The sequence below is a fragment of the Microcaecilia unicolor genome, chromosome 7 (genome assembly GCF_901765095.1).
Source record: "Microcaecilia unicolor chromosome 7, aMicUni1.1, whole genome shotgun sequence".
In the NCBI taxonomy this organism is placed as follows: domain Eukaryota; kingdom Metazoa; phylum Chordata; class Amphibia; order Gymnophiona; family Siphonopidae; genus Microcaecilia; species Microcaecilia unicolor.
Genome location: NC_044037.1, coordinates 103,100,513 through 103,318,925, shown reverse-complemented (window position 1 = coordinate 103,318,925; position 218,413 = coordinate 103,100,513). Strand labels below are relative to the sequence as shown.

The 218,413-nt window shown below is 45.1% G+C and overlaps 2 protein-coding genes across 3 annotated transcripts; both read right to left on the bottom strand.

Annotated features, from left to right (window-relative positions):
• Positions 1-29,170: 29,170 nt before the first annotated feature.
• Positions 29,171-138,287, bottom strand: GDPD3 (glycerophosphodiester phosphodiesterase domain containing 3). The gene is made up of 10 exons (XM_030210068.1): positions 138,014-138,287; positions 119,985-120,027; positions 119,515-119,650; positions 89,880-89,925; positions 77,969-78,087; positions 77,723-77,812; positions 50,915-51,048; positions 31,985-32,044; positions 31,670-31,721; positions 29,171-29,813 (listed from the first exon to the last, which is right to left on the bottom strand). Exons 1-10 carry the CDS (start codon positions 138,150-138,152, stop codon positions 29,691-29,693), a joined length of 942 nt encoding a protein of 313 aa, XP_030065928.1. The 5' UTR covers positions 138,153-138,287; the 3' UTR covers positions 29,171-29,690.
• MAPK3 (mitogen-activated protein kinase 3) lies at positions 137,088-210,858 on the bottom strand. 2 transcript variants are annotated; one of them, XR_003942872.1, is made up of 10 exons: positions 210,649-210,858; positions 158,835-159,017; positions 158,217-158,406; positions 157,409-157,525; positions 153,733-153,847; positions 152,797-152,928; positions 152,280-152,389; positions 150,328-150,468; positions 149,817-150,185; positions 137,088-137,098 (listed from the first exon to the last, which is right to left on the bottom strand). XR_003942872.1 is itself a non-coding variant. In XM_030210067.1 (9 exons), the coding sequence occupies exons 1-8, from the start codon at positions 210,810-210,812 to the stop codon at positions 150,364-150,366; spliced, it is 1,116 nt and encodes a 371-aa protein (XP_030065927.1). In that variant the 5' UTR covers positions 210,813-210,858; the 3' UTR covers positions 149,388-150,185; positions 150,328-150,363. The 2 variants fall into 2 exon arrangements, 1 of the variants encoding a protein (XP_030065927.1); XM_030210067.1 differs by lacking the exon at positions 137,088-137,098 and having other exon boundaries at positions 149,388-150,185.
• Between the last annotated feature and the right edge of the window lie 7,555 nt (positions 210,859-218,413).

Sequence of the window (218,413 nt, the reverse complement as noted above, 5' to 3'; positions counted from 1 at the left end):
TTTGGTTAGGGTAATGGCAGGTGGGGAAATCAGAGCGGAGGCAGGAAGGAGAGGGGATCGGGAGTGGGGGCCCGCCTTTATTCTTTATTTTTTGACCTGGCCTCCAGCATGTCTAGCACCGGTCCTGACCCTTGCTGTATAGCTGGTTGGGATCCCCAACAGAGGACCTCCTCCAAAGACAGCCAGAACTCTCTTCTACCAAGCTGTGTAATTGGCAACAGCATCCTTGAGCCACTGACAACTAAGCACACATGGCATGCTGGCATTAGTGGCTTAGGGACGTTGCTGCTGCCTGCCAAAACTTGCTAAAAGGGAGCAGTGGCGTACCGAGGATGGGGTGGTGGGGGGCGGTCCGCCCCGGGTGCATGCCACTGGGGGGGGTGTCAGCTCTGCTGTTTCCTGCTCCCAGCAGGTAAGAATGCACTTGGGGGGGGGGCTTGGGTGATACGCTGTGGCGGGGGGGTGTTGATGTGCTGAGGGGGGTGTCGTGCTGCACCTGGAGGGGACGCCGCTGCACCCGGGGGGGGGTGCCCAGCGGTGAACCTCCCTGGGTGGCAGCCGACCAAGGATCGCCACTGAAAGGGAGTTCTGGCTACCTTCAGAGAAAGTCTTTAGCTGACAGAGCATGGGGATCCTCATTAGCTAAAGTATTTATATTTTGAGGTGGGGATAGGATGGGGCAGAGAAAATTTTGTGCCCACCCACTTTAGGCTGAGGCCCACCCAAAATTGTCTGGCTACACCACTGTTATGATGTTACATTGAGGACATTTAACTAAAGTGTGTTGGGCACTTAACATGCAAACTGGTGCATGTTAACAGCTACCACACATATATGGTAGCTGCTTATGTATTATTTTTACGTTTAGTACAGGCTAATTACCCATTAAGGGCATTTTGTGCTGGGGCATAATTAGGCGAAGCATGAGTGGAAATGAGCATGGAAAGTATTGCAGTTAGCGTGTAGCAACTACTGCATACTAACCAAGAATTTTGCAGTTAGTATCCGCTTAGCACCTCTTAACTGTGACCAGAGAATGTGGTAAAAGCAGTTAGCTTAGCATGCCTTAAAAAAAAAAGTTTGAACAAGTTCCTAAAGAAAAGTCCATAAGCCGCTTCCCCTGCCTTCTTGAATTCAGGGCAGGAACAAAATTGTATTTTCCTCTCCCCGCCAGCGCCGGTGCCCGCCCCGCTCCGCTCCACTAATTTCTTTTCTTACTGGCTGCAGGGTGTCAGCACAAGGGGGTGTGCTCCGCCGCTCCCGCTGCTTGCTCCTCTTCTTCCTGGCACCCCCCGCACCAGCCCTTTAAAAAGAAATGTCCGACGCGGTGGCGAGGCACAACACCTCGTGTCTGCAAGTAAAATAAGCGGATCATCTCATTGGGCCTTCCCTCACTCTGTCCCGCCCTCCTCTGATGCAACTTCCTATTTCCGCAAGGGCGGGACAGTGAGGCAAGGCCCGATGAGACGATCCGCTATTTTTACATGTAAATGCGAGGCGCTGCGCCTCACCACCGCGTCGGACATTTCTTTTTAAAGGGCTGGTGCGGGGGGTGCCAGTAAGAAGAGGAGCGAGTAGCAGGAGCAGCGGAGCCTGAGTGTTGCAGCACGGGGCGGCTCTTTTCAATCAGTGACTGACACTGACCAAGCCAGGGAGAGAGTCAGCGGATCGAGCAAGCAAGCGGTAAGGAGTATTTGGGTCTCATTGCTTTGTTGAACAGGAAACTGGGGAGGGGACGGGGTGATGATGCTGGATGTTGAAGGGAGGAGAGAGAGATGGGGAGGACATAGGGGTAATGTTGGATAGTGGTGAGGGGCAAAGAGAGAGAGAGGTTCTATAAGTTAAAATAAAAATATTGTTTGACATAAGATACTGTATATATCTAATATCTAAATTTAATAAAAGGTAGTAATTGTGACTATTTTACTTTTAAACATAGTAGATGACGGCAGAAAAAGACCTGCACGGTCCATCCAGTCTGCACAAGAAGATAAATTCATATGTGCTACTTTTTTATTTGTACTGTCCTCTTCAGTGCACAGACCGTATAAGTCTGGCCAGCCCTATCCCCGCCTCCCAACCACCAACCCCGCCTCCCACCACCAGCTCTGGCACAGACTGTATAAGTCTGCCCAGCACTATCCTCGCCTCCCAACTACCAATCCCGCCTCCCACCAGCAGCTTCAAATCTGAGAAAGATTTCCACATCTGGAGTGGAGGAGTGGCCTAGTGGTTAGGGTGATGGACTTTGGTCCTGGGGAACTGAGGAAGTGAGTTTGATTCCCGGCACAGGCAGCTCCTTGTGATTCTGGGCAAGTAACTTAACCCTCCATTGCCCACCGCATTGAGCCTGCTATGAGTGGGAAAGCGCGGGGTACAAATGTAACAAATGTACAAATGTAACAAAAAAAAATGAATAGTTTTACGTATTTATTTTTTTCTGTGTTGTCAGACAATTTTGGATATAAGCCCCACCCTTGGCACCACCCCTAACTCTGCCCCCTTTAGCCTCCCCAAACAGTTGGGCCACCGACCGCCTATGCACCACTTATTCCTGAGATAAGCATCATAAAATCTGTTTTACTGTTTTGGGATCTTATGACCTGGTTTGGCCACTGTTGGGCTTGAAGGACCTTCAGTCTGTCCTAGTATGGTCATGCTTAAGTGCTTACAGTATGTACTGCATGCTTATAGACATTTTAACATGCAACCTGCAAACAAAATGCTGGACAACCTGTCTGAATAGATTCCACATTAGATTTGCACTATCGCACACTAATTTCTAGTGTTAAGGTGCAGTTAACGGTAAAATTTAACACACTTTAGGGAAAGGACCCCATTATGTTGTGCTGGCTTCCTCTGTATCAACTATGGAACGCACTACCAAAAGTAGTAAAAACTATGCTCGACCACCTAAACTTCCGGAAAGCACTAAAAACAGATCTAATCAGAAAAGCATACCCCACCGACCCAACTTTAAAAAACCTGGATACCTGTGACATAACGAAACCATATCCCAACTCTTCCTCTCCATCTCTAATGTTCCCCCCAATTGTATTTACCATACATGTACCTCATTCTACCTCAATATCACCTTGTAATTTTGTACCAAATAAAATAAATAAAATCTGTGTTATATGAATGTTCTACCGTGCTGCCTGTTATGAGCTTTCTCAATATTGTGGCTACTCAGCACCCACAGATCTGGCTCCTATGTGATGTACATCACATAGGAGCCAGATCTGTGGGTGCTGAGTAGCCACAATATTGAGAAAGCTCCTTCCATTGTATCTAGGGAAGGGTAATTTGTGGTGCTTATGGTGTATGATTTTGTAATCTGCTGACATGTTTCATATTTCTGATATGTGAATGTTCTACTGTGCTGTTTTACACTGACAGGTGGTCATTTTATTATTATGCTATTAATATACTAAGTTGTTTATATCAAGCTATACTTGTTGTACATCACCTTGCATGAATTTCTTGGTAAAGATGGAATGTATATATAAAGTGCCCTCATTTTCAATGACAACTTAATTACCATACTCCTAAATTTTCAACTGGAGCTTCGTTTTCCTATAACGGCGATTGCTCCTTAGCCTCTGATTATTCAGTATGTGGTACTTTGATCTCTTTGGGGCATTGCTATACATCTCTTTCTGACTAATATCAAAGCACAAACCCTGAGTTATATTATATTCTGCTTTCTAGTAAAATAATATTGTCCAGAACAAAATGGCTAAAGATGTAAAGAGAGGTGACAAGTCCTTTTCAGATATATTGGAGAAAGGAGAAGAGATAGGAATGGAATTGCGAGACTGAAAGATAATGAGAATGGCTATGTGGAGAGTGATGTAGATAAAGCGAACGTGCTAAACAATTATTTCTCTTCGGTGTTCACGGAGGAAAATCCTGGAGAAGGACCATGGTTGGCTGCCGAGGGAATGTCTGGGAATGGAGTGGATACTGCGCCATTTACGGAAGAAAGAGTTTATAAACAGCTGGAGAATTTGAAGGTGGACAAAGTTATGGGGCCGGATGGGATATATCCCAGGATACTGAAGGAGCTGACAGAGGTCCTGATGGGACCTCTTAAAGATTTATGTAATAGATCTTTAGAGACGGGAGAGGTTCCACAAGATTGGAGACGAGTGGATGTGGTCCCTCTTCACAACAGTGGAGACAGGGAAGAAGTGGGAAACTACAGACCGGTAAGTCTCACGTCGGTGGTAGGAAAAATAATGGAGTCGCTGCTGAAAGAAAGGATAGTTAACTTTCTAGAAGCTGCCGGATTACTGGACCCGAGGCAACATGGCTTTACCAAAGGAAAATCCTGCCAAACGAACCTTATTGACTAGGTGACCAAAGAACTGGATGAGGGATGTGCGCTAGGTGTAATCTGCTTGGACTTCAGCAAAGCCTTTGATATGGTCCCCCACAGAAGACTCGTGAATAAGCTGAAAGGGTTGAACTTAGGACCAAAAGTGGTGAACTGGATAAGAAACTGGTTGACCGACAGGTGGCAGAGGGTGGTGGTAAATGGAATCCGCTCGGAGGAAAGGAAGGTGAGCAGTAGAGTTCCTCAGGGGTCGGTGCTGGGGCCTATACTGTTTAATATATTTGTGGGAGATATTGCTGAAGGGTTGGAAGGAAAGGTGTGCCTTTTTGCGGATGACATGAAAATAGCCAATAGAGTGGATACCCTGGAGGGAGTAGAAACGATGGGAAGGGATCTCCGAACGTTAGAAGAATGGTTGAGGGTCTGGCAGTTAAAATTTAATGTTACTCAAGAGACTCCAGAAATATATATACGTTACAACACCTTTTATTTTATCAAAAAATTCCTTTACAAATCATATAACACACACAAAAAGATCTTCATTCTGACCACACTCACACAATGCACATCACATTGAAACAGCGCTAATCAACCAGTGTCTAAATAACTATTGTGATTCAAGGCTGTGCCATTTTTTCAAAATAGTAAAGACCCTATGTAAAACAGTGAATCACAATTCATAATCCACATATAATAAGCACTGAACAAAATCTCTAAACATTGTGCTTCGTTCCTGAAATATAAATTCGGACCAGCTGATTCATAGATCAAATGTTCAAGGGTGCCACACTTAGCTCACGTCCTTTAGGAAGTCCGCTCACTGGCGAATCTAAATCCTCTAAAGTTCAAGTGAAGTAATTCAGACGAAGCTATTTTTAAATGCTGCTGTGAATTGCAAGTCCAGTGCCACATAGCAGCCGTCGCATTCAACTGTGGGACATTGGTGAGGGGTTACTGAATCCACCTCCAAATTGTTCAACCTGCTACTGCTCTTTCAGTTCCTCAATGCAGGACCGCATTTTGTATCACTTCCTCAGGGGGAACCACTGTATGAATCGGAGGGATGCTCACACAAGCGGAGATTAGAAAACCCCACCATAGAACGTTAATGCCAAGAAGTGTAGAGTGATTCACTTGGGGTGCGGAAACCGAAAAGAGAGATACTGGATAGGAGGGGAGAGATTAGTAAGTTCAACTCAGGAGAGAGACCTTGGGGTGTTGGTGTCAGAGGATCTGAAGGTGAAGAAACAAGGCGACGGCTGTGGCCAGAAGGATGCTAGGCTGCGTAGAGAGGGGCATAACCAGCAGAAGAAAGGAGGTATTGATGCCCCTCTACAAGTCGTTGGTGAGGCCCCACTTGGAGTATTGTGTTCAGTTTTAGAGGCCGTATCTTGCTAAAGATGTAAAAAGACTGGAAGCGGTGCAAAGAAAAACTACAAAAATGGTATGGGATTTGCATTGCAAACCGTACGAGGAGAGACTTGCTGACCTGAACATTCAGGGCTTTTTTTGAGGGGGTACTGAGTACCGGCACCTTTTCCACTGTCTGCTAAAATTAACCCATGGACCCCATGTTTTAATGAAAGAGCTCAGGCTCTACACACCAATTCTGCCTTGTCATAGATTCTGTGACTGGCTGCAGAGGGCCTGGCTATTGTGGGACGGGTCCATCAGTGATCACCTCACCCCTGAAGGGTGGCCATAGCATTTGAGTACCAGCACCTTTTTTGCTAGTAAAAACACACTGTGAACATGTATACCTTGGAGGAAAGGAGAAACAGGGGTGCTATGATACAGACGTTCAAATATTTGAAAGGTATTAATCCGCAAATGAACCTTTTCCGGAGACAGGAAGGCGTTAGAACTAGAGGACATGAATTGAAGTTGAAGGGGGGCAGACTCAGGACTAATGTCAGGAAGTATTTTTTCACGGAGATGGTGGTGGATATGTGAAATGCCCTCCCGCGGGAGGTGGTGATGAAAACGGTAATGGAATTCAAACATGCGTGGGATAAACACAAAGGAATCCTGTTTAGAAGGAATGGTTCCATGGAATCTTAGCGGAGATTGGGTGGCGACGCCGGTAACTGGGAAACAAAATGGGAGCTCGCTGACTTCTACGGTCTACGCCCTGATCGTGACTGAATAGATAGGGATGGGCTGGAGTGTAAATTTTAAGGGGTTTCGACGTTAGCTTCAGAACTTAGTACAAGAACAGTACTGGGAAGACTTCTACGGTCTGTGCCCTGAGAAAGGCAAGGACAAATCAAACTCAGGTATACATATAAAGTATCACATACCATGTAAAATGAGTTTATCTTGTTGGGCAGACTGGATGGACCATACAGGTCTTTATCTGCTGTCATTTAATATGTAACTATGTTACTATGTAACAGCTAATAGTTATATTGGCATGTACAATTTAATATGCATCATATGGCCATTTGAATGAAATTGGAAATCTATTAGTAAAGGGGGGGGGGGGCAACATGACAGCCAGCCCCACTGGGAATATAGTGGTGTAACCACTTTTGGGATAAGAAAAATGAAACTTCCTCTTGCCTTTGTAATATTTAGAATTTACGGGATAGGGATGCAGCACAAAAGGAAACATTAAGCTGTGGAGATCCTTGTGGCCTCCCCCAAAGAGCTTATCATTCTATTGCTATTTACAAATGATTGTTACCTGATTTATTCTTTGTTCTTTATTTTTTTAATTTATTAGTGAACCATCCTGAATAACATCGCTTGCATGTTGTATAAATACAAATAAATGCAAATCTGTTTTAAATTTTTTCCAACCCAAAGGAATGTAGGAAATAAATTATACACAAGGGGTTTAGAATATCTGGCTCTAGGGCAGGATTAAGGCATAGGCATTCTAGACAAGTACCTAGGTCCCAGGTGGGGGGGGGGGGGGGGGGGGGGAGAGAGACATCAGATACCAGAGCAAAAATCTGCTTAGATAAGTCAACATTTGCCGGAAAGAAGGCATGCCAGAGCAACTGCTGCCTGCAGAAGTCTGTCTGTCATCTCCACACCCTGTGCATTGTCCTCCAGTTGGCAGGAGGAATTGGCAAACATTTTTCCTCACCTACTGCCTCCTCCTCTGCCAATTTTGGGACCCACCAGCCAAGTCCTTTAAAGAAGGAGGCAGCAACTGGTCAGACGTGATGTGCACTTTAATGACTTTTGCTGGCCAGAGGAGATCAGGAGGGGATTGCGGGGGGGGGGGGGGGGGGGGGGTATGATGGAGATCATTATTGGCGAGGGGAGGTGGGGAGATGAGGGAGGCAAGAAATTTATGTTAGGGCCTAGGGTAGAGGTTAATGTGATGTTCACATTTCTGGGGGTTTAAAAATTAATTTATAGTATGGTTTGGAGGTGCAGAGCACGTTTGCCTAAGACCCACTAAGAGTTCATTCTGCTCTATCTGTCTTGGGGGAAAATAATTCTAACAGAATAGGACCAGATTTGCATGGGAGAAATACATGCTGGGTTTGAAGATGAGCCAGATCAGACTGGGGGATCCAGAGAAAGTACAGCTACTTACCTGTACCAGAGGTTCTGTAGGATAAATCAGACATACTTGGGTGTCCTCACCCTGATGATGCCAGTTCAGATCTGCCTTTCCAGAGCCCAGAAGAACAGAAAGCTCTGAACTTGCTCCAGTGCTCCTTCCTGCCCACAGACAGCATCTCCCCCTCAGTCCATCCCAAACGTCAAACAATTTCAATTTCATCACTCGCTGTGGATAAAGCGGTGTATAAAGTTACATAATAAACAGAAACAGTAAGGGAAGGTGGAAGGTATTGTGTGGCTGATTTATCCTGCTGTCTATGGAGAACCTCGGTTACAGATAAGTAACTCTACTTTCTCCTTGGACAACCAGGATATAATCAACCACACATAACATGGGTGACTCAAGAGCTGAAGGGTGCAAGGGCGGTTAGTATATTGAATTTACATAGTGCAATCCTTTTAGCCTGATGGCTAGTGTTGTGGCAGATAGAATTCATCAATCAGATGCTTTGGCAACCAGAAGCATATCCGTGGCTGCACCCAGGTGGGCAAAGGCCCACCCACTTTGGGCTCAGGCCCACTCAGCAGCAGCAGCAGTGCACATCATCTTTGTAGCTGATGATGATCCCTAAGCTGAACACATTCTCTACGAAACCTCTGGGCCTTCTGAATGCTGTGGCAGTCAGTGGCCATGCTTCCAGCCGCTGCCACCGGCATCCTGTGCACATGCTCAGTTCATGCTCAAGGACTGAGCATGTGTATCAGTATTGGCTGCTGGGAGGGTCGCCACCAACTGCCACAGCATTTAAAAGGCCCAGGGGTTCTGTGAAGAATGTTTTGAGCTGGTGGGGCTTGGGGCTCACTGCCAGCCAAGGTATTAATTGTTTATGTTTGGGGGGGGGGCATGGAAGTAGGGGTGAAAGAAAAAGTTTGTGCCCACCCATTCCATCCCTGGGCCCGCCCAGAAATTGCTTTCTGGCTATGTCACTGCTGGCAATTAGAGGAGGAAGAAATCTCACCTTGGCAAGAAGATAACAATTGTTGCAAAATCCTTAAATGAGGAAAACAAATTGCTTAATGTATGGTAATGGAACTGGGAGATTATGGATTGTAGTGTGCAAAAGAAAACTGTTGCTTAATTAACTACAAGGGAGGGCCCTACACGGATCCTTTTTCACATTCTGTTTTTATTTCATGTACTCCAAATATAATTTGTACAATCTAAACAGTTTCAAGAGCATTGAAGAGATTGATATTATAGGCTGTTAGTATGTCTGCTATTGATATTAATATCCTTCTGCCTGTGCCAGTTCCAATCTCAAAATGGCTGCTGCAACCATCAGCAGTCATGTGAGATTGCTGCTAAAGATTGCAGCAGCCATTTTGGCAGGGCAGGAGCGACTGGGGATTGCTCCTGTTCTGACAACTACCCACCAGGGGATGGATGGTAGGCCCAGAGGGTGAGTCCAGGAAGGGGGTGGCTCTTTTTTGCTATGCGCTTGGGGGGGGGGGGGGGGGGGAGGAGGGAATGGAGTGGGGACCATAGATTCGGTTTCTGCTGAAGACCAAGAAATCAGTTTTGGTCACTCTCTAGTAAGTGTGTTATGTGGGTCCTAGCTGAATGATTCGCATAAATTCTTGTGGTCTGCACAAGTCCGATCAGATGATGATATTCAGGATTCCTGCACGTATCAGTATGCACTACTTTGTACTGCACAGCATTGCGTGTCATTTTACCTGTTCTCTATTCTTTAGTTTAGTTTTTTTTTAATCATCTAACTGAATTCCACCAGATAGTTCAAAGGTCTGTGTTCTTGTGACTACAGTAAATCACAATGAGGTTTTGTGGGAATGAGGAAGCTGACTGCAGTGAAGTCTGTTGATACTAGGAAGGTGCAACGGCATGGTTAGAGGGGAGAAGCTTCATGGGTGCTATTACACAACAATGAAACTGGAATTGCCATGGGAGGTCATAGGAATGAAATGTAATTGTTATTTGCAGTTCTTAGGTGTTTTGCAGTGATTGCCAAACCTGGCCTGGGGGAACCCCAGCTAGTCTGGTTTTCAGGATAGCCACAATGAATATTCACGAGAAAGATTTGCATACTGAGGAGGCAGTGTAAGCTAACTGATCTCATGAATATTCATTGTGGATATCCTGGTTCCCCCAGGACAGGTTTGAGAATCACTGGTGTTTGGTGATGTTCATATTTTACTGTGAGTTTTTCTGTTGCATTGTTGATTTGGGCCTTCAATTTGTTAGATACCATCCAGCCAATATTCAAAACTATTTAACTGGGATATTCAAAAATGTTTAACCGGGCAGGAGAGGCTCCCACCTGGTTAAACCCCCCTGAGCTGGTTGCCCACCAATATTCAAGCAGCACCACTGGATTGGCATTATCTGGTTAGTACCGGGTTACTCCATGGAAGGAGTTGGGGAGGGGCTGGTAGCTAATGGGGCAGTGATGATATTCAGTTTACTACCCGGTTAGCTAACAGGTTAATGTTAGGATAGGAAAAAGGCTGTCCTAACTTTACTTGGTTTGTTAACCAGGCAGAGAGCTGAAGATTGGCTGAGCGTTTTGGGCAAGGGGTTCAATAAGGCTACAGTCAGAGGGGTTGAGGGCTACAATCATATGGGGAGGGGGAGTTCTGGAGGGGAGATGCTTTGGGAAAGGGAGCTCTTGTGGAAATGAGCTTTGGTAAGAGCATTGGCCAGAGCTCAGCCAATATTCAGTCATCTGCCTGAATATTGTACCTGGTCACCTGGACTTAGGTCATGCTCACAGCCCTGATACCCAGTACCAGTTCTCACGTATTGGGGCCTAATTCAGCAGCGGTGATAAGTGGCTAAAACAACACTGACTGCCACTATCTGAATATTGACCGGAATGTGTCTATAGCTATACAGTGTCGTTTTCTTTCTTCCTTGTCTCGCTATGCATTTATCTAGAGCTCTAATATTAAAAGGAGAATCAAACTGGTAGGTGATGGTACATTATAGCAAGTGGAAGAGTAACCTAGTGGTTAGAGCACCAGCCTTGATATCCAGAGGTGCCTGGTTCAAGTCCCACTGCTGCTCCTTGTGATCTTAGGCAAGTCACTTAACCCTCCGTTCCCTCAGGTACAGACTTAGATTGTGAGCCCTCTAGGGACAGGGAAATACCCAGTGTACCTAAATGTGAACCACCTTGAGCTACTACTGAGAAAGCAGTGAGTAAAATCTAAATAAATAAAACTATAGGGATTTGGACAGGAACATGAAATTCTTTTTTATTTTATTTTAATTTTTAAGAACATGAAATTCTGAATGTTGTGTCCTCATCCTACTACAGGAAAAGAAACAAGAGCCTTTGCTTTTCTTCCCTGAGGGAGAGAGAAAATTGCTATTGAGAAAACTAAGTTTAGACCCAATGGCGCTCATTTTCAAAAGAGAAAAATGTCTCAAAAGAGGCGCAAAGCACTAGATGGATGGTTTTCTCGCTAGAACGTCTACATTGTGTTTTTCGAAAAGGCAGAATTGGGACATTTTTCACTGAGTTCATCCAAATAGCAAGGGGGTATGTTGGAGGCGTATTTTGGATGGCTTACAATCTGGACGTTTTTCTGCAATAATGGAACAGGAAAAAAAAAAGGCCCAGAACAGAAATTAAGTACGTTTTTAAAAATCTAGACCTGTTTCAATCACGACCAAGTCAGAAAAAGGTGCCCTAACTAATCAGCTGGCCACTGGAGGGATGAAAGCATGACCCTTCTCTAATCCCCCAGTTGTCACTGATCCCTTTCACCCCCCCCCTCCTCCATTCCTAAGAAAGCAGCAAGCAAGTGGATGAAGTAGCCTACTGGTCAGTGCAGTGAACAGTGCACAACAGGACCCAGGTTCAAATCCCACAAACTAATTTCAGCAGAAATATGAGAGCCCTCCTGGAACATAGAAATACTTTCTGTACCTGAATATATAAATGACCTGCAAGCCTGAGGGCTATTATAGTGGTGGACCTTTAGGTATAGTAGGTTTTCTCTGTCCCTGGAGGGATCACCATACAATATCATGGGGTTTAGGTGGGATTTGTACCTGAGTCCCTTTATGTTAGGTTTATCATATGTCCAGTTTTACCTGCACATTTCCTCTTTTTGAGGACACCGCTGGGTGTCTGGGTGGGTTTTGCCAGCCTGACCCTTTGTCCGGGTTTGAGGGTGGGCAGGTAGGCTGGCAAGCAGGCCTCAGGGTGTCCTGTTCTCCCCTGCCCTCTTGAACCTTATTGTCGTGCTCTGATGGTCTAGCGGCCTCTTCGGGGCAGGAAAGAGCCCCCGCTTTCCTGCCCGGTGCTGCCACAGACCTCGTCTCGCTCCTGGCACTGCTTCAAAATAGCTGCTGAGAGTTCAAGCGGTGGCCTTGCGAGACTTCTGCAGAAGTCTGGTGAGGTCACCCCTTGAACTCTCAGCAGCCATTTTGAAGCAGCGCCGGGAGCGAGAGGACCGTGGCAGCATTGGGCAGGAAAGAGCGGGCTGTTTCCTGCCCCGAACAGGCCACTAGACCACCAGGGCACGATAATAAGGTTCAGGAGGGGAAGGGAGAGACAAGTGGATGAAGGGAGGCTGGAAAAAAGATCGAGGAGGGGACATACATGGAGGAGAGGGAGGGAATCTGGCTTTCTTGGGGGGGGGGGGGTTAAGATGACACTGTGGTGCAGGGGTGTGACAGGGAAGCAGGGTGGGGGTGTGACAGGGGTGTGTGGCTGAATTATATTTTGTGTCCTCTTTGTTTGTCACAACAAAGATGGTAACCCTACTTTATGTGAAATCCACTGCATACTGACCACTAGGCTGTCCCTGCGCACTGCTGGGATGTCTGTGTGGCTTGTTTTTCTACATTTTTTCCTAGATTGGGTTTTCTTTTTTTTTTTCTTTTCGAAAATGGTATTTACAGATGGACATGTTCAGCATGAAAACGTCTACTCAAAGCCATAATTGAACAGAAATTTAGATATTTTTCTCGTTTGATTATGGCTGTGTGCTAGATGTTGGATTGAGACGTTTTCAGTAAAAAGTCTCAATTCGGATTTAAATGTCATTGAAAATGCCCCTCATTGTTGCTATTTTGTTAAGCATAGAGGTCACTTAGGTGCCCAGTACCTTTGTTTAGGACGTTTTGGTTGTTGTGGTGCTGGGCAGACTTATACGGTCTGTGCCGGGGCTGGTGGTTGGGCGGCAGGGATAGTGCTGGGCAGACTTATACGGTCTGTGCCAGAGCTGGTGGTGGGAGGCAGGGATAGTGCTGGGCAGACTTATACGGTCTGTGCCAGAGCTGGTGGTGGGAGGCGGGACTGGTAGTTGGGAGGCGAGGATAATGCTGGGCAGACTTATACAGTCTGTGCCAGAGCTGGTGGTGGGAGGCAGGGTTGGTGGTTGGGAGGCGGGGATAGTGCTGGGCAGACTTATACGGTCTGTGCCAGAGCTGGTGGTGGGAGGCGGGACTGGTAGTTGGGAGGCGAGGATAATGCTGGGCAGACTTATACAGTCTGTGCCAGAGCTGGTGGTGGGAAGCGGGGTTGGTGGTTGGGAGGCGGGGATAGGGCTGGCCAGACTTATACGGTCTGTGCCCTGAAGAGGACAGTACAAATAAAAAAGTAGCACATATGAATTTATCTTCTTGGGCAGACTGGATGGACTGTGCAGGTCTTTTTCTGCCGTCATCTACTATGTTACTATGCTATTAACAGAAATTAATGGTACACACAGCGTAGCCAGATTGCTTAGGTAATTGCATTTTTCAGCTCCAAGTATGACTGCAATAGCATATTTACCTTCTTTCAGAGAACTAGTGCAGTGGAGAAAATTAATACTGATAGTTGGGCTGGAACATCATAAGGTAGGGAATGAAGGTTAAGTGTTTAATTAACTGCCTAACTAGTGACATCACTGCTTGCTGTTCTAGATACCAGAGTGCTTGTCAGAAACAATGCCATTCCTTAATGTTTTGCTGACACGCTGACACACTTCCCCCTCTTTTTTTTAAGTCAAGGTACAGAACTGATGTTTGTTTTTATAGTTCATTTCCTGTCAACCCTGTCTGTTCAGGTTTGAATGGTTTCACGAAGGCTTCATGGTAAGAATTCTAAAAGGGAACTTTAAAACAATACAGGAACGTAAGACCTTTGAAGTCGGAATGATTAAATATTTTGACACCTACCAGACAGGACTTAACAAAGATCTGGGTTTTCTAGCCCATTATAAACCATAAAATTGTACTGCTTTGACACCCTCCTGTCTCCATGCATATCTCCCTGTCTCTCACCTACCCACTCCCATCCTGTTAGACTGTCACTGAAATGCTTTGATGTTTCACTTATATATACTGTCATCTACCAACATTTGCTTATTTCCGATCTGACAAAGAAGGGCAACCTTCGAAAGCTAATCAAGAAATGTATTAAGTTATGTCCAATAAAAAGGTATCATCTTATTTTCTTTTCCATGTTTTATTTTGTTTTATTTCTATTGATTGCCTTTAAAAGTGGACTAACATGGCTACCACACCTCTCTACTCACGAAGGCTAGAGAGAGAGAGAGAGAAAGAGAGAAAAAAAGCTGGCTAGCTGTCTGAACAGGAACTGTGCAGCTGAATCCCCACAATTCCAAGCCCTTCTTGGAATACCACTGGATATATACCGTACAAGGAACAGTGATGGTTTTAATGTAATTTTTTGAGAGGGGGTATTGGAAGTGCAAATTCAAGAGAGGATATAACTGAGGCAGCTGTATGCGTCCTCCCTCGCCCCCAGTACCCTTAATAATCACATGGTGTACAAATACCAATAACCTGGCCTGAGTCAGGAACAGTTGCAGTGTCAATATATTCAAAGGCTCAGCCGGCTATCCAAGGGCTAGCCTGACTGACGTTGCGATTGGTGTGGCCATCCACACTAGCCCACACCCCTTCCTGTGCCCTTCAGGGAGTGCTGTCCACCAATTCCCAGCTGTATCATCTTTTTGGTAGTACAACCCCTCTGGGAATCCACTTACTAGCTCAGGAACCTGGCTTTTCCAAGCTGCAACATCATCTTCCTTCAGCAAAGGGTAAGGGGCAAATAAGACAATGAAGAGTTTGAAGGAGGGACCTCAGAGCTAGTACCGAGTGGTTCTCCACTTCATGAGGGGAAAAAGTAGTCCCATATGCAGCCTGTCATGTCTAAACCCAGGTCTAGGGTGAGACTCATAGCAAGGGGATCGAGTAGAGGCCCCAAATGGGTCCAAGAGAGGTAGGACAGAAAAGAGGGGGGGGGACCTCAGAAGTGGCGTGAGACTCTGGGAACAGCCACATGGAAAGGTCCTAAAGCCTATGATAGTGCCTTCCTGGGACATGGTGGGTAGCAGGAACAGAAAAAGAGGCTGAGCCACCTTGCTCACTCCCTTTTATCCCCTACATGCAGCCCATCTCCTGGTCGGCCAGGTTCCAGCTATGGCCTTCCTCCTTGGCCCTCAGTGTCCAGTGACAAGATTGCTGCAGTCCTTCATGATGAAGGAGAAGTTCCCTCCTCTTCCCCTGGCCCTGGGGAGGGGCAACGGCACCTGTTACCATCACCTGCCTGGGCATTCTGGCCCAGGGGCTCCCTAAACCAGTAAAGAAAAACTAAACCTATCTCCTTCCCTCTCCCGCACCCTTGTAGTCATCCAAACTTGCAACAGGTCATCATCAGCACTGAGATGAAGCTGCTTCTGGATGGCTCTGGAGCCTTCCCACTGCCCAAGGAGGTTTAATGACAGGAGATGGCATGATGTCACAAGACTGAAGACAGTCTCCACCCAATGAAGTTTTAATTCTCCCCAATGCAGCTGCCGCCATCTTGGGACACCCAAAACAATGAAATTGATAGGGTGGCAAGCGCTGCCTACTGGTTTCAGCCCACATAATGGGCCAGATAGGCTCATACTATCTCCAGTTATCAAACCTCCTTGCCTCTGCCTCATTCCACTCACAGGAAGTTACATCAGAGGAGGTGGGACATGGCAGAGGGAAGGCACCAGGGTCAGTCAGAAACACTGTCCTGAGTGTCAACCTGCCACATTTGGAGGATTGCAGGGAGGTGGAGAGGGGAGATGATCTCATGAATATTCATTGTGTATATCCTGAAAACCTGAATGGCTGGGGTTCGCCCAGCACAGGTGTGGGAATCGCTGGTGTTTGATGGGGATTGTATTTTTAATTCTTATGTCACACTGTTGATTTGGGCCTTCAATTTGTTAGAAATCATCCAATTGATATTCAAAAGTGTTTAACCGGGCAGGAGAGGCTCCGGGCTGATTAAACCCCTCTGAGCTGGTTGCCCACCCGATGGGATGGGGGAGGGGAAGGAGAGAGAGATGTTGGACCATTGGGGCAGAGAGAAGGGAACCAATGCATCAGGTGGCTAGCCCTACCACTGGGTAGACCTCGGCTTTTTGCCGGACTCAGTGGTAGCTACACACCTGTCTCCATGGGTATCTAAAAATGGCTTCTTGGAGTGGCAGCGTTATAAGATAATCTCAATGAGAGCTTAAAGCAAAGGTAATTTCCTGAAGATTTTAGTTTTCCAAAACTGTAAAAGAGAGAAAGAGAACAGATTTGTTCTTGTCCTTCCAGCAGATGAAAGAGAAAGAGGGAAGGAGCACTAGAGCCTGCTCAGAGCTTTCTAAGTTCTTCTGGGCTCTGGCAGGGCAGATCCAAACTGACATCATTGGGGCGAGGACACCAAAGTGTGACTGATTATGTCCTACTTATCCAAGGAAAGTTAAAGTTCCCCCTAACATGTTACAATACATTTTTATTGGAGAAGCAGATCAGCTTTTTCAATATAGAAACTTTGATACACTGAAGTACAGCCATTAGTACGTTGCTCCTTTCAAACTGGCCCCCTCCTCTCATCTTTTCCCAGTCCCAGTCAGACACACGTCTACCCACATGAGGCATGCTCCACTTGTTTCTCCACTTTGGCCCCGTTTTTTCTAGTAAATTCTACTATGAAATTTTGTGACTGAAATGGATAGCTTTCTTAATGGCTGTTATCACTGACCCCTAGAGTGATTGAACCATGTAGTTTGTTGCAGGTTGTTGTATGTTCTGCTTACCTAGTGCTTGAGACGCATAGTACTACCTGTTCTGTTGGGACAGTGTGGTTAATCTGTAAAATCCAAGTTTTGAAATTCATTGACCGTGACATCCAATGGTTAAACTCAGTGAGGCAATGTATTATTCTTTCCAAATGGATGGAATGTTTGGGTATTGCTCCATTCAAATTGTCAAAACACACTCCCGTCCAGGTCAGAGACAACACAGAGGTAAGTCAGATTCAAATGGATGATCCTTGTGATCTTGGGCAAGTTACTTAACCCTTCATTGCCTCAGGAACAAACTTAGATAATAAGATATCTTCCAAAGGCTACTGAAAACAGATCTTTTCAAGAAGGCATACCATAAACATCCATCTTAAATACTAAATAATAACATTATACACGATCTATACAAAACCGAAGTTTTATCGCATGACTGCTTAACCTCTTTGCTATTAATGATCAAGTACTACCACTTTAAACCTATGTCGAATAGGGTCTCTCTATAGTCGATGACCTAATGTATGTTACAATCCAATTTATTACTTTGGAACCTTCTTACAATACCATAATGCATTCTTCTTTACCATGTATGCATGCACATGGTGTATATATATATATATATATATATATATATATATATACCATGATCTGTTCCATATATATTATGTTCCATGTATGCTACCTTGTATGTATGCACCTTAATGCAATACCATTTGTAATTCTGTTACCCGGAAATGGCAACCGCCATTACGGCAAATGTAAGCCACATTGAGCCTGCAAATTGGTGGGAAAATGTGGGATACAAATGCTACAAATAAATAAATAAATAAATACCTGAAAGTAACTTGCATTGAGTTAGTCCTGAAAAGGTTTATTCAGATTAAACAAATTGGAGTTCCATTCTCAACATTTTTTGTTTGGCTGGATCCAATTTCATGGTCTGAGCCATTAGTTCAAGATAGTTACTTTTTTGCCTGCTGGTTCAGATTAAAAACCTGTACAATAAGAAAATGTTAAAACCTTACCTTGCCACTCAACCCCATCAGGGACAAAAATGATGTAATGACCATTGTCCAAACAGGAGGACTAAACCTTCTGTTAAGAAAAAAAAGGTTTGCTGGTCCATAAATGTATACTGCATGGTATAGTCACAAAGCCATAGATTCTGATAAAGATTCAAACTTGGAAGCAATATCTTATCCTCCTGTGGAAGAGCAGTTCTAACACTGGGTTTCTGTTCTGTATATGCTAAACAGCATGTTCCAGCTGGTGGACAGATTCAAATTCTGATAACTTGATGGACACAACAATTTTACATGTGTTACTAAGTCGTAGAGCCCAAGTTTCAGTGCTGCTGTCCATTCTTACCATGTCAGATTCAAGAAACTGGAATGGCTTGACAGTCTTTAACCTTTAACAAAAGGTTTTTCATATGCTCTGGAGTCTTAAGTAGCCATGTGTTAACACTGACTCTGGTTGTGAAAAAAATCCCTATAGTTAAATAGTTGGGAGTCTTTAACTGTTGCCAAGATATTATATAAAGAGGTAAAGAGAAAGCATTAAGAGTACATATTGAAGGTAATTTTATAACATTTTCATGCATTCATGCTGATATTCGTATGCATAATGTCTCTCATAAAATTACTCCATGCATAAAAACGGATAATGGCAGGATTGCATGTACAGTACTTGTTTGGTGTAGGTATGTTTTAGGGTAGTGGTCTTCACTAATTTTTAAGCTGGGGCAGCTTTGGATCCAAAGGGACTGAAGGAGAAAAGAAAAATATCTTTCAATGTTCGGCCATGTCATTACTGACCAGTGTGCCAATGAAATTTATCCCTCCCACTGCTCCCAATCGGTGTCTCTCAAATGCCACTAATCTCTCTCTCTCTCTCTCTGTCAAACCTGTCCCACCTCTCCATTCCATGCCTGTGTACCATCAGTCTCTCTCTCTTTCTCAGATCCTGAACTACCTTGTCCAAGTCCAACCACCTCTCTCTCAACTCCTACCCTGTTCTATCATCTCCCCATGCTCTTTCCTCCTGCTCAACAAAACTAATCCCTTCCCTCCCTATTCTGAGTTCTAGCTCTCCTCCTTTCCTGTCAGTCCTTCCCTCACACTCTGTATTCCTCTCCTGGACTCCTGCAGTGTGAGCTTTTCTCCAGCCCTTCCTTTCTGGATGCTGATTGATTGACTTGGCCTTGTCTATTATCCACTGTCCACATGGAGATTTATGTAATCTTCAGGCCTGCAGCTTTAGAGATCAGCAGAGAGAGCTACAGGCACAAGGGATCCCAAATGGAACTAATGTCTGAAGCAGCAGCAGTGAGCAGTCAGCTGTAGAGGAAGGGCATCTGTACTACAGGTTCAGATGTGTGGGGCTCAGGCTGCACTGGGGCCTAGTAGGGGAGATATGGCGGAAGCTGCATGATGGAGGTAGGTGACAAGCTATGCTTCTGGCTGTGTAGATTCAGGACCGTGACCCAACACTTAAGTCACTTCTGGACCAGTTGGGAGAGGGCAATTGGAGTGGGCGGAGGACCAGAGAGGTAAGATGGTGACGAGTTTTACATCAGGACATACATGGTGTGAATGTATAGGCTAGTGTTCTTCACTAAAGAGCCACTTTGGATCTAAATGAGTGAAGGCGAACCACCAAACACTCCTATACATGGCTGCAACACCTCTGACCAGCATGTGTCTATGACATCCATACCAGCCTGCCTTCAAGCTTTCCATTGGGGGTATCCTCAAAGAGGTGGGTGTTTCCAAATGCCCTCTCTTCTATTGAGAAATACCTTATTCTTCAAGCATGTGACCTCCCCCACCCCCCATCCATTTCCCCCTTTCTGTCACAAGCTTGGGTAGAAAGGCAGAAAGCAGTAGGGAAAAAAAGTAGAATGATGATAGGGACCGCCCCAGAAGTCTCCAGGGGCTGCTATTGGCCCCCAGGCCTTGCATTGAAGAACACAGGTGTAGACAGTCACTGCTGCAGGGGCAACATTTGGGCACAAATTGAATGGCAGCAACTGCATATGCTGACAATGGTAGCAAGTGGATCTGCTGCTTGCTGTGCATGTGCAGAGTGGAGTTGGGTTTTGGATAATAGACAACAACTCATTGGAGGACACATCTGTTCCTTATCGGGTGTAAATGTATGCAGGTGCATTTTACCCATGATTTCTGCAGGATTTGTACTAATATTTTATTTAAAAAAAAACATGGAACTGCCCATGTGTGTTTGTTAAGCAAACTGCAAATTGGCACCTTTTGATTTCTTGATCTAGGTGACTTTTTATAAGATAACTCTCACATTTATGGTGTGCTCCTATTTTTGTTGTCAGCTAATCTCCTCCTGCTCCTTCAGCTTCTAGTCTAGTTGGAAAAACCTGGACTTTTCCCCTTTGTTTTTTTTTTTCACATCCCTCTCTCACCTCAGGCAGCTGTTCCAACAGTTCTTGGCAAAGGTCACAGACCACCACTTTATCCTTTCGAGACAGTAACATGGCCACTAGATGTCACCATTGAGCAATAGCTGTAACTCCTCTCCACCTCGCCTTCAGGGGCTGCAAGTATGGACATGGGAAATGAGCACAGGTCCTCAACTATAACTATGAATTAACATGTTCTACTCTTGTCTCCTGATTCTTTGGGATTATACAGAGTGCTTCCTGCTCATTCTTTTGTAGGAAGTATTTTAATTTCTCAGTGTGCTTTGGAAAATGTCCCCCTATGATATTGTCGTATTTTTTCACAGTGCAGGAGAAAATGCATTTCTGTTCCCTTTTCTCCAGTGCTCTGCAAAATACAGAGTCTGCTTTTGTGGGGTTTCTGTAACAGTTTTCATTATGTTTATGGTCACATATTCTGTGTTTGGTGATGGATGATCTGTTTTCTGAGTGTGTGGCTGATGAAGTTATGTGGTAGAACAAGGATTTCCCAAACTGTGAGTTGCAACCCCAAACAGGGTCACAAAACCTGAGCTTGGGGTTGCAACCTGGGCATGCCGTCCAGGGGTTGCACACTTGCTGTGGCTACACAAATGGAGTCATGGCCACAGAAAGGTTGATAAGTGCTGCTATAGGAGTTCATCAGGAATCTATTGTGGTTCGCAAGTTGTTTCAGTTTTCAGCTGCCCCTCCTGATAGAAAGCATGTTAGTGATCTAGCATCCACTGAAATATTAGTCATTCAGTTGTTTGGTTTAATCCTAGGAAGTTAGAGCTATTTTGGAATGAGAAATTTACTCCCCGAGTGTGGTTTTTTTTAATAGGATTTGGTGTCAGGTTTGTTTTAACTACTTATGGTGCCCTGGACTAACTTCTGTGGACAGGACTCTTACTTTTTCTAGACTGCCTCTCCCCCAAATCATACACTCTGTAAAACAAAGCTACTCACCTGTAGCAAGTATGCTCCAAGGACAGCAGGATGAATATTCTTATTCTTGGGTGACTTCATCCAATGGAGCCCGCATGGGAACGTCCCCCAGTAACTTTTCTAGAAGCTTTTGGAAGCACTTCATCATGCATGCACATGCCTTCCTGCCTGCTGCTACTCATGGGAGATGGGCAGGCATTAAGAATATTTATCTTGCTGTCCTCGGAGAACACCTGGTTAAGTGAGAGCAACTTTGTTTTCTCTGAAGACATGCAGAATGACAATAAAAACACTTGTGAATCCCTAGCTACCAGGCTGCCTTGAATAAAAAAAAAAAAAGGGGGGGGGAACCCTAATGAGACCTGAAACGCAAGGTTCAGGAGGATCTTAATCATTATGGTAGTTAAAAGTCTTTTTGCAGCCTGGAACAGAAAAAAATGAACCTGGTGTGTGTGTGTGTGGGGGGGGGGGGGGGGGGGGGGGAGTTGGATTCTACACCCCAATAGATTCTGAAGGACTGTCTGACCAGACTGTTGCATGGAGTCTTGTTCCAAACAATAGTGAGATGTGACTGGGTGGACTGAAGTTTATGTGGCAGCTATGCAGATCTCCTCTATAGAAGCTGATCTCAAATGGGCTACTAAAAACATAACAGCAGATGAGGGCCAAATGGCCCATCCTCAGGAACCCCTAACTCCTCCTTTTCCTAAGAGATCCCACAAATCTGTCTCACGCTTTCTTACATTCTGACACAGTCCTTGTCTCCATGACCAGCCTCCACTGGGAGGCCATTCCACGCATCCACCACTCTTTCTTTGAAAGAGTATTTGCTTAGATTCCTCCTAAGCCTATTTCCTCTTAACGTCATCCTATGCCTTCTCATTCTAGAGTTTTTCTTCATCTGAAAAAGGCTTGCCTCCTCTACATTAATGCCACTGAGGTATTTAAATGTCTCATATCCCCTCTCTCCTGCCTCTCTTCCAGTGTGTACATGTTGAGGTTCATAAGCCTGTCCTTATTTGTTTTATGACAGAGACCGCAGCCATGGCTCTGATGTTACAAGCCCTGACATAACCCACTAGAGTCAGCCCAGCCTAGTAATGAGTAAAGGAAATGCACTTTGCAAGCCAATTTGAGAGAGTGTGTTTGCTGATGGCAGCTCCCATCCTGCCTATCCTATTTGGATCAAAAGAAATGAAAAACTGGGCTTTAGTCCGCTCCAGATAGAAGGTTCTCTTGCAGTCCTGAATATGCAGTGCACTTTCACGACATTAGGTTTGGTGCAAAATGTTGGCAGAAATAATTGATTATTAGGAAGGAATTCAGAATGTGTGTGCAAGACCACTGTATTATTGTAAAACAGTGATTCCTAAATTTATTTGGCTTGCCACCCCCTTGGTTCCTTAAATTTATCACTTGGTATCTCCCCTCCTCCCCCCCCCCCCCCCCCCACACTGAGGCAATTACTTGAAACAACTTATTCAAAATTTCGATATAAGTTTTATTTAATAATATAAATGATATAATTTAATAATATTAAGGATGGAGTTGACATTTTTATTCAATCTACAACACAAAAGCAATTCACATTTTTCAAAAAACAATTTTAATAAAATAGTGTACCTACTTGATCTATTGAATATGTTTAAAGCGATAACAGTTTCTCAATGTCTTGTTTAAAGTTACTGAGTAGGAGTCTTTTTATTTTTTATTTTTATTTATTGCATTTGTATCCCACATTTTCCCACCTCTTTGTAGGCTCAAATCCCCATGTTCTACTATTTGGAGCCAGTGTCTGTGTTTGGTCAGAAGTTGGGCCACCACACCAAATCCGCATTCTACCAAATATGTTGTTGGAAATGCGATGAGCAGGGTTTTTTTGTTTATTTTTTTCACTATGGGTCATAGTGCAGTTTAGTGATCTGGCTTATTTGAAAAATGTAATATCAAATGTTCTTACCATTCACTTTGCGATTCATTGACAACATTTGGTTGCAAAAAAATCTGAGTGATTGGCTGCATAAATCATTCCACTACGTTATTATGCACTTAATAAAATCATAGATCATTCTCTCAATGATTGATTATTCTGAAAGCTGTGTGAAGAAAATGATGAAGATTTTAAACATTTGCTTCTCCATACAGAAGTTTGTTGGTTCTCGAAAGGCAACTGTTGACCCTGTTGTTGAGTTTTTGGATGACAAGGAGGCTTTGCTAAGAGACAACCTCAAAGAGATCAGGAATGACATCGCTTATTTGACAGATCTGTTTGCAAAGTTTAATGAAATGAATTTGCAGTTGCAAGGGAATGACATCAATCTTATTAAGACCAAAACTGTTACTATATTTATTTCAAAACTAAAGTCTGTTCAAATGCAATATGGGATATTGTGAGTTTTACCAGTTTCACAACCTTGCTGATCTAGAAGAGAAAGGAAGGAAACAAAATGATGATCTTCAAGTCTATTGTAACCATTTGGATATGCTGCATAAAGCTTGTCTGTACAATTTGAAGACCTCTTTTGATGGACATTCCACAATGGCTATCAATCCATTTTCAAGAATTGAGGAAGTTGGAGCAATAACATCGCAATTGAAAGAAGAACTCATTGAATTACAAGTAGGTGGAATTTTCTTGTACTTGAAGAATTGCTCAACACCATGAAACAATGACTCTGTTATTAGTTGCCTTGCAAATAAAGAATAAGGGATGGGGCTTGATATACTGCCTTTCTGTGGTTACAATCAAAGGAGTTTACATATTATATACAGGTACTTATTTTGTACCTGGGACAATAGAGGGTTAATTGACTTGCCTAGACTCACAAGGAGCTGCAGTGGGAATTGAACCCAGTTCACCAGGCTCAAAGCCTGCTGCTCTAATCACAGGCTACTCCTCCATCTCTTGAGTTAAATTTTTGTCATGTATGAAGCACACATAAGCAAGAAGCAAGGATTCATTGCCTGGCAAAGTTGATTCGTCTAGCTGTAATGCAAATTCTGTTGTCCTTAGTCTATTGCACAAGGTCTTCCACATTTTTAGTCATTTCATTTTGAACTGAATTGTTGCTCAAAGGAATTGTCTTGATTATATCATGTGATGGTATATGTAAAACAGTACTTGGAACCTCACTAAGTGCTGGTAGGATTAGTTCTTCACCAGTTGGAGTGTGGTAGCCGTGTTAGTCCACTCTTAAGGTTATCAATAGAAATCAAACAAAATAAAACATGGAAAAGAAAATAAGATGATACCTTTTTTATTGGACATAACTTAATACATTTCTTGATTAGCTTTCGAAGGTTGCCCTTCTTCCTCAGATCGGAAATAAGCAAATAAGAAAAATAAGACATTTGCTTATTTCCGATCTGAGGAAGAAGGGCAACCTTCGAAAGCTAATCAAGAAATGTATTAAGTTATGTCCAATAAAAAAAGGTATCATCTTATTTTCTTTTCCATGTTTTATTTTGTTTGATTTCTATTGATAACCTTAAGAGTGGACTAACACGGCTACCACACTCCATTGCCTAATTAGAAAACACTGTTTTGACATATTAAGCACAGTGGTAGCTGACTGATTGTTGGTGATTAAATAAATCCGTATTTTAAATATTCCACACTGTACTGTCTGCATTTCTTCTTTGCACCTGCTATACTTTTTTCAGATAAAAACTGAGAAATAAAATAAAGGACATCTGAATATAACTGCAACTAACAAAAATACACATCACAGTTGGTGAATGTTTGATGACTATGATTGTGTTTTTATAATGAATACGTAAGCAGGTAAATAATGTTATAGGCGGCCTATTTGCCAAGCTACCACATTGATAAAGTAGTAAAAAAGAAATACTTAAATTACTTATTTAGTGGTTTGAATCATTTTCTGTGGCAAGTACGGGTCGTCTGCTCGCAATTATGCTTCAATACTTATCCAAGCTAACCAGCTAAAAATACTAAAATAAAAGACATCTGCTTGCAGTAATGCTTTCAACATTTACCCAGTGGTGGCTCGTACTACTGAATTCAAGGGTGCACATTAATCACAATTAACACCGTGATTAACATGTTAATTATTAATCATGATTAAAAATTTTAATTGATTAATCATTAATCTGCCTCCCTCTCTCCCCGCCTGCATGCATGGTTGGTCCAGCATCTCTTCCTCCCCTCCCGCTGCCAGTGTCTCTCTCTCCCCTCCCAACTTGGTTTACCTTTTCCATAAGTCTTCGCCCTGTAGGTGGCAGCTGTATTGAAACGCTGCCTTGGCCTACACTGGGCCTTTCTCTCTGACCCATCTTGCCCCCTTCTGACACAAATTCCTGTTTTCAGAAGGGGGTGGGATGGGTCAGAGGGAAAAGCCTGGTGCAGGCTCAGGCAGCACTCCAATATGGCTGCTGCCTGCAGGATGAAAGCTTCCAGAAAAGGTAAACCACGTTAGGAGGGAAGGGAAGGGAGAGAGAGCTGCTGATGGTCCGGGAGGGGAGGGAGAGATGCCTGACTGACTGGGTGGGAGAGGAAGGGAGGGAGGGAATTGAGAGAGAACTGCAGGGAGGGGAGGGGAAGGGAAGGAGGGAATTGAGAGAGAACCACAGGCGGTGGAGGGAGGGAATTGAGAGAGAACCATGGGAAGTGGGCAGGAAATTGAGAGAGAACATCAGGTGGGCGGGGGGAGAGGTAGAGAGAACTGCGGGCATGGCCAAAAGGCGAGGGGGAGATGCTGGACTGTGCATGGGGGGGAGAGATGCCAATTGAGGGAGAGGAGGATGGTGGGAGAGGAGATGGGCTCAGAGGGAGGGAGGAAGAGAGAGATAATGGACCTGGGGTGGAAAGCATGGAGAGAAAGAAAAAGAAAGAGGTATTGGACTCGGGGGGGGGGGGGGGTTGGAAGAAAGGGAAGAGAGAGAGAGCACAGGGGAGGGAGGGGGGAGAGAGAGTTGGACCTGGAGGCAGGAAAAAGGAAGATATTGGGCCTTTACTCAGTGGCATAGCCACAGGGGAGGGACCTTGGAGATCTGAGCCTCCTACTTTGGACTCAGGCCCCCCTCCAGAAATGCAGTACCTGTTCAGTGGTTGGTGGGGTAGCTGAAGCCCCACCAGCTGAAGACATTTGCAGCCTGAGTCATCCCTTTCCTCCTCATACTGCCTCAAGAGTGAGGAAGTCATCAGGGTGCCTCCGGGAGTGCCAGAATCAGCAGCTGGAGGCACCCCACTGACTTCCTTTCTCTTGAGGCAGCACAAAGAGGAAGGGGCCTGCTTTAGCAGTGGATTTCTTTGGCTGGTGGGGCTTTGGCATCCCCATCAGCAAAGGTATGATATCTAATGTGGGGAGAGGGAGGGAGAGGAGATATTTGCCCCCCAGTCCATCCCTGTGCCCCCTTCCTGTCCTGGGCCTCCCCCCCCCCCCAATGGACTGCTGACAATGCCCTGCCTTTAATCATACGATTAATCACGATTTAAACATTTTAATTGAAATACAGTCCTACTAACTTCTCATGACTCATGCAACGCTTTGCTCATTTTATTTGCAATGGGTGAAACATATGCACCGTTGGTTCACTCACGATGGCGCAGACATATGCTCATATGTATAAGTAGGTAAATAGTGTTATAAGTGGGCCTATTCACCAAGCTACTACATTGATAAAATGGTAAAAATAAAAAATACTTTAAAAATATAAAATCTTACTTCCTTAGCAGTTCAAATCTTTTTCTATGGCAAGTATGGGTTGTCTACTCGCAGTTATGCTTCAGTATTAGCTAACCAGCTAAAAATACAAAAATAAAAAAGGACATTTGCTTGCAATAGTGCTTTCAACATTTACCTAAGTGGCGGCTCATACTACTGACTTCTCATGAATCATGCAACGCTTCACATGTTTTATTTGTGATGGTGCAAACATATGCACGATTAGTTCACTTGCGATAGCGCAAATATATGCTCATATGCGTAAGCAGGTAAATAGTGTTATAGACAGGCCTATTTGCTAAGCTACCACAGGTCTATTTGCCAGAAACTGTTGGCATTGAATATCTGGGTTTAACAGCAGCGATGGACAGCAAAAGCACTGTCCACCACCAGCTGAATATCAGGGTATGTATATAGGTATGAGTAGTGTTTCTTGGGATAGTACTAAATAATGCCTTAGAGTGCACTTGATGACAGATTTCTAAATAAATAATCTGCCCAACATCTGTCCTGCATCAACATAAACCACACACATACTTAATGGAAATACCAACATTTTAAAATATATTTACATTATCCCATAACTTAAACTTGACCAATCTACTATAATGGTAAACATCTCAACACACATGACAATATCCTGCAAAATAATTACAGCAATGGCACATATCCTTCAAACTTTGCTTTATAACAAATGTTCATGTAGGTAACACATTGAACACTATAGACTGTGATAAAAAAAGAGCCCAAATATCATTTATTTTAGTTAAAAAAAAGATGTAAGGGAAATATAAACTACTCTTAACAGAATGTACTTTTATTTCAATATCAATTCATTTACACGTTAATAAATTTATATTTTTCACAAATGTTAACCTTTGTATACACTTCAACATATCAAAAACCACATGAAGCAAAGCTCTACATTTCTCACTAATAAAATAAGCAAAATCACACTGTCAACATCAAGATTTTTTTCAACCTATTGTGGAATCTGGCATAGAGAACAAGAGACAACCTGAAGAAAATGTTTGTTAGAGCAAGTAATCTGTCTCATATTAATACCTTCATTGTTTCATTTCTATCCTATGTAAGGGAGGTGGATCACCCCTCAAATCTGTCAGGATCTAGAAGAGATGTCACTGCGTATAGTTCTAAGAATGAACTAGTACTGTCTTATCTTTCAGAAACCTGGCCTTCTTGGTGAGGGCCTGAGTTTCCATTTACTGATGTCACAGGTAAATTAATGGAAAGGCATATACACGTTAACTCCATCCCATGTTATGCAGAACCACTAAAGGGAAAATGTTCCATTCTTTTATTATGGGTGGGCTGTGTTGCATTGATCACCATGTGACCCTTTGTGTGCCCTAGTCATGAATCGTTCCTTCTGCTGCTACTTCTGAACCCAGCTAAGTTGCTTTGTTCCTGTTCCCTAACCAAAAGTGTCTCCTTTCAGGTTTCCACCATACTCAGGACTTACAGCACATCTAAGTACCAAGCAGACTTTGGGATGAGACTTCCCCACAGAAGTCAGTGATTTTGGGAAGAAGAAAATTACTGATTATCTGCAATATCAGGTTCATATTCATCACTAATTCTTTCTATTCTGTTTTGTACCAGGTTTCAAACAGAAAGTAAGTAATCATCTCATGATTTGAACTTGAAGTAGGTTAACTAATTATCTTTTCTTTCTTTGCAGAGTTTACTGATTCTCTGAAAGGGGGAAGGGATGAAAAAGTATACATTACTAATTTACTAATTCTCTTTAATGTTAAAGAGTGTCATACTCTTTAGTGTTATACTGTTGAGGACAGTATCATTGTCCCTTGTTGGTTATTGTTAAGTATACACTGTCCAGCTGGTTGCTGAACCATTTTTGAAGCAACATTTTGACCTTTCATGGCATTATTGGGATAATCTTTACTGACCGCTCTGGCACTATCCAGATAGCTATTTTGCAGTCCTAATTTATTCAGTGTTGGCACTTAGCGGTACCTGGATACATAGGAGCCAACTTTACAGAATTATTGGGGGTGCTAAGCCCAATGAAAATAACCCCTCCCTGGACACATACAATGAATTTTCTCAATATTGGGGGTGCTCAAGCACCCACAGCACCCACAGAGTCGGCTCCAATGCCTGGATAATTGCTGGCAGCTGCCCTTATACCTGGATAGTCAGTGTTTGTGTTGGTGACTGGGTACAGCATGGTGCTGAATATCTGGGTATAAAATTAAATACTGCAGTCAGTTGTATTTGGTAGTATATCAATAAATTAAACTAAATTAAATGAAGTCAACAGTGACCGCGTGTTCTACTTGTCAGCCATACTGAAAAACAGAAAGAGAGAGCAGGAAATTCAGAGCAAAAAGAGTTTTATTAAAATCATAACTTGAAATAAAACATGAAAACTTCATAAACACATTTCCCCATCCTTTGCCCCTCAGCTCCCCTGCCAAGCTTGAAAATACGTCACATTGTTTACAGTCTGTAGTTTGGGCATCTCTGTGAATGAGGCATCGCTGCTGCTCCTCTTTTCAGCTGGCTATTCTGTAGAGTGCCCTATCTTTTCCCATATAAATCCATCATAAGTTCATCTCACATCTGTATCTGCCCCTACCATTCTCCACATAGTACCCTTTGCCTTGCCTAGTCTTAGGAAGCTTCAGTGTCCTGTACTTTTCAGGAACGTGCAAAGATGAGATGGATAATCAGTTATGATTCCTGTGGCCTTTAATTTGCAAGCTGTCTGGAAATCCAACTCCTGGTTCAGAACCCAGAAGTATACCTGTCACCCCAAAAAACAAACAATTCAAATTAAAGGAGAAGATTTATGGTCAGAAGATGCAAGTATTGTGTTGGTTGTTTTTTTTTTTTAACTTTTACCTTTGGGTTTTGTTTTTCAGTACTGTGTTCCCTGACATGGCTCACAGTAACTACTCAGTTAGCCAGGGAAGTCTTTTTGACATTGAAGGCTAAAGTGCTGGCCATGAGTGGAACATTTTTCTTGAAATTTCCCTGCAAATGTCTTAATACCTTTCAGGGAAATACTTATGTGATCTCTGATCCATCACATCTAGAAACATTTATTTGTGAATATGGCATGGAGGGTAATGCTTAATGCAGTTGCTCCTAAACCTGGTCCTAGAGGCACCAGAGCCAATCAGGTTTTCAGGATAACCACAATGAATATTCATGAGAGAGATTTGCATGCACTGCCTCCACTGCATGCAAATCTCTCTTATGAATATTCATTGTGGATATCGTGAAAACCTGACTGGCTGGGGTGCCTCCAGGACCAGGTTTGGGAACCACTGGCTTAATGAAATAGCAGTAGGTAGAATGAAGGTCCTGAAGATCAGCTAGGTAGTTTAGGAAATGAGAAACAGAGTTTAATATTTCTTTTCCTTTCCTTCCCCCCCCCCCCCCATTTTATTCAACTATAAAAGGGAGCTCTTGGGATGAAGGTGAAAGGGGACAGACTCAGGAGTAAATACTTTTTTATGGAAAGGGTGGTGAATGGGTGGAACGGTCTCTCATTGAAAGTGGTGTAGACCAAAACTGTATCTGAATTCAAGAAAGCATGAGACAAGCACATAGGATCTCTTATGGACAGGAAAGTATTGTAGAGATTATTAGAATAAATAGGCAGACTGGATAGGCCATATGTGACTGTCTTTGGGAAAAGGTGACTAAAGCAGAGGATCCAAAATGTTGAGAACGGCTGATTATTATTATTTTTTCATACCATGGGTCTATACGCAGTCTGAAAAAGTTATATTTTGAACTTCTGTAACTTAAAAAAAAAGTTTTCACATAAGATGATGAGGTTTGTTTGCTGTAAAAGAACTCATTAAAACCTCATTTTTTGTTTCTGGTGACTTTATTCACCTTTTCCCAGAGATGGTCACATATGGTCTTTATCTGCCTTCATAAGAACATAAGAATAGACATACTGGGTCAGACCAATGGTCCATCTAGCCTAGCATTCTGTCTCCAACAATGGCCAATTCAGGTCACAAGTACCTGGCAGAAACTGAATTAGTAGCAACATTCCATGCTACCAATCCCGGGGCAAGCGGTGGCTTTCCCTATGTCCATCTCAATAACAGACTATGGAACTTTCCCAAACCTTTTTTAAACCCAAATAACTACTGTTACCAGCGAGTTCCGGAGCTTAACTATTCTTTGAGTGAAACAATAGTTCCTCCTTTTTGTTTTAAAAGTATTTGAATGTTATTTCATCGAGTGTCCTCTGGTCTTTGCATTTTTTTTGAAAGAGTGAAAAATCAATTCACTTCTACCCATTCTACACCACTCAGGATTCTGTAGACCTCCATCATATCCCCCTTCAGCCGTCTCTTTTCCGAGCTGAAAAGCCCTAACCTTTTTAGCCTTTCTTCATACGGGAGGAGTTCCATCCATTTTTCTCTGTTTCTATATTTGTTTCTCCTTGATGTGGGTTTGTGTTTGTTTTGATTATGTAGATGCAAAGATTTTCTGTCTAATGTACGCTATTTCTTCTTTTCTTTACTGCATTTCCTTTTATATTCTTTTTGGAATGTATATTGATATAATTGCAAAAAGCAGAAGAGTGATCAGAAACTTCTGCACATTACAGTGAATTAGTGCAGTGTGACTTACCTGGATGCCCCTGTCCTTGAGGTGTCTGATGAGAGATTTCCTCATGATAAGCCTGTAGGTGAAGAGGAGACAGAGTGACAGTGAACAAGCATGCACTTCTCAGCAGTCAGGGCAGCATATATAGCCTCAATCAACAGGCAGATTATTTTTAATTTTAGGTGTGGCATTAACTGTCTGTATGACCTTGGGGCAAATTTACTTATCGCCCCATGCTTCAGGTGCACACTGGTTGTATATTATTGGGACAAAAGACTTGTGTAAACACAAGAAAGTGAATCATCACTTTGGCTTGTACAAAGCTCCCTTCTGACTCACTTCTCCATCAGGCGCACCAGTATCCAATTCCGCATGATGCTGCTTTGGGGATAATATGCTCTACAGGAGAAAGAAAAAGAGAGAGAGACAGAGATAAGTCACTTGGCAGGTTCGGGAGTAGTTTCTCTGGCCACATACTGAAAGAAGTATTTCTACCAGAGATTTTAGGTGTTTGGAAGGCTTTCTAGGGAACAGATTAAAAAAAAAAAATCCTGGACACAATAACAACATTTAGCGACACTCATACAAAAACAGGCCAGTGACTTGATACAGGGGACACAGAGGTTTACCTCTATTGAAAAATTGGGGTTAATTAGAAAAAAAGATGATCACTGGGACATAACCACAGGCGGACCTGAGTGAGCTGTGTGCCCCCTCCCCACACACCTTGGAGTCAGGCCCATCCAATGAGCGGCAATGGCATACCAATGAGAGGAGAACTGAAGATTTATTTATTTATTTATTTCAAAAGACCTATATTCCACACTATCTTCATAATTCTAGGCGGAGAACAAAGTTACATACATAATATAAACATCAGACAAACTGTATTAAGACAATAAAATCGTCAAATATATTAAAATCCACCATAACACATGTGAGCTGAACTGCTCATACCTGAACACATACCACTGTCATTGATATCACTGTATAACAATAAAAAATAATCAGGCCAATTAGTAAGCTTGATTAAATAAAATAATCTTTAAAGCAATCTTAAAATCTTTTAAGTGTCTTAAGGCTTCTTTTACTGCATGGCAAATGAGAGGAAGCCCATTCAATTCCTGTGGGCTTCCTCTCATTTGCCACGCCAGAAATCGCTAGTGCAATTTAGTAAGAGAGGCCCTTAGTGCATGAATATTTGGAAGCAGAGCATTCCAGAGCATAGGACCCACAATACCTATTGCTCTGCCCCCCTCCTGTCCTTTCAATAATGGTGTTCTACCCAACTTCCCTCCTCTGTCTGTCTGTCTGTCTGTTGTTCTTCTCTGTTGTATTTCTCCATTTAATTGATATTAGATTGTAAGCTGCCTAGATGGCTTGACTGTAAGGCAGAAAAGAAAGTGTAAATAAAACTAGATATGAAATATAGCAGATCTGTATTCTTCAAGGTGTATTACCTTATACGAAGGTATGTCTAACAGGTTAGCTGTCAAAGGCCGTAATGAACAGGAAGGTTAATGCAGATTAATCAGCCTGCTTGTCTGACATCTATGCTTTGACACCAGTACTTTGGAATATATTGTCTCCCACATTTTTACCCAAGCATTTTGTGGGCCATAGTTGGTGTGGGGTGTTGTAAACAGAATCAGTGCTTGTTCTGTAACTCTCCAGGGTCTTCTACTCCTCCTTTGAGCCCACAAGCTTATTGCTCCCTATACTTTCCTTTCTGGATCCACTCATGCCTTGAATCACTCCTCCTCTCTTCTCTTTTTCCTCTATTCTATTTGATTTTGGAGTTCTTTTCTGTCTCCCTCCTACATCTATTTTATTGTAAACCACTTTGATATTCTTGTCATGAAAGGCAGCATAGTAAACCTTAAACGTAGGAGTCTTTTTACCAAACTGCAGTAAAAGGACTCCTGTGGTGGCATCAGCGTATGGGTAAAAGGCATTTTTTTTAAGGAAATGGTCGTGCAGTAAGTGAACCCACTTGCCGCACAACCATTTCACACAGGAGCCCTTACAGCCACCTATTTAGGAGATGGTAAGGGCTCCCGTGCTAACCTAGCAGTAACTGGGCAGTGTGCGGGGTTACCTGATTACCACTAGGTAAGCTCTGACACTAAAAAAATGCATTTTTCAGCACCAGAAATGGCGCACAGTGGGGGAGAGGGTGGGAACTACCACAGCAGTAATGGGGAATTGGCAAGCACCAATGCCGCGGTAGCTGTACTAAGGCATTGTAAAAGGGCCCCATAAACATATGCCTGGACATTCCACTGTCATCTTAAATGTAACAAGGACAAGACAAACTCCTTTTCTTTTCCCCCAGCTTCTGTCTCTGTGGACGGAGCTCTCATCCTTCTAGTTCCCTTAGCTCATAATCTTTGGGTTATCTGTGATGCTTCTTTCTTCTCTATGCACATCCAAAACCCTGTTAGAGCACGTCCTGTATTTCTTTTTAACATTGTTAAATTCTGCTTCCTTTTTGAACATGCTACTAAAATACTTAACCTCTCTCTTTACCTCCCACTTAGACTACTGCAACCTATTCCTTGAGGGCCTCCCACAGAACCATCATTCTGCCATGCAGTCTATTCAAAATGCAAACTGCTCCACTTATATTCTTTCAGTGTCATTGGCTTCCCATCCACTTCTGTATACATTTCAAACTTCTATGCGTTCACTCTGCAACTCCAAATGCGTTCACTTTGCAGCTCCTCATTATTTGTCTTTTCTTCTCTCTCCCTACAATGTTAGCAAGCGTTAACAATGAAAGAAGAGGCACAAATAAGAATGAAGAGTTTCTTCCTCGTGGAACTCTTCATTCTTATTTGTGCCCTTTTCTTTCATTTCTAACTCTTGTCTCCACTCTTTCAATCTTGCTGCACTGATTGCCTGGAACAGACAGACTTACTGAGTCAGTGCATTAGCCCCCCCCCCCCCACCCCCCTATCCGTGTTCAAATCCAGATTAAAACTCACCTTTTTGATGTTCTTTGTATATCTTGACCAATGGTGACCTCATTCTCTTTTCATTTCCTGTTTATTGGGTATGTTTGTCTTTAAGAGTGTTTAGCTCTATTGAGAAGGAGTGTCTCTTTTCATGTGTTTGATAGCATTATGCACATCTGGTATAAATAAGTAGTAGCAGTAATAGCAGGGCTTTTTTGAGGGGGTACTTGGGGGTACTGAGTATCGACACCTTTTCCATTGTCTGCAAAAATTGACCCATGGACCCCAAGTTTTAATGAAAGAGCTCAGGCTCTACACACCAATTCTGCCTTGTCATAGATTCTGTGACTGGTTGCAGGGGGCCTGGCTATTGTGGAGTGGGTCCCTCAGTGATCACCCCACCCCTGAAGGGTAGCCTGGCATTTGAGTACCGGCACCTTTTTTGCTAGAAAACACGCGCTGAGTAATAGTATTTGAAAAGAACTAGAGGGTGGCAAGAAGGAAGCTACTCAGTTTTTTGCTTATGACCTTTTTGGCCTTCTTTTCAGTTCCTACTGACTTATGCATATAAGGCCCTGCAATGACTCTCTGCACACAGCCCTGCATCCCTCCACATTCCCCATGGGCTGCCCCTAAAGCCACTGCTAAAGAAATACCATACAGTGTTCAAAGCAACATTTGCAAGGGGACATCAAGGGATTCTGCATGCACATGGCAGAAAATTTTATGAGCACATCACCCTGATAACACCATCCTTACAGGAAAGCATGGTGGTGGCAGTGGCATTATGCTGTAGTGATGTTTTGCATCAGTTTGCATCAGCAGGGACAGGGAGGCTTGGGAAGCTTGAGAGAAAGCTGGATTGTTCAAAATACAGGCAGTAAAGTACATAAGCATCACCATACTGGAATAGCTCCTGCAGGAATACTTGTTTCAGTCTGCCAAAGACTTGGGTTGGGGCTGACCTTTTCTATCTCTGCTTGCATCCTTTGGATTTATTTTGGATTCTAGTCTAATGTTAATCTTCATAATGCAGATTGATGATGTAATGAAATCTTTTTTTTATTTTTTCACTTCACCACATTCGTTGATTCAAAACTTACCATTGTGCAGTTTAACTAAAAATCCTGGTTCTCACCCTCGCCATCTCCAGGCTTGATTACTGCAACTCTCCCACTCTCTTCATTAAAATGTCTTCTGCTCCTTCAGTCCACTGTTTTGAAGCTTTTGGCTGGGATCTGTTATTTCGACCATTTCAATCCCCTTTTGATTTCCTTTTGCTGGGTTCCTGTTGCTGCATGCCCTAAATTCAAAAATTTGGACTTTGTCCACCATGCCTTTTATTGTGATAAACCACCATCTTTAGCCCCACTCCCTGATACCCTATTCTCGTTACAGGCCCTCCTCCTTTCACTTTTCGCTCCTTCCTGTTTACGCTTGGAGATTTCATGCCACTCTGCCTCTCATACTTGGGCCCTTATTTTTGAAATTTAATGCCTCTCTATCTTCATCAAGATTTAAGAAAGCTTTGAAAACCAGCTTTCCTTTGCTCAAGCCCTTCTTGTCTGTTCTTCTTCCCTTTTCTTGTGTTGAGTAGTTGGCCACCTGAGTTTGAAGGGCGGTTTAGCAAATTTTGCGAATAAATAAGATTAAACTTTGATCCAAAGAACAAAGCAAAAACAACAATAGAGTAGATGAGCAATAAGGAATTGATAATTCTTCAGGCGTCCAGTGAAAACCCAGACCTGAATCCAACAGCAACCTAGATAACTTGAAAGAACTAGAGCTATTCTGGCAAAAAGAATGATCATAGACGCTTATCCGAAACAACTTCTGCTGCAAAAACTCATACAATCAAAAGGTTTTGGTTTCTTATTCCTTTAACATTTGTTCAGTATTTTTGTAACTGTTCTTTCACGTTGAAAATGTGGAGTATGTTGAATTGTATTCTTTAGACAGCAGAATGTGAAAATGTACAAGGGTATGCAGACTTACAAGCTCCTCTAGGCATCAGGCTGCAATATCAAGAAAAGGTAGGAGAAGCTGGTAAAGTAGTCAGAAAAGCAAAAATGCAAATGGAATAAAAAGTAGCCAATAAAATAAAATGGAGGGGGGAGGGGAGGAAACATTTTTTTAGGTTTGAGATAGGACGGCAAAAGTGGCATTATAAGGCTCAAACCATTAAAAATGTGAAAAGGCTGGAGTTTCCACTCCTCATTGCTGAGCATCTCCAAAGGGGCATGTCCTGCCCATTAGGTCAAGCCCCTTTGGGGCAGTCACTTAGGAAGAAGACTGGACCTCCCAATCTCATAGCCCAATGTAGATGTCCACGGTAATGCCTGCACATAATTCCACACACTTCATGCTGGTAAGGAGCCACCCCTATCTGCTTCTTTTAAACATTTTTGTGAGCAATATCTCAGAAGGGCTGTCTTTGTGGATGATACTAAAATCTGCAATAGGGTAGACAGCTCAGATGGTGTGGATAGCAAAAGGGAAATGGGACTTGATATACTGCCTTTTGGAGGTTTTTGCAACTACATTCAAAGCGGTTTACATATATTTAGGTATTTATTTTGTACCAGGGGCAATGGAGGGTTAAGTGACTTGCCCAGAGTCACAAGGAGCTGCAGTGGGAATTGAACTCAGTTCCCCAGGTGGGACCTAGTGAAGCGTGAACAATGGTCCAGAATTTGGCAGCTAAGATTTAATGCTAAAAAATGCAGGGTCATGCATTTTTGCAAAAACCTGAAGCAGCGGTATGATATAGGGGGTGAAGTACTTCTGTGCATGAAAGAAGAGCAGGATTTCTGGTGATCGTATCTGATCATCTTAAGGTGATCAAACAGGTGGAATAGGAGATAGTGAAAGCCAGAATGATACTTGGGTGTATAGGGAGAGGCCAGCAAGGAAAAGGAGGTGATAGTGTCTCTGTATAAGTCTCTGGTGAAATTCCATTTAGAGCACTATGTACAGTTCTGAAGACCGCACCTTCAAAAAGATATAAAGAGGATGGAGTCAGTCCAGAGGATGGCTACTAAAATGGTTAGTGGTCTTCATTATAAAATGTATAGGAACAGACTTAAAAATCTCAATATGCGTACTTTGGAAGAAAGGCCACGGACGGGGGATATGATAGAAACATTTAAACTTCTCCATGGCACAAATGCACTGGAGGCCAGGCTTTTTCAACTGAAAGGAAATTCTGGAATGAGAGGGCATAGAGTGAAGGTGAAAGGGGATAGACAGGAGCAATCTAAGCAAATACTTCTTTATGGAAGGGTGATGGATGTGTGGAACGGCCTCCTGGTGGTGGAGGTGGTGGTGGAGCAGATGAAGAGTGTATCTGAATTTAAGAAATCATGGGACAAGCACACAGGATCTCTAGGGGAGAGAAAGAGATTGTAGAACTTAGTAATTGGTATGGATGGGCAGACTGGATAGGCTATATGGTCTTTATTGATATTTAAATTTTTATTCCACTTATACCTAAGTGGTTTACACAAAATACATACCAAATTTGCCATTATTTTCCATGTTTCTGTGTTGCTTGGTAGCTATACATCAGGGGGAAAAAGAAGGGATTTTGGGATTTAGCTCATACCATCTTCAGTTGTTGCTCATTCAGGTACAATAGATATTTTCCCATTCATAAGTTTAAATTTGTACCTAAGGCAATGAAGGGTTAAGTGATTTGCCCAAGATCACAAGGAGCCACAGTGGGATTTGAACTGGGCTTACCTGGAATGAAGTGAGAGGAAGGGCAAAGAGTGTGCCTCTGGTTATTTATTTTAGAGGTGCAGCAGGATCTGTCTGATACTGGGTACCATTTGGTTCCTTCACCTGTGTTAACCCTTTCTTTACAATCAAGGAGCCAGCAGGCAGTGCTGCATTAAGGCAGGCTATTATTAAGGCAGACTGAAAAGGAACAGAAGGGTACACTTCCCTGTAATTTATCCAGTTGCAAACTATGCCAAAATATTTCACAGGACCCCAAAGTCATCCACAAAGGAAAGATATTCAACATAAAGGGATCTTTCACTTGCTCATCTTCCAATGTGGTATATATCATTCAGTGTAAAAAATGTAACGAAGGATGCTATATTGGAGAAACAGGCCAGATGCTTAAGACAAGATTCAATTTACATAGACATCATATGAACAATACTGGTGCCAGCAGGGTTCCCACGCCTGTTGGTCAACATTTTACAGGATCAGGACACTGTACCAGTGACTTCACAGTGAGAATCCTCAAAGGTAACTTTAAAACCATACAAGAACGTAAGACCTTTGAAGTCAGAATGATTGAATATTTTAACACCCAACAGAAAGGACTTAACAAGGATCTGGGGTTCCTAGCCCATTATAAACCATAAAGCTGTATGTCTCTGTTGATCACCCTCCCCTCACCTATCCACACCCACCCTGTTAGAATATCAATGATATGCTTTGATGTCCCCATGCATACTTCCTACCCACCCCCCTCCTCCCACCCTGTCAGACTGTCATAGTAATGCTTGAATGTTTTCACTTATATACACTGTCAGCTAGCACATTTGCTTATTTCCGATCTGAGGAAGAAGGGCAACCTTCGAAAGCTAATCAAGAAATGTATTAAGTTATGTCCAATAAAAAAGGTATCATCTTATTTTCTTTTCCATGTTTTATTTTGTTTGATTTCTATTGATAGGCAGGCTATTATGAAAGCAGTTAGTGCCCTGGGAGGCATGTCCCAGCTCCACATACTCCATCCCTTCGAAAGTCCTCAAGTGCTAAAATCTACCACCGTCCCTGTTACTTAGAGACTGGAAAACATCTGAAAACAAGTTTGTGCACTCCATCTGTGACATGCGACGTGTATTAGACACAGCAAAAGAGCAGCAAGGCAGGCTACAGTCTCTGGAAACCAACTCCCCAATCAGGGCAGGAACTGTACTATCCGCCAGTCCAACATCAAAAGCAGGAAGTTGTGGTGGAAGCAGTTAATGTAGAATTTCCATTAGCAGTTGAAGTAGTACTGATTCCAGTTCACCAGCTGAATTTCCTGAACATCGCATCATGTAAAGTATTGCAGACAGACATACAGTATATTTGCTGTAGAAATCAGCAATACTACAAAGTAAATTTCTGACTGTAGTTAAAAGAGACTTTTCCTTAGATGCAGTGTTATTCACCTCTTCCTCAAGTTTCAGGATCTCTGGGAGGGGGAACATGCAGCCGTAGACTCCAACTCTGTGACTACTGTAAGTGCTTGAGCACCCCCAATATTCTCTCCTGTACTCCTCTAGTTCAGAAGCTAAGAACTCCATGCTGCAGGGCCATAGGAGAAGGCAGGAGCGAAGGTAGGTTTGTGATGCAGCCTACTGCTCCCCCTCTTCTTTCAGTCTGTTGACTGGTTAAGGAATGTCTGATCAATGGGCTGCAGGAGGAGCAAAGACAAGGCTGGCCCAAGGCTCTCTGACACCATATTCAAAACTTTTGTCATGCACTCCCCATCAGAGGTGGGTTAAGGCCCTCTCCCCCCATGTTTAGCATCTCCTCTTCCCTTCTGTAGTCCAGCATCTCTGTTCTTCCCAGCACCTCCTTCCCTAAACTCCTTCCGTAGTATCCAGCATTTCTCACCTTCCCCACTTCCCTCCGTCCCCTATGATGTTCAGGGGCTTCCATTCCCTTCCCTACTCAAGGAGTTCAGCATCTCAATCCCACTCCCCGCCTCCTGCATAAGGTATTCAGCTGTTTCCCTTCCTTTCCTAACCCTACTGGACTGGCACCAGTGAAGCAGTTAGTGTCTATAGATGACCAATTGCGGCTGGTGAAAAGAGATTATCCATGCAAGCAGGGCCGGTCTTAGCAAGTGCGGGGCCCTATGCAGACCAATTTGGTGGGGCCCCATCCTAGCCCCGCCCTACCGTAGTCCCGCCCCCACCATAGCCCCGCCCCTACCTCCACCCCATTGATAAGATTATTCCATTTTTAGAACATTATTTATTTATGAAATTTCAAATAAAGACAAATGAAGCTAAACTTGTACAAAAAAACTGATTGAAATAATAAGCACAATGTTATCATGAAACCTCCACTCCCCAGAAATTATTCAGTTCAAGTCCACTACAATTAGTAGTTCCAATTCTCATAACAAAGGAGAATAAAGGAAAAATATTAAGAAAAGATTCAGTACTTTCAAATTCCCCTATTACTCTGTAACTCATATATGCAATAAAATAAAAATGAAATGAAAAGATATACAATAAAATAAAGTGATGTGTGAAATATAATGTACAATATAAAAACATATAGACCACCAAGGTATTAAAATTGTTTTAAAATATATACCACAGCTCTCTGACTCAAGAAGACTCCGACTCTGTCTGTCATCCATAACTGTCTGACAACACACAGAAAAAAAAATAAGTAAAAACAAATTGTCACAATTAATACCTTATACACCAATATACCAGCCTTATGGAAAATGCAGACCGTCAACAATATGAAGCTAGCAAGGGATCATAATACCACAATTCTCATGCAGAGCCACAAAACACCCTTTTAGAGGTAGTGTGTCATGATTTAGGCTCTACACCCTTTCTGATGTTTGGTGCCACCTTTGTAAGGCCAACACACAATCTCTCCACTGCAAAACACTATACACAAACTTGTGCAAAAACACACTCATAACCTTAACAAATCATAAACAGCACTAATTCCAAGGACAGAACGAGCTACAACCTTATGTGTGGCGTGGAAAGACAACTGTAATTACACCTGGCTCTAAAACACCAGTGCACAACCTAGTGAAAAAACAAACAAACAAAAAGGGATTCAAACTATACGTTAGCAGAATACTGCACCTTCCTTGATCACACCTGAAAAACATGTGAAGGCAAAATACTGAAATGGAAAGTTACCTCAAGAAGTCAGACTCAGCATGCAGCAATACTACAAAAATTGAAACGTACATGAAAAATATCACAGATGCACGTTTCCAAAAACTGACATATTCCAATTAATAAATCCTGAATAAAATAGTTTTTTCTACCTTTGTTGTCTGGTGACTTTGTTTTTCTGATCATGCTGGCTCAGTATCCGATAGTGCTGCTATCTGTCCTCTTAACTCCGTTTCCAGGGCTTCCTTTCCATTTATTTCTTTACTTTCCGCCTTTCTTCTTCATTTCTTGCCCTACATCCGTAAGTAAAAGCTGGGTCCTCCGCAGACTTGACTGTCCAGTGGATCCAGCTTCTGCCTATTTTCTATATCCATGTGCACTTTTTCTCCTCTCTTCCTTTTCCCTCACCTCATCTCCTTCCTCACACTTCCCTCGCCTCCATCCATGTCCAGCATTTCTTCTCTCTCCTCCATCCACCCATGTCCAGCAACCCCCCTGTCCCCTTTGCCCTCCCCTGCCATCCACCTATGTCCAGAAACCCCCCTCCCCTGCCATCCACCCATGTCCAGAAACCCCCCTCCCCTGCCATCCACCTATGTCCAGAAGCCCCCCTCCCCTGCCATCCACCCATGTCCAGTGACCCTCCTGTGCCCCTGCCCTCAACCTATGTCCAGAAACCCCCTCCCCTGCCATCCACCCATGTCCAGCGACCCTCCTGTGCCCCCTGCCCTCAACCTATGTCCAGAAACCCCCTCCCCTGCCATCCACCCATGTCCAGTGACCCTCCTGTGCCCCCTGCCCTCCCCTGCCATCCACCTATGTCCAGAAGCCCCCCTCCCCTGCCATCCACCCATGTCCAGCGACCCTCCTGTACCCCCTGCCCTCAACCTATGTCCAGAAACCCCCTCCCCTGCCATCCACCCATGTCCAGTGACCCTCCTGTGCCCCCTGCCCTCCACCTATGTCCAGAAGCCCCCCTCCCCTGCCATCCACCCATGTCCAGCGACCCTCCTGTGCCCCCTGCCCTCCCCTGCCATCCACCTATTTCCAGAAACCCCCTCCCCTGCTATCCCCCCATGTCCAGCGACCCTTCTGTGCCCCTGCCCTCCACCTATTTCTAGACCCCCCCTCCCCTGCTATCCCCCCATGTCCAGCGACCCTCCTGTGCCCCCTGCCCTCCACCTATTTCCAGACCCCCCTCCCCTGCTATTCCCCCATGTCCAGCGACCCTCCTGTGCCCCCTGCCCTCCACCTATTTCCAGACCCCCCTCCCCTGCTATCCCCCCCATGTCCAGCAACCCTCCTGTGCCCCCTGCCCTCCACCCATGTCCAGCGACACGACTCTCCTCGTTCCCCTGATCCCCCTCCCTCCAGCCACCTGAGCCCCCTCCCCGACCCGCCAAACGACCCTCGTCTAGCACCCGACCCGCCGGCACCTCACCTGACCCAGCATTTTTAAAAAAGCTACAAGCGGCAGTGCCTCCTCGCGTCTGTGAAAGAAGAAAAGTCGCTTCGTCCATTGGCCAGCCTTCCCTCATGTCCCGCCCTTGCGGAAGTTACATCAGAGGGCGGGACATGAGGGAAGGCCGGCCAATGGACGAAACGACTTTTCTTCTTTCACAGACGCGAGGAGGCACTGCCGCTTGTAGCTTTTATAAAAATGCTGGGTCAGGTGAGGTGCCGGCGGGTCGGGTGGTAGACGAGGGTCGTTTGGCGGGTCGGGCAAGGGGGGCTCAGACGGGGGAGGGGCTCAGACGGCTGGAGGGAGGTGGAGCAGGGGAACGAGGACTGGAGAGTCGCGTCGCTGGACATGGAGGGCAGGCGAGCATTGGCGGTGGTAGGAGAGGCGAGGCAGACTTGAGGCGAGCTGTGCGGGGCCCCCTTAGGTGCGGGGCCCTATGCAGCCGCCTCGGTCGCCTCTGCCTAAGACCGGCCCTGCATGCAAGCTCAAGACCTGTTGGGTCCCATCCCCTCCAAACTTTCTGTTTCAGATGAGGTGGGTCAGCAGGCCATGACCATGTGCAGAAGCTCCAGGCCTCACATATGTTGTGATTAGTCTTTTGTAGACACTGCAACTGCTTTGTCAGTACTGCTGCTCCCCTCCCAACTGTGCCGCCCCAGTGATCAGGCTGACTCTGAGCTGAGAGCTGCTGCTGCAGTATAGAGCGGACAGGTTTCCTCTCTTTGCTCTGCCATAGAGAAGGGGGAGAGGAATGTAGAGAAAAGAATGAGTAGCTGATAGATGGGCTGAGAGAGGGGTAGAGGATCTATGAAGGGGATGGCAGAAAGATTGAGGGAGGTGCTGGCAAAGGAGCTGATAGTGGCAGTGGGGAAGGGAAGAAGGATCTGATAGAGATGCAGGCAGAAGAAAGGGGCTAGGAGAGAGTGGAGCCAAGTATGACAGTTAAGAAAACTACAAAAGTATCTTTCATTTGACCTGTTCAGGTTGATTGTTCAGGCTTCTTGTAATAAGCCAACTTGATTTTTGTAATTTGCTCTATGTGGGTTGTACTAAACTTGTATCAATGACTTCAGATGCTTCAAAATACATCAGCAAGGTTGATTTGTCAGGTTGCGGGATGAGAGAGTGCAACCTCTTTACTTAGGCAGCTGTATTGGCTCCCCATAGAGGCAAGGATATTGTTTAAATTATTTGTGCTGATATTAAATATTATTTATGATTTAGCTCCTGCTCCACTTATGTCAATATTATCATTTCCTTCCTCAAGGAAAGGTCTTCATGCTGAAAGTCAATTAATGCTTAATTTTCCTTCAGTGTTCCAGGTGAAATGTAAACTAGTACATAATCTATTACTCTCTTATCAGTTAGCCAGAATTTGGAACTCTTTGCCAAATGGGGTCAGACCAGAAGTGAATTACTCAAGATTTAGGAAGGAACTGAAAGCACACTTCTTTACTCGTTATTTGAAAAGTTAAAAAATAAGTTAAGCTTTTTTGTAATCTCCCAGTTTAACTTGACTGGTAATTTTTGATGTTATTCACAGTGGACCTGATAAGTAATTGAGGAATATAAGTAAAGTGGGACTATAAGTATAATGTAAAAAAAAAGAGGGAACTGGCTGGGAGATATACAGTGGTGGAAATAAGTATTTGATCCCTTGCTGATTTTGTAAGTTTGCCCACTGACAAAGACATGAGCAGCCCATAATTGAAGGGTAGGTTATTGGTAACAGTGAGAGATAGCACATCACAAATTAAATCCGGAAAATCACATTGTGGAAAGTATATGAATTTATTTGCATTCTGCAGAGGGAAATAAGTATTTGATCCCCCACCAACCAGTAAGAGATCTGGCCCCTACAGACCAGGTAGATGCTCCAAATCAACTCGTTACCTGCATGACAGACAGCTGTCGGCAATGGTCACCTGTATGAAAGACACCTGTCCACAGACTCAGTGAATCAGTCAGACTCTAACCTCTACAAAATGGCCAAGAGCAAGGAGCTGTCTAAGGATGTCAGGGACAAGATCATACACCTGCACAAGGCTGGAATGGGCTACAAAACCATCAGTAAGACGCTGGGCGAGAAGGAGACAACTGTTGGTGCCATAGTAAGAAAATGGAAGAAGTACAAAATGACTGTCAATCGACAAAGATCTGGGGCTCCTCGCAAAATCTCACCTCGTGGGGTATCCTTGATCATGAAGAAGGTTAGAAATCAGCCTACAACTACAAGGGGGGAACTTGTCAATGATCTCAAGGCAGCTGGGACCACTGTCACCACGAAAACCATTGGTAACACATTACGACATAACGGATTGCAATCCTGCAGTGCCCGCAAGGTCCCCCTGCTCCGGAAGGCACATGTGACGGCCCATCTGAAGTTTGCCAGTGAACACCTGGATGATGCCGAGAGTGATTGGGAGAAGGTGCTGTGGTCAGATGAGACAAAAATTGAGCTCTTTGGCATGAACTCAACTCGCCGTGTTTGGAGGAAGAGAAATGCTGCCTATGACCCAAAGAACACCGTCCCCACTGTCAAGCATGGAGGTGGAAATGTTATGTTTTGGGGGTGTTTCTCTGCTAAGGGCACAGGACTACTTCACCGCATCAATGGGAGAATGGATGGGGCCATGTACCGTACAATTCTGAGTGACAACCTCCTTCCCTCCGCCAGGGCCTTAAAAATGGGTCGTGGCTGGGTCTTCCAGCACGACAATGACCCAAAACATACAGCCAAGGCAACAAAGGAGTGGCACATTAGGGTCATGGAGTGGCCTAGCCAGTCACCAGACCTTAATCCCATTGAAAACTTATGGAGGGAGCTGAAGCTGCGAGTTGCCAAGCGACAGCCCAGAACTCTTAATGATTTAGAGATGATCTGCAAAGAGGAGTGGACCAAAATTCCTCCTGACATGTGTGCAAACCTCATCATCAACTACAGAAGACATCTGACCGCTGTGCTTGCCAACAAGGGTTTTGCCACCAAGTATTAGGTCTTGTTTGCCAGAGGGATTAAATACTTATTTCCCTCTGCAGAATGCAAATAAATTCATATACTTTCCACAATGTGATTTTCCGGATTTAATTTGTGATGTGCTATCTCTCACTGTTACTAATAACCTACCCTTCAATTATGGGCTGCTCATGTCTTTGTCAGTGGGCAAACTTACAAAATCAGCAAGGGATCAAATACTTATTTCCACCACTGTATTTATGAGAGTCTGGGAGTGGAACTGAAATAAAAGGAATCTTGGGTGAGAGTGGAAGGGGATAAGGGGATAAGTGCGGTAAGATGTCTGTGAGTGGCTGAGAGAGACCTGGAGGGGTATAATCAAAAGGGAGGGACACCCAAGTAAGTGGAGCTGTGACCAAGTGGTTACATCACTGATCTTGTAATGCAGAGGTGGCTGGTTTAAATCCCACTGTTACTACAAAAAAAGCAGTGTGCAAAAACTTTTGATTTCCCTGTTCAGGGAGAAAGACGGCCATTAAGAGAAGTGCACTTTCGGAGAGAAAGACGCTATTAAGGGAAGTGCACGTCAGGGACGGCCATCAAGAGAAAATGCATGGCAGGGACTTTTTTCATTTGTATGAAGTCTTTCTTGAACATTTCTCAAAACAGTATCACAAAATACAGCACTCCTGAACAAGTCATAACATAACTGATCAGCAAGATCTAAACATCCAGAAGTACCAGTGCACTACGAATGCTGGCCCCTCCCACGGCCAAATGCCTTGGATTTGGCCGGGTTTGAGATGGCCCGTTCCAGTTTCCATTATCGCTGAAAAACAAAGTCGGCCATCTCAAACCCGGCGATCTGTGGCATTTGGCCGGCCCTAGCCGTATTATCGAAACAAAAGTTGGCCGGCCATCTTTTTTTGATAATACGGTTCTGGCCAGCTGTTGCGGCGCCGCCAAAATAGATCGCCGGCGATCGATTTCGCCGGCGCCGTTTGATTATGCCCCTCCATGAGAGCTGCATGAATTGTGACATAGACATGAGAGGTGAATTAATTGTGCGGGGAAGAGGGGATGAGACAAAGTCAAGGAACAAGGGCTGCCAGAGGAAGAATGGCGTTGAAGGTAATGCAAGCTGGGAAGGGGGGGCATGGGCTTTGATAAGATAGAAGTGGGTGAGGGGTTGGTTGAAGAAAAAGAAGCACAGAAGTAAAGAGGACTGGGAAAGAACCTGTGTGGGGCTGAGAGGGGAGATAAACTGAGGAAAAGGCATTGGGAGGATTGCGATGGAGGGAAGAGGCATGAAAGGGTGAAGACAGGAGAGAAGTGAGTCAAGGAAGAGGTAATTGAAGGCAACAAGCTGTGGAGAGAGAGCCTGTGTAAAAAAGAGGTATAGAAGAATAAAAAGAAAGGAGATGTTAAAGAGAAATGAAAGGAAGACAGGAAAATGAATTTTAAAAGGGAAGTAATAAGGTGCCAGAGAGGGAAAAGAGAAAGCCAAGAGCAAGCAGAAAAAGAATAGATTCAAACTACAGACACAAAGATTTGAAAATTATTTATCAGTTGTCCCAACAACTAGCCCAGCCCAATTAGCAATGGCTGGCTGGGAGACACGAAGAATCATTTTACACAGAATGTAGAGATTAGAATTGATACATCCAAGTCGGGTTGTGCTAAATTCTAGTGATATTTTAGAAAAGGACTGACTGACACAGAACTGTTTCTAAAATACCTGCAGATTGAATGTACATTTGCCAGTATGTGCAGCGGGAGCAGGCTTCCAGATAAACACTGCTTCCATGTGTAGCTGCCCCATTTTACAAATCTACATATTGTAAGTGCTGCCAATTAAATTGTGAAGCCACAGTTTTAATGTGGTTTCATTTTGAAGATGAGAGTAAACTACATTGACAACATAAGCATTTTATGAAAACTATGTGTGCCTTTTGAACTTGGAAATTCTTCCCCATAAATGTGTGTTCCCTTTATAAAATGAGGAATACATGTGTAAAGTTTAGCCCTGCCCAACCTATATCACGGTTCCTTAATCTCTGCATGATGTTGTGGATCTCTACTTGTAAATAGTGACTTTCTGAAATTAGTGTTTACATGTTATGCAATTATACACGTGCAAAGGCTGCAGTTTACAGGTGGATTTTGTTTCTAAAATAATGCCATAATATTATTGGGCTGGGTAAGTTAGGAGAGTAGCTGCTATCTGCTCTTTTCTTCCAGCCCTACAGTCACTGGGGTAAATAACGTATTTTACTGATTGGACAGGGAAAGGGAGGAGGTTGTGGTTGCATGTGATGTAATGAGCTGAAAATCTGCCTGTTATAAAGTGCTTTCCCTTGCAGGTTCTGAAATTGAAAGCTATATTCAGGGATTAAATTGAGGGGAAATGGAGAGTAACACTGTTCCCCTTATTCATAGAAATAAAAATATCATTCTTTCATTATATTCTACAAGAGGTAGAAGTGATGGACCTAGTGGGGGCTCTGGGCTATGACAGCCCAAAGTAGCACAGCAGCAGCAGGTAGAGGTGATGAGAAACAAAGTAGGTCTTTTGGGCATCGCTGTATAAGCACCTATACACATTGGCACCAGACCTTTGGGTGCTCAAATGACAGGATCTAAAATTCCTCTCTCTACTTCTTCCCCCATCTCCCCTGCACTAATCTTCGGTGCAAGTTGCTCAGGTCCTTCGGAGAGTCAGGTCTTATGAGCAGAAGAGAGATCCTCACAGCCCTAGGCAGTGCCTGTGAGGGAGAATGCGACAGGCCACCACATGGGGCAGTACAGCTGAGGACACGCGGTCCCACTCTCACTGTGGGTCTTTCTGGTGGGAGTGGGACCCTGTGTCCTTCTCCTTGGCTGCTCCGCCCTGTATGGTGGCTTGACCTGTCCTCCCTCACAAGCACTGCCTGGGGCAGCGCAGCTCTCCTTTCAAATCCAAAGGCCCGAATAATGACCCATCTCTCTGTATGGCTTGAGCACCTTGCACAAAGGCAAGACTTTTGTGTGCCGCAGTATGGGCACAGAGTGTACCCATTTAATAATACCCAAAAGTCGCAGGCACTCATATGGCAGTGCCTATACTGCAGTGCCCAAAAGTCATGCCCTGATAAGAGTCCATGGATAGATTTAGGGTGAGAGGGCAAGAGATACATTGCCTCATAAACTCTGTGTTCCCTTCTGCTAAATTGCTGAGGCCTTGCTCCCCCTTTATTCTCAGTGAATCTCTACAGCCACCTCTCAACTCTTGGCCTAGCTCCTTGAGCAGGCTGCTTATTCTTCTACGATTGGGCAGTATCAGGTAAACAGGCCAGAACACAGTGAAGTGATTTGAGTACATACTTCCATGTCCAGGGCTGCAGTAACCTGCTCTCCCACCCAGCATTTGATCCCTGAGGTTTCAACCTGTGACTTTTGCTATGCTTCCAAGGCTCAGAGTGGGCATGTAGTAGAAAATCTCTTGTGAACTCTGCAGGCAAGAGGTTGCCACTGCCTGGAATCTGTGAGTACCAGAAGTGCTGGGGATGTGCAGGGGATGGAGAAGCAGGAGCAGTCCCATAAAACAGGGGTGTGCTTGAAGAACAGAGCAAGGAAATGATACCAATCTGTGGGAGATGGGAAGTCAGAAATGGAAAGATGAATTAAACCTGATAAGGAAAGGCAGTGAAAGGATGGGGGGATCTAAACCTGCATGGAAAGGGAGCTGGCTAAGGAGAGGTGCATCTGAACCTGCTGAAGAGAGCAGGGAAACAGAAGGCCAAGTAGAAGGGAAGTGAGAAGCAGAGAAGGCTAAGAGTAGGGTTACCATATTTTGTCCCCCAAAAGGAGGACACATGCCCCGCCCCCACCACACATCCCGCCCTGCCCCCTTTTCACACCCTCGCTCTGCCCCCTGTCACATTTTCCCCTACCCCCTGTCACACACCTCGTCACCCCCTCCCCTTACCTTACTACTGCCCTGGTGGTCTAGTGACCTCTTTGGGGCAGGAAAGAGCCCCCTCTTTCCTGCCCGGAGCACTGCCCTGTATGCATCCTTCCTGTTACTGATCTCTGCGCCAATTCAAAATGGTCGCCGAGAGTTGAAGTCTCGCGAGGTCACTTCAACTCTTGGCAGCCATTTTGAATCGGAATCGAGATCAGCAACAGGAAGGATGCATGCAGGGCAGCGCTCTGGGCAGGAAAGAGGGGACTCTTTCCTGCCCCAAGGGCAGAATAGGTCACTAGACCACCAGGGCAGTAGTAAGTAAGGGGACAGGAGGCTAGCAATCTGCCCGTTTGTCCGCCCACTAGCCTGACGGTTTGTCCAGAAATCTGGACAAACGGGCAGATTGGCAAAACCCGCCCGGTTGCCCGGACATATGGTAACCCTAGCTAAGAGGATATAAGGAATTACATAGGCAGAGAGCTATTATATTCCCTGTCTACAAAATATAAAAAGTCACAACAGGCTAGTGCAGGAAGGGAAGTCTTAAAAAGGTGCAGATGGAATAAGGAGAAGGAAGAGGAGGAGAAATTAGGAGATTGTAAGAGAATGGAGGGAAGATGGACTGAGGAGACAGACTGGTGAGGACTGGCTGAAGGGTGACAGAGTATGATGTGAACTGGCTGCAGGGGATAAGGGGAAAGAAGTGTCTGGCAGAACTTTGAGCATTCTTCTAGCTTTTGATCTGGCCATATGAATTATTATTTATTTATTGGGATTTATTAACTGTCTTTATGAAGAGATTCACCCAAGAAGGTGTTTCCCTAAGTCCACAGTACCTTAACACCTCCAAATTAAAAATAAACAAAAAGAAATTCAGTTTCACTAGTTAATTGGTCACTCACAACCATCTGTTCTTTGTCTTTCTTTTTTTTTGCTAAGGGAAGGGGAGCAAAGTTTTTATTAATGAGTTCTGCACTTCCAGTCATTTAAAATGTTGGCTCCTATGCATGCAGTTCCCTGTGAAGGATGAGAATACTGTAACAGAGTGACATAATGTCCCATACCTGTTGATAATAGAAGGCATGACTGTTGACGCAACACTTTCTTTGAGAGGCACGAATGGCAGCAGCCCTGTGTAGAATAGAAGCAGCAGCAGCACACCACGACACCGTGTAAAACTGAAGGGCATGTCCGGATTCTGGGAAGTAGAGGAGAAGAGCATGAGCCAACAGACAAACAACATCTGCCACTCTATAACAAGCAATTATTAGCAGCTGCAATACTTTATAGAGTATGCCCTATGAAACTTCTCCACATATGTGCATTATGTGCCCCTCCATAACCCAGGTACAAATGCTACTGCTGCTGCAGCAGACCAGGGTTGAGATTAGCACTTCAGAAAGATTACATTATTTTTTTGCCTGGGATGGAAGTGCTAGGAGAGCAGGTGAACTGAGAAAGAGGACTGGTGATTCTGGGAATCCATTCTAGAAGGAGAAAGATAAGGAGAGTGGTGTGCTGGAGCAGGCTCTCACGGGCTCGCGAGAGCTGTTTGTTAAGTTTTTAAGAATTTTGGGAGCCGGTTGTTAAAGTAGGCCTCCTCCACCCAAGTCCAGCATTTCACCCACGTTAAGATCATGAGTTTCCTCTGACACAGGAAGCCAATGTCACAGTATAAACCAGGAGATATTTCATCTCCTAGCTTATATTATGAGACTGGCCCCATAGAACAGATGAAGCTGAAGTGTTAACTAGTTTGTTCCGTTCTTGCTGTGTTACAAGGGTGAAGGGAGGAAGACACCGAGAAGGGTGGAACCATGTGGGATAGGCCAGGAGGGGAGGAGGGTGGTCAAAAAGGAAATGAATGAGAGGAGGATAGTGATTACAGGGGATAGAAATATGGTAATGGGGAATAGATTAAAGAAGAAAGGTTATGGAAGTCTGGGGAAGGAGTGAGATGGGGAATGGGAGAGCTAGTGGGTGAGAAGAGGACATGGAAATTTGATAGGTAACTGAAAAGTAAAAAGGAGAAGAAGGGTGAGAAAGAAAATGAAATTTGAATGGAGAGAGAAGAAAGAGCTAAAAAGTAATGATTAGTATTTCAGACGCAAGTGTAGTGAGGGAATGGAACAAGACAGGAGAGAGGAGAAAAGACAAATGGATATCAGTTGCTTGAAGGAGAATTAGAATAAGACAAACTGGAAAGCAGAAAAGAGAAACTGGAACAAACATAATGGAAAAATAAAATGTCCAGACAACAAAGGTAGATAAAAGAATTTGATTTTGAATGCCCAGCGGTAGTTCCCACCCTTAGCATGTGTCATTTCCAGGTTAGTTCTGGAGCCCTTACCGACATCTCAATGGGTGGCGTTAAGGGCTCCCCACTGAAATGGCCATGTGGTAAGTGGTTCACTTACTGCACTGCCATTTCTTTTTCCCCACAATAGGCAGCCTTTTACCCGCTGTGGTAAAAGGGGTTCTTAGTGCATGTCAAAAACATGCACTGATGCTAGCATAGGCCCCCTTTTACTGCAGCTTGGTAAAAGGACCCCTCAATCATTTATTCTCACAAAACTACCTAAATTTACTGAATTTTATTAATGTCTAAATCCTAAAATTTAATATTTAAACCTTAAAGTTTCAAAAGGATACTAGATTACCAAGAATACATTCTTCATAAAAGCGATCTCACACAAAAAGGCACTTAGGTTAGTAGATCTTTTGGCGGCTGTTGTCATCCAAACACTTCTCCCGCTACATATAGAAACTGCGATTTGGGGAGAGTAAATGATTGAGTAATTATGACCTGAGGCTTGGATTGGGATGGCCCATAAGAGACTCCGTAACCTAAATTTGGTCTATGTGTACTTTGATGGTACTCTTGATACTTTCTTGTTTCGCAATAAGTATTGAATTTATTTTGGGCATTGTACCATTTCCCATTTAAGTGGTGTGATTGTAATGGAAGGTGGAGAGATCAGAGGGGGCAGGGAGGAGAGGGGATCTTGAGAGCCCCCTCTTTTATTTTCTGACCTGGGCTATAACCAGTGCTTTTTTTGTAGAAAAAAAGGTGCCGGTACTCATTATGGGTGGGGTCATCAAATATGGATCAACCCCTATGATAGCCACACCCACATTAGCCACACCCCTTATACCAGCCATGGCGCATTTAAACAGACATTATTGAAAATATTATACTAGTATAAGAGAAAAAAATAACGTGATTTTTTTTCATTATAAATCATTTCTCTAAGCTGTTACAGCTCCAGTATACCTAGTGCAAAATAAGACAGCAGATGTAAATTCTCAAATTGGACATATTCCAAACACTAAAATGAAAATAAAATGATTTTTTCTATCTTTGGCGACTTTGTTTTTCTATCCATATTAGTCCCAGTCTCTGATTCTGCTGCTCTCTATCTGTTCCCTTAACTCCATTTCCAGGGCTTCCTTTCCATTTATTTCTTTACTTTCCTCCTTTCTTCTTCATTTCTTGCCCTACATCCATAAGTAAAAGCTGGGTCCTCCTCCATGGAATTGACTGGAGGAGGTATAACGTGGATCCAGCTTTTGCCTATTTTCTCCATCCATGTGCAGTTTTTCGCCTCTCTTCCCTTTCCCTCATCTCCATCCATGTGCATCTTCTTCTTTTTTCTTTCCTTCCCTCCATCCATGTCCAGCACTTCTCCTCTCTTCTGCCCCTCCATCCATGTCCAGCATTTCTCCTCTCTCTTCCCTTCCCTGTATCCATATAAAGCAATAATTCTCTTTCCCCTCTCCTCCACCCAAGTCCAGCAATTCTCCCCTATCTCCTGCTCTCCTCTCCATTCATTTCCAGCATTTCGCCTCTCTTCCCTGCCCTCCCCTCCCATCCATGTGCATCTCCTTCCTGTCTTCCCTCCCCCTCCATCCATGTCCAGCATGTCTCCTGTCTTCCCTCCCCCTCCATCCATATCCAGCATGTCTCCTCTCTCCCCCTGCCCTCCTCTCCCATGTCCAGCGATTCTCCTCTGTCCCCTGTCCTCCCCTCTCATCCATGTCCAACGATTCTCTTCTCTCCCCTTCCCTCCCCTTCCATCCATGTCCAGTGAATCTATCTTCCCTGAACTCCCATCCCATCCATGTCCAGCAATTCTTCTCTGCCCCCTGTCCTCCCCTGCCATCCATGTCCAGTGATTCTCCTCTCTCCCCTACCCGCCCCTCCCATCCATGTCCAACAATTCTCCTCTCTCCCCTCCCCTGCCCTACCCTCCAATCCATGTCCAGCAGTTCTCCTCTCTCCTCTGCCCTCCCCTCCCATCCATGTCTAACGATTCTCCTCTCTCCCCTGCCCTCCCCTCCCATCCATGTCCAGCAATTCTTTCTTCCCTGCCCTCCCTTCCCCTTGATGTTCAGCGATTCTCCTCTCTCCCCTGCCTTCCCCTCCCATCAATGCCCAGTGATTCTTCTCTCCCCTGCCCTCCCCTCTCATCCATGTCCAGCGATTCTTCTTTCCTCAGCCCATTCTCCTTCTCCACTGCCTGCCTGCCTGCCAGCGAAGCGATAAAGAAAGGCTGCCAGCGTCGGACTCGGCAGCGTGAATGGTGCAGTGATTGAGAGAGGCTGGCAGCATTGGAGCTTCCCTCTGCGAGTCCCACCTATGCGGAAACAGGAAGTTGAAACAAAGTAGGCGGGACTCGCAGAGGGAAGTGCTGACACTGCCAGCCTCTCTCAATCGCTGCACCGTTTGTGCTGCCGAGTCCGTAAAAAAACAGTAAGTAGGGGAGTGAGAGGAAGGGTGGAGGACTTGCCGGGGGAAAAAAGGTGCCGATATGCTATACTGGTGCATACCGGCACAAAAAAAGCCCTGGCTATAACATATCTAACACCAGCCCTGACCCTTGCTGTAGCTGGTGGGGATCCCCAAGCATTTCCAGCTGAGGAACTCTTCAAAGGTGGCCAGAACTCCCTTCTACCAAGCTCTGCAGTTGGTGGCAGTATCCTTGAGCCACCAACAACTATGCGTGCGTGGGGTGCTGGCATTGGTGGCTCAGGGATGTTGCTGCTGCCTGCAAAGCTTGGTAAAAGGGAGTTCTTGATGCCTTGGGAGGAAGCATTCATCTGACAGAGCCTGTGGATCCCCATTAGCTAATGTATTTATATTTTGAGGTGGAGTTGGGCAGAGAAATTTTGTGCCCACCCACTTGGGGTTCAGGCTCACCCAAAATCAGCTGTCTGGCTATGCAACTAATTTAGTAGGATTTATTTACTGCCTTTTTGAAGAAATTCAGTCATGGCAGTGTACAGCAAGAATAAGTCAAACGTAGGCAATAGACAATTACAGCAGTAAAACATTCAAATAACAATAAAGGTATGTCATAGTTTTGTTATTTTGAAGTATGATTGTATGTGATGGGAGAAGGGAGAACTCCGGGTAGGGCTTCATTGTATTCATGTGTCTGGAGTATACTATTCTTGCTTTATTTGAACTATTAAATTAAAAATGATTGTACACTAAAAATAAGTTGCTGAAAACAAATTAAAAAGCAGAAAATAAAAAGCAAAAAACAGAATGCAGGTTCAAAGAACTGGAAAGATAAGCTACTGTATAGCTAATATGTTGCAGATACTGATGGAAAATGTGACAAAAACATATCACAGCTATGCCTAAAAATTGGAGCACTTATAAAGGAAACTGAAGGAATGATCTTAGAACAAGCATTAAAAATAAATGTTATGAAAGCCAAGACTGAGAAATTTTTAAATGACAACAAATGTCAATTATGCAAAGCCACAGATGAAACCATAGACCATTAAATCAGTGCCTGTAGCAAAATAGCCCAAAATAACTATAAGCAATTTCAGAATCATGTGGCCAAATTAATTCATTGGAATTTCTGCAAAAAGTATGGTTTTACAGTAGCAAACTATTAAGATCATACCATTGAAAAGAGTTATAGAAAATTAACAGGTCAAGATCTGTAGGACTTTCACACAATAAAATCAATGGTAATACCAACTTTGATAAGAGCAATACTGACTTGACCCAGAATAGATATACTATTGTTTCAACTCATCTAAACAAACTGCACTGGCCTCCCATAGCAGAAATTCTCGCCGCTTCCTGAGCCATTATGTCTAGCTCCATCCCTGGCCGCCTTCAAATCCGGGCTAAAGGCCTACCTGTTTGATGCAGTTTTTGACTCCTAACTTGTCACTTGCTCGTAACCTTTATCTTGTCTTCCTCTCTTCAATAGTCCCTTTCCCTATGTATCCTTCTGTCTCTCCTACCCTTATCCTTATTGGTCCGGTCTGTCTGTATGTCCTGATTTAGATTGTAAGCTCTTTTGAGCAGGGACTGTTGTCTTTCTTCATGTTCATTTGTGAAGCGCTGCGTACGACTGGTAGCGCTATAGAAATGATTTATAGTAGTAGGTTCAAAGCTGCTTGTTTAGTTTTTCAAATCTAACAGGGCTTCACCTTTGAACTGCTGACTAAGATCGCTTCGCAATATCTGATCCAGTCTAACAGACTGAAACAACAACTAATGCTAGCATCACCATTTCAAAAGACAATTTGAAATCAGAAGATTTTTAGCTTTCTATTGGAGTCAAAATATGAAACTCTCTACCTATTCCCATCAGAACAGAAAACAGCTACCTTAGGGGGGTCTTTTACTAAGCTGCGCTGGCGTTTTTAGCGTGCATTAAAAATAGGCATGCGCTAAACGCTAAAGATGCCAATGCATGCCTATGGGCGTCTTTAGCATGTGCCTATTTTTAATGTATGCTAAAAATGCCAGCGCGGCTTAGTAAAAGACCCCCCCCCCCCCAAATCAGCTGTTTTCTGTTCTGATGGGAATAGGTAGAGGCTAAAAACCTTTCTCTTCCCAAAGACTGCTTCATAATAACCTGTCATGACTTCTATTTCCTAGTATCATCCATTATCCTTTCCTTGAATGTTTTTAGTCTCATTCATTACACTAGTGGTCTCTAATGTTTCTCATGCCGTACACGCTATCTGCTTTTGTCTCACCTAGAATGTAAACCGCACTGAACCCTGGAAAGGGGATATTAGCAGTATACAAGAATTGAATTGAATTGAAATACTTGGAAATTTTACATTTCAGAGACATAACTCCATCAACTTTGCAAAAAAAAAAAAAAAACTACTGTACTTGGAACGGCATACTTTTTTCACCAATATCTTGCTAATTCCCAGGTCCCTAATTAATAGAGTTAAAACCAATCAACATTAAGGGGCCTGTTTACTAAGTCACAATAGAGGCGCGCTAGTGTTTTTAGTATATAGATGCCCATAATATTCCTATAGGCGTCTACATGGTTACACACGCTAAAAATGCTAGCGCACCTTAGTAAACAGGGCCCTAACTGTGGTGTGCCATGCATGAAGACATAATGATAATAATAATAATGATATGTTTTCATGTATGGCACAACATGACTGCCAATATTATCATCATTAATTATTGCATGTGTATCTTTTCTTTGGTTATTATGGCAAAAACCAAAGGTATAACGTACCTGAAGGGTTTGCACAAATGCAGGCAGTGTGATTATCCACTCCTTTGTTTCCAAAGTTATTCGGGCAGTTTAGTGGATACCAGTGTTGAATATCACTGCTATTTGAACATAAGAACATAAACATTGCTAAACCGGGACAGACTGAAGGTCCATCGAGCCCAGTATCCTGTTTCCAACAGTGGCCAGTCCAGGTCACAAGTACCTGGCAAGACCCCAGAACAGCAAAACAGATTTTATGCTGCTTTTCCTAGAATATGCAGTGGATTTTCCCAAGTCCATCTTAATAATGGCATATGTAGTTTTCTTTTAGGAAAGTATCCAAACCTTTTTTTAAACTCTGCTAAGCTAACTGCCTTTACCACATTCTCTGGCAATGAATTTCAGAGTTTAGCTACTTGCAGTACTTTTTTTTGTAGAAAAAAAGGTGCCGGTACTCATTATGGGCGGGGTCACCACATATGACCCCACCCCCATTATAACCACACCCACATTAGCCACACCCCTTATATCAGCCATGGTGCATATAAACAGACATCATTGAAAACATTATACTAGTATAGGAGAAAAAAATAACGTGATTCTTTTTCATTATAAATAATTTCTGTAATCTGTTACAGCTCCAGTATAGCCAGTGCAAAAGTGAAAGGAGGAAGACTAAAAAGGGAATTGTGAGACAGAAAGATGCTGCGAACCGCTATGTAGATAATGATGAAGAAAAAGCAAATTTGCTAAATAGATACTTTTGTTCTGATTTCACAGAAGAAAATTCTGGAAAAGGACCACAATTGACTGGCAAAAGTACATATGAGAATGGAGTGGATATAGCACAGTTCACGGAAGAGAGTGTGTATGAACAACTTGAAAATCTAAAGGTGGACAAAGCCAGGGGACTGGATGGGATCCACCCCAGGATATTGAGGGAGCTCAGAGAGGTTCTGGCGGGTCCTCTTAAAGATTTGTTTAATAAATCCTTGGAGATGGGAGAGGTTCCATGGGATTGGTAAACGGCAGATGTGGTCCCTCCTTGGAGATGGGAGAGGTTCCATGGGATTGGTAAACGGCAGATGTGGTCCCTCTTCACAAAAATGGTGATAGGGAAGAAGCTGGAAACTACAGGCCGGTAAGCCTCACTTCACTTGTTGGAAAAGTAATGGAAGCAATGCTGAAGGAAAGGATAGTGAATTTCCTGGAAGCCAATAAGTTGCAAGATCCAAGACAACATGGTTTTACCAAAGGGAAATTGTGCCAAACGAATCTCATTGAAATCTTTGACTGGGTGACCGGAGAATTGACGTGCAAAAAACAGAAGAAACCTGTCTTCGCAAAAAATAGCAACAAACAAAACAGCAAAGAGAACCAACAAAAGAAAAAAGACAAAATAAAAAAATAAAAAAATAATAAAAAATAAAAAATAAGAAAATAATAATGAAAGAACTAAAAAAAAATCCAAGTATATGTAAAAAATATAAGGCGTCCACACTTGGTTGTTGAAATTAAAAAATAAACTTTATTTATCAATGGATAGCAGGGAGAAAGGGACTCGACACAGCTGTGTTTCGGCCATATAGGCCTGCGTCAGGAGTCTATGCAAATAAAAACACATAAATAATGTAAAATGAATAAATCATTTAAATGTTTAAACGTATAATATTATCATCGCGGGACATTACAAATGGCTAAACTTTCTGTTACAAGAAATATTATCAAGCAAAAAAGATTTTTTCTCGTATCAAAAGCACCCAAACTCCAAAACGAATACATAAGTATAAATTATGAGAGTCTAAAATGTAAAAAATCAAAATTTTAATGGTCACATATTTATATAACATATCAAAACCCCAAAAGCATTCTATTAAATAAACACAAGGTTATGTGTATATATAAATCTAATGGTTATTAAACCCACTAGGTGACACTAATTGGGAACTAACAAAGATAAAATAGAGCAGATATGCGAGAGCAGTGTCCTATATCAATCATAGTATTGACACTTATATCATTTTTAATATGAGCAGTATCATATGTTGTATTTAAAAGATAAACAAAAAAGTGGTTTTATTTGTATAATAAGAAAAAAATCATATATGAAGAACCATAATTTACCTTCTCACTGTATGCTGATCTTATATACTATCCAAATGGGCAGAGAATGTGTGCATCTACAAAAAATCATAATGAAGATAATAAAAAAAGACTAATCCAATGTATTGCAAATATTCGTCATTATCATAGAGTAACCATTATTATTGAACTGGATGACTTTTTTAGGAAATGTGAAGAAAAAACCCTAGTTATAACAAAAGATGTTACGAAAGTAGCAAAACTAATGACGCATTGTCGCCAACCTTTCCTTTATATTCACATATCACACTAGATGTTGTTACATAAAGCAGCTTCAAGCTGCATGGCGTATTCTATAGCAAAACGGAACTTAGAACTGAACCCTACATACTAATGTGGAGGAGTGGCCTAGTGGTTAGGGTGGTGGACTCTGGTCCTGAGGAACTGAGTTCAATTCCCACTTCAGGTACAGCTCTTTGTGACTCTGGGCAAGTCACTTAACCCTCCATTGCCCCAGGTACAAATAAGTACCTGTATATGTAAGCCGCATTGAGCCTGCCATGAGTGGGAAAGCGCGGGGTACAAATGTAACTAAAAAAAAACCCCACTATTTTATTTTAAGCAAACGGTGTTTATCAATATGATAACAAAAAGCTTGTGCCTTAATTTATTTTTTAACAAAAATAACGTATCAATCTATTAGACTCAATGTAGATATATTTTTATCAGTTCTAAGCATGCACTAGTTATATCAAAGACTGTAGCGAAAGAAGAAAAAAATAGATTGTCACTAAACTTCCCTACGCGCTGATGTTCACGGAGAACCTCTAAACTGCATGGTGTGGTGATATCGCAAACGTCGCTAATGAAAGATCCATTTCTTAGAGAAATGTCATTATATTTCTATCAGCCTTAGACATGCACTGACTGTATACAAAAAATGTAATAAGGGTGGCAAGTGAAGTAAAGCATTTTCTCTAATCTTCCCTACATACTAATGTGTATCATTGAAAATATTTTAAACATTGTTGTATGCGGCCACTCTAAGCTGTCGCATATCTATATGACTGAATACGTGCAGCTTCATATCAACTCGTTGAGATCAATTCAAGATAGAGATGGCGTTATCTATTCAAAAGTATCTAGTCAGAGGTATAATAATCTAACTCCAATTCTATATAAGGTTATACATAATAAAAGCAAAAGGGAATAGCGTATGGGTTTACTGTCCTTACCTCTTTCTAATGTGATAGCATTGAACAGTATTCAAAACAAAATCAAGCGGGGATCAGAGTAGCGTCTCATTGCTCTAAGATTAAACAGAGCTAGTGTTTCCAAACTATTTTAAAATATCCCGCCAAGAGACAACCGAAATACATGACGTCATTTCCGACTGGTTCAAAATTGGAAAGGATGGAGTCAATGATTAAATTAGCCAAATCGTTAAATTGCCCATTAGCAAAGTCATAAGCACTATCGTTCCAATTGACCATTACATACAATGAGGTGCTTATATCGGATAGGTAGTAATTCTAAGACAAAAAGCAGGGCAGTGTGTAATACTAAAAAAAAAAGGGGGGGGGGGGGCGCTGCGCTGTTTACTACAATGTAGGATGCAGGTTCGTCAAATAAATCAACAAGCTCCCTAATGTGATAATAAAATTATATAAATTGTTAAACTGAGAAGGTAAATATATGGATGCACTCAACGTTATAAATGGAGGTGTATAATATAAAGAAAATATCTATATTTAATAATAAACTCAAAACACTTATTGTTTAAACAGAATTTTTTTTTCGTAATTTCATGACCACAACCCCACTTTATGTTAAAACTAATTTAAATTGGCTGAATTAAAATAATTAGATTTCACAAAGAATATATATAGTGGATGAGGATTTTGTATTGTTAAACCAACTTAAAAATAAAATGTAACTGATCAAATATATGGCCGATTTTGCCATAAGATGAGATACAAAAAAACTAAAAATGCAATAGGAATAAAATTTTAAGTATGAACTTTCTAAAAATATGAATTGTGAAAAAATAATTAAATAAATAAAACGCACCGTGAACGTTCTAATGAGGACAACGTTCTGAAGCCATCTGATGTCACTCCCTGAGTCCCTGGCTGTAGGGTTCGTGGCGTGAAGCCACCCAGCCGTCTCTGCCCCGCCCTCGCGTCTAAACAAACAAATCTGGAAGCGAAGCGTCAGGGAAGGAGGCGGCGCTCCCGACGTCTAGCCTTCCCTTCGCTGTGTTCCGCCTTCAAAAAAAGGCGGAACACAGCGAAGGGAAAGCTAGACGTCGGGAGCGCCGCCTCCTTCCCTGACGCTTCGCTGCCGGAAACGCCACGGAGGTAAAGTTAAAAAGAATTAAAAAAACAAAAAAGGGATGCATGGATGCGAGGGGGGGGGCATGGATGCGAAGGGGGGGGGGAGAAGAGGGCGGGCCAGGCTGGGACATGGGAGAGAGAGGAGCATGGATGCGAGGGGGGGCCATGGAAGGGAGAGAGGGGACTTGCTGGAAAAGGATGAATGGAGGCAGCAGGGGACAGAGGAGCATGGATTGGGAGGGCAGGGCTCAGGGAAAGAGGGAAATTGCTGAAAAGGGATGAATGGAGGGGGCAAGGGACAGAGGAGCATGGATGGGCATGGATTGGGAGGGCAGGACTCAGGGAGAGAGGGAAATTGCTGGATAGGGATGAATAGAGGGGACAGATGGGCATGGATGGATATGGATTGCAGGGCAGGCCTCAGGCAGAGAGGGCAATTGCTGGATAGGGATGAATGGAGGGGCCAGGTGACAGAGGAGCATGGATGGGCATGGATTGGAAGGGCAGGACTCAGGGAGAGGGGACTTGCTGGATAGGGATGAATGGAGGGGACAGATGGGCATGGATGGATATGGATTGCAGGGCAGGCCTCAGGCAGAGAGGGGAAATGCTGGATAGGGATGAATGGAGGGGGCAGTGGCCATGGAGAGAGGGGAATTGCTGGAAATGGATGAATGGAGGGGGCAGGTGACAGAGGAGCATGGATGGGCATGGATTGGGAGGGCAGGACTCAGGGAGAGAGGGAAATTGCTGGATAGGGATGAATAGAGGGGACAGATGGGCATGGATGGATATGGATTGCAGGGCAGGCGTAAGGGAGAGAGGGCAATTGCTGGATAGTGATGAATGGAGGGGCCAGGTGACAGAGGAGCATGGATGGGCATGGATTGGGAGGGCAGGACTCAGGGAGAGAGGGAAATTGCTGGATAGGGATGAATAGAGGGGACAGATGGGCATGGATGGATATGGATTGCAGGGCAGGCCTCAGGCAGAGAGGGGAAATGCAGGATAGGGATGAATGGAGGGGGCAGGTGACAGAGAAACATGGATTGGGAGGGCAGGGCTCAGGGAGAGACTCACTCTCTCTCTCACACACTCACACTTTCACTCTGACTCTCAAACAGTCACTCTCACATACACTCTCCCAAACATACACACTCCGAGGAAAACCTTGCTAGCGCCCGTTTCATTTGTGTCAGAAACGGGCCTTTTTTACTAGTAATTAAATAAAAGTCAAAATGTACAATTAATTTTTATGTTCCGAATACGCAAAATTAAATCTGTATTAGTATCAATCACGTAAATGAATATTTTAGAAAACTTTATAAAATGACAAACTTTAAAAAGATACTGCACATATAAAAGATGTATTTAAGAAAACATGATATAAAAATATGTAAAAACATATATATATGTTTTTTAACCTTTGTTATAATACATCGCTAATAAATGACAGCATAATCCCAGCAGTTCTGTACCTTGTTTATCATTGTTAATGGTTTAGTGCATTATAATATAATGTATGTATGTATAAAAAAACTAAAAATAGCACATACGATTAAATGTAAAACACATGTATATATACATTAGTGAGGGCATCGTGTTCATATAAATCTAATGGAAATAAAGACACCTATCAAATGTTTCTATGTCCTATTGTGTCGTTATGTGTGTGATTGGTTATTATTGGTCAAACAATTTGCATATCATCTTCTCCATGTGATCTAGACGTAATCTACTTAGATTTCAGCAAAGCTTTTGACACGGTTCCCCACAGGAGGCTCTTAAATAAACTTGACAGGCTGAAGATAGGACCCGAAGTGGTGAACTGGATTAGGAACTGGTTGACGGACAGATGCCAGAGAGTGGTGGTTAATGGAATTCGCTCGGATGAGGGAAAGGTGAGTAGTGGAGTGCCTCAGGGATCGGTGCTGGGGCCGATTCTGTTCAATATATTTGTGAGTGGCATTGCCGAAGGGTTAGAAGGTAAAGTTTGCCTTTTTGCGGATGATACTAAGATTTGTAACAGAGTGGACACCCAGGAGGGAGTGGAAAACATGAAAAAGGATCTGCGGAAGCTAGAATGGACTAAGGTTTGGCAATTAAAATTCAATGCGAAGAAATACAAAGTGATGCACTTAGGAAGTAGAAATCCACGGGAGACGTATGTGTTAGGTGGTGAGAGTCTGATATGTACGGATGGGGAGAGGGATCTTGGGGTGATAGCATCTGAGGATCTGAAGGAGACGAAACAGTGTGACAAGGCGGTGGCCATAGCTAGAAGGTTGCTAGGCTGTATAGAGAGAGGTGTGACCAGCAGAAGAAAGGAGGTGTTGATGCCCCTGTATAAGTCATTGGTGAGGCCCCACCTGGAGTATTGTGATCAGTTTTGGAGGCCGTATCTTGCTAAGGATGTAAAAAGAATTGAAGCGGTGCAAAGAAAAGCTACAAAATGGTATGGGATTTGCGTTACAAGACGTATGAGGAGAGACTTGCTGACCTGAACATGTATACCCTGGAGGAAAGGAGAAACAGGGGTGATATGATACAGACGTTAAAATATTTGAAAGGTATTAATCCGCAAATGAACCTTTTCCGTAGATGGGAAGGCGGTAGAACTAGAAGACATGAAATGAGATTGAAGGGGGCAGACTCAAGAAAAATGTCAGGAAGTATTCTTTCACAGAGAGAGTGGTGGATACTTGGAATGCCCTCCCGCGGGAGGTGGTGGAGATGAAAATGGTAACGGAATTCAAAAATGCATGGGATAAACATAAAGGAATCCTGTTCAGAAGGAATGGATCCCCAGAAGCTTAGCGGAGATTGGGTGGCAGAGCTGGTGGTGGGAGGTGGGGCTAGTGCTGGGCAGACTTCTACGGTCTGTGCCCTGTGTCGCGTGCTCGAGGACCTTGGCATACTGTCAGGCTTCTTCCCCGGGAGCACTGGGTTCGTGAGCCCATGGGCCACTACCGTGGAGCGGCAGTGGCAGGCAAGATCACCTCCAAGGTAGAGATGAGACAAAACTGGACCGGAACCCCGGACTGGAGTTCTACACCGGAATACACGGAACTGGAACGCACCGGACGGGTGCGCACTGGAGTGGAGCCCGCTGGACTGGAACACACTGGAGGGCCCCACAGGACTGGAACATACAGGAGTGAAACCCGCTGGACTGGAACACACTGGACCTAGGCTTCACCTACGCTTGACCACCTTTCCCCGAGGGTTGAGCCCTCAGGTTCTGGCAGCCGGTAGGACTTACAGGAAAACCCGGAACTGGAACTTGCAAGCAGGAACAGCAGGAATGAAGATCCAGGAGTGCCCCCTGGCACCTAGGCGCAGGCAAGGCCGACAGGCAGGGACTGTCCGGGTTCTGGCAGTCGGCAGGTTTAAACACAATGACTAGTAAACTGTACCTAGGCTAATAGAAACACTATACCCAGACAAACCAGTCATACACAAGAAACATACACAGAGCACACTCAGGAGACTTGAAAGCTATACACCAGCTAACAACAAAGCTGTGCCCAAGCTAACAAGTCATGCACTGGAAACAAACACAGAGCACTAGCAAAGCTATACACAGGCTAACAAGCCACACGGTGCCTAAGCTGGCTAGTCTAAACAAACACAGAGCACTAGCAAAGCTATACACAGGCTAACAAGCCACACGGTGCCTAAGCTGGCTAGTCTAAACAAACACAGAGCACTAGCAAAGCTATACACAGGCTAACAAGCCACAAGGTGCCTAAGCTGGCTAGTCTAAACAAACACAGAGCACTAGCAAAGCTATACACAGGATAACAAGCCACAAGGTGCCTAAGCTGGCTAGTCTAAACAAACACAGAGCACTAGCAAAGCTATACACAGGCTAACAAGCCACACGGTGCCTAAGCTATCTAGTCAAACATAGAAACTCACACAGAGCAAACACTGAAACAGTGTACAGAGCACTCTATACACCAGGGCCCTAGATGAAATGCAAAGGCCAGGGCTATAGTCTCTAAGTGATTAATAAAGCCCTTCCACACCAGAGGTACAGCTGCAGCAATCACCTTGCATCCAAACAGAGGCTTGACACACAGAGAAGTCAGCCCAGCGGGAGCCATCTTGGATACTGGCATAGAGGAGTCGGCGGCAGCCATCTTGGAAAAGATATAGCCCACACAGGTGAGGTTCAGTAGGGCAATCAGCACACAGAGCCAGAGAGAAACTAAGACAGAGACAGACACAGAGACAAGCAGAAGCCAGCACAGCCACTGACTCCCAGAAACAGGGTAAGTCTGAGGGTGGTCACGGCCACAGACGTAACACCCTGAAATGGCAGATGCAAATCAAGGTCAGGTATACACATAAAGTAGCACATATGAGTTTATCTTGTTGGACAGACTAGATGGACCGTATAGGTCTTTCTCTGCCGTCATCTACTATGTAAGACAGCAGATGTAAATTCTCAAATTGGACATATTCCAAACACTAAAATGAAAATAAAATTATTTTTTTCTACCTTTGTTGTCTGGTGACTTTGTTTTTCTATCCATATTGGTCCCAGTCTCTGATTCTGCTGCTCTCTATCTGTTCTCTTAACTCCGTTTCCAGAGCTTCCTTTCCATATATTTCTTTACTTTCCTCCTTTCTTCTTCATTTCTTGCCCTACATCCATAAGTAAAAGCTGGGTCCTCCTCCATGGAATTGACTGGAGGAGGTATAACGTGAATCCAGCTTTTGCCTATTTTCTCCATCCATGTGCAGTTTTTCTCCTCTCCTCTCCTCTCTTCCCTTTCCTTCATCTCCATCCATGTGCATCTTCTTCTTTTTTCTTTCCTCCCCTCCATCCATGTCCAGCACTTCTCCTCTCTTCTGCCCCTCCATCCATGTCCAGCATTTCTCCTCTCTCTTCCCTTCCCTGTATCCATATAAAGCAATAATTCTCTCTCTCCTCTCCTCCATCCAAGTCCAGCATTTCTCCTCTTTCCCTGCCAACTCCTCCATCCATCCATGTCCAGCAATTCTCCTCTATCTCCTGCTCTCGTCTCCATCCATTTCCAGCATTTCTCCTCTCTCCCCTGCACTCCCCTCGCATCCATGTGCATCTCCTTCCTGTCTTCCCTCCCCTCCCATGTCCAGCGATTCTCCTCTATCCCCTGTCCTCCCCTGCCATCCATGTCCAGCGATTCTTCTCTCTCCCCTTCCCTCCCCTCTAATCCATGTCCAAAGATTCTCCTCTCTCCCCTGCCCTCCCCTTCCATCCATGTCCAGCGAATCTCTCTTCGCTGACCTTCCCTCCCATCCATGTCCAGTATGTCTCCTCTCTCTCCTGCCTTCCCCTCTCATCCATGTCCAGCGATTCTCCTCTGCCCCCTGTCCTCCCCTGCCATTCATGCCTAGCGAATCTCTCTCCCCTGACCTCCCCTCTTATCCATGTCCAGCGATTCTCCTCTGCCTCCTGTCCTTCCCTGCCATCCATGTCCAGCGATTCTCCTTTCCCCTGCCCTCCCCTCCCATCCATGTCCAGCAGGTCTCCTCTCTCCTCTGCCCTCCCCTCCTATCCATGTCCAGCAATTCTCTCTTCCTTGCCTTCCCCTCAAATCCATGTCCAGCGATTTTCCTTTCTCCCCTGCCCTCCCCTCCCATGTCCAGCAATTCTCCTCTCTCCCCTGCCCTCCGTCTCCTCCATGTCCAGCGATTCGTTCAAACCCCAGCCCCCCCCCCCCCCTCAGCTCCCCGACTTTCCTTGAAATCTTTAATTTACCTGAAGTCGTGGCGAACCGGCAGTAAAAACAGCTGGCAGGCAGGCTTGCCTCCTCGTCGCTTCCCTACCCTCTCAGCACGTCCCGCCCTCGCGGAAAGGAAATTACATCAGAGGAAGGTGGGACGCGCTGAAAGGGAAGGGAAGCGACAAGGAGGCAAGCCTGCCTGCCTGCCAGCTGTTTTTACTGCCGGTTTGCCGCGACTTCAGGTAAATTAAAGATTTCAAGGAAAGTTGGGGAGCTGAAGGAGGGCGGGGGGAGCCGAGGGAGGGCAGGGGGGCACAGGTGCATGAACGGAAGGGAGCGGGCAGGTAAGCCAGACCTCACAGAAAAGGTGCCGGTACGCCGTACTGGTGCGTACTGGCTCAAAAAAAGCACTGGTTACTTGTTGAGTGAAGAAATATTTTCTACGATTTGTTTTAAATTTACTACTTAGTAGCTTCTTTGCGTGCCCCCTAGTCCTAGTATTTTTGGAATGAGTAAACAAGCAATTCACATCTACCTGTTCCACTCCACTCAGTACTTTATAAACCTCTATCATATCTCCCCTCAGCCGCCTCTTTTCCAAGCTGAAGAGCCCTAGCTGCTTTAGCCTTTCCTTATAGGGAAGTCGTCCCATCATTTTTATTATTTTCGTCGCCCTTCTCTGTACCTTTTCTAATTTCAATATATCTTTTTTGAGATGTGGTGACCAGAATTGCAGACAGTATTCGAGGCGCGGTCGCACTTTGGAGCAATAGAAAGGCATTATAACATTCTCAGTTTTGTTTTACATTTCTTTCCTAATAATTCCTAACATTCTATTTGCTTTCTTAGCTGCCGCACACCAAGCAGGGGGTTTCAAAGTATCATCAACGATGACACCCAGATCCTTTTCCTGGGGGGTAACTCTTAATTTGGAACCTTACATCAAGTAACTATGGTTTGAGTTCCTCTTTTCCCCATGTATCACTTTGCGCTTGCTCACATTAAAAGTCATCTGCCATTTGGATACCCAGTGTCCCAGTCTTGTAAGATCCTCTTGCAATTTTTCACAATCCTCTTGCGATTTAACAACTTTGAATAACTTTGTGTCATCAGCAAATTTAATTACCTCACTAGTTATTCCTTTCTCTAGATCATTTATAAATACGTTAAAAAGCAGCGGTCCCAGCATAGATCCCTGGGGTACCCCACTATCTACCCTTCTCCATTGAGAATACTGACCATTTAACCTTACTCTCTGTTTTCTATCTTTTAGCCAGTTTTTAATCCACAACAGGACATTGAGGGGCATTTTCAATATGACGTCTGAGTCCGACTTTGTATGTTTTGCAAAAAACGTCCAAAATCTGAATAGCAAAGAAGGTCATTTTCAAAAAAGAAAAACGCTTATCTTTTGTTTTCAAAAATAGAAGGTTTTGTGATTTGGACGTTTTATTCTTTGGTCCATTAAAAAAAATAAAATAAAACGTCCAAGTGCAAAACACACAAAATCAAGCCATTGGGATGTAGGAGGAGTCAGCATTTTTAGTACACTGGTCCCCCTGACATCCCAGGAAAGCAGGGCCGGTCCTAGGGTCTCTGGTGCCCCCCTGCAGACTATCAGTTGGCACCCCCCCTCCCATATCCTTTCACTCTTCTCCCACCCTTCCCCTGTCCAGCGATTCTCCTTCACCTCCATCCCCCTCCCATTTATGCCCACCTGCCCGCCCTCTTCTCCCCCCAACATCCCTCTTTTCTTCTTGCCACCCTGTGTGGTTTAAGTCTTTTTTAAAATTTACCTCCGTCCCAGCATCCGCATCATTTCAAAGCCCTACCCATCTCTAGCCTTCCCTCCCTTCTTGAGTTTGTTCCCGCAGAGTCCCGCCCTCGAGGAAATGACATCAGAAGGCGGGACTCTGCGGGAATGAACTCACGAAGGGAGGGAAGGCTAGAGACGGGCAGGGCTTTGAAATGATGTGGACGCTGGGACGGAGGTAAATGACAGATTTAAACCCCCAAGGGCGGCGTGGTACGGCGGCACAGCACCGCAGCGGCGCCCTTGAAGGCAGGCGCCCCCCTGCAGTGCTTACCCCGCTTACTGGGTTTGGCCAGCACTGCAGGAAAGCAATAGGGCACCCTAGGGGGCACTGCAGTGGACTTCATAAAATGCTCCCATCTGACCATTGCTTCCTTACCTTGTTTACTGAGCCCACCCAAAACCCACTACCCCCAACTGTACACCACTACTATAGCCCTTACAGGTACAGTAGGTTTCTGGTGAGTTTTGGAGGGCTCACAGTTTCCTCCACAAGTGTAACAGGTATGGGGAGGTAGAAGCCTGGGTCCACCTGTCTGCAGTGCACTGCACCCATCACTAGACTACTCCAGGGGGCCTGAATGCTGTTGTAATGGACCCGAGTATAACATCTGAGGCTGGCATAGAGGCTGGCAAGTAATGTTTTTCATCACATTTTTTGGGGGTGGGAGGAGGTTAGTGATCACTGAGGGAATAAGGGGGGGCATTCCTGATTCCCTCCTGTGTTCATCTGGTTATTTAGGGCACCATTTTGTGCCTTATTAGTTATAAAAACAGGTCTAGCTCAAAACGTCTTAGTTTTAGTCCTGGACGGTTTTGTTTTCTTCCTTTATGGCTGAAAAATGTCGTGGAGGGACATAATCGAAAGGGACGCCCAAGTTTTCCTGAGGACGTCCTCGCAGGATGTCCCCAGACAGGGGTGGGGAAACCCGTATTATCGAAACAAGATGGACGCCCATCTTTCATTTCGATAATACGGTCAGGGACGCCCAAATCTGGAAATTTAGGTCGACCTTAGAGATGGTTGTCCTTAGAGATGGTCGTCCCTGATTTTCGGCCATAATGGAAACCAAGGACGCCCATCTCAGAAACGACCAAATCCAAGCCATTTGGTCATGGGAGGAGCCAGCATTCATACTGAACTGGTCCCCCTGTCATGCCAGGACACCAACCGGGCACCCTAGGATGCACTGCAGTGGACGTCAGAAATTGCTCCCAGGTGCATAGCTCCCTTACCTTGTGTGCTGAGGCCCCAAAACCCACTCCCCACAACTGTACACCACTACCATAGCCCTTAGGGGTGAAGGGGGCCACCTACATGTGGGTACAGTGGGTTTCTGGTGGGTTTTGAAGGGCTCACATTAACCACCACAAGTGTAACATGTAGGGGGGGATGGGCCTGGGTCCGCCTGCCTGAAGTGCACTGAACCCACTAAAACTGCTCCAGGGACCTGCATACTGCTGTCATCGAGCTGGGTATGATATTTGAGGCTGGCATAGAAGCTGGAAAAAATATTTTTTTTACATTTGTTTTGAGTGTGGGAGGGGGTTAGTGACCACTGGGGAAGTAAGGGGAGGTCATCCCCAATTCCCTCCGGTGGTCATCTGGTCATTTAGGACACATTTTTGTTGCTTGGTCGCAGGGCCGTGCCAACACGGTAAGCGAGGTAAGCATGGCAGGGGGTGCCTCCCTCTATGGGGCGCCGCCGCACCATGCTCACCTCGCTCGCCCTCCCGCTCCCATTGTTCAACTTCCCGCCCTCTTCTCCCCCCCAACATCCCTTTTCTTTTTTTTTTCTTTTTAAATTTACCTCCGTAGCAGTCCAGCAGCGCAGCATCAGTGAAGGAGGCGGCGCTCCCGACGTCTCTAGCCTTCCCTTCGCTGTGTTCCGCCTTCTTCTGACGTCACGTCAGAAGAAGGCGGAACACAGCGAAGGGAAGGCTAGAGACGTCGGGAGCGCCGCCTCCTTCACTGATGCTGCGCTGCTGGACTGCTACGGAGGTAAATTTAAAAAGAAAAAAAAAAGAAAAGGGATGTTGGGGGGGAGAAGAGGGCGGGAAGTTGAACAATGGGAGCGGGAGGGCAGGGGAGAGACGAGAGCATGGATGCGAAGGGGAAGGGGAGAAGAGGGCGGGCCAGGCCAGGCCAACTGGGACATGGGAGCGAGAGGAGCATGGATGCGAGGGGGGGGTCATGGAAGAGAGAGGGGGAATTGCTGGATAGGGATTAATGGAGGGTGACAGAGGTGCATGGATGGGAGGGGCAGGGCTCAGGGAGAGAGGGGAATTGCTGGATAGGGAATTAGGGATGAATGGAGGGGACAGAGGAGCATGGATGGGAGGGCAGGGCTCAGGGAGAGAGGGGAATTGCTGGAAAAGGATGAATGGAGGGGGCAGGGGACAGAGGAGCATGGATGGGAATGGATTGGGAGGGCAGGGCTCAGGGAGAGAGGGGAATTGCTGGAAAAGGATGAATGGAGGGGGCAGGGGACAGAGGAGCATGGATGGGCATGGATTGGGAGGGCAGGGCTCAGGGAGAGAGGGGAATTGCTGGAAAGGGATGAATGGAGGGGGCAGAGGACAGAGGAGCATGGATGGGCATGGATTGGGAGGGCAGGGCTCAGGATGAGAGGGGAATTGCTGGATAGGGATGAATGGAGGGGACAGATGGGCATGGATGGATATGGATTGCAGGACAGGGGTCAGGGAGAGAGGGGAATTGCTGGATAGGGATGAATGGAGGAGGCAGGTGACAGAGGAGCATGGATGGGCATGGATTGGGAGGGGAGGGCTCAGGGAGAGAGGGGAATTGCTGGATAGGGATGAATGGAGGGGGCAGGGGACAGATGGGCATGGATGGATATGGATTGCAGGGCAGGGCTCAGGGAGAGAGGGGAATTGCTGGATAGGGAATTAGGGATGAATGGAGGGGGCAGGGTGCAGATGGGCATGGATGGATATGGATTGCAGGGCAGGGCTCAGGGAGAGAGGGGAATTGCTGGATAGGGATGAATGGAGGGGGCAGGGGACAGATGGGCATGGATGGATATGGATTGCAGGGCTCAGGGAGAGAGGGGAATTGCTGGATAGGGATGATTGGAGGGGGCAGGGGACAGAGGAGCATGGATGGGAGGGCAGGGCTCAGGGAGAGAGGAGAAATTGCTGGACATAGAGGGGAGGGAAGAGAGATGAAGGAGATGAAATGAGGGAAAAGGAAGAGAGGAGAAAAACTGCACATGGATGAAGAAAATAGGCAGAAGCTGAGGACCAGAAATGAAGAAGAAAGGAGGAAAGGAAAGAAATAAATGGAAAGGAAGCCCTGGAAACGGAGTTAAGAGGACAGATAGCAGCAGAATCAGATACTGGGCCAGCATGATCAGAAAAAGAAAGTCACCAGACAACAAAGGTAGAAAAAAAATCATTTTATTTTCATTTTAGTGTTTGGAATATGTCCACTTTGAGAATTTACATCTGCTATCTTATTTTGCAATGTATAGCAATTTGTTTCTAAGAATATTGCTGACAATTCCTGTCAGTGTGGCAAGTGGTGAGCGATCATTTTCACGGGGGGAGGGGGGAGCCGCCGCCGCCGCCACCACCGCCAACTGATAGTCTGCAGGGGGGGCGCCAACTGATAGTCTGCAGGGGGGCGCCAGAGACCCTAGGCACGGCCCTGCTTGGTCGTAAGAAAGAAAGGACCAGGTAAAGTTGTCCAAGTGTTCATCAGGGATGCCCTTCTTTTTTCCATTATTAGTCGAGGACGCCCATGTGTTAGGCACGCTCCAGTCCCGCCTTCGCTACACCTCCAACACGCCCCTGTGAATTTTGGTCGTCCCCGCGATTGAAAGCAGTTGAGGACGCCAAAAATTGGCTTTCGATTATGCCGATTTGGGTGACCCTGTGAGAAGGTTGCCCATCTTGCGATTTGTGTCGAAAGATGGGCGTCCTTCTCTTTCGAAAATAAGCCTGTAAGTCTCAGGAATGCCCAAGTCCCACTCTGAACACACCCCGATATGCCCCCTTGAGAGTTTGACACATTTCTGATGGAATTCAAAGAAACATTTCTAAAAATAGGTTTCAAAAATGCTGATTTGGATGTTTTTGTGAGAAAAACGTCCAAATGCTGCTTTATGCCACTTTTTAGACGTTTTTCTGTTTTGAAAATGAGCCCAATTGTCTTCTAACCCATGACTTTCTAATTTCCTCAGGAGTCTTTCATGAGGTACTTTGTCAAATGCCTTTTGAACCTAGAAGATGTACTGAGCCAAATTTACAAATTAAAGAGTAGTAAATCACCTGGCCTGGAAGGCATACATCCAAGGGTACTCAAAGAACTCAAGCATGAAGTTGCTGAGTTGTCATTAAAATCATCCATAGTACCTAAAGATTGGAGGGTGGCCAGTGTGGCACCAATTTTTTAAATGGGTTCCAGGGGTTATCTGGGAAATTACAGACCGGTAAACCTAATGTCAGTGCTGGGCAAAATAGTGGAAACTATTATAAAAGAACACAATTACAGAACACATAGACAAACATGGTTTAATGGGACAGAGTCAGCATGGGTTCAGCCAAGGGAAGGCAAGGTTCTGGTATGGATTAAGAATTGGTTATTGGACAGAAAACAAAGGGTAGGGTTACATGGTCATTTCTCTCAATGGAGGAGGGTGAACAGTGGAGTGCTGCAGGGATCAGTGCTATTTAACATATGTATAATTGATATGGAAATCAGAACGACGAATGAAGTGATTAAATTTGCAGATGAAACAAAACTAGTAAAGGTTGATAAAACACGTGTGGACTGTGAAATATTGCAGGAAGACCTTAGGAGATTGGAAGACTGGGCATCATGGCAGATGAAATTTAATGTGGACAAATGCAAGGTGATGCACATTGGAAAGAATAATCTGAATCATAGTTACCTGATGCTAGGGTCCACCTTGGGGGTCAGCAAGCAAGAAAAAGATTTAGGTGTCGTTGTAGCTAGTACACTGAAATCTTCTGTTCAGTGTGTGATGGTGGCCTAAAAGCAAACAGGATGCTAGGAATTATTAGGAAAGGGATGGTGAATGAGACTGAAAATACTATGATGCCTCTCTATTGCTCCATGGTGTGACCACATCTTGAGTACTGCGTTCAGTTCTGGTTGCCATATCTCAAAAAAAGATATAGCGTAATTAGAAAAGGTTCAAAGAAGAGCGACCAAAATCATAAAGGGGATGGAACTATTTTCGTATGAGGAAAGGATAAAAAGGTTAGGGCTCTTCAGCTTGGAAAAGAGATGGATGAGGGGAGATATGATTAAGGTCTACAAAATCTTAAGTGGTGTAGAACGAGTAGAAGTAAATCGATTTTTTTTATTCATTCCAAAAGTACAACGACTAGGGTGCACTCAAGGAAGTTACATGGAAATAATTATGTCAGAAAGAAAGTAGATGGCAGAAAAAACTCTCCTGAAGCCTTTACCAGTTATAGACAGCTACTCTCTATAAGCAAAATACCATTACAGCACATAAAACATTGCTCTCAGCATGGTCCCCCATGTAGGCAAACTTTCCAAATTTTTCACTAAGCCATGAACATCCTTAGCTGATTCTCAAGTTCCCACTACTCAAGAATTGGCAGCTTACTTTGAACAGAAAATCGTGGACATACAATTTTCTGGCTCTAAGAACAACACATTTCACACAGCTCCACATGATGCCATTCCATCCTTTTTGTTAACATCATTTGTGACAATTTTTCTACCTTATAGTCACAATATAATAGCATCTTCATTGATAACTGGTGTAGTCCTAAATGCATGGAAGGTAGTCCATCTCTGTCCATGAGTTGAGGATCCAAAGAACAGCTCCCAGGATGCAGCTATCGACCAAATGAGAATCTTCCAATCCTATCTAAATTGACTGAACGCACTCTCTCAGAACTTTTTTACTTTACTTTATTGGATTTATATCCTACACACATCTGAGTCAAGAACTTAGTTCTGTGTGGCCTATATTAAACTAATCAGATATATCAATATATGTTGAGTTGGCTAGTTTAAATTAAGCAGATATAGATGTTCAGGTTAGATATGTGAGAGGAGGAAGAAAAGAGATAGATAGATGAGAACAACTTCTAGACTTTCTTAACACTACTAATGTAGTGCATCCATATCGAACGGGATTTCGTAGAAAACAGTCCACAGAGACCACGTTGTTAGGTCTCACTATTAGAAAATTCATCTAGATCAGAATAAGGCTGTGTCATTTTTTATTGCTTTTGATTTGTTTAGTGAGTTCAATCTAGTAGATCATAAGCTTTAGTTAGATCATCTCTGTATTATAGGTCTGACACGTTGCCTTGGCTTGGTTTCAATCATATCTTTTCAGCCATCATATGTAGTCTCTTGGCAGAATCAAATCTCAGTGCCTTTTGCGCTTCCTTGTGGAGTTTCACAGGATTCAGTACTAGCATCTACACTGTTTAATATCATTCTTGCTTTCTTGCTAACACTGATTCAATTCATTGACTTAATTTCTTTTGTGTACGCTGATGACATTCAAATATTGAGTGTAACTGATCCTTCCTCACCGTCTGCTATACAGGAATTAAATAGAAAACTTGATCAGATTGCTACTTGGTTGACTTCTCATAAATTAAAATTAAATGCCAGTAAAACCAAAGACATGATATTTGGCTCTGCTACACAACAACAGATGCTGCTGCCTATCACTATGGCAGGCACCCAAATTTGTTTAGTGCCATCTATGAAGATCCTGGGAATTCACATTGATAGTCAACTCAATTTCAATCACATATCTCCTTTTTAGTATGGAAATGTTTCTTTAAAATTAAACAAATTAGATTAATTTAGTCTCGTTGACCCGTGATGCACTGAGAAAACTCCTCCATTCATTTATTATAGGAAGCTTTGATTACTATAATTTACTCTTTTCTGGTCTCTGATTACAGGACATCAAACGATTACAACTTGTCCAAAACACAGCTGTAAAATTACTTTTTGGTACTATTCATCGGGATCATGTTACCCCTCTATTAAGGTAGGAACATTCGCACCCACCTCCCGACAAGGCGTATTTTAAAATCTTTAGCTTGTCCAGAAAATATGCTCTTTTGAAACACCTTTATTTCTTTTCCAATATCTTGTGCCCTATATCCCCTTGCGACTCTATGATCTTTGCAGCAGGAGCTACTAATGGTGCCATCGTTTCACCATATTTGTTTCAAGCATACCTGTTGCTCCATTTTCTCGGTTGTTGTTCTGTCATTTTGGAACAATCTTCCATTAGGTTTCCATAAGAAAGCATCCATTTCATGATTTAAAACTGATTTTAAATCTCTTAGTTCTTTCCTAACTTTTATAAAATTTTATTGTAAACCGCTTAGAAAGTTATTTCCTGATGGGTGGTATATCAAATATTAAACTTGAAACTTGGTTGTTGCCATCCAATTATTGATGGTTAACAGCTCGTTATCCACTAAAGTTGTGTGCACATCTCGGCAGTACGCCCAAATCTGAGACTCATATATAGAATCCAGGGGTAAACATGTAACTGGTGGTATTCTATAACCTGCATGTGCAATGCTGTGTTCTAACCTCCAGATTCTATATATGGTGACTAAAGCTGCATGCATGCAAATTTGTCAGTGTGGTCAAACTGCACACACAACTTAATTGTTTAACAAACCAGTGAGCAATTATTAGCACTAATTAGAATTTACGTGTGCAACTTTGTAATTGTATTCTGTAAAGTGGTGCTTGTAAATTCTAATGTACAGATCTTAAAAGGGGGCATGGCCATGGGTGGGTCATAGATGTTCCTAGAAACTATGCGCACAGTTATAGAATATGCCCGATCTGCACTTTACACCAGGTTATAGTTGGCATAAATGGTCACACCTAAATTTAGTTGCAGGTCTGGGCACTACATGTATTCTATAAACTATGCCCAACATTATGTGTGGTTTATAGAATAGCGCTAAGCACATTTTTTTCACACCTATTTTTTCAGCGCCATATATAGAATCTAGTTCTAAGTGCAAAAATGTGCATGCAAGATTATAGCGTGAGGGAGAGTATGGCTCTTACAAAATGACCCCATGCGTAAAAGAAAATGATATGGTAAAAACATGTGTATTTGTAAATGCATGTGGTATAGGCATGTTCTGGACAGAGTTTGGGTGGAGTCATAGTTTATGTGTATGCTTCATCTTTAGGAATAATGTCTACCTCTCTAACATGGGGCAGTGAAGAAATCCAAATGACACCAAAGATTTGGGATTAAGCGTACACCCATCTATCCAATTGGCAGCACTGCTGCCATGCACACATCATTACCTACAGCAGTGGCCTGGCCATTCCTTACTAAATTATAAAGCAAGGAAATGACCCCCCCCCCTTCCCCATTAGCTAACTTACCTCCTTTCGACATTTGTTCATGATAGCGTTGCTGACACTAGCCCAGATTGTTCTGTCACTACGCTGGTACTGCTTCACAAGATCTGATACCTGGGAATGAAAGTATAGGAGAAAAATACATGTCTATATATGTGTGTGGGTACACAATTGCAAATGGATGTAAAGTCCCATGCCCAGATTCCACTGCTGCTCCCTCTTCCCCGTTCTCTTCTCATCAGTTCCAAGGGAGAAGAGAGGAGTCCATACCTTTTTAATTAACTCGTCCTTATCCTCTTTGATCTCAATGCTAACTGGCATATTAGGGAACTTCTGAAACACCTCTTCTAGCAGTGGGATCCGCCGGTCATGGCCGCTGGAGAAATTGCCTTCAGGAAAAACAAGAATTCAGTCACACAGCCTGAATCATCCTCTGAAACCACCTCCTGGTGGCACCAGAGAAACATTGCCATTCTCTGCACTTTTGGTGCTAAGGTCTTCTTTCCTACTGCAGTGTTAGTGCTCCCTGAGCCTGATGAGAGCACCTTCTGCTGGAGAATTTACAAAAAAGGTGTGGTATGTTCAGTGGCGTTCCTAGGGTGGCTGACACCCGGGGCGGATCAGCGCCCCCCCGGGTGCAGCGTGACCACCCCACCCCCCACGAAAGGACCCCCCCGGATGCATTTTTACCTGCTGTGTGGGAGGGGGGGGGGTGCTGCGCGCTTGTCGGCTTCGCTCGTTCCATGCTCCCTCTGCCCCGGAACAGGAAGTAACCTGTTCCAGGGCAGAGGGAGCACGGAACAAGCGGAGCCGACAGGCGTGCGGCACCCCCCCAGCGGTGTGCACCCGGGGCGGACCGCCCCCACCGCCCCCCCCCCTGGTACGCCAGTGGGTATGTTAAACACAAAGGGGCCCTTTTACTAAAGTTCACTCAGTGTGTGCTAATGGAATTTTATACCTATGGACTTCTTAGCATTTAGGAGGTCTTTTACAAAGCTAGAGTTACCTGCAGCAGTGCCCATAACAATAAAATGCCCCTTAGTGCACACTAACTCTGTTAGCACATGCTAAGCTTTAGTAAAAGGACCCCAAACTGATAAAAAAATGATGGAGAAAAGGGATAATTATGAAATATATTTAACCCAGGTATAAAATCATGTGTCGCCAAAAATTCTATTTGCATCTTTTTACAAATATAGAGGCCCTTTTACTAAGCAGTGCTAAGAAATAGGCTTAGCACATCCTTATGCAGGAAATTCCTGTGAGCTAAGCACATTTATGGAGCAGCTATGAAAAAGGCCTTTTTCCTATTTGTTGAATATGTGGTCGTGTGTTAATATTAGCATTAGTAAACAAGCAAAAAAAAGGGGTGGGAATGACCAGTGCGATAGTCCAGGATAAAAGAAAGCCTTTAATTAGGTTTACACTAGCATTTGCTTGAAGGTGGATCATAAGAAAGATCAGTGCCTTAATATCAACCCCCCCCCATAAAGTCTTTCTCAATTATAACTGACCCAGAGAGCATTATTTATTTGTTTAGATTTTTGCTCACACCTTTTTCAGTAGTAGCTCAAGGTGAGTTACATTCAGGTACACTGGATATTTCTGTGTCCCAGGAGGGCTCACAATCTAAGTTTGTACCTGAGGCAATGGAGGGTTAGGTGACTTGCCCAAGATCACAAGGAGCAGCAGTGGGATTTGAACTGGCCACCTCTGGATTGCAAGACTGGTGCTCTAACCACTAGGCCACTCCTCCATTAGTGCATAGCCATTGAAAAAAATTATAACGGGAGCACTTGCTGCCTCCTATTTAGGCGGCACTAAGGGCTCCCAAGTTGTGCCAGCTGATTAGCACATCCATGCCTATTTTCCATATGCCCCCTCCCACAAAAATTTTAAACATTTACTGTGCACTTAACACGTGCAGATGGCAGAACACAGAATGCTTTAGCATGTCCTGTGTTAGGCCATTTTTACTGCATTAGGCACGTGTTAGCACCTAACACAGCTTAGTAAAAGGGCCCCATAACTTGCCAAGAATATGCAAAGTTTTCCTGCAAAATATTAGCTGAGATGAATATCTTTTGATGATTGCACCCCTTTTATATTTCATGTCTTTTCTGTATTTTCCTAGTGGGGTTTTGTTCAGCCTAGGGATACTTCCATTCTCTGAATCTCAGTTCTAGGGAGTCCTCTCTCACTGCGTTATCAGTGCCCCATAGTGTGGTGAAAGCACCTGCTGCTGGTATCACAAAAAGTTTTCCCTTCTCTTTTTTCCATGAGTTATCTTAAAACATAACAAAAGAAACAAAAAAACTGATCTGATCATGCACTTTCAGTAGTGTAGCCAGGAATGTTTTCTTTACAGGAGGTGTGTCTCCCGTGCCACCCCTCATCTCCCGCGTGCCACCTGCGCCCCCCCCCCCCCCAGTACCTTAAAATTATCTTTGCTGCAGTCTTCACCTGGGCAGTGGCGCTCATATGCTGCCTGTGGCTTGCACTAGGACTTCCTCTCTGAACCGTCCTGCTCTTCAAAAAACAGTAAGTTGCATCAGAAGGGGCGGGACAGTTCAGAGAGAAAGTCCCAGTCAAGACCGCAGGCAGCCTATGAGTGTCACTGCTGCTGTCCGGCTAAAGACTGCAGCAGAGAGGTACAGGTAGGGGGCTGGGTCTGACAGGGGGTGCTCTCCAACATAATAAGAGTGGGAGCCTTTTTGAAAGTCTGGGAGTCATATAGCAAATGGAGAGAAGTCACTTTGGTAAATCGTTAACTTAAGCCCTTAATAGAGAACAGAAAAACCTCATGGCTCTTCTTGCTTTGGCAATAACTGGAAGAAATGGATATGTGGGAGAGGTGGAGGGAAGCAGAGGTGATGTTTAGATGAGATTTTGTTAGTATTCAACTATGAGAACACAATTTTTCTGTTCTCTGACCTCCCAATTCTACGGAATCTTCTCATGCTGTACTACTATGCCTTCAAGCCCTCCCCAAATTTTCCTTGTACTGGAATTAAAATAGTAGGGGTGCAAATCTTCAGGAATTTACAGATAATCTCCCAGACATCACTCTGAGCCACTGTAGAGGAAACAGTTAGAAAATCCTTGGAAAAAACCCTTCTGAACAGTGAATTATATTTATCCGATCAATTTCTCATTTATTCCATACTAGTAAAAAAGGCCTGTTTCAGAAAGCAATGAAACGGGCGCTAGCAAGGTTTTCTGCGTTCAGCGCGATCGCCGGTATCCGAGTCCTGCTCCCCGCTCCCACGTGCTGCAGCATGCACACGAGCTTCTCACCTACCTGACAATGTCCCATGATATCAGCTGCAGGAGAGGAGGACGCAGATCGTTGGCCCTCGCTGGCACTCCGTTCGGATTCCTGGGGGAGGAGTAGGGAAACACGCGGAACGTGTTTCCCTACTCCTCCCCCTCCACATTGGACACTCGCGGCTCCTCCCCTGTCCCTGACATTTCCCTACTCCTCCACCTCCACATTGGACACTCGCGGCTCCTCCCCTCTCCCTGACGTTTCCCTACTCCACCTCCACATTGGACACTCATGGCTCCTCCCCTCTCCCTGACGTCACGATCTACTCCATGAAGGACACCACCACCAGAAGCCACCAAGCAGCCTTAGAACGTTGGAGGTGAGCTTTATTATATAGGATGTTCCTGGAAGTTATAGTTCAGCCATGATTTGTAATCCAGATGTGAAGAGAAATAACACACAAGCAAACACACTTAGGGCTCCTTTTACTAAGATGCGCTAACAATTAGCATGTGGTAAATGCTAAGAAGCCCACAGGAATAAAATGGACTTCTTAGCATTTAGCTCACCTTGGTAAAAGGAGCCCTTAGTTGCAGGAGACTTGATATTTTGCAATGGAAATGCAGCAAGATTTAATAAATATAGTCAAATGCATTTTAGGTGTAGCAATCATTTCCTGATTGTACAGCATTTGAATTTAATCAATTAGTACATAAATACTGAAACACATGCACAGACACAAACTAGTGAAACAGTAATGCCAAAATAGAATGCATGCAATTATTAGTATTTTGGGATTAGAGGCCCTTTAACTAAAGTGCATTAGGCACTAAGGAGTAGATTCAAAAAACAGCACCAAACGTTAGGCCCATAAAAACTGAACGCTAAGCATGTATTCTATAATGGCAAAGTTGGCAGTGTTTAAACCTGTCAGTCTTTCTACCAAATACAAAGTTACCTAAACTAAACGGCACTCAAAATTTCACTGTACTTTTTAAAGCTCATAAGAAAATGAGCTGTGGTACAGGAAGCTACGGATTCACCCAGTCGCACAGTAGAAAACAATGTGAGACCCTAGAGTTTAAAATAAGCTGCCAAAAACCTTGATAAACAGAGTGAACGATCCATAGGAAATGTGGTTTCTGAGACAACCAATCTTTGTTATAACATACTTTTACGATCTTCTAATCCTATTAAGTCCCCATGGGGCAATGTGCTTAGCAAATTAGGATGATTATCTATGTGTTATTTGAGCACATAGGTCACAGATGACAGATCAGCCACCCCACATGGCAGGAAGTATAGCGTTAACATCCTACAAACGCTTGAGTAGTTCTGACCTGTGCACACCAGTCTGCTCAGGTCTCCCATACAGTGCATCAGACAGACACAGTGTGTGACTGTGCCCTGCCAGCACTGAGAGCTCCTGGGACCCAGATTCCCTAAGCCTGTGGCAAAGTTGGGATCATGAGTGGAGGACCCAGAATAATTTTCCCAGCAGGGCCAGCACTGATCAACAGGCACTGCAAACTTGGGCCTCCAGCAGCACAGTTTGCACACCCATCAGGTGTTCAGGAGCAGTAGACCTTTACCTCAGTCTGTAGGAAGCTCAAGCCCAGGTTAAGAACAAAAAAGAGAGAGAAAAGAAAAAAATGTTTAAATTTATGTGATGGGGGTGGGCTCTGTACTACCCAGGCAAAATGTTGGTGGGTATTTCGGTGGGGATGCTTTTACAGTGCTCAGGTAATAAAATGTTTTATGTTTAATGTTGGTGGGTTTCTGGGTGAGGGTGGGCTCTGCCCAGGATGTAAAAAAGAAAAAAGTTTTATATTTAATGATGGTAAGCATTAGGGTGTGTGTGTGTGTGGTGGCGAGATTGGGAAGGGCAAGAGAGATGCCAGAATATGGGGGACATATAAAGGATAAGGTAGGACTGATGTCAGGCTACAAGTAGGGAAGGTTAAGTACATAAGTACATAAGTACATAAGTAGTGCCATACTGGGAAAGACCAAAGGTCCATCTAGCCCAGCATCCTGTCACCGACAGTGGCCAATCCAGGTCAAGGGCACCTGGCACGCTCCCCAAACGTAAAAACATTCCAGACAAGTTATACCTAAAAATGAGGAATTTTTTCAGTCCATTTAATAGCGGTCTATGGACTTGTCCTTTAGGAATCTATCCAACCCCTTTTTAAACTCCGTCAAGCTAACCGCCCGTACCACGTTCTCCGGCAATGAATTCCAGAGTCTAATTACACGTTGGGTGAAGAAAAATTTTCTCCGATTCGTTTTAAATTTACCACACTGTAGCTTCAACTCATGCCCTCTAGTCCTAGTATTTTTGGATAGCGTGAACAGTCGCTTCACATCCACCCGATCCATTCCACTCATTATTTTATACACTTCTATCATATCTCCCCTCAGCCGTCTCTTCTCCAAGCTGAAAAGCCCTAGCCTTCTCAGCCTCTCTTCATAGGAAAGTCGTCCCATCCCCACTATCATTTTCGTCGCCCTTCGCTGTACCTTTTCCAATTCTACTATATCTTTTTTGAGATACGGAGACCAGTACTGAACACAATACTCCAGGTGCGGTCGCACCATGGAGCGATACAACGGCATTATAACATCCGCACACCTGGACTCCATACCCTTCCTAATAACACCCAACATTCTATTCGCTTTCCTAGCCGCAGCAGCACACTGAGCAGAAGGTTTCAGCGTATCATCGACGACGACACCCAGATCCCTTTCTTGATCCGTAACTCCTAACGCGGAACCTTGCAAGACGTAGCTATAATTCGGGTTCCTCTTACCCACATGCATCACTTTGCACTTGTCAACATTGAACTTCATCTGCCACTTGCACGCCCATTCTCCCAGTCTCGCAAGGTCCTCCTGTAATCGTTCACATTCCTCCTGCGACTTGACGACCCTGAATAATTTTGTGTCATCGGCGAATTTAATTACCTCACTAGTTATTCCCATCTCTAGGTCATTTATAAATACATTAAAAAGCAACGGACCCAGCACAGACCCCTGCGGGACCCCACTAACTACCCTCCTCCACTGAGAATACTGGCCACGCAATCCTACTCTCTGCTTCCTATCTTTCAACCAGTTCTTAATCCATAATAATACCCTACCTCCGATTCCATGACTCTGCAATTTCTTCAGGAGTCTTTCGTGCGGCACTTTGTCAAACGCCTTCTGAAAATCCAGATATACAATATCAACCGGCTCCCCATTGTCCACATGTTTGCTTACCCCCTCAAAAAAATGCATTAGATTGGTGAGGCAAGACTTCCCTTCACTAAATCCGTGCTGACTTTGTCTCATCAGTCCATGTTTTTGTATATGCTCTGCAATTTTATTCTTAATAATAGCCTCCACCATCTTGCCCGGCACCGACGTCAGACTCACCGGTCTATAATTTCCCGGATCTCCTCTGGAACCTTTCTTAAAAATCGGAGTAACATTGGCTACCCTCCAGTCTTCCGGTATTACACTCGATTTTAGGGACAGATTGCATATTTCTAACAGTAGCTCCGCAAGTTCATTTTTTAGTTCTATTAATACTCTGGGATGAATACCATCAGGTCCCGGTGATTTACTACTCTTCAGCTTGCTGAACTGACCCATTACATCCTCCAAGGTTACAGAGAATTTGTTTAGTTTCTCCGACTCCCCCGCTTCAAATATTCTTTCCGGCACCGGTGTCCCCCCCAAATCCTCCTCGGTGAAGACCGAAGCAAAGAATTCATTTAATTTCTCCGCTACGGCTTTGTCCTCCTTGATCGCCCCTTTAACACCATTTTCGTCCAGCGGCCCAACCGACTCTTTGGCCGGTTTCCTGCTTTTAATGTATCTAAAAAAGTTTTTACTATGTATTTTTGCTTCCAACGCTAATTTCTTCTCAAAGTCCTTTTTTGCCCTCCTTATCTCCGCTTTGCATTTGGCTTGGCATTCCTTATGATCTATCCTGTTACTTTCAGTTGGTTCTCTTCTCCACTTTCTGAAGGATTGTTTTTTGGCTCTAATGATTTCCTTTATCTTACTGTTTAGCCACGCCGGCTGACGTTTAGTCTTTTTTCCCTTTTTTCTAATACGTGGAATATATTTGTCCTGAACCTCCAGGATGGTGTTTTTAAACAGCATCCACGCCTGATGCAAGTTTTTTACTCTGCGAGCTGCTCCTTTCAGTCTTTTTTTCACCATTTTTCTCATTTTGTCGTAATCACCTTTTCTATAGTTAAACGCTAGCGTACTTGATTTCCTAGTTTCACTTCCTTCAATGCCAATATCAAAACCGATCATATTATGATCACTGTTATCAAGCGGCCCTCGTATCGTTACCCCCTGCACTAGATCATGAGCACCACTAAGGACTAAGTCTAGTATTTTTCCTTCTCTTGTCGGCTCCTGAACTAGCTGTTCCATGAAGCTGTCCTTGATTTCATCAAGAAATCTTATGTCCCTTGCGTGTACAGATGTTACAGGTTATGGTTGATTCTGGGCTATAGGGATGGATAGGGGGGGTAGGGAAGGCTAGGATAGGGCAGGGCTGATGCCATATACAGGACAATTTCAAATTTTTGGTCCTTTATTCTGTAATTGATGAGAGTTGCATGTGACTGAGGTGAGAGATTCTGCTGGTATGGCATATAGTTTGTATGGGGGATCTAGGAGTTTGACTTGTCTAGCTTTTCCAATGGAACACATATTGCTGTTGTGTATATTCACTGCTACCTTTTTAAAGGTACTGTTATTGGTATTCATGTTCAGAATTGGTGATAAGGATTGTAATATAGGCTCTGAGAAGCTTCTTTGCAGGATTTAGTGTTGCTTCGCAAAGTACCTGACAGTGAAGGAATTTTGTGTTGCTATTACTGAGGTGCTCCCAGAATTTGAATACATTGTTTTTAATGTAAAGCTGTAAGAGGAAACATTCTAGTTATATTCTGTATGCTACAGTAGGAGGAAAAAAATCTTGATGTTGACAATACGATTTTGCATATGTTTGAACTTTCCTTCATGTGGTTTTTGATATGTTAACATTTGTGAAAATTTTAAATGTATTAATTTGTGTAAATGAATGGTTATTGAAATGATTATTGAATTGAGAGTTTTATATTTTCCTTGCAACCTTTTTTTTTTTACTAAATGATATTTGGGCTCTTTTTTGATTCTGTCACAGACTGCAGTGTTCAGTGTGTTGCCTAAATGAACATATCTGTTGGGTGTGTCCCAGCCACTGATCTAGATTGTGGGGTTTGGGGCTGCAAAGCTTTAGTAAGAAGGTTACTTTATTATGCTTCTGCTACCCACTTTTATGGAAGAGGTTTATGTTGATGCAGGACAGCTGTTTCCATGCGCAATAGGCGCACTTTGCGGCTACCACCACTTAGTAAAAGATCCACCAAGTGCACTTTAATTTATACTACTCATACCTATATACATAGTGACCACCCATATTAGCTCTGAGCCCACCCAAAATGTCAAGTCTGGCTACGCCACTGGTGCCAGCACCCACATAACTAAGCTGTCCTAAATTAGGCTGCTTACCTATACAAGTGCCAGCACTGAATATTGCTGACACCCATATAACCCTGGGCTCCTCCCTAACACCCCCCTGTACCACCCCTGACCTGCCCTTTATTTTCTGCAGTAGTCAGAGGTGATATTCAGTGGCACTGCCTGCTTTAGTGCTGCTGAATATTGGGGGGGGGGGGGGGAGGGTTAGGCAGCAAAAGGCAATTTAAGCGGGAAGAAATTGCTTTGAATATCGGCCAGTAAGTTTATGGAACAGAGCCTAATTGCAGATACACACATAATTGCAAACTGATGCACACACACTCAAAGCATGGAAACAGACTCAAAGAAAATACAAATATGCAATAAGACAAATCAAAAGGTCATATTACAAAACCAAAATAAGGCCAGACTACAAAGACACGAAAAAACTATTTCAACTCATGAACAAATTACTAGACACCACATTGGTCACCACGACCAACACAGATACCCCATCTGCAGACAATCTTGCTAAATACTTCAACGAGAAAATTGTAAACCTACGCAACACGCTACCACAGAACACCACCGACATCAAAAAATTCATTGAAGGTCTGGACCCAATCCTCAGATAATACCCAGCAGACCGAACCTGGACAAACTTCGCTCTCCTTACCGATGAAACTGTCACCCAAGCGATCACCAGATTCGCCAAGACTAATTGTAAATTGGACACATGCCCCAGCTACCTAATAAAATCCGCCCCTCAGCACTTCATAGCAGACCTTACATCCCACCTAAATTACATGCTGCAACATGGACTCTTCCCTAACGAAAAAGGCAACAGCCTACTCACCCCAATACCAAAAGATACAAAGAAAAAAGATGAACTAACCAACTACCGCCTGGTAGCATCTATCCCACTGATAGTCAAACTGTTGGAAAGCATGGTAACCAAGCAACTTACCGATTACTTAAACAAATTCTCAATACTACACGAATCACAATCAGGATTTCATTCCAACCACAGCACCGAAACAGTACTAATTATTCTCCTAACCAAATTCAAACAAGAAATTACAACTGGTAAAAGCATACTTCTCCTACAATTCAACATGTCAAGTGTGTTCGACATGGTAAACCATAAAATATTATTAAACATCCTAGAATACTTTCGGGATTGGTGGAAATGTACTTAGTTGGATCAAGGGTTTCCTAACCACAAGAACTTACCAAGTGATATCAAATTCGAACATATCATCACCATGGAAAACAGAATGTGGAGTACCCCAAGGTTCACCACTATCACCGACCCTTTTCAACTTAATGATGACCCCACTAGCCAAATTCTTATCCAACCAAGGCCTTAACCCTTACATTTACGCAGATGATATCATGATATACATCCCTTACAAATGTGATCTAACAGAAATCACCAACAAAATCAAACTCAGCCTGCAAATCATGAACTCATGGGCGGATACATTTCAACTAAAACTCAATGCAGAAAAAACACACTGTCTCATCCTCTCATCCCAATATAAAATGAACAAACCCACCAATATAAACACCACAGATTACACCTTTCCTGTTTCAGACAGCCTGAAAATTCTCGGAGTCACAATCTACCGAAACCTCACGCTAGAAAGCCAAGCGAAAACTCAACAAAGAAAATGTTCCACTCAATGTGGAAACTCAAACGAGTAAAACCTTTCTTCCCGAGTGAGATATTCCGCAACTTGGTACAATCAATGGTAATAAGCCACCTAGACTACTGCAATGGAATCTATGCGGGATGCAAAGAACAAATCATAAAGAAACTCCAAACTGCTTAAAACACCACAGCTAGACTTATATTTGGAAAAACGAGATTCGAAAGCGCCAAACCCCTATGAGAAAAACTGCACTGACTCCCAATCAAAGACTGCACAGCATTCAAAATCTGCACTCTGGTTCATAAAATCATCTACGGTGAGGCACTGGGATACATGACAGACCTCATAGATTTACCAACCCGAAACACAAAAAGATCAACATGAACATACCTAAATCTCCACCACCCAAGCTGCAAAGGACTCAAATATAAATCAACCTAGGCATCCAACTTCTCCTAGATAAGCACACAACTATGAAACGCATTACCAAGCACCGTGAAAACAATGCATGACCCATCAAACTTCCAGAAATTATTAAAAACTAACTTGTTCAAAAAGGCATACCCTAATGATTCAACTTAAATGCCTGAACCCTGCAACACAACGAAACTAATACTCGAAATGGACATAACTTAACTCTTCCTCCTTGATTCCCTAATGTGTCTGTCACACATGATCTTTAACACAATATCACTCTGTAATTGTCATACCGTAATTGGCGATCGCCATCACGGTACTATGTAAGCCACATTGAGCCTGCAAATAGGTGGGAAAATGTGGGATACAAATACTCAAATAAATAAAATAAATAATTAATGCCACTTAAGGGTCATTATTGGCAGTTAGGAGCAGCATAGTGGTTAGTGCAGCAGTTGAGGAGTAGGCTAGTGCTTAGTGCAATAGGCTTTGATCCTGGGGAACTGGGTTTGATTCCCACTGCAGCTCCATGTGAATCTGGACAAGTCACTTAACCCTCCATTGCCCCAGGTACAAATAAGCACCTGTATATAATATGTAAACCACTTTGATTGTAACCATAGAAAGGCAGTACATCAAGTCCCATCCCTTTAAATTAGTGCCCACTTAAACAATTAAGTTAGGCGCTATTCTATAACTTGCACATACAATTTTATGTGCTAGTCTCATAATTGGGCGCCCAAGTTTATAGAATTAGGGGGTTAACACGCAAATTGGCACTCATTAACCGCTATTGCAGAAATGTGATAACTTCTTTTACATTATTTTTACAATTAACACATGCTAATTAGCTTATTAAGGGCATTTTGTGTTAAAGGCAGAACTAGGCAGGGTGGAGAATGGGTGTGGGGAGTATATTGCAGTTAGTGTGGCAATTCCTGCACATTAACTGACAATTTTGCAGTTAGCGCAGGTCCATTTAATGCCTCCTAGTTGCAACCAGGGTAGCACATGCTAATGGACATTTTAACATGTGACCTGCAAAAGAAATGCTGAACACGCCCCCAATAGGTGCCACCTTATATTTGCACTTACTACTTGATAATTTCTTGAGTTAAGATGTGGTAACTGCAAAATTTAACACATTTTAATAAAAGGATTTATTAGTGTTTTGACACACACTTGTTAATTTTTTTAAATGGGAAAACCTGTAAGCTGTGTTATTTTAATATCAGTAAAGAAAAAAAGAAAGAGATCATGAGATAAAACATTCAGGAGAGTTGGAAACATATGTCCGAGTCCTTCCCCTCTCAATCACTGTGTTGCTTACCTGAGTGGAAAGTCACTTCCAAGTGCTTCTTGTATTGTGGGAGTTCCTGACAGAATAAAAGAGAGAAAGAGTAATTGAAAGGACTAATGCAGAGAGATCAAGGGATGAAAGTCCCCTAGCGAGCAGATTATTATATATAAAAATGTATATACCCTCTCCTCTGCATCACAAAATGCCAATTAAGATGGTGTACAATCATAAAACATTAAAAACATAACATCAAGGAAACAGCAGCGCTTTCACTGCTTTCCTAAACTGCAAGCTTGACTCATCCCCCCTAAGTTCATCAGGCAAATTATTCCACTCCAACCCAGCCTTTACCTTAAATGTCCTCTGTCTCTATACCTCTTTTCTCATAACAGTTGTATTAGGAAGCGCCAAAAGAGCTCTAGATGAGGGCCGAAGAAGACATATAGGCAATACTGCCCTAATCAAGTTTCCAGCTACTGTGGTTGATTACCACATGCATAGCCTTAAAAATCATTGAAAGCAATTTAAAAACACACCTTTCCTGCATTGGTAACCAATGCACTGTCTAAGCAAAGGAGACGCTCTGCTCCGCTCCTCTAGGGCACCTTACATTAAATAATGGGGAGGAGAGAGGGCAGCTGGGCTGATGCAAGGGTACCAATAGGCACCCTAGGCTGAGGTTGTGAAACTACTATTCTGAAGGGCCACAAACCAATCAGGTTTTCAGGACATCTCTAATACAATAGAGGCAGTGTGTGCAAATATATTGCATGAATATTCATTAAGGATATACTGAAAGATAGGGGGAAGAGTCAAGGCTTCAAACACTGCAGAATATGGTGGTACATTTGATATGTAGGGCTTTGAAGTATGATAGATTCACACTACTGTTGATGAAATTGCATTGGCTCCCTGTTGAGCCACGCACTATTTTTAAATTGTGTTTGTTAATATTTTTCATTCTTCATAGACAGGTGCCAGGATACATGTCTAATCTTATTAATTTGTCCATTAGGAATTATGATACTAGTAGTAGGATACCTCACCGGCATATTTTTGACAGGTGGTCAACTCCCAGTTGGGGCAGCCAATCAGAATCGAGGATCCACCCAAGCCCCACCCCTTTTGGTGAACTCACCGGATGTGATGTGACATACACACAGACAACTCAAGGTGCTAGAGGCTCTGGAATTGACCAATAGGGTCAAAGGTTACACCCGGCTAATTTATGAGCAAAGCAGGTCACAAGGAGACTACAGAGAAGAGGTTGCATGCAACATTTAACCTATGAGTATAAAAGTACAGGACCAAAGCAGGAAACAGTTTGCATCTTAAGGCTTTAAATACAATATACTGAAGATAAACATGCTCACATAGCTGTGGGTGCAAAACACATGGATGAGGGGAGGTTCAGGGGCGCACTGGCTCATAAGGGAATTAAGGCCTCTGATGAGGGCTATGTGGACCCTTTAAGTATCGCCTGGTACTACATGAAGAAGAGACAATTTATTTTTTACTTGCACATTTCCATGGCTAGAAATGTTCCTGACTGTAAGAATTTTTGTGATATTTACTTCTGGACACAGATAAACTAGGTGCTCATTTATATTTGTTGTTAAATATTGCAAAAAAATGGCTGCTTAACCACAAAAAAATCTTCTGTACACCAGCCTTGTAGTCTCTGAAAAATTGGCTGGCTGGCTGGCTGGGCTGAACTAGGATAGTTTCCCTGATTACTCACCATACAAAAACATTCACATTCTCTTGACACCCTTCTAAAAGCTCACAAACAAGGCTAGTGAAAGAATATTAGGTGCTCTATGCAAACCTTCATTCTTATATCCCCTACCACCCTATTCAGCATCTTCCACCCATAATTTACCACCACCACTGTCATATCTGCCCTTGAGCTGTGGCAGCGACAATGGCCATGAAACATACAAAGTGCAGTGTGGGGCCTTTGTATCCATGTGCACACTGAATGCCTAGTCACGTTTCACCCTCTCTGACGCAGACTTCCTGTTTTGCATGGAGACAGAATATGGCTAAGCATTCACAGTGCACATGGGATTGAAGGCCCTGTGCTTCGTTTCCTTTCTGTTTTACGGCCACTGTTGATACTGCAACTTCCACAGAGATCTGACAGCAGCATGACAGTGGTAGTGGAGGGCTGGAGGACACAGAAATAGAGAGGAAATCTAGAAGGCAGAGGGGCAGGAGGTGATACCAGACTGGACTTCCTTGCCTAGTCGCCCTGACTGGGGACAAATAAAGCAGAGGTCGCCACTGTATGGGCTTTGGGGAGGGTGCATGTGCACTTACTGTCAACCCCCAGCCCCCAAAGTTTGGTGCTTTAGGTGACCACCTACTTTGCCAAATAGTAGCACTGGCCCTGTTTACAAACTCCTTCCATTAGCACTTAGGAATTACAGTGTATAGAAAACCTGCCATAAGATGTAAATACCAACTCGCAGTGCTCACACAGCATCAGCCCTACCTCTGAAATGGCAACACTGCAAATATCACACCAGGACCTAAAACCCCAGTGCTGCTACTCTATTAAAACATTTATATAGGACTGCACAGTATATACTACTGCCTTGTCACCCTCTTATCACCATGCATATCTCCCTGTCCCCTGTCTCTCACCTAACCCCCCCACCCTCCCCCTGTTAGACTGTCACTGAAATACTTTGATGTTTCACTTATATATACTGTCATCTATCAATATTTGCTTATTTCTGATCTGACAAAGAAGGGCTACCTTCGAAAGCTAATAAAAAATATATTAAGTAAGTCCAAGTAAGTGCCACCTCTCTACCAAGGATGTGAAACTGCAAGCCTGACGGGCTGCAAACCAGTCAGATTTTCAGGCTCTTTCTATTGAATATTCATAAGGAATACAAAACATAATTTGGGGAAATAACCAATATATCAACTCTAGCCCAAGGAAAAAATTAATATCAATCCAGACTTAAGGAAATCAAACAAATTAACATTACCGTCACAACTAGAACAATAACAAATATTACTGAAATTGAAACAGACTATGTGATCTGTCCATCTGCTCAATGGCTGGTTTATTTGAATCATCTATCAGATTGTGACACAGTGCAAGTCATATACTCCCTAATTCTATAAAGCTGCCAAAAATCGCATGCACAATTTAATTGAATAAGGAGCTAATTAGCACTAATAATTGGCTTATAACCAGCAATTATTGTCACCAATTAGATTTAATTGAAACTTACACACCTAAATTTTACACGCAAGTAAAAAGAGGGGTTTGGAAATGGGAAGGTCATGGGTAGAATGGGGCGTTCCTAGCATTTATGTACATTGTTATAGAACATGGGGGATATGCGCCCAATTTAGGTGTGTACATTTGCACCATGTTTCAGTTGGTACAAATGGCCACGCTTAAAGTTAGGCATAAGCCCCAGGTGTAAGAGCTATTCTATAAACCACGCCTAACTTTAAGTGTGGCTTATAGAGTAGCGCTTTTTTGGGCGCCATTTATAGAATTGAATATAGTTATTGCTAGGATGCTGCGTGCTAAACACAAATTCTAATTGCCATTATAGAATGCTAGCATAAGTTTCAGTTACATGTCAATATTTAGCACGACCACTTACACCATGCACATAACCGTCAGTATTCTATAACCTTAGCACAAAAGTGCTGGGCACGTCCTGCCCCCCCACCCCACCCCCGTGCCCATGCCTCTCCCACATCCACATGCCCCCTTGCATTTACATGCTACAGAATTTGCATACTAAAGGTTATAGAATGCAGAGTAAGTGCAGTTACGCATGTAACTGCAAATTGGTGCCAATTAGTGTCATTTAACTCCATTTTTCACCAATAATTGGTTGTTAGTGCCAGTTAGCAGCTAATTTGTCAGTTCACTTTTGTGCATAACTATAGGTACTCTATAACCTGCAGCTCAATTTTGCATGCTAAGCATAACATTGTGCATGCAAGATTGCAGAATGAGGGGAATACTGTATTAATTGTCCCTGTGATTTGTATTATATCGGACAAACACCATGGGCTCCTTTTACAAAGCCGAGCTAGTGATTCTGGTACGGCAAATGCGACGAAACCCATTCAGTTCCTATGGACTTCGTCACATTTACTGTGTGGGAATTGCTAGCGCAGCTTTGTAAAAGGAGCTCTATGTAAGATTAAATTTAGAATTCCTCATGAAAAACTTACAGTACAAGATTTGCGTTTCATGGTTCTGGGTATGGTTACTTTGCCCCCAGCTGGGGATATTACTTGAGTGTTTCTTAGAGAACAAATGATTTTTTAAATGGAAGACTATAGGGCTAAATAAGAAAGTTGAATGGAGCAGTTTGTACAGTACACCATGTTCTTTGAAACTATTGGCTGTGGATGGGGAGCATAGCCATTGATTGGCTTGTAGCACATATTTATGTCTTTTGGCATTTTTTGTTCATTGTGTTGTCCAGCTCAGTATATAGGAGAGGGTGCTACATTCCAGAGTTGGTTGCTGGCATTTTCCTATGTGTGTGAGTGTATATATATTTTTTTTCAGTAAAAATGTCTGTTTTTCTTTTGGTAATGAAGATGTATTATTATCTTGTATTGTTAATAAATATTGTTTATTTATTTATTTATTGCATTTGTATCCCACATTTTCCCACCTATTTGCAGGCTCAATGTGGCTTACAATTTTTCCATCATGACTTATATAATCACAAAATCTTAAATTGTCTGGAGTGCAATAATGTATAACAAAACACAAAGATTCACTCCTGCTATACACTCTGTAGGTAAGTGCAGAACTATGATCTATAGCAAATAGTTTATAAAGTAGCCTCAATAGCCCAGGGAACCATTAATTAGGACTCCACTGAATTGGCCAGCATCATAGGCTCCTCCAGCCTTCCGAAAAAACCCACAGATAACTAAAAAACTCCCTATCTTGGGGAGAAAAAGATACTGTGAACAAAAAACGGAAAGCGGGGTATTTTAATTTATATGTCAAAGTAAATGCACATCACTACAGAGAGTATTAAATGGAAGTAAAGAATTTATGTAATCACTTCATAAACCTCTTGATAGTGTGAATTGAAAATTTTTTTTTTAAATGAAACACAGTTACATAGTAGACTAATCGATTAGAATCAATTCCAGCACTCAAAAGCAATCACTTATCTTGAGACGTAGATTTTTTGCCTCTTCTGAAGCCAGAGTGACCTGATTCCACGATGTCAACAGTTAAGAATTCCAAATAGCTGGTTCATTGCTTTCAGTCACACATTACTCCGGTTATAAAGTTGAATCTTTACAATGTGGGTGATACTAAAAAAGTATTTTTCTCACTCGCAGTGTCTTACAAACTTTCCCGACAGCAAGGGACCCCACCGTTTCGCAATCTTCATCAGGAGAAATGTCAAAAAAACAAAAAAGTTTGTTTCCTTTCAATCCATCGCGAACAATGGATCAGAAAATGGCGGATGTTAATATAGGACGCCAACGCTATAACTCCACCCCACAGGTATTGCGTCACTGACTCTCATATCCAATCGTCAAGCGGAACTACTCAATTTCAAATGACACGCCGCTATTCTCAGAAGATTTAAAGGGATAGTGTTGAAAATGTTCAAAAAATGTTCAAATTGCAGATTCATAATAAAATCTATAAACTGAAAATTATTATACTAAAAAATCTAAATGTGTGAATGGGAATCCTTCTTTACTTAGAAAAATGCTTCCCATTCCATCGGTCCATTTAATCCATTAGGATGGATAGTTTGTAAATGATAAATCCATTTCTGTTCTTTTTGATGCAGGACACGCGAAACATCGCCTCTTCTGTTGTTGTTTATGAGCTGTTCTATTACTAAACATCGCAGTTGTTTAAATTCATGATTATAATCTACACAATGTTTAGCCAGAGGCATATGAACTTTTCTGGACTGAATAGCATGCTTGTGTTCAGAAAGTCTGATTTTAAACATCCGTTTCGTCTGTCCTATATATCGCAAACCACATGGACATGTAATCATATAAATCACTGCTTTTGATGTACAGGAAGTCTCCCCTTTCAAATAAAACCAATCCTGTTTTGCTTTATCCCCAAATTTGTTAGTTTCCTCCATCACTGCACACATGACACATTCACCGCATTTCTTATGACCAAACGTTTCTTCTTTGTTGTAATGAATGCCTGTTCTAACATCAGGATGACATAGCACTTCAGATAAATTGGCCCGTCTAGAATATGATATCATGCATCTTTGTCTGGCAAACACTTCATGGGTAGATAATATTTTCCAATTCTTGTATATAATGTTGGCAACCCTGGGAGCCATCGATGTATATTGCATAATGCAAACAGTTTTTTGATCTTTCTCTTCTTGATTTTTCTGGAGTTTAGGTTCCAACAAATGTTCACAATGATTATAAAGAGCTCTTTTATACACATGTTTCACAATGACAGCAAGGGACCCCACCGTTTCGCAATCTTCATCAGGAGAAATGTCAAAAAAACAAAAAAGTTTGTTTCCTTTCAATCCATCGCGAACATTTTCAACACTATCCCTTTAAATCTTCTGAGAATAGCGGCGTGTCATTTGAAATTGAGTAGTTCCGCTTGACGATTGGATATGAGAGTCAGTGACGCAATACCTGTGGGGTGGAGTTATAGCGTTGGCGTCCTATATTAACATCCGCCATTTTCTGATCCATTGTTCACGATGGATTGAAAGGAAACAAACTTTTTTGTTTTTTTGACATTTCTCCTGATGAAGATTGCGAAACGGTGGGGTCCCTTGCTGTCGGGAAAGTTTGTAAGACACTGCGAGTGAGAAAAATACTTTTTTAGTATCACCCACATTGTAAAGATTCAACTTTATAACCGGAGTAATGTGTGACTGAAAGCAATGAACCAGCTATTTGGAATTCTTAACTGTTGACATCGTGGAATCAGGTCACTCTGGCTTCAGAAGAGGCAAAAAATCTACGTCTCAAGATAAGTGATTGCTTTTGAGTGCTGGAATTGATTCTAATCGATTAGTCTACTATGTAACTGTGTTTCATTTAAAAAAAAAAATTTTCAATTCACACTATCAAGAGGTTTATGAAGTGATTACATAAATTCTTTACTTCCATTTAATACTCTCTGTAGTGATGTGCATTTACTTTGACATATAAATTAAAATACCCCGCTTTCCGTTTTTTGTTCACAGTATCTTTTTCTCCCCAAGATAGGGAGTTTTTTAGTTATCTGTGGGTTTTTTCGGAAGGCTGGAGGAGCCTATGATGCTGGCCAATTCAGTGGAGTCCTAATTAATGGTTCCCTGGGCTATTGAGGCTACTTTATAAACTATTTGCTATAGATCATAGTTCTGCACTTACCTACAGAGTGTATAGCAGGAGTGAATCTTTGTGTTTTGTTATCCATCATGACTTATGCCATTTCAGAACACAGATACAATTGGTAATACATATAGAACATGGATGATGTGGAGGGGCATAATCGAACGGAAACGCCTATCTCCATGGGCGTTTATCTCCGAGAAAGGGTTTTTTTTAGCGATAATGGAAACTAAAAATGCCCAGCTCAAAAACGTCCTAATCCGAGCCATTTGGTCATGGGAGGGGCCAGGATTGGTAGTACACTGGCCCCCCTGATATGCCAGAACACCAACTGGGCACTCTAGGTCAGTGCAGTGGACTTCAGAAAAAGCTCCCACATGCATAGCTCCCTTATCACGGTTGCTGAGCTCCCAACCCCCCTCCCCCAAAACCCACTACCCACAAATCTACAACACTACCATAGCTCTTAGGGGTGAAGGGGGCACCTACATGTGGGTACAGTGGGTTTTGGAGGCCTCCTATTTACCATCACAAGTGTTACAGGTGGGGGGGGGGGGGATGGGCCTGGGGCCTGGGGCCTGGGGCCATCTGGCTGAAGTGCACTGCGGTACCCACTAAAAGTGCTCCAGGGACCTGCATACACGCAGGCCTCTAGGATTGGTTGCTGCTATATAACATTGGCACACCAGTTGACACCTGAAGACTAATCTCTCTGAAAACATCCTTTATTGGAATAACCACCTTTACTCACAGTTAACTGCAGATCAGAGGTTGTGCCCCACTGGCAACGAGTCTCCCTGGTACTGAGATGAGCAGTAGGTCAGAGCTGGCAGAATGCTGTACAATGCCCTCTTTCAGCTACATTCAAGGGAAGAACTAAGTTCTGTAACGTGGTTAACACAGGAAAGGGAACTAAAACTGGCTTACAAAAATGGCCACTACCGCATGGACTACAACAGGAAACACAACAGGGCACACTCTGACCTAGTAGGCAGGGGGAAAAGCACCATGGGAGAAGAGCCTACCAACTACCAACATCGTGAGACTGTAACACAAGCTAATGAAATCACGGAGCCCAATATCCTACACCCACCACAATGCAATGCTGATGTGACCCTGTACTGCACCCGAGAGCCACATCTGACCCAGGGAAAGGGTGTGACAGGATCGAACACATTCTGCTGTCATGGAGGTGGGTACGGCATTTGAGGCTGGCATACAGGCTGGAAAAAATTTTTTTAAGTGGGGTTTTTTTGGTGGGAGGGGGTTAGTGACCACTGGGGGAGTCTGGGGAGGTCATCTCCGATTCCTTCCAGTGGTCATCTGGGCAGTTGGAGCACTTTTTTGGGACTTGTTCATGAAAAAAAAGGGTCCAAAAAAAGTGACCCAAAATCGCGATAAAAACGCCTTTTTTTTTCGATTATCAGCTAAAGACGCCCATCTCTCCTCGGCTGATAACCACGCCCCAGTTCCGCCTCCACCACACCTCTGACACGCCCCCATCAACTTTATTCGTTTCCGCGACGGAGTGCAGTTGGAAACGCCCAAAATCGGCTTGCAATTATACCGATTTGGGCGCCTTTGCGAGACAAACGGCTATCTCCCGATTTAGGTCGCACTATAGGCGTTTTTCTCTTTCGAAAATAAGCTGGATAGTCTTCCAGATGTCTTTTTTAGGCACCACTACAATATCAATTGTAATGAGCTGTTTTTATGGTACAACATGGATCAATGTTTTGGAGACTGTTCTGGAATTTGATCTGAAGCATTCTAGGAAGATTGGCTGGCATTTTTCTGTGTTGTTTACAAGGATTTTGGTGATCATTGGATTATTTACACAGATTTCCTAGAATTAGGTAAGTACTTTTCAGTATATATATATATATATTTTCACATATATATTTATTTTTGCAATTTTTGTATGCGGGATTTTATGCAAAGGATGTATGTCAATTTATTGAATTTGGTAATCACCAACAATAGGAATCACCATTTTAGTGGTGGCCTCTAAGCACATATATCTACAATTTTTGTATTGCTCTAGTTGTAAAAGTAAAGTTAACTTGTTTGCATTTTATTTGATTTCCCTAATTACAGAGATATGGTTTGATGACTCTCATGAATGGGATGCGACCACACCGGATTATAATCTTTTTAGGAAGGATAGGGAGGGCCAAAGAGGTGGAGGAGTGGCACTGTATGTGAAAAATAATATCAGAATGGCTGAAATGCAGGGGACCTGGGAAAAGGAAGAAGCTATATGGATCGCTCTGGAAAGAGAAGATGGAACCTCTATCCACACAGGTGTTATCTACAGACCTCCAGTACAAATGAAGAAACTGGAAAAGGATCTGATAGATGATATCTATAAGCTTGGTATGAAAGGGAAGGCACTGTTGTTGGGAGATTTCAACTTGCCTGATGTGGACTGGAACATCCCGTTAGCAGAATCAGAAAGAAGTAGGGAGATCGTGGATGCATGTCAAAGTGCTTTGTTAAGACAAATGGTGATGGAACCCACGAGGGAAGGGTCGATGCTAGATCTAGTACTCACAAATGGAGGCAGTGTTTCCGATGGGTAGGTGCTCACCTAGGCAATAGCGATCATCACATGATATGGTTTGACATAAGAGCAAAAGTGGAATGCAGCCACACAAAACTCAAAGTACTGGATTTCAGATGTGCTGATTTTGGTAAAATTGGGGAATACCTGAAGGAGGAGCTGGTGGCATGGGTACGCATGGGTGAAGTGGAAGCACAGTGGTCCAAGCTGAAAACTGCTATATGTATGGCAACTGATCTTTACACAAGGAAAGTAAACAAAAACAAGAGAAACAGGAAGCCTCTATGGTTCTCCAAACAGGTGGCTGAAAAAATAAGGGCAAAAGAGGCTTCATTCAAGAAATACAGAAGAACACAACAGGAGAATCACAGAAGAGATTATCGGCTTAAACTCAAAGAAGCCAAGAGGGAAATAAGTACATAAGTACATAAGTAGTGCCATACTGGGAAAGACCAAAGGTCCATCTAGCCCAGCATCCTGTCACCGACAGTGGCCAATCCAGGTCAAGGGCACCTGGCATGCTCCCCAAACGTAAAAACATTCCAGACAAGTTATACCTAAAAATGCGGAATTTTTCCAAGTCCATTTAATAGCGGTCTATGGACTTGTCCTTTAGGAATCTATCTAACCCCTTTTTAAACTCCGTCAAGCTAACCGCCCGTACCACGTTCTCCGGCAACGAATTCCAGAGTCTAATTACACGTTGGGTGAAGAAAAATTTTCTCCGATTCGTTTTAAATTTACCACACTGTAGCTTCAACTCATGCCCTCTAGTCCTAGTATTTTTGGATAGCGTGAACAGTCGCTTCACATCCACCCGATCCATTCCACTCATTATTTTATACACTTCTATCATATCTCCCCTCAGCCGTCTCTTCTCCAAGCTGAAAAGCCCTAGCCTTCTCAGCCTCTCTTCATAGGAAAGTTGTCCCATCCCCACTATCATTTTCGTCGCCCTTCGCTGTACCTTTTCCAATTCTACTATATCTTTTTTGAGATACGGAGACCAGTACTGAACACAATACTCCAGGTGCGGTCGCACCATGGAGCGATACAACGGCATTATAACATCCGCACACCTGGACTCCATACCCTTCCTAATAACACCCAACATTCTATTCGCTTTCCTAGCCGCAGCAGCACACTGAGCAGAAGGTTTCAGCGTATCATCGACGACGACACCCAGATCCCTTTCTTGATCCGTAACTCCTAACGCGGAACCTTGCAAGACGTAGCTATAATTCGGGTTCCTCTTACCCACATGCATCACTTTGCACTTGTCAACATTGAACTTCATCTGCCACTTGCACGCCCATTCTCCCAGTCTCGCAAGGTCCTCCTGTAATCGTTCACATTCCTCCTGCGACTTGACGACCCTGAATAATTTTGTGTCATCGGCGAATTTAATTACCTCACTAGTTATTCCCATCTCTAGGTCATTTATAAATACATTAAAAAGCAACGGACCCAGCACAGACCCCTGCGGGACCCCACTAACTACCCTCCTCCACTGAGAATACTGGCCACGCAATCCTACTCTCTGCTTCCTATCTTTCAACCAGTTCTTAATCCATAATAATACCCTACCTCCGATTCCATGACTCTGCAATTTCTTCAGGAGTCTTTCGTGCGGCACTTTGTCAAACGCCTTCTGAAAATCCAGATATACAATATCAACCGGCTCCCCATTGTCCACATGTTTGCTTACCCCCTCAAAAAAATGCATTAGATTGGTGAGGCAAGACTTCCCTTCACTAAATCCGTGCTGACTTTGTCTCATCAGTCCATGTTTTTGTATATGCTCTGCAATTTTATTCTTAATAATAGCCTCCACCATCTTGCCCGGCACCGACGTCAGACTCACTGGTCTATAATTTCCCGGATCTCCTCTGGAACCCTTCTTAAAAATCGGAGTAACATTGGCTACCCTCCAGTCTTCCGGTACTACACTCGATTTTAGGGACAGATTGCATATTTCTAACAGTAGCTCCGCAAGTTCATTTTTTAGTTCTATTAATACTCTGGGATGAATACCATCAGGTCCCGGTGATTTACTACTCTTCAGCTTGCTGAACTGACCCATTACATCCTCCAAGGTTACAGAGAATTTGTTTAGTTTCTCCGACTCCCCGGCTTCAAATATTCTTTCCGGCACCAGTGTCCCCCCCAAATCCTCCTCGGTGAAGACCGAAGCAAAGAATTCATTTAATTTCTCCGCTACGGCTTTGTCCTCCTTGATCGCCCCTTTAACACCATTTTCGTCCAGCGGCCCAACCGACTCTTTGGCCGGTTTCCTGCTTTTAATGTATCTAAAAAAATTTTTACTATGTATTTTTGCTTCCAACGCTAATTTCTTCTCAAAGTCCTTTTTTGCCCTCCTTATCTCCGCTTTGCATTTGGCTTGGCATTCCTTATGATCTATCCTGTTACTTTCAGTTGGTTCTCTTCTCCACTTTCTGAAGGATTGTTTTTTGGCTCTAATGATTTCCTTTATCTTACTTAGCAAAAGCACAGGCAGAAGAAAAAAATGGCTAATGATGTAAAGAGAGGTGTCAAGACCTTTTTCAGAAATATTGGGGAAAGGAGAAAAGATAGGAATTGAATTGTAAGACTGAAAGATGCTGAGAATGGTTTTGTGGAGAGTGATGAGGATAAAGCAAATGTGCTGAACAAATACTTCTCTTCTGTGGTCATGGAAAAGAAACCTGGAGAAGGACCATGGTTGGCTGTCAAATGGAATGGAATGGATATTGCACCATTCACGGAAGAAAGCGTTTATATGCAGCTTGAAAATCTGGCAGTGGACAAAACTATAGGGCCGGATGAGATACATCCCAGGATATTGAGGATACAGAGAAGTCCTGGCAGATCCTCTTACGGATTTATTCAATAGATCTTTACAGACTGGAGAAGTTCCTCTGGACTGAAGACCAGCTGATGTGGTCCCTCTTCACAAAAGCAGGGACAGGGACATAGTGGGAAACTATAGGCTGGTAAGCCACATGTCGGTGATAGGAAAAACAATAGACTGCTGCTGAAGGAAAGGATGGCTAACTTTCTAGAAGCCAATGGAATGCAGGATCCAGGGCAACATGGCTTTACCAAAGGAAAATCCTGCAAAACAAATCTTATTGACTTCTTTGACTGGGAGATCAAAGAACTGGATAAAGAACACATGGGAGATGTAATCTTGGATTTCAGCAAAGCCTTTGATACGGCCCCTCACAGAAGACTTGTGAATAAGCTGAGAGGGCTGAACATAGGACCCCCAAAGTGGTGAAATGGATTGGAAAATACTAGGACTAGGGGGCACACAATGAAGCTATAAAGTAGTAAATTTAAAATGAATCAGAGAAAATATTTTTTCACTCAAAGTAATTAAACTCTGGAATTTGTTCCCAGAGAATGTAGTAAAAGCGGTTAGCTTAGCAGGGTTTTAAAAAAAGGGTTTTTGATGGCTTCCTAAAGGAAAAATCCATAGACCATTATTAAAATGGACTTGGGGGAAATCCACTGCTTATTTATGTATTTATTATTTATTTGTTATATTTGTATCCCACATTTTCCCACCTATTTGCAGGCTCAATGTGGCTTACATAGTACCATAGAGGCGATCACCAATACCAGTTATAACAAATACAAAGTGAGGTTGTGGTAAAGTAAAGTTCATATGTGACAGACCAGGGGCGTAGCTACGGGTGGGCCTGGGTGGGCCCAGGCCCACCCAATTTCAGCCCAGGCCCGCCCAGCGCCAGCACCCATTGCCGGCCACTGCTGCTTTTCCTGTTGAGCAGCAGGGCCGGCGCTACAAAAAAGAAGAAGTGCTAACGGCGCTAAGGACGAGAAATGTTTTTAAAAAAAAAAAAGCGCGGCACCGGCAGGCACTGTCTCGGCAGCCTTGAGGCATTGGCTGCTGAGGCATTGGCTGCTGGCTCGCAGGCTCCTCCCGTCTGCGGGAGGAGCCTGCGAGCCAGCAGCCAATGCCTCAGCAGCCAATGCCTTAAGGCTGCCGAGACAGTGCCTGCCGGTGCCGCGCTTTTTTTTTTTTTTACATTTCTCGTCCTTAGCGCCGTTAGCGCTTCTTCTTTTTTGTAGCGCCGGCCCTGCTGCTCAACAGGAAAAGCAGCAGTGGCCGGCAATGGGGGCTGGCGCTGGCATGCAGGGCGGGCCTCGTCGAAGAAAAGAGGGAAAAATGGAAGGATGGGGAGAAAAAGAGGGAAAACAGATGGAAGGATGGGGAGAAAGAGGGAAAACATGGAAGGATGGGGAGAAAAGAGGGAAAACAGATGGAAGGATGGGGAGAAAGAGGGAAACATGGAAGGATGGGGAGAAAGAGGGAAAACATGGAAGGATGGGGATAAAGAGGGAAACATGGAAGGATGGGGAGAAAGAGGGAAAACTTGGAAGGATGGGGAGAAAAGAGGGAAAACAGATGGAAGGATGGCAGAGAATGAGGGAAAACATGGAAGGATGGGGAGAAAGAGGGAAAACATGGAAGGATGGGGAGAAAAGATAGAAAACAGATGGAAGGATGGGGAGAGAAAGAGGGAAAACGGATGGATGGGGAGAGAGACTCTGGATGGAAGGATGGGGAGAGAAAGGGGAGAAACTGGAAGGATGCAGAGAAAGGTGAGAGACTGGAAGGATGTGGAGAGAGAAGGGACACTGAACAGAAAAGGGTAGAGTGATACAGAGACACTGGTTAGAAAGAGGGAGAGAGACATTAGATGGAAGGATCAGGAGAGAGGATAGATGGATGGAAGGATGGGGAGAGAAAGAGGGAAGACGCTGGATGGAAGGGTAGGGAGAAAGGTGACACTGGATGGAAGGATGCAGAAAGAAAGAGGGGAGACTACTGGAAGGATGGGGAGAGAGAGGGGAGACTGGAAGGATGGGGAGAGAAAGAAGATAGCTGCTGGATGGAAAAGGAGAGTAGTGAAAGACTGGAGAATAAGAGGAAGGGGCATGGGGAGAACAAGGGTGAGAAAAAGATGAAAAGCCATAAGTAGATGAAGGAAATTAAAGAATGGATAGTAAGAATGAATTAAATCAGGACAGAGAGAGAGAGGCAGAAAAATATTGAAGAAAGCAAAGAAAAAGGAGAGAAAAATGAGAAATGGCCAGGAAACCGTGGCAGAAGAGTTAAGCGAAGACGAAGGAAAGCAGAATCTAGAGACTGGGAGCGACACAATGAGGAAAAGTAAATGGCCATACAAGAAAGGTAAAGAAAATAATTTTATTTTTAATTTAGGATAAAGTAATATGGTACCTGTGTTAATGAAGTTTCAGAGACCAATACTTCCTTCCTTAGGCCAGGCGAGGATACCGTAACAGCATTATACTGACCTGAGGCAGGAGGTTTTGGCCTCTGAAAGCTCATTGAAAAGGGTGTTAGGCTATTAAATAAATTTTCTGAAATCTGATGCACTGAAAAGCAGCACTTTACCCTGTGTGACAAATGCATCTGATTAGCGTGACTAAATTTTGCTGGGGGAGGGGGGTAGAGAGAAAATTTTGTGCCCACCCACTTTGGGTTCAGGCCCATCCAAAATTGGCAGTCTGGCTACGCCACTGTGACAGACACATTGAATAAGTAGCATAAAATGTATTGTACTGTTTTGGGATCTTGCCAGATACTTGTGACCTGGATTGGCCACTGTTGGAAATAGGATGCTGGGCTTGATGGACCTTCGGTCTGACCTAGTATGGCAATACTTATGTACTCCACAAAGCTCCACAAAGCTTTTTTTAGCTTGATATAAGCTATGGACTGGCAATGCAGGTCACGTTATCCACTTGTGAGAATTATAGGCCTGCTTGTCCTTGAAGAAGCACTTTTTCATAAAACACATGCCCCGTATTGCACATATTCATTATATTATACCCCATCAGTTAATTACAACATATAGCACTTGCACATTCAAATTTTTCAAAAGGTCACTGCTGGAAACTCAAAAGGTCTTGTCTGTTAGATTCACTGTTCCCCGGAGCCTGTAATGACAACTTCCAAATCCTTATTAATCATCAAATCCAGCTAGGAGCCTCAAAGTTCCATATCCAAAAGTTTTTCAAGTGCTATAACACCTCCAATAGACTTGAATGAAAAATGACCACCACTGTCATGTTCTTCCCCTCAAAACCCGACATGGGCCATGTTTCGCTGTACAAGCATCTTCAGGGGTTGAGACTAAAAAATAAGATATAACTCACTGCATGCAATAGGAGTACTTTCACAATATTACCTCACTAATAAAAATCTTCTTAACTTACTAAAGGTTTCAAACTATTTTCATAGCTAGGTATGCTGGAATTGAAATCAAGTGGTGTATCCAGCATGCTTGCTGGCCAAAAACACCAGCGCATGCACAATGAAGGGCTCGGGCCATAACTGTAAACAGCATCCGAACTCCACTCCTATACTACCATTCAATCCATGCGGAATTACAGTATTCCACCCAAGGATAAACTTTTGTTCTTTCCATTCTAACAAAGCATTGCCCCCTTGTTTCTGTACCACTTGATATAAAATCATAAATCGTAAATCATCCACAGCCTGATGAGCCCTCTCCCAATGTCTAACCAGTGGAGCATCTTTACTCTGTAATCTAAGATTACTTAGATGTTGGGCCAATCTACATTTCGCCTTCCTTATAGTTTGCCCTATATACCAGAGATTGCAGGGGATTTTATACCATACTAGTAAAAAAGGCCCGTTTCAGTTTTTAAGGAAATGGACGTTAGCAAGGTTTTCCTCGTAGTGTGTATGTTTGAGAGAGTGTATGTGTGAGACTGACTGTGAGAGAGAGAGAGAGAGAGAGAGTGACTGTGCGAGTGTGTGTGTGTGTGTCAGAGAGAGAGTGACATTGGGTGCGATTGTGTCTGTGAGAGAGTGTGTGTGTGTCAGAATGACAGTGTGTGCGAGTGCATATGTGAGACACAGCGAGACCGAGAGTTTGCTGAACCCCCTTCCCCTCCCCCCTTCCACCCCTGTCTGAGTTCCTGAAACCCCTCCCACTTCTTCACATGTGAGTTCCAGGACCCCACCTGCCACTTCTTCCCATCCCCCCTCTCCCCTGCCCACTCCGCCCCTCCCCCTCCTCCTCCCCTTCTTCCCCTCCCCTTCTTCCCATCCCCCCTACCCCCTGATCCAGGACCCCCCTCCCCTTCCTGTTCCAGGACCTGCCCCTACCCTTCCAGTTGATTTCCAGGAATCCCCTCCCCTTGTGTCATTTCAGGACCCCCCTCTGTCATTTCAGGACCCCCCTCCCCACCTCCTGCACGTTTTTACCTCCCGCATGCTTCACACAGATTCTTCTTTCGCTTCTATTTCAGCTGTTCCTGTGGTCCCGCCCTCAAGGGCGGGACCACACGAACAGCCGAAACAGAAGCGAAAGAAGGACCCCCTTCCCCCCTCCCTGTGTTGTTCATGACCCCCCCCCCTTCCCTCCCCTGTCATTTCAGGACCCCCTTCCCCACCTCCTGCACGTTTTTACCTCCCGCATGCTTCACACAGATTCTTCTTTCGCTTCTGTTTCAGCTGTTCCTGTGGTCCAGCAGAAACAGAAGTGATAGAAGAGACTGTGTGATGCGGATGACGTCACTGATCTACTGCCGGAATCAGACCACGGAGCCACGGTCCCAGGCAGAGACTGAACGTTGGAGGTGAGAATTATTATATAGGATATACAACATGTGTGGAACTGCAATTAGTATATGCACGCAAGAGAAAAAAAACTTTCCCGTTGTGTGCAGTATCTGCACCCTATCCGTTTACAACACATATTTACAATAAATACATTGATGGCATTTATAATGTCCAATATTCGCCTGATAACCATTATTACTCTCTCTAGAGATGGATAGGTGCTCCCCCAAATTTGCTGCCTCTGGTGTACGCAAACCTAGGTATTCGTTGAAGCTGGAGAATAGATAGGATGGGCAATGTTTCTGATCAATTTCTGTATTTCCAGAATTGATTGAGTATACAGCAATGCACAAACCATTCTGTTAGTATGCTCCCTGCAAGAAGGTGTACATAACCATTCCTGATGGACATTATTTGCTCTTTTAAATGCCTTAGAAATAACTTTGGGGGTGGGGTGGGGTGGGGAATCTGGTAGACATATCTGTTGCTGGATATAAAAGGGATATTATTAAGTTTCCAGCAATCCAGACAAATGGGTTGTGATCATCCGCCAGCAGGTGGAGATAGAGAACTCTAATGAGTTGTGCCTCATAAGCTCCTGCATTTAGCAACCAAGCCAGAATTTGATAAAAAAAAGCAGTAAAAGAGGCTGGCATTGCAGGTGAGAACACACCAACTGGGAGTCTGTAAGGGCAACCCTGCCTGCGTATGCAAAGGGAGAAGCCATCAAGTCAGACTCTGTCTAGCTTGAGGCGTCCATGGTACCAGCTGGTCATAAATCCCCGAAACCAGAGACCACCAGCTTAACAGGGATGAATGTAGGGGCTGCATATGGAACTTCACCCAAAGCAGGATATCCAAAGTTGCTGCCATAGAACCGAGAACCTGAGCATAAGGGAAGAGAGAGAAGTCTGAGAATTTGCTGTTTGAGTTTGACCTGATGATGCTGAGGTAGGAAAACCTTCCCTGCCTGGGTATTGAAGCACACTCCCAGAAACTCCAGGGTCTGGGTGGAGGTGAGATGACTGTTGCAACTTGCTTCTCACAGGCCTCCCACTTAGCCATCTCTCTCCTCTTCAATCTTTTCAAAATTCTGCTGCACGACTAATATTCCACCAGTGTCGTTATGCTCATATTAGCCCTCTCCTCAAATCACTTCACTGGCTTCCTATCTGTTTCCGCATACAGTTCAAGCTCCTCTTATTGACTTATAAGTGCATTCGCTCTACAGCTCCTCAGTATCTCTCCACTCTCATCTCTCCCTACATTCCTCCCTGGGAACTCCGTTCACTGGGTAAATCTCTCTTATCTGCACCCTTCTCCTCCACTGCTAACTCCAGACTCCATTCCTTTTATCTTGCTGCACCATATGCCTGGAATAGACTTCCTCAGCCGGTACGACAAGCTCCATCTCTGGCCGTCTTCAAATCTAAGCTAAAAGCCCACCTTTTTGATGCTGCTTTTAACTCCTAACCCTTATTCACTTGTTCAGAACCCTTATTTCATCATCCTCACAGTGGTCTAGTCATGATGCTATAGTGTGGACCACTGTGGTTAGACTTGTCTTTTCATTATATGGAGAAAGGTTCAGAACCCTTATTTTATCATCCTCACTTTAATATTCCCTTATCTCTTATTTGTCCTGTTTGTCTGTCCTAATTAGATTATAAGCTCTGTCGAGCAGGGACTGTCTCTTCATGTTCAGGTGTACAGCGCTGCATACGTTTAGTAGCGCTATAGAAATGATGATTAGTAGTAGTAGTAGTAATTCACCACCCAATCCAGTTCAGAAAGAAGAGACAGGACTGTCTGTGTACTGCAAAGGTTCTCTTGATAAGAAGGTGTCCAAATTAGCCAATCATCCATGTAAGGATGTACCTGAATCCCTTGCTGGCGAACAAAGGCTGCTGCCACTACCACCATAACTTTTGAAAATGTGTGAGGTGCAGTGGCAAGGCCAAAATGAATGGCCTTGAATTGAAAATGATCTCCCAGGATTGCAAACCGGAGAAATGTCCTGTGAGAGAGGCCAAATTGGGATATTAAATAAGCCCACTTGAGGTCCAATGAGGTGAGAAACTCACCTGGCTGGACCGAGGGTATGACAGAACAAAGAGTCTCCATGTGGAAGTGCAGCACTGTGAGAGACTTATTCACCCTCCAAAATCCAGAACTGGGTGAGAAGAGTCTTCTTTCTTTGGAACAACAAAATAGATGGAATATTGACCTGTGCCCCTCTCTGCCAGAGGAATGAGCTGAATGGTCCCCAGTATCCTTAAAGAGTAACCGCCATAATAAAGGCATCCACCTTAGGCAGAGCAAACTGCTCTAAATCAGACAGCAGAAGGGGATATAATTTGGACATAGTGTGAGCCACCCAGAAGTTGGAATCAGGAGTTTCCCACTGAGCTGCAATAAGCTCCTGCATAGCATCATGAATATGGAATACAGGAGGTCTCTTATTACCTGACATCAGTGGCGTAGCCACAGGTGGGCCTGGGTGGGCCGAGGCCCACCCAGTTAGGGCTCAGGCCCACCCAACAGTAGCACACGTTTAGCAGTAGCTGTTGGGGATCCCAAGCTCCACCAGCTGAAGACTTCCCCCTGATGGTAACAAAAATGCTGCTCTCCATGATACTGGTACCTGCACATGCTCAATTTTCAGTGCATGCCTGCTGCAGACTGCCAAGGTGGGGAGAAGCATTTTCCCGCCAGCTGAGATATTTTTTGGGTGTGTGGGGTGGGGGAGGACACTTGGTGCCCACCCACTTCTTGCCTAGGCCCACCCAAAATCTGCTGTCTGGCTACGCTCCTGCCTGACATAACAGATGGAGCGGGACCAGAGGACTGAGAAGCAGGGGAAGAAATTGTTTAAAGTCTTCATAGATTTTGTGATCAACAGAGGCAACTCCACTCTCAAAAACAGCCTAGCTACAGTAGGATCATCACCCCTGTCTGCCTCTGAAATGTCCAAGTCAGGTCCATCAGCAGAACTAGGACAGTCAGAATACACAGATAAAACCTCCTCTGAGTCTCAAGGAGACACATTCTCCAAACCCTGTGAAATGGAAAGTTTTCATTTCTTAGGAAGCTGCTCCTCAAAAGCAACGTGAAGGGAAGAAGCAGAGGCAGCTTAAGCTGACTTTAATAAAAAGGCCTGATGTAATAAAAGAACAAATTCAGGCGAAAACGGCAGGGCAGAGATTTCTACCCCTGCAAAACCAACATCCCGGGACACGGTAGCGGATGAGGAACCCACTGACAAAATGGCTGCCGAAGCCTCGCAGAGCACAGGAGCAGATGGCGCTGAGCTCGCCAAAACCACCATCAGAGCGGGGCTGGATTGAACTCCTGGAGATGGAATACTAACAGCCAAAGTAGGCAAAAGCTGCATGTCTACCGAAGTAAAGCAAAGCGTGCAGGAACTGGTAACCGAGAGCTTACCCCTGCAGCACATACAACACTTAATAGGCTCAGTCAGAGAATAATAAATATATTCACAGAAAACAGCCAGTCTCATGACCACCAAGGCACCGAATCCCCACAATCTTCCCACAGCACAACTGCTCTCAAAAAGAATCACAGAAGTGGCTGCTTTTTTTTTTTAGATAGAGGCAGGAGAAAAAGAGAAGGGAAGACTGAGATAAAGCGGTGGAAAGTGGCAACAGGGGAGCAGAGAGGCACCTAAGACAGTGGATAGTGCAGAACATAAATTTTGTAATCAATAAGAACAAGACATTGTTATTTGTTGAAGCTTATGGGTGATTTTAGCTTGTTTATATGTGAAAGTATTATTTGCAGAGATGTTTGAATAGTATGAACCGTGTGTAATATCAAACATATAAATTGCGAGTGACCGTACTCACCCGCAAATGCGCAGTAGAGACTTCCCTCTCTGTCCCGCCCCCACGTCAATACGTGATGACGGGGCGGGACAGAGAGGGAAACTGCGTGAAGGGGAGGGAGGGAACAGCCAAGGTCGCTACCGCTCCCCCCCCAGAGGTGGCTGCTACCGCTCCCCCCACCCGGAATCGCCCCCGCTGCCCCCCCTCCACCCGGCCCGGGCCCTCTCTTTGCTATTGAACTTACAGGCCGAAAAAGCAGCAGGCAGATCAGCTGAGCTCCCGTCGGGCTTCCTTCCCCGCCTGTGTCCCGCCCTCGCTGACGTTACGTCACACGAGGGTGGGACACAGGCAGAAAAGGAAGGCAGACAGGAGCTCAGCTGATCAGCCTGCTGCGGTTTCGGTGCTGTAAGTTCAGTGGCGAACAGAGGGCCCGGGTGGAGGGGTGGCGGCGGCAGCGACTCCGGGGGGGGGGAACCAGTAGCGGCGACCTTGGGGGGGGGGGGAGGGAGGGGAGGGGAGGGCAGGAGAAATGCTGGACATGGGAGGTATCAGAAGGAGGGGGGCCTTGGAGCTGGGAGGGCGGGAGGGACAGAGGGCCTTGCAGCTGGCAGGGAAGGAGGGAGGATGCTGGACATGGGAGGTCAGAAAGAGGGGGGCCTTGGAGCTGGGAGGGAGAGACAGAAGGGGGCCTTCAAGCTGGCTGGGAGGGAGGGATGGAGGGGGGCCCTTGGAGCTGGGAGGGAATGGGGCCTTGGAACTGGGAGGGCAGGCAGGGGGCCTTGGAGCTGGGAGAGGGGGCCCTTGGAGCTGGGAGGGGGGCCCTTGGAGCTGGGAAGGAATGGGGCCTTGGAACTGGGAGGGAGGGCAGGGGGCCTTGGAACTGGGGGGGAGGGACTGGGGCCTTGGAGCTGGGAGGGAGGGACAGAGGGGGGCCTTGAAGCTGTCAGGGAAGGAGGGAGGGCAGGGGGCCTTGCAGCGGCGAGGTGGGGGAGGGGGCCTTGGAAAACCCCCATACCAATACTCGCCCGTTTTAACGGGCTTAACGGCTAGTACATTATAAAGTTGATTGTGTTTGTTTACAATCTGTGTGCAGTATATAATCTGTGAAATGTGACTTTTTATGCATGTAAAATTGTAATCTACCTAAAACAGTTGATAGTGCGGAATATACATTTTTTAATCAATCCATCAATAAATAAATAAATAAATAAATAATTTGTCTGGACTAATCCTTGGGACATAATGGAAAGGAAAGGCATATTCATTAGGGAAATTCTGAAAACCAGACTGATTTTTCACCTTCCAGGTAGGGCCAGTCCATAGGTTTCTGATGCCCTAGACCAGTGATGGCGAACCTTTCAGAGACCGAGTGCCCAAACAGCAACCCAAAATCTAATTATTTATCGCAAAGTGCTGGTACTCATTATGGGCGGGGTCACCACCAATGACTCCACCCCTATGATAGCCACACCCCTTACACCAGCCATGGCGCATATAAACAGACATCATTGAAAATATTATACTAGTATAGGAGAAAAAAATAACATGATTTTCTTTCATTATAAATCATTTCTATAAGCTGTTTCAGCTGCAGTATACCCAGTGCAAAATAAGACAGCAGATGTAAATTCTCAAATTGGACATATTCCAAACACTAAAATGAAAATAAAATGATTTTTTCTACCTTTGTTGTCTGGTGATTTTGTTTTTCTATCCATATTGGTCCTAGTCGCTGATTCTGCTGCTCTCTATCTGTTTTCTTAACGCTGTTTCCAGGGCTTCCTTTCCATTTATTTCTTTACTTTCCTCCTTTCTTCTTCATTTCTTGCCTCCATTTATTTCTTTACTTTCCTCCTTTCTTCTTCATTTCTTGCCTTCCATCCATGTCCAGCAACCCTCCTTTCCCCTCCAGCCACCCTCCTCTCCAGCCACCCATGTCCAGCCACCCTCCTCTCCCCCTGCCCTCCCGCCTGCCCTCCCAGCATCAGGCCACCCAGCATCAGGCCTCCCTCCCTCCCACCCAGCACCCAGCACCAGGCCTCCCTCCCAGCACCCAGCACCAGGCCTCCCTCCCTCCCAGCACCAAGCATCAGGCCTCCCTCCCTCCCAGCACCAAGTATCAGGCCTCCCTCCCTCCCACCCAGCACGCAGCAGCACCACCCAGCATCAGGCCTCCCTCCCACCCAGCAGCACCCAGCACCAGGCCTACCTCCCTCCCACCCAGCACCAGGCCTGCCTACCTCCCGCCCTCCCACCAACCAAACAAGCATTAGGCCGCCCCCCCCCCCCCCGTCCTCCCTCGCTCCCTCCCAGCACCAGGGCCCCCCCCCCTCCTCTGAAATTTAAAAAGCGTACCGGGTTAAGGCGGCGTCGGCAGCGAAAAGCATGTTCTTCGTTCGGTGCGCCTTCCCTTCTGTCTCTCAAGCTCTGGTTCCGCCTATGAGGGCGAAACCAGAGCTTGAGAGACAGAAGGGAAGGCACGCCGAGTGAAGAACATGATTTTTGTTGCAGCTGCCACTGCCGACGCCGCCTTAACCCGGTACGCTTTTTAAATTTCAGAGGAGGGGGGGGGGGCCCTGGTGCTGGGAGGGAGGGAGGGAGGACGGGCGGGCGGCCTGATGCTTGTTTGGTTGAAAGAGGGAGGGAGCTAGGGCGGGCGGCCTGGTGCTGGGTGGGAGGGAGGGAGGCTGGCCTGGTACTCGGAGGGAGGGGAGTGGGTGGAGCAGACCAGCGACAGCGCGCGTGCCCTCTCTGGCACGCGTGCCATAGGTTCGCCATCACTGCCCTAGACAATCCTTCAGTTATGTATCTTTTCTCCAGGGGTTGCTTAAGTCCCTACCCTCCATAGTCTAACATCTCCCTTTCTTTGTAACCACACCCCCACCGCGATGTCCAGAATCTTCTCATCCCTTCCCTAGCTTTTCAAGGTGTCCAGCATCTCCCCTTCCCTTCCCTAGACATTCCATAATCCAGCATTTCCCTTTCCCTAGCACTCTCCAAGATGCCCAATATCACATCTCCCTTTCTCTTCCCCCTGTGTCCTGCATCTCTTCCCTCTTTATTTCCTGCCATTGGGCCCACCAGTGGTGCCTCTCTACCTCCACCTGGCTGAGATTACTTTTTCTCAAACTCGGTACAGGCCTGTGCTCAAGGCCAGCTGCATCCCAACTCCTCCAATGCAGACTTCCTGGCAGATGGGGGCGGGACATGGCAGGGCTTGACCACAGGCCTGTGATGAAAGGGCCGCTGCTATGCTGACAGCAGCACAAGTACTGCTCTCCTATCATGCTGGTGTCATGCCACGTCCTACATGGACACCTAGTTACCTAGTTTGATACCCCTGGTATACATGACATCATACAGATACACATTCAAGACAGTTCCTTACCTGAGCAGTTTGCAATCTGGCTAAGTTAGATAAAAAAGGTGACCATTTGAGGCGCATGAGGGTAAAATTTAAAGCCTCAAAGGTGACTTGGTTGTAATTTAATTGAAACAAGGACCATTTTATCTCATTACAAGGTACTCTGTGAAGTAATGTACCCCTGCTAAAAATCCACAAATATGTAACACAGCTCCTATTGAGAAAACAAAAGAAGCTGGGCATATAAACAACATGTTAGCACAGGGGTGAACAACCTCAGTCCTTGAGGGCCACAACCCAGTCGTATTTTCAGGATTTTCCCAATAAATATATATGAGATCTTTTTCCATGCACTGCCTCCTTAGTATGCAAATCTATCTAATGCATATTCTTTATGGATATTCTGAAAACCTGTCCCCCAAGACAGGTTTGGGAACCCCTGAATCCATCTCATACACAAGTGGACAGCCTGAAAGCTTGACTGGCTTGTGGCACTCAAGGACAGGAATTGCCTACCTCTGGGAAGTAATTATGGCAGGACTTCCCAAATCTGTCCTGGGAACTGTATAGCCAGGGACTATGGGGGGGGGGGGGGGGGGGGGGGGGGTAGGGGGCAGCAAGACCATTTGGCCCAGGCTTCACACAGAAAACTACTACTACTACTACTTGACATTTCTAAAGCGCTACTAGGGTTACGCAGCGCTGTACAATTGTTTAGAATTTTTTTTTAATAAATCATCTTTATTGGTTCTCAACAGGGAACAAACAAGCAGGCACAAGCATATTCCAATGAACCATAGAATTTGAGAAGATTACCCACACTCCCTTTGCCCACCTCACACCCAATATGCTCCATGTCCAACACGACAAAGCTATAACAGAAGGATTATGGTCCTATCTAATAGTTCACCAGCTCAGCGGTTTAACAAGCAGTTACACAACAGAGGAGTGATAGATAACCAAAACGGTTCCCACATTTGTTGAAAAAGTCTGCCCAAAGTAGAGTCCATATCCACAAAAGCACAGTGTTCCAGAACAGCTTGATGAATCATCAATGAGCGCCATTGGGCCAGAGAAGGGAAATCAGTCTGAAGCCAATGTTGCAAGATGCATTTCTTACCCATCAGGATAGCTCTTTTAACAAACCCCACAAAACCTTTAGGAGCAGGCCAAGTACATGACACCTGCTCAAATAACAGCTAGGCGGATGATCTCCATCTCCAGTTCCACAAGCTAAAGACATGTGTCGCCACTGCACCCCAAAATGCTAAAACAGGAGGACAGAACCAAAATATGTGCCCCAGGATGGCCTGTGGCTGGAGCCATTTCAAACAAACATCATCAGGTCTCAACATAACTGGAAAGACTCCATGGGGGGATATATACAATCTTAATAGGAACTTGTATTGAAGCTCCCCTTGCAACACATTATGAGTAAGTCTGTCTCTCTTCAGCAAGCTATGTTTAAAGTGTTCTACAGTGAGGGTAATCCCTAGGTCCACATTCTATTTACACACATATTGCTCATAGTCAAGCTCCTGCATTAGATCTTGAAGATGTTTATGATAACATTTTAAGAGGACAAAATGTTGAGCATTGAGCCAGTAGGCCTCCATATACAGTTCATGAATGGACATTGAAAGAGCCCTTGCTGATAATGAAGTGATGTTATGTCACAACTGAAAGTACTGAAAAAGCGTATTCCCCCCCAATCCAAAATCGGCCTGCAAGTCACCAAAAGATTTAATAAGATTTAATAAGCACCCCCCCCCCCCCCCCCCGTGTCCTGTGAGCAAAATTTGTACCTGATAATCCTGGAAGGAAATCCACATTCCCGCAAATTCGATGTAGTACAAGGCAGCATCCCCACCCAAAAGCTTGCCCACTTTACGCCACACTGCCTGCAAGGCGACGTATAAAAAGGAGCAAGTGCAGTGAAAGCCCCAGTCAGGAGAGCGCACGTGTAACAAATAACTAAAATGCCAGGGCTCACTCAACTAGCAATCTAGCAACTTACTATTATGATAAGACTGCATAACTGACAACACTTGGAGAACATAAAGCCATTGTGGCAAGACCATCATGTTGTAAATGGCAATGCGACCCGAGAGTGATATAGGAAGATGTTGCCATAATTGCAATCTTTGGGAGGTCCCCGTCAATAAAGGAGAAAAATTTACCTTATACAAAGTCACCAGGTCAACATGCCTAAGTATTTTAAAGGCCAGTAGCCCATTGGAGTGGGGATGGCCCCACCCAACACTCCTGGACCATATTCTGCAGAGGAAGCGCCATAGACTTATTCAGATTCAGAATCAAACCTGAGAAAAAACTAAATTCTTCTACAACACTCAGCAATTGTGGCAAAGAAGCCTGCTATTGGGAATGTTTACTGTTTTTTTTTCATGAATACACAATTAAATCCACTAGGCAGAATTTATTCACTTTGATTTTCATGCATAAATGCCTTTGCTTTTTGTGCATGAGTGTTTTTCTGCTTCCTTTGGATTCCTTTGCCAATTTTAATAATGAGTTCCAGCATTTTTAAAAATTAATTCCAGGATTTTAGAGCCTCCTAATTTGCTCTGGTCTGGGCCTCTATGATTTTCTGCCCATAGCCAGTTGCATTTTTAAGATATCCAAATATCTACAACAAATATGCACAAAATAAGTCACATTCCTGAATATTCATTGTGGATATCTTGAAATAAAAAGCAGAAAGACTGCATTATTGTGTGTGATGTCTACTATTGTCGGTGCTGGACTTTGGCCTAGTAACTTTGAATTTTATTGGTTTACTTTTGTAGTTATGATTTTATTGTACCTGGCTTATAGCAGTTGTTTGTATAAGGAGAGTAATGTGATAAATGTAACAAAGCTGAAAGCAGGCTACTCAGGTCCCCTCAGAGGTGTAGATACAGAGTGAATCAACCCATTAAAAAATATATAAAAATAAATAAAGACACAGTGTAAAGTGGTATTTACTTGGTTTGAGTATTTATGCAAATGGAAATATGAAAATATAGGGCCCTGTTTACTAAGCCGCACTGTAGGCACATTAACTTTTTAGTGCGCACTAAAAATTATCGCACGCTAATGTTAGAGACACCCATATCTCTAGTATTAATGCATGCTAATTTATAGTGTGCGCTAAAACGTTAGCGCACCTACAGTGCGGCTTAGTAAAAAGGGCCCAAGTGATTACAAATGCTTGGGTGCTCTCTGAGATTGTGTGACTGTTAGGACCTATCATTTCGCAGTCACTGCTGCCTCACCCCTTAACCCTAGTCTACCTAATGTTTAAACCAAGAAGGTTTGATTGAGAACAGGAGATGGCATGATATAAAAAAGTTGAAGCAACTTAGCTTAGTCTCTGTTTCCCCTTCCCCGTGCAGCCTTCATTCTGCGTACACTCAAAACAAAGCAAACAAACCTATGAGCTGCTGCGTCCACATTGTCGTTCTTTATTGTTGGTAGTATTTTAATTTAATCTTCCTTATATTTTCAAACATGCCAGCTTGTGCAGAATATGGATGTACACAGAGGAAGTATAATAACGGAATAACTTTTCATAGGTAGAGTAGTAATTTGTTATAAATCGTAATCAGTGTGTCATTTGGAGGGGCTGATTATAGGGACACCTTAGCATGTGTTATATTTGTGCAGAGATTTTTTTTCTCCTGGTAAAGGATCACTAAAACAGACATCATGTTATGAGAATCAGGTGCTCAACATTCAGAGTTGCTATCTATCTATCTGTCTGTCTGTCTATCTATGACATTTATATCCCCCTAAATGTGCTAACATTTTCCAGTTCTTCTTCAAGTCATTTTTCAACAGCATTTTCTCAGTTATTACCCAAATGCAAACACAATTATAATGTTAATTAATAAGTTTTGGATGTTACTGAATTCTATTATTCTGTCTCACTGTATTTCCAGTTTTGGCATAGTATATGCCATCACAAGGACAAAATATAAGAAAACCAATGAACTGCATTAGGGGCTTATAGCCCATTTAGTTATGTTAAAAAAAATATGAGATCTGCATGAAAGAAAATATTTATTTTTTATTATTTTGATTTATGAAAACCACTTGTACCTGAAACATGCTCAAAACAGAATAATCCAATTATATAAAAGTGATGAGGTGAAGATGTGATTCCATGTGCCTTACTGAAAGAAGAGTTTAATACTTCCAATCTGTATTAACACCAGGCTTCCCAAGGCAGATTACAACAGTTAAGATGAGCCCATCAGTAAACAGGATACCCTCACTGAAATTTGGCCATGTATCACTGTATTATATAGAGAAGTAGAAAAATGAGCACAAAATACAGCCTTTTTTTAGTGCTGTTTCCACCAGGTACAATAATTTTTGAAGCTGTTTTAGTAATATTCAGTTTTGATTTCATGATATTTATATCGACATATGGGAAGCTTTCAAATAAATAAAAAAGCTGTCAAAATCTTTTGTCCTCCACCTTTTAAGGCACTGCCTATCCAACTGGAACAGCTTTTGACTTTTTACAGATGGACCACGCATAGGCAGTCCGTTATTTCTAATAATATTTTACTATTGTTTTCAGTAGTGTTTGCTATTGTTTTGGGTGAACCAGTGTGGTGGCAAAATCCACTTTCTGGTTTCAATCCATATAATGGGTTAGGTATCCTCATACCGTCTCCTGTTCTTCTCAATCTAACCTCCTTGGTTTAAACTGCCTTATCACGGAAAAGGGATGGAGATCTTTCAACGTTATTCAAATCGCATATTATAGCATCATGGAAACAGAGGTAGAAGGAGTTTAACAGCCATAAACATGACACTGCAAAAAAGGCACGGATCTAACTAAAATGCCTTATGCTTATATGACATGATAAGGAACAGGCAAAGCTTACCGAGTAATTAAGGTCACAAATGTTGACATTGTGCCCAGTCTGCCTTAGCAAGTTGAGATCATGTGACACGACCACACGCCCATCTTTGGTCAGGTGACAGTCCAGTTCCAGCAGATCTGTGTGTTGGGCAACCGCACTGGGGAATAGGTGGAAAAGTAGTGAGAAAGTGTCCCTGTGCCGGATCAATTGGTAGAGTTCTGTCATGGGGCTGTGACATCATCTGACAGTGGTTTCCGATGAACACAGTTCCTGCAAGAATCATCTGCAGATTACGGGTACAAGCTACCATATCATCTTCCATAGGTGACCATACTAATGATATCCCGTTGTTCCTTCTGAGACCCTCCCGACATTCAAGACCGTCCTTGTCCTTTCCCTGGGGTGCTTTCCCCAGACTAAAAACATCCATTAGAAATAACAAGGGCGGAATACCCACTCTTCTCCCTCACAGACAGCACAGACTCACTCACTTTGTGAAGGCCTCCATGGTGTTTTCTATCTTCTCCCCGGCTCCTACAACATAGGTAAATAAGCCATCAGCAGTCCCTCAAAACCATTGGTGTCTCCCCTCAGATTATTCAGTGAGTTACAGACTCATGTAATGACTCCCACTAGCACAGAAATGTACCATTTTGAAGGTGTGTGGATGTACACAGTACTCTATACGTGTACATGCAGATTTTATAAAATGCACATGTGCATCACAATTCTGTCCCAGCTTTGCCCAGGAATACCTACAGTACGTGCAGCTCATATACAAGTAAGTGCAATTTATGATGCACCTACTTTTTATGCATCTACACCCACATACAGTTTCAAAAGAGCCATTTTCTGCATGTAAAACAGAATTTCTACACAGAAACTGCTTTATAAAAAGAACTTCAGTAGTCCTTCAAAGCTGTCAATGGTGCTCCCCATCCCCCATGGCTAAGGCGCTCCAAAGATCTGCTTCTATTTCTCCACTACCTTAAGGCAGCTTCTCTCAAACTGGTTCCAGATTACCCGCAGGGGTGGGCAACCTGTGGCCCACAAGACCCTGAGAAGTATACACAGAAAACATCATTAACCAGAGTTTTTTGCAATTTTAAATACTGTATTTCACAAATATTTTCAGAATAACCACTCTAACATGCTGATACTCAGAACCTAACGCCTGCTCTAGAGGCAATTAGTGTTGGAATAGCGCTAGCATTACGGTACACAGAATGTTCAGTGGACATTAATGCTGGGGACAATGTGCACACCAAAATGTAGACAACCCTATGTAAATGAAGTCCTTAGCTATTCCATCTCAATGCTCAGAAAAAAACGCACAAACCAAACCCTGCTCTTACCGCCAGCTCCAATATGGCGTTAGGGTGTCGGAAGAGAGATTTCTCATCGGATTCAAAGGCACTACATTTCCTTAGACCCCAACATAGCTGTCCTGGTCACTGGCTCCTGAGGTAGCAGCTCCACATTATCTTGAGGAGGCAGAGGGACAGCACACAGTATGAGAGCCAGTCATAGTTGGCAGCTTGCAAGCCAGCTCACGGGTGGGGAATGAAGCCAAAAGGCTGCGACCAGAACTTTCTTAACAGGGGATAGATTCTCGCCCAGACCTCTTTCAAAAGGTGCCTCCTTTCACCCCACTAATCAGTGCCAGGGAGCCATAGAGGGAGGAGGGATTCAGAAAAATATTTTCCCAGTGCTCACTAACAGCGTGCATATAATTTTCATGCTATTAGTGTTAAGCATTGGGAAGTTTTTTTCTGTGCTCTTCCCATGGTATTTCCTGGTGCTGTTCCCTACAGTGCCGGAGTTCTGAGCATCAGCCTATAGGGGTTTGTTTCCATCATTTTTGTTACATTTTTATTTATCACAGAAGGTCTGTGGAGCTCTGTGCATTTCTGGTTCCAACATTACATAATGTTGTGGCCCACTAGGATAGTACAGATATTAATGCAGCCCTCTGTGTATAAAGGTTGCCCACCCCTGACCTAGCCAGTTTGTTTTTCAGGATACTCACAATGAGTATGGGGGAAGTGCATGCAAAGCTCTGTCATACTTACTGTGACAAAATTGGGTTTTAAGCCTGTAAACTGTATTATTTCTTGAAGTGTATTTTATTTTTTTTTACATTTGTACCCCATGCTTTCCCACTCATGGCAGGCTCAATGCGACTTACATATTATATACAGGTACTTATTTGTACCTGGGGCAATGGAGGGTTAAGTGACTTGCCCAGAGTCACAAGGAGCTGCCTGTGCTTGAAGTGGGATTTGAACTCAGTTTCTCAGTTCCCCAGGACCAAAGTCCACCACCCTAACCACTAGGCCACTCTAATTTCTCTAATTTGGCCAGCAGGTGGTGCATGTTTATGTTTAAAGCTGTTACCAAGAAATGACTGTGCCCTCTTTAGTTATCACAATTAAGAAACAACCTGCTGTGATGTGGCCAGCTATTTTTAAAACTTGTTGTTCTGGGTTCTGATTGGCCCAGGAGCTCAAATTCATCTAGGAAATACTGGGTTTTTCTCCATTCTCAGTTTGGGGAAAGAGAGAAAAAGATCTCTTTGCTGAGGACCTGTGAACAGCTATATTTCCTGTACTCTCCAAACACTATTCAGGTAATGAACAAATGTTTAGATATTTTTATAATTGATCCATATTCAGTTACCTGTTATTATGTGCTGTTCTTGTTCCATCTGTTTTTATGATTCACTGTTCAATATTTTTCATGACAATAAACATTTTTACTTTATTGCCTCTGCTTGTCTGGACTGACCAAGAATTCTGGTGGTTTGTGTGTTGGGTCTGTAGGTGCTTTCTAGGAACTGTGGGACCACTGGGAGTGTGGCCCCAGTAACCTAGGAATCACTGGGGATAATTTGAGAGTGGAAGACTTGCCCAGAGGCAGCTGGGACCCAGTCGGTGAGAGGAGGGTGCTAGTGTAGAGCACAAGCAACAGATACAGGCAGAACTGAGCTGTGCTGGGGATAGACCCTCTCAAGTGGCCGCAGGGTAGCCCCAGGCGGGTGGCTAGGCATTTTGTGACACTCATTGTGGATATCCTAGATATCTGACATGCTAGTGGGAAATCCGAGATGGATTTGAAACATGCTGTGTTAAGGAACTCCTCAGAGTTGCCAGTGCCTTCTTAGATGGGGAGATGAAAGACTGGAGTCAGGGCCGAGTCTGTACATGAATGGAAGTCCAGAAGAAATAAAATATCAAGTTTGAGGTGGAGAACCTAGTTTAGTTTTCAGGATACACCCTAATGAATAAGCATGAGATAGACTGGTATACACTGAAGGTAGTGCACACAAATTTCTCATGCACATCCAGTAGGGATATCCTGAAATCCCAAAGGGGCCAGTTTTCAGGATACGTCCCAATGAATATGCATGAGATTGACTGGCATACATTGAAGATAGTGCATGCAAATTTCTCATGCATATTCAATAGGGATAACTTGAAAATCCAAAGGGGTGTGACTCTCAGAGATTGGAGATTCTCCACTCCCTCCTTAGGAGAAAGCACAAAGGCCCCAATGCTCAAAAGTAAACATGGGCGCTAAAGGCCATTAGTGCCATACTAGCGCCTACATTTACCTGCGCAGAATGTTCAGAGAAGTCTAATGTGACAAACAATGAGCATGCCAGGCCTTAGCACTGATAGCATGCAAATGTAGTCAATCAAGCTCATGTAAATGAGGTCATTTTGTATTCCTCCCCAATGCTCAGAAAAGAGTGCCCGAAACAAAACTGCCTTACTGCTGTAAAAAATAATGCCAGGTTGGAGCAGGCGTTAGGATGTTGGAAGAGCATTTCTTATTATTCTGCAAAATCAGCCAGTTTTGATTGCCTTTGGAAGCAGAAGGAAGCCTGTGCAAGCCCTTATGTGCTGGTCGTGAGAAACCCTAGCGAAAGCACAAATTGGCGTCAGTTTCCTGCATTTAAATTTAAAGCACCCATGGTAAAAAAAATTTAAAACGACCAAAGTGAAAACACACATTGGCATCTGTTTCCTGCATCTAAATATAAGCGTCCAAGCTTTAAAAAAAAACAATTTAAAATGCTTATATTTAAACCACAGAAAACAGACGCCAATGTGTGCTTTACGTTTGGATTCTACCTGGCTCATGTGCACAGGAGTCAAGCTTACCATGGAACTCTTCTGCGCATGTACCAAGCACAATTCTCCCACCAAACTCTCTAATGCTCAACACTATGAGTGTGCCTATATTTGCATCTCATTAGCTTTGAGCATTAGGGCGTTGTTTTTCTGCGCTATTCCAGCTGTATTTTTATGGCGCTATTCAGAACAGTGCCAGAGTTTTGAGCACTGGGGCCAAAGAGAGGCCTAGCAGTTAGAGCTAAATAGCAAGACAAAGCCAAAAAATAAGAAAGCTAATATTTTGACCACTGTACTGCTGTTTTAAGTCCTCTCTTCTCTCACTCTCCCTTTCTGTTTAGACCTTTCCATTTCTCCTTCACCTCAGCTAATTGATTCACATTCTATCTTTCTGTGACAGCCCTCCCTGGTTGCTGCTGCCAGCTCTTTGCAAAGAGATTATATAAAGGCTGGTAACCATGGAGATGGGAAACAGTGGATCAGAGTGAAAATGGCCACGATTTAAAGGGACACAAAGCAGAGCTCCTGAGAGAGAAGCCCCCTGCCTTTCAGGTATGCAGATACACACCACCACACACTGATAGTGAGAGATATCTGCAGGCACACTGCACCAGGCTCCAACACTGGGAATGGCAGGGTGTTGGTAAGTCAGTACCAGAGAGAGTGAAGCTCCCTACCTCTGAGGCATCTGATGTTAGTAAGAGGCTCCCTCCTCTGAGGTGTACTGATACACTACCCCAGACTGAGGCTGGGAATGGGCTATTGGTAAGAGAGAAACCCATGATGTTGAACTCTGGTAAGGAGAGTGGTACGGTAGTAAGAAAGAAGCCCTTAGTTTCTGAGATGTGCAGACACATTGCCCTGGTTCAGATATGCATCCCTAGGATTCTAGTCCATATCCCTTTAGAAATATCTCCCTATCCTCTCACCTCACACCCGTCCCACATTTTCTTGAATTAAAGTAGTGTGGTTGCTGTGGAAGCCAACCTTAAAGATTTAATATATAAAAATAAAACAAAAAATAAAAAGATACTTTTCCTCCAGGGTCTATATATTTTATTTATTTATTTTTGATTTTGCTCACACCTTTTTCAGTAGTAGCTCAAGGTGAGTTATATTCAGGTACACTGGGTATTTCCCTGTCCCTGGAGGGCTCACAATCTAAGGTTGTACGTGAGGTAATGGAGGGTTAAATGTCTTGCCCAAGATCATAAGGATTTGAACTTAGCACCTCTGGATGTTAAGACCAGTGCTCTAACTACTAGGCCATTCCTCCACTCCACATTTTGAGTGTGCTGACACTGGTAGAAATAGGCAGATGCACTTACTACTTTCTGAATAGGTAAAAGTGATTTGTGTGTGGTAATTGTATGGGAAAAAGCTGGGCATGCCCCAACAGTTACCACAAAGGCTTTGTATTTAACATAGGACTAGCCATATATGGCACCCAAAGTTCAGCGCTGTACATTGCACGTGCAGCAGAGATGTATGCACAAATAAATTGGAAAATGAGCTTAGTAACATCAATAACTGGGTGATAACAACCAATTACTGATGTTAATTGGCATTCCTGAAAATTTGTGTGCACATCTCCATGTGCACTATTCTATAAAACTCAGTGCCTAACTTCAACTGTGGCTATCTGAAAAAGGGGTGTGATGAGGGGGCATGCCAGGGGCATTCCAGACTTTTGCATGCAGATTTACAGAATTTACCCAAAGCAGTCATAAGTTGGGTGTTGGTATTTACACCTGATTTTAGCAGGTGTAAGTATGGTGCTTAGAAATTGGGTTAAGCGTTATTCTATGAAGAGCACACACACCCTCTTTATAGATTAGTGCTGAAATTTTTCAGCACCATTTATAAATTTCATCCATTTTGACTAGCTGTTGGAGGCCAAAACGTCTTTCCTTAGCATATCAGTCCTTAAAAAATATGTTCCTAGCTCCTGTTTTGGACTAATAAGCGACAGATCTGTGCCCCTTTAATTATTGGCCTCCAAAAGCTAGTCACAAATGAATTAAATTAGTCCAATACAATGGTATCACCTTATTATCCATTTTTTATTTTATTTTTTTTTTATTAACCTTGAGCTAGTAATCCTTCCTCTTATTCCCCTGCTAGCAGCTGAGGCTGGAGCTTGTTTGTACCTGCTCAATTCTGCAGATAGTATCTGCAGAGAGTGGGTGTGGTCAGTTCAGCTATCAGGAACAAGATGAGGTTTTCCACACCTAGCTTGGGAATCTCTGACCAGAAGATCAGTAGGGAGATAAAATGTATTTCCTTGATTTCCCTCCTGTTCTCACATCTTATCTTTTTCAGACCTAAAGTCCACAGTGAGTGACCTAAAGTCACTATGCTGAGAGTCCCAGCTCAATGTAACAACACACAGGACAAGCAAATGAGAAATAGGAGAAGACTCATTTTGTCAGTATCTGAAGGTGCTTGGTGGTGCCCCCCCCTCCCCCCAAAGAAAAGAGGTGCAGTCGAACCAGCCCCTCAAGCACACAAAGGCCCTCCCTGGGGCCTACCTTTAACTGCCTTGGGGAAGGAGCTGTCCCAGTTGCTCCTGCTACCATTGGTTCCAATTTCCTCCACAAAAATGGCTGCCAAGGGTTCCCAAGTAATGCTGCCCTTATGAAGGCTGCCACCTTACTCTAACTCCACTGTTTGGCCCCATGGTTAGTGAAGTACCACAGAACAAGAGATGCACTATGTGCGGGCTTTAAATTCAGTTTTACGATCCCATACCAGGACCCACCCTGTCCCATTATGATATTGAATGCACCCATGGTGGTATGAGACAAGCTTCAAGTTAAGCTGGATTGGGCTGTAGAACCAGTCCCTTCACAGATCGCACATACCTGGATTTAGTTTACCACCCTGGTATTGGGTCCCAAGGAGTAGCTAGGGAAGTTCTGACTGATTCACAATTTATTCTACTCAGAGGAGTGTCAATGAACAATTACCTGCCACCTGAGTTGTGCTCAAATACGCTTCTTTTAATGGTGTGGTTAAATTGGTAAGCAGTTGCTGTTCTAGTAGGGGTGCTCATGGTGAATGTGGACACTGAGTAGGCCTTCTGGCTGTTACCAGTGCACCCAGATAGCTACCACTACTGAGCTTCAAGTTCCAAGGCCAGTATTACATATGACAGCTGAAGTGGAGGGCCACTCAAAACTCAAAGTCCTAGATTTCAAGCATGCTGACTTTAGTAAAATGGGGGAATACCTGAGGAAGGAGCTGATGGGCTGGGAGGATGAATGAGAAGTGGAAGGACAGTGGTCCAGGCTGAAAGAAGCTATAAATATGACCACACACCTTTATGTAGGGAGAGTAAATAAAATTAAGAGAAAAAGGAAACCGATATGTTTCTCCAAGAAAGTGGCCGAGAAAATAAAGGCTAAAGAGTTGGCGTTCCTGAAATACAGAAAAACTCAAAAAGAGGAACACGGCGAGGAATACCAGATGAAACTTAAAGAAGCCAAGAGAGAGATACGTCTTGCGAAAGTGCAAGCGGAAGAACAAATGGCTAGAAATGAAAGGAGGGGTGACAAAAATTTCTTCAGGTATATTAGTGAAAGGAGGAAGACTAAAAAGGGAATTGTGAGACTGAAAGATGCTGCAAACCGCTATGTAGATAATGATGAAGAAAAAGCAAATTTGCTAAATAGATACTTTTGTTCTGTTTTCACAGAAGAAAATCCTGGAGAAGGACTGCGATTGACTGGCAAAAGTACATATGAGAATGGAGTGGATATAGCACCATTCACGGAAGAGAGTGTGTATGAACAACTTGAAAATCTAAAGGTGGACAAAGCCGTGGGACCGGACGGGATCCATCCCAGGATATTGAGGGAGCTCAGAGAGGTTCTGGCAGGTCCTCTTAAAGATTTAATAAATCCTTGGAGACGGGAGAGGTTCCATGGGATTGGAGAACAGCGGACGTGGTCCCTCTTCACAAAAGTGGTGATAGGGAAGAAGCTGGAAACTACAGGCCGGTAAGCCTCACTTTGGTTATTGGAAAAGTAATAGAAGTAATGCTGAAGGAAAGGATAGTGAATTTCCTGGAAGCCAATATGTTGCAAGATCCAAAACAACATGGTTTTACCAAAGGTAAATCGTGCCAAACGAATCTCATTGAATTCTTTGAATCATGGACATGCTATAGACGTAATCTACTTAGATTTCAGCAAAGCTTTTGACACGGTTCCCCACAGGAACCGGCAAACTTGACAGGCTAAAGATAGAACCCGACGTGGTGAACTGGATTAGGAACTGGTTGACGAACGGACGCCAGAGGGTGGTGGTTAATGGAATTCGCTTGGATGAGGGAAAGGTGAGTAGTGGAGTGCCTCAGGGATCGGTGCTGGGGACGATTCTGTTCAATATATTTGTGAGTGACATTGCCGAAGGGTTAGAAGGTAAAGTTTGCCTTTTTGCGGATGATACTAAGATTTGTAACAGAGTGGACACCCCGGAGGGAGTGGAAAACATGAAAAAGGGTCTGCAGAAGCTAGAAGAATGGTCTAAGGTTTTGCAATTAAAATTCAATGCGAAGAAATGCAAAGTGATGCACTTAGGGAGTAGAAATCCTCGGGAGACGTATGTGTTAGGCAGTGAGAGTCTGATATGTACAGACGGGGAGAGGGATCTTGGGGTGATAGTATCTGAGGATCTGAAGGCGATGAAACACTGTGACAAGGCGGTGGCCGTAGCTAGAAGGTTACTAGGCTTTATAGAGAGAGGTGTGACCAGCAGAAGAAAGGAGGTGTTGATGCCCCTGTATAAGTCGTTGGTGAGGCCCCACCTGGAGTATTGTGTTCAGTTTTGGAGGCCGTATCTTGCTAAGGATGTAAAAAGAATTGAAGTGGTGCAAAGAAAAGCTACAAAATAGATGGGATTTGTGTTAAAAGACGTATGAGGAGAGACTTGCTGACCTGAACATGTATACCCTTGAGGAAAGGAGAAACAGGGGTGATATGATACAGACATTCAAATATTTGAAAGGTATTAATCCGCAAACAAAAGAGGACATGAAATGAGATTGAAGGGGGGCAGACACAAGAAAAATGTCAGGAAGTATTTTTTCACGGAGAGAGTGGTGGATATTTGGAATGCCCTCCCGCAGGAGGTGGTGGAGATGAAAATGGTAATGGAATTCAAAAATGCGTGTGATAAACATAAAGGAATCCTGTTCAGAAGGAATGGATCCTCAGAAGCTTAGCGGAGATTTGGTGGCAGAGCCGGTGGTGGGAGTTGGGGCTAGTGGTTGGGCGGCGAGGCTAGTGGTGGGCAGACTTCTACAGTCTGTGCCCTGAAATGGCAGATACAAATCAAGGTCAGGTATACACATAAAGTAGCACATATGAATTTATCTTGTTGGGCAGATTGGATGGACCGTGCAGGTGTTTCTCTGCCATCATCTACTATGTTACATTGACAAATGCATGCCAATGTTCAATCTCATGTGCATACTTTGAACCAGTGGTTCCCAAACCTGGTCCTGGAGGCACCCAAGCCAGTCAGGTTTTCAGGATATCCACAATGAATATTCATGAGAGATAGCTGTATACAGTAGATTCAGTACATGCAAATAGCTCTCATGAATATTTATTGTGGATATCCTGAAAACCTGACTGGCTGGGGTACCGCCAGGACCAGGTTAGGGAATCACTGCTTTAAACTTTCAGCACTTTTACACTCAGAGGTTGGGTAATGCAAATGTAGTACATTACAGGGGCGTATCTGGAATCCGGCGGTAGGGGGGGCCAGAGCCAGAGAGGGGGGGCACATTTTTGCCTCCCTCCCCCCCCCCCCGCCGCCGCCGCCGCCTCTCTCCACCCCCTCCCCGCCGTCAACCCTCCCCCGCTGCTTACTTTTGCCAGCCGAGGTCCGACCCGCAATCTCCATATTTCGTCTTCCTTCGTGGCCATGTGCTTCAAGGAAGTAACGCTGCAGCCTGCAGTGCTGATTGGTTGAATCCAGTTCGGCGTCTGACGTCGCAGCGAGGGAGGGTTGACGGCGGGGAGGGGGGCCAGGGCGAAATCTGCGGGGGCCCAGGCCCCTGTGGCCCCACGCAGATACGCCCCTGGTACATTACCTTGACAATTTTCTATTTGTGGACCCAGTTGGAACAAAGGCATGTGTAGATATGTTGAAGGAGTTTCACAGTGTGCTATGTGCAGTGACGTAGCAAGGGCGGGGCAGTGGGGGCAGTCCACCCCAGGTGCCCGCTGCTGGAGGGTGCAGAGAGCAGCTGCGCGCCTGTCGGCTCCACTGGCTCCCTGCTCCGGAACAGGAAGTAACCTGTTCCGGGGCAGAGGGAGCAGGGAGCCAGTGGAGCCAACAGGCGCGCGGCTGCTCTCTGCACCCGGGGGGAGGGGGGCTTGATGCGCCGGGGAGGGGGGTGTCATTGCGCCGGGGGGGGGGGGTGTCGTGCTGCAACCTGGGGGGACCAATGCTGCTGCACCCGGGGGGGGGGGGGATGCGCAGTGGCGATCCGCCCTGGGTGGCAGCCGACCTAGGATCGCCACTGGGTACATAACTTCAGCATTCCCCTGGCTTGGTATAAGACAGGGAGTTTAACCATGGTGATCAATTTTGCTGGGCACAGAGCAGTGTTCCCCAAACTTGGTCTGGGAGCCACCACTGCCAGTCAGATTGTCAGGATATACACAATGACTATTTATGAGAGAAATTGCATGCAGTGGAGGCAGTGCATGCAGATCTGTCACATGAATATTCATTGTGGATATCCTGAAAACCTGACTGGCAGTGGTGGCTCCCAGACCAAGTTTGGGGAACACTGCTCTGTGCCCAGCAAAAGTGATCACCATGGTTAAACTCCCTGTCTTATACCAAGCCAGGGGAATGCTGAAGTTAAGTACCCAGTGGCGATCCTAGGTCGGCTGCAACCCAGGGCGGATCGCCACTGCGCATCCCCCCCCCCAGGTGCAGCAGCATTGGTCCCCCCAGGGTGCAGCACGACACCCCCCCCCCAGCGCAATGACACCCCCCTCCCCGGCGCATCAAGCCCCCCTCCCCCCGGGTGCATTCTTGGCTGCTAGAGGGTGCAGAGAGCAGCCGCGCGCCTGTCGGCTCCACTGGCTCCCTGCTCCCTCTGCCCCGGAACAGGTTACTTCCTGTTCCGGAGCAGGGAGCCAGTGGAGCCGACAGGTGCGCGGCTGCTCTCTGCACCCTCCAGCAGCGGGCACCTGGGGCGGACTGCCCCCACTGCCCCGCCCTTGCTACGTCACTGCACATAGCACACTGTGAAACTCCTTCAACATATCTACACATGCCTTTGTTCCAACTGGGTCCACAAATAGAAAATTGTGACCAACTGACTGGACAATTGGAGAGAAAGAAGAGTGACTGAGGCCCTGATACTCAAGTGTAATCGTGGGTGCTAGAGGCCATTAGCGCCATATTAGTACCTGCATTTACCTGCGCTGAATGTTCAGAAGGGTCTAGTGCAGAAATGATGAGTGCACCAGGCCCTAGCACAGACAGTTTGCAAATGTAGTCAAGCTCATGTTAATGAGGTCATTTTGTATTCCTCCCCTATGCTCAGAAAAGAGTGCCCTAAACAAAACTGCCTTCTGCTGTAAAAAATAACACCTGGTCGGAGAAGACATTAGGGTGTTGTAAGAGAAGATTTCCCATGAATCTCACCACGAATCTCATGCTTCCATCATGATTCATCTGCAAAATTTCGTGGGCTTGATTACTTTTGGAAGCAGAAGGTGGCCCATGCAAGCCCTTAAGTGCTGGTTGTGAGAAACAGCAGACCCCACACATTGGCGTCTCCTTCCTCCATCTAAATTTAAAGCATTCATACTAACAACAACAAAAAATTAAAAATACCCAGTGAAAACACACATTGGCGTCTGTTCCCTGCGTCTAAATATAAATATCCATGCTGAAAAATAAAATATAAAACCGCTTATATTTAGGGTGCAGAAAACACACGCCAATGTGTGCTTCATGTTTGGGTTTTACGAGGTGCTTGCGCAAAGGAGTCAAGCTTATGTGGACCTCTTCTGCGCATGCGCCAAGCACAATCCTCCCGCTGAACTCCCTAATTCTCAATGCTATGAGCATGCCTATATTTACATCTCATTAACGTTGAGCACTAGGGCATTGTTTTTCCGCACTGTTACGGTAGAATTTTTACAGCGCTATTTGGAACGCACTGGAATTTTGAGCATCACAGCCTAACTGCATAACCATTTTGGAGTTGCTATTCCCGATAGTTATAGCACTCACAATTTGGGGGCAAATAAAGTATTGTTCTAGTGCAGGGAATTCTCAACTTAGCCTCGGGATACACCTAGCCTGTCAGCTTTTCAGGATACCCACAATCAATATGCATGAGACAGGTTTGCATGCCCTACCATCACTGGTTTTGAAAGCAATAACAGGCATGTCCTCAAATGTAACTTGGGTGCAGGCTGACTCAATTACTCATATTGCAGTGTCTGACTTTTAATATGACACTACGAGCAGGACCTGTGTTGGGAGTTAATAATGGGATTGCTAACTCACTCTCACTCTCTCACGTCATGTCACGTCACGTGGTCCCCTTCAGGAAACTCACCCCACTAGTAGAAAAGGAAAGGAAGTCAGTGCCAGAGGACCTTTGGCAATCTGGGACAGCACAACCTGGGAGTCACTGAGTGAATCAGTATTCCAGAAAACACAAAGAGCATACAAGTTTTGGGTTTCTGCTTGGCCACTGTTGGAAACAGGATACTGGTCTGACCCAGTATGGTTATGCTTATGTTCTTGTGAATAGCCCCTTGCCAGTCAGATTTTCAGGATATCCAGAATGAATATGCATGAACTTGATTTGCATACACTGCCTCCATTATATGCAAATGTATTTCATGCATATTCATTGTGGATATCCTGAAAACCTGACTGGCAAGGGAAACCCTGTCCTAAGGGAGCAGGAGGCTGAGCATAGGGCAGTGCAGGAAAGCACTGGCTGCATATATCGTGTAGGGAAAAGCCTAGGGTTTAGTAGGAGGGACAGTCTGCTCACAAACAGTGGGATTTATCTTTTTTTTGCAAAGCTACTGGATTGGGGTGGGGGGGTATTCAACTGGAGCTTCATTAAGTGTTGATTTAGGGTAATGTTTCCCAAGTTGATCCTTGCGTAGCCCCTTGCCAGTCAGGTTTTCAGGATATCCACATTGAATATTTATGAGAGATTTGCATACAATGGAAACAGTGTATGCAAATCAGTCTGATGCATATTCATTTTGAATATTCTGAAAACCTGACTGGCAAAGGGGTACTCCAGGACAAACTTGGGAAACACTGAAATGGGCAGGGCCCCAAGAGATAGGAGGCACTTAATAATGCACATGTTGGTTCAGTTGTAGCATGTTTTGGCTCGAATGTCTCACTGGGCTATGAGGCAACAATATTTAGGATGGTTTTTGTTCAGTAGCTTTCTTTGGTGTGCTGAGAATTGATGAGCTGGAGGCAGCATTTAGGAATCAGGTAAGTTTCACAGGGCTTCTGGTGGGCAACATGGATATCAAGGGCAACAAACTGTACATGATGGTGGCTAGGTTCATGACAGACCAGGAATGCAACAGGACATACTTAATCTTCAGATCAGCCTCTCTGGTTACCTGACAGGTGCACAACAGACTGGTGTACATGACATGGAAATGGGGGGGGGGGGGGGGGTCCACTTTAGTACACAAGAATGCATCATCTCTGATCAGGTTCCAGAGTACAGTAGTCTTCATGAAGGTCATTAGGGCTATCGAGCTAGATCCAAGAGCAGCCAGAGCTCATTCTTTCCAAACAGGATACTGGGCTAGATGGACCACTGATCTGACCCAGTATGGCTATTTCTTATGATTGCCCTGGGCCACCATTCAGAGGATTTGGAGATGGAGAGCCTCAGTCCATGCATCATACTGCTGGGACAAGTAGTGGGCTCATTTGATAACATTATATAAATATAAATCAATATCACATTATTGATTTAATCATGAATTGATAAAGAGCGTGACTATTGGGCAGACTGAATGGGTTGTTCATGTCTGTGTATGTTGAATAATATTGGATTTACTGGATATCTATAAAAACTGATCTACTGGATACCTTTACTAGAGATTGTATATATCACAGGAATCCTTTGAATTATTCATTTGTGAAACTAACCATTGGATTTGTATTATAAAGTTACCTATATTAGCATGCTATTTGTGCTAATCTTTGGCACGCGTGTCTCCTATGCTAGGGCCTCTGTGCATTCTGCACTCACTAATGTGGTCGCTAAGCCAGCGCTAGTCGCCGCTAGCACCCACTTTTTGTTCTGAGCATTTCACAGAAAAGCAGTATATCAAAGCCTTGGGGGTCATGGATATTGCTTAAAGGTGATACATAAGGGGTAACTTTATAATGGGGCACCTATGCTGTAAAGGCACATGTGATCTATGTGCCTTTGTAAAATGTGTTCCTTTGAGAGCGCCTCTATATAGTTCCACCTGCTGGTGGGCAGGTGCCTCTTTTCGACTTAACATTTTTTGGATGCACATGGATCTTGTGACTCTGCCCCAGCTCTGTCTATATGCATACTGTGTAAATAGAAAATAAATAAAAGTGTGTGTGTGTGTGTATATCAGGGCTGCCGAGAGGGGGGGGCGGGGGGGGGGGGCAAAATTCCCCAGGTCCGGTGCTGCAGTCCCCAGTCTCAGCTGCCTGCCTCCTCGGCTCTGGGCCCCCTGCATTCAAATCGGCAGTCGCAGATCGCCTCTCTTCCGGCGTTCCCTCCTTGTGACCCGCCCTTGCGGAAACCAGAAGTTACATCAGACGAGGGCGGGACACAGGGAGGGAAGGCCAGAAGAGACGCAATCTGTGACTGCCGCTTTTAATGAAGGGGGCCCGGAGCCATGGAGGCAGGCAGGTGAGACCGCGGACTGCAGCGGGGGGTGGCAGCAGCAGGGGGAGTGACAGGGGGTGGCAGCGGTGGGGGGGGGGGGGGGCGGCCGTGCCCAGGGCGCAGCCTGGCCTAGTCTCTCGGTGGCCCTGGTGTATGTGTGTGTGTGTGTATATATGTATATGTATGTAGGTTGGTAGGAGATAATATCTGAGTCATTGTTAGTACTGAGTAGATGAACCGATAAGTAGATGGGTTGTTATGTTTGCTTATGATAGGTCGTACGGGTAAACCTGTTTGAATAGATGGGTTTTCAATAGTTTCCTAAAGGGAAGATATTCACTAATTGACCAAATGTAGCTGGGTAAAGCATGCCAGAGTTGGGATCTCAAGTAGGGGAATTTAGATGCATGGTAGGTTATTGTATTTTAGTCCTTTGCAATTGGGAAGGTGCAGGTTAAGGTATGATCGTGAAGATGTACAAAACTGCATATGCAAATTATACAATACCTCCAGTTATGTGTGTAAGTTGATAAATTACATGCTGATTAATGCTAACAAGCAATAATTGGTGAGGATTGGAGTCAATTGGCCTAGGAATCTTACAGAAGGGTAGGCAGCACATAAGATCAAGTCTATCTTTGTCCTTTTGTTAGCACTCACTGTCTTTGGTACCTTGCTGAAATTATTACCTCCAAGATGACTGCTAACTACTCTTGTCTATGCATGCTTCTTCAGCAGTCTTGTTATCATAGGAAGCATTTGGTGCCAATACATGTCACTACTCCCCTGCCAAGCCACCCTTATTCCTCTCGGAGCTTACTGCAGATGCAGCCCTGTAACAGTAAAACAAAAGTGACCCACAATCCATATGTTCCTCAATGGTGTTGCACCTGCACAGGAACATAGTGACAACATACATATACATACATACACATACACCAGGGCCACCGAGAGACTAGGCCAGGCCGCGCCCTGGGCACGGCCGCCCCCCCCACCGCTGCCACCCCCGTCACTCCCCCTGCCGTGCCACCCCCTGCTGCAGTCTGCGGTCTCACCTGCCTGCCTCCACGGCTCCGGGTCCCCTTCATTAAAAGCGGCAGTCACAGATCGCGTCTCTTCTGGCCTTCCCTCCCTGTATCCCGCCCTCGTCTGATGTAACTTCCGGTTTCCACGAGGGCGGGACACAAGGAGGGAAGGCCAGAAGAGAGGCGATCTGCGACTGCCGATTTGAATGCAGGGGGCCCGGAGCCGAGGAGGCAGGCAGCTGAGACTGGGGACTGCAGCACCGGACCCGAGGAATTTTGCCCCCCCCCCCCCCGCCCCCCCTCTCGGCAGCCCTGATATACACACACACTTTTATTTATTTTCTGTTTACACAGTATGCACATAGACAGAGCTGGGGCAGAGTCACAAGATCCATGTGCATCCAAAAAAATGTTAAGTCGAAAAGAGGCACCTGCCTACCAGCAGGTGGAACTATAAAGAGGTGCTCTCAAAGGAACACATTTTACAAAGGCACATAGATCACATGTGCCTTTACAGCATAGGTGCCCCATTATAAAGTTACCCCTTATGTATCACCTTTAAGCAATATCCATGACCTCCAAGGCTTTGATATACTGCTTTTCTGTGAAATGCTCAGAACAAAAAGTGGGTGCTAGAGGCGACTAGCGCTGGCTTAGCGACCACATTAGTGAGTGCAGAATGCACAGAGGCCCTAGCATAGGAGACACGCGTGCCAAAGATTAGCACAAATAGCATGCTAATATAGGTAACTTTATAATACAAATCCAATGGCTAGTTTCACAAATGAATAATTCAAAGGATTCCTGTGATATATACAATCTCTAGTAAAGGTATCCAGTAGATCAGTTTTTATAGATATCCAGTAAATCCAATATTATTCAATATGTATGACTTTGGTGACCTCAGCGGTGCTCAGTGAGCACCGCTGGTCACTAAAGTCATACGTATTGAATAATATAAGTGATCGTTAATATTGGATTTACTGGATATCTATTAATATAGGTAAGTGGACATAATGAGCTCATTTCCTATTCTCTCCCAGTGCTCAGAGAAGAGTGCACAAAACAAAGCTGCCTTACCGCTGAAAAAAATAACACCAGCTTGGTGTAGGGTGTTTGAAGAATCCTCTTTCTCTTTAAAATCTGCCGGTTTTTATATCATCTGGAAGCAGGAAGCAAGCCCATGGAAGCCCCTAAGCGCTAGTAGTGAGAAACCAATGTGTGCAAGTCAGAGCAAACCCAAAAGTGAAAGCGCACATTGGAACCCAGTTCCTGCGTTTAAATATAAGCTTTCCAAGTTAAAAAAAAATAATAAAATGCTTATACTGAAAAAGCATAGAAAACAGAAGCCAGTGGATGCTTCACTTTTGGGTTTACCAACTGCATGCGCACAGCAGGAGCCGAGCTTACTGCAAAAAAACTTTTGCGCATGCGCCAAGCACATTCCCCCATGCTTTTGCCTTTTTTGCAGCATGCATATCATTTGAATACCATTTACTTCAAGCAGCGACAAGCTAGGGTTTCTGTGCTGTTGGCTTACTGCAGGCATTCTGAGCATTGGCATGTTGTACTTGGGACAAAGGAGGGTTAAATGCAGGGCTTTTTTTGAGGGGGTACTTGGGGGTACTGAGTACCGACACCTTTTCCATTCTTTGTTAAAATTGACCCATGGTCCCCAAGTTTTAATGAAAGATCTCAGGCTCTACACACCAAATCTGCCTTGTCATAGATTCTGTAAATGGTTGCAGGGGGCCTAGCTATTGTCCCTCAGTGATCACCCCACCCCTGAAGGGTGGCCTGGCATTTGAGTACCGGCACCTTTTTCACTAGAAAAAACACATTGGTTAAATGACTTGCCCAGACCGCCCCCTCCACCCTCAGTCAGTCTGAAGAATGAAACACCTAATACAGGGATCAAACAGGGTAGCTTTGAAGCACTAGGGTGGCTGATGATATTTTGTTAAACAGTGATATAGATACATTAAAGAGACTAAGTATTTATCTGACGGTCTGGTAGTGTGTGGGGCTTATACAGCACATTAAAAGTACAGCCTCCAACATCAAATATTGATTTACTATAAGTGCTGGCCATATGGAACCACCTCAACAGTTCCTTATTTTAAGTGCTCTGGTTCTCCCAAAAGCCTTGATCAAGGACTAAATTACTGCACAATACTGGCTCTGTATGATGTAACACTCAAGAACCCAGGACAAACGATATGACGAAGTGTCAACTAGAAAATCATTGATTTGCTTGAAAAAATAAAGGACTTCCTGGGCTCTGAGAACTCCACACTGGGTCTGTTCAGTATTGCAGGTAGGGTTTCTCGGGGAGGTGGGGCAGGGGGGTGGAACCTTTCATGCAATATATATAATATTAAAACGTAGCCCAGTTTTCCACTGATCACCAACCACCGCTTTTTCCTTCCCTGAACCCCACCCCAACTTACCCCCTCGGTGGGAGAGGTGACGACAGTGGAAGGAAAGCTGCTTCTTCTGGTGGAGGTAGTGGGGGTTCCTCAGCAGGTACCAGGATGTCAGGGAATAACCTCCCAGCAGTGGTAGAGCATAGTAGAGAGCACGGGGCATAGCGAGAGAGGGAGACAGATGGAGAGCTTGCAAATGCCGACTAATTCCAGAGGTACCTCACGCTAAAAGGCAGCGTCTGCTTCCCTGTGCAAAACGAAGAACGTGAGCAATGCAGCCAGGGAGGGACAGGGTGAAAGAGAGAGCAAATTCCACCCCTCCTGTAGAGCTGGTTTGAGCAGTTTTACCTCCCTTGGTTTGCCATGACCCTAATCTTACCGATTCCCATTTGTTTTTCTAGATACAGGGATTGGTCACTACAGCCCTGACAAATGCCTGACTGGCAGTTTCTCTCCCATCAGCACTTTCTGGTCCAGGTGTACATTTTTCATTTCTTTCCTTGTGATAGCCTTTCCAACCCACCAGAAGTTGGAAAGAATTACACAAAAGGGGTTGAGAATATTTGTCCAGAGCAAAATAACACTCTGAAAATTTAACAAATTGAGATTAAACGTCAACAGTCAATAAAAATAAACATGCAGTTTAAAAATGGACCAGAATGCATCAGGTCAGAGAAACAATTCCCCTCTCCCCCGCCCCTCAAAAAAAATAAAAAAAAGAGGTCCATTGCATTTCTATGAGAGAATGAATTCCAGCTTTGGTAGTATAGAGACATATAGAAAACATAGTAGTTAGAGAATTCTTCCTTTCAAACTACCTTTGCTCTCCCAAGGTACCCCCAACCTCTAAAAATACCTCTTCAAACTGTTCCTCCCACTGCCCCAGCACTACAAAAATTGCTTCGTCTCAAAATCCACCCTCAATTGCACCAGCATCCCACAAATTCCCTCCCCAAACCCCAAAACCCCTTCAACTATGCAGATGTATTTACACCACAAGAAATAATACACCAAAAAGCAAAGACTAAAGGCCAAAGAGTGAATTTTTTTCAGATGCTGTATCTGGGATCTAGAAAAAGGCAAGCACTATATTACTTTGCAAATAATTTTTTTTTTTTTTTTTTTTTTAAAGAGAGAAAGTAGCATATATGAGAATTGAATTTCTTTGGGGTTGCTCATAGGGTATAGACAGAGCTGAGGCAATATGAGAATTTTCAAAAGAATTCACCCAGTTATCTGGATAAACTCGCTGGGCTGAAACTTCACGCAGTAGCTAAAAGTTTCATAGCACATGTACTTATAGATGCATGAAAAAGGGCAATTTAGCTTTTCTTCTCTCAGGCTTAGCTCTCACGAAAGCAGTGATCAGGCACCAAGGGGGCAACGCAGAAAGCTACTACAAGCTTAACCACACAGTTACCGCAGGAGGATATGCACATTATTGGCCACACAATGCAGAGAGTAAACTTGCAGTCACATGGCCACTCACTGCACACATCAGACATGCTTACTTCACATATAATGCAAAAATTAATATGCAGCAAGTGCAGGCCCTACTTTTAACACACTGGTCAATACAGCATAGGCACTGTATTACATGCAGTGCCAGATAGCATGGGAGCATTATACGTAAGACGGTGCGGGCCCAGAGCATAAAGGAGGCACTCTTCCTCCCCCCAACCACAGGTCTGATCCTCCCTTTCACACATCTGATCCCCTCCTCCATGCACACTATTGCAGTTGTAGTAGTAGGGGTCATGGTGGCCATTTTCAATCCCAGAACCCTTCAGGATGGCAGCAGAACCTGCCCCTTGGGACCATTACACCACCATGAAGACCTCCACCAGTAGGTCCTCGGAGGGATCAAGGGAGCATCAGACTTTGGGTAAGCCACACACTACTAGCTTTTTGGTAGCACAGCTGCACTTACCACCTCCTTGAGGTGGCATTAAGTTTGGCTATGCTAACAATCCTGATAGCCAACTCACAACAGGGGCATAGCCAGACAACAGATTTTGGGAGGGCCTAGGTAAGAAGTGGATGGGCACCAAATGTTCACCCCCCCCCCCCCAAATAAAATATCTCAGCTAGCTTCTTTCCACCTTGGCAGTCTGCAGCAGGCATGCACTGAAAACTGAGCATGCGCAGGTGCCAGTATTGTGGAGAGTAGAATTTTGTTACTATCAGGGAAGAGTCTTCAGCTGGCAGAGCTTGGGATCTCCACCAGCTAACGCTAAACATGTGCTACTGTTGGGTGGGCCTGAGCCCTAAGTGGGCAGGCCCTGGCGCACCTGTGGCTACACCACTGACTCATAATAACAAACTGTGCATTAGTTATCACAGCTAGCCATACTCTGGCCTGCCCGTCTGAGCATCTGGCCCACTCCTGCATTAGGCAGCTAATGCAACAATTTAAAAAAAATGCTCTTGTTTTAGTACAGTTGACATTAGCACAAACCTGTGCTACTGTCTGCTATGCTGAAAACCTCACATTTTCAATGCCTGAAAACGTTCCCTTTTAAAAAGTTTCTATTACAAGATGTGTAATCCTATTTTATGACTGCTTCTATAACTTTCATTTGCCTGTCATACTTAATTACTCTTGTAATCCACATATTCATTAATATTCTTTTCATACTTTAATTGTATGTTAGTCACATTGAACTGATAATCTTATTTCGGATGAGAGTTAAATAAATAAATAAAGCAATCTTATCACCACCATGGAAAGCTGAATGTGGTGTCCCCCAAGGCTCACCTCTTTCCCCTACACTCTTCAACATAATGTTGATTCCTTTGGCCAAGTCCCTATCCAAGCTTGGCTTTAACCCTTTCATCTATGCCGATGACATCATCATCTACATTCCTTTCAGAAATGATTTTTCTGAAATCTCCAAATGAAGTTAAGCTTGGATTACATACCATGGCCGCTTGGGCAAATTCATTTAAAACTTAATACTGAGAAAACTCATTGCCTTATCATCTCTTCCCCCTAATAAGTTCAAACCCTCAACCTTTATCACTCCTGACCTTACCCTTCCGGTCTCTGAGAGTCTAAAAATACTTGGTGTAATTGTTGATCGTAACCTATCACTCATGAATCAAACAAACTCCACCACCAAGAAAATATTCTTCTCTCTATGGCAACTCAAACGGATAAAACCTTATTTGCCTAGAGTAATATTTCGTAACCTAGTTCAATCACTGGTATTAAGCCACCTAGACTATTGTAATGGAATATACTACTACTACACATTTCTAGAGCGCTACTAGGGTTACACAGCACTGTACAGTTTAACAAAGGACAGTCCCTGCTCAAAGGAGCTTACAATCTAAAGGACGAAATGTGAAGTTGGGGCAGTCTAGGTTTCCTGAATAGAGGTATGGTGGTTAGGTGCCGAAGGCGACATTGAAGAGGTGGGCTTTGAGCAAGGATTTGAAGATGGGCAGGGAGGGGGCCTGGCGAATGGGCTCAGGGAGTTTATTATTCCAAGCATGGGGTGAGGCGAGGCAGAAAGGGCAGAGCCTGGAGTTGGCGGTGGTGGAGAAGGGTACTGAGAGGAGGGATTTGTCTTGAGAGCGGAGGTTACGGGTAGGAACGTAGGGGGAGATGAGGGTAGAGAGGGGCTGCAGATCGAGTGCATTTGTAGGTTAGTAGGAGAATCTTGAACTGTATGCGGTACCTAATCGGAAGCCAGTGAAGTGACTTTAAGAGAGGGGTGATATGAGTATATCGGTCCAGGCGGAAGATAAGACGTGCAGCAGAGTTCTGAACGGACTTGAAGGGGGGATAGATGGTTAAGTGGGAGGCCAGTGAGGAGTAGGTTGCAGTAGTCAAAGCGAGAGGTAATAAGAAAGTGGATGAGAGTTCAGGTGGTGTGCTCAGAGAGGAAAGGGCAAATTTTGCTAATGCTATAGAGGAAGAAGCGACAGGTCTTGGCTATCTGCTGGATATGCGCAGAGGAGAGGGAGGAGTCGAAGATGACTCCGAGGTTGCGGGCAGATAAGACGGGGAGGATGAGGGTGTTATCAACTGAGATAGAGAGTGGAGGGAGAGGAAAAGTGGGTTTGGGTGGGAAGACAATAAGCTCAGTCTTGGCCATGTTCAGTTTCAGGTGGCGGTTGGACATCCAGGCAGCAATGTCGGATAAGCAGGCCGATACCTTGGCCTGTGTTTCCGCAGTGATGTCTGGTGTGGAGAGATAAAGCTGGGTGTCGTTGGCAAAAAGATGATATTGGAAACCATGGGATGAGAGCAGGGAGCCCAGGGAAGAGGTGTAGATTGAAAAAAGGAGGGGTCCAAGGAAGGATCCCTGAGGAACTCCAACAGAGAGCAGGATGGGGGTGGAGGAAGAACCATGAGAATGTACTCTGAAGGTCTGTGGGAGAGATAAGAGGAGAACCAGGAGAGGACAGAGCCCTGGAACCCAAATGAGGACAGTGTGGCAAGAAGTAAATTGTGATTGACAGTATCAAAAGCGGCAGATAGGTCGAGGATGAGGATGGAGCAGTGGCCTTTAGATTTGGCAAGGAACAGGTCATTGCAGACTTTAGATAGTGCCATTTCTGTCAAGTGTAGGGGGTGAAAGCCGGATTGAAGTGGATCGAGGATGGCATGAGGAGAGAAAATCAAGGCAACGGCTATGAACCGCGCGTTCAAGTACCTTGGAGAGGAAGGGTAGGAGGGAAATTGGGTGGTAGTTGGAGGGACAGGTAGGGTCAAGTGATGGTTTTTTGAGGAGTGGTGCGACTACAGCATGCTTGAAGGTGTCAGGGACAGTTGCAGTGGACAGAGAGAGGTTGAGGATATGACAGATGGAGGGGGGTGACAGTAGGAGAGATGGTGTTGAGTAAGTTGGTGGGGATGGGGTCAGAGATACAGGTAGTGCATTTCGAGGAGGAAAGGATGGGCGGTTTCCTCTTCGGTGATATCAGGAAAAGAGGAGGAGGAGGCCTGGGTTGGTTGGTTGAGGGAGTGGGTTAAAGGGTGAAGAGGAGGAGATGGTTCGGTGGTGAATTCTTCTGCACCTTGTCGCGGAAGTAATCAGCCAGTGATTGAGGAGAGAGTGGGGGGGGGGGGGGGGGAGGTGGGAGCGGAGGGCACTTTGAGAAGGGAGTTAAGGGTGGCAAAGAGACGACGAGGGTTAGAGCTGAGGGAATTAGTCAATTGGGTGTAATAGTCCTGTTTGGCGAGGAATAGGGAGGACTGGAAGGAGGATAGCATGAATTTCTAATGAATGAAATCAGTGTGGGTGCGAGATTTCCTCCAGAGGCGTTCAGCCGATCGGGCGCAGGAGCGAAGGTATCAGGTGCAAGGGGTCAGCCAGGGCTGGGGATTAGTACGCCTTGTGGGACGGGAGATGGATGGTGCAAGGGTGTCCAGTGCAGAGGAGAGAGTGATATTGTAAGTGGAGACAGCCTTGTCGACAGACTCGGAGGACATGATGGAAGGGAGGAGATTAGAGATACTAGAGGATAAGGTGCGAGGGTCGACAGCCTGGAGATTCCTGGAAGTAGTGGTTAGTGAAATTCCAAACCGCCCAGAATAAAGCAGCCAGATTAATTTATGGAAAATCAAAATTCGACAGTTCTAGACCTCTTTGTGAGAAACTACACTGGCTTCCAGTAAAGCAACTAATTACTTTTAAAATTTGTACACTGGTTCCATAAAATTCTTTATGGTGAAGCCCCAGGTTACATGGATACCCTTATCCATCTACCATCAAGGAATTCTTGCAGATCATCCCATTCATATTTAAACCTCCATCATCGTACCTGTAATGGTCTAAAATATAATTCCACTTATGCTTCCACCTTTTCCTTTATTGGCACTCAACTATGGAATGCATTGCCTAAAACTCTGAGAATTATTCATGAGCATCTGAATTTCAGAAAATCTGTTAAGACCAGTTTATTTGGAAAGGCTTACCCTATTGGACCCATCTTAAATCCATAATTCCTGGAATACAACTTATTTATGGACCTCATGGACTCTATTACCCTCCCCCTCTTTTCCCTTGCAATTACTATCCTTCCTATTCACCTTAATATACTTTGTTTGTTTACCGGATTGGCGATTGCCTTTTCAGTCTGATGTAAGCCACATTGAGCCTGCCAGTGGGTGGGAAAATGTGGGATATAAATGTTATAAATATCTTATTTCGGATGAGTTAAATAAATAAATAAATAAAGCAAGCAAGTTGCTTAACACAGCTTAGTAAAAATGGTCCTTAAGTATTCCTCCACAACTCACAGAAGAGTTGCTTTTGCCATGTGCACGTAAGAGATTTTTGCCAGGTGTAGTTGCATAGTTTGGTTGAGAGAATTGCATGCCTTCAATGTGTGATTTAAATGCCTCATTTTTTTCCCTTATGTTCCTGCAGCCAGAACAAATATTTGTGATGTTAAAACACTGACAGGAAGTAACAGCAACAATGTGCATGTATCCAATGATAGTACACATTTGTGGTTGTTATTCTGCACGTATCAGCCTAACAAAATATTTTTTGTGATGGTAATATTCATGCACGGAACAGCAGCCGCAAATGTGTGCCAGCTCTTCATTTCCCTTGACCGTGCACATGCAGGCTCTACACACATTAAATTTGCATCCATTTAACTTTCTGCATGGTGCAGTTTTAAGTTTGTGGTAAAAACCAAACACTCAGCTATCCAAATGTGATGCTAACAGTGCTTCATAGAGCATATTTCTCCCCCACTTGAGCATACAGAATGTATTTTTAACCCCATGGCATTTCAACAGGGTGCATTAGGGGTTCCTTAGGATAGTAAAAGTCAGCTATTGTTGGGGTTGGAAGGGTAAAGGAGGGTGGTGGTGCTGGTGGGGTTATTATAGCTACTCATTGCTGTTGTTTTCTATTTGTGATTTATAAACAGTTGCACAGTATCTTCTTTCTTTTTATACTTTTAAGATTTAAATATAAAATCATTAAGTGAGGCTTCTACAGATGAGGACAGAGTCCACGGGGCCAGGGACATGGCAAGGATGGAGACGGAGCCTACAGTGGTGGGGCGGGGACAAACTTTGTCCCCATGTCATTTTCTAAAGGGCATGACAGACTCCTCCTGAGTAAAACTTGGCATCTCTGCTGACCTTATCACAAACTAGGCCCTCACAAGTACTAAATACTCCAAACTGTTCCCTTATAGACACACCATATCCCTCCAGAGACCCATATCATACAACAGCGATATAGTCATGTAAACACACGCACACCCCAGAGATAGACTGCAAATTCCCTATCCCTATAAAACCAACTTACTGCATCATACAGCTTTCTTATTTGTTGCTGTGTGTACAGCCAACTAATATATGTTGCCATGGGCACCGCCAGATTAAACCATTAGCAAACTATGCATCTTCTTTGGGTCCAAATGTTTATGGGGCACTGTGAGATGTGCTCACAACTTTCTGGCTATTTTCAGGATTCATCACAATTTTGCATTAATGTTCATACAATAGAAAGATGGTTACTATGTCTGATCATTTTTCTGAGCTGGAAACCTGTAGCTGCAGTTTTCTAATTCTTCCCCCCCCCCCCCCCCCCCCCATATGAGCGAGTCTGCCTCGTTTCCAGGGTAACTAGCAGCAGAGACTATACGTAGGATCCAGCCAATAGCAAGGTAGTAGGGGCAGAGCACAGATGGCAGCTCAAGTCAAATTCTTGTTCTCTGAATCCTATCTTACTACTACTGGGACTTTTCTCTTGGGGCACTTTCAATACCTCATAGGTTACAGCTAGAATGACAGACCTTTTGAGACAAGAAACACTTGAAAGAAGCAAGAGAGACAAATAAGCCCTGGTACATCAGGAATGTTTTATTACTTTACTGTACAATTAAGAAGCATACAGAAAGCCACTGTTACAAATGCTGCAGCATACCTTATATCACTGGAGATGTCCAATAGGGTGCCTGGCTGCACCTCTGCATGGGTCAACAAGGAAAAACAAATCAATTTCCACAAGGGGGAAACTAAATAGGCAACCTGCAATGTCTTTTTGGAGTTTGTGTGGTGGAAACAAAAGGACAGATAGTAAAATACTGCACATCACCTGCTATTACAGCACTTTCTGCTAGAGGGACAGTGCAAACCTCACTAATGCCCTTCCCAGAATAACCCAGCCCTTTTGTCAATTTAATGCCCAAATTACCACAACCATCTTGCTTCTTCCACACAGAACACACTAAGTGCAGGGAATATGTACAAACTTGCCATATCATATGGTTCCTTTCACAAACAGCACTCCTATTCTACACAGGGACATTTTGGTTATATATGCCCAAAACTTGGTGAGATAATGGGCAGGAACAAGTGAAAGCAGATGATAGTTGAAAAATACTTGTTCTGCTACAGTAATTCAGACAGAGATGGAAATCTTGGAAAAGGACAGCCAGCCCTGCAAAGCTAAGAAATGTGACCCTATACAAAATTCTTGCTACTAGCAACAGGTAATCTGGCTCTGGTTGCCCACCCTTAGCACAATACTATGACACTGCCAAAGGGGTTAAATTACCTTTGAAAGGACTGCAGAGACCCTGCCTGCAATGCAATCAAGTAGGACTCATGATCTCAAAAGTGCAGGAAATGGTAGTTCTAAATTTGAAGCTTAAAAGCAAATTCCTCCCAATTTTAGCTAATCACCCAATCTCCTTGAAATCACCTTCAAGTTCCTGTTGACCACATAGATGAGAAACAGAAAGAAGACTCTCAGGGCTGCGTCCTGAATATAAGCATGTTTAGCACCTGAGATAGGGAGGCTGTGCATACAAGAGAATGCCCTTTAAATTAATTACTCCATGTATCTGTGTACAGGAGCGCATGTATGTGCGCATTGTGTGAATGTGTTAATTTATGTACATCACAATACTTTGAATAGAATGGATTAAAAAAAATCTCATTGTTTCCCTAACTACAAAGGCTTTTACAAAGTTACTGTGCACATCCCTCATGCACTATGCAAAGCGTTTTCCATTACTGGCTGTACCAGAGAATGAGGAACAGCAGATGCATCTGATAGAAGGCAGGCAGTTGCAATATTTATTTTAACTTTGGATGTGGGCTCCCCTTTTCAAAGGGGCTGATTCAAATATCTCTCTGGATCAGCTCCAGAAACTACTGCAGCCCAGGACCAGTGGTATGAAAAGATCTCTAATCCATTTCCCACCCACCCCACCCCCATTCCATCCCAAAGCAGATACAAAACTAACACTGAACTTTTTATATACACATATATAATTTCTTTTTAATAAACAATCCCTTTTTTTAATATAATTTCAAGTTTGCAGACACATATGCAAGAAACAGAAGCTGGCCCTGCTGCAGGCGGACAGTTGGTCAGAGCAACATCTGTGTATACTGTAGCTAGGTCTCTGGCTTTATCTCATGCAGGACTCTCCCTCAGAGGTGCTATAAAGTGAAACTTGGCACACAAAAGGTCTACTTGCTCTGCCACCCATACGCTCACCATCTACTGTCTACAGACATACCCTTTCTTACATTGAATATATCTGGGAATCCAAGGTACTACCTATGACCAGCAGTCACCAACAGTATCAAGAACAAGTAGTCACTAATAAGCACTGGTAAATCAGTCAAACTCTGGCAGTAACTAGTAGTCACTGAAGGTCATTTACAGGCTCCAGGAATCAGTGCAAACAAATTAAAACATTACATTCTGAGCAGCAACTTCTGACTGCAGCTTCTGCAGAAGACCCATGCACCTGGGTGACAGCAGCCTTTTTACAAGGCTTCCCTGGCAGTGGAGGAATCATGGAGAGGGGAAAGGTTTGCCCCCATGACCAATAAGCCATCACAGCAAAACTAAGTTACTTTTCTGGAAAGCCAGGCTAGTCCTTTCTCTTCCTCTCATGAGGCTGGTTTCTGCAGTGCAGGATGTAGGGAAGGGAACAAGCAGACAGGTATAGTAAGGTGCAAAAGGGAAGGCAGGGCTCTCAGCAATAACCGAGAACACGCAAGTGCCTGCTCAGCCTCTCCAGGGAACACCTGAGGAATGTGCATATGAGAGGTCAATAAAAATACTAAGGGAGGGAGGGAACACACGCTGAACATGTTCTTTCCTTTAAACAAATCTCTCTCTATAATCACCCTTGATACCATCTATCTGCTCTGCAACTCTTAGTTCCTGTTAGTTTCACAGTCAGGCAGAGCAATCTCACAATTGTCTATAAAGCTCTGTACGAGTTATCTTGTACTGGTTTCATTGTACAACAGATAAAGTTGCTGTCTGCTGCTATATGTGCTGAGTAGGTGAACAAAACATATCCACTGCCTTATAATTCAGTTTACCTCATAGCTGCTGAGTGCAAAAATTTTATTCATTCAAACTGAGGATCAGAGCAAGTACTATGAGTAGACTGGGCATAAAGGGGCATGCTGCAGGTCTCTGTATACAGTGCTTCAAGGGCCTTTTCTAAACAAAATGTTAATGACTTCTTAAAAGAAGCTATCAAGGCCCATATGACATTACACATGGTGACATAGCTATTGCATTGATCCATTGCCATCTAATAACCACTAATACCCACAGTCAATTAGATGCAGTGTGTGATGTCACTGATGACAGATCTAAACACGGCTGCCTCTGGAAGATAAAGTTAAAAGGCTCTAGCTCCTGTGGACTGCACAATCTTTGTGAAATAAAAGGCAGACATCTCCCCCTCATCTCACACTAGAATCCCCCTACACTCCTCCCTCAACAGAAGCTGAACAAGGGCAATGGACAGCCATCTACCATGTTTACATTCATTATTGGTAACTCCTGTATTGTCAAAACTCAGGGAACAAGGATCAGACTGCCATTTCAGTCTCTAATTCTCCCCTCTACCCAACTGCTAAAAAAACCACAGATCCTTTTCTCCTACCAATCACTTTATAAACTTCCAGTGGTGCTTCAGCTAAAATGCACAATTTCCAGCCAAGGATATTGTGAGGGAAAGGCTACACCCCATTATTTAAAAATTACACAAGCCCACTCACAGGCCAAAATATCCATCTGTCTGCTCCAGACTCCAAATATACACAGACATACAGTATATTCCATACATATACAGTACAGTATACATACAGTGTGTGTGTGTGTGTATATATATATATATATATATATATATATATATGACCTGTATACATACCGTGTATATATATCTCTATAAATATATGTCATACATTAAGTTTCAGATAACTCTTCTTTCTGCCCCTAAGACACAAGTTAGAAAGCCCAGACTATAAATGAAAAAGAAAGCAGGAAACTGCCCCCCCCCAGGGTGAAGTACCCCCTCCATATACGATTATTCATTTTTAATTTTATATATATATATATATATATATATATATATATATATATATATATATATATATATATATATATAAAGCACAATTTCCCCAAGGCGGTATAGAACAGTCAGTAAAGCAAGAAGGGCTTAGAACCACATCTTAAAAAAAAAAAAAAAAAATGCTCTCTGTGATTCATTATCACCACCAATAATAATAAAATCCTAAACACAAGATTAACAAAACTATGAAACACATTCAGAGTATGGCTACACCCCTCCTCTCACCTGCCCAATATGTCAAGAGTGCTGGGCTCTTCACCCTCACACTCCTGAAAATGTACTGAAACATTTAATACAGTCACGAGAGTGCAGAAGCAGCAGCAGGACCACTCCCTCAATAAAAAAAGCAATAGACTAGACCCCCCACATACAGCAGAAAATTAGTACAACTAATACAGAAGAAAAAAAATGTATGTATCCATCCCAACAATAAGAATGATGCCAGGGAGAATACCAGAAAAGGAGAGGGGGATTTGAATGGAGGGTAAGGCCTCTCTGCTCTCCCTACAGAATATGCAGTCACAAGACAATCACTGATAATCACAGACAGAGGCCTGGCAAGGACTATTATGGAGTGGTTTTCAGAATGAATGCTGTGATGTTTTAGGGAGGGGGCAGGATGGACAAGTTGGAGGACTGAGGTCAATGATGATTTTTGGCCTGTGCAGGCATCAGGGGTGGGGGGTGGGGGGAATGTTTCTGTGGCACTTGTCTTTGGGGATAAGGGGGTGGGCAGGGGGAGGCTATTACTATCCAAAGCCATGTCTTCTTCCACCTCCTCCCACGGATGTTCCGGTTCTGTAGGTTCCAGTTTCTGGATAGCCTGCGAGAATCAACGAGAATGACAGTAAAATATGAAAAAAAAGAAAAAAAACAGATAGAAATGGAGCAAGGCAGACAGGACATAAGAGAAGGAGGTAATTACTGTAAGTTATGAGGCAAGCTAAAATTTATGAGATACTGACCAGTTGGAGTTCTGGCTGAGGTGTGGGGGGCTCCCCTCAGGGCTGGAAACGAGCTGTTTCTTCAAAGATCAGTTGCTTCAGTTTTTCCTTGGGTAGGTCATCCAATTCCATATCAAAGGTAAATGGTGCCTCAGCCACGGGCTACAGGCATATAAGAAAGAAAGAAATGCTAGTACATACAATCAGCGAGACAATGAAGAAATAAAATACACATTTCAAAAAAAAAAAAAAAAAAAAGCATTTCATTATTCTTCACATTTGGATACTTTAGTATGCAAAAGATGTTGACCACCACATTTTTTTTTTTTGTAAAAACAAAGTGTTGGACTATAGTGCTATGATCATATGATATACTGACTACATAGCAGTGGCTCTGAGCTTTGGCAGCACATTTATGAATGATCTTTTTTAGTCTTTTTTTGAGATGTGCGTGATTTTCATATTAGTATTTCTTGGTCATCTGTGTATTTGTTTGGCTCATGGAATTCTTTTCAACTTTCCTGCATGTGAATGCCCATGTGTATGGAAGAGGGGAAAAGTTTGAATGGTGTGGTTCCAAAACATTCCGTTAATTTGGAAAGAAAAATACAATGAAACCAAACATTACACCACATCTATTACACATCAGTGTTAGATTTCGCAGGATGCATTCTGTGTTTTAATCAGTGTCACTGTACTAAGGCAACATGTATTGCTGTGGTTCTTTGCCACTAGATGGCAGCAGATATAGCAACCAGCAGCAAACTACAGGGTTCAATTACTAGAGATCATCATACATAGTAAACACTAAAAGTTAAAATGGTTCATTCACTAGGTTTCACAGTAGAATTTACAATAAAGAAAATCAAATGTACTTCTGAATCATTAAGAGCCAGCCCACCAAAAATACATATATGGCAGCAGGAGGAAGTTTGTGGATCACATCTCATGGAATAATTTTCAAACCTCTGTGCATGCACATCTGTGTGTGTGTGTGCTTATGAACAGGAGAAAGAAAAGGGAGGGAAAATGCAGTTTTAAAGAAGTAACTTTTTAACCACTGTGTTTCAATGTATCAATCCTTTTATGATGCAGAATTCCTTCACCCATAAGCACCTACTGGGCCATTTTGGAGGGATACTTTCTCTGGAACCCTGATTCAATTGTTGAACTCTGTCTCTTCTCCTCAGTCCCATGCTATCAGGTTTTACGAGTTATTTTGCCCCAGATAGCTAAACATTTTCAATTTATTATATATAATTTCTTTTGGAATTAACAAAAAGTTGAAAACAAAATACAGCTGTGCTTCCTTACATGAAAAGTTTCTCTGTTAACAGGAGGATACAAGATCCAAGACAAAAATGTAGATCGAAAATAAAATGGGCACACTCCCATAAGTAGATCATTCATGTCAAACATGCTTCGACTAGGAGAAATTGTCCCGGATCTCAACTCAGCCCACAGTTCTCATCACTGCCATGTATAACTAATACCGAGTACAAGTAAAAAAAAGGAGAGATGTGGTAGTTGTTTTAGTTCACTTTTAAAGGTAATCAATAGAAATAAAACAAAATAAAACATGGAAAAGAAAATAAGATGTTATGTCCAATAAAAAAGGTATCATCTTATTTTCTTTTCCATGTTTTATTTTGTTTCTATTGATTACCTTTATAAGTGAAAAAGAAGAATCCTATTCCCCACAGGACCAGGGTGAGAGGTTCTCACAACAGTGCTGGTATGGAAGCTTGAAAAAGAAAAAGTGGAGCCCCTCCAATTTCTCTTACATTGTGCATGCACAATGCAGAAATGCACATACACACATCTTCCTACTTACTAAAAGTACTATGAATTACTCCTCCATGAGCAAGCCAACTTTATAAGAACATGACCTCTGTGGACAAAGGTCTCAGATAGCACCAAGCCTATCCCACCTGGTAGGACTGGCAAACTTAGTAGCCCTAGATATAGGTCACCTCATCTGAAGGGTCATAGTATTGCTCCAGGTATGGATGAGACAACGACTCCTCTACTGTGATCCTACGATTGGGGTTGAAGGTCAACATCTTGTCCAGAAGGTCAAGTGCTTAAAGTTGGGAGAGAAGAGGAAAAAAATAATTGGTCATGTTTAAAAATTAATAAAAGAATAAAATGACTTGTGCCCTCTGGAGTCATACAACTGCTCTTTCAGTTAAGCAGATGGAGACAGATACTGAGGATCTAACTATAAATAATTGAAATGAAATGAACCTCGACACACTAAAGACAAACAAGCATGCTTTATCAGGGATGTAAAGAGACTGTCCCTCATGACCAATGAGAAAAGAATGGAGTAACTACAGACTACACAGGAACAATCTGACACTTTTATCCTCGTCTATAAGAGAATCTTTTGTGTGAGCATTTGGTTGCCACAAGTTCTGCCAGTTTGACAGTGTGTTAATAGAGCTCCAAGAAACCATCTTATGACTTCCATTTCACAAATCTTTTCACCTTTGGCATCTGCCTTGGGAAAGAGTCGATTCCAGGGCACCTTGGGTTTCTGCGGCAATGACTGCAGGTAGTTCCGTGCCTTCATGTTGATGATACAGTTGAGGTCATCTTGTGAGGGGGAACCCAGGATTCCTGCCAGGAAAGAAGTTACAATAAGAAATGAAGGAAGAAAGCATGTGAAAGAGGAGGCACTTCTCTTAAGTCTGTAGTACACAGACGGCATTCTCAAGACACCCATACTCCTTCAGTCAATTTTATTGTGTCACTCCCCCCCCCCCCCCCCCCCCCCCCCCCCATTAAATATATCAGCTCTTCTTCCCTTCAGTTTCTGCATGGAAAGGTTCCACACTGGAACACAACATAAGCTTTCAATCTGGATGCTAAATTATTCTGGCACAATATTTATATGTAAACTTTTGGTGTCAGAATATTGTCTCTGGAGTTATAGCCTTTGCCTGTGCACATCAAATGACATCTTCGTTAATTCAGACACTGCCCACAGATAGGTACCTGGAAGGGGAGTACAGTGAGAAGAGGTTGCTTAAGGGCTGATCAGGTATTAGCATAGCCCTAACATGATGGCTTTTAATAAGCTGGCAGGAGCTATGAGAATTGTCTCATATCACAGCAAGAGATGCCCTACTTCTCAGAAGTGTTGATGCTTTATCTCTGTTACTGGCCAGCAGCACTAATTCTGGGACTAACCCCCCCCCCCCCCCCCCCCCAAAAAAAAAAAAAAAAAAAAACACACATTTCACCCATGTGGTAAGGGTACAAAACCAAGGCAGGGGTTTTTGGATGTTGTGACCAGAAATATTTTGTAAAGTTATCAGAATGATATTTTATGAGCAAGAAATAGTGTGGATGTTTGTGGCTGCAAGTGATCAACATCTGCCTGCATGCATGCATGTCCACGTATGGTGCTTTGCATCTCACCCAGGATGTGGTTGAGCTGGTCCAGGTAATGCTTCCCAGGGAAGATAGGACGGTTGGAGAGCATTTCTGCCAAGATGCAGCCCACAGACCAGATATCAATTGATTTTGTATAGCCCTGTCAAAAGAGAGAAGAGTCAGCTGAAAGCTCATTCATTTAGGCAAAGCTTAGAAAACAGAAGTATTAGAAACTATTTAGGTTTAAGTAATAAAAATTCAACCATTGTACTCATTGCTTCATTCCCCAAGATAACACTGGAGTTTACATAGTGTTTGAAAGCACCTCATGTGCGTCTTCATGGAAGGGTGGTGAGAGAAACCATGAGTCTCTAAAGATGGGAAGGAAGGAGAGCGCAAGCTGGGAAGGAAGGAGAGCGCAAGCCTGTCATCTTAAAAAAAATAAATTCATAAATGTAGATGGAGAAATGAAGAATTAAACTATAAAGAATAGCCCAAATCAATACAAAGCAGATAACAAGGTTTTAGGATCCATATCAACATGATTTTGTAAAAGATTCTATAGTGGATCTTATTGGTGCCCACATTTAATTCTATTTGCTGCGTGCAAGACAGCTACAGTGTTGACAGTGGTTTTAGATGCTTCCTCTGTGTCTGACACTATCACACAATTCTGCATCAGTTTTCACCCTACTACTATAAAAGTGGTTTGAATCTTTTCTTCAAGGCTGTATTCAGCAAGTGAAAATGGGTGAGAAGTACTCAGGTTGGAAACCACACACTTCTGGAGTCCTTCAAAGGTCTGCCCTGCCACCTGCATTTTTTAATGTTCATAACCTATCTGCTCTGCTGTGAAGTCCTATTTTTTCTACCTGTTAATTCTAATGCCACTGCTGCTTTCATAACTACTGCCAATTTTAAGATGATCAGGATGACAGTGAGAAGATTGGTTTTAAATTTACAGAAAACAAGAGTTTTCCCACTTATTCCTTCTTGGGAATTCTACCTGCAACAAGCACTCCATAGCTCCACCCCCACCAGAAATCTTGGAGTGACTGTCAAACATTTACACGAGAACATAAGATAAGCCTCAATGAGTCACACCAAGGTCCATGGAGCCCAGCACCTGTCTCAGACAGTGGATAGTCCAGTCACAAGTACTGTTCAGATCTATTTTGAAGTTTATTTCCAGGGACAAGCAATGGCTTCCTCCAAGTCTAGCAGGCAAATAATTTTTTGGGATTTTTCCTCAAGGAACTTGTCCAACTCTTTTGAACCCCGCTCTATTGGTCACCTTAACTATGCCCCTGGCAACAGTTTCACAGCTTAATTATGCTCTGCATGAAAAAAAATAGGTTCTATGATTGTTTTCAGTCTGCTGGTTGTTAGTTTCAAGGAGTGTCCGCTTGCTTTAATGTTGTTTAACCTTCCAAACAACCATCCTCTATTTACCCACTCATGATTTATTACATTCCCTCTCAGTCTTCTCTTTTCCAAGCTAAACAGTCCTAGCCTGTATAGCCTTTTTTTTTTCATAAGGGTGGTGGCTTCATCCCCTTTGCCATTGTCATCCTTTTCTGGACCTTTTCTAGTTCCACTATACACTTTTTGAGATGGGAAAAACTAGAACAGGGTTGGCTTCACCATTAGGAATAGTCCATAGTTGCCCAGGGCAGTTGCTCCAGTCAAAGTAAAACACAGTCGTTCAGCACAGCATAGTTCTACCTCCGAGGGTGACAGTTTTCAAAATATATTCTTGTCCAGGCCCCTCACAACGGTGGTAAAAGTAGGGTCCCGGGTTTAGAAAATGGAAAGAGAAGCCGGCGTCAGACATGATGGATGGTCAGATCAACCAAGATGATATATATAAAACGTTCTCCATTATCTATGTTTTGTTTCTAATAAACATCTGGGCCATTAGAAGCAATGGGTTTTATAAAGTCTAGAGTGTGTTATCAACTTATCTCCTCCACCCTGTCCCCCCCATGAACTGCTCCGTCTCTCTTCACTCCCCCATAGTCTGCACTGTCTCGTCTCACCTCATCCCCATATCCTGCGTTGCTCCGTCTTTCCTCATTCTCCATATCCTGAGTGGCCCTGTCTCTTCTCCCGGCTCCCGTATCCAGCTTTGCCCTGTTTCCCTATCCTCTACCCTTCTCAATGGCTTACTCATTTTAGATGGTCTGGAGCTCCTGTGCTAATCCCTTGCTTCTCTCTTCACCGTGGCTGTAGTGGCAGGCGCAAGGATGTTCCCCTCTGCGTGCTGCTGCTGTCAGACCCGGAAACACACAAAGGGGAACGCCCCTGCACCTATCTTTTGCTTGCTGCCGCTACAGCCATGGTAAAGAGAGAACCAGGGGATTGGCACAGGAGCTCCAGACCATCTAAAATGAGTAAGCCAGTGGAAGGGGGAGAGGACAGGGAGACAGGGCCAAGCTGGATTCGGGGGATGGGGAAACAGAGGAATGCGTTAACTGTGTTAAAGCTTTCAACGCTAGTTGAGCATTTAGCACATTAACCGTGTTCCTAACACGTTAAAATGTACAGCCCTACAAGTCACAGACCCTCACTTTAAGACAATTGTAATGCCTTCTATCTTCTTGGCCTTCTTTCATCTCACTTAAAATAATTATAGTTAGCTCAGAAAACACAGCACCCCTTATCAGGATATTTTCCTTATTCTCTGTGGTTTACATTGGCTACTCACTGAATAAATAGTGAAGTTTAAAGTGATAATGGCAGTTTTGAAATCACTAAGAGGAATTGTTTCCTCTGGCCATATTCAAATCTGGACAAAAGCTCACCTTTTTGAAACTCTTGACCCTTCTGCAGAATAAACACATTCTTCTAGTCTGTCATGTATGCTTGTTTTGACTACACTGTAAGCTCTATAGTGCAGGGACTGTGTGATGAGTGCTATGCATGCCTGGTAGTGCTTCAGAAATTAGTAGTAGTAGTGATCATTCCTTATGATTTGAAATCTGTTTTGTAGGAGCACATTCCTGTCCGCCTCCTTTGATTGTCTGGAAAAGCATTACAAGCAGCTCATCTGGCAGAAATACATTGAGCTTTTTCAGTAAATGGACTAATACCCTGGAACAGATTAGCACTAGACATCCGATGAAGAAAACATGGACAATTTGTAAGACTTTGAGAGAAGATTTTTCTTCTCTCAAACATTTGCTCATCTCGATATACAATTCTTGTAATTTTGATGTAATTCACATTAGGTTTTTTTGTTCATCATTTTAGTTTGTCATTTATGTTTATGAATATATGATTCTGTTTTATGGCAAATTGGTTTCCAGACTTGAAAGACAGTCTCTTTAAGCTGTCCTTGGTGTCTGCCATTTCTGGTCATTTAAAAAGCTCTCCTCTCCAGAGCAAATAAAGGCTCCTGGGGTATGCAGTCCCGATGGCTGGATGAATTCAGGGCTCTGTTAGATGACAGGAAGCAAAGCTCAATGTACTGAAAAGGCATACATAATCCCTCCCATGCTTACCAGTGGGAGAGGAGGAGGAGGAAAGAAAATGTAGGTTTAGAGTAGAGCAAAACGCTTCAGATGCAACCCCCATAGGATTTATGTCATTCACACACACTGCTCCTGGCCTTCTCAAGCAGTCCCCACAGGGAGCTTCAGAAGAGCTGAAGGCTGCACAGCTTGCTCTGAAGTACTACCCCTCCTCCCCCCCCCCCATGGGCCACCTGACTTCTACTTACCTTCGAGTTAAGCATGATCTCAGGAGCCCGGTACCAACGGGTGGCCACGTATTCTGTTAGGAAACCTGTGTGGTCGTGCTCAGGGTCAGCAATGCGTGCCAGCCCAAAATCACAGATCTGGGAAAATATATATAAAGGTTCTGTTACATATACAGTGTTAGCAACCCACAGCTTCATCTCTCACACAAAGTGTGGTTATTACATAGTCAGATTTGATATTCCCCACACCCATATCTGCACACACACGGAGGGTGTGAGATATACATCAGTACAGCCCACCCCAAATCACACACACACTATCTCATCTGTATATCAACACTTCTTCACCATCATGCACATTACAGGTCAGCATGTACATATGCTCACACAGATGGACTCTGATATAAAACTAAAAACTTGGCATCTCTGCCTTCCTGAAGCAGCATGTGAAAGGAGCACACACGATCCCTTCTAGATCAAGAGTAGCATACAGGGAGAAAAGAAAAAGGACACTGGAGCCTCTCTTTCCCTACTGATGGGGGCTGCAGGTAGGTGGGGGTGGCTGTTACCTTCAAGTCATAAAGAGTACAGGTGAACAAGTTCCTTACTCTCCCCGAGCATACGGGGACTTGAATGGGGGATATAGTTGGGAAGGGGCCCTTTGTTTACTTTACATCACAGTTGGATTTGATAAATAGGTTGATGACTGCCAGTACTTGAGTGAAGGGGAATGAGGGAAAGGGAGTTTCCTCTCTTAATTCAGGTCATAGATAAAACTGAACAGTAAAGTTGTTAGCTCTCCCCAGACCTGTGATCTGAGAGCTCTTACCTTTAGGTCACAGGTGGTATTGATGAGTAGATTGCTAGGCTTCAGGTCACGGTGTAGCACATTGGCGGAGTGAATGTACTTTAGCCCACGTAGGATCTGGTACAGGAAGTAACAGATATGGTCATTGCTCAACTGCTGGGTCTTCAGGAGTTTGTACAGATCTGTCTCCATTAAGTCCTGCACAATGTAGCTGTGAACAGGAGGCTCTCCCCATCCCAAGGAGAGAGGCAGTGAGTCAAGGAAACATTACAGACACTAGACCTAGAGATGACACTTTTCTGCTAAGTATCAAGATCACAGACACATACACCCACAGGATCCAAGGCTATCAATCTACCATATAGAGGGTGTTCTTATGGCACCTACCCCTCTCCTTCCTTGGTGACAACACCAAGAACACCATTGGTGCTCATTTTCAAAGCACACAGACTTATAAAGTTACATAGAGGATTATTTTCAAAGCACTTAGACTTACAAAGTTACATAGGTTACTATGGAACTTTGTAAGTCTATGTGCTTTGAGCCTCCTCATCTATCATCCTGCTTTCAGGGGCTGGGAAGATGAATTCACACACACACACACACACACACACACACAATTTATTAGCAGAAAGATACACGTCCCTCATGTTGTCAATATTGGCTGCTCGCAGAATGTCATTGATGCCGATAATGTTCTCATGCTTGAAGCGAAGCAGGATCTTGATTTCCCGCAGCGTGCGTTGACAGTATGTCTGGTGCTCAAAGGGGCTGATCTTCTTGATTGCCACCCGGATCTTATTAACATGGTCGAAAGCTGAGCTGCAGTGGGCACAGAAACACATCCCAAGCTTTGTATGCCATTGTCAATCTGCAGTTAAAAGTGTATGTAGAAAATGCTGCGTAAGCAGGAAGGTCAGATGAAGCGAATGAGAATCACAAAGCAGCTGCACACAAGAAGCACCTGGAGGGGAATCATTTCTACACAAAATAAGCCCCAACTTGAAGGAAGCTGGAAGTTTTGGATTTCGTGTTGCACAGTTTTGGCTCGAGTCTGGGCATGCAGGGCCCTGTACAAGTGTTAAAATGATATCTCCTGCCCCATTCTTAAACTTAAAGTATCACTTTTGCGTACAGATCTCTGGAACTGATTGTGAGCTCCTTTTATTCTGACCAACTAATTTTAAATTATTTTTTTTTTCAAATGGGTGTTAAGAGTATTCCTCTCTTCAGATGCCCACATTATAAAAGGATTTTCCATATACCATTGTGGTACAATGGAGTCAAATTTATGGTACCTAGCAATCTGAGCTATGTCTGTGGAGTTCTGGTAATTTAAATAAAAGTACCAGAGTTCCCAGTTAACAGTCTTTGGCCAGAAGCCATGTGCCAAGGCTCTTTCCAGAACCCTGCAACTAAAGCTTTAATTCAATATTGCTGTAGCACAATCACTGGGCTATCTTCCTGGCAAAGGCTGTTAAAAATCCATTCTGAGGTAGTGTTTAAGGTAGCATTTTTTGTTGTTGTTTTAAATCAGGAAGGCCCGACTCCTTTAAGAAGTGAGGCTACTTAACTGTAATGGAGTTTCTTGATGGACAGCAGTTTTCTATTTCTGTTGATGGCTCTCTCATTCTTTCCCCCCCAAACCCACCTCCCCGCTCCCCCCGTTTTCTATTTCTGTTGATGGCTCTCTCATTCTCCCTGTCTCCTCAGCTCGAAACCTTGGGGTCATCTTTGACTCTTCTCTCTCCTTCTCTGCTCATATCCAGCAGACCGCCAAGACCTGTCGTTTCTTTCTTTACAACATCCGTAAAATCCGCCCCTTTCTTTCCGAGCACTCTACCAAAACCCTCATCCACACCCTTGTCACCTCTCGTTTAGACTACTGCAATCTGCTTCTTGCTGGCCTCCCACTTAGTCACCTCTCCCCTCTCCAGTCGGTTCAAAACTCCGCTGCCCGTCTCATCTTCCGCCAGGGTCGCTTTACTCATACTACCCCTCTCAAGACCCTTCACTGGCTCCCTATCCGTTTTCGCATCCTGTTTAAACTTCTTCTACTAACCTATAAATGTATTCACTCTGCTGCTCCCCAGTATCTCTCCACACTTGTCCTTCCCTACACCCCTTCCCGTGCACTCCGCTCCATGGATAAATCCTTCTTATCTGTTCCCTTCTCCACTACTGCCAACTCCAGACTTCGTGCCTTCTGTCTCGCTGCATCCTACGCCTGGAATAAACTTCCTGAGCCCCTACGTCTTGCCCCATCCTTGGCCACCTTTAAATCTAGACTGAAAGCCCACCTCTTTAACATTGCTTTTGACTTGTAACCACTCGCCTCCACCTACCCTCCTCTCTTCCTTCCCGTTCACATTAATTGATTTGATTACTTTATTTATTTTTTGTCTATTAGATTGTAAGCTCTTTGAGCAGGGACTGTCTTTCTTCTATGTTTGTGCAGCGCTGCATATGCCTTGTAGCACTATAGAAATGCTAAATAGTAGTAGTAGTAGTAGATAAGTCAGCCACACATTGGTGACATTCGACAATGCCATGGATGGGTTAGTTCTAGTTCTCAGAAATATCTGGAAAAGGCTTTCTAAGCATGTGCAGGTCACTCCCCACCCCAGCAGCCACCCACCCGTTTACCCTCCAGTGTGTTCTCCAGCTGAAGGCACATTCACCTGAGAGGGGAAGGCAAGAGGGTTTGTGAAGCTGACTTACCCTGCTGTCCATGGAGAACTTCCCCTTACAAGTAACTAACTTCACTTTCTCCACAGACAAGCAGGATTGAGTCAGCTACACTTTGATAAATCAAAAACAGAGGGCAATGAAGAAATGTTTAAGTGAGAGAATACGTTCATCCTCAACAGACCATGTATGTAGCATGTTGCGGTAAGAGGAAACTGCATGAAGAAGCAAAGTCCATGATAAGAAAATAAGACACTCAACTTAAGGACAAGCCTCAAATGTGGTACAACATCTTGTGAGCCACAAGACGAAAGTTAAAAATGGAGAGAAATAAAGGGGAATGTAGCACTACTGCATCTGGTACCGGGTGATACAAAGGCTGAATAACTGAAGGAGAGTATTCAGAAAATAACTGGAGGCAAGCAAAACATCCAAGCCTCCAGAAGACCAGGAAGATGTGTCTGATATATCAGAGTGGCCACAGAAGAACTAGAGTTGTCTGTCTCTGATCTAGAAGCCTTTAAAGCAAGTTATGTGACTATAATAGCAATGCCTAGGTAATCTGGATCACACAGGACAGGCAACTGGAGGTGTTCCCTATTTTTTCAGAAGAGTAAAAGATACAGCAATTACATTCAGGGTTAGCTCTATCAAAGTCCATCCTGCTTGGAGGATGAATGCACTCTGAAAACCATGCAACAGTGTGGCTTGCTATGGCTGTAGGGTGGGAGAGACAGAAGCAAATGTTTCGTTGAGGTGAATAGTGTATAGCGAAGGTGCTCAAACCAGCCCTTGGGACATGCCCAATTCAGGTTTTCATGATAAACCACAGTGAATATTCACGAGATAAATTTGTATGCACTACCTCCATTGTATGTAAATCTCTCATGCATATTCATTGTAGGTATCCCGAAAATCCGACTGACTAGGTGTCTTCTGAAGACTGGATTGAGAATTACTGGTCTAGAGAAGTGCGATATCAGTCTGGACGGGAATGGTACTGTGTTAGCAGGTCTGAAATCCATGGAAGACTGAAAATAAGGAAAAAAAAAAAAAACAGCATGAAAACTAGGGGAACCCTGCTAGTAAAAACAGCATATGTGCGAGACAAATGATGAACTTCTTAAGGCAGGAGCTTCATGAGGGAGGCTCAGGAGAGAGACACTATTCATGATTGTATGTGATATCCAGAGCTTGAAGCTCATTGGTACATTTCACGTACATAAGAGCTATAAGAAAATTGTGGTTTCAAGTTGCTAGACTTATAGCAAAAAAAAAAAAAAAAAAAAAAAGGTATGGATGTGAACCCCCATTGTGTAGATCCTGCAGAGAAAAGTCTTGCTAAAAAGGTATCTTGCTAATGGGACCTCCTCCTTGTCCTGACCATTAATGGAAACCAGTGGTCCCACAATTAGGCTCCTCTGTCCCAAATATTGATGGCATAAGGGAAGAATTATACTGGAGCTCCTTGTAAACAAATAGTGATGTTATTCAGGCTGTCTAGCCAAGAGCATTAGTTTCCTTGGGAGATGCTCAAGTACATTTTTGAGTTTATAATAAAATTTTTGGCACAGTTTCTACAAATCTACACATTTAAAGAGTGATCATTTTTCTTTGGTTATTTATTTATTTAGATTTTGCTCACACCTTTTTCAGTAGTAGCTCAAGGTGAGTTACATTCAGGTACACTGGATATTTCTCTGTCCCAGCAGGGCTCACAATCTAAGTTTGTACCTGAAGCAATGGAGGGTTAAGTGACTTGCCCAAGATCACAAGGAGCAGCAGTAGGAATTGAATGGCCACCTCTGGATTGTAAGACTGGTGCTTTAACCACTAGGCCACTCCTCCATTCCAGGGGTTAGGGTGGGTTAGGGTTGCAAAGGGTTCCATGGAATGGAAACTCCTCTAAAATGGATCTATGATAACCCTGGAACAGAGAGGCCCTTTAGGCGAATAGAGAAAATGGCTCAAAGTGGGTCTTGATCCCTTCTTGTTGATATGGTAAGTGGTACCTGGCTATACACTGTATGTGTAAGACTGTTAAGGTAACCTTTTGGTGCTATTTCTAATATATTGAATGTGTAACTGCAAGAGAAGCCTACAAGCCTCGGATGAAAAATAAGTGGAGTTTTAAGAAATGGGCTCTCAGTCTCGTATGAGGAAAATATGGTTAGGGCTCTTCAGCTTGGAGAAGAGATGGCTGAGGGGAGAATGATAGAGATCTACGAAATCCTGAGTGGAATGGATAAACGCAAAACACATTCAAAGAGTACAAAGACTAGGTGATATATCAGGAAGCTATATAGTATTAAACAAAAAAAAAAGGAGAAAATATCTTCACTCAACACATAGTTAAATAGTTAAGCTCTAGAATCTATTGCTGGAGGATTTGGTAAAAGCAGTTAATGTAACTGAGTAAAAAAAAAAAAGAGGTTTGGACAAATCTATACATTGACCTATGAAAATCCACTGCTTACGCTGGGGCCAAGTAGTATGGAATTATGCAACTTTTTGTTATTCTGTCAGGTACTTGTGACCTGGATTGGCCATTGTTAGAGAAAAAGCATACTGGGCAGGATGGACCTTTGGTCTGACCCAGTATGGCAATTCTTATGTTCTACCCTAAGGTGCAAAAGGGTGAAATTGTAAAAAGGTGAGCTTCTCAATCTCAAGTGCAAAAGGGGTGAGGCTCTCAACACAAGGCTAAAGGTGAAGATAACCGGGAACAGTTGAAGACTAACAGATGGAAAGATCCTTGTGTGGCACAGACCAGAAGGGTCAGATGCTCCCTGTCAGAGGGAACATGAACCTTAAAGTACAGGAATGTTAACTTAAATTAGTAAGGAATGAGCCATATTTATGTCAAAGCAATCAGAGGGGTGAAGAAGAGAAGAGTGTTTGCTATGAAATGAGCTAATATTCTTGAAGAAAGAAATTTCAGGAGAGATCCTGGTTGAGGAAGAGAGCCTATCGTAGTTTCGAGAGTTAACAAACCAGCTGGGATTTTTTCAAAAGAAAAATGAGGAAGAGGAATATTCATCAAGCGGAAGGAGTGGGAAAACAAATCTTTTTTGTTCAGTAGGACTAACAAATATATGCACTTGAAAAGCAGGGAAAGAACTGGTGACAAGATGAATTCATCTAGATCAGGCTTGTCCAATATATGGCCCACCAAGTCTTATTTTCTGGTCCTCTGAAGCTTGGCAATTCTTGTGGTGCTTACAGCAGGACTCTTGCTTCCCCGCCGCAACTTAGTTCTCTATAAGCATGAGCCATGCAGTCCTGGAGTTTCAGGCTGATCTTGCGGTTTCAAGTCCCGCGCGATCAACCTTAACTTCTAGCACCACATTGCTCAATCTGGCGGAGAGCCAAGTTGTGGTAGGGAACAGGAATCCTGCTGTTTCTTCTACAGCTGAAGCCAGGTAAGGGAAAAGAAACTTGGGGGGGGTGGTTTACATGAATGAGACCAGGTGAAGGCTGGGCAGGGGGCGATGAACAGTTATTCTGCCATTATTTGACAAAACATGCAGCAAAATATGACAGCAGTGTTTTGGTTCTCTGAAATGTTACAAAATATAAAATGTGGTCCCTGACAGTAAAAGTCTGGATAAGCCTGATCTAGATTGTGTCATATGAACTCAGATGATCAGAAGTATTGGGAGGGGAGGGGAGGGGGAGTCTTCTACTCATTCACATTTATTGTAGAACGGGAAGGGTATATATCAACATAACCCATAAAACCTGGCCCCTCAATCTGTACATAACAGATGACCATGCTTTGAGAGAAACATGAGGATGGCACGTTCTGTTAGGTGTTAGTGTGACATCACGCAGATGTCACAGATTGAGAATTTTGTATTTTTACTGTTTGCACAAGAGGAAGCTCAGTAAGCACACAAGAGCTCTAAAAGCATGTCAGTACATTTTAAGTCTGGAACATGTGGCCCTTGAGAGCCCTGTACTGACAAGGAGCATCATATCAAAGTCAGAATCCCAGTTGTTGAACACCTGGAATTCATTAGACAGCAGGAGAGGTAACAGGAATGGATCAGGAAGAAAAACAGCACTGAAAATGAAGTTTGCTGAGTTCCTTAAATCTATGTCAACAGTCACACACATTTATGGAAGTCAGTAATGGAAAAGCTCATTAACAAAAGACAAAAACTATAGCCAAATGTGCTATAAATCACCAGCTACTAGTATGCAAACTCAAGCTAAAGCTGAATTAGAGACAACCAATCATGAACAGAACAAAGTACAATCTTGAAAATATACCACTGGAATTTTCAAGCCACCCGTGAAACAGATTTGCCACACTGGATATTAACCAGAAGAGTTATAGGAAGACATCATGAAAGCTGTACTTGAAGAAACTAAAAATTCTCTATAGATGATGAAAAAGGAAAGCCAGCCAAAATGAATGACTAAAGAAACTCTCAAAATTGTAAAGAAGCTAAAGCCAGAGGAGAAAGAGAAGGAGTGGAGGAGTGGCCTAGTGGTTAGGGTGGTGGACTTTGGTCCTGGGGAACCGAGTTCGATTCCCACTTCAGGCCGCTCCTTGTGACTCTGGGCAAGTCACTTAACCCTCCATTGCCCCATGTAAGCTGCATTGAGCCTGCCATGAGTGGGAAAAGTGCGGGGTACAAATGTAAAAAAAAAAAAAAAAGCTCTTACACTTGCCAAACAAGACTACATCTACTTGACAAATTCTCTTAGCCTCCAGCATGGCAAAGACATGGTGAGGGTTGAACTTCCTCCTCAAAGGGCCTCCTCTTCCTCAACCTCCCCCCCCCCCCCCTTCTGTCCAGACTACAGTATATGCCAAGCGTACTTCCATGACAATCTATGGTTAAACTTGAGTTCTCCACCTGGTCACCTGTATATCCCCTTCTCCCATTTTATTTATACAACCTTCAATCCCTGTCAGACAGGAAACGAAACTGCATATTTTCTCTTTCTTCCTCCAACTTACTACCTCTTCTTCTGGTTTCCATTGCCACCTGTCTACTCAGCTCTCTCTCTCTACTGTCACATCTTCAGCCTATCACGTTCCACTGCAACAGTTCCCCATGTCTTCTAACAACTGTGTTTACACCACTCAAAAACCTTCACTGGATCCTACCTGCCCTTCCAACTATTGCTTCATCTTTCTCCTCCCTTTTGTATCCAAGCTACTTGAACATACCTGTTTACCATCATTGCTGCGACTTCTCAAGCTACTCTTGATCCACTAGAATCTTGCTGTCCCCCCTCTACACCATATAGAAGCAGCCTTTACCAAAATCTCCAGTGACGTCTTCTCAAGCTATTCTTGATCCACTAGAATCTTGTTGTCCTCCTCTACACCATACAGAAACAGCTCATACCAAGTTCTCCTGTGACCTGTTCCTGGCCAGATCCAAGGGCTTTTACACCATCCTCATCTTTCTTGACCCATCTGCTGGTTTTGAAATTGCTAACCACCACCTACTCCTTGCTACATTGTCTTCACTTGATTTCAGGACTCTGTTCTGTTGGCTCTCATCTCTTCCACTGCACTTTTAGTGTATGCTCTTGGTGAATCCTCCTCCACTGCTATCCCACTATCAGTGTACCTCAGGGCTTTGTCTTAGGACCTCTTCTCTCTCTATACTTGTTCCCTTGGTGCTCTGATCTGCTTGCACGGTTTTCAGTACCATCTAACACTGACAACTCATAGATCTCTCTCTCTACACCAGAACTTTCACCAAGAATCCAGGCCCAAGTCGAAGCATGCTTGTGTGACATTGCTACCTGATGTCCCATCTGAAACAGAATATGTCCAAGACTGAGTTTATCTTTTCCCCTAAACCCACCTCTCCTTTTCCTCCACACTCTATTTCTGAGGACAGCATTCTCATCTACCCTGTCCTCTCAGTTCAAACTTGGGGTTATCTTTGACTTCTTTCTCTCTCTGCACACATGCAACAGTCTGCTAAAAATTGTTGTTTCTCTAACATCACTAAAATGTATTCCTTCCTTTCTGAACACACTACCAAAACCCTTATGCACACTCATCATCCCCAACCTAGACTACTGCATATTGGTCATCCCATTTTCCCACTAAACCATTACTTTCTCTTTTTATCTGTTCAAACTTCTGCTGCACAACTTCTGCACTCACATAACCCCTCTCCTCAAATTACTTCATTGGCTCCCTATTCATTTCCATATACTGTTCAAACTCCTTACTGTCTTACAAATACATTCATCCTGCTACTGTTCCTTAGTATCTCTCCTCTCATCTCTCCCTACTTCTCATCCACTACCAATTCCACCCACAGTTCCTTACATCTTATCATACTAAGAAAACTATTCCAGACATCGGTGCATCATGCTTCATGTCAAGCCCTATTCAAATCCAGGTTAAAGCCCACCTTTTTCAGGCTTCTTTGAACTCTTAATCCCTAATTCATTCTTTGAACTCTTAATCCCTAATTCACCCGTTCAATACTTATGTTTTTAATCATTCCCATAATAAACTCTAAAATTCCTGATTTGTCTTATTTGACTGTGTTGAATAGATTGCAAGCTCTGATGATCAGGGCCCATCTTTTATGTGCTTGTGTACAGCGCTGCGTAGGTCTAGTAACTCAAAGGATCAGCAGTACATAATAGTTATACTGGGTCAGATCAATGGTCCATCTAGCCCAGTATCCTTCTTCCAACAGTGGCCAATTCAGTTCACAAGTACCTGACGAATCCCAAATAGTAAGATTCACACTACTGATCTCGGGGACAAGCAGTGGCTTTCCCAAGTCTATCTCAATAGCAGATATGGACTTTTCATCCAGGAACTTGTCCAAACTTTTTAAAACCCAGATCCATATCATTCTCCCTCAGCCATCTCTTTTCCAAGCTGAAGAGTCCTAACCTCTTAAGCCTTTCCTCATATGAGAGGAGTTCCATCGCCTTAATCATTCTGGTTACCCTTCTTTGAACCTTTTCTAATTCTGCTATTTCTTTAAGATACAGCGACCAGAACTGCACACAATACTCAAGGTGTGGTTGCACCATGGAGAGAGACAGAGGCACTATACATGACAGGGAGAAGATTGATACCTTCAAAATTATGCTGCTGGAGAAAAATATTGCTATACAATGGACTGCCCAAAGAACAAAGCAATTGGTGTTTGAGGAGATCAAACTTGGAAGCTTAAACAAGACTTTGATTTTAATACTTTAGATACATCATGACATCTGGACTCAAGTCTGCAAGAGGACGGAAAACAAAAAAAGCCTGTGCGAAGGTTTGGCACATTGTACAAAAAAGTGTTAAGTCTGTGGCCAGGTACCATGGGATCTGCTATGCCATTGTCTGGCTAGTGGTGTCCCCAATATACAGATGATGTCATTGTTCTTCACCATCTCAGAGTCATATTTCAAGGAGATGCAGCTGTAACACAAATCGATTGAATCAGTAGAATCCCCTACAATACCTTATGCAATAATTCCAGATGCTGGTGGCTTTACCAGTGCATGGCACTTCTTAGAATCGGTCTCAGGCATCTGTTGAGGGATTCAGACTGGTAGACCTCAGAAGCAGGTGGCAGCCGGTAGGGCAAGGCCTAAGCAGGGACAGATATCCTCAAGGAAACCCATAACTATAGCAGGGAAGCTATCACAGAGCTCTTCGGAGATTGTTACCTTCCTAGCAACACAATAATATAGAAGGACCTTAGCAGAGTCAGAATGAAAAGAAGGGAGGTATACGAGCACTCCTGAAGTGCAGTGATGGGATGAGGAAACTGAATTCCAGTTAATTACAAGTAAGGAGTGGTTCTCAGCAACTGAAAAATAATCAGAGCCAGAGGACACCCTGCACCATTAGGGTAGCACAAATCAGCAGCTCATGGCACAATTGCCTTTATTCTTTACTCCTTAGGGAATTAAATGCAGAATCCCCCCCAAAGAACTCTGCTCAGTATCGGCAACAGGTTTGTACCCCTCCTCCTGCAGAAGGAGGAAGTGCCATGGGGGAGGCTGGAGCTTGAAGAGTTAAATAGGAGGAAATTTCAGGCCTTAGAATAGAGAAATTCTGTGCAAAAATGCTACAAATAAAAACAGCACAGAATTTTGTAGAATTTTCCCAAGAGTAGCTCTTGCACAGAGCATGTCAGTGCCCGCATTTGGGGAGGAGGGTATCATTCCTTGAGCAGCACAGTGCTGGTCAGTGCCTGCATTGGGGGGGGGGGGGGGGGGGGGGGAATCATTCCTTGAGCAGCACTTGATAGATCAGTAGAGAGGCAGCGTGAGGGTTGGGTGCACTGGATCAGCACAGAAACACAGTAGGCGCTGCCTGTGCTGTTAAGAGCTTGGAACCGTGTCCTGAACTGCATTAGGCTCAGGAGCTGATGCAATGCAACATTCAGTTTTGCTTGTGCTGTACCCAATTTGGTTTAATCAGTGCCTGGACTATCAGTGACACATACACACCAGTACCATTTGGCAACAAGGGAGTGCAGTTCAGCTGCGGCTCTGCAGCAATCAGCTCATAGCCCTTATTTTGTAACAACTGGCATCCACAAAAATTTGTGGCCTAGATGGTGAAAAGAACAAAGCATCTCAGAGCAGAAGACAGGCTTGTGATGCTTCCTACATCAGCCTCCTTGGCATAGTGGGTGATATTGGAGACAACAGCACAAATTCAGGAGGTGGAGCAGATACTTGATCTGCACTTTATTGCTTGCAAGGAGTCAGAGTGGCATGAAGATAAACCAGCACCGGTAACAGAAACAACATGGTGGAGTCAGCACTGCTCATGCTGCTGGGAGTCTGCATTGTGACATGGGCCCACAGGGAAATCAGAAGCTACAGCCACTCCCTTATTGCTACCCAAAGGGCAGGTCCTCTTCTCCTGTAGGTTGGCAAATTGATACAGTAGAGGGCGCAGAGGTACAGGGACCACAGAGCCCAGGGTAGCAGTGTCCTTAAACCTGGAAGCAGAAGGACTTGCTCCAGGATGAGTGGCCTCTCTCTCAAGAGTCTTGTACTGCTTTTTCACAAAGGAAAGAGTTGGCTCATGGGAGGGCTTATTTTCATGTGGGGGCCAGGAAAATGGTGTCGATTTGCAGACAGATGTAAAACCATAGCTAATGGAAGTGCAGAACTCAGACACACACTCTTCTGGCACAGTACAGGCTCAGTGGAAGTGAAATCACCCATAGTGAGAGCCCTGCCCTCTGCTCCCCATTATTGGCTCTCAGATGGTCCAATTTTATTTCATTTGATTTTATATCCTGCAAAAATCCAAATTTTAAATTTGTTTCTATGTGGCTTACAAAAATAATAATTAAAAATATATATCACATGATTAAGACCAAGATTATACATTAAAAAAAAATTCTTAGATAGAACAGTCAAGACCGGAAAAAACAAAAATCTGGTCACTGTCAAGTTACATCAGAAGAAATTTCTTAAACAGGAAATATTAGGCATCTTTGTCTAAGATTCTTTAGATGTCAGAAAAGAAAGGAGAGCAGGAGGATCCATACATTTGGAAGGAAGGATAGAACATACTGGAGAGGAAGTGGGCAGGCACCAAAACAAGGGGTGCCATGCACATGCTCAAAGGTTTTTCCAGGCTTTTTTGAACTCTAGGAGAGCCAATCCATCCATGGCACCATCAAATATTGTCACCAATGTGTGGTTGACTCATCCTGCTTGTCCATGAAGAATACATATAGAAAAGTGACTAAATTTCATACTTCCGGTTCAGATCACATCTGTTCACCCATAAATTGCTGATTCCCACTGTCCCCCAAGCTCTCTTACCACTGACATAACAAGACATCGAAATAGCACTGTGCTAGCATGCAACTATCAATATTATTGGAGAACACAATAGAGATGAGCCCAGAAACCCTTGCTCACTTCATACATGACTTCAGACTACATAGGCTAAGCATGCATGTAGCAAAAGATTTAAGATGTGGAAGAACATTTCTGTATTTTTAAAAATTATTTCAAACTATTTTTTTTTTCAACGTGCAATTTTACTTTATGTGTTAATCTGTAGGTTAACGTGTTAAAAAAATGTAGTGCACACAACTGAAAGATGCATTAATGAACCAAATATGTGATAATGAATGTATATCTGCAATGACACATTTATACTCACAGATTTTACAAAGACATGTAGTAAACATGGAACACACACATCCAGTGGAACCAAAAAGAATGATAATTTTCTTTCCTGTAGTCCTACCAGGACCAGTCTAGAACATGTGGGTTATACGTGTCAACCAGCGTATAGAGACAGAAACAAATTGTTGTGTGTGAGTCACCCCCTTAAGAGTACTAGGCAGTGATATAATGCTCAGTATTTTGAATGACCAGCAATGGAGCTCATATTTACATTTCAGGCCAAATATCACATTCATCCCTTACACATGCCCATACGGCAGTATTATCCTCTATTGACACCCAGTTCTTCAACTGAGCCAGGAGATGCCTGAAAACTTAACGTGATGTTAGAGGAATTTCCAAAACAGAAACACAAACAAATGACAAGAAACGTGAGAATTCAGAATGAAAACAAACTCAGGAATATTCAACTAGGGAGAGATTCTAAACTAGTATGGTAGGACTAAAGAAAAGAAAATTCAGGTAAGACATAACTCCTCCTTCTTTAAGAGTCCAAACTAGAGAGCTGCACATGGACAGAAATCTTACCCATCCCCGCCTATCCCCACAAGAATTTAATGGCACATAAAAAAAATTCCGGTCTGCTCTATCAGTCTCTCTCTGGGTTCGAGCCACAGAACTACAGGCAAGGAAGGAACAGAAGTTGGAACTTGGAACACTCTAGTGCACACGTGTAAGACTGGTCTCTGATTCACTGGCACTGTGCACTGAGAGGTCGCCACATGTACGTGCCAGTAAGCGAAGATACATATCTGTAGCAGGTATTTTCTGAGGATAGCAGGCTGATTGTTCTCACATGTGAGTCTACGTCCGCGTCAGCCCAGGAAACCGGCAATTTTGCAAGCAAAATATAAAAAAACTTTTCCAAAGTCTTCTGGCGTGCGTGCAGCTCGCACCGCGAATGCGCGGCCATCTTCCCGCCCGTTGCATGAGCGTTCCCGCTCAGTTTAATCAAATAGCAAGTAAACAACTCCAAAGGGGAGGTGGGCGGGTTTGTGAGAACAATCAGCCTGCTGTCCTCAGAGAATACCTGCTACAGGTATGTATCTTCGCTTTCTCCGAGGACAAGCAGGCCGCTTGTTCTCACATGTGGGGTATATACCTGGCATACAATTGTAGGATTATTGTTATAATTTTGATATTGAATTCTACAAATTCCAAAGATTGTACAGGGTATCCCTAGTACGCAGGCTCACTCAAAAAAATGAACACTGGTCAATTGGGCCTCGCAACGGCAAGGACATAACATAGATTGACCTGAAAATAAACAACAGAGTGCAGCCTAGAACAGAACAAAAATGGGTTTGGGGTGGGGGTACAGTTGGATTCTAAACCACAAACAGATTCTGCAGGAACTGCAGCAACTGCCCAAACCAACTGTCGCGTCGGGTATCCTGCTGAAGGCAGTAGTGAGATGTGAATGTGTGGACTGATGACCACGTTGCAGCCTTGCAAATCTCCTCAATGGAGGCCGACTTTAAGTGAGCCACTGATGCAGCCATGGCTCTAACATTATGAGCCGTGACATGGCCCTCCAGAGTCAGCCCAGCTTGGGCATAAGTGAAGGATATGCAATCTGCTAGCCAACTAGAGATTTCCGATGGCGACTCCCCTCCTGTTGGGATTAAAAGAGACAAACAACTGGGCGGACTGTCTAAAGGGCTTTGTCCGCTCCACGTAAAAGGCAAATGCTCTCTTGCAGTCCAAGGTGTGCAAACTGCTTTCGCCAGGGCGGGTATGAGGACGGGGAAAGAATGTTGGCAAGACAATTGACTGATTCAGATGGAACTCCGACACCACCTTTGGCAGGAACTTAGGGTGCGTGCGGAGGACTACTCTGTTGTGATGAAACTTGATATAAGGTGCATGCACTACTAAGGCCTGAAGCTCACTGACTCTACGAGCTGAAGTAACTGCCACCAAGAAAACGACCTTCCAGGTCAAGTACTTCAAATGGCAGGAATTCAGTGGCTCAAAAGGAGCTTTCATCAGCTGGGTGAGAATGACGTTGAGATCCCATGACACTGGTGGAGGCCTGACAGGGGGTTTTGACAAAAGCAAACCTCTCATGAAGCGAACAACTAAAGGCTGTCCAAAAATAGGCTTACCCTCTACACGGCGGTGATAAGCACTAATCGCACTAAGGTGAACCCTTACGGAGTTGGTCTTGAGACCACACTCTGACAAGTGTAGAAGGTATTCAAGCAGGGTCTGTGTAGGACAAGAAACAGGATCTAGGGTCTTGCTGTCACACCAGACGGCAAGCCTCCTCCATTTAAAAAAGAGTAACACCTCTTTGTGGAATCTTTCTTGGAAGCAAGACTCGGGAGACACCCTCTGAAAGACCCAAGGAGGCGAATTCTAAGTTCTCAACATCCAGGCCGTGAGAGCCAGAGACTGGAGGTTGGGATGAAGAAGCGACCCCTTGTTCTGAGTGTTGGAAAACACTCCAATCTCCATGGTTCTTCGGAGGAGAACTCCAGAAGAAGAGGAAACCAAATTTGACGCGGCCAGAAAGGTGCTATCAGGATCAGGATTCCAGTCTTGCTTGAGTTTCAGCAAAGTCTTCCCTACTAGAGGTAAGGAAGGATACGCTTACAGCAGGCCTGTCCCCCAATGCAGGAGAAAGGCATCTGACGCTAGTCTGCCGTGGGCCCAAAGCCTGGAACAGAACTGAGGGACCTTGTGATTGATCTGAGTGGCAAAAAGATCCACCGAGGGGGTGCCCCACGCTTGGAAGATCTTGCGGACTACGCCCACGTTTAGAGACCACTCGCGAGGTTGCATTATCCTGCTCAGTCTGTCGGCCAGACTGTTGTTTACACCTGCCAGATAAGTGGCTTGGAGAAACACGCCATGATGGCGTGCCCAAAGCCACATCTGAATGGCTTCCTGACACAGAGGTCGAGATCCGGTGCCCCCCTGCTTGTTGGTGTAGTACATGGCAACCTGATTGTCTGTCTGAATTAAGATGGCTTGGTTGGACAGCCGATCTCTGACAGCCTTTAGAGCGTTCCACATCACTTTTAATTCCAGGAGGTTGATCTGCAGACTTTTTTCCTGAAAGGACCAGGCTCCTTGAGTGTGGAGCCCATCTACATGAGCTCCCCACCCCAGGAGAGATGCATCCGTCGTCAGCACTTTCTGTGGCTGAGGAACTTGGAATGGTCGCCTCATTTTCAAATTAGATCGAATCGTCCACCACTGAAGAGAATTCAGAAAACTGGTGGACAGTTGGACTACATCTTCTAGATTCCTCGCAGCTTGAAACCACTGGGAAGCTAGGGTCCATTGAGCTGATCTCCTATGTAGACGTGCCATGGGAGTGACATGAACTGTAGAGGCCATGTGCCCCAGAAGTCTCAACATCTGCCGAGCTGTGACCTGCTGGGACGCTCGAACCATGGACACCAGGGACAGAAGGTTGTCCGCCCCTGCCTCAGGAAGGTAAGCTCGAGCTGAGTGTTCGACAGGACTCCAATGAATTCCAATTTTTGGACTGGGGTGAGATGAGACTTGGGATAATTTATGATGAACCCCAGTAGCTCTAGCACCCGAATAGTCATTTGCATGGACTCCAGAGCACCCTCCTTCGAGGTGCTCTTAACCAGCCAATTGTCGAGATAAGGAAGCACATGCACTCCCAGTCTGCGTAGCGACGCTGCGATTACAGCTAAGCATTTGGTAAACACTTTAGGCGCAGACACCAGGCCAAAAGGCAGTACACGGTACTGAAAGTGCTGTGTTCCTAGCCAAAATCAAAGATACTTCCCATGAGCTGGGAGTATCGAGATGTGGGTGTAGGCATCCTTTAAGTCCAGAGAGCATAGCCAATCATTTTCCTGAATCATGGGAAGAAGGATGCCCAGGGAATCCATCCTGAACTTTTCTCAGACTAGAAATTTGTTCAGGGCCCTTGAGTCTAGGATGGGACGCATCCCCCCCCCCCCCCCCCCCATTTTCTTTTGCACAAGGAAGTACCTGGAATTGAATCCCAGCCCTCTGCAAGTACTTGTTTGTGCTGGGAACTGTAAGAATGAGCTCCCGGTGGACAATTTGGAGGTTTGGATTCCAGATTGAGGGTGTATCCTGACCGGACTATTTGAAGAACCCACCGATCGGAGGTTATGAGAGGCCACCTTTGGTACGGACACTTTTTCTGAGGCTATGCTGAACTGGAGCCAGTCAAAAGCCAGTCCCTTGCTTTTGCTGGGGAGCCACAGAGGCCTTAGGCGCACGTTGACGAGAACGCGCGCGTTGGGACTGAGCCTGGACAGGCTGCCGAGAAGCAGGAGTGTACCTACGCCTAGCATAGGAATAGGGAGCACTCCTCTTCCCTCCAAAAAACCTCCTGGATGAGGAGGTAGTAGGAGAAGACGCCCGGATGGAGAGAGAATCCATAGCATCATTGTGCTTTTTGAGCTGGTCAACCAGAGCCTCTACTTTCTCACCAAAAAGGTTATCCCCCCAGCAAGGACCATCCGACATCCGCTGCTGGACCGAATGATCCAGGTCAGAGACACACAGCCATAAGAGTCTGCGCATCACTATACCTTGGACAGCGATTCTGGATGCTACATCAAAAGTGTCGAACGTACCCCTGGCCAGGAATTTGCGACACGCCTTCTGCTGCCTGACCACCCGGCGAAAAGGCTTGGCCTGCTCCGGAGGGAGCGCATCAACCAAGCTAGACAGTTGCCTGAGTTCCGCAAGTGGATGCTCGTGAAGAGCTGGTATGTCTGGATTTTGGCAGCGAGCATAGCGGCCTGATATGCTTTCCTCCCAAAAGAGTCCAAGGTTCTAGATTCTCTGCCTGGGGGTGCCGAGGCATAGTCCCTAGTACTCTTGGCCCTTTTGAGAGCAGAGTCCACCACCATGGAATTGTGAGGTAGCTGAGACTTCATCAATCCAGGTTCCCCGTGGATCCGATACTGGGATTCAGTTCTTTTCGGGATCACAGGGTTAGACAGAGGGAACGATCAGTTTCGCATAAGGACTTCCTTCAGTACATTATGCAAAGGAAGTGTTGCAGCCTCTCTAGGTGGAGAAGGATAATCCAGGAACTCGAGCATCTCAGCCTTGGGCTCATCTTCAACCTCCATAGGGAAGGGAATAGCTGCAGCCATTTCACGGACAAAGGAGGTAAAGGATAGACTCTCCGGTGGAGGCAGTCTCCTTTCTGATGGAAGGGAAGGTTCAAAAGGAATCCCAAAGGACTCGCAGAAGAAAAGTACCTGGGATCCTTCTCTTCCTCCCACGAGCGCTCATGTTCAGTATCGGACAAGACATCTCTCAGCGCAGTCCAAAAACTGAGCCTGCCTCGACGCCTGCCTGGACTCTGGTGAAGCTTCCTCCACCTACGTCGAAGCAGAGTCGACCTGGGTGGCAGCCAACACCGATGTCGAAGGCAGCACCGAGATCGGGGACCTCACCACAGGCGAAGGGCCAGAGACCGCTGTAGCCGACGGTACGGAAGGTGCGCAGTCTGGCGCAGTACCCTTCCAGAAACTATGGAAGCTGAGCCCTGAAGCGCTTGTCGAGAGCCGCTGTTGGACAAGGCTGCGGGGTCGCGATAGGAGCCTGTGGCAGAATCTGTCGAGGCTCGGGAGCAGGTACCAGGCTGCTAGACCGACGCATCGGCACCTCCTGAATAGAGGGGGAGCGATCCTCTCGGCGCCAACGCTTCTCGGTTGCTGAATCCCTCGACGCCCCTGAGCTCCCGGCACCGTGTGTCGAAGGAGATCGATGACGATGCTTCTTCGCCTTCGCTCGACACCCGTCATCGAGACTCCTCCGTACCGATGAGGAAGACATGGAATCCTCATATCTCCTCGGGGCCAGGTCTGACGAAGGTCGGTCCCGGGGGGCCTGCATAACAGGAGGCCTCGAGACAGGTGGAGACCCACTCTATGCCTCACTGCTCCCAGCACGGTCATTCCGCAGCCATTACCTTTGCTCCTGACGTCTATGCATCCCTCAATGTCGATGCCGCTAACCTCGGTACCAATGTCGATGTCAAAGGACCGGAATGAGTCCCAAAAAGCTTCTCTCGTTGGGCCTCTCGAGACGCTTGGGTCCATTTCTTCATGCGAAGACACAGACTACAAGCGGCTGGGCTGTGGTTGGGCCCAAGGAGTGAATGATACATACCTGTAGCAGGTGTTCTCCGAGGACAGCAGGCTGATTGTTCTCACGACTGGGTGACGTCCGCGGCAGCCCCCACCAACCGGAAAGAAGCTTCGCGGGACGGTCGGCACGCAGGGCACGCCCACCGCGCATGCGCGGCCGTCTTCCCGCCCGTGCGCGACCGCTCCCGCCAGTTGAATGACTAGCAAAAGATGAAACACACAACTCCAAAGGGGAGGAGGGAGGGTAGGTGAGAACAATCAGCCTGCTGTCCTCGGAGAACACCTGCTACAGGTATGTATCATTCACTTTCTCCGAGGACAAGCAGGCTGCTTGTTCTCACGACTGGGGTATCCCTAGCTCTCAGGCTCACTCAAAACAAGAACCCAGGTCAATTGAACCTCGCAACGGCGAGGGTATAACAGAAAACTGACCTACGAAGAACAACTAACTAAGAGTGCAGCCTGACCAGAATAAATTCGGGTCCTGGAGGGTGGAGTTGGATTTACACCCCAAACAGATTCTGCAGCACCGACTGCCCGAACCGACTGTTGCGTCGGGTATCCTGCTGGAGGCAGTAATGTGATGTGAATGTGTGGACAGATGACCACGTCGCAGCCTTGCAAATCTCTTCAATAGTGGCTGACTTCAAGTGGGCCACCGACGCTGCCATGGCTCTAACACTATGAGCCGTGACATGACCCTCAAGAGCCAGCCCAGCCTGGGCGTAAGTGAAGGAAATGCAATCTGCTAGCCAATTGGAGATGGTGCGTTTCCCGACAGCGACCCCTAGCCTGTTAGGGTCAAAAGAAATAAATAATTGGGCGGACTGTCTGTGGGGCTGTGTCCGCTCCAAGTAGAAGGCCAATGCTCTCTTGCAGTCCAATGTGTGCAACTGACGTTCAGCAGGGCGGGTATGCGGCCTGGGGAAGAATGTTGGCAAGACAATTGACTGGTTAAGATGGAACTCCGACACCACCTTCGGCAGGAACTTTGGGTGGGTGCGGAGCACTACTCTGTTATGATGAAATTTGGTATATGGAGCGTGAGCTACTAGGGCTTGAAGCTCACTGACCCTACGAGCTGAAGTAACTGCCACCAAGAAAATGACCTTCCAGGTCAAGTACTTCAGATGGCAGGTATTCAGTGGCTCAAAAGGAGGTTTCATCAGCTGGGTGAGGACGACGTTGAGATCCCATGACACTGTGGGAGGCTTGATAGGGGGCTTTGACAAGAGCAAGCCTCTCATGAATCGAACTACTAAGGGCTCTCCAGAGATGGCTTTACCTTCCACACGATAATGGTAAGCACTAATCGCACTAAGGTGATTCCTTACTGAGTTGGTCTTGAGACCAGACTCTGATAAGTGCAGAAGGTATTCAAGCAGGTTCTGTGCAGGACAAGAACGAGGTTCTAGGGCCTTGCTCTCACACCAAACGACAAACCTCCTCCACTTAAAAAAGTAACTCTTTTTAGTGGAATCCTTCCTAGAGGCAAGCAAGACACGGGAGACACCCTCAGACAGACCCAACGCAGCGAAGTCTACGCCCTCAACATCCAGGCCGTGAGAGCCAGGGATTGAAGGTTGGGGTGCAGCAACGCTCCGTCGTTCTGCGAGATGAGAGTCAGAAAACACTCCAATCTCCACGGTTCTTCGGAGGACAACTCCAGAAGAAGAGGAAACCAGATCTGACGAGGCCAAAAGGGCGCGGATCAGAATCATGGTGCCGCGGTCTTGCTTGAGCTTCAGTAAGGTCTTCCCCACCAAAGGTATGGGAGGATAAGCATACAGGAGGCCGGTCCCCCAATGAAGGAGAAAGGCATCTGATGCTAGCCTGCCGTGTGTCTGGAACAGAACAGAGGCAGCTTGTGGTTGGTCCGAGAGGCGAAAAGGTCCACCGAGGGGGTGCCCCACTCTCGGAAGATCTTGCGTACCACTCTGGAATGGAGCGACCACTCGTGCGGTTGCATGACTCTGCTCAGTCTGTCGGCCAGACTGTTGTTTACGCCTGCCAGGTACGTGGCTTGGAGAAGCATGCCGAACCGGCACGCCCAACGCCACATCCCGACGGCTTCCTGACACAGGGGGCGAGATCCGGTGCCCCCCTGCTTGTTGACGTAATACATTGCAACCTGATTGTCTGTCCGAATTTGGATAATTTGGCAGGACAGCCGATCTCTGAAAGCCTTCAGCGCGTTCCAGATCGCTCGGCGCTCCAGGAGGTTGATCTGCAGATCCTTTTCCTGGAGGGACCACAGACCCTGGGTGTGAAGCCCATCGACATGAGCTCCCCAACCCAGGCGAGATGCATCCGTCGTCAGCACCTTCGTCGGCTGCGGAATTTGGAATGGACGTCCCAGAGTCAAATTGGTCCGGATGGTCCACCAGAGCAGTGAAGTGCGGCAACTGGTGGAGAGGCGGATGACATCTTCTAGATTCCCGGTGGCTTGGAACCACTGGGAAGCTAGGGTCCATTGAGCAGATCTCATGTGAAGACGAGCCATGGGAGTCACATGAACTGTGGAGGCCATATGACCCAGAAGTCTCAACATCTGCCGAGCTGTGACCTGCTGAGACGCTCTGGCCTGCGAAGCGAGAGACAGGAGGTTGTTGGCCCTCGCTTCGGGAAGGAAGGCCTGAGCCGTCTGGGCATTCAGCAGAGCTCCTATGAATTCCAGAGACTGGGTTGGCTGGAGATGGGACTTTGGGTAATTTATCACAAACCCCAGCAGCTCCAGGAGTTGAATAGTGCACTGCATGGACCGGAGGGCTCCCGCCTCCGAGGTGTTCTTGACCAGCCAATCGTCGAGATATGGGAACACGTGCACTCCCAGCCTGCGTAGGTACGCCGCCACCACCACGAGGCACTTTGTAAACACTCGTGGGGCGGAGGCGAGCCCAAAGGGCAGCACACAATACTGAAAGTGCCGTGCGCCCAGGCGGAATCTGAGATACTGTCTGTGAGCTGGCAGTATCGGGATGTGAGTATATGCATCCTTTAAATCCAGGGAACATAGCCAATCGTTTTTCTGAATCATTGGCAGAAGGGTGCCCAAGGAAAGCATCCTGAACTTTTCTTTGACCAGGAATTTGTTCAGGCCTCTCAGGTCTAGGATGGGACGCATCCCCCCTGTTTTCTTTTCCACAAGGAAGTACCTGGAATAGAATCCCTGCCCTTCCTGCCCGGGTGGTACGGGCTCGACCGCATTGGCGCTGAGAAGGGCGGAGAGTTCCTCTGCAAGTACCTGCTTGTGATGGGAGCTGAAGGATTGAGCTCCCGGAGGACAATTTGGAGGCAGGGAGGCCAAATTCAGGGCGTATCCGCACCGCACTATTTGGAGAACCCACTGGTCGGAGGTTATGAGAGGCCACCTTTGGTGAAAAAATTTTAACCTCCCCCCGACCGGCAGATCGTCCGGTACGGACACTTTGAGGGCGGCTATGTTCCCGTGGATCCAGTCAAAAGCCCGTCCCTGGCTTTTGCTGTGGAGGCGCAGGGGGCTGCTTAGGCGCACGCTGTTGACGGGAACGAGCGCGCTGGGGCTGTCCCTGTGCCTGACGAGGCCTTCGGGCCGGCTGGTTGTACCTACGCTTTGCAAAAGAATAGGGTGCAGCCTGCCGGGCCCGGGAAAAACGTCCACCTGTGGAGGTGGATGCTGAAGGCGCCCGGTGGGAGAGTTTGTCGAGGGCGGTTTCCCGCTGGTGCAGTTGGTCCACCATCTGCTCGACCTTCTCACCGAAAATGTTATCCCCCCGGCAAGGGACGTCGGCCAGTCTCTGCTGGGTGCGGTTGTCCAGGTCAGAGGCACGCAGCCATGAGAGCCTGCGCATCACTATACCTTGGGCCGCAGCACGAGATGCCACGTCACAGGTGTCATAGATACCCCTGGACAGGAACTTTCTGCACGCCTTCAGCTGCCTGACCACCTCCTGATAAGGCCTGGACTGCTCCGGCGGGAGCTTCTCGACCAGGTCCGCCAGTTGTTGCACATAGGTCCGCATGTGAATGCTCATATAGAGCAGGTATGACTGGATGCGGGTCACGAGCATGGAGGATTGGTAGGCCTTCCTCCCAAACGAGTCCAGAGTGCGAGACTCCCGCCCCGGGGGCGCCGAGGCGGTATCCCTCGAACTCCGTGCCCTCTTGAGAGCAGAATCCACGACCGCCGAGTCATGGGGCAATTGGGGCCGCATTAACTCTGGGTCGGAGTGGATCCTGTATTGGGACTCTGCTTTCTTGGGAATGGTGGGGTTAGTTAACGGTCGCACCCAGTTCCGAAGCAGTGTCTCTTTGAGGACATTGTGCAGCGGCACCGTGGAGGACTCTCTAGGTGGTGATGGATAGTCGAGGACCTCGAGCATCTCGGCCCTCGGCTCTTCCACAGAGACCACGGGGAAGGGAATGCTAATAGACATATCCCGCACAAAGGAGGCAAAGGAGAGACTCTCGGGAGGTGAGAGCTTCCTCTCCGGTGAAGGCGTGGGGTCCGAGGGAAGGCCCGTAGACTCCTCTGAGGAGAAATATCTAGGGTCCTCCTCTTCCCCCCACGAGTCCTCATCCTCGGTATCGGACATAAGCTCATGTAGCTGAGTCCTGAACCGGGCCCGGCTCGACGTCGAGGCACCAGGGTCTCGGTGTCGTCGAGCGGTGGACTCCCGCGCCGGCGGGGACGGAGCTCCCTCCATCGACGGGGACTCCACCTGCGTGGCGGTCGAGACCGGCGCCGCAAGCAGCGGCGGTGTCGACGGCCCCGGCGCCAGGCTAGAGCTCGCCGGCGCCACAGACATCGGCGGCACAGCCTGGCGCATCAGCCCTTCCAGGATCCCCGGAAGGATGGCTCTGAGGCACTCGTCCAGGCCCGCTGCCGGGAAAGGCGGTGGGGCCGGTAGGGGTGTCGGCGTCAGAAGCTGATGGGGGCCAGGAGACGGCACCGAGGTGCCGGAACCCCGACGCGTCGGTACCTCCACAACCGACGGGGACCTCTCCTCTCGACGAGTACGCTTCGGCGTCGCCTCCTCTCCGATATCCGGATGCACCGAGGGCGACCGGTGACGACGCTTCTTATCCTTCTTGCGATGCCCGTCACCGGCGCCGGAAGGCATGGAGGAGGAGGAGGTCGATCCCCCTCGGTCTCGAGGTACCGGGTCAGACAGGGTTCGGTCCCGTGGCCCACGAGCTGAGGGAGTGACCGGGGCCGACTGCCCACGCGGCCTCTCACCTCCACTCTCACCGGAGGACCGGCGGGCCGACGGGACCTGTTCTCCTGGGGTCGATGCCATCGGTGCCGATGTCTCGGGCATCGATACCGGTACCGAAGGACCGGGCGTCGGTACCGATGCCGTCGAGGTCGACGTCGAGGGGCCGGCGCAAGTTCCAAAAAGACGGTCCCGCAGAACTTGCCTCGCAACCTGAGTCCGTTTCCGGAGACCGAGACACAGGGAACACGACTTGATATTGTGCTCCGGCCCGAGGCACTGGAGGCACCAAGCGTGGGTGTCGGTCTGCGAGATCGGCCGGCCGCAGCGACCACACTTTTTAAATCCACTCGGGACCTTCGAGGACATCGACGGAAAAATCGCGTCGGCGAAGTCAAAGTCGTCAATGGTGGCTGGAATCACACCTCGAAAAAAGAAACAACGCGGCGTCTCCGCTGGAAGCGAGGGAAAAGGGGAGCGCGTGCTCCACACGCTCAGGTTTTTTTTTTTTTTTTTGAAAAGGAAACCGGCGATAACCCAAAAACAAGAGAGAAAAAGAAAAGCGACGATCCGCGTAAACGCGATCGAAATTCCGGCGGCTGAAACAGAGAGAGCGGCAAAGCACAACTCTCTCCAGACGCGGAAAAAAAGGAACTGGCGGGAGCGGTCGCACACGGGCGGGAAGACGGCCGCGCATGCGCGGTGGGCGTGCCCTGCGTGCCGACCGTCCCGCGAAGTTTCTTTCCGGTTGGTGGGGGCTGCCGCGGACGTCACCCAGTCGTGAGAACAAGCAGCCTGCTTGTCCTCGGAGAACACTGGATACACCAAGCGTGGGTATCGGTACCCGAGATAGTCCGGTTGCACTGAGTACAACGTTTGAAGCTGCTGGGTGTCTTCGATGACATGGAAGAAAAAACGGCTTTGGCGAAATCAAAAGACGCGATCGTGCCTGTTAAAACAAAAAAGGGCACGAAAAGAAGGGAGCAAGCCAGCCGCGTCGAAAAACAAAGGAAACTTAAAAAGGGGCAAAAAAGTAAAGAAAAAACTAAGGGTGTTTTTTTTTTAAACTGAGAATTCTAACAGAAAAGAAAGAAAAAATGACAAAAAAGACAAAACCAATGCAGAAAACTCTTTTCCAGGCCTGAGAGGAGCGGGGAAAACTTGACTGCACCTCACCGCAGAGAAAAAATAACTGAGCGGGAAAGCTCGCACGACAGGCGGAAAGATGGCTACACATGCGTGCCAGAAGACTCTGAAAAAGTTTTAAAAATATTTTGCTTGCAAAATTGCCAGTTTCCTGGGCCAACGCGGACGTCGACCTACATGTGAGAACAAGTAGCCTGCTTGTCATCGGAGGTCAGGTGACATCTGATGCTTCTGCCTGGGTCAGAGCTGAGGTCTGTGCATCAGCCTGTGAGCAGAGAGGATTAATAGTAAAATAGTAAGTGACAGCAGATTAAAACCTGAACGGGTCCAATCTGCCCAATAGTTACGCTCATTATCAATTCATAATTAAATCAAGAATGAAGGTGATATTATATACTTGATGATTATGATCTTTCTTTGGCGTTTCTGGGACATAAACCATAGAAGTCCGCCCGGCCCTATCCTTAAGTTCCAAATGCTGGAGTTGTCGTTGAAGTCTACTCCAGCCTATTTGTCTTCTTATTTGCGGGAAACAGATCGTAAAAGTCCATCCAGCACTGTCCTCATGTTCCAGCCACTAAAGTTGCTGTCTAAGCCCTTTCCAGCCCATCCTAAACCAGACTGCCATATATGAGACACAGACCATACAAGTCTGCCCAGTATCGGCCCTAGTTCATCACAGCCGAAGTCACCATCTAAGCGTCACTCGACACATCCACACACATGCAGCCATTTAAGTTTAGATTTTTTATAACTTTCATTTTCTAATTACTACTACTATTTATCATTTCTAAAGCGCTACTAGACGTACGCAGCTCTGTACACTTGAACATGAAGAGACAGTCCCTGCTCGACAGAGCTTACAATCTAATTAGGACAAACGAGATAAGGGAATATTAAAGTGAGGATGATAAAATAAGGGTTTTGAACAAGTGAATAAGGGTTAGGAGTTAAAAGCAGCATCAAAAAGGTCGGCGTTTAGCTTAGATTTAAAGACGGCCAGAGATGAAGCTTGACGGACCGGCTCAGGAAGCTTAGAGCTTCTCTGTGTTGATCACATGCCTTTTTGAATTCCATCATCATTTGTGGCTCTACCACTTCTTTAATGGAGACTTTCCGCATCTGTGCTGTTAAAGAGAGGAGGAGAAGACAGCATTCAAAGAACTTGGTACCTGGTAAGTGAGAGCAGAGTTTTTTTTTGAGGGGGTACTTGGGGGTACTGAGTACTGGCACCTTTTCCATTGTCTGCTAAAATTGATCCATAGTCCCCAAGTTTTAATGAAAGAGCTCAGGCTCTACCCACCAATTCTACCTTGTCATAGCTTCTGTAACTGATTGCAGGGGCAAATACCTACAGAAGGTGATCTCTCCACAGGAGAAATGAGAGTCAAATAGACGAACAGTGGATCCACAAATAAGTCCTCTCACAGATGGTGTTTCCCAAACAAGGTCTTTATTCAAATCAATTAAAATGACCCGACACGAATCATGTTTCGGCCATAATGGCCTGCCTCAGGGGTTTATTAATCTTTGATGCAAAAAAACTGGTAAAACAGATGACTCACAATCAATTTGTATTCAAACAGAGATATCCTATGCAATTCACCGCTGCACAAACCTCACAAACCTCTCTGTCAGACGAAAAATGCCAAATAAAATCGCCAGAAGATTTTATTTGGCCTTTTACAGCTGACAGAGAGGTTTGTGCAGCGGCGAATTGCAGAAGATATCTCTGTTTGAATACAAATTGATTGTGAGTCATCTGTTTTACCAGTTTTTTTTGCAACAAAGATTAATAGATCCCTGAGGCAGGCCATTACGGCCGAAACACTGGTTGCAGGGGGCCAGGCTATTGTGGGGTGGGTTCCTCAGTGATCATCCCATCCCTGAATGGTGGCCCAGCATTTGAGTATCTGCACCTTTTTTTGCTAGAAAAAAACGTACTGAGTGAGAGGCTGGCGCAAGTGCAGCGTACACTTCCATGGGAACTCCGAAGGAATAGCTTCCGTCCCCACAGGAACCCCGCAGAAACAGCTTCCATCCCCACAGGAACCCTGTGGGTTCCATGGGATTCCTGCAATCCCCGTTCCCATGCAAGTCTCTAGTCCAAACCAGACCAGTCCAGAACAAGTGGGATATAGCAAAGCAGTCCTGAAACTGGGTTGGACATGAAAATCCCTGCTAGAATACATTCTTCTATGACAATAGTGACTAGTACCCTTAGGGAACGCACTACCCAAGGCCCTAAAAACCATGACCAATCTAACCAGCTTTCGCAAAGCTTTGAAAACGCATCTCTTCAACAGAGCCTACAAAAGTCACCCTCAATGAAACAAATCATTCCTTAAACCACCCAAGTACACCAAAACACCTCTTTCACAATCTTACCTAACACCTTCTACCTAAATTCCTCTTTCACCTCAGCTTATGACCTATCAACTGTTTTCTTAGATCATGTAATGACGTTCTCATTTCCATACTCTGTAAGCCACATTGAGCATGCAAAGGTAAAATTATGTATAATCATACCTGATAATTTTCTTTCCATTAATCATAGCTGATCAATCCATAGACTGGTGGGTTGTGTCCATCTACCAGCAGGTGGAGATAGAGAGCAAACTTTTGCCTCCCTATATGTGGTCATGTGCTGCCGGAAACTCCTCAGTATGTCGATATCAAAGCTCCATCTGCAGGACTCAGCACTTAGAGAATTACACCCACAAAGGGACACTCTGCCCAGCTCACCACCGCCGAAACGGGGGAGGGGAATTAACCCAGCTCATCCCCACACAAGTGGGGGAGGGGAATTAACCCAGCTCATCCCCACACAAGTGGGGGAGGGGAATCCGTCCAGCTCATCCCAGAGGAGCGGGGGAGGGACACCACACCCGCCGATGCGGGGGGATCTGGCTTATCCTGCAACCGCAACCGCGGGAGGAGCTGACTGACCCTAGCACCGCCGAAGCGGGAGGGGTACAAAACTGCCCTACAACCGCACGAAGCGGGAGGGAGTGCCGGCAGAATTTATGTCTCAATCCAGCCCCGTAAAACGGAGGGGAGAGGAATGCAGCAGCTCACTGTAACACAAACTCGTCTCAACTCTTGAAGAATCCAAGTGAAAAAACTTGAACCCGAAGTCTTCCTGAAGTAACTGAAGACTAAACTTGAACCTGAAATGCAACCAGAATAGAAACCATACAGATATCTGGGCGGGGCTATGGATTGATCAGCTATGATTAATGGAAAGAAAATTATCAGGTATGATTATACATAATTTTACCTTCCATATCATCAAGCTGATCAATCCATAGACTGGTGGGATGTACCGAAGCAGTACTCACCCAGGGCGGGACATAGAAATCCCTGAACTCAACACTGAAGCTCCCGCCCGTGCCGCCACAGTCAAGCGGTAATGCTTGGAGAATGTATGGGCCGATGCCCAAGTTGCCGCCTTGCATATCTCTTCCAAGGAGACGGACCCGGCCTCTGCCATCGAGGCCGCCTGAGCTCTAGTGGAGTGAGCCTTCAGCTGGATAGGCGGCACCTTCCCTGCGGCCACATAAGCCGCGGCAATGACTTCCTTGACCCATCTTGCCACTGGAGGCTTAGCAGCCTGCAGACCCTTATGAGGACCTGCCAACAGGACAAACAGATGATCCGATTTCCGGAAATCATTGGTCACTTCCAAGTATCTGATGATGACTCGTCTCACATCCAGATATTTAAGAGCAGAGTACTCCTCTGGGTAGTCCTCCCTACGAAAGGAAGGGAGACAGAGCTGCTGATTCACATGGAAGCGAGAAACAATCTTGGGCAGGAAGGAAGGCACTGTGCGAATAGTCACTCCTGCCTCAGTGAACTGCAGAAAAGACTCTCGACATGAGAGTGCCTGGAGCTCGGAAACTCTTCTGGCTGAAGGATAGCCACCAAAAAGACTGCTTTCAATGTCAGGTCTTTCAGAGATGCCCTCAACAAGGGTTGAAAAGGCGGCTTCTGTAATGCTCTGAGCACCAGGTTAAAATTCCACGCAGGCACCATTGAGTGCAGAGGAGGGCGCAGGTACTTAACTCCCTTGAGAAAACGCACCACATCTGGCTACGAAGCCAGGGAAGCACCCTTCAGGCGGTCCCTGAAGCAAGCCAGGGCCGCTACCTGGACTTAAAGGGAACTGAGCGACAGGCCTTTCTCCAGACCTTCTTGCAGGAATGCCAACACTGAAGAAATTGGAGCAATGAATGAAGAAAATGAGCCTGCTTCGCCACGCTGCAAAGGTACGCCAAACCCTGGCGTAAGCAGTAAAAGTAGAGCGCTTCCTCGCTCTCAGCATAGTGGCGATGACCTTGTCTGAGAAGTCCTTCTTCCTCAGACGCTGCCGCTCAATAGCCAGGCCGTAAGCCCAAAGGGGGAGGGATCCTCCATCACCACGGGACCATGATGTAACAGACCCTGCTCCACTGGCAGCCCCACCAGGATTATCCAGCCCGGATGCTTTGCCAATCGGTCTAGCACCCTGCCCAACATGGGCCAGGGCGGGAACACATAGAGAAGCTCTTGTGTTGGCCACTGTTAGAGGAGAGCATCGACTCCCAGAGATCGAGGGTCCCGTCCTCTGCTGAAAAAACGCGGCACTTGGCAACTGGCCGATGACGCCAATAGATCTAGGCTCGGCTGGCCCCAGCGCTTCGTGATATCCAAGAACGCCTGAGCCGCTAACTGCCACTCTCCGGGATCCAAGGTATGGCGACTGAGAAAGTCCGCCTTGACATTCATGACTCCGGCAATGTGGGCTGCTGACAGCTGCTCCAGGCTCGCTACCGCCCACTGGCATAGAATCACGGCTGCCTTGGCTAGAGGGGCGCTCTTGGTACCTCCCTGGCGGTTGACATAGACCACAGCCGTGGCATTGTCCAACAGGACCCGTACTGGCTTCAACGCCAGTACCGGGATGAACTCCAAAAACGCCAACCGAATGGCTCTGAGTTCCAGGAGGTTGATAGACCACTTTGCCTCTGCAGGAGACCAGAGCCCCTGCGCTGTCCTTCCCAAGAAGAGTGCTCCCCAGCCCGACAAAGAGGCGTCCGTCGTGACGACAATCCACTCCGGGGTCACCAGAGGCATTCCTGCAGACAACTTGTCTGTCTGCGTCCACCAGCTCAGCGCCTTGCGCACTGCTGGGTCCAAGGGAAGGCGCACAGCATAATCCTCCGACATCGGAGTCCAGCGCAGCAGCAGAGATTGTCGAAGTGGTCTCATATGAGCCCTGGCCCAGGGCACTATATCCATCGTGGCCGACATAGAGCCCAACAGCTGCACATAGTCCCAAGTCCGAATAGGAGAGGCTACTAGGAACTAGTCCACCTGAGCCTGAAGCTTGACAATCCAATTGTCTGGCAGGAACACTCTGCCCACTGGGGTGTCGAATCGAACTCCCAGATGCTCCAGGGACTGAGTCGGGCGCAGCTGGCTTTTCTCCCAGTTGATGATCCACCTCAGGGAGCTCGAAAGAGCAACCACCCGGTTCACAGCTTTGCCGCACTCTGCATAAGAGGGGCTTGGATCAACCAGTCGTCCAGATAAGAATGGACTTGAACTCCTTCCTTCCACAGGAAGGCCGCGATGACCACCATTACTTTGGAGAAGGTCCGCGGAGCAGTAGCCAACCCGAACGGGAGGGCTCTGAACTGGAAGTGTCGACCAGTACTGCAAAACGCAAAAAGCGTTGATGAGGAGGCCAGATGGGAATATGCAAGTACGCGTCCTTGAAGTCCAAGGATGCCAGGAACTCTCCTGCCTTCACTGCCGCTATAACAGAGCGGAGGGTCTCCATGCGAAAGTGCCGAACTTTCAAGGCCCAATGGACCCCTTGAGGTCGAGGATAGGCCGTACAGAACCTCCTTTCTTTGGAATCACAAAGAAAAAGGAGTAACGTCCCTTGCCAGGCTGATTCTCTGGCACCGGAACGACCGCCCCCAGGCGGAACAGATTGTCCAAGGTCTGCTGCACTGCCACAGCTTTGACCGGAGACTTGCAGGGAGAGAGTACAAACCCGTCTTTTAAGGGTCGGCAGAATTCTAGCTTGTAGCCGTCTCTGATGACTTCCAGCACTCAAGCGTCTGAAGTTATTGTGGTCCACTCGTCCATAAACGAGGACAGCCGTCCTCCAATCTGCACTGAGGCGTGGATCAAGGCCCCGTCATTGGGTACGAGACCCTGGGGGAGGACCGGAGGGAGCACCTCCGGGACGGCGGTCTCTGCGAAAGGAATGCTGCTTGGGGGAGAAGTTCCTCTTGAAGGAAGAGAGGGCAGAGGAGCCCGACCTGCCCGGGCGGTACCGACGGGCTTCCTGAGCCCGTCCTCTGGAGGTACCAGGGCGAGTACTAGCCCGAGCCCTGACCTCTGGTAACTTCTTGCCCTTAGACGTGCCGAGATCGGTCACGATTTTGTCCAGCTCGACCCCAAAGAGCAGCTTGCCTTTAAAAAGCAATCTAGCCAGGCGGGATTTAGAGGCATGGTCAGCAGACCAATGTTTCAGCCAAAGCCACCGCCGCGCAGAGATTGTCTGAGCCATGCCTTTAGCTGAGGCTCTCAAGACATCATACAGCAAGTCTGCCAAATAGGCTAAGCCCGATTCCAGGGCCGGCCAAACAGCCCTCAAGGAATGATCCGAGGGGGAAGCCCGCTGCACCATAGTCAGGCACGCCCTGGCCACATAGGAGCCGCAAACTGAGGCCTGCAAACTTAAAGCAGCCGCCTCAAAGGACGACCTTAAGGCCGCCTCCAATCCTCTGTCTTGGGCGTCCTTTAGGGCCGTGCCACCTTCCACTGGTAACGCCGTTTTCTTAGTCACCGCAGTGATTAAAGAATCCACGGTAGGCCACAGAAAGGCCTCACGTTCACCTTCAGGCAAAGGATAGAGGCGGGACATAGCCCTAGCCACTTTAAGGCTCGCTTCCGGGACATCCCATTGAGCCGAAATTAAGGAGTGCATGGCATCATGCATGTGGAAGGTTCTAGGCGGGCGCTTCGTCCCCAGCATAATGGCAGAGCCAACAGGGGCTGAGGGAGAGACGTCCTCCGGAGAGGAAATCTTCAAAATGCCCATGGCCTGCACTAACAGGTTGGGCAAAACCTCTGAGCTAAAGAGCTGCTGCAGAGGGGTCATCCGCTCCATCCGAGTGGGGATCCGTCTCCTCCAAGGAATCCGCAAAGGACCGTTGGGAGACCTCAGACACGCTGCCCTCATCTACATCGGAGGAGACAAATTCCTCCAAGGCCTGGGAATCAACCCGAGGGCGTTTACCTCTGGGAACCTCAACCTCTTTACCAGACGAGGGAGCAGGGGCAGCGTTGTGCATGAGGAAGGCCTGATGCAGCAGCAAAACAAACACGGGGGAGAAACCCCCCAGACTGTGCACTTCCGCAGCCTGGGCAACAGCCCTAGACGCACCCTCAACCGGCGCTCGCAAGAGCGGGGGAGAGACATGCTGCGCATCCAAAATGGCGTCCGGCGCGACACTCCGCGAAGGAGCCGCGCGGGAAGAACGGCGCTTAACTTTAGCCGCTTTTGTGCCGTCGCCCAAATTAAGGGCGTTCATGGCATTAATGTCTCCAACCTCAAGGGCGGCCCACGAAGAAGCCGTCCGAGCCGCGTGGCTGGCCAAGATGGCGGAGGCGAGGAGCGGGGGATGGGCGTTTATGGCGGGAAAAACCGCCACGCCGGAGGAAGGACCGGGACATTCATCGGTCACGAAACTGTCACCCAACAAGGGCGAATCAGGCTGTAAGACCCCCGCATCCCCTCTAGAAGCGCTCAAGCGATCCGGGGAGCGACCCTTTGCGCCCTCGCCCTCCGACGCCATATGCCACGAGGAGAAGAATCGGGGAACCCCCTGCCCGCTATAAAAAGGTAAAAATTACCTGCTGTCCGCTCCGAGCTGTAACGAACTGGTGTCCCAGTGAGTAGCTGCAATGAACGTTTAAATAAACGTCGAAATAAACGCCTTTAAGGACGTTTAAAAATTTTTTTTTTTTAAACGGAGCCAGCGGGAGGGGGGAGAAAAGGAGGGACCTGGCACCACCAGGTTTGCACTTGCTCAAAAGAGCCCTCAACCCCAGGCACTCAACAAAACCTAAAAATTAGGCTTGGAGGCCTAGCCAGAGCTGCTGCTGTGTGTGACCACCACCTGCTGAGATAGAGAACATACTGAGGAGTTTCCGGCAGCACATGACCACATATAGGGAGGCAAAAGTTTGCTCTCTATCTCCACCTGCTGGTAGATGGACACAACCCACCAGTCTATGGATTGATCAGCTTGATGATATGGAAAAGGTGGGATAATGTGGGGTACAAATACAATAAATAAATAAAGTATTAAGCTCTGAAAGGGAATGAACAGCTATGTATCACTCCTTCAACACACCAGGGTCTCTAGTCGGCACTTGCTCCTCTATGCCAAACGAGTCAAGGATAAGCGACACAAATTCCAATAAGCGGCTCTCCTGCAGTGCACTTTTTGAACTCATTTATTTTTAAATACAGGAGGATAAGGCTTTCATGCAACCTTCATATATGAGGTGTTAAAAGTCAACTCTGTAGAGGGCAGAGGCGGAGGCCTTGGATGGTGGCAGGCGGGGAGCGGCGATCCTGGTCTAGACAGCCGGTCCTGTAGAGCTGGGAGATCGGGGCTGCTGCGGCTGGGCAATCGCTGCCTGGTCGACTGCTCCTGGGTCACGTGTGCTTGGTGGCCTGATGGGAAGAGGCTTCCCCATTGTTTGTGGCTCTTTGGAGGAGGATAAATTTGGAACCCAGCTGGGGGGGGGCCGCGGTCGCATGGAGCCGGGAGTTGTGGCTGAGGCATGGTGGGAGAAAGGACAGGGCAGAGTGGAGCTGCAGGCCTTCCGGAGGGAGCACGTGGTGACGGATGGCGGAGCTACAGGCCTAGATGGTGGTCCTGGATGGGAAGCTGGCTGGCTGATAAGACTGTGGCAAAATATGAAGGAATTGATGTCACAAACCAGAATGGCAGCTTAAATGGGGCGCTCCGTCGGGGCATTGTTTGAAGTGAGCTAATCCCATTGCATCGAGCAGCATCCCGAGGTGAGCATTGAAGTGGACAGGTCCCTGAGGAATGCCACCGAAGAGAAGATTGGAACGATTCCGTTTTACAACGGAGCAAGGCAAGAAAACGCCGGTGGCGTCAGAGGGGCCGGAATGTAGTGGAGTAAAGATGGCGGCGAGTCTCGCTGTGGCGGAGGATGAGTGTGTTGAGGATGGTCCCCTGAGTGGCGAAATTGCAAAAACAGAGGTTATGGCTTGGTTTCAGGACCTGAAGGCCGACCTGGCAGGGGTCCGACAGGATATAAAAACTGCCCCGAGAGAAATCAGGGCCAAAATTCGTGACCTGGGAACACATGTCGGAGAGATGGAGGAGGGAATGGAGACTGTTAAACTGGACATGGAAACTGCATAAAGTGGTTAACGTGGACACGCGGGAATTACAACTCCGGGAGTAGGTGGAAGACCTGGAGAACAGGTCGCGTCGCAATAACTTGCGATTTAAGGGAATCCCTGAATCGGACATCTTCAGCAATTGTGAAGCAGTGATTCGAGAATTGTGTGGGTTCATTTTGAACTCTGCAGATGGAGGCCAAGTACCGGATTTTCACATCCAGAGAGCACACAGAGTGGCAGGCCCGCAGCGGGAAACACGACAGAGAGACATAGTGGTGTGTTTTGCTGATTTCCACACAAAGGAAAAGATATTGATTAAAGCAAGGCAGCAAAAAGAAATTATACGGAAAAACTGTAAGATTGGAGTGTTTCAGGATTTGGCATGGACTACACTGCAAAAGCGTCTTTCCTTCCGAGAGGCCACAACATATATGAGGTCAAAGGGGATTCGATATAAGTGGCTTTTTCCATTTGGAATGTGGCTAACTGTGGATGGTAAATCGCGCAAAGTTGGCAAGGTCTTCATTGCGCTCTTTGGGGTGCAGGGATATTCCAGCTCTGAAGGAGACATGGGAGGCTGACAGGGAACCCAGAGAGGATTCGGTGTGGCAGCAGGTGGTGGATCAGGGGAAGACGACTAACAAGCAAGCTTCCTGAAGGACTATAGATTTGTGTGGACTGGTGATGTATTGTTTGAATTAGTGGAGAGGTTGGGAGGAGAAGTATGGGATGCATGATTACAATGAAAGTGGGTTTATGTGGGGTGATGGGAGGGATAGGGATTAGCTTTGGAGAGGTTAAGGTCCCGGGAGAGTATGTGGATTCCTGGAAGGATGGCTGATTTACTGAGAGATCAGCTATAGGGAAGGGGAGGGTAGGGGATAAGTTGGAGCAGAGGAGTGTGGGGTTGGAACAGGGGGGGGGGGGAGGGGTGGGGTGGGGAAGAGAGAGACATTTTTAGTGGGTACATGGAATGTAAACGGGCTAAATAACCAGGGGAAACGCAGTAGAGTATTTAAGGAGTTGGGTAGGTTGAAGTGGGATGTAACGTTTTTACAGGACACACATTTACGACCAAGAGATGCACACTTGCTGCATCGTAGATCTTTTAGGGAAGTGGTGGTACATCAGGGAATAGGGCCAAAAAGGATGGGGGGGGGGGGGGGGGAGTGGCTATTCTGATCAGGCAAACGTGTGGACTTGTGATTAAAGAGGTGTTTTGGGGCACTAGTAGGCGTTGTGTGGGCCTCAGAGGGTGGTTGCAGGGGAAGGAATTGACACTGATTAACATTTATGCTCCAAATGTGGGACAGAGGGACTTCTTTCAAACATTAAAAGAAGAAATCTTGGGATTTGTAGGAGGGCAGGTTGTGGTAGGGGAGGGATTTTAATATTGCCCCAGATGCGAGGATGGATCATTCAGCAGCAGGACAGCAGAGTGGCTCTGGGAGGAAAGCATTATTACAATTTTTGAAGGGGTTGGAGGTGGTGGATTGTTGGAGGTTGTTACATGGGGTGCAGCGGAATTACACCTTCTACTAACATGCAGCACAGACTTACTCCCGGATAGATGGGCTATGGGTACATCGCAATGGCTGGCATATGGTGGAGGCCACTGAGATAGAGAGTATTTGAGTTTCTGATCACGCACCAATGTGGATTAAATTAACTGGATTGGGCCAATGTAGGGGACAAGGAGACTGGAGACAATGAATCACTGCTTGGGGATGAGCAAGTGTGTGAAGATATTCAGCTTACTATTCAAGAATTCAGATGTTTTAATGATAATGGGGAAGTAACAGATAGGGTGTTATGGGATGCGCTGAAGGTAGTGTTGAGGGGTGTTTTGATTAAGTGGGAGTTGCGCAAAAAAAAAGGGAAAAAGGGCAAGAATCACTGACTTTGCAGAAGAGGTTATTGCATTTAGAACAGCTACACAAAAGGAACCCTACACCACAGGTATGGGTAGACCTTAAGCAAGTGAGGGGGGAAATAGCACAATTGAAGATGGCGGAGGTGGAATTTATGAGAACCAAGCTTAAGCAACAGTACTTTGAGTTTGCCAATATATCCAGTGTATTGGCCCATTACTTGAGGGCACGGAGAGGGTGTTCCCTTATTCAAAAGTTGAAGGACGAGAGGGGAAGATGGCATTATGCTGACTCAGACACTGGAATTTGCTTTGCAAAACATTATCAAGCACTCTATAGTGCTTCTGAGGAACCACCGATGATAGATATGGCTACGTTTTTGGATAAGATTCCCTTACCATGCTTGGATGAGTCTGAAAGAGCTCAGCTTGGGGAACCCATTAGGTTAGGAGAGGTACAGGGTGTGATAAAGCGGTTCCCTAATGGTAAAGCACCAGGTTTAGATGGTTATTCGGCGAGGTTTTATAAATGTTTTGTGGAGTAGTTGGGAGACCTTTTGGTGAGGGTGGGAAATGGAGCTTTGGAGGTTAGTGGACTGCCAATATCTATGTCTGAGGCTGGGATAACGGTTCTGCCTAAGCCTGGAAAAGATCCTGTTTGTGGGGCATTTAGTACAATTTCACTTGTGAATGTGGATGCAAAGATAATAGCCAAGGTCCTGGCTAACCGGTTGGCTAGGGTGTTGCCAAAATTGGTCCATATTTATTTTTTTTTTTGGTTACATTTGTACCCCGCGCTTTCCCACTCATGGCAGGCTCAATGCGGCTTACATATTGTATACAGGTACTTATTTGTACCTGGGGCAATGGAGGGTTAAGTGACTTGCCCAGAGTCACAAGGAGCTGCCTGTGCCTGAAGTGGGAATTGAACACAGTTCCTCAAGACCAAAGTCCACCACCCTAACCACTAGGCCACTCCTCCACTCCAGATCAATCTGGGTTTATCCCGAAGAAACAGGTAGGGGACAACATAAGGCGTACTCTCCATTTAATATGGGAGGCACAAAGATCCCAGTCTAGTACAGCTTTGTTGGCTATGGACGCAGAGAAGGCTTTCGACCGGGTGAGTTGGGGGTTTTTGCGCGCAGTGATGAGTCACATGGGCTTGGGAGATAATTTTGGGGTGTGGTTGGCAGCTTTGTCAACAGCACCAAAGGCGCACTTTAATATTAATGGGGGATACACTTCCTTTATCCCAATAGGTAAAAGGGACAAGGCAGTGATGTCCTTTGTCGCCCCTTCTCTTTGCCCTGTAAATAGAGCCGCTGGCGGTACTGATACGGCAGCATCCAGATTTGTATGGTATTAGGGTTGGGGGGTTGGAACATTGAATTGCGTTATTTGCGGATGATGTGCTATTATATGTGGTGGATCCTGAGAGGACACTACCTGTGGTGTTGGAGATTTTTAGGGATTTTGAATGATATGCTGGTTAACGGGTTAATATGGATAAGAGTGAGCTATTGGGGATTTCTTTGAGGCACGGGGAAAAAAGCAGATTGAGGACATTGTTTGCATTTAAGTGGGCCAAGCATCACATTCGGTATCTGGGGATTCAGATTCCTAGGAACTTGGGTAGGGTGTATAGCCTCAATTATGGGAAGATAACAGATCAAATTCGGGGGGAATTAACCTGGTGGAAGGGATTGTGGCTTTCGTGGTGGGGGCGTATGGCAGTGGTGAAAATGAATGTGCTGCCGAGACTTATTTTTGTTTCAAGCGCTGCCAGTGGCAATTCCGAAACGGACATTTAAACAATCGCAGGGTTTGGTGTCACAGTTTATATGGGGAGGGGGGGGGCAGGTATCCTTGTTTAGCTAGACGAGTGTTATGGGGTGCCCCTGAGAGGGGGGGGGGGGGAAGCAGTGCCCAATATTGAATGGTATTATGTTGCGGCCCAACTCAGGATGATTATGGACTGGAAGAAGGGGACAAATAAGCCTGCTAGTCAGCTGGAGCAACTCGTATAGTCCACACAGGCAATTGAGCTCTTATTTATGGACTACCGAAGGAGTGGGAGTGATCTTGGTAGGGATACAGAATCCATATGTAAGGCAACTGGTGGAATTGTGGGGAGGAGTGAGGAAGAAATGGGGACAATGTGAGGGGGTGTCGACAATGGCGTCTTTATGATGGGAGCCAAGATTTGGGGCGGGGAGAGAAAATGCTAGTTTTGTGCAGTGGGAGCAAGCGGGCATTATGAACTTCCAGGCTGTGCTGCGGGGTGGGGGGGGGGGGGAGAGGGTGAAAAGTTTTGAAATGCTGTGCTCCATGTATAGTTTGCCGAGGGGAGACAAATTTTCCTATACATAGATTCAACATTTCGTGGGGACATTGGGTTGGGGCGGGGGGAATCCTCAGGAGAGGGAAAGTTTGGAAAGCCTGTGGCTTTTGTTGAGGAATGTTCCCATATTGCTTGCCGCATTGAGCCTGCCATGAGTGGGAAAGTGCGGGGTACAAATGTAACAAAAAAAAAAAAATACCAATAGCAGTGATATATAAACTTTTCAGGGGATATGATCACAGACCATTTGGTTTTCAGGGGGCTTGGGAGGAAGACTTAAATCGTCGCTTGTCTGGAAGAGGGCAGACCCCCCCCCCCCCCCCCACCTGACACTGGGTGACTGGAAATGTAAATTGGGTCAGTTAATACAAATGGAGCAATTAACGGCCTGCCGCAGGGAGGGGGCATTTCGACATAAGGGAGGATGGGCTCGTTTGCAACAGCGACTAATAAGTATTTAGGTTTGTGGAGGATTATAGGAGGGGGGTGTTCTCAAGTTGAGTAGGGGTTGGAGGGGGATAGAGTTGGTTGGAGGGAAGGGGATGTTGTATGTTCGGGGCACACGGTTTAATTGTGTAGTGAATATTGTTTAGGGGATGATTTTGATAGCATGAGTTCTTGTAGCAGCAGACATAATGGAAAATGTGGTTCCAGATGTAGTAGTTTAATGCTTATGAGCCCCTGTGTGGGCAAATGTGAGCAGGATATGCTGCTCTCTTTTTGAGAAATTGGTTGTTGCAGAGTTATTTTAATAAATAAAAAAGTGAAAAAAAAAGTCAACTCTGTAGGCTATTCCCACTAGCCATCTCTACTGGGACAGAAAGAAACTAACCTAAAAAGTGATGTCTTTCACCAATATATTAATTAATTCAATAGAGAATTGAATCTGTGCATGACTATCCAAGTGTAAAGTACAATATGAAAAGAAGATTCTTGAAAACTTCATAACAGCTGAACAGCTAAGGTTCGACATGCTTAAGTTGTCTACCTGCTATGGAAATAGCAATAAAAGGCCAGTAATTTATGCAAAAGCACCACCAACTGGTGTTACTGCACATAAAGCATGCTAGACATACCACAAACTAGGAACCCGCATGGCCTTACCTTAGGTTTGCAAAAGTTTGGCATCAAGCCTAACCAGAAGAGAAACCGCATGGCCTTACCTGATGTGTTCAAAAGTTTGGCTTCAATCCTAAACTAGAAGAAGTGCATCAGCTAATATGCTGACTTACCATGACTTAGTTGCAACATGATATCACCTTCATTCACAGATAGGAAGGAGAGAAGTGGATTATCTATGAGATTGTCTGCTCCCAGTGTAAGTCAAATACTTCAGTTTTTAGGGAGCACTGTTATGATCATCCTTCGGTGAGTGAACTGTCTGCATTCCCAACCACACTGGAAAGTGTAGGGAAAAGAAAAATGTATGCGCATAGCTGATATGCAAGTAGTTTGCCTGTTCCCAGGCCTAGCTAAAAATACCAGCAAATAACTGTCAATACTTATATGCAGGGTGAAACCTCTATTTCCATACAATTTCAGCACTCTAAACCAGAGATAAAAGGTATGCTGGACAAACCACCCTAAATCTGTAGCATACAGGAGGAGCTAGATGTCTCTTATCCACTAGAAATGAGAGGAGGAGAGAAGGAGGGATGGTGAACATTTAGAACTTCCTGAATTAGTGTCAAGCCAAAACTGCCTCAATATGAATAGGGGATAGCCTGATACAAGGACAGTTACTTCCAAGATAACATGCTCAAGAAAGACGTGGTAAGGTAGGATGGGGAAGGAATAGCCCCTGTAGAAGCAGCATCCTCTCTTAAAAAAAATTGCTGCATAGGTAGTAAAACATGCTGATGAGAGAAAGGTTGTCCACAGTACACTAGCAAGAGCTGCATCAGCAGAGACCCCGCTTCGTATTGACTTGCACTCCAAGATACTCCAGACTCTGAGTAGGAACCAGATGACTCTTGTCCATATTAACCACCCAACCTAAGGATTGCAACACCACAATCACTCAGTCGGTGACCACTCGACTCTCCTCTGACCCAGCACCGCAAATCTGAGATCTCTGATGGGGCTGCCAAATGGGAATGTGCAGGTAAGCTTCCCTCAAATCGAGAGCCGTCAAAAACTCGCTTGGTTGAACAGCAGCAATAACTGCCTTTAATGTCTCCATGCGGAAATGATGAACCCGCAAAAACTGGTTTACTTTTCTGAGATCAAGAATAGGCCGAAAAGCCCCTCCCTTCTTTGGAACCACAAAGAAGATGGAGTACCGACCTGTACGCCTTTCTAGAGAAGGAACAGGCACAATAGCCCCTATCCTTAGCAGGTCTCGCAAACACCGCAGAACTGCGGTCCTCTTGGCCCACAATACACAGCGGGACTCCAGAAAAAAGTCTGTGACGGGAGAGAAGAATTCTAACTTGTAACCTTGTCGCACCACATCGAGGACCCACTGATCCGAAGTAATTCTGGCCCACTCTGGAAGAAACAGAGAAAGTAGACCACCGATCTGCTCTCCTCCCAAGTGGACCTGCGCCCCATCATTGGGAGGCCCAAGAAGGAGTCCCCTGACGAGAGGGGGTTGTCCAGCCGGATGATTGTCGTTGCAAAAGGAAGAACGCTGCCCAAAATGAAAGGTTGCGTTGGACCGCCCCGGGCGATACCGGCGCATCTCTCTGAAACGTGACCTCGAGGCACCTTTCTAGGTGTTCCCGAAAAAGCAATTTCCCTCAGAAAGGCAATTTAATGAGCTGTTGCTTAGAGGCCATATCTGCAGCCCAATGATGGAGCCACAGAAGACGCCGAGAGGAAACGGTCAAGGCCATGAGTTTGGCCAAAGCACGGACCAAATCATACAAGGCATCCGCCAAGTACGCCAGCCCAATATCCATCAGCGACATCTGAGGAGTTCCCGGCATATCAGACTCCGAAATCGAATCCACATAATATAGCCAACTGAGACAATCTCTAGTCGCATAAGAACTACAAACAGAAGCTTGAAGTGTCAAAGCGGCCACCTCAAAGGCACATTTTAAAGAGGCCTCTATATGTCTGTCTTGCATATCCTTAAGTGCCACACCACCTTCCACTGGAAGAGTAGTCTTCTTAGTGACCGCCGTCACCAGGGCATCCACCCTAGGTAGAGCAAACTGCTCTAAACGGTCTGCTGAAACTGGATACAGCCTGGCCATAGCCCTGGCTACTTTCAGCCCCCCATCCGGATCCTCCCACTGGGCCGAAATCGACTCTTCAATAGCTTCATGTACCGGAAAGGCCTTAGAAGGTCGTCTGGTACTAGCCATCTTGGGGTTGACTGCCTGAGAAGCCGCAACCTCAGGATCATCTATATTCAGGGCTTCCAGCGCCTGAGAGATAAAGGAGGACAACTCCTCATGGCAGAAGAGTCCTCCGGTTGGTCAGTGAGAACTCCGTCCTCCACGTCCTCTACTCCCGTCTGCTGAGAGAGAGTCACCATGGAGAAGCTGCAGGCGACCGTATGCAGGACTCCTCCTCAGACCCCAAAGAAAGTCTAGGCTTTTTAAGGGAGGAGAAATCCTATGGGGAAAAGCCCAAAATCTCTTGGTTACCCCCAGACCCCCTGAGAGAATCAAAGGCCGAAGCTGTCGCAGCCGCGTGAGGGGGGGGCAAGGCCCTTTTCAACAAAAACACCTGATGGAGTAGCAAAATAAACTGTGGTGAAAACTCCTCCCCCGCAACAGAGGAGGTCACAGCCATGGCACCTGCACCACCGCCCACAGTGCCTGATGCCCCCCCCCCCCCAACTCCACTAGCAGCAGACAAGAAGCTTTGTCCAAAACCGCTAACAGAGCTGGCTCCGCGACCAATTGCAAAATGGCACGAGAATCACCAGGCTCCGGGCGAGAAAGCACGCTCTTGGGTGGGTGGGTGGGTGGGGGGCACCGCTCCGAGTCCCGCCACATCAGCGCACTCTGTGCTGCAAAGGCCCGCTGCCAAACGCCGTTTCCCACATCGGGAACAGCATTTTACCGCCTCCGCTGCCATCGCCCGCCCCCGAACAGGAACCCAGCAGGACTTCTCCCAGACCGGGAAAGCGCGGGAACTGACAGCTGAGCCGAAGTAAAAAACTCTCCGACTCCACTTCGAGGCAAACTCAGACAAGCAGGCAACAGAAAACAGGACTCGGACAGCAGTAACACAAACCTGCTCTCAGCAAAAAACACACTTCCCCGTGCTTCTGTTTCTCTTTTAAACAAATTCTATGGTTCTCTTTTTTTTTTTTTTTTTTAGTGAGGAGGCAGAAACAAACAGGGAAGGAAAGGAACAGCATAAGCCTGTTCAGAGGGAATGTGAACAGCAGGGACCCAGCAACTGCTTATGCTGCCAAAGGGGACACCACCAGTCCGCCACCCCTGGCTCAAACTGGCCACCGGCCCAGGAGCACCCTCAGAGGCCTTGGGCCCAGGAGCTGAAGAAAAAGCCGTCCACCACCTGCTGAGATAGAGACATACTAACTGAGAAAGGAGCTGGCCGTCTGACATCACTGCCTTTAGTATGTTTATCTCTATCTCCACCTGCTGGTAGGCGGATTTAACCCACTCGTTCCTGGATTCACCTGCTGCAAGTGACAAGGAAATCCAGATTCCTCTGCCCCAGGCTTGCTTTGTATAAATATAGCTGGGCTCCCTCCTAGGCTAAGCAGGGCACAAAAGAATCGCACTTTAAGAGATAATCAACTAAGCTTGGTATGAGGATGCAGAATGAGTAGGTGAAGAGAGCATTCAGAGTACTTACAGCTGTCTTCCTATCAACACAATGAAAGGCATAAACACAGAGAGTTGAGGAATAGCCCTACTGCATTATTAAATTTTCTCTCTGCTCATGTCAAATCTCAGGAAGAAAGGGTGGGAGGCTTAGAAGCATTAACTATATCCTGCTTCTGGACATAAGCCTTTTAAATACATCAGAAGCGTGGAGCCAAAATCTTAAAAAAACACCCCCAGCTCAGTTTCAAAACTGGTTAAGGAGCCATCCCAACAAGTCTGTCATCTACCTGCTGGAGATGGAGAAATGCTAAGAATTCCATGGCTGCATGGTACCCTTACGGGGTAAATCATACAGAACTACTGTTTCTCTGTCTCCACTTAACCCACCTGTTCTGGACTGGTCTAGAATGGATACTAGGGAAAAGGATTCAGCACTGAAATTAACTCATGCGATACACATTGGTGCACATCACATCAAAATGTATGATAAGGAGGCTATTAGCTATCCTGCTGCAATGCAGAGAAGGAAGCAGATTTTAAGGTGAGCACATGAGAATTTACAGCCATATCCAAGGAGATACAGGAAGGTTAGTTGCCCTGGTAGACTAGAGGTCCAGTCCAACACAACCCCCCCCCCCCCCCCACCTCAACATAAAATAAAATTCCTGGTAATCTAGCAGCTCTCTTGCTCCCATTATGTTAAATCTTTTTTTTTTTTTTAAAGAAATCTGTATACAAGCAAAACACAACACAATGTCAAGATTTATAACTGTTGAACAATTCAAATTCCTATTTTCTCCCCATCCCTACTGTATCCCTTTGCCCCCTTTATAATTTCACATACAATTCTAATTCTAGCTCAATCCCACCCCATTCCCAACTCTACAACCCCTCCCAATATCTGAGAGAGACATCTCCCCCTTCAGCCACCTCAGAGGGCCTGAGCTCTTATGACCCTCCAGAGAGGAATGACAGAGAAAATTTCCCTACCCCCCTCCCCCTTCTGACAGCTACTTAAGTAAGCTGGGCCAGGGGATATGAAAGAGAAATTTCTCAGGAGATGAACCTATCATAATACACTTAAAATAAAACTCCTACCCCAAGGGAACAGAGAGGCAAAGTATGGGTTCCAGTGCTTAAAAATTTTTTTTAATTAAATTAAAAATCCGGCTTTGCATTTATAAGACCCCTCCCATGCTTCCCAGAATAGCAGAAAGTGTACCAGAGTACACCAGTGCCAAAATGCAGGCGGAGTATCTGAAGTCCAGGACTGCAAGACGCACTTTCATGCGAATAGGCACAACTTCCAAAACAACTAAGTAGAACCCCTGAAGGACCCAGGGCAATCCAATATCAGCTGGACCAGGGTGCCCTCAATTCAACAGTGAAAAAGCAAGGTCAGATAAGCCATGACCCGGCACCAAACATTCTTTACCGCCACTCCCCCCAATAAAAAAGTCCCTGGTAGTCTAGTGTACCCCATTCCCAAACCCCTCCAGAACCTCCCCACCTATCTCAAAAAATGGAAATGCAGAAGTGATGCCCACTCGCTTCTACCTTTGGCATCACCATTATTCAAAATGTTTAATGCCTTATTTTATAGGCTGATCCCTAGCGGTGCTTTGGTACAACTAGGCATTACTCCTGCCTTTCTACTTTTTGAGTTGAGTAGAGGAATTTTTTTTAAATGGTGGGGCGGGGAGGGATGAGAGCTACTAAGACTAGCAGGGGATTTGTGGTGTTTGGGGGAATGCAGACACAGCAACATTATTTTTAAATGCCCCCCTTCCTGTCAATGTGTGAACTTATCGATCTTGCACGACAGAAGAGGGCATTTTGGCAATGAGCTTCAGTGGTGTGCACTGTTTTTTTTTCTGGCAATGACTTAATTTGCATGGTCACTGATTACTGCATTGCCACAATATTTACCATTTTGCGGTAGAAGCCATGCGCTTAACCATCAGCGTGTGGCTCTATGTGGTTTTCCGCATCAATCCACAGTGAGAGAGGGAGACATCCTAAATACCAGTCGGATGATTAATGCAGGGAGAGTGTAAGCAGGGAAATTGCAGGCAAAAGATAGCTATTGTATAGTACAGAGAAGAATGCAAGATGCAGAGAGGTGAGCACAAGAGAAAAAAACATACATATATTTTTGACTGGGGAGGGGACGGAAGGTACAGAGTAACAATGGAAACAGAAAACAATTAAGAGCGACAAAGATCTGGAGAAGCAGAAAGAGGTGGCATACAGAAAAGACATACAATAAATCAATGCAAGAGTAGATAACTGCATGAACATGACAAGCACAGCAAGCAACAGGAGGATGGATCTTACAGATATGATAGAGCAGAAACTAAAGGAAATAGCAAGTATGGAGGCAGAGGGAAAGGGTCAAAGACAGGGTGGAATGCACCAGGCTGAGTGGTGGGGGAATTCTAGAAAAAGCAGGAAAACATATCACCTCAGTATCACTAGGGTTCAGCATCAGAAGTGTGAACATATTTAAAAGGGCATGACGGAGAAAGAAGAGGAAAGCTGGGAACATACAGATGGGTGAAAGAACAATTTGGATGTTGTGAGAAAAGGAGTGATGAGAAAAAGTGTGGAGGAGGAAATGAGAGCATTAAGAGATACAGTGACAAAAGCAGTGGCCCAAGGACAGAACCTTGCAAGACACCAACAGGAAGTGAGGAAAGAGCAGAATGAATATGTTAACATGTACACTCAAGAAGCAATTAGATGAGAATATGACAAAAATCAAGAAAGACCACACTGACAAAACTGACCCAGTATTGCAAGTTGCTGAGGGCAAAGAAATAGACAATGATAGAGTTACAAGAATGGAGATATGAACATGGCTGACATGGAGGGCAGTTTTACTGAAGTGGAACGGATCAGATATAAGTTTTGACATGAGATTGCATGTTCCAAGATCCGAGAGTGAAAACAAAAGTAGCAAAATAGACCAACTGCACTGGGAACAATCCTAGAGAATGAAGACTAGCTGATGAGGGAATACATCACAAAGTGGTTCAATACTTTACAGGAAAAGTAGGTTTTTGATAATATGTGAAAAGACAAAGCAAGTAGGCTAAAAAAAATTGGGATTTAGGTTTAAACTAAACAGTATGATAGGATTTTGGGCCACAGGTAACAGAGAAACAGGTCTGGAAATTTCATGAGTATCAAGTAACCTAAAATTAAGATCCTGGCACCAGACAGATGGCTGTGGAGGCTGCCACTGCTCAGCTGAAGGTATGGGGCATTAGAGAAGAGTTGGCAGAAGTGTGCCTGGAACCAAAAGGGATAAAGCAGAGTCCTTGGAAGGTGAAAAAAATGGGAGGGGGAAAGGAAAGTAAAAAGTACAACTGATTAAAGACAGAACAAAGTGAAAATGGACAAAAACAGACCAAAAACAAATTAGCCATAAGTGAAAAACCTCCCATGACCCCTCAATATTTTTGGCTGGCACCCAAATTCTCAAGTCCTGCCCCCTCAACCTCCTTCCCCTACCCACAACACACAAACATAGAAAGAATCAGGACTTGGAACACCATGTCACAGGGCATGGGGAAGGTGGGACACAGATAGGTGTATAATAGACTAAGCTTAAAGGAAGAAACAGAAAAATGAAAGCAGATAAAAGACAGACAGGCAGACTGGATAGGCCATATGATCATCTACTATCCCTTCCTCTCTGGAGATTATGCATCTGTAAAGCACAATATACACCTGAAAGTACTATACAAATGTTGGTATATGTTACATATAACGTATGCAAAGCTTTCAGTTTCCTGCAGCAGCTAAGCAAAGATCTGTCAGCTAATTTTTAATGTGACTATTCTGCAGCATATTTGTATACAGCTGTACAGAACACACCCCTTTTGAGAAGTCAAATTGTAAACATTATTTGAATACAACTGCAGACTTTCAGAATTATTCTGGCATGTTTTCTTCTCCATTTTCTGTTTTTTTCCCCACCTTTCAACTACAGCCTTAGCTCTTCCTCCTAGAATGACTTTACCCTATCATCTTCACCATCCAATCTCTCATGTTTCTCCTTCCTAGCATGCCACACTTTCTTCTTCACTCCTGCAATTTATCTTTTCTTGTGTAGCTCTTCTCCTCTCCCTCTTTAGTCCACCCTTATGTCTCCTCTTCCTCTTGCCTATTCCAGCACCCTCCTTTCAGTTCCTTCAGATGCTCATCCCCTCTGCTTTGCTAGTTTTTGTTGCTGCAGTCAGCCTTTCCCACCATTGCTAATTCAGCCAATACCGCATGGCTTTGTTTACTGTCAGTCGCATAGTACCAGAAGGAGACAGCAGGGGCGGGTGACTGAGTATGAGAGACACTTATGGCACTAGGAATAAGCTGTAGGCTGAAGCAGTTGTGGCAAAAGTCAGCCTTCGAGTAAAGAAGAGGGGGTGACAACATCTTGATGGCTCTGGCGGGAGCAGAACAGAGAAGGGGAGATGCATCGGAGGTGGTAGGACAGCCAGAAGGGGCAGGTTTGGCCAGAAAACTAGTGAAGGTGGTAAGCAGATAACAGGGTATAGTAACAGGAGCCAGCATAGGAAAATTCTAGAGAAGGCAACAGTTTGCTTTGGTAGCAGGATGGAGAATGAATTAGCAGCAGTGAACGGCAGAACCATAAGCTGTTTCCCCAAGTCTGTTGCAGTTTCCATGGCTGCAGAATCATGGGAAACTGGAGAGGTGTGTGTGGTTTATTTCCTTCACACAAAGAAATACTGAAATTAAGTCTTCACATTCCTAACAAGCAATGTCAGAAATATCCTGGCTGGTACATCTGGTGTAAGCTATAATCATTTCGACTGTGTATAATTTCTGTTCCCATAATGGATTATTTTTTTATTTTTGTTTTGCCGGAGATGACTGCAGAAAAATCAACTTATCTATGAGGGTAAAAGTTCATAGCTAAATATATACGAATCCCTATATCTTAACTAACCTTAGTTTTCCAAAAGTCTTATTTCAGATTCAAAATCACCATCCTTCTAAAAATCTGGATATCCAATTTCATGTATTATTATTAAATATATTAGGAGGGGACCTAGTTCCTCTTTTGAAATGAATTTATTTTAAGACTTTTCCTATAAGGGGAACATGAGTTATTACCATGCAAACTTTCAGCACCTAACTTGAGAAAACATTGGTTAGATTTCATATATGATTTATATGTTATAACTAATGTCTGCACCAGGTGGGAAGCTCAAACTTAACACTACTAATCAAGACAGGAAAGTCTATATAAACAAAACAATTTCAAGGAGGACTGGGCTCCCCCATATTTAAATAAATAGAAAGAGGAAGGAAGAGACTTGACTTGGTGGCACCAACCTGATGAAGAGGTGCCTACATGCCAGTGTTTGCACAATCATGTATACCGAATGCCTAAAAAGTCATTTCCTCTTTTTTTTCTCCGGTTTGGACAATAGACTTGAACACTTGATTATTTGCCTTTCCTAATTTAAGCTTGAGGTAGGTCTGTTTGTACAGGGGCCATAGCTTTTCTTCCAAGCCACAGCCCCTCTCTAGACTGAGCAGTAGCTTTCCCTTTGACCCCATCTTCTGTCAACTTTAGTCTCCAATCTCCCCTTGCTTTCTTCTTCTTGTATGAGTGTCTGTACATTAACTGTAATAGCTCAGATATTGTAGCCACTCTTGAGCATCAGGAAATTTTGGGCTAGACTGAGAAAATTCCTTGAAATATGGCTCAAAGGCATTGCTGCAAGGAAATGCTGGAGGATGGCGTAAAGGAGAACAAGATGAGTGCAGGCATACCTGAAGTAGGTAAAGAGCCACAAAAGGGAATGAAGTGGAAGCTAGTACTAGAAAAGCAGAGAAAAAAAATCTCTATGAAGATATTACAACTAGCTAGTTGGATTTTCAGGGTTAGCACAAGATCTGCAATATATCAAAAAAAGACCCATTGTATATAAATCTCTCTCATGCATGTTCACTGTGGTGATCCTGAATCCCTACTGGTTAGGGTAAGGGATGAAAAGCATTGCCTAGTGGCATGAAAGGTACATCACTGCCTCTATGGTAATATGAACATCAACAACAACAAAATGCAGACAATTTTCTTCCCTCGCCACACTAATACATGGCCTTTTTTTTTTTTTTTACTAAAGTGTGCTAAATAGTTGTCATGAACTATGTGCTTCAAAATCCCATTCTGTTCAGTGTGGAATAGGGAGCAGAATAGGTAGAGATTGGGCATGAATTTACATAGTAGATGACGGCAGAAAAAGACCTGCACGGTCCATCCAGTCTGCTCAACAAGATAAATTCGTTTGTGCTATTTAACACATTGTAAGGAATTTTTCTGGCTAGTATAGCTGGCCCTGGAATTTCATGACTTATGCTATATACATCACGGCTGAAAAAGTCCTGGGAGTCAGGTCACCTGGGCACCTAAAATATGATACTCAATGCCTGAAATTCAGAAAAGTGAAAAAAAAAAAAAACCCCAAAACAAAACAAAAATAATTCTAAACATACAAACAGTAAACTTTAAACCTTTAAAAGAGAGAGAAGGGAAAAAATCCTCTTAATCCTAATATTTCTGGATTGGTATTGATATTTTCTTAATATACTGCCACCTCTGAGATACAAATAAAGGTATGGGCACATAAGCAGCCCACTGACAATCATTGTGACCTTGGTGCTGATTTGGTAAGATAAAGAAAGAAAGAAAGAAAGAAAGAAAGAAAGAAAGAAAGAAAGAAAGAAAGAAAGAAAGAAAGACACCTTGATCAGGTCCTCTGTTTGTAAACTATACCTGTATGCAGTTTGTTAAAACTGCCTCCAATAAAAGCTGAACAGAAAAAATATTAATAAATGGAGAAGATAGGGATAAGCATGCAAGCATAAGACTATAAATATGAAAAGTAGCAAACAAAAATGTAGATAGTATTAGAGGAAGTATGGGATATAGACCTGTAAAAAGTTACGACTAGTGCTGCTGACCATAGTTTCCAGACCACTATGCATGTCCCAATATTACACACAACCCGATTTACTAACACTTATCTACTAGCTGCTTTGGAAACATTAAAGGTCTGAAATAGTAGTGTCCTATCCAAGGGGAGAGGTGGGAGTTTTAGAGTGGACCATGGCCCCTTTGTGCCAGCTTGAGGAGGTGCTGGAAGGCGAAAAACAAACTTATTGGGGCTTTTGCGCTGGGGGGAGGGGAGGGAGGGAAATGTAAACATCAGCCCCTGTGTGTAGACACACATGATGTACCTGAAATGCCCGCCTGTGATAGGCTGAAATGCTGCACCACAGGTGGACCTTCATTGATAAAGAGGAGTCACTCCCCCCCAATGGTCAAAGGAGGTACTGGCTGGGAAAGTCCTGGGGATCAGCCAGGATCCCCTCACCTGCTACTCATACCATAGACTCCCACCACCTCTCCCCACCCCAGCCAGGGTTTTCAATGTAGCCCTTGGACCATAAAGTTTGCTTGCTTCTCAGCTAGTGACATATGTAGTGCAGTTTATTGTGATCCATCAAGATCTAAGATGCAGCACGCCCCCAAATAATGGGCATCCTCTTTGAACCAAGGAACACAGGATATCACCTATACCCCAACATGGAATAAGACTATAACTGACAAGACCAGTACATCCAGTTCACGGGACTATTCTATTGCCCGCGGTTAGTATAATATCAACATGAGATGAGACTGCAGTTATAAAATTTAAAATGAAAGACTGGTATGAGAAGAGACTGTAGACAGGTCAAGGTTGCCACAAAGCTGACTTGTGATCATGCTGCACTTGGTACAAGGTTTGCATGAGGTAAGGCAGCAGGTATGATAAAGTTAAACAGGCTGCAAGCAGAATAGAGATGCATACAGAAGGTTGTTTTGGATCTGGATTTGGAATAAGCTAGCAGCTTATCACTGAATAAGACTGCAGTTGGCACTGGACATTAACTACAATTGGGATGAGTTTGGCATACAGCAAGGTTACTACTGGCATAAGGAATAAAACTTTGGCATGGAATGGGATTGCATAAACTCAGGAATGAGATAGTATGAGGTAATGCAGAAGCTGGAAGATATTTAGTAAGGAATAGAGAAACAGTTAAGAAATACAGGTAGCACGAGTGGCACAAAAGAAGGCTGCAGCTAAGATGAAGTCATAACCATTCAGCTGGTATAAAGTAACGCAAGAGACGGTAAAGCCTGGTTTCGATGAGAGTTGGCACTAGACAGAGATGCACCTGAACGAGATTGAGCATTAGGGTAAAGTTACAACGAGTAAGGGTGGCAAATCTGCAGGTAGGTTCGCTAGGGGCGAGGTTGCAGTTAATAGAAAGATTACAACAGAAAAAACTGAAACAAGCATAAGCAGCTTGGGACTAAGCAACGATTGCTACCGGGTAAATCTATACTTAGTGGGAGGCTAGCATGGCATTAGGCTACAGTTAGCATAAGGAACAGGTAGAGCAAGTAAAAACCTTAGATGACGGGGGAAACCCCCCTGCAATTAGCATAAGCCTGGCAAGGGGGAAGGTCAGGGTCAGTGCGGAAGGAGGCTGCGGGCGTGCACAGCTTGGCCAAGGGAGAGGCTGAAGGTGGGACGAGCTTGGCCTAGAAGAAGCTGTGAATGAGGCAGTGGCAAGAAGAATAAGAGGGAATAAGAGCGGAGCAGGGCGGGGCCCGGACTGCACTCACCACACCATGCCGTATGCGCCCTCCCCGATGTACTGCAGCTCCGTATACCGCGGCCCCACGTCGAACAGCTGGCCCTTCACCGACTCAATGCCGGGCTTCGTGTGTCCGGCCACAGCCGGAGCTACTACAGTTGCAGCCTGGGCTCGTTCCGCTGCCGCCGCCATCTCTGTCGACGCCTCGCCCTCAGCCTCTCCCCGGCCCCTAGCAACCACGCAGCGCACGGCGCCCCACCCCCTAACAACCGCTCTGCCGGGGGGTACACACTTCACACGCTAGTACAAGCGACGCACGCCGCGCTAGATAGGGGCGGGGAATGGATGATCGGCTTGTCTATAATCAGGTTGAGTCTGAGGTGTGTACGGTAATACACTGCTAGTGACGTCATGTCGCCTTGATTTTTCTTTTTCGTTATTATCTGGGCGTATTTCTTTCTGCTAGTTTTACATTTATGGACGAAATGTTTGTGCTTTTTGATATGGCTACGCCCCAGTTAAAAATAACTTTCTTCTCTTGTCCTATTGTGCAGTTGGGTACGAGTGCCATGGAGGCGACAGTAACCAGGCACCATTGCCCCTCTGGGAGAAGAGGGGTGGGGGAAGATGTGACAACTCGCTCCCTACTACTACTACTACTTAACATTTCTATAGCGCTACAAGGCATACGCAGCGCTGTACACCATACACAAAAATGACAATCCCTGCTCATAGAGCTTACAATCTGAGCATCTGGCCAAAAAGAAAGGCCCAGGGTTGTGCAGGCTGATGGAGGCAGGGCCATTCTGATTCTGAGGGCTGTGCAGGTGATGTAGCCCAAGGAGGTTGTTATCAAATCACCTTGATGTGGCACAGTGGGCAAGGGAGACAGCAGGGGCTGGGGCCTATCCAGCAGTGGTGCAGCACCCTAAATTTCTTCCTGAGGAACGGTACAGTTTAGGGGGTGAAGAACTTTTGTGTATGAAAGAGGAGCAGAACTTGGGTATGAACGTATGTGATTTTTGACCTCCTTTCCCAAGATGTGTTTAAAAACAAGCATGCTGGTTCTCCTTTCCTCCTTGCTACTTAAACTCCTGCAATGAGGCCCATTGCCGGAAGCCCCACAGTTGTACTGGAATTTGCATGGCCATTATATCCTGAGCTCAGCAATGCCAGCTTCTGGGAATACTTTGGAAGAAAGGTGGGAGAGGGGGGATGTGATAGAGACATTACCTATCCTATATAATAATTCTCACTTCCAATGTTCTATTGGTCTTGCTGCCTGTATTCGTGACTTCTTTGGAGTTGGTCTGCTAGGCTCCGTAGCACAGGCTGACGTCACAGTAGCCATTGTGGCTGCACCCCTGGGGGGCGGGGCTGCCCTGGGAGTGGGCGGGGCGCGTTGCTCTGTGCAGCCTGCGGGTGCTGCATCCCGGTTCGATCGCCCCGGAGAGCGCTGCAGCCGTGGCACTGGCCGGGGGGGGGGGGGGTCTGACCGGCCGGAGGTTGCCTGCAGGGGCCGGTGAGTGACCGGCAGTCGGGGCCACGTTTAAATAACCCGAGGATGCCCAATCCGGAGGTGAGTCCTGCCTGCTGCACAAGGGGGAGTCAAGGGGAAGATGCCTAACGTCAGCAGATGAGTCCCACCCGCCGCCCACAGACACACTGACAGGGAGGGAGGGACCCTGAAACTCGGAGGGAGGGAGGGAGGGGACAGCCCTGGTACTCAAAGGGAGGGGGAGACGACGACCCTGGAACTGGGGGGGGGGGGGCCCTGGCACACACTCTCATTCTCACACACACACTCTCCCTCTCACAGACACACTCGCACCCAGTCTCACTCTCTGTCACACACACACGCGCACATTCTCTCTCTCTCTCTCACAGAGTCAGTCTCAAACACACTCTCTCAAACATACACACTCCGAGGAAAACCTTGCTAGCGCCCGTTTCATTTGTGTCAGAAACAGGCCTTTTTTACTATGTAGCATAAGTACACAGGAGACAAGTCTCTTTCAATTGAAAAGAAGCTCTGGAACGAGGGAGCATAGGATGAAGGTGAAAGGGAATAGACTTAGAAGTAACTTGAGGAAATATTACTTCATGGAAGGAGTAGTGAATTCATGGAACGGCCTCCCGGTGGAAGTGGTGGAAACAAAAACAGTATCTACATATGATCTCTAAGGGAGTGATAGGGGGAATATATTGCATGGATGGGTAGACTGGATAGGCCATGTGGTCTTTATCTGACTACATTTTTCTATGTCTTGCCTGTGATTGTTGCAGTGCAGTGAGTGGAACAGGGATGCTAGGGAGTACATCGCACAGGGCAGAATTCCAGCTCCCGATGCTCCTGGATGAGGGAGCTGAGTCAAAAAGTAGGGGTTAAAAGGGTGCAAACCAGGTGACGTGGCATATTTTGCTTTTCTAGTGCTGCCTAGCGAATGCGGACCTAGATAGGGCCTTCTTCACATATTGTCCTCCATTGCCCAGGGAATCTCCCAAGCTATTTTGGGCACCTCTTACTCCTCCTTGTCCCTGGTTCTCCTTTCCTCTTCACCATTTGAGCTCCTATGGTGAGGACCATTGCTGAAGTCCCACAGTTGTCTTGGGTGTCCATTATTTCCTGAGCTGAGCAGTGCCAGCTGCCAGGAAGCCCCTGTCAGTGTTTTTGTGATTTTTATAACAATTCCAATTATACATGTCAACTCTGACGCTTTGAGAAGGTATTGCATTGTTGTGCTATGTTAGTGACAGACTTGCATTACTTAACAAGAAAATCAGCAGATATTTGTGACCCCTGATGTAGGTGATTTGTCGTTGAAACATGGCCCGTGTCGGGTCTCTTCAATAAAGTACTTCTCATTGCCCTGCTCCTGAAGGTCCTTTTGTGCTTTTTGTGTGCTGGCTTCCAGAAGGCACTATGGCCTCCTCCTCCTGGTGCAGGGAGCCTTTATTCAAGAGGAGGTTATCAGTATGCATATGCCTTTTGGAGCCAGCATTGAGTAAGACAGGCCAACAGTGCTCCATCCAGCTTGCCCAAAGCCCCACCTCTACTAGTGATTTAAATGCCAAATTCTCATCCGCTTGTCAGCAAAACAGGAAATGGCTAGGAAGATTAGTGGGATTCAGAGGGGAGGATTCCAATTGTGCTCATGTCCTTTGTGGGGTGAGTTTCCTGCCTCTGCAGCAGAGACCTTCTTGCTCCCCATCCACCCCACCAGGACATTTAGCTTACTGGTCCAACCAGGGGGAAGGGACACCGAGTAGGGGGATGCCCTAGGGCCCATCCTCAGCAGCCAGCATCGTCTTCCCAGGTGGAGCAATAACTGGGCAATGCATAGCATGGACCTGGCACTATTGGAGGGTGGCCTTATGGTGGATTCTCCTGATGGGTCAAGTGGGATTCCCCAGCCAAAATCCACGTTTGTAATGAGAAAGGGTTGAGTCTGGGAGATCGAGGAGCTGCTGAGTTGGCCTTGATACTGGTAGGTTTACCATGTCTGGGGAGCTCATGGTCCTGGTGCTATGGTGAGAGCACCCCTAGGGCACAGAATACAGATATCAGGGATCAAGGGACCACAGATTTGAACAAGGCTTGAGTGTAAATTTTAAGGGGCTTTGACGTTAGCTTCAGAACTTTTAGTACAAGAAGAGTGCTGGGCAGACTTCTAAGGTCTGTGCCCTGAGAAAGGCAAAGACAAATCAAAGTATCACATACCATGTAAAATGAGTTTAACTTGGGCAGACTGGATGGGCCTTTCAGGTCTTTATCTGCCGTCATTTACTATGTTACTATGTAGGTGCTCCTATTACACTGTTGCCATCTATGGAAGATCTTAGGGAGATGCATCCAAGCACAGGTTGGACAGGGGAGCCAGAGTGGGGCAGCAATTGTGCATAGGGGAAGGTTCAGGGAGCTGGAGGTTGTTTCTAAAGGTGTCGCTGGGTGCTGAGACCAGGAGCCACAGGGGATCACATCACTGGACAACGCCCAACTCCATACATTGATACAGATAACAACTACAGGAAGACAGAGTGAGGGTGAATGTGCTATAATAGATGGAGATAGGACGACTACAGAGTATGGAAGGCAGCGGTAAAAGAAGAGAATGAGCAGTCAAGAATAAAGTGATTTCATAGGGAGAGACCATGTGAGGTTTAGGAAAAAGGGAGAACAAGTTGGAATTCGTCCTGATAGCTGAGATGCCTCCTCCTCAAGCTCCTCAATCGACTCATTGAGTTTTGACAAACCTGTCTTATTTGATGGTGCAGTCAGCTTGTTGAGGGGTTGTAGAAAAGTGCTGTTTTGACCTGGAGCTGTGCCCAGAAAAAAGTAAATACAAACGTTTCCAAACTAGCCCCAAGCCTTAAAAGCAAATACAATATATTTGGGTGTGTATATATATATAGATATAGATATAGGTATATATAGATATATAGATATATATAAAAGCGAATACAATGCATATATTGCATATAGTGGAGGAGTGGCCTAGTGGTTAGAGCACCCACTGCTGCTCCTTTTGATCTTGGGCAAGTCACTTAACCCGCCATTGCCTCAGGTACAAACTTAGATTGTGAGCCCTCCTGCGACAGAGAAACATCCAGAGTATCTGAATGTAACTCACCTTGAGCTACTACTGAAAAAGGCGTGAGCAAAATCTAAATAAATAAATAAATATTTACAGCTAATAATAGCAATACATCACTACAATATATTTCATCACAACATCTTGGCTGTCACTTCTATTCAACTCAAGCTGGGTGGTCCTTCCATCCAGCAGGCAGAAGCCAGGAGTAATATTGCAGGAATGGCCAGCAACACGTCTACCCTGAGCCTGAGACTCCGACTTTCAGAACTCCGCAGTTCAATTAAATAATAGTGTTTCTTCCTCATTCACATCCTGCTTGTATGAATCGGCTGGCACAAACACAGATAGCCATGCTTTGCGTAATTCCTTTTATTGGTCTACCTCTCAGTAAGCATGCAGTGATCACATGTTTACATCATGATCTGAACAAAATATCTTATATGACATAACCTATAGAGCATGCATAAGGCAGTAAAGTCATTTACAGGACAGAAGATATTCTAAGAATCAGCTGACCTGTTTACATAGTGTAAGCCAAAGGGCAATGGACAATAATCTAAACTAGTACCACTACAGGGGCGCTCATGGCAAAGGCAGACTTAGAGTTAGCCTTCTAGTTCCATTGGTATATCTGGATAGCTTCCATTTGCTGGGCTTCAAGTTCCAGGGTCAGTACTACATAGACAAATGCATGCCAATAGGATGTTCAGTCTCACTTTAAGACCTTCAGCGCCTTTATTCACTGGGTTGACAGTCCAAAGGTCAGTAATGACAACATTTTACATTACCTTGATGATTTTCTTATTCATGGATCCACTGAAGGAGTTTCAGGGTATGGCAAACAACTTTAGCACACCCCAGCATGGAACAAGATGGAAGGCCTGTGCACTGTGCTCACATGCTTGGATATAGAGCTCAACTATGTGCAAATGGTGTTATATTTGTTGGGGCCAAAGCTGGAGGAAATGCATGGCCTGGTTGGATCCATGTAATCAGCAAAAAGGTGGCATTGAAATGGATGCAGTCTCTAATAAGACATCTGATTTTACATATAGGGTGATCCCCATGGGCAGAGTCTTCCTTTGGAGGATGACTAGGGTAGCAGCTGGTGTAAGATACTGGCATCATTCCATATGAGTCACACATTCAATTGGGTCATTTTAAAGCAATACGATGGAATATCTATGTGGTAAATGACCCCATTTTCCAACAGGGACTTTGACATTTGTTCTGATGCTTTGGGGGGCGGGGGGAGTCAGTTTTGAAGTCTAATGCCAGAGCTCCTGGTGTGTGTCCAAATGGCCTTACAACTGGAAGGAGGAGGGAGTGACCAAGGACATAACCTATCTTGGAATTATTCCTGATACTGGCAAATAAAAAAGTAGTGTTCTGGTGTGACAACAAGGGTGTGGTAGAGGTAATAAGCAGTTGCCAAGATGTAGCCTTGTAGCAGGCTTGCTAAGAGAATTTGTATTGCATTACTTGATTTTGAACATGACAATATTGGCACAACATGTGGTTGGAGTGAATAATGGAAATGCCGACTTAGTCACTTTAAGTGGTCTCTTCAGGGTGAGTGGATGATGAAGGGACACTGGAGAAATCATTTGGAATAAGGCAACTTGGCAATTGCTGAGCAAAGCATCATCCCAGGAAACATGGATAAGGGGATAAGGTGTCATGTCCCCTACCTCAACGCAAGCGGCGTCCTTGGGCTGCGCGGGGTACCATCGACACGCACACTTGACTGGCACAGCCCTGAGCCATGTGTGTGTAGTTCTCCTCTGGGTTTGTTCAGAGAGACGGTGGTTGCAGGCTCCTTGATTGCTTTGCTTCCACGCACCTGTGTCTGCTCTCCCTCTGCCTGGCTTCCCTTGCTTCTCTCCTATTGGTCTTCCGGTTCCTTCTTCCCCTGCTCTTGTCCTATGGCTGTGCTCCTCCCTGCTGGTTCCTGCTGATGTCAGACGCCAGCACGTTATCAGCTGAGCTCTTCCTGGACTCCATGCTTCGGCTTCTACTTTGGTAGGTGTTACTTGCTCAGTAGTTTGCTTCTTCTCTACTTTGGCCCTCGTTATTGACTTTAACTGTGCCTGGTTTACTGTCTTGCCTGTTGTTTGCCTACTGACTTTGCCTGTACCTGGATTACTCCCCTGCCTGCTGCCTGCCTGTTGACATTGCCTGTTCCTGGATTACTCACCTGCCTGCTGCCTACCTATTGACTTTGCCTGTACCTGGATCACTCTCTTGCCTGCTGCCTGCCTGGCCGATACATTCACCACCCCGCTTCTAGCTCCATCTCGTAAGTCCTGCAGGCCACCTGCACCCAGGAGCTCAACCTCTGAGGAACGGCGGTCAGCGCAGGTGAAACCCGGGGTTGTACGGCCGCCAAGCAAAACCTGGTCTGAGTACCGGGATCAGCAGCGCTCTACTTGGTACAAGAACTCACAAGTCTGACATAAGGAGAGTTATTGCACATAGCAAGAGTCAGCTTTTCAAGAAACTCTTAGGACAGAACGCTTCATTATCAAGCACCTATTCAAGGGGTGGTCTAGACAGGAGGAGTCCAAGAAAAACAAGAGGCACCCCATATAAAACAACCTGTTGACCCAGTTGTGGCATGAAATACAGTATATTGACCCAGGTGTGGCATGCTCTGGCACAAATTTGTTGCCAAGGATATGAGGTAGTACTATTAAGGTTGACCGTTTCATTGCCATTTTTCAGGGCCCTGCGGACAAGCGAGCTGGTGGTAATATCCAAAAGTGAGATAGATCAAACTGGATTGCTGGCATTGAATATGGTTACTATAGGCAATAGCAAAGAAAGGGGAAGTCTACAACTCCACAAAAAGAGAACCAAAGATAAAGAGGAGAGTCAAAACACAATAGAGAGTGTGCAGATAAGGTCATCCTTTATTCAACATGACCTGAGCCAGGCACTGTGTTTTGGCTTTGCAGCCTGCATCAGAAGTCAACAAATGGGATTCTAACTGATGTGATGTAATCAAGCTCCAAATGTGCACAAATGCAAAAAAGACCAACAAATATCGTAGCATAATTTCTAAAAGAAATTGGTCTCCGCAATGGGAGAATATCACAATGTGCTACTATTGTTTTCTATTATTATTAGAGCCTTTGTTGATCTGACTGAAGGTCCATTTTATTATTCTGCAATATTTGTTGGTCTTTTTTACCTTTG

Coding starts and splice junctions, on each gene's coding strand:
- MAPK3 (XM_030210067.1), bottom strand. CDS start 210,812: ATGGCGGCGGCAGCGGAACGAGCCCAGGCTGCAACTGTAGTAGCTCCG. Junction 152,929..153,732: donor CCAGCTCAACCACATCCTGG/GTGAGATGCAAA, acceptor CTTTCCTGGCAG/GAATCCTGGGTTCCCCCTCA. Junction 152,390..152,796: donor TCCCAAGGCAGATGCCAAAG/GTGAAAAGATTT, acceptor CCCAACTTTAAG/CACTTGACCTTCTGGACAAG.
- GDPD3 (XM_030210068.1), bottom strand. CDS start 138,152: ATGCCCCGTGCTCTCTACTATGCTCTACCACTGCTGGGAGGTTATTCC. Junction 32,045..50,914: donor ATGCCTTCTATTATCAACAG/GTATGGGACATT, acceptor TTTCTCCTGTAG/AGCATATTATCCCCAAAGCA. Junction 29,814..31,669: donor TCAAGGACAGGGGCATCCAG/GTAAGTCACACT, acceptor TTGGGGTGACAG/GTATACTTCTGGGTTCTGAA.